The sequence below is a fragment of the Folsomia candida genome, unplaced genomic scaffold (assembly GCF_002217175.1).
Source record: "Folsomia candida strain VU population unplaced genomic scaffold, ASM221717v1 Fcan01_Sc001, whole genome shotgun sequence".
NCBI classification, from domain to species: Eukaryota; Metazoa; Arthropoda; class Collembola; order Entomobryomorpha; family Isotomidae; genus Folsomia; species Folsomia candida.
Genome location: NW_019091193.1, coordinates 15,264,985 through 15,497,528, shown reverse-complemented (window position 1 = coordinate 15,497,528; position 232,544 = coordinate 15,264,985). Strand labels below are relative to the sequence as shown.

The window sequence follows — 232,544 nt, the reverse complement described above, 5'->3', positions numbered from 1 at the left end:
CATAAAATACATTTACAATTAGCTTAGTTTGGGAGTAGAGGAAAACCCCAACTCTTTGGTGAGTAACTCGAATTTAACTCACCATAGATAAGGTTACAACACGTTGTGAATCCAAAGACAAGTCAAGTAAAATCAAACGCAAACTGAACAACAACGTGTATAAGTTTGTATTAAACTTCAATATAGCATACGAATGACACATTTTGGACGCGCATATCTTAAGTTATGCTTTTCGCCGGAACTAAGGAGTTGCCAAAACCACCCGAACTCACTCAGCCAAAATCAACTCATCCCATTTCACCCGATCTTACATTTACACAAAATATCCTCAGACTTTAAACCCCAACTGTCTTACGACCAACCAAACTCCTCAGACAAACGCAAGCAAGCATATATCTAAACTTCTAAACAAACTGTAACCCAGGAACTTTCATCCTATCGTTCTCCTTGTAAACAATATGTACAAATCTCTCTTGTAGTTACTTTCCCCTTCACTTTCATATATATCAGCTAATATTTTATGCAAAACAAGTGCGAATCCCATCCTCAGCAAGTCGTCGTATTTCGTATGTTTTTTCATGATCAGCTTGATTGACTATTTACAAGGTTTCTGGAATCTATGCTGCAGAACATGCCAATAAAATGTGCATATTTATGCATGTATGTATCTAAATACATCTAAAACTTTAGACAGGTCGTATCTAAATTTCCTAATACTTATCTTTGTTAGTACATTAAAAAAACACTAATTCGTTTTGCACTAGTCACTTGATTTTGAAGAATGAGAAATACGTGTATATTATGAACAGATTCTAATTTAATTTAATGCAGCATATATACATACATACATCTATGTACGCAACTACATGTCTAGCTTAGTTTTTCTATGCCATAAGTAAATTAAACACAGAAAAATGAGTGAGATTTTTCAAGCCAACACAAAAGTGTAGCGTATCGTCCAACAATTCAAGCAAAGGAACTCTGAGGATGAGGTTATTAAGGCTTTTACGAGATGCAGCCGACTCCTGAATACCAAAGAACCGTGGCAAAGGATGAAATAAAATGGAAAGAGGACAAAAAACGGGTGCATTCTTCGCTTATAATTCTGCCCAGGTCTCCATTTTGTAGCTGGAGAATAAAAAGGCAGAATCAACGGTGTGCTGGTAATAAGGCGGAGAAAGAAAGGAGAAAGAAAGAAAGAAGCTTTCGCACAGCAAGTCTTTCCCTCTCCTCGTCTTTCTCTCTGCAGATTCGCTCTTCGGCACTCGACAGCAAAGAACCCATCGACCCCAGCCTATTGCCCACCAGAGAAAGTCCCTCTTGCAAGGAAACTATGCTCCATAATTTCTCTCTTGTAAATACTTTGTCAATGCAAGTCAATGAATGGAGTTAAGGCAAGTACAATTGGTATTAGTTTAAGTAGTTCTACCCTACCTACACTTTATTAATCAAAATTGACGGCAACATCCAGTTGGCAAAGGTGGTGACGATTTTTTTGTATTCCATAAATGCACATACGTGATGTTTACGTATTGTAGAATAAACGGAACACAATAAATTAATTATGCACTATTTCAACAGTACGTCCATTTCTCACTCCTGAAGGTTCGTCACAGCGATTCTATGCAGGTTGCATGGAAATCTAGACCAAAGTCCAAACAAAAACTTTCACCAAGCTTGATTTCCAATGTTTATTTCTACGTTGAAGTGTAGCAAGGAGTTGCTCATTGTGACGGATATAAAAGCATTTTATTTGAACTCACTATTCATGTGTATTCATGTGCATGTACAATTCTAGGAAAATTGTGAATCTGTGCAAGAAAAGTTGGATGCATGATTTCAAATGTCGGAGGATGTCAATATCCCAGTCCTAGTACATACATGAGCCTTAACGCTATCAATTGCAATTAAGATTTGCACTTTTAATTTGATTTACTACGGATAGAGCTAAACTAGTGTTGCATGCGTTTCGTACTCGTACAACGTAATAAATCCTTGCAAATCACAGTGAGTGTAATTATACGATTTCATCTCATTTTATGGGGCTCTAACCTCTCTTCTATACATAGCTTCCCAATGTTTTATTCTTTTTAGACTGATGTCGTCGTAAATTATACCTCTGAGGTGAAATCAATAACTCGATGTATTGCGTACTAATACGTTTGTATACATACGTACAATATATCCCCTCAAATGTGCATTCTCTACTGCATCTTAACAGTCGCCGGCTTGGGAGAGAAAATGTTAGCAAAACTTTATTGTTTTTTGTGCCGACATTAACAAGGGCACAGAGATTGCTTTTTCGTTTAGTTAAAGACCAAGTCGGTTTCTAGCATGTATTCTGTGTTTTATAACGACGACCAAAATAATCTCCCAGAATTTTATGTTCTCGTCCTTATATTTTTTTTTAAGAATGTGAAAAGAGTTGACCAAAGGATACAAGTCACATCATTTTTGTATACTTACACTCAAGACAGGCATGGTCGGTTAACGGTAAAATTATTGGATTGCTAAGATAAGTAGCAAGTCGACTGTTACTTATTGGAATGATATTCAGCAGTAATATCTGAGTCATTTCGAGGCCTTCTAATCATAGTTCAAGTCTAGTCATGTGCTCAGAAAATTACCCAGTAATACCCCAACTGTGACGTAAAAGTTGTTATTGGTCGTGCGATAGGCCAGCCTGTCTATGATGGCGAACGAAACAAATATGATTTTTATCTTGACCAGCTTGACATAGACATAGCTCAAAGAGTTCAAAGATAGTCAATAGGTGACCTACGCAATTGTTTGAGATTTTTAAAATTGAGGCACAATATATTTTGGTGAGACTGGCTCCCGAAAATAAGACAAGCATGCAGATATGGGTATGCTCGTAGATTTTCTATTGCCATTCATCATTGCAGTTGGCCAATTAAAATTTAGTGCAAAATAATAAAGCACTTTAATTGATTCCCCTGAAACCCTGGTGCGATTTCAAACATAAATAAGTAGTTTTCGAAGAAATGTGGAGGTAATTTTTAATTTTTTTAAATTGCAATAACTTGTTTTTGTTTAGATGGAGCCGAATATTTCATGAAGACTGCTCTTGAGAAAATATACTGTTGAAGAATATTTTCCTTACACCGAATATGCCCGATTCCCCAAAACGAATGATTCTGATTTCTGGTCGATTTTCTGGTTCTATTGCCTTCATGCACCTAAATATATAGTTTTTTTCAAATCCTATCGCCTATACCTTTGTCAAGAATGTTGTATATAAATATGTCTCTCGATTCAGACTTCAAGTGGTCCACCACCAACTACAAGAGTGTCAGTGTGTTTTCTACTTGCTTTCTCTGGATGAATCGAGTCTACAGATATTGAGTGCTGTACAATCAAATATCGCATTGAACCAAACATACCATGTCGAGTGCTGAAGTTTGAATTGCCGTAAAAGAAATGAAACTTAACCTTTGCCAGGAGACGAGTGAAAGTAACCTTTGCTTTCCTTTTATTTGTTTTTCATGCGACTCTTTCCCTTTCCTTCACTCCCACTTTAGGCCCTCATTGCACTCTGTGTAGGCATATTCAATGCGAAGCACTTGAATATGTGAACGATGTACCACCTCACACGACGAGCATGAAAACCCACTTGCATATTATGCATATTCTCAGAAATTTACCCAGTAGTTGTGTGTGAAAGCATAGATGCATAAAATATATATGTACAAATGTATGTGTATGTTCAAACCTACAAACCAGCGACTACAACCCCGTTTTACACCAATAATAAAGATCAATATTATAATGAGACATGTGTACATTTTGATAATACTAAAGCTGTCGATAATTTAAACGAGTTTAACATACACAACTCTTAAAAGGACTAAATCCACAATTCTGTGGACGATTTGTCTTTCTGGGGGACAATTTTGGAAAATGGGGTGTCTATTCATGTTACATAAACTCAAAAAACATGTATGGTGTAGGACATGAAACGAATCCTAGGTCAAAAGATCATCTAGTAGTATCTGAAAAATTAAGAAAAACTTGGGTTGACAAGGTGCCGGATTGACGATGACATTTATTCCATCATCAAGAAGTAAGTGTACACGTAACCTAACATCACACCCACCAATCTGCTCACCAGCAGCCACTTGGTAAAGTTAGCATGATTGATAGCACAGGCAGAGCGGGTAAAAAAGTAAAAGTGGTCATTGGAGTGCAGTAGGAATAAATCCGCAAGACATAACACCGAGAGTGGGAGAGAGAGAGCAGGGCACAGCATTTCCTGGCAAACCGAGAACCACACGAATACCACAAGCACCACAACACATGCATATCCCTCTATTTTGAGAACAGGTCTCGCAAACCAATTCCTGCGTCCTCCTATAATACGAACGGATGAACAAAGTGGTTCCCGACGTGCACATTGCTGCTGCTCGTGGTATGCGCAGTATTTGTATTTGTTCAACTGAACGACGACGCGATATATGGAGGAAGGAATTCAACAACGGAAAATTGATGGTGAAAGTCGGCTCAGCTTTCAAGGTGCTGCCCATTGTACGTAAGGACTGAAAGCTTATTGGAGTCATAGGAACTCCCTTCGTCCGTACATCATCTCCTCTGCCCCCACTCGCTTCCCATTAGTATGAGCGCTGTTTGAAAAGCCTTTAGCGTAGCGGAGAGCTCTGGTCTTGTGGGTATGGTCTACGTGCATATGTGTCCTATGCGAGTGATCGTCGAAGATAGCTGAACGTGCACTATCATCCATTCCTTTACAAGTCACAACCTAACCTAGGCCATATTATTCTCCATTTATACGAGGACAAGAAAGGCTTTCACTAAAACTCCATGAACTGCACAGACTAGATAAGAACAAGTTTTAGCTCAACTCTCGCGTCAAGCACTTGTAATGATGTGCCACTCCTGACACTCTGCCGGCTGGTCCTCCATGAAATGCTCCACTCCAAATGTGCTTGCAAGTGCATTTATGTATGCCTACAGTATAAATCTCGTATTTTCAAATATGTAACACATCAGCTCAGCTTTGCTGCTGGTGGGGATAACGGATAAAGAAATAAAGACGTTTTATGTCCGGCTTCCAGCTCCATCAAATGATCTAACTTGGCCGATGCAATAAAAGAAAATTAAGTCGTAGTATGCAACATAAATAAATAACGTATGACGACATTTCATTTAATGGAGCATATAAAACTAAATTAGAACTAGTTGGACGAAAAACTTGGATCTACGGTTGAGTAAAAGTAATAACTTTCTTTAAAATACGTTGAAAAACTATGCACAATATCATTGGTTATTACTAACAAAATTAAATTTAAGAGAGTTTGGTACAGGATTTCCGTCCGTAGTTTTGTTATGGTCGTGTACCAAGCATGTAAACCACGATAAGGTTATTGCATAAGCACAAAAGGTTTTTCCATTTGAATACGATCTGATGTCACTGTATAAAAGTGAAAAAACATTTTGATCTCGTAATTCTCATGATAAGGAGACAAAATCACGAAACTACTTAAATGATGAGTTGCTCAAGTACCATATAATTATGCATCAACCTTCATACCGCCTTTTTTGTTCAAAGAAATTAGTAAATAACTTTCACATCCCTTGCTACTTCCCTTAATGCTCTTTTCCGTGTATTCAGTGGCTTCCAGTCTTTCTGACAGAGTAACAATCAACCGACAATATTGCAATCTGCTCAGAATTTGGTTGTTTTTATTGACAATAATGTTGCATTTTCCAAATAAAGATATGCATGCGAGAATTATTTAAGCAGGCGGTGCATTTGGAGAAAGCGTCTGAAAATGTATGCATGCAATTCGCAGATCATAGACTAGATGGTGAAGTGTGCAATATCTGCGTAGTCAAGATTTCCAGATATACTCTACCCGACCTCGCACTCAATCTATTCGACAGGCGAGATGATGAGCCGCTTTCTTTGGTGCAGAATTTTTCCGTAGGATCCGTACCCAAGTATGTAGCTGACTCGACTGAGGTTGTGGTGGATATGATAAAAGTTATAAAACCCTCTCTGTTTTCCTGGCATCATCATCATCCTCCGATGTGGTGACTGAGTGAGTGAGTGAGAGAAGTGAACATTCAGTAGTTCGTCGGAGTCTTCACTTCACTCGTAATAACAATATGCCTTTCCTCCTCGCTTTTCTCTCTCCAATCCTGCAGTTCTTGTCCATTCCACTCTCTTGACTTTCTCAATTCTCTCGCTCTCTCTCTGAAACCAGGCTCGAAGGGGAGGAAAAAATGCTCGGCCTATTTTAGCTCAGCGACACTCACTCACAGCAGGGGACACAAACCTTGCGTAAAGAAATAGCTTTTGCTAACAAAACAAACCAGTTCGGAAACACGTATCAAACATGATCTCAAACATATCTGATGGTATTATGGATGCATATTGTAAAGTTGTGAGGTGCGAGGATGATTTTATAATTTTTTAGGCTCAAGTACATGTTATACTGATGACAGTGAAATTGCATCCCATTGTGCTGTGTGGGGTTTGATTTAATTTTCAAGCACACAGACCGAAACCTCTCTGCTTCTCAATGTTACATAGATTCGTATAGATCAATATTTTACCCATCAGATTTCCCATCTGCGGTGCACCAGAGCAGAGGTTGTTGTGAACCATAAATGGCCCTTTCGAGCATCAGCGAGTTAGTCTGGGTGGAAATCTGATGTTTTCTCTCTCTCTGGGCTGGTTGCATCTCCACCATCCTAAAACCGGAACATTACACACATTATTAGACGCTCATGTATGCACTTTCGTTTTACAGTTGTGATAAGCGGGACAGAGCGAACGTGTTTATTCATACAACTTGGCCTCCCCTTTGATAACGATGCGACGAGAACATATGACGAGAATGAGATGCAACCGCAGTGGAGGTAATAATGATGGAAATGATGTGCAAGCTATTATTACATGGGTTCATCTGCTGAGCGAACTTATTCGATTCCTGATAAAGATGTATGTATTCAGTAATTAGATGGAAATATTTATGTTCATGTGCAAAGTGTCACATTGGTCAGCAAAATATTTAAAGCAAAGAGTTTTATACATTAGATAGCATAAAGTAAAATCGTAGTACATAAAATATATGAAAGATCTAATAGTAAATTGTGCAATAATTGACCTCCGCTCAGTTGTGTGCCATTCTTAATCATGACGATTTCATTAAAATAATTAAAGGTGGTTATCAAATGTTAACTACAAACTATGGAAAATTTTGTGTCTGTTCAACTTGACTTTTGACTTGGGAAAGCTAACGTTGTGAGAGCTAATGACTTCCGAAAATATTTTGGCAGAGAATATGAAATAAGAATATTTTGGAGAAAAGTTAACATTGCAGTTTGAAGTGTCTTCCGTTGTCTGGTTTGGTGAAGAGGAGGCACACGATCAGCATCATGCATCTGGTTGAGATAAAAGGGGAAAATAATAGAAAAAGCTTATTCATCATCATCATTAATGTCGTTTAAATCTGAATCCAAAATGAAATGGTCGATGTCTCTCTTGTTTTAAAAAGTTGTGACTACTTTTTATTACTGTACGGTGCCTGGATTGCCGAGATGTGTAGTGTTTTCATACCTGCACCTGGCTACTAAAGGAGGAGAGGTCCCCTATCTTTCACCCCCAGATTTTGATGTCCCTTGGTATTGTAGTATCCTATGAGTCTACTAAAACCCCGAAGTAGTTTTATCGTCCAATTTGCGCCTGCCGCACCCCCTAAAAGCGATCCACGAATGTCACCATTTTCAAAAGCTCATCAAAAAATCCAATTTTGCTAGGATTTTGAAAATTCTTGCACCATTTTGGTTGAAGAATTTAAATAGCTATGTTATCATAACTAATGTCAAACTCAACTATTTTAAATTTACTTATTTATGGGCAGGAAAATCTCCTGGCCACCCTGATCTAAGGAGGGGAGGTTGTGTAGTATCAACGCACGGATCTCGATGTCCTTTGGATATATTATAGTGTCCCATAAATGAATAACAACCCTGAAGTGGTTTGACTCCATGGCCACGTCTGCGCCCGCCACACCCACTCAAAGGTGCCCAAAAACGCTTTCACTCCAGCTTTCACTCACTCAAATCCACGCCAAAAATCCAATTTTACTCTTATTCCGAAATTTCTTTCACCATTACGCATGTTACATTGCACTGCGTTGGAGCCGTGGATTAACTTCATAGTGAGCTCAAATTGTGAGATCAACGCGACGTAGGCTGCCAGTGCCAGCCAGACTAATCTTACGTTAAGCAAGGATTTCGAATAATGTATGAAGCCTATTATGCACGGTGTGGCATTGTAATTCACTTTTGGTGGTTGTCGCACATACATGACTACACCGTACATACAAATACTTCAGCACCGTCATCTCATTATACGAGAACATGCCACATACCGGGTTCAAAGTCACTAAATCTTAGTTTATTCCAATGGATAATTGTCTCTGGAAGGCGAGTTGCCAACTAATACAACAAATTCTGCAGTTAAATAAAATATAACTCTAAGCAAAATATTATAATAATTATGCACAAACGATTCTATAGCCTATCAGTAGTCCAACCTCATGGCATAAAGGCTAATGATGAATACTTGTGTAGAAAAGAGTAATGCAAAGAGCACATACAATTGTATAAGAATATTTAATAAAAATAGTGATGACGAAACATTCCTTTAATGCTTACAAACTGCAAGCAAATACCTCCTTTAAGTAAATATGTAAATTGATTTATTCGGCTCAACAACGTATAATAATATTTATGTACGAAATAATTAGTGTCTTTCACCAAATACTTATGCTGCAATTAGATAGGTAATTGAAACATTTAAATGAAATATTTTGGTTCATATAAAAAATGCGTGTGAAATGTTTATTAATAATTAAAATGTGCATTGTAAAACGTCAAGAACTACTTAGCCTCCCGGATTTATTTAGCCCGAGTCAGGGTCAGATCCGCTTCAAAATTTTTGTCAGATGGCCCAACTGCATTACCAAATTTTGGTGTACAATTCGACTTCTCATTTATACAAGTTGCCATATCCTGAAATAAAATTCATAGACCTCATTCTGGCTAAAAACTGAAAACATCTTGAAATGAAATCAAGACGAGAAAATAAATATTTGGTGACAACCAATGTCGCAATTTGCCGGAACAAACTAAATTAAAATGATGTAAGACTTTTAGGAAAGCCAAAAACGCTTGCATGATACATGCTGCATGTGATATGCGCAACATGCATACACATATTAATACATGTTTTATCCTATGGAGTAAGTATTATCATTTCATGGTATTTTTTTAAATAAAAGGCCATCTGAATCTCGGCAGATGATTGATTGACCTTTCAATCCTCAATTTCAATAGTCAATGATGTTTATTAAATTGTCATATTTACATATCGGATTCTAAAAATCGCAATTGACTAGGATTATTAAGAGTCCTAAGATAATTTCCTAAGATTTTCTTATTAATGAAACAGAAAAACATTGTAAGAAATTGTCCGGCTAGCATTTTAATACTCTGGATAATAAAAATTGAAATAAAGGTGACAAAATTGCTTGGAATGTTTAAACAAGTTTCTTAAACATATCGATTTTGTTGGCAAAACCACTGTTGACTGTGTTTAACGGAAAAGTGAAAACCGATTTTTGTTTACACGAACAAAATAATAATGGGAAGACACAGGCAGTGAGAGCTTCATCACAAGTTGATACAATCAAAGGATCACAGACTTGGTTGTAAAAGTTGGGAAGAAGGTTGCTTGCTGCTGAGCCAATAAATCCTGCTTTGAATGCAAGCAACATCCACAGTTGAATTGTGCTACTGCAAAGCGAATAACCCAAAAGTTGGAGTTAGACTTTGGAGAAGGATGAGCTACAGGATATGAGAAAGAAGCAATTCTTCCATCTTTTATCTTGTTTGCTCTCTCGTCTTGTTCAACCGTCGCAAGCAGGAGTTCCGCGTATCCATATTGCACTCACCAAATAAGTCAAAGTAATTCAGTAGCTGAACCAGGAGAGATACATAGTCATCCATATACTCAAAAATGCCTTTTGGGTCCCCCTTACTTGTTTTTCGCCCATTTCCAAGTCATACCATAAAATACAGGACCCTGTGGATAGCAATTTCTCCAACCATGCAGCCAACCACCACGTCGCCTTTATGTCAAGTCTAAAGTATCCCTCAGCAGACAACAAGGGATAGCTTATTGCAAACTAACTTTGGAAAGCCTAATGAATCCTACCACACACTGTTCAACTGTTGGCAGTCGCCGGCACTTAAATGACGTGTCCCATCCCAACCAAGGGGTTCTTTTTAGAAATTGGGTTCAAGGATTTTTGATGTGGTCAACTACGACTCCATGAAAATCCTCAACAAAAATTATCACGTTTCTGCATTGTCTTTAGTTTTGACTTTATATTTAGGAGAGGAGTGACTTTTAATAGAAACATTTCAAATACCCTATGCACGCATCATGCAGTTTTACATATGTATGATACATATTGCATTTATACATATGCATAACTTCATGCCGTCAATAGACGACAATTTTGCATCAGAGAGGATGGCCACGAGTAAATATATCAGGTTCACTCAATCTTGTAGCTCATCTCTATATTGCTTCTAAATTGCTAATCATCTCGAGTTGTTTCGATCTGGGCTTGTGCTTGCTGGGTTGAGATGATGTTCTGATTTTTATTTAGTGCATAGTGCTTTCCGCTCCTTGTTATTGTCGTCCTCATTGAAAAGAGGGGAGAGACAGATGGATAAAGGATGATGATGAGAAAGACATTGTTGATAGGCTGATGAGCTCACTTGCCATAATTTCTTTCATCCCAATGAGCTCGTTCATCGCCCATTTTCATTTCATTTCCTCCACTTGCAAATGCATGCACATTATTGTCAGGACATAAAATGGAAAGCCAGTCCTTCTGGATATCTGGACTGTCACCAATGTGCATACATTTGCGATAGAGATATAATTCGGGTGAGAGAAAGTTTGCAATTAAAAGTCAAAAGTCACTCCATCAGCAGGATCACAGAGTTTCCTTTGTTATTGTATGGCTAAATATTTTATGTACTCAATTTACGATAGTTAACAGAGGAGGAAAAAGCGAAGCAGAGAATTTATCCGTCATCGTCATCCCGAACGAAATTTGGAGTCGAACGAAATAGGGTGAGTGAAGCTGGATGGAGGTGGAGAAAGCAAAGGAGTGGAGTGTCAAAACAAAAGTGGCAACGCAAAGTTTAATGGAAGTGCCAGTCAGTCAGTTTACAATGAAAACGGATCCATCCACACAAAGAGCTGTAAAAGTTTGAGACTTGCACAAGAAAAACATAAACGATGATGTTTCTTCAAACTATAAACCCTTCCAATTCCTACTCCCATTTACCACCATTACATTTACAACATCCACAGCACAACAGCAGAGCCTGCATGACTTCTCGTGTGGCGGTGTGGCTGGCAAACGCTCAGAAGCTCTCAGTTAGATTTAAACCAGAATTTCGACAGATTGCCCACCACCACTCTTCTCGTCATCCTCATCATTATTAACAGCCATCCAATCCAATTGCCCTATTGTTGGGCTCCGAAGAGAAGCTTTTCATGTGCATGGAAAAATTCTTGTGGTTATTGTAATACCCTTATAATCCAAAATGCTACCATCCTTCTGAGCACTATATACACATACATATGTACTTCTGAGGAAGAAATAGGCTGAATGTGTGGACCCCTATTCTCGGTAAAAAAAGTCTTCATCTCCTCTATGGGTTAGAAGGGAAGGTTAGCAATAGAGTTGCTAGGATTTTGGGCAACGTATTTCGGATAATGTGCATGCATGCACATGTACGTCGTAGAGGTTCTTCTAAAGCAATGTAATACTCCAATTCTGCGTCGTAAGCATTCTACTACAAGGAGGAATAAGTAGGATTACTCTTTTCATCCCAGAAATTTCAACCCTCAACACTGACAATTTGTGCTTTCATCCTATGTAATTATGATCATCCTTCACTCAACCAAACATTTCTGGCTAACGCGTATAATAGATATGTAAGTATTTTTAGAATGAAAAGGTGTCAATTTTATGATCGTTTTGTACCACGGTCAAAAATCAACCAGTTTGCTTAGGAAATGTCGACCATACGAAACACCTTAGGTATTGGTTTCAAGTTTTATCTGGGCACGATGTGTCGGGACTCGGGATGGGTTCTCTAATAATCGGGAGTGAGTGATGTGCTTGTTGTTCCAAGTCAGGTTGTGGAGTAGAGTTCAAGAGGGGAGTTGTCGAATGCTATGTATTTACAAAAGGTTTACATACTTAGCACTTTGAAAAATCTTGCCAAGATAATAAAAAGGTGAAAAGAAAAACTAGAATTGTGATCCTTTACATGTCCTGTCTGCGTCGACGATGGTTGACATTTTTGGGCAGACAGGAAAGCTAAATAGTAAAGAAGGGATTATATCAGTGGTGCATCATTTAAAATCCTACCCGAAAGAATCTCCACAACCAACCAACCAGCCATCCAAGAGACTCTTGAATCAGCTTATCAGACTCGCATAATCGTGGTTAATAACTTTTGGACCCACATGACGAGCACATAGGTCCACCCAATGTCACCAAGAGAAGTGAGCCTACACGGGAAGGGAAAGCATTTGAGGGGATAAATGTATGTATTCATATGCAAGGCTAGCCAGGGGCACAATAATAATATGTTCGTAGGTATAAATAATAGAGCATGGATTATGGATGCTACTTTATGACCAGGAATACGGCATGTAAAAAACCATCCTAAAGCACCGAAGTGTGACTAACTCTGAGTTGGCGGAGTGAGCACATATCAGCCACATATCTACTAAAACTCCATGATTACAAGCCCAACAACAACTATCATCATCATTCAACTCGCTCAACAGTCCTTCTTGCAGCAAGATTTCAATTTGGTTGGAATCTCCATTCAAATTATTTCGTCTTGCAGGCAGCCCAACAATAAGCAAACTTTTATCCAACGTCAGGTAGTTGTTTGTGGGATGATTGCTGTATTATATTCTAAAATAATAGTAGTACGTCAACTCTAACCTTATTTACCATCCTTTCATCTTTCCACTACTACTACTGCATCTCATTTACTGCATACAAACAATAAGCGACACAGCAAGAGTGGAGTCAAGCAAGTCAAGCATCGCCTACCACTAAATATGTATGGCGCACATACCAGGCATCCAACTACCACTCCTCCAGCCAGAGACTCTCATGGCAAGCTTTATTTTCTTTATTTTATTGAATGTGCCGAGATCAGGTACAAAAAATGATGAGGAGAATTTAACACAAATGTTCTTTGAGATGAGCAGTGATCAGCACACCCGTACACAAACGAGGAGTGAAAGATTACACCGAGATACATATCTCTCCGTATGGAAGAGGATGCAGCAGTGTAACAGACACCATGCAAATCCTGGCTTCATCTTCTGCCTTCGGGTTTAATGCTCAACTTGCCAACCAGTAAAACTCATTTTCTGCTGGAATCAACCAAACCGTACCAATTACCGAAAAATTGCATTTTCTTATTTTCTATCCCGTTTTAATTTTTCCTAATTTATATATTCCTGTGCCCTTTGAACAATTACATAGCTAAAGCTCTGAGTACTAATAGTTTAGCACAAATGGGAAATGTGTTAAAATCTGAAATATATGTATGTACAGACGCATCCCATTATGACACTATTAAGACTGTTTTTATGCATTTCGTGTGTACGATTCGTTCCTATTCCGACTTCCCAGAGTGCTCCGTTGTATTACTCGACTTCATTAACTAGTTGAGAACGGATGGGGTAGCAGAGCCGAGCAGTACTGTCGTTTAAGCCATTCTGTTAAAAGTTCTTTATACGCATAATCTAAATGTGTGTTGTTGCTTCTCCCTCAGTGCCAAATAAACGTCGAGCGATCCAGTTGGTTTTGGTTGTTGTAATAACTTGAACCTTATTGCTGGGCTAACCTAACCTTCGTCTTCCCATTTATCTTTATCCCTACTGTCGTGTCGGCGACTTGGACTTGTTTCTCTTATTCTGGTCGAGTTAGCCTTTCAGCACAAGTTACAGGGCCATCATCGTCATCGGTTTGTCCACCCAAGTAGCTACACTGGCCTAAATTGGGGGCAGGTTCCCTTTCCTTCACGTTTTCCTCTGCCCCATGAAGGTCTCCATTGCATTGCAAACAGTAATTGAGTTTTGCTTTAGTGGAAAATGAATGTGCGGTGGAAAGGGTATTACTGATGGCTTATATATAATAGGCAAAGTGAGAGAAAGAGACCCACTCCCTGCTATATGCACATATCTACTACCGCCAGTTTACTCCTGAGCGTTTGCTTTTGTCTTCCCCCACTTACTAACGACTGGTTTGGTTAGGTTGAGAGCTAGGATACAATGTCCCTCTAAACTCTGCTGGTGAATTGGATCACAACACAACGCACACATTTCCAGTGCCACTCAGTTGTCCAGGATAAAGTTGGATAGCTCAGAAGGCTACATGACCAATAGGCATGAATACGACGGCAACAAAACAGCAACCTAAGCAAATAATATAAGGAATAAGAAGGCTGCAGAGGGCCAACGGAAGCGGTTGTTGTGTGTGATAAGCAAGGTGAGTAAGTTGAAAGTGCATGGTCGAAACTCGGAAAGTGAACCGACGACGCCAAATACTATGTCGCTCTCACTCTCTTCTTTCTCCGTGCAATGCTCAGCCCATTCCTTGGAGGATTGTCTCTTCCTTCCCTCAAATAATAATACCATTTGACACATGGAGGCATATGAGACGACGGCAAAGTGCAATATGACAGAAATGTAAATGAAAGACTGAATGATTGCAATGATACTTTGATGTGTTTTCATGCCTTTTTGCATCAGGACAACCTTATAAAGCCATGATTTTTTGCAGTTCGGAATCCATAGGTGGAAGAAGCAAGAGAGTAAAAATCGTTGTGCAAAAATTGGACAAATTGTTCAAGTCCGAAGGAGGAGAGGAATGCGTTATAGTTTATTAGGAGTAAGCTTAAAAGTTCAAGCTTCTCCTCCGCTCATTATCAGAAATGTCTTTAACTCTATAAACACAAAGCCATTAGCTAGCTCTTTTTAGAGAAAGTAAAAAACTGGAAAGAGAAATTTGATTCCCATCCTGTGCATGCATAAAAGCTTTCGTTGGTGGAGGAGAATTGGTTTGCTTGGTGATGCCAAGCCGAGTATAAGTAACTAGCAGGCAGCAGCATGGAGTAGGTGGTAGTAGTGTGAACTCCAAAAGTCCATTTTACTGGGCACACACGGGTAGTAGTCTCGTAATGCGCTTGCTGCTGCTGCTGCTGCAAGTTGGGGACGATGGAGGTTGCTTGCCCAGGCTAAGTGATGGGCGAATGGAGGTTGCCTGCCTTGTCGACGGGATAGAAAAGCAGATTCAACTGAACACTTCACAGAAAAGACTCTTTTCCGTCGAGTTTGGTTTGCCGAGTTCAGAGGATGAGATACCAGAGAAGAGAGGGTAAAGCAGTCAGCAGCATGCAGCAGACTTCAGCTACTTCAATAGTGCCTCCGAAAGAAAGGCCGTGCTATAGAGTCATGCGAAAGACCTACTCCTTCCTTGCACCGCTACCAAATAGATAGATGAATCCCTTGTTTGGCATATTACATGCAACTTCCAGCAGCTTACTCGGCCTGGTCCTGAATCGTGAATGCATACCGCTCGCAAAATATACTCAAGAACAAGAAACAGCTGAATTTTGACCGAGGAGAAATGCTTCCAAGAACAACGTATCTGTATAAATACTTATTGGAGATCACAGCTTCGATGAATGAAAGATTTGGATAAGAGTGGATATACGTTCAAATATGAGACAAACCCAAAGTGTCCTCACCAAATTTAATTTTAATCTGTCTATTGCATAAGTAATTGCATAAGTAAAGTACTGGAAATGGTGTGAAATGTGTAACTCGTATGCAAAAAATAACAAGTAAAAATGCGCCAACCGTTGACCGACGATGCATTTCAAGTGGATTAGACGGATGCATTATCGAAATTCTTATGCATGCATGCACGAGTTGGCATATACGTGTGGCATATTATCATTATATTCATTTTTGTTTTCCAGACAGCAACAACTGGTGCAACGACTGGAGTCAGGGTCTCGCATACTTTAAAAATCGTAGGTTGAACGGTTGCAAGGCAAACGCTTTCGTAAATATTATTATTCCTTGTTCCTACATATATACATAGAAGCGAATAATGGATTGGGGTGAATCCATAAAGATCGCGATCTCTCCTGTTCCCTGTATTGGTTTTATTCAGCCTTTATATTCAAGTATTTTTGACTCGGCTGACTAAACCCGACTTTCTTCTCGGACAGAGAGAGAAAAAAGAACTAAAGGGGAAACTGCAATTCCATTTCCGACCAGTTTCTTAAAGTCCTTAATACCCGGGCTACCCTGCCTGAGCAGCCTTTTCTTCTTAGTTGGAACAAAATTGAGGCAGTGTGTTCTTACTTTTTGGGTTTGAATAAATGCGAACAAGAGAAAGAAAGGCTTTTAGTGTTGCCCGTTTATTAGGTCTCCTTCCTTCCTTCCACATACACACCCGTTCGGCCCGTGTGTAATGAGACGAGTACAAGTGTGTGTACTGTAGAGTCACTCTGACTGAATTGTGATGCGGTATTCGTGGATGGGAGATGTAATGCGGCGCATCGTTAATAGTGTATACAACGAATGTAATACCACCACGAGCCAAAAACATGAAAGAATGTCACGGATGTAAACGCATCATATAATAACTTGAGCTATGTATGTAACTTTCCCGACAGAGAGACCAAAGAATCGCATAGGGCAAACAGGCTACACGTTATAAGGCTTTGGACAAGAGAATCCGGAGGTGACATAATATTGCAGTTGTTCCTGCCTGCTGCTACCACCTCTGCCTTATGTGTAGTTGAACTAAATGGCTATATGCTCTTTTGTCTTGTAAAACTCCAACACTTTTCCTTCTCTCAAATGGATTCATCATTGCATTACAGAATCAAAAGAGATTTTAGCTTCGTGCTTTATACATAATTTACCAGCCAGGCCAACCCATTCTGAGGATGTTAATACTGCTTATGCACGCATCAGCCCGTAATACACGTCGGTCGTTCAGAGGGCTGTGTACAATAATACCACACGATGCAAGTATTAAGTGGACATGGACACATATAAACAGGATGATAGCTCCCCCGTATTGTGTATTCCATTCTAATAAAGAATCCCTATGCATGTCATGTACGTTATTCATAAATACTTATCTGCATACGGAGCTTTAAATCTTCTTGCCGATTATGCCATTAACTGGCTTTCAATATCAAATTAAAAATTTAAGACTAATAAAATATATAAAGGCAAGTTTAAACAAGTACACACTACATTTACTTGGCATAAGAAGGAGCATAAGCTGTAATGCTCAGCTACTTTAGCTAGCTATGATAATCAGCTAGTTTTCTAAATGCATCTTCTACGCTATTCCAGGCGAAAGGACCTCAAGTAAAACAAAGACGTTGAAGATAAGAAGGAGGAAGCATAGCATAGTTTGTGACCTTACACAGCTCACTGGCTGAAAACTTAAATAAATATTTCTGTGAATTATGCTCTCCAACCACCACAGCCACGAGATGCTCCCAGCCATCCAAAGTCAAAAGTAACAATATAAGTAAGCACTCTCTTCTAGAAATCATATTTTCCCGACAGCTCAACAAAGCATACATACATAATCTATAAGAGTGACAGTCTCGTTCAACAGTGATGTTTAATAAGAGTCAATACCGTACTGAAAGGTCCATTACTTTAAACTGGCTACCCCTGCTGATAAAGAAGATCAATGTTTCAAGGCTTTCGTAAACTATGTAAGTAAGAGGTATTATTTATTGTTGCAGAATCCTGTCGCTAGTTGACTTGGATGAGTCATAAGAAAACAACAAAGATAAAAAGGAAATAATTTGGGACACAATATATAATTTCTAACACAGTTTACAGATGGGATGAAGTGATACAATAATGAGCATTTGAAGTAGAGCGATTTGGTTGGTGACAATCATGGCAAATAGAGGTTCAAGCCAAGGGATAACATATCTCAAAAGTTCCCAACACATATGTAGCGTAGCTGATTGAGGGCTGAAAAAGTCTAATTCTGTGCAGAGGTAGAATCATAACGTTCAATTTCATTTAACCACATACACACCACCTAATTTGACCATAATTTTATTAATCTACGTGTATTTCATTATTTTAAAGAGTATTTTTTCCATATTCAAACTTTGGCATTACATCATTTTGTGTACGTTCGTTTATGTACTTACACTTATCGTTGTGATGATGATATTGTTTAGAAACTATGCACCTCCAGTTGCACATAAATATGTACCTTTTACAATGATCTATGTATTTGGGAGAGGACTAACTACATACAAGTTCCAAGTAAGAGTAGAGCTTTGCTATATAGTTTAGTAAGAGAGGTGCTTAGTTAGCTGATACCTTTGGCAATGCAATGGAAACTAGAAAATGATTGTGTTATTGGCTCGTCGGAAAACAAATACTGGCTTTTAGACGTTCAACGGAGTACATTATCGTTCAATGCATACATACGTACACATAAAAACTGAGGATGTACACATGTTCAGTAAATATCTATAATAACAAATAAGAGCTTACAAACTACATGCATACATTTTTCCACATGTGTGCATAGACTGTTCTTCATTTCGTTAAGAATTGACCGGAATATGACGGGCTACCATGCACCTATCAATTAAATTCATGTTACTCCCCAAGAACTGAGCAACTGCTTTGTAGATGATTAAGCACCCTTTCCAAATGAGAAGAACCTTGTAACAGAGTTTTTGATAACAAATAGATATGGCTAATTATTAACGGGCAATACATATGTATTAGGACTGACTGACCATTAGCTAAAGTCATCTGAGATCGAGGGTTTATCGTCCAATATTACATAGTACATTCCACACGATGGACAATTTCTATTGACTTTTAGAATTGCCAATGGAACGAGGCATATTAAATGCAGGCAGATATAATGCTTTGATTTAGATGTCAACCTATCATTAAATCTAACGTACAACCTCAACAAACACATGAACAAGAATAACAATGAATTGATATTGCATGAACTTATCTGCCTAATATACCCAGCGTGTTTATGACAGATGGTATCTAATCAGCACACACCGCATTGTCAAGCGTAAAAATAAGCCACACGTTCAGTTATTTCAAGTAAAGACTCTTATGAAGCAGGTACATACATATGTGTACATAGATACAAATGATTGACTCACACTTTTGCATAAACTCATCATCGGTTGGATCCTTATAGAAGCAGCTATACAAATAATCCCTTGATTTTCTTTTATCATGATAGCGACGGATGTGACCAAGAATATCAATATTATCTCTTATTAAGAGATTCAATAACACAAAGCACATTGATGGTGGATTCAACATACCAACCAGCCAAGTATGTTGGTCAAGCGTGGAAATGGTTGTTGATTAGTTTATGCAGCCCGTGTAATAAAAAATGGTGGGCAATTAGAGGCTAGATGAATGAATGACAAGTATTTACGAATCCATTTGAGCTGGGTGCATAGAGAGTGCAACGCATGGATAATGACATTACACCCATTCACTCGCTTCTTGGAGTGATTAATAATAGCAGCTTGTGCGGCAGAAATAAATGAAGTAAGCTGTCTTCGTGTCTCCTCTTCTCGGAAAATATGTAAGTGCTTACTTATGGCCAGCTTATGTTTTAACACGCCACATTCGCTACTCACTTACTGCAACTCTCAAGTATTCAACGGAGATTGGATTGGACCCGAAAGATTTACCAACACAAAACCAACCAGCTCTTTTCTGCCTGCTCTTCGCCTTTATCCTCTGCTTACCAATATTACCAAGAAGACGAAGAAGACGACAACCAAGAAGAAGAAGAAGCAGGCAACATAAAACAGAATGTGGAATCCATCGGTTTTTACAGAGGAAAGTGGCGTAGGAAAGCTGGTTAAAACTGAGGTTGGAACGAAACCTCGGAGGGCGAATTTACTGTACGGCACTTTTAGTGCTTGGGCAACAGAGTTAAAGGGGATGGGAAGCCAGTTCTCGAAATATTGCTGAAGGCGGCAGAGGCTGGCTCTTTCCCCTCTCTTCTTCTCCTCCTGTTGTGGAATAATAATAATATTGCCACCAAAGTTTCCAGTTCATTCAGCGTTTTCCCATCTCCTCCTAAAAAACACCCCAATCACGACAGTCTCATTTTACATTTCTGAACAATTTTTAGCACAGATATTCGCAGAAAACGGCACAAGTTGCGTTGGTGGACAGACAGAGTGGATTCAAAGAAGAAACGAGTGATTATTATTACACAGAGCGAGAGGCGAAACCATTGTGCAGCGTTGGTCCGAGTAGTGAACGCTTGGTTGTGAGTTTGGGAGTCTCTTTCTCTGCCATACGTACAAACCACTACTGATATCTCTGCACCATAGTCTTCTTAACGAGGTTTTTGCCTATACACAGTTGGACAACATAGCCTTATAAATATAACTACATGGTTTCGTGGTGGATGGGGATACTCGCGTACTGATACTGCTGTGTGGTTTGATGATACACAAAAAGCGTGTGTGTAAGACAATATAGATGATTGATTAAATGATGTCTCTGTCTCGTATGATGACCACCAGTTACACCAGTTAACTAAGTGAGACGACACTTGAAATGCTGCAGCAAGTGAGGTGTCAATGAATAGTAATATTGTCTGTGAAAACAAGTTAACCGTTTGTTTGGAACAAACGCCAACATCACAAAATACTTAATAATAGCAAACCAGAAAACACGGAAAAGGAAAGGACCACACACAAGGAACGACGAACGCTTTGGTCGTCGCAGTGGAGTTTTGGAGCGAGTGGAGCCTACAACAACAGAGAGTTTTTAATATTGGCATACTAATTAGTGTAGTAACTATCTGATTTACTGTGCCGCATATTATACAGCACGTAATAATAATAGTAATAATAATGCCTTTTTAATTTTGAGTGGCCTGAATACGACAAGTGTTGATGTGTGGAGCTGTGATTGACCGCACACACGTTTGGAATACATAGTTTAGTTTTAACTGATATAATACCAAAATGTGCTTGGTTCATCTTTTTGGAAAGATCTCTTGGTTCGAATGAGCGATAAGTTGTTGTGGGTGGATGCTTTACGGTACCGACCTTCACCTTGCTCCGTGGCCTCTTGAAAGTTTTAAAAATAATTGGAAAAGGGCGAAACCAAGAGTAAATAAATATGTGCGTGCGTGTGTGTATGTGTAAAAAATGGTCAATTATTTTGAGTAAATCAACAACAAGGCTTGGATTATAAATTTCGCAGTAATGCACAATGCTCAACATTGCCAAGTATATGCATACATGAATGGAGGATAAATTAATAATTAACAGGATTCTAAATTGTAATGGTGAGTCACATAGTCATATTTGCATTGAACATATCTGTGTAGCTCTAGTATCCTTTCTTTCTGCTTGACCATATATGCTCATTTAATATGCATGCATACCTACAACTAGTATTATCAGCTACTCGTTTGTCTGCATAGTTTTATAAATATTTTGTACGTTACATTTGTGTAATTGGCATATGCGTAAAGTTTGACACATAATGTGCCAAGCCAATCACTTTTTGCTCATATGGCATATAATAAATGGCATACGTGACACTATTGTATATTATTAGTGCAATAGGGCAAAAGTTTTCTAAGGAATAAAGGATGCATACATATTTGCAAAGAAGGATAATAATAGAGGATTATTATCCTTTGCAATATTTTACTGGTAATCTGCTTACTATGAAAACTACTTTATTTGGCTTGGTGATTGCAATCTCCGTAATAAATGCGTTTGTCCACACTGATTACCGAAACATTGGACGGATCCACAAAGTTTGACCATTTTGTTAATAGGAAAATTAGACATAACTTGCAGAACTCTGAAAATACAATTGCAATTAAGAACCTCGAAACTTTGAAGAGGGCATGAGGAAACAACAAGCCAATGATTGAATTGACTTAATAATCGTCCAGAATTGAATGGATTATTATAATTAGAGTTTATCAGTAGGTGACTATCTATTCATGATAATTCTCTTTGATATGATTGTTTTCAGTGTCAGGAGGTTCAGGATAATGAACTTATACATACATAACTAATATGTAGGCATAGTCAGGCACAGGAGCATATGTATGGAGTGAGTAGTGTCTTTGCAATGTGTGTTCTTTAATTAGAGGCAGAGATTAAAATAATGAGAATTAAAATGAAGACTTTTTATGCTTTATGAAATAGCAACGAGGGCTAATCTTTCTTCATCACAGAACTCATCAAATTTGCGATAGGTAATTAATACATGCAGGGATTTTCATTTCTAAATCATTCAGATGACATTCCTAAATACACAGTTAAAAGTTGCATGCAATAATTCCAATTTGTAGAGTGTTAGATTTATGTATTGAATTGCCTCTATAGAGTGGACATTCAACTATACACTGGTGATTCAGATTAATGTTAAATGTCCTCATCAGCAGCAGGATCATACTACTTGTAATTTAATTTTAACAAAAGTATGGGCCTTAATGCATGCATATGTACATTCATATAAGTGCATACATATTTATTCGAGTAGGCTTTGCAAAAGGTGAAAGAATTTTCTTGTGCGCAGCATATAAAAATAATGATTCAGTGCAGCAGAGTGAAAATTGATGACAACTATTACACGCATATCACATTACAATCAATCAAGTCGAGGACGTGGATATAAACACGAGTAATGGAAGATGAGAGCTACCATAAAAATGATGGCAACGCAATAAATAGTTGTCCAATTTTCCCATTCTGCTCACATTTGCATTCCGTCTTCTTGATCCAATCATCAAGTCAATCCAAACAGAGTGGTAAGCAAACCGACAATGAAAGCAAATAATCAAAAGTTGCAAGTCTTCAATCTCATTTGCGCTCATGTCCATGCCAAATCCAGTCTTACCACCAGAGTAATCAAAAAAACATCTCGCAGAACATGATCAAGTATTCCGAGATTGTAGACTGAATGCAAATAATAATGCCAGTTCCTCGCCTCCTCCTCCTCCTTCTTCTTCTTTGGTTTCTTGGTGCAGCATTCGCCAAGAAGGATCTTAATCTCTCATCTTGTTTCGGTGGGTATAGGCGACTTGGCTGGTTGGTTGCTTGGAAAGAAGTCGTAGTCAGAGAGTGTGGAAAGGAAGAAGAAAGATTTGTACATGCGTAGAATGCAGTCGACTCGATACCACAGTCGTACATGCGGTGGTTGGACTTGGACACATAAAGGGATATCTTCTTCTTTACAAGACATTTCGTAGTTGGTAGTTCAAGAACATGTTTTTCAACCTTCTTTTTAAGATTCTGTTAAAACCAGTGGGTAAAAATGAACAAATTTCATATTTCTTCGTGCTCATAGAAAATTGACACTTTGATCGCATTTAATTTATTCCTGCTTGAGATTTTTTTATTAAATAAGTACTAAACATATTCTGTTATACTATTTATTTTGGCATGCGTGATGGCATTGGATTCTTATGCAGTCATAAGCAGTTGATTTACATTTTTAAACATTTTTCTTAACTGCAACTTGGAACTTGGACGAGTTCCACAGATAATGTAATGACCAAAGTATTAAACGACCACTCAAAACTCATATTATTATTATGCAGAATGGAATGTTGAAAGGATGGTGAAGTAAATGAGACACATCACAATTTCGCTGGCTGGCAACAGGGTTTACTTCAGTTCTTAATCCGTATGTGTGGTGGTATATTTAACAGGCTTTTAGACTGTATGTAGAGAGACAGAGAGACTATGCAATATCCATACGTGTATGCATATGTATATTCCAAGTAGTCCATAATCCAGGCTATTTTAAAGATTAAAACTAAGCCCACAAATGCAGTTTATACTCAAATGCTTATGCATGTCAGAAAATATGAAATCATGAGCAAATATTAAGAAAGACATGAATGCATACACAATAAGTAAAAATATTTGTATTCTACAATATGTCGTTATTTTCCCAATAACCAATATCATTGTGCAAAACAATGCATTTGCATTTAATCATTGGTACGAATGATTGTGTATTGAATTTCAGGCCTCTTGGAGTAAGCAGACCCCTTCTATCTGACCACCGCCTCCAAGATCCTCCACGAGCAAACTGAACGCTTTTCAAAGTGTTTAGTTATTTATTCTTGTGTCCGTCTTACCACCCTCACTTTTGCAACGCATAGTACGTGGAAGTGCAAGTTTTTTTAACGTGGGGGGTGTTCCACGGTGGAACTACTATGTGAATGGGATTTGCAAATGAATGACGTCGGCGGATCTGACAGCGGGCCTAAGGGCCTAAGGGCCGGCAAAACGAGCCGCACATCAGATGCCAATTTTGAAGATGACAGCGAATGGGATGTAGGGATAGGAAATTTAATTATTGACTTGGATGCTGACATTGCGGATGCTGAACGAAGAACAAACAACAACGAAACCACCCGAGGAGTAACTAATACCTCTGCGACTAGCAGCTCAGCCGCCGCCATCGCCACCGCCGCCGCCGCCGCCTCAAATAGTAACAGTCCAATTCACGCAATCAGTCCTTCGATAACACCGCCCATTACTTCTCAAATGCATATCCCAACAACTTCCGGCTCTTCCGGTAGCACCTCATCATCAGCGTCTTCAAACAACTCCACAAATAGTATCACCACCAGTACCACCTCAAACGCTTCCTCCACCAAGGGCAAGACCTCCAACTCTGCCCCATTTTCTTCCAAGAATAATTCTACAGGAGGTGGGACTGCAGCAGCAACGTCTGTTGAGCTATCCGGAAATAATAGTATGGAACATTCCGCAGTCGTGGATCCCAAAGGACTGAAAATGAAGATAAAGCGAACCAAGACAGGAACAAAGAGTGGAGCAGATGAAAAGCACGAAATTGTCAAAACTGATTTAAACACTTCTGCTTCTTCCTTGTTGTCATCCTCAGTTAGTAATAGTAGTAGCAATAGTAGTAGCAGTGGTGGTACTGGTAGTATTAATAATAATAACACTGGTGGGATCGTTTCAAATAGCAAGACCAGTCTTGGTGCAAGCAGTTTGAACGAGTCAATTTCCTCCAAAGGTCATTCGTCTTCCTCTCATAAAGACAAAGATAAAATTAAAGACGGAATCATGATTGATGTGGACAGTGTTGTGGGTGGAGGAGGAGGGGGAATAAACAATCATGGTAGTGCAAGTGGTGTTTCTGGAACCAGCATAAATAATGGTCTGAACAAAGATTCCGCCATAATCAACAAAGATTCTTCTACAGTGTCTGGTACGGGAAATGGTGAGCAGGCAAAGAATAAAACCCCAAGAAAGGGAAAGGAGCCCCATAACAAAAAAGTCAAAAATGGCAACAACAATAACAACAATAATGGAACTTCTAATAAAAAGAATGAGCAGCGAAACAGTAACTCAACTTCATCATCGGACACTGCTAAAAACAACTCTATTTCTCACACGATCAAGGACGGCAAAGATTATTTCACAGCGACAGTCAGTCTTAACGTTCCAACAATTGTCCCCAATGTTTCTTCTGCTTTCTCTAAAACTACGCTTAAAGTACCAAACTCCATCTCATCGTCAAATGCACAAAATTCCATTCACTCCCCGTCCCCCGCATCAGTCGATCCTACCAGAAATCATAATCATTCTTTAGTACCTACTACCAACACTTCCGCATGGGTAGCCGGATCTCCGAACAAGGGAATGGAGAAAAGCTCGTCTTCACAAAATCTATCGGCTGAAAACAAGGGAAATAATGGGATTCAGTCTTTTGGAAGGAAAGTGAAAGCGATTCTTGATGGGAACCTCGATAAACAGGTAACAATTTTTCTGACTAAACAAGCAAGTATTTATTTTATTTTAATCCTCCCACAGTACATTTAGTGGTGGCAATGTACATGTGACATGTGAAATGCATGCATGCAAATCGATAATTAATTCGTTGACACTGAAGCACTATACATTATAAAGAAATATGTTGTATTACTTTTACACTATAGATGCACCGAGAAGATGGAGTATCTAGCAGCACAGGGTTATCAGCAATAGCATCCTCCTATAGAAATTCTTCTGAAAATCCATCATCTATTTCAGCCACTGTAAATCACACTGGTTAGTTCGAGCAAATATATAAATTTGTAATGATGTGTTTGCAATTTAGATTGAAAAATTAAAACAAACTTAGAAGCGAGCAATTTTATATTCATAGGTCCTCCACCAGGATCTTCTCCCAAATCTAAAAACTTTCAATCAGGCTCGTCGCAAGATGTTTGCATTGGTACCAGCGTTGGGACAGTGACTGACCCAGAGTTTTTAGGTCTGAAACAAATCTAAGACAGGGGACAAGTTTGGGAGTTTATTAAATCATGAATGATCATATACATATCTTCCATGTTTTTATGCTGCTTCTATATTCAGCTGTACTACAGTAGTTTGGCGTTATTTGATTTTTGTTGTTACTTGTTTGTATGAAGGGGCTTTGTTCTAATCCCATGTCTTAAGCAGATGCAAAATTTCCAATGTATGTAAACGTCAACCGAGCATTTATAATAATATTCGTTCTCAATTTCATCATTCATGATTTAATAAAAGCCGTATCTCCTCAAACGAAATCATTTGCAAACTGGTCCTCTATCTCACGCTCTCTTTGAATCGGTTTAGGCCCGTGTGAACCCGGAATGGACATTCAATTGAGTGGCATTGTGTGGCACGAGAATGAAAATGGTAAGCATCATGCCAAATAATATGCATAAGTTACCGAAAGCAGGCAAATTTCAAGAAAATAGAAAATACCAGATAATGAGTATTAAATTTAATGTGATTTTCAGGTATTCTAGTCGTAAATGTCACATGGAGAGGAAAAACCTACGTGGGGACTTTAATAGACTGCACCAAGAATGACTGGGTACAAATACTAATAATTATAAATACTTTTTCATGCTTAATTATTTCCGCTCCAAGTCATTTTAAAATTATTCATATTTTATATAGGCACCACCTCGTTTTTGTGACTCGTAAGTCTAATTCATTCTTTTTATTTTGAGTAACAACAATAATTATAATTATCATTTTAAATTGGACAAACTCGTTATTTATTCCCAGTCTAAATCATTAAACTATGTTTGTATTTGCTATTTTTTAGACCAACAAGTGATCTTGAAATGAGGACGCCAAAAAATCGAGCAAAACGTGGCCGTGGTCAAGCTGCGACGCCTGTAAACGAGTTACTACCTGATGTGCGTGTAGCAAATGTAAAGCTTCGGAATGGAGCCAAGGGACGACGTGGCAGTGCTACATCGAACGCTTTTGTTGCTCCAGCTAGTCCATTAAAAGGTTGCAGTGTTGATCAGTGGCCTAAGCGAAAAACTCGTGGTAGTGAAAATGAAAGTCAGGATGAACCAACACCATCGGGAGGAGGAGGAGGAGGAGGAAAAACGACCAAGAGACTTAAAGTTTCCATCAACAAGGAAGAGAGAAACAAGGACCGTCCATCAAATAGCCCCGTTCCATTATCTGATCTCGAAAAATCAAGTGGCCCATCATCCCCTGCCCTCATTGAATGTCCTGAGCCAAATTGTTCCAAAAAGTACAAACATATCAATGGGCTGAGGTATCATCAGTCACATCAGCATCAGTCACACGCCCACAACAATTTTGCAGAAGACTCTGACTCGAATGCGTCCACTGCAAGCACTCAACTTGCTACTCCTACCGATCAGCAACCGAGCAGTAGTGAGCCCATGGCTATCGATAACATTTGTGATATGGACGACGAAGCTTCTCCAACCACGATGGATGAGTTGATTTCTGTTTCAAAACGACCATCAGGTTCAAATGGAAACTTGGCAAAAATTGACGATTCCTCAATGTATGACCCTCAGGATGAGAATGCTAGGATTAGTGACAAGGAATATAGTGATACTCAAAGCTTGCCCCTTTCTTCTATCAGTGGAAAAAGTGCAAATAAAAGTGGCAATAATAAGGTTAATAATAAGGTGCCAGAGTCCGACTCCAACAAGTCATTCGAGTCCTTAAGCAAAGACACCTGCTTATCATCCAATGCGTCCTCAGTCCCAAGGGGAGCAATTCTAACCGTACCATCGTTCAGATCAATTGGCCATTCTATCCATTCATCTCGCGATCAGGAAAACACTGTGATGAAACCTACGCCCATTTTGCAACCAAAAGGCATTCCTTGGCAGCCACATGTTCACAATCCCGTTGTTGCACCCCACACGCAACATTCTCCATCCTCCACAGGGATTACGCTAAATATCCCAGGAGAAAAACACACCGTTTCCACCTCCAAGGACAAGTCCTCGGAAGGTCATGCTAAGAAAAACAAGCACAAAAAGAAGAGCAAAGATAAAGATAAGGATGGCAAATCAAAGTCGGATTTGAAAAGCGACAGGTCATCAAGTAAGGATACTGGAGCGAGAATTGGCAAATTTTCACATTTATCAAATTCTTCCGGGGCATCCGAAGGCAGAGGACCGTCTGCAGATGACCTTAGACCTTCCGTAAGAGAAGAGCTCAACTTTGGAGATGGAAACAATGCCGGCGTTGTAGGTGAAACTAGGGACGATCCACTAAGTCCAGCCTATTCAGACATATCTGACGCTAATGACTCTGGTGATGCAGACTTGAATGTGACGGTGGTAAAGGATGGAAATAATTCGGATTTGAAGAAGGACACCCCAACCGTAGCTCCATATTTTTCTCCATTTTACACTCCCTACATGGAGCCCAAACTTGCCGATCCAACACCAGTAGGATTGTCTCCCTCAGATGAGGCTGAAAAGTTAAAAACAGGTCAACAGCATTCTCACATCATGCAACAAAATTTACCCTCGTCAGGACCACCCCCACCTTCGTCTTCCTCTTCGTCGGTTTCCAATGCTTGCGACGAAAGTGGACGATCTCCTAAAATGGACTTTCCTCATCACCCCAAGTACCTCCCACATCAACAGCACTACTTTCATTATCCATATTCAAATTATCACTTTGATCAAGGGCATGGCCAGTTCAATAATGTAATGTCTGAAAACTCTTTCAATCCTCCACGTGGATTTATATCATCGGATGAACGAGACAAGGAAAAGGAAATATCAGGAGACGCACTTAAAAACAAGCTCCTCGAGCGAGATATCAAACAGGAACCTGGACTAAAGGACGGTGGCCGTCCTTTAAACATGTTGGCTGACGATAAGTTTTGTGGTGAAATAAAATCAGAATTTGGATCGTCTGACTATGAGCAACCTCCAAAATCAATGTCCCATCATTACATGCCCCATCAAACTTGTAGCAAACACTCTAAAGATTTGTCATCGAAACAACGTGACGACATGAACAAGGGTGGTGATCATTTTCGGCCGGGTGATAAATCCAAGGAAGATTCTGATAAGGAAATATCAAAGGAAAAAGACAAAAACAACGAAGGGGCAAAACCCACAATGGAAACAACCGGGCCTCCACCGCCTCCAACAGCCGGATCATATGCATACATTCCTCAACCTTATCTGCAACCAGGTTCCCCATTCGGAATTCCTTTTGACCCTGGACATCCACTTTATCGTCAAGTCCTTGTCCCAGGTCCTTATGGAGGTTCCCCATATATGCATCCGGGTTCTATGCCCCGATACGCCCAACCATCCGGAAACACTTTACCCTTACCTGAAGACTTGTCTCGGCCACCCAATGTCCAGCAGAATACAAGTAGTGGTGCTGCAAAAGCTCTGGATTTGCTACAACATCATGCTCAGTACTATCAAGTACATAAAATTCACGGTTAGTTTAAATTAAACGTTGTCAATCTTCCAATCTTTGCCGTTCCTGCTTATCTTGAAAATATCTTCTCTTTTTCTTTATTGTAGAGTTGTCGGAGCGTGCCCTCAAATCACCCAATCCAAGAAGTGATGTCCCACCTCACGGGGTTATACCGTCAAATACACCTACATCTCCTGCAGCAGGCGGCCTGAGTGGTTCAGGTGGTGGTGGTCAAGGCTCCAGAAACATTGGAAGTGGTGTTAATTCCGCTGGATCTCCAAACATGTCATCATCGTCAAAGGTGTCTGATCTGTCAAAAGAGTCCAAACTCGGAGGAGGTCTTCCACCTGGAGGGCTCATAAATGAAAGTAGTCATTCGCCACCAACGCAACATCACCATCATACACACGTTGGTAATATAAAAACCGCGCGAAATTAATGTAAAAAATTTCATACATAAACTTATTTTACATTTAACAGGCACAATTACCCATCACCATATCACCAATCACGTTGGGATCGGATATCCGATTTTGCAGGCGTTTCCTGCCCCACACTCCCCCCATTACGGAGGTAAGAGTGGAAGATGAATGTGTCCACCAAGGATCAAAAAATCACATCCACAAAAGTGTCACACACACATACTTATAACGTGTCTGTCTATATTGCACTTGCAGTGCTTACAACTCCACCAGCACCTCCTGTGATTCCTCCGTTCCCATCGCAGAAACCGACTTGACACTCTTCTTCAATTTCATCATTACGATCTTATCGAGGAAGTGGTAGTGAGGTGGCGAGTGTGTGAATCAATGATGTGTAATGATTAACTTTCCTTACTCCTTCTAAACCATCTACACATATTTATATGTCACCTCCTGCTGGTAATATAGCCACCCTTTCAGTGAATTTCTACTTAAAACAGCCTATAAAGTGACAATGTAGCTTTTGATACAAATATATCATTGATTGAAAAGAAGCTATCTTAGTCGAAATTAGAATTCTATGTGAACTGTATAAATATGCAATGCCGTCGTCGCGATGTCATCAAGTCTTGTAGTACATATTCAGTGGCGGTCGTAGGTATTGAAGTTATTTTATTATAGTCCTAACTTGTGTGATGAAATATGAATCTTTAGTGATTAATTCATAGGATGCAATATACATAAATACATACATAGCTTCATATTAAAATGTTTTTTAATGCTTGCTCCATCAAACCGTAACTTATATTTATACTATTTGTAACTTATTTGTAACATGTAACAGATTCTCATGACTGAATTGTCCGCTCATTTGACTGAAATCTTTAGTTGGTAATAATACAAAATTGTTCGTGGTTAACATGTAAATAAGCCGTTGGTACAAACAAGACTTTCATTATTACATTTTGGTTTTCTTTTTTTTTGGGAGCAGACATTTCTCCACAAGCCGAAGGGCCATATTATCCTACTCGCATTATGGACTGATTAATTACACATCCCTATTATCTGTAGCTCTGTAATGTTATACTAGTTTGCATATTCAAAAATATATAAATTCTCCCCGAAATAAGAAGTATTGTGAAAATAGGTTTATTTTGTGGATAAACCGCTGATAAAGGAAACGGCCGCCGTTAAGTGAGAAGACCATGTTACCATGTACTCAATACTTGCAAATACAATTACTGTATCTATCACTGTATAGTTCTTATATGGTAATCAACGTAACACGATAGTTTATCGTTTTCTATAACTTAAAAAAACAGAAACTGTCAACCGTAGAAGGAGAATTCCTCTTGTTGTGTTCAGAAGCCTTGTCCAGTACATGCTTTCTATTAACATTTTTTAGAATTGTTATAAAAATACATATTGAGAATGTTCAATATGCGCAATTTTATAAAGACTACGGAAAATAAAATGTATTCATAACGTACATTCTTTTGTGAGATTTGTAACCCAACCGATTTACAATTTAGTAAACTTAAATACAATAAAAAGTGACAGCTTCACGCATTCTACATACGAAAAATTTGTCAATATGTGTTCTGAATTTCTGAAAGCGATTCTGCTCTACTATTCCTCCACAGAGGAAGCCAAGAGGTTATCACTTGCATCTGGTTAGTGGTTTGACATCAAAACATTTAAAAGTCTAATATTTCCATCTACTTATTATGGCCAAGTTCATTTCCATTTTCTTGATTTCTACAAAGATATGCTACATATTTAATTTTGTTTTGGAGATTCAGGGAGGAAAAAGTTTTTCTGTGCCAGTAAAGGTGCTACGTATTCCTGCAGTGACATCGCTATACGAGAAAAACTGAAAAATATCCCGATAATTTTGAAACCTGAATCCGGGTTTCGGATATTTCCGAGTCAAAGCGGAATAGGATGATTCAGCGGGATGAACAATCTTCCAGCCTTTATTAGAAATAGGTCTCTTAAGCAAAAGTACATAAGAAATTCTTATATTTTTCTGTTACGGTTCTAAAAATATTACGGTGCCATCAAATTAAATATTCTCACATTGGTCAACGCTATACGTGTAAGCCGTGTTTGGACTTTTTTGAAGAACGTAAGTGTGCTCTTTACATTCAATCATAATCCTATCATCCAAACACAATTTGTGAGGTTATACATATTTACATACGTACTCATATCTACATATTTAATTATTTAAATAGGCACATATGTAGGTTACAAGTACGATACTCGAACTGGTAGACACTGGAAATGGATAATGATAACAATGTGCGAAATGAGAATGACGATGGAAGAATAGAGTTAGGAGACGAAGAGGTGATTATTGAAATGCTATTATCATTACGCTATACACGACACGGTTTAGAAGAATTATGTTTCTGGACAGATTGCACTAAGGCGTAATCAACTTTTGATGTTCGGAGTGGTGCTACTCGGAATTTTGTCGATATGTTTAGCTGTGTCAATGCCATCAGATTTGGAGTTAAAGATCGTCATCCCATCGGATGATGCTATAGTTGCAGATTCCTCCTACGACGGTCTGATTACGCCCAATATTCCTGCACTCATCAACACAACGAATTCCAGTCGTAAGTTTTTTTTGCTTAAAAAACTTTTCTGGAAACATTTTTATAACTGTCATGTTTATACTTAAAGGTGTCCAAGATTTCGGTCTGCAAACCAAAAATGTGATTGCTGAAGAAATTCATGATCATAATGATGATGACGAAGAACGAATCAATGAAATAGTTAAAATATTTATGGATACCGAAGAATTTGAAGACTTTATCATAGACATTGAGATTATAGATTCCATTAAAAGACTGAGGAAAGCCAAGGATTATAAAAAACGACAAAATACCGTTTTTGATGATTTATTTAGGCAAATTGAAACACATTTTATTGGCGATGACCCCAACGGCGTGAGAATTATTCAAAGAGTTGGAGAAAAATTGGAAGCACGTGCTCGTGACAGAATTGATAAAAGAAGAAAAGATCGCAATGACAGCCAAAGAGATTTTATTGCAAAAGAAATTTACAACGACTTGGAGCAAGAAGAAGACCTGAGTTAGCGTTTATTTTTTCATACATATGTCATACACTTCCGGGACCTGAGAAAAACATTTTGGTAACTATATTTGGTGTCGTTTAAATTACAAATACTTTATGTCATGTGCATTTGAATACTGCGTCTGTACCTTTGTCAAATTCTTCCTTTTCAGATGTTGAAAAAAATAAATTTGACTTGTATTCAAGTTTTAATTTTTACATCATTTTAGTTTGCACGAACGGCAAATTTTGTAAGAGGAAAATATACAAAAGTTCGAAAAGATTTGTGCGTTATACATAAGTATTAGTCATCGTGTTTACGTTTACCGTGCGAGATAGGAAAGATGCCTTTGGTGATCTAATTTTAGAAACATGTTATGTCCTGATTGGGGCCATCGTGAATGGCTACAAAACATGGCTACAAAACATGTACATATGTATCTGCATCTGTAACTGCAACTTGACAGATACGATGCTAAAGGTTTTGGTAGGTTAGTCAAAAATCAATGTTTATTAGAAATCCAGTTTGTTGATTGCCAACGATCCAGAAGGAGTGTATTCAATATTTCCTGTTTAAATCCAAATCTAAATACAACTATGGCTCATCCACTTTTACTTCCAAATGTGCGTAAGATTTCCTCACGTACTTATTTGTTTAATTTGTGTACATGAAAAACATGATTTTTTGTGTTAGATTTTGGACAACATTTTTTGCAACTTTTCACTATTAGACTTGAAATTATTAAGACTTGTTAACCTGGACTGGAATCATGCAGCTTGTATTGCAATCTCAAAGCAAAACATTATAAAATTTTATTCATCAATTGATTTGAAGTCCTACCAAGCCATTTTTAACCAATCCATTGTTCACCCACATACGTCGTTCAATTTTCACTATAAAATTGCAGACATGAGAGACTCACAAGAAGTTAAAAACTTTTTTGAAAATTTTAACTTTCATGAACACATTCGCTCACTTTCTTTGACTATTGGTGGAGATTTTCTCAGTTTTAAAGATTTGATGCATGTACTTCGTCTTGTCCCAAACTTGGAGTGGTTGGGGATTCGATTTCATTACTTTAAATGCCCAGAATTAGAAGAGGAAAATTGCGTAGCAGAAATTACACCTTTATTGTCGCTGCGTTGCATAAACATTGAAGTGCAAAGTTACGACGATTGTTGGAACAGTACAACCAATCTCATATGCTCCATTGCTAAAGCTGCACCACACTTGGCAAAAATTCACCATCCCATGTTTTGCGTCCCCCCAACAAAATGTAGAATCACGTCGCAAATGAACATTTATCTCACCGAACTTGTTCTGGAGGAGAGCTTGACTAGTTCGTTGGCTTACCTGAATTTTATTATAAAGTTGAATAACGACAACATTCGCACCCTCATGCGCAAAAACTACCCACTCAAGAATTTATATATCAATATGTGGTACCCAGACGATGAAGAGTTGTGTGTGACAGCCAAATCCTTGACAGATTTACTATCGCAGCTGTCCCCCACGTTAGAAAAGCTTGGATTGGATTTCCCATGGCGAAGAGAGGTGGCTTATGAATTCAAATTTCAATTTCCAATAAAAACTCTGCAATACTTATCTCTCAGCGGATTTCAAGGCTCATTGGTAGGGTTGCTTAATAAACTTCCGAATCTGAGCAGTATCGAACTTTCGCAAGTGGATTTGTTTGAGATCTTACCAGCTTCACAAATTGTCCGAAACTACCCCACGGTCTGCAAACTCAGGCTAGATTTCTGCATCCATCAAGTTGCTGGAGCAATGAGTCGATTGTCTAGAATTTTTCCTAACTTGAGATCCCTGTGCCTGAATCATGCTAGCGATGAGATTTGCAGAATGATTTTTAAAAAGATGCTGAACCTAACATACTTGAGATTACGTGGAGATGACTTAACGGATGAAGGGATTACTGGAATACCTGCTGAAATAGCGAAAGAAAATAATTTAATCAATTGCCCAATGGAAAAAGGGGTCGCCTTACGATGCTTTTCATTTGTTGGTGATCTCCCAAGTGAGAATTACATGACATTCGTATAAATATTTGGCACAGGGACATATGTATGTGTACTGATGGACTATGATTTTATGATCTATTCTATACAAATTCCATCAGAATTACGAGAGCTAAAATTGGAAGCGTACAGGTAAAATTACCCTGTCTAAATATTGCTCCATTTCGCTTAATCTTACCAACTTTCCTCGACTGGCAGATTAACTGAAGCTTGCATCAAGCACGGAATTGTCCATTGTATGAATCTTCAATTTGTAAGTATGGACACAACACTGGATAAGAACGATCCTTCAACAATTGTCACAAGGACGTTTCGTCTGTCGGGTAAGTTGAAATTATATATTTTGTATTCTGCCCATTTTATTTTCCAACGTTATCATTATTAAGTTGTTGTTTTCCTCTACCAGAGTATGGGAAAAAATTATTGGCTGGCGATAAGGAAGTGACCTTAATTCTTCAGCAAGAAGTGGAAGTGGATGAAGATGAAGACGCGGAAAAATTTTTTCGGATGTACGAAACTACTGGAATGGTTACAGATTTGTTACTTGCCTAGGATTTTTTTTGTTTCTGCATGTTATGAATAGATTCATCTGACAATTCTAGTATTGAGTTGGACAACCACTCTCAATGAAAAAAGTTTGAGAGATATTTTTGCAAAATTGTGTATGCTTACGATTAGACATTAGCTAGAATATGCTGTGTATGTATAATTTGCATATTATATGTAGATGTTTGAGTTAGATGATGCATTATGATGCGATGACGTCAACTAACTTGATATCGTTTTCGAGAATTGACCACCTGTTTGAAGTAATTTTGTTGATTGATTTACATCATTGTTTCAAACAAAATGCACTCTCTTTTACAGGTGAAATATTCTCCACTCCGACATGCATACCAATCGGGATTATGATACAGGTTTGTAAACTTATTTTCATCAACAATAAATAACAGTAAGCTGCATGGTCACTGAATTTCATATTAATCTGTATTCAATTAAAGAAACATTTCTCTATATACTATGATGTATCTATGTGCAAACATACTTGTGTGTGTGCGTTAATAAATTTATTTTAAATAATTATAAGGTACAGAGATTCAAGATTTCAATAAAAGTGTATCAGTCTTTTCGTTAAAGATTACCTACAAATTGTTAGCTTTGCGCACTGAATGCAGTTGTTGCGACTCGTCCGATTGACTAAAAATCAAAAAAGGTAATAAGCCACTCATCCTCAGTACTAAATATATAAAAATGAATAGTTGTTATAATTTATTGACATACTTGGACCCTTCAGGCCTTTCCCATATGCAGGGACTATCCAATTCCATACAACTGCCAACATAGCAATGTGGCATGTAATCAGCATTACGGATGAAAACAAAATCGCAGTATTGATAAATGCGTAGTATATCCCCGGAGTCATTGGTCTCTATATAAAAAAATGTATCGTCATGTCACTATTTTTACCTACTTAACAAGTTGTTAACAACAGTGTGCAAACTAAAACCAATTACCTTGAGTAGCATTGAAACTACTAACAGAAACTGATTTGTACTTAAAATTGTGAATATCCAAGTTAACATCCGATTTTCTTTTCTTATCTGTGAATTAATACGTGTAAGTTTGCTCCGAACTGTATCAAATCACAAAATTATGATGTATTAAGGGCTTACCGCAAAGTACCCAATAATTAAGGATAGGACTGCACAACTTATCCCAATTGGGGCTACAACCAATGAGGAGACCCAAACCACGGTGTTGTCCTGATTAATTGTGGGGGCCATTGACATAATGCAGGCACAAATCGTCAGTTGGGTGTCAAACATGATCAAGCTTTGGGTAAAAAATAGTCTTTTGCAAGAAGTCTCCAGTTGTCTGTTGCCTTCAACCCTCCTCAAAAACAGCTTTCCTTGCTTCCAGAACCTGTACGCCATGTAGGACCCCAGAATAATGTAAGGAATGACAAAGACGGAATAAACTGCCGACCCAACATACTGGAGGCAAGAAGAGACAAGAAAAATATTTAATGACTTTTTTGTGCAGATCAACACCCTCATGTCTTTAAAAAAATGAAAAATACTCACAAAGAAAATGTCTTTTTTCAAAAATGTGGTGGTAAACGTGAGCAAAGCCCACATAATTGGAATGGTCAACATCAAAAATATTAGGTCAAAAGGATTATGGTACTTGGTACCGCGTCGAAAATATATTGTTGAAAAGCCTAAAATTGGAAATAATTGTTATTACACTCTACACTGTAGACTTTGTTGTATTTTTATCACCTAAGCAGACGGTAAATGCAATGTAGAACACAACTTCATCAAATGTGGAACTTGACAAATAAATCCACCGTCCAGTCACAATTGCTCCCATTTTGAAAAAGAGGATGGAAATTCCCACAAATATCCACACAACGCATGGAGTCGATGACCGAAAGCATAGACAACATTTGTAGGGCAACTGATATCAATTAAAATGATATATTTTATTGAGATGGCAAAATGTGTAAGTATTTGTGCTTAAGTTACCTCGGGTTCTTCGTCGTAATTTCCATCCGTTTGAACGGCGACAGAACGGAATTCAACATACTCCTCATCTTCATGTTGGGACACAAAGTTGTTTTCAAAACCTGAGCGTACTCCGTTTCCCGAAGGCAAATGTGGGTAAACTTTAGCTGTTCTGGTCGCCAATTCATGAACTTCCGTTGTTTTATCCACCTCGCCCGATTGAAGTTGTATTTTTCTTCTGTCAGAAGAATTAGCTGCGGTCTTAGATTTTCGTATTGCAATATCAGGTTCATGCAGAAAAGCATCATTCACTCGAGTGAATTCCTCCCAATAGTCGCTTTCCATGGTGGACATGATCTGGGGATCAATTCGAAGTTGAGGAACACCAAACAACTGAACCATAATTGAGCAGTCCCTGAAACACTGTTGAATTCGACTTTGTACTTGCCTTGCAGTAATCTAACAGTAACCTAATCAATGCATTCTTGCAGCTATTCAAATCTTTTTATTTTTTGAAACAACACTTTAAATAGCGAAAACTTTCCTATCATAATAAATGTTTATATCAACCAAGATGATTTTACGATAAATCGTAGTCTCTGAGCTTGTGCCAACAATTCCAACACCTAATAAACACTAGCTACATACTAAAAAAAGTACGTTTGTATGTGTGTATGCAGTTATTGCTAGCATTGTCTCGTCGCCTGCGAGTCACTGGTGCGAGCAATGTTTCGTAATTTATGTAGCAAAAAATTGCCACATAATCGAGCGAAATAATTAAAGCAACAATACACGAGGGGCAGTAGAAGGTACATGGTTCTTATTGTGAGAAATCGACTACAAACATATATTGTCCGGCACTGAGCAAGCATAGTTTGAGCAAAGTCATCGGCATTATATATTTAAATGGCAAAAGAGAAGTTGGTTGGCTTGAACTTTGCAGATCGATGATATGGATTGCAAACAGCTTTTTATGGACTTTCCATTTGGAACTTGGACAGAAACAGGGAAAAGACTAGGAATTCCCCAAAGAACAAAAATAAAACCAGTTGATTCCATATAATTTCAGGAGATGGTTTTAACATCTTTTTTATTTTCAAAAACGCATATTTGTAATCTCTTTTCTTGGGTACTTTCAACTGTATGCATATTAACTTATTCACTTTTCTTCTCATCTTACTAATAAAATTCTGCTACATGCTTCTCACACAAAATTCACGAGCTATGTAAAATTTTATAATTTCACACATGCCTTTATACATAAATATACCATGATTATGCACTAATTGACTCTGCCTCTACATGAGGATAAATATAAACCTTTTAGTCGTCATTTTGTCGCACTTGACGCACATGCAGTTGTAAAGGATTTTCAAAGAAATTCCCACGTGTCTGCCCATCAGATTTTTCTAATTTCATGATTCTCTTGCTAAGTCTGTTGATAATTATCATTAATAATCCATTGAAGCAGAACAATGTTAAGACGACAGCCGAAAGAATGTAGATTTTTGCTCGCAAAGAACCATCAGGGTCCAACCCTTCCGAATTGTTCTTGTCAGCTATAACGCTGTTGTAGGTTGCTGATGGACTGGTTAACAGTGGAAAGGATGAATTGTTAGGAGTCGCAGGGAATCCTTTTGGAGACCATGATAATGGCGATATTTCTTTTAATATTAGCTCAGTATTGCTGCATGGCACTGTTGAATGCATCACTTCTCGATCATGGACCAGTTGACAAGAACACGGGAGTGTTACTTCGAGCGCTCCAGTCGACGAGGGAGGGCTAATTACTTTATAAGGTTGAGTATCACAATTAACAAACACGTCCATTTTTGACTGGCCCAAGATTGCATATTTGTCAGAAGTCAAACGTCTAAAATATGGCAGGTGATTCAAACCTAAATATTGACATTGAATTTCACAGAAATCTATAATATCTTGAGTAGAATTTCTTATCAAAGCATGAAGACAATATTCTATCCTGGGGCGGTTAGCAAGATCTGGTACAAGACATAATTCTCCAGATTCGCAACTACTTGGAATTGCAAAACTTGTATGTTTCTCAATAAGGATTTGTGTGGTAGGATGTTCGTATTGACAAATATCTGCTACTGTTCCATAATGCCGTAAAAAAGGTATCGGAATCATCACTGACAGTTTGTATTCAAATTCAGCCTTCTTTAACGGAACTAAAATTCTAACTAAATAAGCCTTCGACGTGAAGACACAATCAGCTATTGGAGCCTTGTAATACATGGACAAATCGTCGGCAGCTATAGTTAATTCGTATTTTTTGTTTTCTTTCATTTTCAATGTTTGTTCAACTTCTTTCAATGTTGCTGCCAGAGAGTCCTGTGAAATTAGAGAGTAAGGAATCATTCCGTCTCCACAAGTCGAAATCGCTTTCGACCACTTTGACGAAATGTAGATATGTTCCAGAAATTGGAGAGTTTGCAATGAGCTATAAGCATTCGTTGCAGCCGAAAACCTATTGAACCCCGTCACCCTGTTCTTATTTAATGCTACGTATTCCTCAATGAATTTGGATAGCATAATTTCATAGAGTGTATCATTCATCTGGAAATTAATTGCCTCGTGGTTTAGTTTCTCGTAAACCACTTGTCCCAGCGGACAATTCGCTAATCGTTCATGCACATAATCTGTTGTTTCTTCCATTCCCAATGTGTACGAGGTGAAATGTGGTCGGATTTCATTGCAATCGATTCTCTCGTCAATGTTTGCTGATTTTGAGGTTGAATTAAGTCCAGAATGGTGGCGAGAAATTGTTCAGCCACAGAGTACTGTGGAGTATGATTTTTTCAAATTAGCATTTTTCCACTGTACATATATACTTACTAGAACATAATCCTATTATTTGCACCAACTAACCATGTAGTGAACAACAGGGCACGCCATACTATCCCAATTTTCACCAAATGCGTCTTGTTCACTGCAAAGGGTAGAAAAGTTGGCTGGCCACTTGATATTTAAATTTGATGTGGTCCATTCGGGTACATCGATTTCGTAAATTACAGGAATATACGTGTTGTAGAACAAGGGATCCGGGAGATCTCGTCTCACTGCCCCAGCCACGTAGTAGGTTTTATTATCTTGATGCAATGATATCATGGGCTGGCCCAACGTTATCATTGGAAACAAAAGGAGCGTCTTCAAAAATATATCTGTTGCACATATTTAGATGAATAATCAAAACTAATTATTAAAGATGTCGCATTCAAGTAAATATTATTTTTACCTGCATATGAAAATAACTTGTCAATAGTAGTGTTCATGTCACTTGTGGTGGACGACTAATTTAAAAATAGAAATAATGATTACTCACTTAATCTATGTACGATTTTAAGAAACTTATCATCAATGTCTCGTGATGATTATCTACAAGAGATCTCATTAAACTTGACTAACTACTTATTACAAAATATGCATGTAAGTATGATATAGGGAAATTTTAAATTATAGTAGGTTCATAAATTCGTTATCACCTCCGGATCGAATGTGAAAGTGTATTGCAAAACGAAATAACGGACAATAGACATAAACACCATTGTCTCATCACCAAGCTTTTGGAGGATAACCAATATGCATTATTTTTGATGCAGTGGAATATGTACTTTTAAATAAAGTTTTTTTATTTATCTTATCAACTTGTAGACGTAGGTCAAAAACCATTAGCATGATTTAAGAAATTGAGATGTGTAGGACCCGATATTTGTTTATATGAAATGATTTACCCATGTACTTGTTGGCTGGCCCCTTCATATTTAGTTTAGGATTAGTGAAAAAAATGCATAATCTTATTGTACTAGAGTTTGTATAATTTAATGATTGAGGCGAATGGAAGATTGAAAACCTCCAAATTACGCTGCAGACTCTGAGCAATAGTGCTCCTCATAGTCCTCATCATAAATCTCGAGTCTAATTAAAATTTCTTTATTTGCTCACAACTTACTTATCTATTCATACGGAATTACCTAGTTAGCTGTAACCTTAGCAAACATATTTAAGTACTTTCAGTGCAGAAAGACCAAGTGGTGGATTCTAAAATAGATTGATAACAAACCTATTATTTCGTAAAAAATGGAGCCCTCCTCATCTTTCCACAATGTCGTAAGTCAGGCTTCGCACTTGGTGGAACAAGTTCTTCAAGATCACATTAGCGATCCAGAACAAATGACCCAAAGTCTGAAAAGACTGGAGACGACTGGAAAACGACTTCTAAAATGGGGTCTAGGTCATGGCAGTCAAAAAATTGGAGCTGCTGGAGATTGTGGTATGAACATAATTCTAGATATAGATACATATGTGCTATTCTTGTATATATGTAATATATGATACATTACACATTATAGATAATACGTATATTTACGCGTGATGCCATAAATAGTTTCCTTTGTGTGAATAGGAGAGTGGTCCAAGGATGAAAAGATGCCTACCTGCAAAATTAAAATTCTAATGCTTCCAGCAAAGGTTCGAAATTATTGTTAATATTTTAGATACTTTGTATTGTAAGGGCTATGAGTGTTCAATGGGAAATGCTAAACTTAATATTAAATCCCAGATTCGTCATTCAATTTGGTCTCGACTGGATAACAAGGTTTCATTTTTCATATTCATTTATATTTGCAAAGAAATAGTAGTAATTTTACTTTCTTGTAATTTTCACCCCAGGACATTCTGAATCTGAGGTCTGTTAGTCAACAAATGAGAACAGAAATTGATCATGAATTTGGGCTGCCTATCGTATTGAACACAGAAAACGATTCAATTTATTTAATGCAAAATATAACGACGCGTAGTTGTTTTGTAACTCGATTAGATAATTTGCTGCACTTTAACTTTCTTCCAAGCCCTAATAAGTTGAAATATCTTCGCTTCCACCATACTGTCAAACTTACTGCAGGAGAGTTGGATCTCATACTCAGGAAATTCCCTTGTCTTTGGACCGTTTCATTCTTCAATCAAAATCAGCTTCATGAGTACAGGGATAACAAAATGCAACTGGTGGTGCCAACAGATTCTATGCTATTTATGAACATGCTGCTTCAGAAAAATAATATATTTGGTATCGACTTGAAATACAACAACATAACTACTGATGTGGAGTGGAAACTGGAATTTTATCCATCCCCGAAAATTGCAGCTTGCAAGGTCGGCTATGTTCATGTGGAAATGTCCAGTCATCCAATGCAACTTCAAGGCGACGTTTTGGCATATCTGGGAGAGCAACGAAATCTTTATGAATTGAAAACTGAACTTGTTGGCATCAATTGGAATTGTTATTTTGATGTCATCCGACAAAATCTAAAAACATTGACTGGACTGTATTTGTTGAGCTTGAAATGTACAGTGGATGAACCATTTGACTGCAAAACCCTGGAAGGATGCGAAAACCTTAAATTTTTTTCGATTGGTGGAGAGAATTCTTTTGTCAACACTAACATTGGTGGATTTCCTTACATCTCGATCATCAGAACCACTAGATTAACATCATTGCAAAAATTGCGTACATGTTGTATGGGGAAGGTATACCTAACAAAGAACGAATTCTCAGACCTGAAATGCAATTCAAAGATTTTGATTCGAATATCGCAATCAATGATCGATCAGAAGGAAGTTGAGGAGATGAAATTGGGATTCAATTTGAACTATTCTGAATCTTTTGAGACAAATGACGGAGAGGAAGGGGACAACGTAGAGTATGTTGTCTTTGATAAAACTGATGTAAAATCCTTCAATCCCACTATGGGCCTTAATCCAGCGCTTATCAAAGGGTTACTGATCACAACCTGGCTTGCTTTTTGTTAATGCATGGCGAGATAAAAAAAAATTGTACTGATACATATTCACTTGTTTGTACTACACAAGACACAGTAAATAAATGAAGCAGTAATGAATATAAATACAATTGCGAAATACTTTCTTGTGCATTTGTTTATTAAGATTAATTCCTATATATAATTTCATATGCATTCTTATATATAATTTCCACATCATGATTTAACCATGTTCATATTTTCACTGTACTGTCTGCGCGGAATTTACGGCAATTATAAATTTTTAGTCGCCAGTGCAAAACATGCATTATATGATTGAAGTTAATATCTACTATTGAGACCGAGAACGTTGAGAGTTGCACTATTCCTAAAAAATACATGGCACGAATTTATTGACTTTTGGTATCATAGGAACGTCAGCATTTAAAGTCTAGCAACATATAGCTTAGACTCAACATAAATTGTTCCTCGAGTGCTTCTAACGCTGTCAAATCGCAATCCATTATTACGAGAATAAGTCTTCCTTTTCATGAACAGAGGGGAAACAATAATGAAAATCATTTTTCTGCTAATGATTTTGCTAGTCTTGGACGTGACGGGTCAATATTATGGACCAAAACATGGACCCGGGCATAAAAAGGGTGGACGTGGACCGGGTGGTCCGATGAGTGGACCTGGCCCAAAGAGCGGACCTGGTCCAAAGGGAAAACCTGGACCTGGTGGACCTCCCTATAATTTTGGAAAGCCTGGACGTGGACCATTTAATAAAAAGTGGCATGGACCTGGGGACGGCCCTCGGGGTCCTTACCGAAAAGGACCTCCGCGAGGTGGCCCAATGTATGACCGAGATGGCCCAATGTACGATCAAGACTCAACGTACGACCACGAATCAATGTATGACCACGAATTCCCGTATGACCAAGAATCGCAGTATGATCAAAAACCACAAAAAGAAAAAGGGTCTGCAGCTAAAAAATCTGATTTGGAGTCGCCCGAGACAGAGAGACTAGTGGAACAGGTCCAACAACAACATTCAGTACAACAATTCGGAGAACATCAAGCTGTGGAACAAGCAAATTCACAACAAAAGTCTGAAGAGTATGCAGCCGACATGATTGTAGGAGGGTCCCATTCAATGCATTTGGATGACATGCAGTCGAGTTATAAATTTGACGAAAGACCAGTACAAGAACCTGTGTTTGCTCCTCTTCATCAACAACAACACAAACGACACCGATTGTCGGTTAGTTTCACTTGGAAAACTACTTATAATCTTAATTATGCATGTGCAACTTTGTCTTAAAATTTACAAATCTAATTATTATCATAGCACAAGGGTCAATCGATGGTAAATGGAGTGGACGCGTTAGCAGGAGAAATTGTGGACTCTGTGGTAGAGCGCTTAGAAGCTGACGAAATGCTGGCAGTTATGGCCGAAAAAAATGGCATCAATCCTGATTTCAAGTCATCTGCGGTGAATACACATTATTCCACTAAAACCTACATGTGCTTGGTGATAACAGTTGGTGATGTGTTATTATTATTACATTAGAAATTGGCCTTCCTCAAGATGTGATAGTGATAAAGTAACTTTAACCCGTCCAATAAATGTATTATGAAAATAAGTTTGCCAGACTAATCTTTGCGACACTGATTTTACATGGAGTCTTCTCTGCAAAACTTTCTGCTGGGGAAAGCATAATAATTCGCTATAATATAAATATTTAGTAAAAATGATGATCCACTATGCTTATAATCATTATAATTGAAGAAACAGCCATAATAAATGTATTTCTAAATATAATTTGTGCTAAATATTTTGCATTATTCTTACATATCTCACGTCGGTAACCACGTAAAGCAAATACAAACTTTTGTATGCATGAAGTCCAATTCATGAAACGATCCTATACTCAATAATAAAATAAATATACAAAAATATGTAAATGTCTAAATTTTCAATGGCTTTAAATTTAGCAGACAATAATACCCTAACAAATTTTTTTTGGGATAGGCTACACAAACATCATAATTCTTTGTTCTCAGTCATTGCCCTTGCTGCATTTGGGGGAACGGCGTTTTATTTAGTTCGAGGTCGACGTTCTAGATCAGAGTCATCAGAACAACTGATTAAGAATGGAGTTGATGAGCGAGTGGTCAACTCAAAAATCGAAGAAGCACTCCTGTCAGACTTGCCTCCTGAGGTATGCCTATACATTGAAGATAAGTGCATATGCATGCATTTAAGAAATATGGGAATTATCTGTAATAAAATTGTCGACCATACATTATAATTTAATGAATTGGTACGATTTCAGACCAGAAAGAAAATATGGGAATTTTTGGAATATGAAGATCTTTTAAAACTGAGGTTAGTGTCAGAATTTACCAAAGCTGACGTTGAAAACTGGGTTGGCGTAAAAATGCGAATAAACAACAAAGTCCAGGATCAATTCGAGTTTTCGCAAAGGGTCGGCTTACAAAGTTGTCTTATAACGGATCTGCCGTCAGACATTGATCTTGATTTCTTTATCAACCCGTCCCTTATGGTAATTTTTTATTCCTTTATTTTTTGAGGTTTCGTTGATTCCGACTCTCTTAATTATTAGTTGGAACTGGAGTTGATTGAGAAATCGCCCATTTTCTTGAACAGTTTTCAAAACATTTTGATGCCATGCGTGAATCTCAGAAAACTAGGCTTCCCCCAATATTATATTCGATGCATCAAGTGTTCACCATAAATGTGAATTATAATTTCAAAATTATTTCACCTTCAGAACTTCACTTCCTCTACTCGAACGAAATTGATGAGATTTCGGAAATTGTTCTACAAGCTTTGCAAAGTCAACAACATCTTCAAGAATTTAAATTCTTCAGACTGTCCACACAAAGCCCAACATTCAAATCAATGCAACAGCAAAAACGAGGCGAAATAGGACATTTCCAGTTCCAACACGCCTGGTTCTATTCCAAGTCGAAATTCCAGATGCATCCGCTTCACAAGTGGCTTCATGGAAATATGTACTGGAACAGCAGACTCGGTTGAAAATACTTCTCATTAATTTTGGATGCATACATTGGAGATTTATTCAAAAGTTTATAGTCAAAAACCCACATCTCGAGCAGATCGCGTTGGAAGGAATTTGTAATTTTAATTCTCAAAATGAAACTCGAGATGCATTTGATTGGCAAATGTTTGAAAACTGTCGTAACCTAAAGAGCTTCGAAATTGCCTGTCCACCATTTGTAAATTCTCGAGAGAATGATCAACCCATTCCAAGCATCAATTTCACAAATTTTCCTTGCTCCAACATCGAAGAATTTTATGTATATAAAGTAGAAATGTCTCCCGAAGACGTTCGAAGAGTTTACTCAGAAATGCACAAGTTAAGCAGTGGGTCGTTAAACCAAATTGGAGAACAAGGCACTGAAACGGCGACAGAAATGTTTTGGGTTCATGCTCATCATCAAGAAGCGGAAGGACACGATTGGATGGAAGGAGAACGTTGGTGGGACATTATGACGAATTCAATATTGGGGATATCATTGCTTAGCGTATTATTTGCAATATCACGGAGTCATCCAATTATGACCGAGGATGACGAATATTCATAATGAGAAAAGATACGTTGAGGCATATATGGGAAACTAAACAGACTAATTGGTTGAGAATATGTCAAAACATTTAACTATCTCATACATGCAAATAACTGTGAATAAACACATGAATCATGCTTTTCTTACATCATTTTCATTTCCGATCAACGACAGTTACGGAAATGTCGCTCTAAACGCAAGTATCAACGATCATACACATAGATAAGTAGATACATCATCATAATACTTCAAAATTGAAAAAAATGAGTAATGGTTACTGGGTGGATGGAGAAGATTAGATTATTATAATCGTCAATTTCAATTTGTGCCAACTCCTGGAACATTAAATATAAGTCACCAAAATACGTTATTTTTTGGCGAGTATTTAATAACATGCATAAGCCACAACTTATCGAAGTACTTATGTATGTGTATCCTTGAGCACTGTTAGGTATGACTCGTCGAGATAAGGACAATCGTTTTATGACAACATCTCCGGTTTGATATTCAACAAATTTGACCAATGAAACATTAAACTTGTGCATTTATATTGGTACACCTATTTAGTAATAAGAATGAATACTGTTTTGCATGCAAAAACACTTGCATGTGTAATCAAACTCCATGAGCAGTGCAAATAAAACTGATAAGGATGAATCTGAATTAGTACAGACCGAGGTGATAAACTGTACATACATATAGAGTAACTCATCAATGACACCATTACCTTGTTTGTTCACTCCCAATCCGGTACAGATAAGTCTTAGGACGACCGACATTTTAGGTTTGGGCGTTGGTTTCCATATTTTGCCGTCACCTTTGCAAGTTGTTCCTCTTTTTTACGCAGTTTTAAATTTTGCTTAAAATTTAACATAAACAATGAACAATAAAATATTAATCCTTTGTGGATTTTGCACAGGTAAGAATTTAAAATGTGCTCTAGCTAATTTCAACCAAAACCATAAATTTTTTCATGATAAATTTCGACAGTGTGGTGCGTTGGATTTCTGCCTTCGACAAGAGCTCAATATGGCGCAAGAAATACCGTTCCAGAAACTGTGCAATCGTGTTATAGAAATAGCACGGCGTACAACAGGTACACCAGGCAGCCAATGCATATTAATAACTTAATTGCAATTATTCGCAAAATTGAACGCAAGGAACCCCAACTGGATATGAGAAGAATTGCCAGAATTTTAGTTAATCGGTAATTTTCTACATTTTTTTTGTATGCACCGATGAAAATTAGACAAGTCAAACTTGCCTCCCATAATAATTATTTGGTAAATAGGTACATGTTTGACGGACTCGAATTTACTTCGAACGCAAGGCCGGAGCTTCAGTACAATCCAAACTCTCAGGAATCCATCAAAACTGCAATGATTAAAGGTTGGATCCCATTACAAGGAGAAGAAGTAATTCCGCAAGGCGTTTTGGATAACGATGAGCTGGTAATTCCCGTAACAAATGTTTCTAACAACCGTATTGAATATTAAAAATATGAAATATTAATACGTACAGTGTTCCTTACATTGGATGTTGTCGCATTCCATGAACGCAACTGTACGTGATGAGGAACTTGGCATCTATCCCTACAATTTCAACAGCCCCACCAACAATAACGGATACAATACCAACAACAACAATAATAATCAGGGGTACAACAACAATGCAAACAATCAGTACAGCGGTCAGCGAGGGCGCAGATCTGCTGACAATGATAATGAAACCAGCAGCGAACATGAGGACAAAGAAAACGAAGAAGACAAAGTCAGCCAAGAAGAAGATTCTGAACAGTCCAACCCCTCAGTAAAAGTGCAGCAAGAACCTAGTGTTAGCAATGAGCAGGACACTGATTTGCCACAGCAGGGTCAGGACGTTCAAGGAAAGTCTGCAGCAAATACTGAGGATGACAGCGACGATGATGCGGACGTTAAAAAGCTTTCAAGACAAGTGTCAGTGATTGATCCAACTAAAAGTAGAAGACCAATTGAAACCGGCGTGGTTTATACAAATTGGGGATCAATTTCAGGTAAGAAATTTTATTAAACCGTTTACATTTCGGTATTACATGCAGTCTATATGAACTATCGTAATAATCCGCACAAACCAATATTCATTTTTATGGTGATTATGAGGTTATTTGCTATATTTAATTTGTTTTCATATTTTCCACAGCTGGAAGACTTATCTCAGGTTCGCATTTTTTCATACGTGCATATCGTACAGCCATAACGGTTAAAGTTCATATTTAAGCATAATGATTGGTTCTCAACGGTCGATTTCTTTTGTTAGGAATCGCTGCTGCACTGGAACCGATGAACATTCCAGTAGGAAGTGGTTCACCGTATCCAAGCCCAGGGTTCGGAACCAACTCTGGAGGTGGTGGTTTTGGAAGTGGTGGGTCACCTTTCGGCTCTGGTACCAACAACAATAACAACCCATTCAATACCGGAAGTGGATCCAATCCGTACCCACCAAACAATCCGCAACAGCAGCAATTTGGACGAAAACGTCGTCAAGCTTATAATCCAATCACGTTTCAACCTCTGCAAAGCATTCATGCAGCCACCTTGGCAGGAGATATTGGACAATCTGCAATGGTGTGCATCAATATTATTAAAATCTAGAATCGCAGCATATTTAGTGTAACTTTTATAATCTGCTAGAGCAAGAATAATTTATTCTCTAAGATTATTTCCACTAAATTTTTATAGCGAAATGGAAAATGGCCAATCACTCAAGTCCCTTTGCCAAGGTTAGTATCAAGTATACTTTGGTCTACAGTGATGATATTCACTAAAAACTTTATTCTCACATTTTAATCCCAGAGGAATCTGGAACGACACGATTTGTCCAAGAGAGTACATATTGGAGCAGTACCCTTACAACGACAAAGAGATTTACATGGAGGACGCAGCGTTGACTTACGTGACAGAAGCTGAAGTTCGTGGGGGAATGGATGGTAATTATTTTTACACAATATGCACACTTAATTACTTATATGACGGTGATTGTACAAACCCTCGTAATTTCCTAAAAATCATTTGGTGAAAAGGTCTAATCCTTGGTTCAAATATTCAACGATGGAACAATGCTGGTTTCCGGTTGAGTGAGGTGTTGGATATGTACTACAGCGAAATAGGTATTATTTACATTAACTATTCATTTAATTGACAGTTAACAAAGGATCGTTGACAATCGTCATCATTTCTCATCACCCTCCTAATTTGTTTACGTATTAAATAGGAATTTCTGGAGAGCCACAGTTTAGATCTTGCAATAGAGGGTCTCTTTTCAGTGGATCTGTAGATCCTGGAGCGATTCAGGAACAATCAAAGTCTTTTGCCTACTTGTACAATAATTATACGCAAAGTATTCCTGCGCAGACGATCAACGATAATCCAAACGTGTTTTTAAGTCCAGTAAGCGACGTTTACAACAAAGTTTCTGGAGTGGTTGGTAAGTTTTTTAGCAAGGTATTCTTGAAACTTTTTGTGCATATAAATTATTTTCCCTTTTACAGCGTCAATCGGTGGTGGTGATCCTCAGTGCAAAAGACCACAAAGTACGTCTTCCAGCACTCTTGACACGGATGACAACTTAAAGTATACAGAAACAAAAAATAGGATTTATGCTGTTTTGGATCACACTGCCACGTTTGATGAAATCCTGGCACAGAAAAGATTCATTGGGTAAGCTTCAACAGAGTGCTCAATCTTGATTACTAAATTTTCTGGATTTTTGGTAATGAAAAATCCTTTGACAGCCAACTAGCTCATGAAATTAATGTGAGCCCAAGAGGGTCACGACTTGGGGTCGTCGACGGAAGTAGTGGTCAAATTCTCATCAGTCCCAATCTTACAGACGTCGGAGCCATTCTTGCTTGTAATGTTTTGGCCTTGCCAACCCGTAAGTAGACACATCAATTAGTTAATTATCAGTTAAAATAATATTTAGAATAAACTATTTTAATATCAACAACTTATTGAACGTTAACACAGAAATTAAAACCATGGACTTGATCAGAGTGTTTACCAATTTGAAAACTGAATTTCAAAAGTTACGAGACGAAGAAATTCGCATGAACTATGAGTCAGATCTTGGAATAGTTGTGTTAGTTATGGTGCAGGGGAAAAAGCTTGAGGAAGGACAAAAATCAGGAATACGTCAGCTTCTTAATGAAATTAATGGCAACTTTGGAGGTACAAAGCCAATTTCATTATCAGCTTTAAATTACTCATGAGAACTAAAACTAAATTTTTGTGATTTTCCAGATGTAAAAATACTGTTTACATCAAGTAAATATCAGCAAGGGGATTTTGATGGATTTGCTTTAGACCCAGCTCGAGATTTTATCAGGATACAGAGCACTCAAAATATTTCAGACTTTGCTGATGAGTTTGCTACCGAAATGAAAACCAGTAAGGATTAGTAATTACGCAAATATTAAGTTCTACTTGCACCACTAAACCAATGTCATTATTATTTGTACAACAGAGGTTTCTCATGGGCGTCTTTCCTACTTGAAATGTAACACCAATATGCATAACCAAGATGAAGAGCATAAAGTGGCACAAACATTTTTCGTCTCACCGGACACAATTCAATACTACAAAGTTTCGCCGGATTACTTTTACAGTGCCAAAAATCTTAGGATAAGAGTATGCATTTATTATCAGTTACCAAATTGTGGACATCAGGGATAAATACAAATTTATGATCTATTTCCTGTATTAATTTCCAAATCTAGTTTACAACAGACAATGGGAAGGTGAGAATTTGCCAAAACAGGGATGAACAGGTGAGTATTCTAATTTAATCTGTGGATGAACTAGTAAACGTATGTATGTATGCACGTCTCAATTGGATTGGATAATTAACTACAATATTTTTCTGTAGTTTCCAAACTCGAGAAATGTTGGAGGATGCAAAGAAACTTCCGGAACGTATGTGACACCAGGTACGTTAATGGTACTACTTAAAAAGAAGCGGAATGCAAGCTACATTAAATACGTAATGAGGTTATGATATTTATTTAGCGTTTAAATTCATGCCATCATTAAAAATCTTGCAAATCACATATTTTGTAGATTAGACTCACGTTAAGAAAATATTTATAATTAAAACTGAAACCATTAAAATGTGCATTCTCAAACTCAGGAAACTCTCAAGTAGATGTCGAATTTGATTTTTCAAAACCATGTGGAAAACACGGAAACCGGTGAGTTATAACTTTGACATGAACGGGGTCCTCAAAATGGGCAAAATTTCATGGATTAATCAAAAATTAAATTTTGTATATCACATTAACAACTGTTGAATTTATTACTGTTCTTTTTTCAGAAATGGCTGTAAACCAATTTACTTCTCGTTCACGCCCACACAATACCCTGTTGGTGGTCAGACTGGCCTGGACTGTTCAAGTAATAGACATAATTTCCTGGGGGTTACTGATCATGTATTAATCATGCCATTTTCATTCTACAATATAGTTGAGGGATGTCAGTTCCCAAATCAAGTGAAAGTCACCTTTACACATTGGGATATGAGATGCAATGGAGCCTACAGAAATCTGATTTCACTGCCGATGGCTTTGGCAACTTTGATAATTTCCTTTTTCTTTTCAAATAAGACCACGTAATTTTTTTGTATAACTGTGTTTCAGTTTTAGCCTATAATTTTAGCGCATATATTATTAAACTTTATATTTATATTTATATTGCATTTGTGTACACACATGAGAAAGTATTAGTTTTTAGCAAATAATACAAAATATGCAAAAAAAGTATTAATATTCTTTATAGTTCTGTGTATTATTGAACATTTATTTCACGCTTAAAGGGTTCGATTAATAGTATAAATTCAACAATAATCATCACATCCTACGTACATACCTATAATAATAATATTATTATTATTAAATACGACCCACGCACACGGTTACATTTGTACGATTGATACATATACACACTTTCATACGATAATAATAGTAATCTGCGGACTATGTATTTACTTAGCTATAGTACATCTATAATAATATAATTTACAAAAAAATACAAAATGAGTAGTTGCATTAAAAGTCAATTATTTGATAGCTAAAAAGTATACAGAATTTATCTTAAATCCTAAAATTATTAAAGTACAGTTTTGTCAAGTATAATACCAAATGCGGAATTTGTTGGCTAACTGGCTATATGTACATATGTATGTATGTACATAAGTAACCCCATCATGACATGTAGGATTAAAATGCATTGAGTCGTATGCGATTTCAACTCAGTTCTTCAAAGAGCGTGTCAAATATATTTATCCAATAATTAGAATCACTATTTTCGCAGCTTATTTTTAGTTAACGTGGCTTCGGGATGAAATTACAGGCAGATTGGGTAATGCGTCATTGAATTAAACGGAACACATACACGATGAAGATCGTCTATAAAATATCTACAAGGTTTGCATATGACAATATCGGATTGAAAAATAGGCACTCCAGCTTTACACTCATCTTAGAATTAAGTAGGATTAAATGATTTAAACGCCATATAGCTATTAAATATTATACTCGATTTGATAAGGACTAATCTTAAAATGCGGATCAGCCGTAGGGATGACTCGATTGGAAAATGTCATTTGTCAATTGCTGATGATTGTGCTGGCTGGCACTCAGGTCACCACTACTGCTAATTTTCTTCCCACATTGCTGATAAGTAAAAAGAAGGATTTCGATTAGGGCTCAATTTTTATACGCGTCACAACATGTGTATACTTACCTCTTGCCTCCTTTGCCACACTGCCATACTTTCCTTGTATTTTTGAAACTCGTGGCACCATTCTGCATAAACTTTCTGAAAGTCTGATGCTTTTTCTGGTGCAGAGCACTTTTGTATTTCAACTGTTAGGTTGTAAAGACAAACGACAATCAAAATATGACTATGATAATTAAGTGCCAAGAGTTTTACGAAAGGATATGAATGGACAATAACTTACTCGAAACGTTGAAAGCGCAAAGAAGTAACGAAGGCCTGTAAGTAAAATGAGAAAATAATTAAGCAGGTTCTGATGAAGTTTCTTATTTGCACAGTTTACCTTGTTTGCGTTAAAGAAATGTCTTTTTCTTCGAATCGGAGTCTGAAAGCACACGAATAAAATTTCATGTTTACTTGTTATATAAATCAAATCAATTCATTTTCGCTATCCAAAAAAATGTATCTTACTGCCATTGGCCCCCGTCAGTCTCGCTAACAGAGAGGATGACTAATCCTCTGTCTGAGGTAAGCACTACAATTAAAACATAATATTATTTGAATTTTTTTTAAAATAAATATAAATGTAAAAAATGAGTCTAATAAGTAACACAAAATTCCCTTACCATGCTTCTCAGAGCTGTTGACAAAAAAATATCCCAATTTTTATAATTAGTATTATTTTGACAATGATTAGATTAGAAGCGCCAACTAATCATAAATATATCCATAATTTACCTGTATTTAATAGCTTGGGGTTGATTATTTTGACTTGGTGTAGCGTAATGATACCACTTGTACGCTTGTGAAACTAAAGAAGAGGAACTATGTCCCGGAAGGGTAACTGAACATTGTAAATGTAAGCTGGAAAATGAAAATGGTTACAATTAGACTTGATTAATTGCATAAATCATGAAGAAAAAAGCATAATACATTCTTACCTCTGGCCCCAATTAGCCACCACTCGTTTCATTTGCGAGCACCTAGTTAGAACAAGTAAAATAATACATGTAAAACTAATTTCTGCAAATTTTAATAAAAAATATATAAATAATATTGAGAGATCCTACCTTCGACAATTGCTGCAAATTGCTCCATTTCCTCCGACGTTTTGCAAAAGTCTGGAAACAGACATGAAGCAGTTAGATTTATGAAAATTGCAAGCGAACGTAAGTTTGGGCTAATAAATGTGCGGCATTATTATAAATAAATAAATAAATGCCAAAGTGGGTCACCACGTCAGAGCAGTGGTGTTGGGTGAATGCTATAAACCTTTGAATAGTACCCCAGAGAGTAAGGTTTGCAAATTCCTTCTTTGGTATCCCACCCGCAATACGGATCTCGTACACATCGAACGCACGAGTCATATCGAGCTCTGCATGGATTCACTCCTATTTGTCTCTGGAATAAAAAATATACATAATTCGTACAATGCTGCCTTCTCATGCCAAATCGAATGGCAAAGAGTTCGCCACACTTACCACTCTGTAATCTGACCCCACATAGATGGACTTGTACTGCGGATACGAATAATTAGTAGACTATGTCCCCAATTCATAGTTTATTTTTATGTAAAGACGGCAATCAGACTTACAACAGAGGAAATGTCCATCGCACGCACTGGTTCGGGATATGTGCCTTCCAAAATGTCAATCAATCTATGGAGGTTGATTATAATCATAACAATTAAAATAATAATAACAATGGACTAAAACTAATTTATAATTTAAAATTACTCTGATCGACTTTCTCCTTCAGAATCACGCCATTGTACAACTTTGTAAATTTTCCCTTCATCTGAAAATACAGTGAAAATTGCATAGTTCTGTGGTAAATCAAAAATATCATCATTGATACGAAACGATTATCATTTAGTGTTCTTACGAGTTCCTGCGAAATATACTGTGTAATGGTCTCCAACTTGTCTGGAAAGAGGAATCGGAATCTTATCCACTACTAAATGGGTGAAAGTGAGATCCTGCATGTAAAACGCTGGTTTCCCATTTTCATGAGCCACAGCTTCGTCCATGAGAGGGTGGGATCGGATAAAGTTCAACACAGTGTCTATAACAAATACGACGATTAAGTGATGTTCATTTGCATTACGATCACCCAGCTTAAAAAAATTGTGAACCTATACCTGGAAGAGTCTGAGTATCATTCACACATTCACCCGGTCTTGGTTCTGGAACCTTTGAAGACAGCACAGGCAGCCAGGCGGAACTGGATGTGGCCTGTTCCTTAAACTTTCCCTTGAAAGCGTCTGTAATATGTTTTATTTCATATAATCAACAAGCAACTCCAACGCCGCTTTATATTGGTGTTAGTATGTATAAGCAATACACAAATATTCCTCCTCCCTTATTACTCCTCAGTCTTAATGTACTTTTATTCTTGAATGTCCAATGAGAATTTAAAATTTATCTCTTATTACCCCACAAATTGTATTAATAAGAAGAAATAGATAACTAGATAATTCATTATTCGTTTGTTACAAGAAACCAAAACCACGCCAAATAATTTTTTTTAAATTTTCATATGAAGTGAAACTATGCAGAACGATTCTACTCAATTTCATACACGTTGATAAGAATAAAAATACTTTGTAAGACTAGAAAAAATCCGCCAATATGATAGACGAGAAGCTTGAATCCAGACATTATAATAAATACATACGTATTATAACACCCTCTTGAATATTGTTTTCATGTTAGCGGCAATTATCTAACACACATGTACGAAAACGTTATTTTACCTTGAATTGCATCCAGGGTAAAGACGCACAAAGCGGATCCGTGGAATCCTGACCCTGTTGTGGTGAATACTGCGTAGAATCGAGTATCGTCCCCTGGTGATAATTGCATAGATAAGAAATAAATGTACAATGCGATAATTAATAAATCTCATAAAACTATTTAAAGTTTGTTTCCATTTTTAGCATGTATTTGTAGACACTCCTCAACCAATAATGTTTCTACAAATAACAGAAGCATCGATATGAGTGAGCGTCCTTTTAGGACGCGAAGCAACCGGAGCATCGATATGAGTGAGCGTCCTTCTTTCATGATACCCTAGCTTATTTGGTCACACTCTGTCACTTGCAGTTCACTGATACACAACGTACAAGCGTTTTACTTGCGTTTCACTTTCAACGTACAAGCATAATTCAAAGGATAAATAATTGCTTAAACAAGAAATTGGTTTCTAACCTGGCACTCGATATATTGCCTCTGGAAATTTGCAAAGCATTCATCCCATATAAATTTACTGTTACATAGACATGTCTGGGCATGATTTGTATATTACATATTTCACGAATACTTACGAATTTCGTTAAAATAGAATGGAATTTCGCCAGGGATGGAGCAATTCAGCCGAGCTTTCAGATACGTTGCCCAGTTTTGTACAAGAATGTTTTTTCCTCCCGTGTCCTTTTTACAAACTCGAGCAACTCGAGAGTAAATATTTTTTCCACAATTCATGTATTCCACGGCTGGTTCCCGAAAGAAGAAGTACACGTACTCCCCAATGTCGTAACTTCCAACAAAACTTGGCTCTGCAAACGAACAAGCACAATCATATATTTTTTCACTACTTATAATAATCTGTATGGGACAAAATTCTGTTCAACTAATTTTAGATATAGTTCTAGACCAAAGTCGAGAACCAAGTTTGTGGAGGTATATAAAAAAAGTTTGCTGTTTTCAAAACTATTTTCCGAATTTTATTTATTCGTGTTGTACGACAAATACTCGTTCATACACATACATTCACAAAGTGAAATGACTTATTCATCGTCTGAAGGATGTGAAGGTAAACATAAAATCAAACAAGCACAAATTTGAAGTACGAATGCGTATGAAAATAATATCTTCCTTACTCAGCTATATTCATATTCACATGAAAATACGCTAATGTAGTAGCAGAAGAATATTTCCTACGTTTTTATAAGGCCACGTAAAAGGGTACCTCGTAGCCGTTATGAATACAAGCCACTGCTGTCGATGTGATACATATACTTTTCTAAAAAATACTACAATGTTGTACATTCCGAGCAGTATTAACGACATGTAAAGCTGAGGCTGTTTACAGAAATTTTGAAATCTTTAAAACGAAGAACAATTTTCCTCATTTTCTTCGGTACATCTTTTGTCAGCTTGTTAAAAATACCCATTCAGGATCACTCAGAGAACAGTAAGCCACTTACAAAACAACTTGTTAGTAAAGAAACGTATGTATGCTTACTGTCGAGCCATTTGGAATCATATTTCAGTGTTCTTTTAAAGGGATGCTTTCGCTCCCCTGTTGTCAAGTTGTATAGATCTGTCCTAAAGATCACGGTGTCTGAAATAAATGGAAAAAATACGTCAGTATTATTTAAGATTAAATCCAGGAAAAAATTAACCAACCTGCTTTCGTGAATTCTGCATTCGTCCCACTGAAAACAATACAAAAAAGTCCGTATTTAGAGTATTTAGCGGTGAAAGAGTACTCCACCAAATCATGTAAGTCCAAGTGGAACGCGTATTTTTCTTAAAGTTTTCAGAGTATGCAATATGAATTCTACTTTAACCGAATTTCAGAAAGGTAACTTGAGACGTTTTACATTCAGTACAGGTAAAACAAAGCATGCTTGTTGACTGAGCACTGACACAACAACTCTTAGATAACATCAAAGTGCCCAAAATAAGTATAAACACGGCTTAGCATACACAGAGAAAGAAGTTTGTGCTTCCAAGGGTCGAATTGTATTAACTGAATAAAGTTTGTAATCTCCGTTCATCGTTGTTAAATCATAAATAATAAATTCGTCTCTGTCAAGCTACCAAATCTCTGGGTTATTCATGCTGGCACAAGAAGAGCGAAACCTGTCAAATTCTGGGTTTGCTTTGTAATTTGTAAGTTGTTTAATAAATATGTTAATAACCAATGTGTTCCACACTACGAAAGTACCAAAGTGTAAAGCAGACACACGTTTCCCAAACAAATCATTACCTGTAAAGTCCACTTAGATTGTCAGGATTTCCACTTTCCACCCAGACAGCAGTGGAGTTGTCACTCGGATCATAAGGGCATCGAGCTGTCCCTAAAAGTACAGGTAAAAACAATTATGACGCACTTGTCAACTTTTGCATCTCTAAAAGTAATACATACAAAAACTCTTTCCCAACTTACCTTCTCCAATTCCTGGCACGAACGTTTGTCGAGGCAGAGGGGTCAGGTTAGACTAAAATGGGGAAAAATTTATCTCATGTTCGGTCCTTCAAATCGGATTAACTTATTTAAATACTAGAGATTGCAGGACTATATTAAATCTACATACATATATAAATACGTACTTATCCTTAGTTAAACTACAATGACGAACTACATCTACATTTTTATAGACTATATATTTATTTATTGAGGATAGAAAGGGAAGGCACCAGTTCTTACATCAGTTTCCAGAAATGCCGAAAGCTATTCCAGTTTGATAGAAGCAAACAAAAACAACACGATTTTCGTTACCATTTTTTACCACCACCAGCAATATTCACATGAAAGTCAAAATCTTTACATACAAAAGCTTTTTAAGAATACAGGTAAGGACAATATCTCAAAAAATTGTCACACGGTACGAATCGATAATAATATAGGATCCATGCAAGTACTTAAAAGAATAAACGGAACAAACACAATTTGGCTTTAAGGCTGTCTGCTTTATGACGAAATGCTTGTATAAGAAGAGAAGAAAACAAAGAGTAAGAGACCAATAACAATATTTATGTACACACGCGTTACACACATATTTAGAAACAATATGCATTATATTCATGTATGTATATGTATGTAATACTCACGTTGATGACCCAGTCCTTTGGGCTGAAAAAAGTTAGATTTCACATTTATTAGAATTACATTTTAGGACAAATTGTAATAATCAATATAATAACAAACACTTACTTGTGTGCGTTGGTACCACTGCAAAAAGAAAAAAAAGAGTAAATCATTATTATACGCATTGTCAGTCGCTCATGGGGATGTCACAAGTTTGTAACTATTTTCATAGATTAAAGACCTAAAAAGTGGCAAACTTACCAGACGTAGAGGCGATCTCCATCACCCATAGCTTGGATCACACGGATATGATTCCGACAGTCAAAATCCTTTAAAAAATAAAACAAATATAGCGCATAAAACATTAAACGTTTAATCAAGGTTCAAGAGAGTTAGGCCTCATTCAAGCATCCCATCAAACTCAACTGAATTTTCTCGGTCCCACATTCGACGCCGCACACGAAGCAGCTCAATCCAATCTCAGAGAATACATCCCATACATAAATTTACGAGCAGGTAGAACGCAGTTAAATTGGAATAGTGGCAGTAGGAGACCCAGGGCACATTCAGACTTTTTAGGAGTTTCTCCATAATAGGGAATACGATGTGAGTTCATGGTCTGAACTAAAATTCCGCTTGGGACACGCAGAAAACGTGAACATTTTTACACAGAAATCTGCAGTTTGTGCTCTAGTAACCTTCAGTAACAATGCCATGTCTATCTCAATGTGTAGCAGTATCACGTACTCTTTCTAACCACAAATCGAAAGGAGGCAGATGGAAATCTCATTGAATACACCAGTCGCTTTTCTCGTTGTCTCAGTGTGACCCAGAATGAATCGGTAAAAGTCGCCTACACAAGTAAGCTAATGCCTATCTAAGTTCGAGACATGGAGAGATTTCGTACACGTACTATACCATACACGTCACTTTATTTCAGAAATCCAATTTAGGCTGGGCATCGAATGTCATAAATTTGACTTTCTCTCGATTCTTCGATGATGAAGGTTTGGTCATTTAGCAAAACACAAAGTAAAGAGTAAAATTTCATTAACACGGGTGTGCTCCGTCAAGAAACCAAAAAAATATGTAGTCGCACTTGGTCACAAGGAAAAGTCAATCAAAACCTGAAGGCAGGAAAAGCAAACGATGCATTTGTAAAAAGAGAGTTAATCTGCTTTCACCCAGCAGCAGCAGACAGAATTTTCCTGTCTCATCTCATTTTCCAAATACTCCATTGTGCAACCTACTTTACTGCTTGATTCGTTTAACTCCATCAGGTATGTGGAGGAACATATACATTTTCCCAAATGGATTGGCAGACGCCAAGGAATTTAGAACTTTCGATCCTGATTTCTTCTGTTCCTTCAGCCTTTTGTGACTGCTGTGAGTTTCCAACGTGTGCTCCGAAAGCAAGACACGACACTTGGCCCACTTTCTTTCCAAAATGCTAGACAAACTGACGCCATTCTCTTACGCCTCCTCATCTTTGAGTCGCAACTTCCACAATTGTGAATCTTTTAATCCCATTTTCAGAAATTGGGACATTTATCTACTTTGCCTTAAATCTGGGCAGATTGACAGCTTCCCAATACCAAACTTTATTTTAAATCATACGTTCATCTGGCATTTCTGAAAATTTATTTGACAGTCTGCTGTTGATGGAATTCAAAGATTTAAAATCTTATTATATGTATATGCATAATCCGTATCAGCTTTGAAGGAAAGTCGTCTTGTCGTCCTTGATAAGGAGATGGCGAGTATCGAGAGACTGCGAGAGTTGGTCGGACGAGCTTCTTTCCCACCAGAACGTTGATGGATATTTGTACTCGAGATAAATGTCCATCGTTCAAAGCGACGGAAAAATACATCAGTTGGCTTTTTTCTCACAATAAAACTCTTAAAAGGAGGAGAATAAATAACGATTCGGTTACATTCGATACATGAGGATCATTTAGTACAGGGGTTTTCTTTCAACGGCTGGAGAACTTTTCAAGACCCCGAAACCTTATATTCTGTATGTACACGCAGTCTTGTGAGCAATAAATCTTTCGCTAATTCGTCACACTAATTCAAATGATACTCTGCGCAAAGTATTGGCAATAATGTGGCGAGTTGAGTGTTTCAAATTAATTGCAGTTATTTACTTTCACTTGTATCAACTTCCCAGCAAACAATTTGGTGATTGAAAACATTATTGTGTGAAACTTTTCACTGGAAATTGTGGTTTCCTATGAACTGTTATGTACACATATCGTTGAGTTTCAGCTAAAAACTCCTTTTTGCGTGAATCATGTAAACAAATGTGACCGAGTCGGTGTGAAATACTTGTGTCTTCGATGCAATGTACTTATACAATGACCGATAAAGTAAAATTCTCTGCAAGAGCTTGATTCAATCAGCTCAAGTTAGTGAGCAAAAAGGATGTGTGACATAGTTATGGTCCAACAAGACAAGTCTGGTTATTTTTGCTACAAGCATCACCGCCACAGTTTTGGTTTTCCACCCACTCTGACTGAGAGTATTGTATTTTATCTTTTCAGGTTTTTCCACATTTGTCGAGTAGTACGGAATCATTCTTTACTCTCGAGAGTTGGGTTGAGGGTCTCCTTTCAATAAATAAAAGTATTCCCATGCCTTAACTTTATTGCCAATTTCTCTCAAAGTGGTTCCACAAATTGGCAGCGTCTTAACTCGTCGCAATCCAATATTTTGCCTATTCTGAAGGCACTAAAAGTGGCTCATAGTACTTTCTCCATCTATGTAAAAGTATCCTCCGCGCAGAATTTATTCCCGAACAAGGGTAAAAAAGGGATATATATTTTACTTGTTTTACTGGATTTTTCGACCGACAAAAGACAAAAAAGATTTCGATGGGTTTCGAATGTAATTTTTCGTCGAGTTGGTCTATATTAAAAGCCAATATTATTTACCTCGCTTTTCCCTTTCGAGACACAGCTTGACGGTCCCGTGGGGTTCATCACCAGCGCATCTTTCTGTAAACAAGGAAGAGACATTGAAATAAATGATACTTATTTTACCATGATCTCCATTGCACAAACACGCAAATTCAGCTCAGAATATAATAATTAACTTGTAGGAAAAGTGGCTAAAGTTGAAAATGATTCAATTTTCCATGGTCTATAGCTACCTACCCCTAAAATTGTATAAATTCACTTGCACGTGAATACCGAAAACACGGTAGTTTGTTAGCGTGAACAACGCTTAGAATGGAATTATTATTGCCACTTGTTTGAAAATAGGTTTAATTAAACACAGATTGTTTTCAGAATTTGAATCTCTGATTTATTATTTGAAACCCTAACCTCCATCCCCATTTGATGGCTGTAACGACGCCATTTTATACTTTTATAAGAAAATATATCAACTGCACAAAGTAATTAAATTAAAAGTTATTTCTATAAACCGAATGAATGCTCCAAAATGCTGTATCGTTTAATTGGTTTTAAGCATCATCCTTAGATTATTGAAACTCGTTCAGTTTACTATTATTCTGACATTCTAAATAACAAAATAGGGTTGAGGGAGACAAAATTGCGGAGGGGTTGTGAGAGAGAAAAAGGAAATATAATGCATTTTTAGTCGAACTGAGCATTCCCTATTTAGTCCACGTTTACCATATAAATAAGTTCCGCGTGTACTTAATTGTCTTTTGTACAATTTAATAGCCGTGTGACAACTCACCGTGAAATTAAGTTAAACGAAATTTTGGAACCCTTCCATTACGATGAATTGGAACCATTTTAGGTTAACTATTGTCAAGCTTTTGAATTAAATGTGTCTGTACAATCTATAATTTCTATTGAAAGTTTTCATTCAACCACTACTTGCAAGTGACGTAATAAGTATACATACATATAAATATCTGACTAAAACTAATCCTAAGTCTTAAAACTGTCAGTTATCCATAAATAGATACGTATAGAGCAGTCTTAAGACTATATAATTTAATTTTAGTGTCAAGCTGAAATCGCGTTGTCGTATTTCGAACATCACATAATAAGAACGAATAAGGTATTGGTTGAGTTTCTTCAATTCTTACCTTGCAATCCGTGTGGCTGATATTGCTCAAATTTACTCGCATTATTCTGTCCCTGTAATTCACAAATGACCATAATTAGCATATTTACGAAATACCAAGAAAGGCTTCTAATTATAAGAATTACTATAAATAGTCAATATTGATGCTAAGACATAACACAGCTCACGATTTAGGCGTATGCAAGTACGTGTTTATCCAGTAGTACGATTGACGCAAGCATTATTAAAGTGGTTTGAATAATGAAGATGAAGTGGGCTCAAAACCAGAAATCCATACTTTTATAAATTCTTACACGAGCAGAAGGAGGAGACTTGAATGATTGAGAAGACAAAGGAGCTAAGAAATGAAAAATTAGCAAGCAATGCGAAAAAGTTGGTCTTAATTTGAACTTTTCATCTCTCCATCTCCGCACTTCAATCAGCCAGGAATTGTCTTTCGTCTACAGGGTTGGATAATCCGTATTACCATAAATCAATAAGAACTCAACCAACTTTTTCCGATTCATAAATTAATTAATTAGTTCAGAACACGCCCAACTATCAGCTTAAAGGATTGTTATTTGCATATATTTGCATATGGAGAGTTTGAAGAATGTTAACGAGCATGATGGAAAAGTGTCCAGCCCAAAATTGCAGTTATTTAACAAACGCGTTATTTTAATAACAAACATTTTACGTAATCTGATTGGAACTTCCAAAAATAACTTTCCCTCGAGAGAAAGAGAGAGAGAGAGTAATAAGACTTTTAATAGTAATTGGCTACAAGCCAATTCGACATTAACCTTAAACTCATTGGGCTGGGCAGCATGAAGGGGAATGCCTTTAGCTCATAAAATTGAGAGGAGGATTCATTGTCCGCTGTAAATAAGTATCTATCTAAACCTCATGATTGTCCATCCCACTGTTTAAAGTAATTTCGAATTGTATTTTTACTCTTGGATATATAACACTTTGACAGTTGACCTTTGTTGCAGAGAGGAAACAGTTTCTGGTAAACGAACGGAATGACAGGTCGTAATTGAAGCCATTCAGACTCCTTGTGGAAGACAGATTTGATACAGAAAACGCATGTACATAGTAAAATTCGTCGAAAGTAATTGCACCTTTCGACCGCTTCTCATTATCTATAAATGGAGTGGAATGCTTGAGTGAAATTCCATGTTCGATGGCAGCATACGCATTGCCTGAAATGAGGGACCACTCCTTGCGATTTTCATCTATCAATTCCTTACGTAATGTCCAGCAAGCCCACAAAGTCGAGTTCCTCGCAGTACGTACGTATGTATTAATAGCAATAAAACGCTCCACCCTCAACAGGACATATCAGTTACGTCCCTTTACTACGGAGGATTCGACTATAATTAAACCAAATTCAATAAGGCTAATAAGTGGATGGAATATTATGGAACTTTGCCGTCTCGAGAAATGTCAAAGGAGAGAAATCGTCATCAATTATTTCTGTATACTGAACATGATTGAAGCCATCCAAACTGGCTGCAAAAATGCCACACCGGGGACGGGCTGTCTGTCCTCCTACATAATAAGGTATCGAGTAGAGACTGCTGTATAAATACACAAAATTGATTCTACATGTACGTACGTAAATACTCTTCAAACGCACAAAAATGGGGCCCAGCTTAGGTCTGAGTTATACTTTTGGAATGCACACTGTTTGTGACGGGGTCCTCGGCACATAAGAAAACGGAGAAAGAGAGAGAGACGGAGAGAAAGTGACTGTGAAACCAACACCGAATGAACGGCTTGATTTCTTTTTGTAACGACGGACTGAGATTGGAAATGGCTTGGAGAAGAGGAGATATTTTCATTTGACCAATTTTCATCATTAGACGCAACCATAATTTGTGTCTCCTCAGCATTTTCTTTACCTAACTGTTTCATCCAATCCTCTGAAATGTCTTTCCTCAACCGTTGGATGATTGCAGCCACACACATGAAGAATTCTTCACGTAAGCCTCCAACTAACGTGGAAGTGGTAGCAAAAATGGCTACAAAAATTCAACCCAACACACCACCACGATCAACAACTTTAATGAAACGGCAACATTAGTGCATCTGACTCGAATCCAAGAAAGTAAATCCCTTCTCCTTTCTCAGCGTCGGACAAAGCTGAGCAAAATTCTAAATTCCTTCCCAGTCAGGAAATCCACACGGCACAAACCTCACCAAGTATATTCCCCGTTCAATGAGAAAAGATCATTCCAATGTACCAACGCATGTAAGGAAGAGTGAGTCTGCATGTGTAGGAGTTTCGACGTTTTCGCTCATTAACGTTATATTCTAGTCCATCCATGGCAGCATTGGCGGAGGCTTTGCTATATGTACATCGGACAGAGTAACAAGCAGAACAAACTCCAAATGAATCTTGGGAACATGTCTTGACCAATTCCCAATCTATCTGTCTTGATGAGCAAACGAAAATTGAAGTAAAAGTATTGCTTGGGCTAACAATCGAACCAACCAAACCCCAAACTTTCCTCTGAGCTCTCTGTATTTGGCATTACTTCCTTTAATTCCCCTCTTGATAAATATCGAGCAGTGTCTGTAACAGCCATTAATACGCTGTTGCAATAAGGCTATCGATGCCATACCAGGATCCATTCTCTGAGGGTGAGGGGAAAGCGGAGGAGATGAATTGTCGTATGGGAATTCAACCGTTTTACCTTCTCTCATGGACAAACATGAGAAAATCGTGATTGCGGTGCGGTGTGCTTCAGTCCATCTCAACCTAAATTATACCAGCACAACACGTGTCTTTGCATCGTAAACCACGGCTAAATCAAAGTGATATCATCATGTGCATATTTTTGACTATACATGTATTCGATATTTTATATTTTTATACTTTTTTAAGTTTTTGGGGTGATAGTTTGTATGGTTTGATTTCCATCAGTTATATTTTTATTATAATTTTCGCTGACAATTTTCAACGAAAACTAATCTGTTTTCATAAACATCACGGATAAATACTTTGCTTCTTCTTTACAAAATTTTCTTCCAGAACTTGCTCTTAACTTTCTTCCAAACTTAATTTGGAGTGGAAAAAATAAAACTTGGGCTAGGTCCGTTGGGTGTTACGATGTGATAGAATGAGACTACAGCGTATGCATGTGTGGGACCATTTCTCTTTGCATTCAACTGAAATAACCTTAGAACATGTTTTACTGTTTCCCTGATAAATTCACGTTGTTTAGCCACACAAGATTCATTCTCAGTGGAAGCAAGATTTAAAATAATTTTATAGTTAGTACATTAGAAATTTTAAAATCGAAGAAAAATACTAACGCAGTCATTATAAACGTATTCATAAACTTAACTAGTTAAGTTTAGTGGTATTTTTATTAAAATTTATTTGATCGCTATATTGTTAGTTTATTGTTAGGTCAAATATGCATATTTTAATTTTTAAACAAATTCCTCTAAAAAAATGGCTTAACATAAACTGCAAATGTCAAATTCAGCAATTGTAATAAACTTTTTTCTACATCGTCAGAGTGCACATTGTTCGTGTCCCAGATTTTCATCAAGCAAGAAATTCTTGAATATCATCAAGTCTTCAATTGCTTTATGTAACGCGAGAGACAACATTCAGATTTCACAATTCACGAGAAGATTTGAGATTTCCGCACTTTCTCCGTCAAATTGCCAACGGCTCTGACTAGAAAATATTTCAAATGAAAATTCTTGTCACGAATTGCATTGCCCTAAAAATGAGCAGCCAGACAGTAAAAAAAAGTTGGCCATGCCATGATACTTGACATTTAGACGAGTAGAAATTTCCAATATACATATTGCAACGCTTATGTATACATGTGCGAATTCCTAAACACGGTGATATTTGTCTGTGCAGATTGTTTCCCCAAATCTTACTCGGATGTTAAATCCTATGATTATGATGCGCATAACCCAACCAAGGCTTCAGGAAATCACTTTTCCACATAATTAGATATAATATTATACACAATAAGTTTATTTCAAGTGTTGGGTTGGAATACGTGAGAGTTTTTGTGGGCCATACATTTGGTTTTTCTGAGAAAGTGTGAGAAATCTTTGCAAGAAAAGTAAAGTAAACCAGTGAAGAATTCAAGTCGTCTTTGACATTAAATGGATGACCATATATAAATTAATAACCTTAATGGCTAACCATTTGCCTTCTTTCTTTCCCTTTGTGGAAAAGAATAATATTCTGCAAGTAGAGCCCTGAGTCACTACGGGCTTCTTGCTTGGTGGTAACAAAACGTAGAGCTGCTTGGAATAGCATAATAGATAAAGTTACCAGAATTGCTGCTAGTCGTGGATCACCAACCAGTGAACCAACCACCAGTCGTCATATATCGTGTAGAAACAGACAGACGCCAGCAATTATCACTAAACTCACACCCTTCCCTACTACGACTTGATTTAGCACACTATAGTTCCAAAGACTGATTCATGGAAAATCCATTAAAATCCAATTTCAAGTAGTGCTCTGGCTCCTACGGATGAACATCACACTGATGAATCAAAGTCTAAATCAACCGTGGACCAAACACCAAATCCACAGAATGGATCGAAACAATCCCCAGGATTCCACGATATTGTCAGGCATATTATGCATCATACAGTTCTAGTTATGTGTCAATTCGAAGTAAATAATTTTAAAATGTTCATTTTATAGAAGGGAATAAATCAACTTAAAATAAAACATTGAATAAATAATATTGCATAAATTAAAGGCACATAATACAAACAACAATAATTCCCTACTTATGTGTATTGGAAACATGTGGTTTAATTATGTGAAATTTGAACACGGGAATGTAAATCAGATGCAAATCCAACATAATAGCTCCAACTTTGGCTGATTAGTGTCGTGGTGAAAGCAGAATGCTAGCAAAAGGGGACGTAGAATGTAACTATGTGTTGTGTAGGCATACATGCATGCATAAATGCATGGAGAAGGAAAGCCACAATATTGGAGTGAAATTATACTCGTGCCTGGGCAGCAGTCTATCTCATTATCACATCAACTCGGCTACCCACCACTGCTGACTCTTAATTATGTTGGAACACGAAACACTGTCATGTCATTTTCATATTCGGGCTAGTTTTCGGTTTTACAAATAGTGGAATTAGGCACACTTCCTTCCTACCTCCCCAGTGAGGTTAATTTCGACGTAATTTCTGTGGACAACACGTACATATTTTTATCATTCACTCTGCCACAATTACCAGATTAGAAGAAATGACTGCAACCAAACATATGAATTGTTATTTGAAACTAGCCCATGATTAAAAATATTTAAATTTGGTCCACGAATAGTTTGTGTATAATTAATGAACCCATAACCTAAATATTTCTTAAAACTTATTTGAAATTGCAATTTAATTTTTGTGCATATTTACCGAATTCGTCTTATTTTCATAGCGTACATGCGGATTAGCCAACACGACTTTATGAAATAAAAGCAATTAAGTATGGCCGTGGACTAGTGCAGAATGGGAATGACTCCTCGTGTTGGACTATAATACCGTGTTTATGTTTTTTTCTTAACAAGTTCTGAAATCTAATTTTGCTCCATAATGGAGGCGAATCTCTCTCGAGGATACCGGAATTCAGCTGAGAGAGAATTCCGGATGAAAGTAATCCATCGAAATAATACTGAAGAAAGGAGTTAAGCCACAAAGAAACAACAAGTTTCCGTATTCCGTAGTCGTGTCTCGTTTGTTTGCCTACTTTTCTAGATGAGCACTTTAAGTCTATCTCCGTGTGGATGATGGCAACTGGCACACATATGTATGAATGCAGGCGAGGAGGGAAGAAGTAGGTCTCCGTTCGTGTCCTTATTCCACCAGTCAGGAAAACCCAATAACTGAGAACAAATAAAAACTTTCCCTTCTAATAAGAATACGCAACATAACAAGGGCCAACTCTTCAGCAGCATATTGCATTTTTGGGTAAAAGTGCTTTTGGTTTCACCGCACCGCGTGGGGACTCCTTCCTCGACTCTTGAGCTTGCTTATCTTAACAAAGTAATTTCCCCGCTTCTCTTCCTCACAACGCCTCGCTATGCACAACTACACAGCGTTATCGGAATTCAAAAATTCTGTAGCCTCCGCCGCAAGTAAAATTAATCATGCAATAATTTAACTGTACTGGCACACAAAACTCAATTCCTCTCCTTTTGTTTTTTACTTTTACTATAAAATACAAGGCAATTTAAACTTTTCCTTCTTGCATCGCCGAGTTTCTTGAGCAGATTATATATTTTTCATTTTATTATCAAATAAGAAATCAGACAGAACTCTGGAACAGAAGTTCATCAGAATATTTTCATGGGTTTTTCCTCCCCTCGAAAGTAGAAAAATGCTACGAATTTTACTTATTCAATCAAACGTGTATGAGATCTATTCAATAAGCTTTACATGCTTGAGTGACAAACGAGGTAAGCGAGAAAATTCTTTTCCTTTGCTCAACCGCTGGAATTGTTATGCAAACTATGTGGATGCAAGCAATGGCGAACAATGAGAGAGAAAGGCATAAAATAAAATTCAAATTTCCACAGATTTTATCACTTTGCTATGTACGAAGGGGAGCTGTTGGTTCTTTCCCGTTGGCCACTCGCAGCTTAGTTAGTAACAGTAGCAACATGTGCATATCCCTGAGTGAGTGAGTAACCACTAACCAGTGAAACGAGTAACTTTCAAATTTCGTAACAGGCGACAGTGAGAATTTCACTCAAAAGCTGGAAAGGACTTCAAAGAAATATCCAACTACGAATTCAGACTACGAATATGTAAGTCAGAATGCGGGAGGAAGAAAGTAAGCAACAAAGCGAAAAGGGGAATGAATGAATGAATGCTGGATGGAGTTCCTACTTCCAATCTACACAATCATGTGCATCCATAGATCCACATTTAGTTGCAGCAAAGTGACGAACACTGCCAACAACACGGTGGAAGTGACGACCACGCTTCCACGGTATTCACAACACATGTAGAATTTGAATGCAAGATTGTCAATGTTTTGTTCAACCCTCCAAAAACGTGTGGAATTCAGTTTGGTTTAGATAATATAACACAAACTTGAGATAAACAGAGGAAATAAAGTGAAGCAGGACAATGGGAGTGAATTCTGATAAGGGTGGCGGTGTGTAGAACGTGAGAAACAAGATCGTCCGGTAAGTTGAGCATTACTCGTTTTCACCGTTTCATTCAACACCAAATAATGCCAAAGCAACTCCTGCACGGATCGCTGAACCGACCACACGAGACATTGGGCATTTGAATTTATCATCGTTTCAAATTGGACAAGAAATTGAAGGCATGTCGCTTTCGCCGAAGAGAGTGAAAATACTTACAGAGCATCCGGAATTTGACAAGGCATGCCCAAAACCTGTGAGTGGAACATCGTCCTTTTGGACTTTCTCCGCCATGTGCCAAACAACCAACACTAATAGAAAACAAAGCTTCATCGGGCCGTGATAGGTTTAGCCTTTCCTCTTCAAGCAGATATTCGCTCAGGAGAGAGAAATAATAAAATTCGGTTCCTATCGATTGAACACACTGAAGCTGGAGTCATTTACAGCTAAATAAGTTGCTTGTCGAGTATTAGTCTCCAAACTCACTTGAATTTACAGGCATAAATAATTCGTTGAAAACACGTCAGTGTCTATGTGTATGTATCTATTTATGTGTATAAGGATATGTACGCATATAATGGCCATTTCTGACACAATAACGAATGCTTGAACGATTATAAATACATGTAATAACTTGATTTCTGTTGTAATTAAGTGGGCTGAAGTTCTTTGGAAATGTCAGATACTTGCTTACTCTAGAGAAAATTGCCAAGATTTACACATATTTAGCACAAACAAATTGTGGGGTTTGAAACGGGAAGCAAAAGCAAAATATGGTGGAAGTAGTGATTAATTAAGTATGCATTTATTAGTGCTACACATTTTTGAAAGCTAATATTTAGACAATGAGAATTTCCACTTCAATAGCATTATTTCATTCAACTAATGACTATGTGTGCGATACTATCTACATATGCGATACTATCTGACTAATGGAAGGAATAAATCCTTATTATTATATCTGTATCTATTTTTAAAGTATATAGATTCATCATCAACCCAAACTTTCTCCAGTCGAAATGTATTTTTGCTCGTTAAAGAAAATGAAATATGAACACGCAATGAATGGACGCAAAAATAAGTGCTTTAGTGAAAATTTACTTACACTCATCTCAACTTAAAAATTGTAATACGAATCCATGCTCGGCTTATAAATTAATTAATTTGGAGATTATTTAAAAATTGAGCAAATATACTTGAAAATACTTGATGTAGCATTTCCAATCTTCAACCAAATTGAAATTTTTGACGCATTTCTGTATCAAATAAACTCGTCTATGCACATATAACTTATGCCTAGAAAACTGCGCAATATGACGTAGATACATTTTATTTTCTTTTCTGAATTTCTCTTAACGAAGCAGCGCTCTTTGTATCCATTTTTGGGGTTGGGAAACACGCTGTAGGCAACTCAATAAATTGTCAAAATACAATTGAATTTCATGCCCAAATTCCAATTACACCAGGCAGACCGCATCAGTCCTGCTACCGTTGGACCCACCTCTCCTGTGTCCCTATCCAATTTTATAATCGCATCATCGTCACACCTTCTCGGCCATCAACGCCACACTTTTCATGTTCCCCAATGTAAAAGAGCAATTTGAGCACTGAGTGGGGTGTGCACACATATGTAAGCATTTTCCTACGTGGGATGTCGAGTTGCTGCCAAAGTAAACTTTTCAAGGATTGATTCAATTCATCTGATTGTGAGTTGTGCAAACTCGGAGAAAATTAGCATTCTAAATGTGTGCTCTCCACTCTAAATTAGAATAACAGTGCAGAAGCGATGAGAATTTGGATTGAAGTTCAAAATATTTTACTTTTATGCATGCATCAACCACTACTCGCAGCGAATGAGCAGGAACCATTCCTACCAACCAATTCGCTTGGATTATTATTTCTGTCTCCGGAGGATTTCGTGTCACCAATAATTCCTGTACATTTCATGTGGCCGAGCAATAAAGAGTTGGATATCTGCGGTTTGATCAATTTTTGCAAAACAGGACTCTGACTGGCATATAAAATGAAATTGTGGAAATTTTACCTAGGGCTGCACAATTTGCAAACCCAAAATGTACACGATTGTACTCAAGACGACTAATTTTGTGTAGAATTTTGTTGCCCACAAATAAGGGATTGGATTACCATTAAGTTCTTCCTAATGTTATTTCCAACACGTGTTGACCCAGCCCTTTAACTGCCATCCAAACACAACTACATGTCCACATGCAAAGACATTAACTTTTCTAAACTTTGCATATAAATACGAATGATTTCGGAATTAAGGATTTGCCTTATTCAGAACCTTGGCGCTAGTAAAACTTGTGAAAATACAAATATAATTTGAATAATTGGACGTGAGCTTTTTGTCTGAGCTAGTCGACCCATTGGATGCTTGGACAAAAGCTGTAGTTGTTACGCATTCATTACAGGAAACGAACACATAACCACTGACCGATCGGCCGAAAGTCCAACATTTCAGCATTTCAACCACGAAGAATGGCTGTGCACTTTGAGAGTGACTTTCTCATTGTTGTTTTACACAATTGACATTTTCAATTCATTCTCGTTTGCCAAACTGCATGACTCCATTCAACATTATTCTTTATTATGGTTGAGAGTTCTATCTGTAAATGTGATGATGCACAAACATGGAGATTTAAACTATTTACTTAAGGCCAACATTAATCACTCAACATTCTTTATGTCGAATCATAAGCTTGTGCTGTGTGCTGTAAGTGCTGTGTCGGTGGGTATATGAACGCATGAACGTATGTATGTGGGATGTAGCTGAGGATAAAATATTGAGAACGCGTGTGTTTGTTTGCAACAACCAAAGAAAAAGTCCTCTAGGAAAATTAAAAAAAAGTAGTTGGGAACTTGACGACTGTGCAAGCCAAGCTATTCCATACTTGCAGTCATAAAATGGCATACTAAATAGCATTTAACCTGCGCAGTCTGATTTAAGACAAGAGGAGATCCAAGCAGTATCTGCTTCCACAAAACAAGGTGGGATTGTTATTTGTTCTTTTCATATAGTGCAGGGAACGGACTTGGCACTCCATTGCAAGATGGTTGCAAACAGTCATAAAATGAATTAATGATGAGATTCTAGGAAAGAGATGGGATCATAGGATGCGAATCCACTCGAGGCTGTCCCTTTATTATCAACAACTTCTGACTTGTATCAGGCACCCGCAAACCAACTACATCGGTGAGTAAATCAGCAACCAGACGAGTTTGGTATGCATATTATATTTTACCTTGATGTTAGTTAATATCTTGCATATTTATTATAAATATCTCGTGTAGCTTTGATTCTGTCAACACATGAGGACGATAACTTTCGTCAAATTAATAAACCAAGCCAGTAACAAAATAAAGACAAAATAAAATAATGACGTACGACATGCACATAATTTTGAACTAAAGTTGTTGGATCCTCCCAGCTCATTCATGTCCTGATGCACATAGCACATGCATCCATCCCAACCCACGTTATCGTCTTAAGTATTAATATCTACTAATTAAGCACCAACTAGCGGACAATGATTTGTTTTCCTGAAATAACTCATCCACTGATTAGCGCAAGTTTCCTAACGAGCACGACTACTCCCTCCTACTCTTTCTTAAAAAGTGGATAATTTATGCCCACATGCCGAAACTAATTTATTGGACTGTCCTCACTTGTGAATAAATTCCTTTCTCAATTAAAAAGGGGAAGTATAATGTTTACTCGCGCCCAAGTCATAATTAATTTTCTACACATTTCTGGCTTCGTTTTCTTCTTGGGCTGATTAATACTCGCCTTAATGGTGCACTACAAAATAAATACATTTATACCATGACTCTCTCAGTGAAGGCAGTTTAGAGCAATGCAAGTATTCCTTCATGGCAGGGTTTGAAATTTGAAGTTTGAGTGGCACAGGGAGGACAGAAATTAAACAAAAATTAATGAATCCTTTAGGGCCTGACAAACGTTGGGAGGAGATCAATGCGTTCTCCGGGTTAGGAAGGAAGCAGAGATGATTCTGACATCAGTTATTTACTTGCATCCACGGCATTTGTACATTGTCTTCCCGTTTGCCATACCCAATGGTCAGAGGTAAAGTACAGCATAGTGAAGTGACAACACCAATATATTTTCGCTGCTCTGCCCATGTCACGAAAGTAATAATTAAAGCTGCTTCAAGTCGTGTAATCCTCCCATTGATGAAACCTCCCATTGAGAACCTACTAAACACGAGCCTTCTACTTATGCACCAATGTGACTCGTATTTACATATCTGCCTCGAGTTAATGAGAAACTGGAAATATCCATGTAACTGGAAATACAATTTACTGGGGGTGCTGCTGTCCCCATTCCATATTCCGCGTTGCTTTGCATACACAGAATCATATTTATCTTCCCAGTTGGGCTTCATCATGGTCCTCAACTTTCTCATGTAACTCTCAGAGCCTGGAGCTAGACGGAGAGGGGACATGGCTCGAGTTACATAATGCACCCAGCGTGCCCTCATAAGCTCCCTCAAGTACACTAAACCTATGCTAAGCATCGTCCCAGGAAAACAACGGGAATTTATTATAGAGATTGCAGAATGCAGGGAGCAGCTTGACACACGACCGAGACACTCGTCTTCAATAAACAAACTTGGAATCTACCACTTTTGAAATCTCCGATTAATGTTCTAATGTTTGAAGCTCGTAGACACAACCCAGGTCACCCCGTATGTCATCTCGCATTCATTTCAATAAACAGGGTCATCAAGTCAAGGATTATCCCATTATGACCTCGCTATGAGAACAAAAGGATGAGTGAGACAGATTTCCATAAAACATGTAAACCTGAATAGTTTGGATGGAAAATAGCCATTCCTTCTCTTAAATTAAAAATCATTAGAACGAGCTTTCTGTAGAATAACATCCATGTGTTTAAGAAAATGAATCTGGTTTTTCTTTGTCATTCTCGTTGTAATTGTATTGCAAAGCAAACTCGACTTTCCCCCGAACCTACTCTGATTTTTCACTTTGTATTTGCAGTAAAACCAATTGAAAGCGTAACGTTCTAAAAGAGCAGGGATGATTTTCCACGCAGTCCAAAGTTTCAATATCAGAGACACAAAATCACGTACGCCGGGAAGAATACAATTTCTTGTAGCTTCGTGTAGCATCTTGGTTGTTTGAACCGTCCAATAAAATCAGAACTATTTCTGGCTGCTACCTCATAAGTTATCGAATTGAAATTCACCGTCTGTGAAAGGAACCACTTGATAACCTAAGCAAACCAAGGTCCAACCTCTAAATCCGAAATTCAGCGTCTGGCTGGCCAAGCCATCTCATCTTCAGCCTCTCTCTCCCGGAACCAATCTACTCTTGGGTAAATACAAACAGAGCGATGTTTCCAAGATAAAAGCTTTCCCCATCTCCATCTTCCCGTCCTCTTCCTCCTCCAACATCCCTCTCCTCCGATCACTTTGCAATATCCGAAATCCATTAAGTTTCCTATGAATTTCCCACTCGAGAATCCGAAATCGAGGAAACCCACACCATCCCTCTTGAAACCATGTACCTGCCTTGCCTGAGAGCCTAGGATGGCTTATGGGAAAGAGGTGCAATTACAATTCTATTTTCTCATCTAGTGCTATTTCAGTCCTGCAAAGTCGGGATGAAAGCGTACGAACAATGGGAATGACTGGTGACAATGTTTCTCCTATCTTCATTATACATCTCCACGAGATTCTCCTCTCCTCATCACCGTATATAAACTCCATTTAGTAGGCCCATCACTTTCAACTATACATTAACCCCGTGCAAACACAAGGGTTCGTGTGCTAAGTGAAATGTCATCTTGAGAGAAAATGATTAGAACAATGGAGTAGATACACAAACCAGTTTCCCTTTGAACCTGTGTTTATGAGGAGAAATCAAGGAATCCTGTAGAATAAAGATAGAACACATAGTTCATCCTCAATTTGGGAATTTGGAACGAATAAAGGAGATGCTTTCAGGGAAAGTCAACATGCCTGTTATTGCTACTTTATGCGGCAAGAAATTGCTAATCCAGACCAGAAATATTCTAGAGGCTCAACTTTTATTATTGAAGCCGAGTATGTTTTTCCTCTATTCAAAACGTAAACCACTTTAATCTGGTCTAATTTAATTAGGAGCTACTCCAGGTACAAGTATTTATATGCGAGCCTCAAGTATAAATCAAGTAAACCTCAAATTATTATCCAGTGCCATCCCGTACATGTACTTACACGTACATATTCATATAGCGATATATTTCGCTAATCACATCAACTTCCACCTTTCACCTGAGTGGACACGCAGTAAGATTTTAATCAAAATTAAGCATTGGCTCTCAGATCAAACACTAATCAAATTATCCTTTCGCCCAGCTTCACTCAGGCTAAATCCAAGTATGTAAACGTCGTGTTAAGGTCTGAAGAAGAGGGTAAAAGTTCAAGAGAAAGGTATTTATCTTATCATGCTTCATCCGAGCGAGCGAATTGCTTGTAATGTCGAATGCTCATAAGTACATCGTAGTGGGCTTAACGAACAAGTGGTGTATTAATAAGTACAATATTAAAAGATATGCCACGTAGTGAATCTAGCGAACCAGCTTTAATTAATAAAGTGATCTGGCTGCAGATTAATGAGAAAATCAAATAAATGTCAGTTTTGATCCTGAGAAATATAATATTGTGCACTTACATAGCACCAATGTAGAGAACTCCTCGTTTCGGGTCTTGGTAGAATGTGCGGTAGTAGTACCGCTTTCCACAACCTGTTAAATAGCGTACATGATTAATAATTATAAAAATGGGGTTTTTAGATTTTTTGTATTAACGACTGCGCTTCAACGTCTGATTGTCGATTATTTTTCCAATCTGTACTTACTGAATTCTCGAATGTGATCTGTAAGAAATAAAACAGAATTCTATTAGAAAAACTCAAAATTTTAAGTATATTGGCAATTTCGCTGGTAAAAGGAAGAAAGAAAGCAAGCAAAGCTATGCATGTAGTTTTATTTAAGATTGACTATTTATGCATTGAGTTAACATATTTATGTATTACATAACAGACCCCTTAAATATAATTGAACCTCCAGACTCTGAATAAATCAATAGATAAGCATTAAGAATATATACTTCCAGAGTAAAATAGGATTAGTTTACCTAGATGATAGAGGTCCACCAGTCGGATTTCAATACAAAATGAACTATATAATGTATAGTAGCTATAGCATGTATGTAGGGTATATTTGTGTATGCATCTAGAATACAAATTTGCAAAGAATATATTCTATTAGATTTTTATGCTGAAAAACGCAGTTTTCTAAGCAGTCCATCAATGTCTTGAGTGAGATTTCTGCTGACCCAAAATCGGATTGAAAAGAATGGACATGTACAAAAAACTCTGAAAGAATTACTAAAGAATAAACTAAAAAGGAGCAGCACAATGAACTTTGTACATGAGGAAGAAAGACTGATGTTCCTCGTAACCGGTGGGGGTTACAACTTCCATCCATCAAATATAACGAGCATCGACTACTATAACGAGACTCTGATGCACAACAATAGATGTTTGCCATGAGAGCTAAACTGAGTTAATTTCATATTCCCTTCCAGGAAGAGCAATGTAATAATTTTTAGCAAATGTGTATTTCATTGCAATGGGAAAAAGTATTCAGAAGAATCTGCAAATAGGAGAAAGTGTGGGGTGTGAAGTGGTGAGCAATGATGCATTCTTATGATAATACATCGATGGTATAGAACTATCAATGTATGTACTTCCGAGGACTTATGACCATTGACTTTTTCTAGGTGCGTAGTTTTAGCACAAGATGGAAAGTGACTAGAGATTGGCACTCTCATAACCTTTCTCCATCTCCAATATGAACATGCTTATGCTTGCAATAGACCCACATGTTAGCTAATTTGTCCAGCTCACATCAAATTCCTCGGACAGCACTTTAATCTTGTTGTGTTGATAGATTATGGAATCTGGTAGATGTTTTTGTGCTGAGAGATTTGGGAGACAAGTATGCAATGATTAATAACATCTATACAAGATTAGAGCTAATTTGTCACATGTTGCTGTTTTTTAACTGTTTTGGGAATAAGAAGGCGTAGGGTAATGCAATTTCGTAGATCGATTTGACGGATGAGAGTCACTACAATCTCTTGTAAGCATAATCATGAGTTTGATTAATAGTGTCAAAATATTTTCCTAATCCTGTTAAACCACGACTGCTTACGGCCTGTATTTTTGTATTCACTGAACCACTTTCAAAATTAGTTAATACAACCAAACTCCAAGGAAAATGCCAAGACAAATAATAATAAACTTCATATCTCACGCAGGAGTTTGGACTTGGTTTGTTCACTTCCTATTCGGCGGTGCTATGCCATGCCGCACCAGTGTCTGACAATATCTAGCTAACTGGCTGCATGCAATCCATCGACTTGAGAACTGGAGCATATTCTCCTAGTTTTAGCAGCTATCCAATTCCAGTTTAATTAAGGCGAAGCATTGTTCTTAACACAAAGTCCAGAGAGAGAGAGCTTGCTTTTGACTTTGTCCATACCGGGAGAAAGTCTAAAAGTTTGCCCCTGTTTCAACCTTACTCGTCACATACATTGACGTGACAGCCTTTCTCCTGTGCAGATATTATAATATTCTTTCTTTCGCTGTACGAGCCATATTCAACTTTGGCTCGAACAAAAGTCGTTACATGTTGTACTAACATTCTGAATAGTAGCCATTAAAATTAAGTTTGGCTCTCTCTCGCTCTCTTTTACTCGCATGAAATCTACGCAAATAAACTTAACCAACCAACCCTGTGGTCAACCACCAGCCCACTTTGACTTGGTCGCGTACAAGTTTATTTACTATGGTAAAAGTGTGTGGGGTTTATCAAAAGTTAAATTTGACACGCATTATGCTCGTGTCCAGCGATAAGACAGAAATTGTGAACAGTCATTTCATTTTCCTTTATAACCATAATAAATTAGCCATTCCCATTCCTCCACTTCCACCGTAGAAATTTAGTTTACGCCTTCCGCGGTCAAACATGTGCACACATGTACATACGTGCATATAGGACACCCACAAATGTACATATGTAGGTATATTTATGTAGTATTGCAAAGTCCTTCGGTTGTGCATGCAAATTAGTCTGCAGTTCGGTTGGTGTTTTCTGCACACAGTTTGTTATTTCTCATTGAACTCTGAAGTCTTTTGATTTGGATTCAAATTTGTTTTCCACTTTTCCTATGACGTGGTTGCTATATCCGATACAGAACTTTGAACCTTTATTATGAAAAGGATTCATCAAGACTATGAAGACTGCGTGCTTGTTGCATATTTGTGAACGGTTATGCATCCCGTTGAAATAAATCAGAGATTCACAAAACAAAATATTACGTGGAACATTGATTACACAAGGATTTCAAAGGCATCATGTTTGTTTGTTGTTGCAGTATGTACATTGCCGTCAGAGATCGGAATGGATACGTACGTTTGGTAAATTACCAGTTGATTGGATCAAGAACGTGATTTTCCTCTTTTGTTATTCAGATGTACAATCACGCAAGACCATGGAGCTTAGTTACATGGAAGAAATGTTGAAATGCTAAAAGAGAGCATAAAAGAGCTTCAATAATTCAGCCCCCACTATATTTTGCTTTTAATTTTCAATCTACATTTGTGATACTATTTAGCTCTTTAACGCTTATTTCTAACCCAGTTTTATTTCCCATAGTCGTCATTGTACAGATCTGATCGGATTTATCAGCATGTAGAATATTGGAATTTACTTTGGAATCTGCCAGCCTCAAATTTCCCAGAGTATGTAAACTAAGCGCTGGATAAAGCAGGCTCATAGTTCGGTAGGCTTCATACCATTCTACGTCCAAACTAGGATGATTTGCCTTCTAAAATAATATTCGTCATAAAATTTGGACTGAATAAGAGCACGGGAAGGATTTAAGCTTTCAGTGAAAGCAATTAATTTGGATTCGGCACGATGGAACATAAGTGGATCGAAATTTTACTTGGACGATCTTTGCTTTTAGGGTCATTTGCATACTCGTGACTATAAAGAAACGGAACGCCCTCCCACATAATCACATCATCGTTCTCGGAATTGTTCCTCGTCCAATTCAATCCTTTTTTAATTCCTAAAAAATTCCCATTTCATTTACTTTGCCAATATTACTGTCAAAATTTAGTGTGCCCTCATTTCATCTTTGTCTATGAGCTGGAGCTTGGCCTAATAATGCAACATTATTATTTTGTATTAAGGGAGCAGATCAGAACGTTGCAGTGATGATCCACATTCACATGGTGAATCAGATATGGTGAGAAATTACACGCTATATAATAATGCGATTGGTTTTTCTACCCAGCCATTTTCTGCAGTTGGATAGAGAAGTATGTAGAAATGTATGTTGGTCGAACAAAACCAGAGCTAACGAGACCAACTGTCACGGTTTCCATTCAGTTTCTATTCAAAAGATCATCCAATCAAATCAATAATCAACATAACATAATCGCCCTGCGGTAATAAATGAATCCATGAAATGCAGTGCCCGATATGCGATGGGATAGAATGCAGCAAGCAATCCAATTTCGATTTGAATCCCAAATCCCACACAATCTTATGGGCATTGGAGGCATTGGAGCATTTAACGTCGAATTTAGCAGATTCATTGAGTCGTGGTGTTTGAGCAATGTAATGATGACGACAAAGGTTACCATATATTTAGATCTCTAAAAGTATACTCCGTATATCTTCCTGCCCACCCCATCCATCCTTCAAATCGTGATATTCACAATTGAGGGATTTTTTATACTTTATATTTTTAGATTTGAAACGGGTCATCCACAATGTTGAAGGAGGGAGGAAGCTTCCTGTACGTGTTTGCTCAAGTGCGTCAGTCTCCCTTGTAGTTGTGCATATGTTGAACTCTATCAAGTAATAACAAGTATACGGATTGTATTTTTGTTTATCGTCAGGATAAAGCAAGTGACAATAATGACTCTACCTATTCCAGTTTTTTAACCTTCTCCGTACTAAATTTTGAGGAGAATCTATAAAAATCGAAGGTTTCCCAGATTGTAAAATGAGCAGCGTCAGTCAGCAGATTACGAATTGGTCTTTGTCTCAAAGGGGTGAATGCAAGAATCACCCAGCGTGATGTTTACGGCCCAGGGGTGACTGATACTGGTGATCTTGGCAGGGGTTCACACAGCACTTGCATCCAACGCCTTATATTTGAATTGTTGGAAAGTCGTCGATAAAATTAACATGCCGAGACAGCTAAAAGTATGTATGTGCATGCATATGCATACACACATGCCTCGCCAAGTCTGCTTCGTTCCTTTCTTCCAAATCCCAAATGACGATGGTCAAGTTTACATTACAAAACAAAGCAATTCTGTGTCTGCGATTATGATGGTGCGATAATGCATCCATTCTTCTTTTCTTATATTGAATCACATTAACTCTGCAATGAAAGTCTATTAACCAAACATAAAGTTTCCAACAAGAGCCATCCCAAAGCTTCTTCAAGCACTGCATTCATTCCAAGTTACCAGCCTACATATATAATACGTATGTATACGCATTTGTGTACGCATGTATGTATAGAGAATAAAAAAAAACATTGTAAACCTGATTGCATTTACAGGATCAAATGTAAATGAGACTGGAAATGTTACCTCTATTGGGTCATTAAATTTCCCGAGCTGTTTATCTTACACGTTCACTAAGGGTTTTATATGCTTTGCTTATTATTATTAAGAGCGTAATGTAAACCCCTTCTTGGACCGGCTTCAATGTAAAAATGTTCATGTTTCTACATCCAAAGGCCGTTTAGAAGCTGTTGACTTTTATCGCTTTGATGAATGAACCTCTTTAATGAGTAGCAAGCAAACGTCCCATTGAATTAAAGCCTGACCGTGTGTACATACACAGTCCAAGTTTATTGGTTGTTGAGCATCACTAAATTCAAATGAACTCCCCTTTACTCTTTATGATGTAAACATTCATAATGATTATACAGGCAAAATATTTATATATTCCACCCTAGAAAATATTTGGACTATGCGTGACACAAACCTTATCATATCTTCGTAGTTACATCCCAGGTTGGTCTGTTATTGAGCAAATATAAGAAACGAGAGACAACATTTTTCATCAACCATTTCTAAACTTCCTGGACCACCTGACCAAATCCCACCCACCCCAACAGCAAATATCATAAGCCCCTGCGTTTCATCATGACACATTACAGCACATGCTCATATTTACATGCTCATATTTCAAATGAGAAAGCAAATACTTTAAGAGGAAAATGGCAGCATGATAAACCAACACACAAATCAATTTCAGAAAATCCTGCCTTTTGGTTTGAATATTTCAAACTGCCAACAACTCATCCCATCCTGTGCTCATTGGAGAGAGATAATTTACAGCCTCCGACTCTCATTTCCATACGCATTCAATTTATTATGCAATATGATACCTCTCAAGACTGGGTTTTAAGTATGCATTGTTTTGTTTAAAAGGTGTTTTGAAACCTTCTTCTTAAAAACGGTCTTTCAACATCCATGCACACAGTCAGCAGGCTTTTGTTCGCTGCTGCAACAAATAATATGCAGAAAAGGGCCTGTCAACGCACGCATTATTGAACCAATAAAAGGGTGAAAACAATTCATAACCCGAGTTCAATTCTTAATTTTTAAACTTTAAACTCCAACACATGCTTATCCGTAGTTAAGTTTGTGCATTTTTGATAAAACCAATGGCATTTGTAAAGACACAACTTTACTCCGATAGAGTCAGGGAACTTGTCATTGTTTCATCACGTATGTGTCGACATGTGTTGAATTTTGAACTTTACCTGAGATGGAGGAAGGGTTAACCTTGATTCGTATATGGAATCGTCGCTCGTTGGATGCTCATTACTCGTTCGTGTACCCTTTGGGAGAGTTTGTTGTTTTTGACTCGAGGCAAGTTAACATGTCCCTATTATGATAACTCATTTATTATTTATGTTCAAAAATTTCACGTCTCACGCGCTCTCTGCTGAAGAAGCGACTTGTACATACTCCCATTTACTTTCTACATAAATCACACCGCACGACTCTCGTATGTAGCTTCAATCCAACTCCCGAATAATGCAGTCAAACCAACGACATGGCCAACTATGCGAGGGTTCCATGCACATACTTACGAATACACGCCGTGTAGACACACTTGAAAAAAAAAGAAATTTGGACCAGAAACCAAAACTGCCTCCATTAACATAATATTCAAGTAATTCTCAGAGCTCTTCAGCACACTCGAGAAAGTCGAAAATTCCATTATACGCATTCTCAGATAATAATATTATTATCTTAGGAAACTGGCCAAGAAGTGTAAGGACTAAAAAATTATGATTTTTTCACATTGTTGGTTTGTCTTTTGTATTATTTATTTAGACATGTGCAAGGACAAAAAATTCCACTAGAAGTTCTGCAACGTTAATGATACGCTTGAGTGCTCTTGTTACTAATCAGGTATTTGAATGGACTAAATCCCACATCTTAGGAGCTCAATTTTATTCGTTAATAAAATTAATTTGTGGATTATAAAATAAGGCTTTGTTATTCAAGCTGATAATTAACAAATTATTTATCTGCATGTGGCAGGCAGTGGTGGCCGAGTGGTCATCACACTGTGCTTCAAGCCGAATGGAGGTTCTGGGTTCAATTCCCAGTACTGGCAGAGAGTTTTTTCCCTTGTGGTTTTCCTCTCTGACTTGTTGCACAGGTCTGTGCGGTGTCCATTGCACTACGGGCACCATAGTTAGGAACCTGTGACCATCTATTTCTCACTTATGTGAGGTTTGGTTCACTTGTAATTCAAATGTAATGGCTAAAATTGGGAATCAATAAAGACGACCTTTTTTTTATAATATCATTTCATTTGTGAATTTTTTTGTACTTCAAAATTGAGAAGAGATGGTGTTTGATTGGCTAATTCATAAATACAGTTTGCAAGGATCCATTGCATTTTGTTCCCCTTTAGTACACATAATGCATATAAGAAACAGATACAAATACTAAACTCGGAGTCCAATTTCACTCGAGAAAATTTCGTGCAGAGAAAACTTTCAGAAACCAATCATGAACTAATATCGTTTAAATTGCATAGCCGAGATTTTTTTCCTTAAAAGGACACCAATGCCGGACAAAAAGATTTGCTGATGAAAAGGCCGACTGATATTAAACATGTCATCATGTTTTCTAAGACGATATGAATTGTGGTGAATTGATACAGTTGCGACGGTTATGGGACTGAATGAGTTGAGCAAAGGCGAGTATGAAAGGAAGAGATGAAAATAATGAGAAAATGAAGACAAGAAGATGGAAAGCCCTTTTGTGGGAGAATTCTCAATTCTCAACCCACGAGAGCCGGATGAAGATTAGGCCCAACTGAGGAGGGAACATGTTGAAAAAGTGTAACATCCAATCTACGACGTTTCCAAAGCGAGGATGAAGGGGGACGTGGACCAGACCACCAAATGAATGTGCGCGACCAGCCATGGGACAAAGATGGTAAAATATGCATGGAATCATCATCGTCCCTCTGATTTATATGACAGCATCTCCTCTCAGAAATATGCAAGAAGTTTAAAAGGGCGAAAAGAGAAAATGAACATGTTCACAGTGTGCATTATACTTTTTTTAATTTATGGTAGAAACTACGTCAGATAAACTATTTGTGAAATAAAAGTGAATGTCCTTGAATGGGGAGTATTCAAACTCCGAATTGCATCCGACACATGCAGGAAGAATAGAACGCACAAGAGAGGACATCATCGCAGGACAGTTTTTTCCTATCTTCTTGTTAGTTCATCTTTACCCCATAAACGTGATCATAAATTTGTTCACTGCATGTGACACTGGACATGGCCTTTTGAGCCAGTTATTCATATTATATTACGTCCATAAGAAACTGACTAGTTGGAAATACGACTGGCTTGCCCACTTTGGTGGTAGAAATGAGTGCGTGGGGAGCGCAATTCTTGAGGCTCTCTAATTTTCATATAATTGAAGATAGTAAAAAAAACTTTTCCAGTAGAAAACTGGAAACTTGTAAAAGTAAAAATGAAAAGTAAGCATTTGATCAGTGATCTGAAAATTTTGGACACGTTCCATTACACATGAGCACAATGTTTCATAACCACGAGGACAGACAATAGTGGGACAGAATGCAAAGCTAGCAGGTTGTTCAATAGGAATGAACAATGAATTCTAGGAGTAAATCTCAAGAAAAATTGTAAATCTTGAGATTCAAAGAAAATGTAGAATAAATAACAACCCACGAAGGCAAAACTTTAATATGTGGCCTGCATGCGGTCCGGTCATTCTAGTCATCGTCGCAACTTCTCAACCAAACCGCATAAAGATATGGAATAGCGCCCTATTAAACCAAACAAGGACATGTTCTTCATTCCCGTTAAAAATAAATCATTTCAGAAACTCAAACAAGGTTCATAAATCAGAAGATTCTTTGGAGAATACATATGTATGTGCATATCTGGGGGTGACCCAGAACAATGAATTTCAAATTGAAGCAGTGTTGTGAACATTGAATTTTCATGTTTTTTTACATACACGTACTACAAAACACGGACTTGGACTTTACTCATTTAATCAATTACCTGTGCTGATAACGGAGGAAAAAATAATTTAAAAAATCAAGTATTATCTACATTACATAATCTATCATTCAGCATTTATATATATGTATATATAACCTTAGTCCAAAAATGGCGTAGAATTGCAAAATTATTGTGAGAAATAATTTATTCACACATATATAAATCGCCGTATCATTACTTATTTTGTCAAGTATATCTGTTCAAGAAATGCGAACGTCTTGGTCAGCAGAAAAGAAATGTTGTAATGGCAATTTATACAATCGGCATTACAATGATACCAACAGCCATAGTTATCGCCTAATTCAGCCCTCCTTAATATCCATCTTCACGAATGCATATTTTTTGTTAAGCATTATTAGTAATCCACGTCAATGTCCACTTATGGACAAAAGATGACACATGTGCTGATGTTCCGATAACCGCTTGCAGCATGAAGAGTCAGAACTCACTGTGCTATCCCTCCTCGTGGATTGTGGTTGTCGAGTCCATTAGAAAAAGTGGGAATCTATCAGCAGAGAAAGTTGGCTCGAGGATATTGTATGGATGTCATTCATTCAAAGACTTTGAAATGTCCATCAATCATTCCCCTATTCCCTATTTACGACCCCTTTCACAGACGTCACGTCACTATTACAAATGTAATGCATGTATATGTTGATGGCCCAACACAGCGTTACAAAACGGGTTGCATATATTCACTCTTGTGGAGCTGGTTGATGAACGAAATGAATGATGTAAAATCTGAGTCATGGAAGAATGAAAGCATAGGAGCAAGCATACAAGTAGTACACAATTGCTACAAGAACCCCTACCAAGCAGGCGGACGTCTTATTGATTGCCAAACAAAATTTGCAGTTGGACGGATACAAAATAATTCCCATTATAGTTACTTTGCTGCTGCTACATACATAGCTAAACCCACTGCCTGCAAGCAACTTTCGTTCCTCTTATCGTCCTCGCATCACCATTTTCTTTTCGACAATAAGGAAGAAATTTTGTAATATGTAAAAATGATAAAATATCGCCCGAAACCAAACCAATCTGTCATTCCATGATAACCATGTCACTGGGTTCATGCTGCGGTTGGTTGTTCTGCTTGGCGTGTAGTTTATCGAATGAAAAATCTCGCCAAACATTTTCCCTCTGTGTAAACAGCCAGGCTTAGCTCACTTCCGATTTGATTATATGAATCCCGATTGAGCAACATACATAACTTAACTGATTTCGAACTCTGACCTCCCAGATGCATGTAAATTATTAACCACAAAATGAGACTTGGCATACGAATGGTGCACCTGCTCTACAATTTACAAGGTAAGTAATCTCCTACTTTGTGAGTTTTAATATTCATTCGTTCTCCCAAGTTTAACTTGGCAAGATATCCCACTACGTATGTAGAACCAGATGATCAGATAGTAAATTTTACGCCAAAATAAACGGCAGTTTCAAACGCTTCAGAATTCGTCATTCATCATTTCAGGAGGATAAAAACAGAATTTTCCCATCAAATGATGATGAGGACGGATAATTTGCTTGATAAATAGGATGTGTAGAGGAAGCCGAAGTTTAGAACCTTTTTTCATTTCTTTCAGATCGGATTATCTTCTCTCTACGACGTAATCCCTTTTCAGAAAGGATTACGAATACAAGATATCAAACAGGTAAGTCTTGCTTGAACTTCTTATTAAGCTGGTTTTAAATTTGAAATCCAACCAGAGCATGCTTGCTGTTACGGTTGTAACGTTTGATAGATGAAGCATTTGAGCCAAACGAAGTACACTTTTTTGTACACCCACCATATCAACCAAAATCTTAATCGCTTCCTGAATTTTTACATTTTGCTCCCATGTATCGATCAATCTCCCAAAAACTTCACTAAAGCTGGGTGCAAATTCCTGCATGACATATTCTTGTGAGTATTGAGCTACGTAGAATTTCATCGTCTCATCGGGTTTTTGTGTCCATGTGCTGCATGGAAAACCTATTTATCTTTACTCGTCTCGTGGTACTCCTCGTGTGCACCAAACTCTGCTGGTGGTAGGCAAAATTCTTCAAGTGTTTTTTGGACAAAATACCTTTAGCAGCAACTCATTAGAAAGAGATTTGGTCCTGTCGGGCTTATCTTGGTGGAACTTCTTAAGACTCCTCTTTCATCTCACTCACAATTGGTAGAATCTTCTTGGACACTTTTCATTATACGTCTTCATTCCTTCATACTATAGACACGAGTACGTATACCATTTCAAATTTAAGCTCTTTATAACGAACACAAGAAGATTAGAGTAAATAGCAGGAACCTAAATTGAGGGACTGATTTCGATTTATTGGATTGGGTGGCCATGCTTGCGAACTTTCATGAAAGAGTTCCACCGTTCATGATGGATTCATTTTTAACAAATAGCATACTGAGTGATTTTTGAGTTACAAATATTTTTTCAGTATGGAAAACAAATGTCATTATCGCATTTCTTGGGAAATATTATGAAGGAAAATGCTGCTTGGCAGGAAAACAAATGTCATTATCGCATTTCTTGGGAAATATTATGAAGGAAAATGCTGCTTGGCAGGAAACCACAGGCACTTAATAAGAGCAAACATGTGGAAAGTGTAAAGAATTGTTGAGAAAGTCGTCCTGCCACACACACAGCCACAGAAAGGACGGGTATGGTGTGGGTAACGAAATGACTGTGCGAAGGAGATAGAGGCAAAGGCTGAGTGAAAGGAGCTCATCGTAGTAATAAGTGTCTGAATATATAGAAATATATGTTGCAAGAGGGAGAAAATGCGTCTCCAGAGAGAGTCTCCTCACCGCCAATTTACTTGAAGCCATAATACATCAAGAGGCATCCATCGTTCCGATGCATCTCACTTTCTCTCCTCCTCCGACCGTAACCTCATCTCCCACCAGTCCCACCACCACCACCACCAACCACTAAACTAAGCCCAAGAGCATTATGCACCTCTAATAAATGGGTATGCAAATAAGGAAATATTCATACACGCAGAGGATTATGTGTGCATGGAACGCCACGCAAAGTCAGTGCACAGAGCGAAATCCTCGGAAATACCTGAATACGCTTTTGGACTTTATTTCTGCAAAAGCAATATGAAATATTGTAAGAAATGAAAAGCCTAAAAGCGAGAGCGTCGTGGCTGAAGCCAACGGGGAAGGAGGATCATTCTTCGCTCCACAGAAACGTTGGTGACATTTTGCCTCCATGATTCCATACACAAAGTAGGATGAATGGATGTTGAAAAAAGTTTTGAAAAGTTGCTTTTGAAAATAGATGTATCTCTCTCATGGTATCGCGAGAGGATGATGAGAGAACCTAAGTGAAAAATATTCTGTTAACCATTCGGAAATGGTGGAGAAACGAAAGTTCCCGTTTTAAGGAAATTTGTCATTTTTTTGGATATGCAGAAAAACACGTTGGTTTTGAGGACAGGGGGAACACACAGCGTTGCTGCTGCCTTGTTTTGTGTCTTGTCAGTCAGAGTGTCCCAACCACTATTTCTTTCATCTGAAGACGTCGACTCATTACGAGGGACATTTTTCAGCGGAGGCAATCCTACCATCACCACCACCACCCCGGGTTCGGGTGACAAGATGGAAAAGTCAGGTCCAAATAAGAGTTTCCGAGAGAATTGCCACTCTCTCCCTGTCCGCCCATACATAAAAATTCATCCATTCACATAAGTCATATGTTATTCGACAAGAACGAATCTTCCCCAGCTCTGAGTCCCATGAGAAAGCAGGAGAAAAATGTTCCACTGTCATGAACCAAGTTGGATGGTATGTATGTTGTTAATGGTGCTGTTATTTATAAGTTTATCAGCCTTTTCTATCCAAAGCGTGCACTGATAGTGAGGCCTTTTATGGGAAGAAGAATCGTGCTGTCGGTCTCCTAACCTATAAACTGGGCCCAACTCTTTTCTCTCCATCGGTGTGGAGGAAAGTAAGGTCGGACACTGTGGGAGACACTAATTTGAATAAAAGCCATTTGATAATGGACCAGTGCTCCATTTCGGTCGTTTGTAATTACCTCGTCTCCGAACCTAATCCACTATCCCAATTCAAATGATCAAACTGTAAAAAATTCATTGCTTCTCCGCTGCCCATGTCGTAAGCCAACCGCTGAACGCATGCTCCACATCACAAACTAGAGAACATCGTTTTGCTTTCTCGTTAAGTCTCATTTTCGCGTTTTGGACTCCACTTTTAACTTTCATGGAGAAAATAATAACAGGAAATAGTGGAAACTAGTAGAGAACCAAGCCTCCCAAGTAACGTCGACATGATAATGAAAGTAATAAAGGGAATTTGAATGGATGTGAGGTAGCTGACACACGCTACTAAAACTACCCAAAAACAATATGAACACACGCTAATGCCAAGTTTGCTTTAGCAACATGGCCACTTTTTCCACAATATTCATTCTCAAAGTCCATTTTTCAGACCCCACGTCATCTTCACGCTAAGGAGGGGAGTCCACAACGTCTGCAATGCCAGACTTTTATGCCTGCTTGTCATTTTGCAATAATAAACATATGAGAATAGTAAAGCCCTCAGGTGTTAAGCTCCATGAGCCTACCCGCCACACCCCCTCAGAGGTGCACTGTACTGGATTCTTAGTAAAAGTTTGAACAAATGTAATCTTAATCTTTTTCTACGCTTTTCAACGAAAACTAGGCTTTTCCATACGTAACAATTTCGAGGGGGTGTGACGGCCTCAATATGGATCATGGTGATTAACCACTGAGGACGTTTACTATTCTGATAGTATGTGTCAAAATACCAAAATGACGACAAAATCTGGGATTGCAAACCTTGTAAGCTCTCCTCCTAAGTGAGTGCTATGAATTTGACCGTTTTCATACTAACTGCTCGATTCGCTGGCGATGACAAATAAAACGATACTGCTCCTTTCATAAAAAATTGAGCCACAAGCAAAGCCTTTTCCATGCCTATTTATACGGTACAAGAAAAACAACCTCCTCACGCCACAATTATGCCGACTGCAACTGCCAACCGTGATGATGTGTCCTTTGCTATCCAATCACAAAGTTATTTTCCGGGTAAACGACTGATTTTCCATTACTTTACTTTGACCCATCCATGGCATGACAAAACGAAATCAAGCAATGAATTATTTGTAAGTTCCGTTTGGGTAAACCCTCCGTTGTAACAATGTAAAACAACATTGGTGCATTGTTTTATCAGTATGAATCATATCTTTGAAATAATAAATGACCAACTACTCCTCCTCTATTTACTCAATAAGCCACACACTACAAATATGTATAACCATCGTACAATGGTACCATTTGGACATTAGTGCCAACCATTGTTATTATTTACAGCAGCACTGCAATAAAATCAGCGGACGCACAACAGCTTGTTTTTCTCTATAAAATGCAATTTTGAACAAGGACATACGTGTACAGCACTCGAGTGTAACCAAACTCTGCTTGCCAACAGTCAATAACCGTGCTTTCTAATAATAAAAGAAGTACACAAATATAGAAAAGTAGCGGGAGTACTGTGCAGTGACTGAGCCATTTGACCACACCCCTCTGTCACACACTGACACGAGGTCACAGCCCCCTTAGTACAATTGGTCTAATTGCTCAGGCCTTTCAAACGATACCTCCAATGATAGGAGTGTTTCAAGTCTGAGCTTAATTCTTAAGGTCATGACCTATAGAGTTAGTGTTTTGACATGATTTTTAATTCTTATATCTACTTGAAATCTAAAAAAATAGCATTTTAAAGTCTTGCATACAAAGAGACGGACGGACGGAACTTTCTCTTAAAGCAGCTTCAAGTGCTTGAAAGAGGGGAGAAAAATGAGGTGAGTAGCGATATTGTAAATATATTGCATCGAAGCCGGCAGTTTTATTTAAAAAGTTGTGATTGTGATCAAAGTTGTGGGAATGCGGGGTTGTTTCTCAATGACGAGAAGAGAAGAAGGTGACACAGCCGAATTAATATTATGGGCCGCTACATGCGGAAAACTTTCTTGGTGAACCCACCTCTGCGAACACCAACCTCCTTGTTTCTTTCTCCTCTCACACTCATACTAATGCCATATATAATGCAACAGCACGCTCCCCACCAACATTTCTTCATAGTTTATGCCATCAAGTTTTCTCCACTACATCGCAACCAAACCTGGAGCCCAGCGTAATAAAGAATGAGTTTTCAACTAAACTAACCAACAACTAACTGTTCGTTCGCAGAGTTCCAGCTCTCTTTCAGGGTTTGGAAAGTGGGGAGAAAGTAGTGTGGAGGAGAAAGAAAAGGGTTTGGCGATCAAATACAATGGAAGATCGATTTCATCCACTCGGGTCAAAGCAGGAGCATAACAGAACGTAATTTTATTTTTCCACCTTTTCACGTGGGCAAAGTAACCAAACTTGGATGAATGTCGGAGACAGGTTTCCAGAGAGGAGAAAGGTGTCTCACATTTTCGATGCCAAGCACGGTTCATTTTTAGCTCTTGTGTGGCTCAATTTCCACAAAACTCCAAACCCTCAACTTCCATCTTCTACTTTTGCTGAATAATTTACTTAATGATGCACGCAAGATGTAAATGTTAATGAATTTTTGAGACGATAAAGCACAAAATTGATAAGAAATTGCCTCTGATGGACCGAATATTGCCTTTGACTAAATTTAACAACACGTAATACGTAGTTCTCAGTTCATGTATTGACGAGATGTTAAAAATAATTGCAAACGAAAATTGAGTTCTAAACGATATTGAATTTAGTAATATTCAGAGTGACTCAAGCTGTAAAGTGGACAGTAAAATAATGATACGTTAGAATCGGAACGGCCCACGTATTGATTGATAGCTACCCACTGACTGAGCTGTGAGAGACAGCAGGCAGTGGGGGATAACTGGACATGATAGACCTTTCCAATAACACTTTAATCCAATCAATACCTTCGTAACCATCCAACGTGTCCCACTGCATGCAACCTCCCCTAATTCTAATTCCAAAATGTTATCACGAAATGAAACCTGTGCCCGTTGAGAATTCGTTTTTAAATAGCCTTCTTCTCGTACAAATAATAAAATGCAGCGACTCAAGAACTGAGTTCTCTCTCCTTCTCTCTCTCTTTTTACGTACGCACATGTGCATGATATCATCGCAGGCCAAACACAGCAGCAACCTTTGCGTGCAATTTCAGTTATCTTCTCCATTTTCAATCATCAACCACCAGCCACTTGCCCAAACAGAAAAAAGCCGAGACCACACCGTTTCACAGTATGGAGTCCAATTGTATCTTTAGGTGAAATTTGCATTTAGTGAGTCACGTATATCCGGCACCACCGGTTTGGACAACGAGAAAGCAATTTTGGTTCTGACAGGAAACCACGGTTTTCTGCTGTGATGTGTTTCATTTCCTAAAAAAGTGCCAGTGGCGATGCGGTTTTAACTATGTGGTCAAATTGACTTTGTACCCATTGACTTTCATCCAATTTTTGCACCTTGCCAGCTCCAAAATAATGGGAATGATGAGAGTGCAGAAAACGTAGAAAATGCTCGTAGAGAGAGAAAGCAGATGAGTGCACGGAGGGTCTCACGCAGACATGCCGAGTCTTTATTGTTGGACCCAGTTCAGAAAACAACATTAGACCAGCAGTCCATGGATGAAGAGGGAACCCATTTCTAGCCAAAACTTACAATGACTTGAGATTAAATACAACCTTGACTGGTATTAAAAGCCCATCACTGCCTTATTTTGCATGCAAATGGTCTCAAGATTTAATCCAGAGAGTAGGCGTCACACACTTCAAAACCACTCGAGAGTTCTTTCCTTAAGCTAAAAGTTAATTTAAATTTTATCATAAATCTAAAAATACGGTCATCCACCCAATCTCACCGACTTTTATGTCATATGATGATGACAGAAGTTGCTCGCACTCTGCTCAGAATACTATCTCTGACTGCCACCACGAACACAAACCTTATTACAAGATCATCGTGCCACCATCGTCACACTTTTGTTAAAAAGTTTCCGCATAGTTTCAGGTTCTTTCACTTTTCTCGACACGTAATACTCATTGGGAAAATGGTGGGTCCACCCACTTACCTCATCCTGGGTTATTTTGGTCATGATTGGTGGAAGAAAAGTACGAACACGAAACTCTGCCAACCTCGTCTATCTTCATACAAATGTCAAATTCCCATTTCCTCTGACCTGCTTTGTCTCCAGCAGAGGTTTTTCGACACTCTACACTGCGGTACATTTGTACCTAATACGTAAGTAAGCAGTTTCACAAACGCCTTTATACACTTGAAGTATCCTTCATTTTTCAATTCATAATCGGGGGAGAACGAGGAGAAACACATCTTGTGATTTTATACACATATATTTTATCCAGCTGATGAAAAGTTTTTTTAGCCATGAAACGTCCTTATTCGTTTATGACTTAAGGTTGTCCATATCCAAGCTGTTTTGATAGCCCTCAGCTAAGCGTAAACAAAATCAAAGCTCTCCTCTGATTCATTCGCTTCTAATGACCAAAATCTCATTTCCAACTACCAATTACTTTGGCGGATGAGAAGTTCTGCTCTTTCGAAATAAGGAACGAGGTCAATCCACGCACTTGTAGTGCTCAAACCTTCCTTTTTCAACTTTAATTTTACGACAACAGTAAATAAGAAAATCGAATGTATGTCAGCAGGCTATCTAATTACAATATTGATATGAAATTTTTCTGGTGAGGAATTAAAATTCATATTTATCACTACAACCTGTCGTCCGACCGAATTAAGAATCGTGATAAATGTAAAATAAAAACTAAAAAAATTGATGTAAATATATTCTTATTATATAACAGCAATTTTATGTTGAATTCAACTCGTCGGCAAATTGACAATTAGTCAGCAGACGAATTGCAAGGGGTTCTTGAACCCGTCCTCAATTTACCCGAGCACTTAACAACGGCTGGAAGAGCAAAGTCTCAGTGGACTGCTCATCACTTGGAGAAAGTGTAATCCGCAACCAGCTCTTCTTACCACAAGGGCCAAGGAAATCTTCGGACGTGGGTTTTCCGCTACATGCTCACACTATTTTCCCATCTCCATTGTTTCCAAACTCAGTATTCTGTACACAATGCTTAAGACAAGCGCAATTTAAAAGACCATTACGTTCAATGACGGAAGAAGCAAAGAGGTGTAAAAGCTCATGCCGTCGAGAACCAGCAGAAATATATATCTATGTACAACGCAGTAAAGTAGTCACCCAAAGCCTGGATTTGGACAACACACAACAATTGAGACTGCCCAGATTGAGGAGAACTGCTGCTAAAGTATTAAATCCAGTGTCTCATGGATTCCGAGGGATTAAGTCCCTTGCATCAACACACACTTTAAACGACTTTTAATTTTCTAGTATTCAGTCCGAAATGTTTAAAAACAAGAGCACCCACTATAAAAGAAAGAACAGAGCCACGCGCAGATGTATAATTGTCGTTTGTTTTATTTTGCCTGGTAAAATTTCATTTGTTGCTCCTTTCAAGATAACCTTTGCCTCTAAATTATTATATTTACATAACTCTGAATTTGAGAAAGCAGAGTCATTTTTCTCCTAGAAAGTGACAATAAGGCATTTACACTTTATTAGCTCCTACTGACATTACAAAAATTCGTCCTTTTATTCCTCTTCTTTCTTTGTTATTAATATTCAATCAACCCCTTTCGTCCTAGGTGACTGAAGTTGGCAGCAGTTTAGATCAAATTTACGCGTTCTAAAATAATGGTTGGATGAATAATCTACCTCTGTCTTCCGAGTTTGACGAGTATTCGTATAAGAGTATGAGGGAATTCAAACTTCAAAGGAGAAGGAAAAGTCACGTTAATTCTTCGCCAAGTAGTGAACTGTAAACTGGTGGGGATATCTGTTCCTAACAATCTTTTTTGGTTCAAGTTGGGGGGTTTTGTTACGTACGCCGTCGAGAAACTTCAAGTTCAAGACATGATAGAGAAAACCAGTCAAGTCAGTCAAGTCAGTAAGTCCCAAGACACGCGATTAGATTGACAAGAACGAAAAGACGGAAAGGGAGTGGGGAAAAAATGCTGGAAAATTGTGCACCCCTTCGTTTTCGGTGGATGGATGAGCTGAGATAGCAGATTCAATTCAACGTTCACTGGGTCGAAAATTGTCATTGTCATAATTCTGGTTGGTTAAACACAGCAGCAGCATCAAGCAAGGAAGGACTTGTTCAAACTCATCTGCAACTGGCATCCTTGAAAAAAATATGTAATATGAGTTTGGTCAATTTACAAGTATGCGCATAATCAACCGAGCCCCGCATTCGTCCCAACCACTCATTATTTCTTCGCATGTGTGTGGAAAAGTAAACACGGTGACATTTAAAGGCTCGACTAGCAATGTAAGGGTCTAAAGCAGAACAAAATTGGTTAGCTAACTTGTAATTCTCGCCTCAGGTTTTGTGTCACATAAGACCTCATCCTATTAAAGGATGTCGGGACCTCTAACAAGGAGATGCCAAATACCCAAAGCAACGTCTTGTATTAAATTGCGTACATGTGTGGCAGGCAGCAGAATACTTGCGTAGGATAGGTTTATATGTAATGCACTCGCCTGTATGTATATGATGTCTTGTAATTTAAAAAAATAAGTTATACTTCCCCTAAAGTTCTAGAAACCTTTTCTACTTTCAATACTACCAGCAGATAGAAACTTGAGACAAGAATGGAGGAAGGATGGTATGCATAACGGGTATGCCAAGACATTGCATCCACCGTAGCTCGAAAGCGTCGCGTCAATTAGGATCTAATTAGATTCATTTTAGCACAAGCACAAGGGTATTTAACACGTCTGAGCGGAATGCTCACATTTTCGAACAGGGAATGAAAGTTTATTAGTTACTTGAAACGAAAGGGAGAGCGTATTCCTTTACGGGCACTGCGTGTAAAATTAACCGGAACAACAGTCGAAAGAATGCTTTCATCACATATTTATGTATTTACGAGTAAAGATCTGCTGCGGGTGTGTGCAGCAGCTTAAGAATATATACTCTCAAGTATTATTTTCAATTTTGAAAATTTAACGACAAGAGAAAGAGAAGAAGTACAAACTCATTTTTAGCCCGAGTCAGGGCTTATGGAAGCGTCATGTCTATCCGTCCGTCCGTAGACACGATGGAGCCAAAACGGCTGAACCTATTGACTTCAAAGTATGCACACATGTATTCTAAACAAAATCGGTCAATTGCTCGATCGGTGGGGTGGTTGGATATTTTGCACACAAGTTTAAGAATAGTGTTAAAAAGCTGAAATTTCACGCGGACTCTGTCCTGACTAAATGAAGTCAGTGCTGTAAGTTATTATAAATTAGTATTAAAGCTGTTGTCAATTTTTTCTCATACATCGTCAAAATGTTTCATATGCGATTTTTACTAGTGCAGTATAGAATTCCTTTTAACGATCCGAGTGAATAGATGCGTTTTTTCTACACATTTCGAATGGCGTTGTCTCTCTTTGGCTGAGTACAATGTAATCTTTGGCGGTGGCAGTGGGCAGAGAGAATTATGCAAATCTACATTGTTCAAACGCACTGAAACATACAATGATACAATCTACTCGCTGCTTCCGACTTTGAGTGACTGCTGAAGTTTTGCACATAATTCTTGCTTCTTAATGGATGAACGCAACAAGAGAATAAGATGGGATACGAGCATTCAGCTTCAATTTATGCAAATACAACAGAAAATCTTTTTAAAACAGAGGGAATTATTCCGGCTTGGAGAGAACATTTCATGTACGTGGAGTAAAAACGAGTAAAAAGTGGTGCCTGGTGGAAGCAGTGCAGTGCAAGGAACAGGTATTAAGGATTTCACACTCGACTCACAACGGCTGTCATTCTGCTGCTATTTTACAAATTATTCTTCAAGCTTAAAAGACTTATTCAAGTGCAGGCATTTGATAGTTCGATGCGCAGCTACATCCATTAACTCGCCATTCATATTAAGTACGAAACAAATGGAATCCAGTGGTGGAATTTTCCCATACGAATGTAGCAGACATTCACCTCGCAACCACGAAAGAAAAACAAGACCATGGAACAAAATTAATCTTATTCAGATGATTATGAGTCGTTTTTTCTAAGAAAATGTTCAAACCAACCAATGCAAAACAGCACAGTCTAATGTGATGAAACAAAATTACTAAGCTATAACTTCCATATATGCACATCCATCTCGACAAACACGGCCAGTTTCACTTTATTGCAGTATTTGAATTTATTAAGTAGCGAGGTAAGACCTTCCAATTTGCACAACACTCGAGACAGGAACAGAGGACAATTTAGAAACAAGGATGCTCTAATAAGTATTCTGTTGTAACATTTTACCACGAAACCCCGCAGAGTCTGAAAAGCTCATGGATTTTGCCCACTTGGTCCTATTGCATACATACATAAGAACAAGAAGATACCATTTGAAACAATATCCTTCGTGAACTCGCTGCTTACGCTTTTCTGCTTGTGAAGAAGTGCAACTCCCTCAATTACAAATTTGGAGGGACGAATTTACCCCCTGCCTTTACGAGAGTCAACATCAAACGAGATCTGAGGAAGGAACTGATGCTGCTCATTGAGATAAGATTTTGTTTTGAAATCTCATTTACTTTCCTAACGAGTTACATAATATAGCATAACGTGAAACGCTGTTTCGTTCCCTATCATCATTATGCTGTTTCAAAAGAGTCAAAGGGGAACATCAACCAACACCCTCATTTTCTTACACGTTATATATTACACCTCGCAGTTGATTCTGTCAGACCAACTTCGTACTGCACTGTCCCAAGTGCAGTTGATTTTGTTTGTTAATATTAATTTTAAGAACAATGTCCGAAAACAAGAGCAGCAACAATGGTTTCTGAGAGCCAAGTTAGTCTAATAACGTTAAGGGAAGCAATAACCTTGATCAAGGTTCGGACTAGCTTGATTCGGTGATGCCTCTCCAAGTCAAGTGTTTTACTTTCTGCGGGGTGCCGGGTGTGAGCTCATTATGTCTGAAGGAAAACACAATCATGAAATATTGGGTGTTTCAAGAAAGATTTTGTTATCTACTTCACAACTCTGCTAGCGACTTTGTAAAAGAAGAAGTCAAATACAAACAGGCGAGGACGAGAGCACACACAAAAGCGTTTCTTTCTGCTAAGCCCTGGCTGGCGTTGGTGGGAGCAGACTTGACTCGTAGCTGGACTTTGGAATGAAGCGCTAGTAGCTCAAGTCGTTGGAGGAAAGTACTTTCTTTCCTTGTCTGCAATAAAGAGTGAGAGACTGCGGCAGAGAGGCGGCGGCCTAGGAAAAGACCTAAATACCTCAACTCGCTGATCTGCAGCACAAATTGCAAAGACGACGAGAGGGAAGGAGGGCAAACCGCATCAGAGCAGTTGTGAAGGCTTTTTGCTCCGCACTACTTTGTTCAAACGACTTTCCCTCTTGTTTAAATTTGCACACCCGCTTCATTCTGCTAACCTTAATGTGCAATACTTTACGACTCTAGTTTCGTCGTTTCCGTACATAATAAATTATTATCTGACTTGTAAACCAACTGGAACTTGTCTCGAAAGGGTGTAATTACATATTCTCTCAACAGAAGAGCATAAGATTTAATCGAGTTTTAAAAAAATCTGAGATATAAGGGGCGAAGATCTCCACTTGTGAGTCTGATTTAGATAGTTCCCAAACCGACCAATATTAACATTGTTGACGAAATTCATCTACATAAATAATTGGTATAAATCACAATGTTGATCGTTGCGAATGTGAATGTGCATCGATTTTAAGATACAATAATAATTGATCTCTACAGCTTTCATGAACCCATCAAGATTCGCTTTTGAGTTGAACTTTCAAGCAGAATACACGATGCTCCATGTACACGCATCACCGAACCTTTGCTCGGTATTTATAATCATGTGGGAGAAAGATATAGAAAGGAAAAACAAGTTTGAGATACAACAGCGGAGCAGATTGGGAAGAAGTTGCAAGTTTGTGAAAGACGACGACGAATTACTTTGATCATTCAAATGTATGAAAGGAAGTCAAGGGAATCGCCGTTATTCCGTGCACATATAATTTCCCATTTCTTGTTCCCTTATTTCTGTAAAATAAACTAGTTTCCATTGCTGCACACCTTTCCGTTACAAGTCAACACAAGGCAGATATTGTGTCTCACTATCTGGAGATGTCATTATGCTAACGACAAGTAGAGGAGGAGGAGGAAGAAAGTCGTTCCGAATATGAATGCATGGATCTGCTGTGTCAATGTTGACGTTGAGAATATGAAATATGGTGTACCTAAAAACACCTTCATTTTGCCCCCTTTCTTCTGGATGACAGTTTTATATGACTCGAATTTCTTGAATTTGTCGCCTCGTTCTATCATCTTCTGTATGAATTTGTTGGGTTCAAGGGTGGAGTCAACCCAGTGGTGGTGGTGGCGGCTCAATCCATCTAATCTCGTCTTCTGCCTGCCTGGGCTGAAGGAAAATGAGAATGACAAATCACTTGTATTCCTTTCTTCTTCTGTTTGTTTCACTAACAACTTGTCTCACACTCTCCACTTCTCGCGCACTACTTTCACCACCATCATGGTAACCCAGAATTTCTCTCTCGGAGCGAGGCACCATATTTATTCAATGTGTGTTACTACTGTTACTTCACCGTGGTTTACACAGTGTGCGGAGGAGAAAAGAACATGAGCCAGATTCATGACGGAGAGAGATGTAATCCATTATTGTTATCCACGGTCGCGCCGAGCGAAGTTTGCACTTACGTATTTATGTACTTCGTAGAATAATACGATTCGGTATGCGCAGTGTGGAGAAAATATATTGCAATTCTGCAAATTTAAAGTGACTGCTGAAAACTGAAAACCTGTTCAGCCTACCCTATAACCGTATATATGTAGGATTTGTGTGTATCTTGATCTTGATGTGCAGAACCCCATCATGCCTTATTTGCTGTACCTCATACATACATACACCAAAATATCATTATCGATTAAGCACTTGGATGGAAAGAGAGGTAGGATATGCCCCGAATTTTGTAAGCTACCACTCACTCGATATTTTGATGTATACTGAGGTTGAGTGGGATTCTGGCCCGGACAAAAAGTCCTGTTTTGATGTGAATCGAGCGTGCACGCGCTCTTCCCTACTTTTTCACACTGATTCATGTGAAATTTTAAACTTTGTCCTAGAGATGCGAAATTTGGCATGCACATGCACCAACATATGCTGCATCATAATATAACATCAATTCCCGTTCCGTTCGCTATAAATTTTTCAGGAAAAATCAAAAACCAAATGTCACCCCTATTCAATTTGGTTTTTGATTTTTCTTGAAAAATTTATAGCGAACGGAACGGGAATTGATGCTGTATTATGATGTAGCATATTTTGGTGCATGTGCATGCCAAATTTCGCATCTCTAGGACAAAGTTTAAAATTTCACATGAATCAGTGCAAAAGTAGGGAAGAGCGCGTGCACGCTCGATTCACATCAAAACAGGACTTTTTGTCCGGGCCAGAATCCCACTCAACATCAGTAGTTTAGTGTCGAACGGTGTTAAAATTAAATTTTGTTTTGCACTTATCGAGTTGGCCATTGTGTCGGCGTGTACATGCATCATCGTTGATAAAACTTGCCCCTTCAAGCTGAATAAGAAAATGTTGGGATTTATGAAACTAATTTTGTGACTACTCTGGTGTAAAGGCACACATATTGATTTTCCAGAATATGCACCTCCTCTGACAAACTTCCTCCTCATACAAACGTACGAGATAAAGATTAGAATCTTATTCATGCATGAGGAATTTACAACTTTACGCACACATAACATGACACCAAGTTCCGGTGACAGTGATATGCTCCGGTGACACCCAAGATTAAAACCCTCCTTGACGTGATGTGATGCCAAATTCCGTGTAATTCAAGAGTCAGTAGCGGCAGAGATGCACACCGTCGTCGCCGCGTCTTCCTCTTTGAACTCGCATTCAAAAAATCTCTACGTCCTCTTGTCTGCCTGACTTAAGGTCCTCTCTCGGCTGCACTTTCTTCCCATTTCAATGCAACTCACATCCTCGTCGTCGTGGACAATAAAAGAAACGACTCTGCTCACTGACTTTGGCTCTTCCAGTGTCAACGTGTAGAATTGTGATCACTTTTACTCACACGCATGAAGGTCTCGTGCAATTCGAGGGAATGTTGCAGGCCGGTCGGATTCATAATACTACATACACGATATATGTGCATATATTACATATATCTTTTCACATGGGTAAATTCCAGGGGTGGGCAAGATACTTTGGTCGTAAGATACAAGATACAAGATAAGATACTCTCGAAGACAAGATATAAGATACAAGATAAAAGATACATCTTGTTCAAGTACACAAGATACAAGATACAAGATACTTTCCTAAAAATTAAGTATTCAAGATAAAAGTACAAGATATGTATCTTAAGATACTTTTACATTAGATAAGATACTTTCCTTTTTAGCCTGGTATTCATGCTGAATTAGTCATGTTTAATAATTTAAACGAAAAAATCTAGCTAATACTAAATTTAAAATCGTTATGTAATCACCTTACAAATTTTGTTGCAAGTGCCTACGTGTCGAAAAATTTCGAAAAACTATAGACCTATACCATACCTAACATACTTAACCCTATAGTGTCTATAATATCCAAGTTCACGTGGATTTATAATATTTATAATCATACTTTATTCAATATACATCAATTAAGCGTAGGTACATATCACGTACATAATACTGTGCAACGTATGCACATATGCACATGTATGTACACATGAATATATGTCTATATCTACATATGTATGTATGTATGTATTTACCAGGTTTGTCACAAATTGGTAAAACATAAAGTAAAAATTCACCACACTCTGGTTACGACAAATTCATGGTCAAATTGACCGATAGTAGCAAGAAATTGACTTAATTTGTCGGAATTTTTGAAAAAAAGTATCTTGTATCTTGTCAACTATCTAAGATACTTTTCTGACAGTCGTATCTAGATAAGATACTTACACAAGATACTTTTCGATTGTCTAAAAGATACAAGATATAAGATACAAGATACTTCTGTGATCAGGCGACGAAGATACAAGATAAAGATACTATCTTGTATCTTGTATCTTTTATCTTGTATCTTGACAAAGTATCTTGCCCACCCCTGGTAAATTCCACTCTTTCAGCTTTTTATAAATAAAGCTGCCCACTTACACCTTATTCAGAGCAGGATAAAGCCAATTAAAAGTGAAACAAATGAATAATACAAGGATTGTTAACATTTTATAAATCTCGTACACAATAAACTATTGCATTTATGTATGAGGTAGAGAGAGAGAGTTGTTTGATATCCAGCATAATTAATATACATATTTTATCCTTCAGGGCAAATATGAGTTTGTTTTTGAGAGAAACACACAACTGCTCGAAATGCTCTACAACCAATTAATTTGAACATCAAAGAAAGTTGTACAGAATGTTGCTCGCTTCGTTAAGCGTTCTAAATTTTATTTTTAGCATGACGAGTGCCGGACGTAGTTTTACTAGAATTTAATACTACACACATGTATTGTACACAGAAAAACATTCTGAAATAAAGCTTCCTTGCTGTGCCAAACTGTTCACAATATCTGAAGGTTCATTGGATTGGGTTATCTACGTATAGATAATTTATTAGTACAAACGCTTGTTTCTTCCTGTGTTATCGGTTTAAACATGTTCGTATACACATAAATATATAGAAACACTAATATTTAAAGCACTATAAATTAACGATACGCCCCCTGACATTTAACTTATCTTTACATTGCATACTCCAAGATACGAGAATACTTTATTGAAATGTTACATATGTAATATAGTAAAATTCTAGAACGTCGTCCGATCCAAACAATCAATTTATACAAACGTCTAAAAAAACCCAAAATCTTGAAACTATGAAAGTTTGAGTAGCTAGAACTGAAAAAAATGGAAAATGGATATAAACTCAGATGTTACACACCTTACAACAAAAAAGCCCAGACTTTTTAAATCAACCCAAACTCTCAAACTTTGTTGTGGGTTAGGAAATGTCAAAAAGGCTGACGCGACACGATGTTATCACAGCCTTCAACAGCTATCCGGCACTCTCATCATATTTCCTGAATCCATCCACACATGGACTCACTTTACTTTTTAGGAAGCTACTCGTGTAACACGTTTATCGCAGATACACAGGGCCAAAAGATGTGCGGAAACTCGTACAAGTTTTGAGACAGCAGGATCAATGGACCTGAACAAAAGTTGGTTTCGCCTTGCATGAGTTGAGCACCCATAGACGCACACACACACCATCATCTCGATCGCTAGAAAAACATTATTTGAAACGCTGGTTGCCTCAACACAAGGAAACTAAACAGAAAACCAGAAGCTCTGGGACAACGACCATCACCAAATTTCATGAGAACACAGAAGCAAAATTCAATACATTTTATTTAGTGAGGCAACAGCAACAAGAACTATTTGAACGAGGACCTTTGCCCAGTCAAAGCAAACCGGAAGCCGAACTTGACTAAAAGTACTTTAACACACCATGTTCTCCGCTTTGTCCCACTGTGTTCAAACCCTCATTTGACATTTATTTAAGAGCGAGCAGGTCCTATCTCCTCCAACCAACTGGTTTCCGTCCTGCCTTCGTTAGTTTAGTTGGAATGCCACAATCAGATACAAATTCTTTGTTGTTACTCGCCTGTACTCTGAACGAAATCAGATAGTGGACACCGGTATCAATAAATTATGTCATCGTTTCAAAGCAATTTCCCAATTCTTGGGTTTCAATACGACAATTCTTGGTTTGTGTATAGAGAAAGCGTATCCATGTACATATGTACGTAGGATACATACCTTATTGTGCTTTTTTACCAGTACAAAAAATATATATACTGCTGCTTCTTAACCCAGCCTTTCCATTCTGTGAAATATATAAATTAAAGGCCAGTGTTGAAGACCAGTGTTACTCCTCAATGACCGAAGGGGAGATGTTCGGGTCGGATGGAATAAGGGCAACCGACCTTAGAGACTGCTACTACAAATGTTCACAAGTCAAGATAATAATGGTCACCCTCAATGCTTTTCTCGTTGGAAAAGGAAATTCGTGTCGTCCTTATTCCTTTATTCCTTCGATGCCCATTTCTATAATGAATTGGAATTGAATAACTCTGAGAATTTTAAGTCAGCAATGTGACATTGCCTTTTGGACTCCTTCTTCTTCTCGACTTGTCCTTCATACTATTCACACTATTATTATTTCAAAAAACAAGCATAGCAGGAAAAGAAGCATGTTTCGTGAAAAGGGTGCCATTTGGATAAAATACAGACAAATGTTGTGTCATACATACCTCTGTGATGCCGTACTCTGTGTGCGCAACAAGGTGCGTCCAAGTCAGAGTCCCAGGCCAAAGCCATAAGTGGGGCTATTGAAAAGGGACAATGTAAGGCAAGGAGCATCACGAGAACTACACGCAAACAAATGTTCAACATTGTTGCTGAAGGTTGTATATCTTGCTCCGGTTACAAATTTCTGATTTCAATTCTACCCTCGGCAGAAGAAATTTACTTTTGTTGACTAACTTTCTGTCCCTTTTGATTTCTGCGTCCAACTTGTTTTGCAAGCGTAATTGTTAAAATAATCTGATGAATATATAGTTTACGAGATCGGACAGTTGCAACCAAGTATCTATGTTGCTACTTATCGTTGGCTGCATGTGAAATATTCGTCTATATTTCACATTGGTTGTCGTCGGTCTGATGTTATTGTGGGATGTGATGATGAGTACGAATCATGTGACATGGGATGGACCAGCGTAATAATAACCGGTACCACAAAATGAGAATTGTTACTGACATTTGAGCAATGTCTTTTATCTTTTGTTCTTGAGATGTGGCTCGTCGTGCTATGACATACACGTCAGCAGTTGGTTAGAAATACACGATCCAAATTCTGGTCTGGACTCGTCGTTTGCGTCCAACTTCTTTTTTATAGCCAACAGTTTTGAACGTAAAGTTGTGTCGGTTCTCTCTTCCACAATCAATTGGCTCCACACGCTAGGCCACCACGCGCTACTTGGATTCAATGTCTAGTACAATTTCAAGCGGCACAAAAGGAAGGACGTTGACGTTATATTCTTATGTGTGTAAGTGCTCCCTCATTCGCAGGATGCTGGATTTGGAATGATGTGATTTCTCTGCTTTCTCTCCGCAATGTCCAAATCCAAAATCTGACGGCGTGACTACCTTTTTCACTGAATGAATGAATTCGACCAGTAGGCCAGCCGTGGTTGTTGGTGAAGTGGAGGAAAGTGTCACAATTCACTTTTGCTGCTTTATCTTCTTTCAGCAGGGGAGAGTTGGACGATAGCTGGCTGGAGCTGGCTTTTCTTTATATCGTATTGTAAAGTAAGTGTCGGTTTGTGAGCCAAAATTTAAGTAGATTTCGTTGAACGAAACGTCCTCTTATGCCAAAATGACTTATGACTACTTCCGTGGGAAAAGTGTTCCGTTAAGGCTACTTATTCCTTACTTTCAATGGCATCACGTACATAAATAGACATTTGCAATATCGGCCGTCTTTCCTGGATTGATCGTCGCAACTACATACGTGCAAGTTTAACACTCGATTTTCGCACAGATTCCACTGATTTCTTCTCAATTCGATCAAGAAAGGAAATGTCTCCAGTGTGATGTGATCCACTTTACTCTTATGTTCTGCTCTGGAAGGAGGAGGCGGAAAAGGTGTAGAGCATACGGCACATTGGAACTCGCGAATATTACGAATGAGGCAATAAGACGTCAATTGGCAGTTTGAAGTACAAGGGGCTGGCAACTCTTCAAGTGACTTATTTTCGCCTTTCCTTTCTTGCTGCTGTGTCCAAGAAAGGAAAATAAAAACGCCTAGTACAACTACCCTTCTTGAGCAACCAGGGTTGGTGGAAATTTCATAAAATATGGAGTGAAACGACCGACCGCTGTCTATATCCTCCTCCTGAGGAGCTGTGGAACATGAATGTTCTTTTATATATTTTTTATCTCTGGAAAACTGTGGGATTGCGAACTCTCCTGTGGCCTGCGTTATGTAAGTTAGTTTCCAATCTAAGAACCACCACCGAGTTAAAAGGCAGTAATAGACTTTCACACCACGACGCGTACGTAACTTTTGTGTTCTGGATGTACTGCTGTCCTAAAACTAGACCAACATGATTTGCCCTTTGTCTTGAGCCATCCCATTATTCCATTTCATTCAAGAGTCTCAAGTCCCAGTCCATTTCTCCCTTCGCTTGGTTCGAGAATCCGCACACGGAGCTCGTTACTACGTTTTCACTTGTTCACTTGACTGGAGCAGACAGGAGAATGAATGAAAGAATAGAATTTATATCGCGATGGAGACGTGCTGCTGCTGGTCCGATATGGCCACCACTATTATTACCATCTCTCTCACCTTGGAAGACACAAAGTTACATTTCCTGTTGCCTCGCTATACGTATAAACTTACGTATGTAGAAAACCCTGTCGGAATTCCAAGGGAGAAAGCGAGAGAGGAAAAGTGAGAGTCGGAGACAGTCCCAGTTCTAATACATCTTTCTTCCTCCCTTTCTTTTCTCTTGCTTTCTCTCCGTTTCACTTTGATACACAACAGGAGCCAGTCCGTTTTTATTCCATTCTTTTCAATCCTTTTACACTTTTCTCTCAACCAACTTCTCCCACTTTTAGCACGAATACTACTCAGGCTGATGTTGAACCAACTTTACTTTTTCATGTCTGCCTATCTTAATAAAATGTTCGGAGAGGACAGAATGAATGAGTGGACTTCCGTCCAAGTAAAGAGTGCGAAAGAGATTCCTTCTTTTCACTTCACGTGTATCACGAATGCTGCAGAATTAGATTACACTTCGTGACAAAAGACAACCCGTTTCCTGCTCTAATAAAGGACGAGTTTTTCCCAATAAGTCAACATTCACAGTAAAAGACGTCCAAGAAGGGAATTTGATTTCGTTTTCAGCCGACTCGGGGTGTCCGCATTTTTTTAGGAAGAGTCAACTCCAGTTCAGTATTCTGTTACACAGCCAATTCTAAAATACAAATTGAATCAACTCTTCACTTTTAAAACCTTTGATTAAGAACTGGCAAAACTGGAACGGAATTAACGAGGATAAGAAGTGGAAAGTTGAGATCAAAACGAAGGGGAAAAAAGTTGGAACACTTTTGTAAACTTTTCAAGTTTAAGGAGTCCTTTTGCTTTTGACAATTTTCACTTTGAGAACGGCTCTGTCTTGATGTTTTAATTTCATTTGACCGAGCCAAGTAAGTCAGTCGTATAGGACTCGTTGTTGGTAATTAGTGGGGCAGATGTACATCAGTTGCAGTTTAATACGTAAATTTTGGAGGCTCTGCTCTGTGTCTAATTGTTACAATTTACTCGAGGTTTCTTTTGAGAGTCCTTTCAAAGGGCCAAGTTAAGTGCTCTTTGTCTGCCCGTTTTATTTTTTTTAACTTCTTTTAGAAGATTTCAGCCCAAGTTTTGAGATTAATACATACGTACATATTACTACACAAGACTCCAATCGGCGATGGTAGATATCGGAGAGAGTCAAACAGCTGCCAAATGTGGAGATCTTTCTTCGTGAAGAAATGGTGTTAATCTTCTAACAACGGGGGGAGTTGTGCCGTGGAAAATTGAGTCGTAATAAGTTGTAGGTGTTGTTGAAATTTACGTTATTATTATTACGGCTTCACGTTCATTGAAGGCAAACAGATTCCAGCCAAGAATATAATATGTATCGTCTGTCCAACTCTTGTATATCTCACGTGTAATAATATCAAATCTTATCTCTGGAATTTTATACGCTCTACTTTACAACATTATTATCACTTTGATGAAGATTAGACCAAGACTCCGATTCCTTCGTTCGTATGATGCAAGTGGTAAGTATTCAACTTTCGTTAGTCATCTCACATTATTATCACTTCATCACCAAACCGACGCGAGATGTAAGAATAACCCAGTGTTCCGGGCAGTGGTTGTGGTGTTAATAGACCAATTTGAGCTTCAGTGCGCCGACAAGACAAAAATTATCAAGGTGATATTTCTCCTCACTTTTTCGGCTTAACTATCAAGTTGAGATTGGTCGTGTGAAGCGAAATAAATGCGGTATCAAGCCAGACACCACACACCAGAGAAGACGATAGCGAGAGGATTGTGTTCTTTTCCCCGTGAATGAGCAGCCTTCTTTTTCTTAATGATAATCTCCTAGCCTAGCACTCAAATCACGATTCCTTTCAGCGAGAAGAATTTCTGTTGACAAAAACTTGGATATTTTTGTCTAGAATTTCACCCTTTTCCTCAAGAATCCCCACTCGGAGGCAAATATTTTTCGGACTCGGAGAACTTAATCGACGAAGGTTTTTATGATTTAAAGTCTTTTGCAGGTTGATTACGATGATGATACCAGGCTGCACTTTCCTGATACGTGGTGAAGATAAATCAATATTAGTGGGAAGAAGAAGGTGATTGCCTCCAAGAAGACGACGACGAAGAAGAAGATTGGACAACAAAAGCGAGTTGCTTCGTGATGATGATGAAGATGTTACTACTTTTCTGTGGTAGGAATGCTGCTGTTGCTTTGCAAAGGAGAAGATGCGGCTTGAACAAAACAATGAGCAGCGTATGAAATTGTTGATGTGAACTTCCTTTCCTTTCAACTTTTCAAGTTAATTAGCCCTCAGTCAAAAATACGTAGCTTTAAGGTATTGAAAGTAGCATTACAAGGTCTTTGAGGAGATATCCCTTCCAACCAAGCAAATCAACCCGACACGTACTACGTAACACATGCATATACACAATTTCTTGTGGGATAATATCTTGTTCACGTATATCCAGCAGCAGCTTTTAAGAGACTTGTTTTAAAGCTGGGTCAGAATCAGTTTCCTCCGGTGAGGAACACGAGAAGGGTTGAAAGTTCTTTTTGGTTTCGAAGAAAAACAATAATGACCAATAATGATGATGATTTGCTCCGCTGCTTCCCAAACAACCCTGCTGGCTCAAGAATTAGAAGATGAGTGAGTGGAATGTCTCAATTTAAACCACACTTCTTCTTCTCCTTTGCCAAGTCGAACACTTCTGACAGTTCAGTCGTATTTTACCTGAACTCGTACATATGATACACCACGAAGTCGTATTATCTTTATGGAACAAAGTCTGTATCCTTCTCAACACGCACAACAACGGAGTTACGAGAATTGTGAGATGAACTTTGGGAGCTGCGCTCTAAGCACTACAAACAAGTGTGCACCTTTTCTGCGGTACTGCTGGCGTGCAACTGACTGGAGCGAGCTGCGAGCTGGAAAAGGGATTCCGTTCTCCAACCAACAACAAAGCAATCCAACTACTCTCACCATTTCGAAACCTAGTCGTCGTCTCTCTGCCCCAACAGTGCATGTATTCTGCTGCCAGTTGCATGTAGGGTTGGTAAATGGTACACTGTGAGCGTCTCTCTCGGAAGAATTTTGACGACTCTTCTACACAATACATACAGTTCTCTAGTAGGAGAGAGGAAGTTTGCGTTTACTTGGTCCACGGGGGGATTACGTGGTTTCATATGTACACAGTACTCTCTCTGCACCCATTTTCCCTCTCTCTCTCTCTACTCTTCTGCATTTCAAAGAATGACAGCAGCACCCGATTTCCACTCGCACAAACTTAACTTGGTATATTTACCGACGATCTTTACCCACTCATTCATTTTGAGTTTTGTGATTGTTGTGCCGGATGGCCATAAAAAGTGGATGATGGTGGAATATTATGGCGAGGAGATGATATAAGAAGGTGCCTCTGATTGCAGAAGGGGCACATATTTTTTACGCATGCATGCGATGGAGGACATGAGCTGAAGTATCCACACCGTTCTTTAAAACAACATCACAATTTGAAGGATACGCAGAACGAGAAAGAGTTTCCAAACGAAGCTCTTCTTCAACTTTTAGTTAAATATACAAAAGTCACATTTCATTTCTTGGACGACCAACAATCCACAAACTCACCTGCGTATATGTACAGATACGCTGATACAGGACCTATTATACGGTCATGTGGGAGTGATGAGGAGGAATGTGTTGTAGATGAAGATCCACCAACCAACTCGAACTCCCGTCTTGTTCTTGTTTGTGAGGAAGACAGACAACCAGTTTTGTCGGATCTTGCTCGTCCAAGAAGAGAGAAGAAATTATTAAATCTTTTGCTTTTGGGGGAGCTTAACAACACCCCGAGTTCAAATTGTAATCTTTGGTTTGATGCCATCCATGCCTTTGTTTTCTTCTCTACATAGATATTTGGCCGAGGCAGTGGCTTTGCGTTCACGGCAAAGTGTCTGCTTACATATTACTCGTAGTAGTAGAACTATACACTTTTATTCTTAGAGTGGCTTGAATTATGTAGGGTTTCTATAACCCTTGACTTTTACCAGAAATTCTTGAGCTCCCAACCGTTTTCCTCACTCTCAAATGAGAGCTGCTCAACATGAGAGCAAGGAAACAAATATGTATTAAATCTCAAGTAGTAATCCCTTAGTTGGGGTACAAGATGGTATATGGTCATGAACAAAGAAAGACTTTGATGATGGTTACACGAAGGAGCCGCTGCATGGGGATATTCTACGAAATAAATAAGCAATAGATTTCCAATCTGGAAACCCATCTCACCTAAATTGTAATAAATTCGTGGGATTGTCCATTATCTTGAATCATTGCTCGTTACATACATACTAAATATCAAGGTGTATGTATATAAATATACTAAGCTGAAAATATACAAGAACACAACTTATATGCAAAGTCTGTTTTTTGAGACACACGATAACAAAATATCGTATTATCCACTAATAAGTGTCACCCATAAAGAGGTATTTATTGTAGAGAAAATTGAGATTTAGATTGAATGATCAAAACTGCTGGTCTTTGGTCGCTTGTTTGGTAATAGTAATCCGTCGTCCATCAACTCCCATAAATGAGAATGATGCCAGGTGTAACCGAGCAAGTACGTTGAAAATAAGTCATTATCCTACTTATTATTACAATTAGGGGCTGGAAACCGTAATACGACCAAGCCAACTGCTTAATAAAAATGTAGTATGTGTGCATGCATCCAGATGCGGGTAAGTTTGGTTGATAACATGAGCACAGAACTCTTGGGCCCCTATACACACACGTATGTACATTTCCCCTCATGTCTCATTTTATTGTGTTGATCGACTTTTGGAGTAGAAAAGCAAAGTGCAGTGAAGTAAACGGCTGGGTAAATTTTATGATGTATGAAAAAAGTTAGATAATAACATAATCAATGGTAATTTGCTGTACTTGAGGGAAAGGTGCATATAGTGGACCTATTATTCACATAGGTACGTGTACCCATGTAGTTGATATATTGCGACGACTGCATGCTGAACATCATGCATTACCTGCAGTACATACAATGGGCGGATGGAGAGACTTTTTGCCCTCGTAACATCCCTTGAAAACCTCCACGCACTTCACCAGCCAGCGGCGAATGTCCAACCTTGTTCTCCCGTTGTTGCCTTAAATTTACTTTTTTGGGCAACTTCTCACTTTTCAACCTAAATCAACCCTCCACCACCTCAAAAAGTGATGGTATGTGCTTAAAGCAAAAAAAAATATCAAGTCAGAATGCAGAGTTACATGGAACTAAAAGCAGAATAGAATAGCCCAACAAAGCTTTGGATCAGTAATCCTTACTCGCGTAGCCTTCACTCACAACTGTACATACGTTTTATTTATTTCACGTCCGTCTCCGTACGTAAGATTTTAATTAAGAAATTTCTTTCTCAATAGGATTGGACATGAGGGCAGCAATTATATTTCTTCAACTGCACACCCATCATCATCACCATCCGTTTGGTCAAAATATGATGAGTCAATTTCATTTTGATCCAGTGGAGAATCGTAAAAGAAGGAACTAAAATTTTATACTCCGTGTTTTAGAAATATTCTTTGACTGACCTGAAATCAAAATTAGAATCTCAAAATGTGTCGAAATCAAAATATAATAACTTTTAGTTCAAGGTTTTCTGACTTTTATTTAAATGTTATGTTGGTACGATGAAAAAAAAATAAATGAGAAAGTAAAGTAAATATGTAAATACTAGTACACGGAGACAAGTTTTATTTCTTCCTCGTGTGTGATTCTCTAATTTTTATTGTAATTTCATTCCGGAATGAAACAGGATTTAGAGACAATCTACTTTTTGCGACAGCTCAAACATCATCATCATCAATGCAGGAGATTTAAATGCACGCTTCAACGCCAACAAGAGATGAAAACATGTTTCTTGAGTAAAATATGTACAAGAATCAAGATACAAAGACAAGTACCTGCCATCCTGTGCTCGTATGCACAAGATTTTATAAGTACCCGCCCAACGCAATGGTTTTCGAAGATCCAGATTCATCATCATCATCTTCCAGTGTCCAGGGCGTTGGTTGGTCATGCATGTATTTCAAAACTTGTAATGTGTATAGTAATGACTGACAGACTAATCTCATACCAACATGTTTTATGTCATGGCTGCTAAAACTTTGATGTTCACTCGCAGTACATGTTAGTTCAAACTTTGATTCCGGCTGGATGTGAATTCTTTCACCAAATGAACACGTTTATGTTTACTGCATGTAACAAAGCCATAAAATATTGTAATGATCGAAATCATCAACTTCAACATCAGCTTGGTGGATGGATGTGCGGAGATGAAGCATTTATCGGGACGGCTGTTGCATCATAACTTCAAACTTTTGTATTTATCAGGTTTATTCCTAATAACTCCTCGTGTTGGGTCATCACCAAAAACTTTCTCATAATCCCCTCGCTGCCTTTATGTTGGTTGTAATACCTAAAGTTTTTTCTCCGCATCTTCCTGATTCTTTGGCTTGAGTTGCAGGTATTCATTAAATGAATACCACATGTATTTAACAAGATTGGTTGTAAAAAGCAAGGTGACCTTGTCATTAATACTTTCAGAATTTCAAGTGACAGCGAATGCACTTGAAGAGAGCTCACAATTACTGTCATCCATTTCCTCCACCTCAGTCCTCAGTATTACGCTATCAACGAACCATATTAGCATATGAATACGGGAAATAAATATAAAAATGAATGGATAATCAAATCAAATCAGTCTTTTCACAAAATCCTTTCCAACCTGCAACTGCAAGATGCTTTTCGGTAATCGGGAGTGGTAAATTTTAATGATGATACGACCATAGTCGTTTCCAGTGACAGCCATTACATGATTTCTGTCGACTGGCAGACAGGATGACATCCCAATCTATGTAAATAGGTGTGGGAGCAAGGTTTCCTCCACGTACATCCACCCAGCCGTCTTCACTCAATGCACTCTCTTCTCCTTGACAAAGTTAACAAAAGGAAATATGCATGATGACTTTATACATATCTCGACGTATGTGCATGTGTACATGAACTATTGCATACCTTCTCGGATTTTATACAAAAAATACAGTTTAGAAATGTAAAACGATGTGAGGTAAGAGGGAGAGCAGTGGGCGAATGATACGCAGTGTTTGTAAATTGTAAGGACGACGAAGAAGGGGAAGAATATATTGAGACTAGAGATTGGAGAAAACTATATCAATGCAGCCTATTCATGGCGTGTTCAAGTTCACGATCACTGCATGAAGAGCTGATTTTCTGTGAATTTTCTTTGTAAATCTTTTCCTCACATTATGTCATTGAAAATTCAACCACCGCTTAAATATGCAATTTCATAGAAGGCTGGTCGAAAGCTATCTACTGAAACATGACAAAAACCTGCCGAGTGTACGCTACAGGAATATTACTTTCCTTCGTATGCACTCGTTCATAATTCAGTTCACATTTTTGTCCGACAAAGTCGAAGACTTTGAATTCCATGCACTCTAATCTCACAAGTGCATCCGCCTCTGCGCATATGAAAAAAGCAAAAATCAGAAATAAAAGTGGACAGAGAAAAGTTTTCCTCAACTTTGGAAATAGAAGACAGGCGTAAAACGATGCGTAAAAGAAATGGCCAGAATGTTGTTTGATATCTCACTTCCAAGTTGAAGCAGATATTCAAGCTTCACTCACAAAGAAAGTACATAACCAAAGTTTCTTGGACAAGTGCGTGCAATTCAAAATATATGTAGTTGGGAAGACATACATATGCGTAGTATATGTGTGTGCAGAGATGTACATATATGCGTAGAACTGTTTAACCGATGGTATTCAACAATCGTATTCTCAGGCTACAAACAGCATTTGACGACTATGGGGATTGGTCCACAATCGTTGCAATCGTTTCTCATCTCACCACCCTCACACTCCTGGATTACCAGGATACTCACTTTAGTTGAGCCAGAGAGAGACCATCCAAGTTATCCTCGCATCTGATCCCGACCAAACTGACCATTTTTCCAAAACCACCACTGCTTCCCTTTGGCCAAATCCGTTTCTCGATTTTACATACGATTGCACTCTGAGAATGCTTTCTAAAAAAAGAAATGAGACGCCAAAGAGTTTGATGGATGCAATATCTTTGGATGGATTTAGAGTTCTGAACCGAAACCGTTTCTGGCATTCATAGTTCTGAATAGGGTACTTTGTTCTGGTGGTCAGTCTGCCAAAAAAGAAAGGTAATGGGCAATAGTTCAGGGGCTAAAGCGCATCATTATTCAATTTGACATGAAATGCCATTCCATGAGAAACGCTCCTCTTTACTCCGAATCGGTTATACGCAACGACAAGTCGTCCTTGGATAAATGATGTTTTTAGCATTGAAATGATGCATATTACATATTTGTACGTGTCGTGTTAGAACAAGAACATAAAATTTATTATTCTAATGACAACTATGCTCAGTGAGTATTACTCACGCGTTACCAAATCTCGCTTTGCAAAAATATGTTTAAATGAAATTTATGAATTTATGTACATACGTGTAGTAAATTACTGAATCCATTTTCCATGAATTATCAAAGTAATGATATCAAGGAACTTCTCCAAGTATGTATGTATACCAATCTACACATGCATTGTACATAACAACATCGTACTGACTTTTTCATGACATGATTTTGCTTTCGACTTATTTCCGTCAGAAATTTTTTATTCCAACAAAAAAAAACATTATCACCCTCCGAAATGTCGATTCGCTTGTGAATGTACATATATGTATGGAGGCATGTGGATGTTCTTGTAATGGGAAAGCAGACCTTTTCTTAACACATTGGACTTTCCACATTAATGTTGAACTGAATCTGACCCTAGAAACTCTGACTGAATTTTACTGACATTCGAATTCATCAGGGATAAAGAAGCCCTAGTGGAATAACCGCAACCGGAGAAGATAACCACAAAGACTGAGGAAGACAATGATCCACTATACGCACGATCAGTGTTGGCTATAGTGCTGCTTGCTGCCCTTCACTCCCATTTTCCAAGTGCCTTGTAAAATCCGCTTCGAATTGTCTACACAGAAGGAAGAAGCTGAAAAGTAAGGAAGCAAATGACTGAGCTCATCTATAAATGATGAGAGGTCATAAATACAAAATGGAAACTTCAAATGGCCAGATTATCTCATATATCTTCCTTGCTCCACAGACACATTCAACTCTTTTCTCCACAAATTGTCGGCTCAGCTTCTACATTATGCACGGCACTCGCACTTCTTCGCAACTTTTCTTATTCCTCGGGATTTAACAACACAAAGTCGCCGCCGGCTGCTTCTGTCACCTCGCTTTATCATATTTGCTAATTTAATTTCTTTTACATTTATAATTTATTTACATAAATAATACATGTTACTCGCCCATCATGTATGCCTCCGACTCGGAATGAGTAGCTCGAAACAAATGTAATTTATCCCTCTACAAATTTAATGTCTCTTTTTAATGCCATCCATAAACAGAATATCACATAAAGTGTCTTGAAAAGCTGTTAAAATGCATATTTAAAAAGAATAACAACACAATTGGAAGTTCTAAGTGGCTTTTGAAAGTGGGAGACGTAAAATGTGGTTTGGAAAGGAAACATTATATCCCCCACGCGAGGTGACTCAAATGGAAGAGCCTCTCACAAAGTCGTGGGGTTTTAAAGTCGTCCACAAGGTTAGGTGGACTGGATATGTGATCTTGTGAGTAAATTCTCCCTCGCTTTGTGTCGACTTCTAACAGGAAACTCGGTAGCAGGGAGTGTCATTTCATATAGCTTTTGAAATAAAATACGTATGTCTGCAAGTATGTATTTGTCATCCCTGTTGGCCATGGGATGCATCATACTATCAACAATTTACACATCCTTGGCTTGCTTCCTATACATATTCAGGCAAGACATATATATACATAACTTTGTAGCGTTTAATTTTATACCTTTTATACCAATACCCAATCTCCCTTCTTCCTAATCATCATCACGAATGGAAATGGGGGACTGATGAAGATGAAAAGGGTTGAAGTTCTCGGCTCTTATTCAACAGACACAAACATACACACCTCACATTGCATCATGATTACTGAAGAATGATTACATAAAACCTGGTTGACGAGAGGTGTGTGACTTTGGTGTATCTGAATACGACGTCTCTCTGCCTGGATATGTACATGTGTATGCATGTTATGTATAGCAGTGCACAGCTTGAGAATCAAATTTCAAACAAAGTGTTGAAACGCAAAACACCTCAGTTTCTGTTGGACCGGATAGAATCAGCCTGAGAAGCACTGATTATGTACGTACACAGTAATTAAAGAAGGGTGTAGGCTGTGAACTGACTCAGGCATAAAATCAGACGAGCTCAGTCAGCTCTGGTGTCATCTGAGGAGTCCAATGTGGTAGATAGCCTTAAATGATATTCCTAGTGGCCTTCGCGTTTTGTAGCAGCACCTCATTTTATCTGCATTTACAACATTTGCGACACTGGCTTCTACACTTGCTTTAAATAAATGCCAGCAGTACTGGAGATGAAACATGGCAAGTTGACACTGGTGGTCTCTCTTATTCCCACTGTCTCACCTAAACCAACAAAACGAACATGTTCTCCTCTCTTCTCTCCCTCTCTCTTTGTGCAGCAGGACGGGGACACTAGACCGTGTGAATTGTGAATAAACTTTGAAGGAGTAGCGAGAGACTTGTGCAAACCAATGTTCAGGTTTAGGATTGCTAAGAAAAGTAGGCTTCTAAAGTCACGTTAAGTAAATTTGATGTCACCATTAGACCTCCAGACAGTGCAGTGGGAGGAATTGTTAAATCGGAACTCGGTGGTTTGCCTGGTGTGGTTTCCAGTCGTCACTCGTACTTCTTCCTTCACTTGAATATTCAACGAGGGCTGTGCATACGCAATACACAGCGTATTTAGCTTTTAATTACGGTTTCGGCAAACGCGACAAGATACGAATTTGATATTCGAGTACGACTGAGTAAAGTAATAATGCAACGCGAATTAATTTATTGTTTATCATGCTACGTACATATGCTGCTATTTGTACCCGTGTGAATTGGCTGCTGAAAAGTTGAAAACAAACCAGACTAAACTATGTGCGTAGGTAATCTACTACCCGAAACATCAAGAGCTATTTATTTACTAACGATGGGACGAGAGATGAGCATATTGCAAGTGACAACTGCTAAATTATTTATTCAGGGAGCAGAATATATTAGCAAGGAATGGTGCTAATGGAGCTGCATTTGTTCAAAATAAAGTGAAAGTAGTTGATGATCCAAGAAAAAAATTGGTAAATGTCACTGCAGCGCATTTTTATCACCTACTTTACATGCCATTATCTAGACTACAAAGACAAGGTAGATGGCTCATTAGCCGTGTTTTTGCTCCAACATTACGTTGCACATATTCCTCCAGCAGCACAAGACTTGCCAGAACTGCTTACTGTTTTAATAAAAGAACAACATGTTATCGTTAAGAAGAGTTTATTCGGCGCAAAGATCTATAAATTAGGATAAAAAGTATCTTGAATTAATGACAAGATTTTTAGAGAGCAAGCTTCTTCTTTTTCTTCGTTGGGATGATATTTAGTTGAATCCGATCTTAATTCATTTTACGCATTCAATCTTCTCGTTATTGTGCTATTAGGTAGAGGCGAAAGTCAGTTGGTATTACGTGCATTAAGGTAATGGACCACCTATAAACTAAATGAATGGGTGGAATAAAGAAGTGACTTTGGTCCATTAACTTTTTATGAAAATTATTATCCGTCCATCCCATAATCAGTTACGACGAATTCAACTCAATGACACTTGATTCTTTAGAAACTCCTAATTTAGTGGGGCAGAGGAAGTTTGAAATTCATTAAGACAAGTGTGAGAGACATATAATTACTTTCCTGGTACCCGAAATGAAACTGCTGAATATTTCAGTCCTTTCTTGACACTTGCAAATAAAAGCAGCCTTGATGGGCTAGTTAAACAGTATTACGAGCACACAAAACAAGGAATAATGCGATTCTAAAATGGTTTGAGAAGTAATATAAGTTCTTTGTAATGCGCATTTGATTCTTAACCAAATGTGGCTTCTTTTATACTTAAACGATCATGTTATGAACTTACTTATAAGGAGATGAAATTCTGTTTCTCAGAGTGTTTCCCAGTTAATGTAGTGTAATTTCAATTCATTATTGGTGCGCTTTTAGTAAATGCAAAATATTAGATACTTCCAAATTTTGGACAATCTCGGAATCCTGAATGAAGACTCAATTTTACTCGTTTACTACTCGGCGACAAGGACAAGAAAACCAAAACAATTTTATGCGTCTCATTCATATTCAAAGAATGACTATCAATGTCAAAAGGAAACGGCAGACATGGACATGACATGATAAACAATAAGTGGTTTTGTCCGTTGTGTGTAAAAAGCTGATGGGAGCAATATCAAGATAAGCGCAGTCAGTAAGTATTACAACATAACTCAGTTTATTTACTACCGTTCTGGTAGCTATTTCATTTCCCAGCACAAATATATAAAATATGCAGGACTAAGTGGCGATATGCAAATTGGAGAGAATGCAATTGTCGGATAGTTAAATTGTTGCTGTTGAGTAATTCCAGGAACACGTTATGTATGCATCAAATGTGTATATTACACACATTAAAATTTAAGTCAGTCAGTAGAGGCGGCTAAGGTCGAGGAACATTAAGTGCAACCACCATCAAAGACAACCACACATAGTTTCCTCTTCTAGCAAGCAGCAGAGCAGGAGGAGTAAATAATTGCCGACGACGAGATGCCCAGTTTCCCAACCTTTCTTCCTTACGGGTTACTTCAACGATGCTTCAACCCTTTTGGAATTACACGGATGAGAGTTTCACTGACAACTTGTATAATCTACATAAATTAATCGCGACAAAAGTTTGTTGTCTCCTTTAGTTTTAATTTGGCTTCAACAAAGCACTTGTTCCACGAGAGAGGAACCTGCCCACACCGGCGGAGCAAAGATGCAAAATGGAACAACAGATGCCAAGCCATGTCTTGGAAATAAATTGGTTGGTAATTTTTATTGCGTACTGTCACCCTCAAGACCGTTCTGCAAGAGAATGGGACAGTTTCTCTTCGACTGCCGTACGTTATCCAGCGTGCCATAATGTCTCCACTCACTCCTCCAACAAAACCAGAAAGACAACAAATATTTAATTAAAAAGAGTTGGCGAGCTGACTCATTTTGAATGACCGTGACAGTCTTATGGAGCCTCCCGTTGTTCGTATACGTACATGTGTGCATCCCACATACATTGTAAAATAGCTCCTTAACCTTTCAAGTTTCTTAACCCAATCTGTCAGTAATCAAAGTCGTAAACTGAGCAAATGACGAGAGAAATAGCAAACAACACAACCCTATTGCGGGAGAAATGAGATAGAACAAGCATTTATTGCTCTCAAGGGGGAGGGGGTCGTAAACAACAAGTATTATTTATTTACCAGCAGACAACACTTAACTAGCAGTGCATGCAAAAATCATAAGGAAAGTAACTCAAACTTGACTTGCTTGGAGAATTATTTACAAAATATAACCAACAAAGTTTTAGCTTCAATCCACATTAGTAAAGGTTTCCCATTTTTAGTCAGGAAAACTTGGTATGCAATCATTTAAAACAGTTTCAACGTCTTGGTCTTTTGCGTGCGTATGCGTGTGTAGTAACAGAAGTTTGGGAGTGATTGAGATAGCATCATTACAAGTTTCTCTGCGAGTCTGTCAGGAGGAGAATTCATCGAGTTTTTCATCGAGTTCATTTTCAGCAGGGATAAAAGGAATCAATGAGATGAAGTCAAAGTCATATTCTGTCACACGGGATAAAATCTCTTGCTTCATGGTGGATCTCCATCATTTGAATCGAAATTCGTCACTGGGATATGTATGTATCCAGAACGAGGGGAAACGTTAACCTGTCACAAAGAATGAACGAGATTGGAGATAAGAGATACAAAGCATAGTTATCGTTCCTCTTGTCAGGTAGGCTCCAATGGTGACTTGACATTCACCTTGCCGTTTATTTTGACAGCTAAACAATGCAATATTAATTACACGAAATGCAACTCATCATTTGTTCCAACTCTGGCAGACAGAAAACTGACGCTAAATATTTTCATGTCAGATTTTCATACTGGTGCTTAACTTGCCCATTTAATAACAGTGCGTAGAACAAGGCACGATACGAATGAAATCCTGAACTCGTCAACAAACCTTGTGTGAACTGCGATAGGTGGGTCAAAAAGAAACAGAGCTGCATTTATTTATACGTAAATATGTACAACAATCGTTAAACAAACAACAAAATTGGTTTAAGAAACTGCACGCCCATCTTTCTCAACTACATAATTGGCATTTCTTACCTTTCGCGTGCAAATATTGACATCCGCATATGCCCAGGATGTGTACTCTGTCAATAGAAATTTCTAAATATGGCACAGCAGGATTTAACCCACACACCCATGCAAAACTTTCTCCAGCCAGAGGAGCAATGCTGCTTGATTCGTTCATGCATGTATGCACTTGTAGTTTTACGGAAGTGGGTGACTAACCACCTTCCACATACAGTAATTTACTTAACGCAAAAAACCACTCAAATTCAATTTGCATCCCTCGTTTGCTGTCATGTCAAAGTCAATAAGATCCCCTCATATCGTGCATGTGGCCACCACTTGGCTGTCCCACCCTGCCTGCACCACCAACTATCGCACATTTTGATAAAATGAGTATTGGTTTCAAAGCACTGTTAGCATTTATCCAACTAAGATCCCGTTCTGGTCGGACTAAAAACTAACGTGTGAGTGCATACATGCACACGCCTCCATTTCACCCATGATTTCATACAGCCAGAATAGTTTTCACTGCTGAAGGTATTTTCACTCGGACGGAATCATATAACACTTTCAAGTGGTTTTGTCTGTAAGCAATGTAATGAATCGCAGGGAGAAAGACAGAGGAGGGGAAAACCATGCATTAATAATAATTAACCAGGTTGTGGGGAGAGAATCGGGTAGTTTCCTCGCCTCCCAAATTGCTGTTTTTCTGTCATTCCACTCTGAAACCCATACATGCAGTAAAACAATTTCCTCAATTGACAGTCCTATGTGCTATAGATATATAAGTAGGTAAGAAAAACAAGCATACACACATATGCCTACGCAGGTATTTAGAAACTTATGACCAAGGAAAGTCGTATAATCATTAGCACTTGGAATAAAACCACTAATCAAAATAATCATAACAGTTTTAAATATTATGAGCGAGTGGATGCTCTAATGTGCATGTTATAATTATTCTGTAAGTGAATAAAAACTAAATTGAATCTAATTCTATAGTTATTCTGGCCATTGTCTGAGCACGTTCATAAACACATCACTGGAGTTTGTGGCCTAGACTCCTTATGTCCCTCTAGGGCTACTAAAATATATGGTTATGGAACAAGCAGTTCGCAAATTGTATTATGATTATGATGCATGTGGTCTTCCAACTTTTCTTCAGGCGTGCTTACAACTCTAAGCATTTAAATTCCATTATGCACCACCAAGAAAGCAACGTTTATAAAATAGACGAATCACTTTGATTTAAGCAGTTGCTTGGATAGAATGTAAATAATACAACACGGTACGAACAAGTTTATGTGAATTAGACCATTGCATGCGTCCGGTTTGAGAAGAAGGGGCTTGAAAGAAATGAAATACAACTCCTTGGGTACGAATAAAGAGATTACATTTTCTCCATTGTGCCTAAATTGCTTATTAAATCTATCTGGGGTTCCTGCCGTGAGGTTATATATTTAAACCAGCATCACCGCGCCAGGCAAGTTCCCTGCACCGATCTGAATCCATGTACGACTTGTATTTTATAAGAGAACAAAACAGTCGGAATTAAAGCAGTGATGCAGTGATTGTTCCCTGCTGGACAAGAAGGCTCAGCTCAAAATCCCTTTCAAGTCTCCTACAAATGGTTATATGTACGTGTACATAGTTGGCTGGAATCTACGGTGGTTGTGTAACAGCAATCAACCAAACTACATGCATAGGTACAGCCTCTAGACCTATGTGTGTGGAATACTTTGTTTGATATCGTGTGTCACTCGAGAAAGAAACTTACAGCCCATTATCAAAACATATTTCATCTACTTCCGACTCCAATCAAGACAGAAAGGTAGTAATTTCAGTCGTGTATGTAACCCTGAGAATGCCAGGAGACGCAAACTTGGAAGAAAACTAGCTCAATCAATGATATAATAGCCAGTCTGTAATACCCACCCTCGTTTGTTTGCATACCAGGTATACATAGGTACGTAGATAGATTAACGAGGTAGATATATACATTCGTGTAATATGCAATTTCTTAACCGGGTGGAATCAAGAGTCGTAAAATTAAATTTATTCTTCAATTAAAATAAAACCTACGTTTTCTCTATAAATGAAACAACGTTTCTTTCCAATTGTTTTCTGGGTTCGATCAACTGAGGATTAAACTCGATCCAACTGGACAGCAGACAGATGACCACAGACAAAAATCCTGTGGATTACACACGACTCTGTTAGTCATCAACTGTCAACCGGAAAAGACATTGGACAGTCAGGAACAGAAGCGAAATGTCACGGTCACGGCACAATAAAGCGTGAGTTAGGGTAAGAGATATCTGAAAAAATACCCGAAAAGCACGAAATTCATCTTGCGATACACGACCAAAGATATATCTTTCTCTGCACATCGTGCATCCCCTGTTTTCTTGTTTTAAAAGTGTTTGGGCTGTTGCTGTGTTGATAAAGTTATTCGGTTCTGGATTACGGATCTTGTCTCTCCCTCTATAAATAAGAAACGGATGTCGGGTATACGTATTCCTGGTCATGTCAAGTTTATGAGTGTAACTGCAAAGACATGTTGACTTCAGCGTAGATGGGGACATTAATTGACAAAATAACAGACGGATTTTATATTGCTGTTACATAAACTGTATATTCGAAGCACAAATTCTCATATTTTCGGATAGCAAAATAAGGATTAACTTGTATTCAGTTTACAAACACTTAACAAATTTTATATTGTGTTACTTTTACCACTCCACAGTCGACATGGCGTAAAACGTAGCAGGGGAACCTAACAATACATCACGCAGCAGCAGTTCGGCTTGAAGGATGACTAATTGCATCATTTATCCAGGCTGACAAGCCAACAACCAACGAAATAGTATATATATAAATATCTACGTATATCCGTAGAGAGAGAGGTGTGCATTGTGCATCTTGTGTTCGTCTGGACATTCAGACGCAATATAATGGTTTATAATCTACTCATCGTTGTGCATTAATAATAACACCATTTTGTTTCTAACCAAGTTTAAACGCTGAGAAGTCTGTAAAACTTGGAACAATTGACTCTTGAATGTGATCCCCGCTGACTTAATTAGCATAACAATTTTATAATGAGGTCAACATTTCTATATTAAACTAACTACTGATGCTACGTTTTGTCTAAGAAATTGACTTAGAAAACCACTTCCTCCATTAATTCACCTTGCTCTCAACGCATCCACCCTTTCACACCCGTCCAGCACCAAGAATTTAACACAAATCATATGAAAATGCATTTTTAGGAGAGTTGTAAAATGCAGAGTCGTGTTATAATTTAAAAAATGGTACGACTTTCCTTACCCCCAAGTACACAGTATATGTATTTATGTACGCATTAGTAGATATCAAGTCTTATCCAGTGTTTTGTCTGTATAAATTATAACACCAGCGAGTATGGCTCGACACATGGCTTGTGGAGTTCAAAAGGTAAACTATTTCGGTTACGTGTAATTTTAGAGGATGCAGGATGTGTGCCCCATTTTTAAACGGTTTGATTCAATCATTAAATTATTAAATTAATCGGTTCTCATAAGCACTATGCAACCCGACGTTTCCACACAAAACCTTGACCTAATATGACTGATGTATGATGTATGACTATGTAAATGATGTATACATACAATTAATGCGCATTATCCGTTTCCATAAATAAGTAATCTTACAGATTCTTTGACTGATTCATAAATTTAGTATGCACCTTCTATTTCATTATTTAGAAAATTAAGATTTATTGAAATCATCAACTATTTTCAATATATTCTCACGCGAGAGGACATACATTTTTATTTACATTGGTAAAATACCAAAAGCAAACACTAAAAAATCGCTTGCAGGCAAAAGCCTACAGATTTTTACTTCTCCAGCGTTCTTGAATCAGTTGATATGTTTTTATTTCTTTTGTTATGCTTTTCTTTTCTTCTCATGAGCAGTTGAATATTATGTGTGTTATTATTGCATCGTGCGTTGCAACAGACCACCATCACTCTCATACAAAGAATAAAGTCATAGTCAATCTCATCCATGTCGTGCATTGTTCACCCACTCACGAAACGACCGAAAATTTTCTTCTTTTGGTGCTTAATCTCTCTTGCAGCCCATTTTCGCATGATACGACGTATTCATTCACAAAGCCGTTAGATTTGATATATCGCCGCAATAAAAGCTTTCATTTTCTTACCGAGATTCAGCTGAAAGACTTGAGCGTATGATACAGTAATATTTAGTCGTGGCATCACATAAATTGATAAAAAATGCAATAGCAACAGAATGTAAAAAATGTAATTCGGTGCAGTTTAGTGAAACTTGGCCACAGTAATGTTTAAGGTCACGCATTTCATCATTTTATTTACCAACAGCTAGAACTGCTTGCACGCACCGTTGTATTTGTATTGTTAAGATGACCACACATCGAAAGTTCCACATTCCATTTCCAGTACACGATTTCGAACGAGGTGGGGAAATGATTATTACGGGTTGTGTTCCGCCGATCGACTCTCTGTCCATATTGAAAGCATGGTATTTAACAACAATAGTGCAATGAAAGCAACTCATGATTATGACAAACCACATGATGAGGACTATTCAACTTTAGTTGAGGCCGTTTAGATGCAATCAAATCAAATGTTAAGTGCTTTATTACTGATGAGTTCATCCACGTTCATAAAAGCACTTGATCAAATTGCATTGTGCCCATTTGCAACTAAAGAGTTTGCTGAGTGACTGTGACTAGCGAGAGTGAAGAAGAGTAGTTTATGAACCTCGCACGGCACGCATAGCTGCCACGCTACATTTATTTTTCAAACCAGAACGAATCGAAACTTGAGCAACGCAACTTGTCCAAAGCAAAGCAGTTAGTTTGCTAATCTGTTCGACTTTTAATCGCCTATTAAATTATCCAGAAAGAGTTATTGTGGAAAGGTCTGATATTTGCGTGGTGAGGAAAATATAACATTTATGCACCGTAGTTGACAATAATAAAATGTTGTACGTTTTTTAAGTACATAAAATATTTGCCATGCATCCGTGGGAGAATGAGGACAGATTGAAGGTATGAAGAGGAAAATTTGCCCTTGCAGCCATACGATTCTTCTTCCAAAGTTTTTGTACTAATTTTCCAACAAGTAGGACAAACTTTTAAGTTTCAAAGATTCCTGAAAAGTTGATGTTTTTCGAGTTTGCCTACAGCGAATTTGCGTCTATCTATCTTGGTTTAGTTCACAAACTTTTTAAATATATAGCGATGGCATCAAAGATCATGTGTTAAAAATGTTTTGAAATTTTTCAAAATTCGAATAATAATGAACTTTCATTTCTCTTTTGGAACGATAAGTTCGTTTGGCGAGCTGAATTAAATGTATTCATCTCTACGACTGGAGTTTGCCATCTCCAAAAACGAGCTCTAGCACTTTTACGTAACCAGAATATTACAACCATGAAATCTTGTGCGCATATAAAAAACTAGAGATTAGCCAACTGTATTTATTTTGGTGCTGATCGGTTTAATTAAAGCGACAGAGAAAGGACACGTGTTTTCTCTCCCTTTCACAAAGCTGGGTCATGTTGGTGTCTGTTTGGCATTCTGTTTTAACGAGAAATGTCACCTGAGAAGTCATAACCAGATGCATCACTCCAGACCCGAATTCATTAGTGTCAGTGTTGACTTTGGGAGAGTAAAAACGCTTTTAACCTCAATTCTACGCATGTCACGAGGCCTGAACGAGAGCAAAATAAGCAAAATTCTGAGCAGTACGGAAAAAATGAAATTCAATCTTAAATTCTAAAAGGGTAGCAAAAGTGTGTCATAAAATGATCAGTCAGCATTATAAGAAGTCGATTTAGTCCATTTCTCTCCATCCCTCTCGCTCTTTTTGAGCCGCTCCTCTCATTTAAACAGGATCAACATTCTTCGTAAACTGAAAAGCAAGCTAGCAATCCTGTCTCACATTTTGATATAATATTGCATTTCAATTGCTTGGTGCAAGTGATTACGTCGTGACGCAATCACTATTGACGTCTCAGGTCCGATTTGAAATTGGAATAAATGGAATCCAATTCTCCGGGTAGGTTATATGATGACCACTCCGTTTCGTGCCAGGTTAATGCTTACTTTCCCAATTCCTAAACCCGTCCACATAGATCAATACTATTCAGGACATCACAAAATTCAAGTCGTCAATTTACACCATATTGTCATTTTCCTAACTTGTTTAGGGCTTTGTGCGTATTGACATGAAAATCCCATTTGTTGCCTACATTTTTAAAGAACTCCGTCAGCAACAATAAGCATGTGGGAAAGTACTTTTTTCGATTTACGCTTTAAGCGAAATAAATACATGAGTTGTACGACCGAAAACATTGAGGTTTACAATGTTTCCACCAAGCTATATTTCTCATCAGGCTGTGCCATATACATAGTTCGACTCATCCTCAGACGAAGGAAAATCATAACTTAAAACTACTGTGCTGCGTATGTATGTAAGTTCCAGAAAGGAATCTCATTTGGATCTTTAGTGCTTCATCAGACATCATCCGCTTCTGTATTGTTGTAATAATGGGAAATATATCCTGCAACAAACAATCTGCTCTTTTGTCATTTTTCTCGTATGCAACTTCCAATGCAAAGCTGAATACTGAATGTCCCAATCTCTTTTTAATTTGTAGTAGTTGACCATTGTTAGTGGTAGACATTTCGGTCGATGTCATCCTCATAATGATTTAACAATTGTGAAAAGTAACTCGTGTATGAAAAGCGGTTTGTCAAAAAAGGTTTACTAGACATTCATTCAGAACTATAAGCATATTGCACCCGACGCTCAAGGTACATACAGGTTTAAGCAGATCAGTAGTAAGGCAAATCTATCAGATGGTCAAACAACCCACCTCAGACTAGCCAAGGATTTAGCATCCTCGCATAATGTCAAGGCGAAAACAGGGACATGAGAAAAGGTCCCTTTTCCTTGACGGAATACGAAAAAAAAAATTTCCCTTTGTTAAAGCAATTGGTTTCGTCTCACTCATCCTCGCTCCTTCTAACGCGAGCTTTAATACCCAACGAAACCACTACGAACGAACCTCGACTATTCATTTCAGTTCCATTGAGCCCATCGCAATTCAATCAAATCAAGTCCAATTTGAAATGCATGATTGCCTTCCAGAAATTTTCTCAAGGAGACAAGGATGGGAAATACATAAGAAAGGAAATGATGACTGTGGCCAAGTATAACATGGCCTCGACAAAGGCGGACTTTGACTGGTTACACTTTGAGGCTCGCTAACTTTTATAAAACTATCACATTCACATCCAAGTAGATTAAGGGATTGAGCAAATGGTAACATTCGCAGAGTTATGAAGCTTTACTTTCGCCTGCATTCAAATCAGAGGAGGAAGAATGAATTGATTTCGTATTACGGGCTTATCTAGCTGGTAGGTGATTTATGACCGCACTGACTATCACTTTTGATTTGATAACATTGTTACCCCGTCTTCTCCATTTCGTTATAGGACATTGCTGTCAAAGAGATTTACACTTTGCTCCGAATCCTGACCGGAATTTCTCCTACTCCTCAATCCCACACTGTCCTTAATGTCAAGTCGTTTTATTTTCACTCTAGCCAGCATAAGGTTCTACTATACATGATTTTCTGTTCCATATTCTGCGACTTGTATCACTCACAATGGAATGAGTGGGTCAATTGAGCAGATCGAAAGGGTGCATGTATACAATCAAATTGATTTGGTACCTTGTCCATCGAAAAACTCTTTGGTCCTACATTCTGCGATCTATTTATATTCTTGAAGTAAGAAGAAAAACAAGCACAACAAATACAACTATGATAATAACGACCGTGAAATGGCATTTCAAACAATTTATTGGATTGAAATGAGTCTCAAAGGTGTCATTTGGGTCAAAGCCAAGGTGAAGCTGTATATTCACGGGTTACATTTGTCATTGCTCTGATCTGCTCTGAGTATTCGATTTCACGACACTCTCCTATTTTATGTTTGTAAAAGGTACAAACTGATTCCGAAATGGAGTGTACTTTTACAAGCCACTGCTTTAGAGCTTTGCACATAAGTATTTCCTACGCTTTCACTCTCACATCCATACACAAGTACTCAGAAGAAAGGTATTCCAATGGCAGAAAATTTTTATTCGGATTTACAACAATAGAGGCAATTCGTCCCGACTTAAATAAAGTTTAAAATCGCCGTCTCTCCACTTGTTGCAATTAGATGAACGAAGTTATTTAAAAAATAAATTCTTCCAGATCTGAAGCGCGACTAATTAACTACACGTGAAAGTTTTTGAATTATATCTTTGAATGACAATTTCTCTCTTGTATTCATTTTCTATCCGTTCCTTCCGTCAATGTCTGTATCTTTCAATCTCAAATTTCACTGGTTCTGGCTAGCAGTTTGAACCGACTTCTTCAGTTTAAGAGCAGGGGTGAAGTTTTACCCCAACCAGTATCTTCTAAACAGGTTTAACTGAAAAGCCTTTACCAAAGTAGGGTTTCAAAACAGTGTGGAAAAGGAAAAGTATTGGAATTTGTTTGTGACTGAGCACATACTTTACAGCTCTGATTTGCACTTCAACTTTCATCTAAATCCAACTTCTTTCGGTTTACTAACTTCAACTTTTTGGTCTGACGGACGTTGAGCCGCGTAAATCTGTGAAAGCGAAAGAGTGAGTAAGTGTGGGTGAGTCACTAGCATAGGTCATTCGTGGTGGGTGGATTTGGCATGTAAAATTTGCTATGGTATGGGAACAATGGAAGAAAATTTCACCCATTGTGAACCGATACCTCGTTTATGCTTAATGTTTCACGAGTCTCTATGCTAAAGAAAGTGTTTTTTTACCACTTGATCTTCTAACTGGTATTATTCTTCATGAGGAGAGAACTGACTACTCATTATCGTCCTATGCACATAAATACTCCAGAAATTATAATAAGAATACCCTTTGATTATCTTTATGTTGAATCAATTTCGCAATATATCACACTCGTCCCAACCCCTTGTTGCTTTAATACCGATAATGTCATCCGTTTTGGTTGTCCATTTCAATAGAGAGAAAGTACCAAAGAAATGAACATACGGTGGGGCCTCGAATATCCCCATACCCAAATCTTAAATGAGTTTATAAAAACCTGACAGGCAGATGGTTCACGTCTTTTCCCTTTTTCATTCCCACATTTCATCTCCGACCTAGCCCAATGCGCGTTTATTTTTGCCTGATTATATACGCTTTCAGCAATATCCGTAAAAGTCATATGACAAGCCCACTACACTTTTTCAAGTAAATGTAAATACGATGCTACTTTTTTCATGCAAGAAATATTGGGGAAAGCGTGTGTATACACACGCACTATTCTTCATATAAAGGCAAGTGCATTGAATATATTTACAAAGCGTAGTCGGCTGTCGAACTGGTCGGTAAATGTAGAATTTATGGTTTTATGAGACCAGGGGAGGAGGAAAATCTTCTTGATCGGTAGGCACCATCTGACTCGTACTGTAATCTCATCAAGTAATAATAATGATCGTCTCCCAAGAAGTGCAATATGCTCACTTAATGGAATGATCAACCTTGAACAGTTTTTGTACGCCCACATTGTATGCATGCACATAGGCACGATATGCTTTTTGGCCTATGAGAAACAGTAGGAAAGTGCAATAAAGTTTTCATCATTACGAATTCCACCTCGCGCATTGATCTGTTACTCCCTTGCTGCACTTCTTATCTCATAAATACAAAATACATACGTACGAGCTCCAATAATTGGAGGACGCAATACTCCAATTTTGGGGAAATAAATGAACACCACAAAGGCCACGTTGCTCACATGTAGGATCGAATATTACTATTTTATGGATTGACCTTTGCCTGGATTTTCTGGGAAAGTTTGACAAAGCCAGAAAAACAAGTTTGGTTGGTCAGAGAAAAAGCCGATTAGTGTGGGCCAGAGTCTTTCTCCTCTTTAACCCCTGGGAACAACTCAGACTTCAGAAATAAGTCCAAGAATAAAGCAGGATAATCCCAATTGATATGGGATACCTTCGATTCTCATATTTCTCTCCACCCCTGAGTCAGAATAGTTTTCCTCCCTTGATATTTGCTCTACCAATTCTAGATCAAAAGGAAACTCACCCTCCCTGCTTTCCCCTTGCCCGACGTTCCCATCCTACGTATAAATTCTTCTGATATAAGAAGAAAAACACCTTAATTTCTAACGAGATATTATTGAATTGACTGCAACCATTTTTCCAAAAATACAGAATAGCAAAATGCTGGAAAGAGAAATCCCAACCTCGCATCTAAAAAAACTAGAACCCAACTGCCACCCACCCTTTTTCTGAGACTGCATACGGACTGTATGTTTTTTCAGCGGGTACAAAGAAGAAGCACATACAGGAGCACTCCGTGGGGACGTAAGGGTGCATTTCTAATGGCAAATAGCAATGATCTACGACTAAAGGGCAGAAATAGGATAAATGAATCCAAAGAAGAGAGTGAACATAAAATGGTGGGACGATTTTAACTTGGGCATTCTCCTTCTTGCCCGTCTCCGAAGAACGTCTCTCGTGGCCCTGCTTCGCGAGGCTCACGTAGGTCAAACCTTCGTAGGGAAAACGAAGAGTTGAGATAAATGTAGCCGACGTCAATATAAGCATGTCGAGAAGTTCTCATTGAAAATTGATAGTTAAACTCATAAAAATTCCCCAGACTATCCGTGTTGTTTCTCATGCTCAGTTGGCTGCCCTTGGAAAAGTCGACTGCTGTTCAAAAGCGACCGGTTAGAGGAAGAAGAAACTCTAGTGTGAAACTTAAATTACTCTGTCCCAAAAGAGATACATTTTATCATATCAAACAGCATTTATATGTGTTCGTATTTCATTTTCATTTTGCATTTAACAGTGGCAGAGCAAAATAGAAAATTTATGCACCATTGCAGACACGTAAAATTTTGCGAGTTATATACGAAATGCGGCATAACACTGCATCAATGTATTTATATTTTCTAAATTGTTCATAAATGCTTAAAATGATGGCACTTGTACATACTTATGTAACGATGATGTTATTTTGCTCTCCACTACTTCCGATAACAACCCTATCAGTAAATTAACATTTAGTGAAATCAAGAAGAACTAGGTCGATTGGTCGTGCGTTTCGTACTTCAATTATGTTGCCATGAATCGTCGTGTCCAGCTTATCGAATGTCGGCATAAAATGAGCTGGAGTTGACGATAGGTATTGATTGACTCAAATTACATTTATGCGTCACTGACTTTTGTGCTACGTACTGTCAACTGTACTTGGATTATTTTTGTAAATTCAACACATATCGTTGAAAATATATGTATGCAAGTGCTTAATACCCAAAGAAATACTGGGTTGGTGAAATAAAATGCTTAAAACTCCAGTCCAGCATGCAATTGTAACCAAATTGAAAAAAATTGACTTGACCTTTATCCGAAATAAGTATTGTATTTTACGTGCATCTTAAAAATATAAATGGATTCTGAGGGAAATTGATCCATATATTTTCTGTTGATGTCAATATATTGTTGACATTCTTGTTTGAAATTACTGATAATGCTTCTTGGTTATACATAAACATTTTTCCTCCGAGTGAATCGATTTAGTTTCGTTAGTCAGTGAATGAACGTAGCTCGCATTGATCATTTCTTTTTCCGACCTCGTGCAATTAAACTTTCGTGACCTTTCGTGAATACCCAAATGATGAATCAATCATTAGGCGAATTGTACCGTTGCCTCTGCGGAATTCCACTCAATCTAATGTCGGCCTTATAAAGGATTTCCAACCAAAAACACGAATGACGATTATAACCTGTCATAGTCACCCCACTTTCTCCTGTTATTACTCATGACTTACGTTGGACAACTCGCTGGAGACGACTGAGACCGGAACTTGAAAAATCGCGGAGATAGACGACAATTTTATGTGTTATTACCGTTACATGTACTTCTAGTCAAAAGAAAACGGAAGATAAGATTACCTTTTCTCTCAGTTCTTCCTTACCTCATACATCACATCACAAGAAAAGAATTGCAACTTGATTTAATTCCAGCTTATAACATAACTCCCCTCTTTGAGCTATTCAACAGCGCTATTTCATCTCTCTTGACTTTATTTCTGGAGAGCGGAAGAATCCTTCCCTCGCAGTTTGATTGTAAGAGGGAGCAGTTGCAAAATTGAATAGACGACGGAATGATAGACTGCATAGGAACGAATAGACCAACAGGAAGTTACACCATTAAAGCCTCATACGATACAGAGATAGCAACGTGATTGTCTCTTTTTACGAGACCCGTACTGGCAGTTGTTGCAACAATGATAAGGCATTACAAGGCCTTCTTCCCTCTTCTTTCGCTGTCGGCTCAAGTAATGCAATGAAATGCGACTAAATTCAATGAGATGCGATGAAGTTGGTGAAATGAAATCGAGATAGACCGGTCAGGAAAAAAAGAATATTTTCTTTGGAAATCAGAAAAAAGTCGATAAAGAAACCTTTGTTTTATTTTATTCTGTTAAAAATATCGTTTTCCTTCAATATTTCAGCAGTGCGTAAATCTCGAGGTAAAAATATCATTTTAATGTCAATTTGTACGAGTAGTAGTAAAAGTAAGAGTACCAGATATGTATGAACAGAGTACCAAAACGGGCAGGGTTTCAGTGGCACATTGTAAATACAATTTCACTTGCAATGCCTTGTTAGTGCCAGAGGCAAGAAAGAAGTATATATTCCATAACCGACGTTGGTTGATATTATGTGTAACGCTCAATAAATTTTGGTGGGTTTGACTGTGGCGATGCAGTTGACTTAAGTGAAAGCCGTGTTTCGAAGACATTGTAGTGGAGGGCACGCATGTGATAACATACAAAGAAAGCCTCAAAGTACAGGGTACACTTTGATGGGAAAGTGCGCTCTGAGCTAAATGCAAGTATATGTATTTTTCGTTCAATCGGAACCTTGTGAAATTCTGCCTCGTCTATAAACGGACGAAATATATATATCAATACCTCGGAAGGTTGGAGGAGAGAAAGATGAAATGACTAACTGCGGCGTGCAGTGGATGGATGGAATGCTGGTGCTCTTCCTTTCCTTCCTGGAGACAGCGTGCTGGCATTCCACTTCCACCAGAAGAGATGGTTGGTGTAGGAAATTATGTTGGTAATCACGTTACCGGACCATTTTCATTCCTATCTCTAATTCAATCATCTTTACACGAAAATGTCCCTCCACTCGCAAGTTTTCAGCAGCGAACACCGCTCCCGGCTCTCCTTCCGTGCCTATCGTTGCATCACAATAATTTCACAAGTCTAGGGCTTCCCATTTTCACTCCACTCCGCGTATTCCTTAGTCCAACTCCTTTAGTCTAAATAATAAACAAATGTGCATGTGGTGTGAAGATACTTGTGCCGATAACACGATGTGTAACACAAAATCGAGTTTGTATTTATGTAGATCTGCTAAACTAATGAAATAGAAGCATTATTTCTATGCAGATGTCATTCTTTGGATATAAAAATGATAGCAACAATTCTTGTGATATGACATTGTTAATATTTTTAAACAACTTGAAGTAAAAAGTTATATTCTTCTGTCAATATTTTTCAACTACGACCTTTCTCCAAAGAAATAAAAACTCTCCCTGGTTGCTGTAATTAAATTGAAACTGCTTCTTTCTTTGTAGTTGCAGAATCCCAACCCTTTTAAAAATATCAAATACTTTAATTAAGCAACATTAAGGACAAAGTGGTCTTCATTAAAATTTGTTGTCATTAGGAGTGTGGAGGGTTCGTTGATTCTTTTTTTTTTCAAAAGACTTTCGTCGAAACTAACTCAATTACATTTTCCAAGAGCTAAATGAGTCACATGAAATTTTCCATACTCGTGAACTACAAATTGGATACATTAGCTATGTACCCTCTTATCAACCTTTTACTGCACGTAAAGTTCTATCAGAGAAAAAGCTAGCCGGTCATTTTATATTTATCAATTCAGTGGCCGGAAGTGCAGGAGTGTGGGGAGAAAGTTTATAATTTTACAATTCATTTTCCATTTGTTTGCCAACGAAAATCCATTCCCCTAAAAATAAGTATTTTCTCCAGATTGACAGAGCAAAAATGAGCCGAAAGTCACACAAGGAGTCATCAAATGGAACGTGGTTGGTTCTCTATTAGTGCCAGAATTATAAAGGAATATATAAAGGTGCCTTCTGACTTTCCATGCCTCGGTCGCTCGACACTTTAATAAATTTTATATGAGCTGAGAAAAAATGGGGCCGAATTTGGGATGGAGGAGAGAGGAAGATGAGGGTGGGGGAGGGAGTGAGATTGGTCTTCTGCCATGATAAACTTTGCATGATGAAGCAGGGAGGGTGAAAAATAGAGAATGTTCCATTACTCTCCAAACTCTTGGGGCGAAATCCTTCGCTAAATGAATATAACCGTCTCGTGGCTAACAAGTCGTGTGTGTGTGTATGTGTGTACATTTGTGTGCAAGAATCGCATGGTCATACTACCTATCTACGTAGGAAAATTGAAAATTACGCAGGACGACGAGGGAGAAAACGACAAAATATTTCAGGCGCTTGGACACAGTAATGCATTTAACTGGCTTAGTTTGCATACACCAGCATACGCGCCACATTTTAATCTTAACACAATGGATGAAACAATTCCCTTACGTCATGAAACAGAGAAAGCGGTGTCTTATCTTTTGAGGAATGAGCTTTCTCTCCCCTAAATGCACTCGCAGTCTGGATGTACTTTTTTCTAAGAAATAAAATGCATGCAATCTTAAAACCAGTGCATGCGTATATTCAGGACAATGCATATAAACGAAAATTAACAGATCAAGTCAGTTCGTGAGGTGTTTCACCAAAGTGTTACAAGTCAAAACATATTGTATGCGTGAATGCAGGATGGGAGAAAGTTTAAGCGGGTTTAAATTAAAATTGAGATATTAAGTAACTCTTGAACTCAAGAAAAACGGAAGCGACGCGACCAAATCACAAGAGTCGAATTTACCCGCAAGCCTTTTCAATGAGGAGAAGGGAAAGTAATTGAGTCGAGCAGGAATAAGTTCTGTAAGATTAAAAAGCTTCTCCTTTATTTGTCCCTTCGTATTAATGGCGTCGGTAGTAAATCTCTTTCGTTCCTTTTTACATGCTGCTGGATTCTAAACTCTCTAACGGGACTTATAAATGGAGTGGTTGGTTGGGAACGCCTGGAATTATTTTAGAATAGGGCGATTACACTATGAGACAATTTCACTAAAAAAATAATGAGTGCATTTTCTTTTCAGGAATTAAAATGCGTAAAATCTCATTAGAGCGGATCGATGCGTTTGACAAACTTTACACGTGCTAATGTAAATTCCTGAATCGAGTCGAGACCGAGAGGCGCAGAATGCTAAAAGCTGAAAGATTTTTCGTGCTACGTCAGTGAGCGAGTTTAACCAAAAATTATATAATACATAACTTTGCTGGTAGCTAAAAAAATCATTTTAAAAACTCAAGCAACTTTATTCTTCATAAAGCTTTCTTAGATATTTCTATGTAAGGGGCATTTTAGGTAAAAGAGACAAGTTCAAGCGGCATACAATTCGAGATTCAATATATTTGTGTAGCGTCTTATACAAACTCTTCAATTTTAGACATTTGGAATCGGATGGGATTAGATCACATAGATTGCATTGAAAATCCACGCCCACAGCTCTCCACACACACTCAGATTTATTTTACCTCAAGGAAATAAGATTTCTTCCTTCCCTTCTTCAATGTCCTTCAAAATTTCAAATTACTCAAATCGAATCCTCCGTTGGTTCTCAAGAAGATCGTTGTGGTTCGACGTGCACAGGTTCACTCTCTTTTTCGGAAAAATAAAAACATTCGAACGGATCGAAGGAAAATGGTGGTCGTGCAGCAGTGCAGCACTCAACATTCATTATCTCCGCCCTATGATGGAATTTGCCAGCCTCGCTTGGCGGAAGTGCTTAATGTTGCGTAAAAATTCCAATGCCTTCTATTCTATTAAGTTATTTTCGTTGCACATTGCACCCAAGTTTCGTTCGGAATTGTTAATGCGCTGGAAAGTGCCGAACCTCACATCTTGCGGATATTAATTTTCACTCGGTATCTTAATTTCAAGGTTCACTCTCGTCTTCATTTCCGGCTTAAGAAAATGTCCCTGAAATTCTTAAATTGATTTTGGACAGGCATGAAAGAATAGCAACCGGAGAGGGGCGCAGAGAACAAGAGGCTGGAAATTCTAAATATTCATATTTCAAAAAAGACCATATCATAGCAATCATTGACAGAAATTGGCCATTACAAAATGTGAAGAAAGTGGCTGTGCCATCAAAAATCAGTTGGTTGGTAGTTGAAAGTTTCATCGTAGTTCATTCTTCCCCTTCGCATAGCATTATTCTAAAGTAAAATGAATGTAGTGGAACTTTCACGACGAAGCAGGAATCGAACTCAATGAGAAAAAAATCGAAAGTTGGGAAGGGGAAAGTTGTGCAATGTTGAATGCACGTCTCATCCAACTGCATCCGGAGCTCAATGAATTGGAGAGTGCACGAATATGTACCAAGCATAGTGCATACCAAGCAATTGTGCAAGCAATGCTGGAGGTGGGCGAGGAGAGACATTTCCACATTTCCCACAATTTGTGCACTTGCACTAATTTCACCACCACTCATTCCAGATCAACCTCTAAAGCTCAATTTCCATTAGAATGAATTGGAAATGCAGTGCCTTCTCCAGCACCAGCTCACCAAAGACATTAACCAGTTCTATTAGTTAAAAGGAGGGAAATAATGCAGGTTGCATTTGGAAGTAGTGAAAGTTTGGTGGATTGTCGCGTCATATAGGCACCATGAAATGCAATTCAGATTCGTTGTGAGAGAGTGAGATTCCAATCGGGGTTGATCTTGGGTTGAACTAACTGGTGTTGGCACTAGAAAGGAATCAATAACAGTGTTCACGGGGAAAGTCGTCTACCCGTGTGCAGTGCGTCATGTAGCATTTTGTTGCATTTTGTTAATTTGTTTCATTGCATTGAGCGAGTGGGACAAAATGAGTTTGGGGTTGTGTAATATTTAATTCTTATCCACAAACAAATCACGGGAAAACCAAAGTTGATATCGGTTCCTTAATACAATTGCGGAGTAAAAGATCGTAAAATTCGTTTTGTTGGAGTGAAATGGATTGCCAGTGAGACGCCGTAAAATAAATAATTTGGTTACTAATTAATTTCGTAACAAATCCGTCAATGGTGTAAATCTTTTCACAATGCGATTTAAAAGTCGCCAATAAAACAAAATTTCGACATTTTACAGTCTAAACCAACAGTAATTCCGTCAGTTGTTTCGCTTTTGTTTGCTCCGTGATAAATTTAGAGTCCTGAGTTGTACTAAAGCGTAAATTAGACAAGGAACAAAGTTAAAAGTTTTAAGACACATTTTATAGCTCTCCAAAGGCATGGTTTCTAATTTCCAGTAGTTTATAAAACAGGAGGAAGGCAGTGACAAGCGCTGGTTGAACCTTCGCAGGCCCTGATGTCTCCGAGTCCTCATGTAATAATGCAATATCATGCTACGTTAACGGCCGGCTGCCTACATTACCCGACACTTGTAAGCATACTTGGAGGGTCTCAATGTTTGGTTTAGTTACACGCTCGTGAAACAAGGAGGACCTAACTCTTCCTTTTACCTCTCTCTCTCTCTGGAGAAGAGCGAAATGACTTTTATTTTAGGTAACATAGTTTGGATTTCTTACTATTTGGCCCCAAGAATTACTTGACTCAACTCGAACAAACACCAACGCACTGACTCCTCAGGCCCGGTATCCGTAGCCCCATAAATGTCCAAGTGTTTTATTGGGCGTCTCTTGATTCTTACTTCAGCTCTGATTCCGCTTTCCAACTTCTCAATACTTTTTTCATTGTTGTTGTTCCATCGGGGTCTCTCCTCCACGGTTACTACATACGTTTGTATTAGAGAAGGAACAGCGGAGAGGCAGAGACAACTCGAAAATTGTACTCGGTTGGTCGGTGGTAGTAAAGGTGCACTTAAATACATTTCTCACGAAAGCAATCTCTCCGTCTTGAACTTGCACCTTTCTCTCGCCCTTTGGTCGGATGGCTTCCAACTTGGTCGGAATTCAAATAACCACTTCTCAAGAAAGCATTACAATATGTTAGGTTAAATTACCCAACAAGCTCTGTCAACCTTAACTGCATCGGGGCAAGCAGTGCATGCATGTTGGTTGGATCTAGACATTTCCGTTGTGCGATACATGTATCTATGTATTTCAGCTTTCGATATTTCTGGTAAACTGTTGCAGCCGCAACGCTTAAGTTTAACGCTTAAATTCTGGAAGGCCCAAACTGTAATAATCGTCGTGACTCTGCGAGGAACTGAATATTGTTTGCTCGGAAAGCCATGTAAGGTAGAGATCATTTGCATACTACACAAACCAACAACGAAAACCAAGACAAACTACAAAATAAGACAGAAAAGCAAACCCTATCATCAGAACAGACACCGGTACCGCCCAATCTTTGCGTTGACAAACTAGTTGCACATGTTTATTTTACCAAATTCGGCGTGCAGTGCAGTCCCATGAAAATATGGTCGCCCACGTGTCTATAAGTCTCAATATACAGACGTACTTTTGTGGATGTCTGTTTAAATTTGCAGGACTGGTATTTTTAAAGTAAGAACTTTACATTGAATTACTATAATAAACATGTGTTGTAAATTTAATAAATATGTACTGGCGGATTTTATTCAATTTTTCATTAATTTTAAATTTCATGTCATTATTGGTGCACGTTTCAACTTCGTTCCGCTTAATAATAATTCTCGCAGTTTATGCTGCAAGTTTTGCAACTTGTAACTTACTGAATGCACACATATGAGTCATACATGAGAGTTGTGAAACCTTTGAGTTGAGCAGTTTTGAGAGATAATATATTTTCCTGCGAGTTACGCCCAAACTTTCTTCAAGACAATAAGAAGGAAACATCGTAATCACAAGCTGTTACATGGTTTATTGCAAACCCTTTCCCTTCATATGTTACCTTGTTACACATATTTATTAACCCCACATGAAAACACCATTATGCCATTTTACCATTAATTGTAAACCTTCACGGATTCCCGTAATTTAATGTTATTTTATTCGAACTAGTGAAATAGTGTATGAACTCTGCAACCGTAATTTACAATTATACCGTATTGACTATCAATGGGTACTTGAAACAATTTTTATAAAAATCAAAAAATCTTCATTTCACGCGGCTTCAAACATTAGTTTTTGTGAACACACAAGCCAAGAATTTTCAGGGCAGACATCGGAAAAAGTGGCAAATTGGAATTGTACTAAAAGGACGCCGTCTAAGTTTTACGCGAAGAAATGTAATTGTTGTGGTGCTTACTTTATACATATCTCATCCGCATACTTTATACAATCCCCAGAATTGGATTAGCTGCAATGGGAGAGACTGCAGGATAGAAATCCCGACTCTTGAATTGCCCAAGCGCCAAGAAGATGTCCATAAGTCAGAGACATAACCGAAGGATGAAAATGAAACCACGTCGAGCGAGTGGTATTGTTGTGTGTGACTGTTCCACTAACTAGTTCAAGCAAGAAACGGCCGCGAGAGAAAGGATTTCGAGGGGCGGAGGAGGAATTATGGCAACAATAACAAGAAAACGGGAGAGCTAAAATGCGCGACTTGGTATTTCGAAGGAGTAATCTCAAGACCCCGTTGGGACTAAGGAGTCACTACAGTAATGGTCATGTCAAACTATGTATACCCCGGATGAGTTTACATTATGTTTCAGAACCCTAGGTAATTTCGGCTTCCTTAATGCTCTAACTCTGTCATAATAATAATAATACATTAATAGATTCCGAGCTTCCCACACCGAAACCTCGAATCCAAATGTCACTGAGGGAATCCAAATCTTGTTGGAATGAGGTGAAAGTCGGCATTTCACTTTCTACATCTCGGCTGCATATGAATACATGGTTCTGCTGCGGTAGAAATTATACCAAAGTTTTCAACGCACATCGGTTGAGCATAATAAGCCTGCTTTTATGGGAAAACACTGGCGAGGGATCAACAATAAACCCATGGTTTGCAATATTGGGATCTCGCTACAAAATTAGATGTTATATTCAAATTTTTTTACACCACTGGAAAGAAAACTTTACGCCCGGTGTCGCTGAGCACACCCAGCGACTTTTACTACACATGAAAAAAGTAATCTCAATGTTCTGCTGCGAGGATGAAGAAATGCCAACTTGTTATTCAGAGATACCCGTCACCAGCTGAGGTGGGGGAGTCGAAGAAAAGTATTTCGAAAAATTGAAGGTGACTTGGATACTTTGGTGCAGCGTGGCCCCTAAAACAATTCCGTAAGGATGAAGGGGAGACGTAGGAGCCATCCCATAAAATTAGTTACCCCGACCCTAATGTTACGAATTGCATGGAGCAGGTTGACTTTGGGTTTCAAATTCGACGCACAAAAGGAATTGCTGCTGCAATGAAGCACATTTTACTACCCGAACGCTGTGTACATTATAATTACGGGGAATCCTAATGACTAACTGAGACACCTTTTCGGCCTAATAAATAGTAACTTGCGTAATGTAACTGCACATATTTTGCATTTATTTAGCATAAAGCATCATTACAATAAAGAATATAATAATGAGCTCCACTGAAACAAGTGGTGAGGAGTTTGATTCAAGCCTAAAATTACGAAATACATGAACTGCATATCTGTAATGTCAAGTCTAAATTGGCAAAATGAAACGTGAAACCTCACACACACACACCGCGCCTGCATTTTTACGCACATTTGCCCTTTTATTAGCTGAGTAGAAATTGCCTACACTCACTCACTCAGATTCAGTCAGATTTGTCAATTTGCTCTCCATCAATTCTCCATCAGCTCATATTTCAGTCCCTCCTGCGATAAATGTGGACATAAAACATTGGCGAGGAACGACGTGAACTCGACAGGGTTATAACTGGATAAAGAAAAAATCCAACAAATACAGCAAGAAGCAGAATCTCAGTTTTCTGGAGGAAACAAGGGCTGTAAGCATCAAACAATTTTCTTCGTGATATTACTCTTCATCCTTCAGCTCTATCTACAACAAGATTGAATGCTTGCTGACTTTCCCCTCCAGCCGGGAGTAGCCACGTAGATATGTGTTTAGTATTGCATCGTGCACTGCATCCGTCTGCACATTGCGAGTAAATACCAAGTCTTCTTTGAGATCCAAAATGAGATTCCTAAAATCCGACAAGTACGTTTTCTCAGCCTCACGTTTCCTGTCTTTTCAGTGTTCATGTGTACTCGTACATGCAAGCTGCATCTCGTACATGCATAGTTGTCAGTATAATACATATATCAAACAAGTGGAAATGCGTTCCATGCAAGATTTACTCGCTATGCATGCATTAGAAGTGTAATAATGTGCATTAGGTTATGACCGCAAGTTGCAATATATCGAAATGCAAATAGGCAAACTGTGCTGGATTCCCAATCTTTCGTCAAATGTGTGATGTCTTGTCATCTATTTGCCTGATTGTTCCGTGGGTGTCATTTCCTGCAGTCCTTCATTACTAGTTTACATATTTGAACAAAATAAATAGGTGGGGTCCAGGAGTAAACAAGTTTCCCAAATTGTCCCCATACTTGGCTACACGTAAGTATGTACGTAAAAGTACAGAAAAGGGAAATGTCGTATATATGTATGCACATACTCATTACAAATGGCAATGTCAGATCAAAAGGAAATACATAGTGCAGCGAAAAGATTGAATTCTACGGTAAACACATCTTCAACTCCAATAAATATCCAGTGAAGAGGATTACACAGGAATGAAATGGAATGTGTATGTACTCATCTGCGTATGCCATGAGACATACATATTTACAGTCTGTTTGACGTACATGGGTGGGAGTGAGTGGTGTCATTGTTCATGGACAGAGCTAAAAATGAATTAAACAGCTTAATAAATATCACCTGAAATAAAACGCGTGAATTGTGCTGAGCAACTTATGTCCACGGTCAGTTTGGAATAAATGTTCAGATTTAACCAAGTATTTCACTGACATGAATATTTGAGTCCGCGTCAATGTTTCTTTCATTGATTTCTTGATCTTGCTGGTCCATGAGACGAGACAAGCCCATTCAATTCACCAAGATTGCTGCCATACCTTGCCTTTTTGAGAGAGTGATGCATTGTACCTCTAACAATTGGATTAACAATTGAACATCCATTCGTGCACAATGTCTACGAGGATTGAATGTCACTTAGAATTCGAGAGTCGAGATTCCGAACGCTGGTGACATGTCTTAATTTGTTCAAGCATATACGTACGTGAAGGCTCCTTTATCCACGCATTTTTTGTAAGGATTGACATTAACACCAACATATTCAGCCTGTCTATCAAATGGGATGGTTGACATATTTTCGTGATTTACTGTGTCGATCGAGTTCAATAACTAGGCTTCATGTTATCTTGACTCCACTTTTTTACGCCATGACAAATAATATGCCCTTATACATAAATACCAGAAATTTAATGAAGACACGACACCAAAATTCTTTCTTCGGGCACGTGGACGTTTCTTTCAAGAAATGCATAGCAATCCTAAAAGTTTCCGCTTGATATATACATTTATTTTCATTGGCGAGTGAAATGTAGTCATTTTAGATAGATAATATGCTGAAGGTGCGTAGATATGAAATCTTTCTGTAAAATACGAATTGAGAAGAAACTAGTAATCCTAGAACCTGCATATTTAACAACATTTGCAAATGCTTTCTGTCATATTTAAGTTTAACCACATATTCTTCTCATCGCTACACTTAATTAGTTAAGTGGTATTTCGTGCAAATATTTAGTCGCTGGCATACGAATAATCCGTATTCATATGTAGGCAACCCTCATTGTCCCAATGTATTTGTAAATTTTATAATTTGTACTAATTTTACTGGTTTAAAAATCATTCTGAGCTACAATCTGACTTATGCAGTAACCGTTTCATTCCTGACCAAGTCTGACAGGACAATCAGCAATTACAGAAATTGTTCAGTAGCTGGAGATATTGTTGATTTGAGTAATGAAATAAAATAAACTGCTTGGTTCCGTCGGTAGGACGGCTAATTCGTTCTATGCATGTTAAACATTTGTAAGTGTACGAACGAGTGCAAGTCAACAATACGTAACAAATCAGACATGTTGCCCACCGAAATCCAAAATGTTCATGTCGATTACGAATTCAGATAGCATTATGCTATCCGCTGTTTTACTACGCATTGTGCATGACTAGTTGGTTAACTTGCTGGACTTTTGCTACTATGATACTTTGCATTATTATAATAATTCAATTCAACGTTAGTCTCGCTGCCACGCAAATTCCTCCTCAATCCATCTACTCCCACTACACCATACAACCACCTTCACAAAAAATAAATACTAAATATGTAAATACATGTAAACGTAGGACTGACACTGGATAAGAAGCTGATGTATCAAGAAAATACAACCTAAAAATGTCAAACATATTTTCCCCGCTCGAGCAGGATTTGTATTTGAAAGTATCGAAAGAGCGAAAAATCATTTATCTTGTGTTCCTTCACGCGCAAGAAATCTCTCAGCAGGCTCAGGCTCACAGTCTCTCCTGTCAATCTAGTTGATTTTTCATACTCTAAAAATTCGGTTCGATAGCTCTATCTTATGCACGACTAGTCTTCGGTGGGACAGGGCGACGAGCAAATTTCATTCTTGGAGAAGGTATGCGCATTATACGTATATTCGCTATATGCACAATATTCGTGCTTCCGTTCATATGTGCAGCAAATGTAATCTTGTGGAATATGTGTGCTACGGTCTTTCCTCAATTTATAAATCGCAAGTTGGGCAAATCTGTCCGTTGAAGGAACGTGTGTTTTTAATCAAAAAACGAGATTTAAGCAACTGACAAATTTTCAATTTCAATCTAGGCAAATTTTACAAGGTTTCAATGCTACACCTTTTTCGCTCATGTAAACTCTTTCACTCTCGTGCAGACTCCTGTCGAAAACAAACAAATGTGGCAAATGGAAAGACTGTCGGTGTCGGGTCAAAGAGGCACGAATTGGGAGTGAAATCCTATCACTCACTTAAGTAAATGAGTTTCCGCTTTCCAACTCAATCTGTCGAAATCCTCTCGGAGAGAGTGAGAGGACGAGCTTCATATATAGAAAAGCTTTGGAATTTCTCTCCACTTCTTAAGCAAGACGTGAAATTCGGATGAGTTCATGAGATTACTCATTGGTTGGGGTTTGGGTCAAAATCCTCTCACTTCTGGTTTAAAGAAGAAGGGCTTACAGACTGATCACCATTCTTTCCTTCCCCCACAAGCACCACAGAGCAGTCCTTCTCCACTCAGAGTGTGTAGTTCTCATCTAACGAATGACTCTCCGTCGCTTTATTTTACTTTATCCATCCACATTCTGTGCTAAGCAAGCAATTCATTCTCTGACAGTGAGTTAAAACTAGGGGTTGAGTGGATGGAGATCGTGCTGACTTTCACTTTTATGCAGATTTGTATGCAGAGCCCGTGTTTTTGGGTGCAGGTAAAGGTTCAGGTTCAGGGCCATCAAGATTAGATGGATGATGAGATGGAATGAAACTCAGGAAGCGTATCTAATACTTGACTACCAATTTATATTAACATTCCGTACCCTCTGGAGTACTCACTAATTATATTTTGGTCGTCCTTTAATCAAAGTCCTCAAAGATTCCCATCCATGATACTCCTTCCACACCAAAAATTCATGCCTCACAGGTAATGGAGAAGGAGGAGCAACTCTGCTCAATTTCAGCTGTCTTGGGTAATTAACTGTTATGAGAATTAATTTCTTATTATAAAGCCGACCATTTGTCGTCCATCTCAGCAGCGCATATTAGCAGTGGAATGCTTTTAAGGAAGCCCAGTTGGGAATTCTGGAGATGTCCTCGACACAAAAAGTCAATAAAAGTTGGAAAGATGGAGATAAGATGTGTAGCTGTGAAATGTGTCGGTTTAGTTTGGATAACTCTTCACAATGCTCAAAGTAATACATACAACGCAACCTGTGATGATAAAGCTGACGCAAACGAGCTAAAAGAGTGGGCACGTTGATTAGATGAGATGAGATATAAATCACATGTGTCAAAGTAAAGCCAATATAACCAAGTCGTGCTACTGGGCGATAAAGCAGGCAAGTATTTTGGTCTGGAAATAGAGAAATGTGAGACTTACCGTCATTTAATGTGGGAGAGAGCTCTGCTGTAAAGACGACAGATGTGATGATGACCAGGAAAAGCGAGATGACAGTGACAGACACCCGTCGGGGCAGCAGAGGCGGTGTTCGTGGGATCCACTTCTTTCGATTTCTACTACTTTGCTTCTCCATCTCGGCTAAAGTTGCTCCTTTGGAATGGAGTAAAATATTTAATTAGTTTGAGTTTTTTGTACGACGCACGTTATTGAGAATCAATTGGCGTTTTTATAAGAAAGGCTGAACCCATAACTGCTTCTAAGAGGCATCACAATTTTTAGAGTTCCCCAAATACGTTTCTGAATATGAGTCTGATTTTATCCTTGAACATATTAAAAAGGGTTAAAGGCATTTCTGAAACTGAAAGAGCGTCGCAATCAATTCCCGTGAAAGATTTACTAATTCCCACAAACCCCATAAACCTTTAGCATGGGTCACCTACCCTGATATTCACAGCCGATAAACTGACTCTTGCACGTATGTATATGCGTAATAAGTTCAGCGGATGTTATTCATCTCACATCATCTCAGCTTGAAAATCTCCATCATAAATCTAATTCCCTCAACCCCCAAACCAAGAAAAGGTCACTCTGTTTGTAAAACAGCGATTCTCTGTTTAAAATATTTGCCAATTTGGCTCTTGGATCGCTTTTACTTATATATAAATCAAGATAATATTCAAATCAAAGGGATTTCTTCATACAGAAGATATATGATCCTACATATTGCTTTCTTAATCCGTTAACATATTGTGTAGCAACTTTCAATAGAAAAATACTCTATATAAATCTGCTTAAGAAATGGAAACTTGAATGTGTTTGAAACTAGCCACAAATATAAAATGACAGAGGAACTCGAAATCTCTGCTTTCTGACACGAATCCATAAGTCAAAATTGATTCCAAGCCATTAATTTTGCCCATTGATGGTTTTCCTTTCCTGTTGCAACTCCTCACAATAAACCCTTGAACTCAACCAGAAACAAACCACCACAACAACACCATCTCTGTCGACGAAGAAAGAAGAAAGTCTCATAGCTCTTCAAAACCATTCTTCTGCTTCTTTTTCCAAGTTGTTGTGTACAATCACAAGCTGCTCGCCATCAACCTTCTCCATTTCTGGTTTGGAGTATTGTTTCGTCCCTGTAAACCATTTGGCACAATCGAAATAATTTTTTGTTGAACTTTGTTCAAGTGAAAATCCTCAACAACTGCTGTTGTACAATTCAAAGCTGGATAAACACAAAAATTCGAAATTGTTGAAACAGAAAAACAATTAGCGAAATGCATAATTGGAAAATGATGAATTTAATAGAAAAATGGTATATGGAATTGCTAACTACCCGTAGACTTCGGATTGTTAGTTCAACGTCATTATTGCCTGGTTATTCAGCATGATTTGGTTCACTTGTCTTAATAATCTTTCAGTTGCAAGAGGTTAAATTCGTAAGTACAAACTTACTGATGAAACTTACTGGTAAAAGTTTGTCTGGGGTTTGGCTTGGGCTTGGTGGGTTGTTGTCGAGGTGTGTTACGGGGTCTTCTCGGGTTTTGGGATCTGTAATAATAACAAGTCTCCGGGTAATGATTCTTCCTCCTGGTCTATGTTGGTATTTGGTTCGAGCCTAATTTCGCTGCTTGAGAATCTTTCGAGTCGATCTCAATTCGAGTGAAATGCTACCAAAATGTAATGAAGATTGTCTTTCTCCGGCAGTTGGGGCGAGGGGGGAAACGTGTATTCAGAATTAGGAAGTAAAGCTGAAAACGATTGATGTCGAAGTTGATGCGAAGCTGCTTCCCCCATCATCAAACCGACTCATGTTATCATCCAATGTCACCCACAGTGGCTTCTTCCTCTTGTGGAGAGTTGCAATATGAGAAAAATGGATGTATAATCTTGTTGTGGTAGTGGTGGTGGTCTTTGTGGCGGAACTCTTCAGTCCTCTCCTCGTGTTTGTAATTTGCTTACACGGGAATGAGAACTTGAGGACTTTAGAAGTTGTTTATCTTCTTATGACAGCTCAATAGCGATAATTGTTATGCAACAGCAGTTTTCTTTCCAAGACCGGTGGTGGTGGTATGCTCTTTCGGGGTGAATGTCACAGCAGCAAAACAACTCAGCAACTTTGAGGGAAATTGAGTTTTCAGTTTCACTTCTGTCTTTGAGCCCTACGTCAACTTTCAACTTTCCCTTTTCAAAAACAGTCCAGTTTGCGACCTGAAACACAAAAGAAAGTATATTGTTAGATTAGCAGAGCTACATCCATCCATCCACTGCTCCATCACCCTCGCAGACTGAAGAATATATGAGGCTAAAACAATTTAAATTCACCATTCTCCGAGTATACATATACAAGTTTTCGTAGTCGCATCGCATCATACTTTGGGGCTTTAGCAAATGCTTGGAGAAATTGAGATAATAATTTCAACTGGAACATTAGACACAGAGAAAGTGGTATCAATTTTCTCATCTTCCCTTCTATCTCAACTCACTTATCTGCGACGTTGCTATTCCACTGGGTCAATTTAATTTGATTCAGTTTCAGTTGAATTGAATTCAAAGAGAAATCCAGCAGGAGTGAAAGTTAAGCTGAACGACTCCAACTTTTCTCTGCTGTTGTGTGCTCAAATATGATCAAATAAAGTCCAATTGAAAAGTGAATAACATTCTCTGGAAAATATCCTTCTCCGAGTTTTAAGAGTTTGTCTCAATTCTTTGGAATGCACAACGTGTCCCTTTGTCTCTGCTGGTCCAGTTGACTGTGTATTTTCTCATTTGACTTGTTTAGTACAAGTCAGAATGGGTTATTTTACAATGTATATCATCATCAAGCATTTGCAAATATATTCTGCCCGTGCCTTTAATAAATATATACGTTCACAAAGAATGGGCACGCTATGTAATATATTGTAGTGCCCCTTTCATTACATAAAAGGTTTTTTTGTCATGACGAGTCTCTAGCTTTATACCCAGATACATGATTCATAAGTGGCTGATTTGTTTTTTCTGCACTTATTTCCATACAGAACTCGAGCAGAGAATTTTTAGATATATTTATGTAACATATTTTCTCATGAATCATCATGATTGGGTTGGTTCTTATGAGCACAGACGTTTTTTTGCTGAGTAAATTAGCATCTAGTCGGAAAGATTTTGTTTCGAAATAATTTCAGAAATCGCATTGTTATCAGTTATTTTTCATAATATACATTTCCTTACGTATCGCAGTTACAATTTTAACCGGATGCGGCCCTGCCCAGTGGACGAACTCAAATTGTTCAACCGAATAAAACCTAACCGCAGCTAGGTTGTAGCCCAATTCGAGTTTGAAGATTGATGTAAATAAATCTTTTATGCTAGCTTAGCTTCACATGCGACGACCTGTGATTATAAATATCCATATATATACGAAATCACACTACTTTGTTGTATAAATCGTCCTGTGATGTCCGACTTGAAAACAACATTTCCCACGAAATAACGTTCAGATTATTGCGACGATGATTCAGAAAGTCCATTATAAGAGATGCGTCATGCTCGCTAATTTCCAGCAGCTTCGTTGATCTCAAAGACACCCCAATAGAAATTTGTACATCAGAGTGTAAAAATGTCAATCTTACACATATACTTAAATTTGCTGCACATCTGAATATCTATGAAAAAAATGTTATCGACTTTATGTAACCAGGAACCGACATTTGCCTAATTTCAAAAAGAGTAGAGTGGGGGAGCGAATGCTGCAAAATAGGAGTAGAAGAAATTCCGGAGTAAGTATGTAACACACAGGAAGTTGGGAGAGACAGGGCGAGGGAGAAGGGGGCTGAGAAAGTGGCAAAGCATTATGAACAATTCCATTAGCAAAACGAATATGGAGCCGTACTTTGCTTTCTCTGGAAAATGAAGAAAAGAATTGGTTTATAAGATTGGGATTGTTGGTGGACGTGGGGAGTGAGAGGAAAGCCGACGGAACCGACCCCATGCCAACTGATCTCACGTTCTTGATGTACTTTCTTTCATATCGTCAACTTCCGGGCCAAGTCCCATCCCAGAATCCATTCTTCCATATCGCCCAACCCTGCCATATGAACTTCCTCGGTACTGCCGTATGTACGTTCGTATGTGTGTCTATTTGCTCTGGGGATGAGCTTCAGAGTTTGGTCCGATTTCCTCTCAACACTACTCACCCGAAAGCAACACTGAATGTTTTGCGTCCTCATCCAATTTCTTCTCCTTCCAGATTGAGTTTGTCTGCGTGCGTATAGATGAAACTATTCAAAAGTTGCTCTGGACTTTTATCACAATAGCGAGTGATAGACAAACTTTACTTTTCCGTTTTACCGTGCCTTCTTGTTGTAAAAATCGTCTTTAGGTCCAAGCAAGTTTGGTGAACTTATTTGTTGGTTCCATCCAACTCTCTCTTAGGCCAACTTACAAGTTTTTTAGGTGCAATAATAGACCTGATGGGGAGAAATATGGCAATAAAAAGACGTTGACAACATGAATCGAAGAGGTTAAGTAGATTTTTAGTACGCATACATATGTACATATATTTTTCAAACGGATGAGTCAGTTGGACTGCCCTGCCTCTCATTATTGCCACAATGATAATACTCGTATATGTACATATACTTACACAAATGGCATGGTCCTAACTACATAAGCTTTTCTGCATGTGGCTAGAGCACGATATTTAAGCACGTATGTTAGAGCATATAGATAATTTATCATCGTATGGATTTGTATTCTTGTGTCACGTCCCGAAAAAGTGGACAAAGTTAGCACAAACTCATGCTCCAAGAGAGATCAACTGGATCTTGGCAAAGAAATACAGTAAGTTTGGACTAATGAAAATCGGGATATTAGGAATTCAAATAATAGCAAATAGCTAGTCCTATATTGCATTATTCCTGTCTTCCTGACTTAATGCCAACTGTGTTTTTTTCCTCAAGAAGATAAATTGCCAAAGACAAAATAATGCCACAACGAAGTCGTCTTTGAATTGAAAAATATTTTGAGGGGCCACACATCTCTGCAAAAACATGTATTGAACAAGTTTTACAAAGTGATATTTCAAGGATTATGAACAATTGAGTGGGCGTGAAAGAACGAGACGTAGAGGACAGATGTGACTGAGATGGAATCAGAGAAAAACCACAATGGAAGTGAGAGATCCATTTTCAGTTTCTGTAAGCCGTGACACATATGTATGTGCATAAAGAGATTCCTTAAATTGAAACATTATTAGTAAGTTAATGCTTCATTATCTCCCGACTTCAAATGTCAGTACGTAACCCATAATATTTATCAATTGAACAAGACTCATAGTTAGTTTGTCAGTAGATTTTTTAAACAATTTCTTTGGTTAGGAGCTGATTTTTTAGCCAAACAGAAGTATTGAGCCCTTTCCGTGTCGTTTATATGCTAATTTTTTCAGCATAATGATTTGCGGACCAAGTAATCATTCTATGAAACTTACGAACACGCACAAATACTAAATGGAGAAAACACTGACCATAGTTTGAAGATATCTGGCCTTCTAATAATCTGATATGCAGCGAATACGAAGTTTACCCGTTTATTGTGCATTTGTATGTATTAAAGGAGGTTTTCTAAGAGTTAATAATTTACATGCATGCTAAAAATTTAGACGAACAAGAAAATAAACGTACCTATGTACATACCTACCAAACACTCTGAAAGCCCAAGTTCTTAATCATGATACCGATTCACGACCAAATTTTAATTACTCCATTTCCTAAATTACTTCAAGCAAATCTAAGATAATTTGTAAAACCCACAAACTACACGACAACAACAACCATAACTCAGGGAAAGTATCGCCATCGGCTTAGACGCCTATTAGCAGTCTCCGTGAAAATTATCACTTCGTATATTACTGGACATAAAACGTAATCTACTTAAATTCTACCGTCATGCTGAGTCTGGAATAAACGGTCTGACCTTATTTAAGAAACACTTAAATGCATAATTGACTATCTTAAACTAATTTATTGTGGCAACTCAGCAACTCCACAGCAAATTCACTTCACATTGTTTTCTCTCATTTCGTGCCAAAGTAACATTTTTTAAAGTCCTCTAAACTTTTAAAAGACTCATAGTGATGTGATGTGGTGATGTGTGATGATGACTTTGGACTTTAAATTAGTGTCATTCGCAAAATTTCCACAAAATTTCCAATGTACACAGATTAATCTGTCCACTCACAGTTCCGGTATTTAATTGTACAGGATTATAACCCATATAATCGTTAGCGAACCTTGAATACCCTTACGATCGTGTATATAAATAACACATGCATACGATGAAAAGTTAATATATGAAAAGATCATGGCACGGCCGATTAACCCCGCTTATGGTCAAATTGATTAAAATTTAATGTGCATTTTAATCAAAAATGCTTGAAGATTTATGACCGTCAAATTGTTTATTTAATATTTACTATATGTATGCATATCAGCAGTAGCAATGATACATAAATAATTGCACGGGCGCGTGTAATTGACATATGCTCATTTATTCCAATTCGTTAATGGCCAATATACTAGATAGATACGTTAGATGTGCATTTTCAATCTGTTTTACTCCATTAGTCAAATGAAGCTCATTAAGCATCCCATAATATTGAAAGATAATGCAGTGAAGCGAAAAATACATAAATGGCTCACTTTCACTTATTCCAAATAAGATACGTACATGCATACGTATTAATTACGAACAACAGATAAACTAAATATTGATGCAAACAATTTCAAATTCACAAAGCTTATCTACACATTGCTAATAAATTAGACTGATAGAGGAATATTGAAAGCTGAACATTTCAGTAAAACAGGAACCGTTGTCGTTGTGTTAGGAATATTAGCAGCACAATGGGTCGTCCAGCTTGAGCGAGATTTGTATATTTATGCCAATGTTCATATTCCAGTTTCTGGCTAGCATGCACCAAGAGCTTATTTGGAAGGAAATGCTTTGGAAACAAGACATGCAGAGTGAGAGGAGAGATAAAGGATTCGTCACGTCAGGAACATTCTGGTGCACCGAATATATTTTCGAGAAGCGTTCCCTTTTTGCTGGAGCCTTATTCCACCAATTCTACTAAATCCGAACTGCTCGTCGTAATACCCACAAACGACGATGGCTACTGGCCTGGCTGGCACCCTGTCGATCTGATTCCGACTGCATATCATGTGTGTATGAAAATATGAAACGTGGTGGCTGGCACCCACACACAACAGACAAACATTACGTGAATTACATCCAGTTACTGCTTTCACTAACGGTCCTCACGCTCTTATACGCGGACGTGCCGTGCGCCAGAAATAGGTTCGTCCTCTTGTCTCCTCTTCCGTTTTATTTTATTCGGATCCACAGCCTTAAATCCTAAATCCCATTAGTATAACCCACAGCACATCTCACTTCCCTCAACAAACCCACCACACTCTCAACACACGTCCGTCCGGTTGGGCCACAAACTAAATTAAAAACAATATATCAATTTCAATTCGGCTCAATTTTACACATCGACATTCGTATCAGAGATAATGCGGATTATGATACATGACTCTAAAATACGGGCAAAAAATAGTAAATAGGTACGCAATCCACTTTGGACACGAGGTTCAACAGATGATAACACTTGATGATTTATGAAGGAAACATGCGTTGTGGAATTAAATATATAAAAAAACTCAGGATCCAAAATATTTTTTGCGCGTTTGCAAAATTGCTCAATTCGTAAAAAAAACTATGTACCATTAGTTTCCAACAGGAGATGATGTCATCCTATTTAATAGCCATACAAATTTTTTGGCCCATTAAAAACTGCCACAACAAAGTACCCAACAAAATTCGATGCAATTGGGGAGGTCAAAGATTTATTATCATGGTTAATTGAACGACGTATGAATAAATCCATAATGCACATTACTTCCCCTGGAACGTGCGCGACCATACGTGACACAAACTTTTATGAGCTCGGCATATTGCAATGTCACACATTACTTTGAGGTACAACTTACTCAAAATTCTCACCCAGAATTTTGCATTGACAGACATTGAGGGAAATTAGCAATTATTTACAAGCAATTGCCTAATTTAATTATGTCGTGTTCATTGTGCAACATACATGTCACAGAAATATAGAGCGAGACGTTGCCAGCAATGAGAAATACGAACTGCATGAATCAAAGTAGCGTCTGAAATATTATACAAAGCACACGGGCGGACGGGGTGGTGAGGGCTGTGAAAATTGTTGGTGGCAGTGACGCGGAGCTCCTATTTTCAAATTTGTTAAATATAGAGGTAACTATGTTCGTAAGCACTATTGTCAGTTGACTGTAGTCAGTGAGTTCTGATTGAGTACAATAGAAGTGAAATCCCAGACCAGCTGTCAGCACAACTTATCTGGACACAAAAGACCCAAGAGAGGGATCATATTGGACAAGGAAAAATACCCTTTTCATCTCCAATTTGAGTGTTCAAAAGAGATATGTAGGTTCACGTATGATTATCCATACGTACGTACGAACATGCCCAAGTGGAGCCTATGCAGGCGCACCATATAAAGTTTAGTACTTATTAGTTCAATCCCCTAAAATCCAAATCCAACCTAATCCAACTTTGCCCTCGCCACCAACCCTGAAACCTGAACTCGCTTTCAATTGACAACCACACTTTTGAAATTTGACTTGCATCTGAATGCTTTCTCTCGGTTCTTAAAAATAGCTTTCCAGGCAATGCTAAATATTTGGACTTTTTGTGAAATTGCCTGAAATATGCAAGTCTAAAATACAACTGAATCATAAACGTTTTGTATTATATTATTATTACATATAATTCAAACCAACTAATCTAGGTATATTTGGGTCAGATGCCTGCAAAACTTGCCATAAATAGAAACGCATGTTCCGTTTCATTGTTTAATTAGTTCAAATTTAATACGAATCTGCGTGTGGACAAAATATCCCCATTTTACTGATTCTAATGAAGCTTTTGTGTCGGCCTTGATGATGTGGATGGATGTTTCAACAAAAGATGCAAACATACGGTTCGAGAAACATGACACAGTACTCAATCCCTTTAAGTACCCTTAATAAAGATAAAATGGAAGGAAATCCTTGGACACAAAATACTCCATTTCTGCTATTCACCGTCAGTCAACCAACATTAATCAACTCAAAGGCATAGACATCTCATTTGCTTTGGTTGAAAATAAGCCGAAACTGAGCCCAAAGCAAGGAAGCTGTGAAATTGTAATTATAACATCTCAATCCTCACAAACTACTGTTCAAGTGAAAAAAGTGTGGGCTTGCCATGCCAAATTTCTCTAAACCTGGCAGCTACTTTGTGATTCCCCATAATCTTAGAAACTTTTAATTCTAACACCGAAATAAATTTCTGCAAGGGATAAAACAATAAAAATAAGCAAATTACACCTGATAACCTTCTAGAATTTGTGGGGCCATGCTTTTTCACATGAACGGGAACTCAACTGTGTGGCCTACCTCAACTTTTAGGGGATTATTAAGCATAATACGAGAATAAATAGGTATTTTACCAACTGACCCAAAATAACCGGATATGACCTGCATGCATATGTTCAAAATCCGTAGAATTAATGTGTTTGCCATTGAGTCTACCTTGTTGCTCATCACCTTTTAAAAATTGCTTTAGTCCAACATGCGTATGTGTGAAACACAATTTGACAAGTGGAACTCAGGATGAGCAAGGCTTATTAATGGAAGGACGCACGACTTTAAATGTAATTTCCGACTGTCAAGTTGTATCCGAGTGGGTCTATTCCAATTGATATAATGTAAAAGTGAGAATTTGAAAAATGAGTTGTGCCGACGAGCGAGGACACAAGGACAAAAGGTTTTGTACATTTTCCAAGCCAATCTGTTCATAACAATCTTGGGAGTATTCTTCGAAGGCTTGGTACCCTTCAAATTAGTGGCCTTCTGCAGTAGACCTGTCTGGAGTTATACGTGAAATGTACCTTAGTTCATTGTTGTAAACTTCTCATAATTACATGTTTCGTGTCGGTATACCTTTATTGCCTAAACTTGAGATTAGTCTATAAAACAATTTCTCCACTACAGCTAATAGATGAGTGCATATCTGACAATGTGTTTCTTTATTGCATCACGAATACAGGTGATGAAAAGTCTCAATTTAAGTATATGTATAGCAATTTATTTCCAATAAATTGCTCAACCACATTCTCCGGTAGTAAAAAAAATACATAAAAAACGAATTTGCTGAACAAGGAATATGCTTCGTCATCCTAATTTTCTCATCTTATCCTCGGTGAACAGTGAGCACCTTACACAATTTTAGAATGAAATTACAAATTGATGGACATGGTCGGTGAGCTGAAAGAAGGATTCGATATTTTCAGAATCCTGTCGAGCTTAATTGTTAGTTGACGAACAACTGCGCAATTTTGGTGTGGTCACTCCCATCTCATTCATGTGTGATGTCAGTTTTTTACTCATCCTCAAATGTGTAAATTACGTATAAATTATATTCTCGCAAACCGTTGTCATTCAAAACCACACATTGAAATAATGGGAAATGGGCTTCTAAATGTACATATGAGAAATCTAAAAGGGTAAATGGAGTGAGCGAAGAATATATCATATTATTCATGCTGTACGTATTTATGTATAGACATGAATGCAACCCAAGACAGCTTAGGGCACCACCAGCCAATCCCATGAGTATTCAATATGAATATCTTCTTTTAAATAGAATCATAAAATAATCCCAACATTCAACTTCTCTGTAGTTTAAAAGTAAGGAGGACAAAGAGCATAGGAGCTAACAATAACTGAAACCTTTATTATTTTAATGCCAGATATCAGCAACCAACACCCCAGAGAGATTGTTGATTTTACTCTTTGAACATTAGCATTTTCACAAAACCTTTCTCCACTCGCCCACTTTATCAGTATAAAAATACTACGTTCATGAAAAAGCTAAAAAGGGGGTATGCGGAGAAAGGGTTTCATTTTCGTATATAAAGTACACACGTATATACAAATAATTGGTCGAACATGTTGTGGAGTCATACATGGCAAAAGGGACATGATCAATTGACATTTGAATGTGATACTGGATACGTTACGTGAAATTCATGGGTTGCTTGTGCCATGAATGAAATACATCATTCTTTTCTAATGAGTGAATAGAGTTGAATGCTCCTCTCGTTATCATCGTGGTTTCAAGCTTTCATTAACACAAAAAAATTATGTATAATACAAAACTTCAATACCACAATCATAACCCACCTTGTATAATATGACTCGTATAAAAAAGAGGCAACGGCTTGTCTCATTTGGGAAGTGTCAGGCAACCGTTCGACATAACGATATTCTGTCATTCTGTAGAACTCAATGCGATGCCAGTCACAATTGAATAAATACACGATTCAAAGATGTACATTGTGCTGACAATTTATGGAAAAGCAAAAGTGATAAAAACATAAAGACAAATACAATAAGTTTTGTTTGTTTTGAGATTTTTTCATGAGTTTGCGGGTTGACGCTTTTCTTTGTGGTTGAGAGAGCTAGTTCGACACCAGGAATATGTAAATGAGGCATGGTAAAATTTGAATTTGAATTCACGTCCAATTTCAATTCACTTGCAAACAGTAGTGGTGAAAATGACAATGCTTCTTATGGAAAGCCGTGGAAAGTGCTCAGCGGTGCAGTCGGGTTCTGTAAAATAAGAATCGGTGTGTCTACTGCATACATATGTTGTAAAGTTGGCTTTTCTCCTCATTCTGATTTCAAATTTCGTTTATATTTTATGTCATAATCGAATGTGTACCATCACTATTGTTATCTTCCCACCCCACCCAGCAGCAAAGCAATAAATGGAAGTGCATTTATATATTGTGGTTGTGATTCGCTTGCCTGTTGTCGATTCTAATACAAAATGCTTGACTTCACATTCTATTGCCCTGTCTTCCAATTTCAATTATCATGCAAATTTTGTGGTGGTGAGATAGGACCATTTCCAAGTCCAATTCAACTATAGACACCAACCCACAAAATTTGAATCATCTTCCGAGTACGTCAAAAGAAGAGTCAAGTCAAAGTCAGTTGATGATTTCTCTCCACTTTCATCGTCATGTTTAATTCAGTCATGTCGTACACAGACTTGTGTACACAATTCACAATGCGGATGAGAAATTCAATTCTGCTGCTGCATCCTTGACCGGTTGACATTGCACATGCACCTTCGAGAAAGCGTAAGTGAGTTAAATATATGATTTTCCTTTCATATTTCACAACAGAGTGAACTTCAAGAAATGTAAGAAACCTTTAAATGTATGTAGAGAAGATGTGCGTAACTTTTTGAATTTAGTTTTTGACATTATTGTCCACCTATGAAAATTCATGAAGTTACTGCTAAAAAATATACGACAACATGCTATTTGCTTATAGCTCAACCATAATTATCAATGACTAAAATTGTCCGGAAACCTTATATCCAGATTTAACAAAACTTTTTACAGTGAACTTTTGTGCAGTTGTCCTCTAGTTGGGGATGGCATTTAGTGTTAGAAGAGCAACCATTAAGTTTTGTGCATGTTCTAACACAATGGTTCCATCAGTCTTTGTCTTTCAACAACTTGTCATCTTCATCCTTCTTCCTATTTACCAGATCCGAGAAGCGTCTGCATGAATATAAAAGAAAGAGTACGCATTTCAACAAGAAATGCAAAATGGTAAAACCTTATGCTAATAAAGTAAAGGGTGACACAAAATACATTTTTAACATTAAATTAGGCCTACACATTATTTTTTTAAGCAGAAATTAACATTTTTGGAATCTGTCTACATTTCTGAAACCTTTTTCATGGAGGGATGAGCTGTCGTCTTTAAATGAGAACATAGTATTACAGTTAATTAAATAAATCAACGAAATCCTGTCATCAAAATTTCACCCGTTTCCTTTGTTTGAGAAGTCAGCATTTTTACCAGGCTCTCTGCATTGTTGAGTGACATGGGAAGAAGGGCGACAACGAAATGGCTCCACGCTTAATAATAGTTTAGCTTTGCATTCTTTTGAAAATTGGCGTCGCTACTTTTTACAAATTGGACATACAGACTTGAACCCCGCCTTATTCCACACAAAATGCCAGCTTCAAACAAGGGACTAAAGTGACTTGACTCCTTCCATCTCGAGTATTTCTGTTTTCTTTATTTTAGTTTTTTTCTACTAAAATGATGTAAAATGAGATGAAATGAATGAATGAATAAGTAATGTAATTGAAGAAAGAAAAAGTTTCTACTTGTAAAACTAGAGCCATTGTGAGATCATCAAACTCGAGCGAACAAATTCCAGTAGCGCATTTTAGCATCCAAGTGTAAAGTCATATTATAATCAAGAAATCAGCTTTCCTCTGTCGAATCAGCCACGGTTCGACTTTGTTCTCTCACTTTGTTTAGTCTGCATCTCATCATCTTCGGCTTCTTGGAAGCTTGCCGACCCAGGAGTCCCTCCAATTCTTTACATTTTAAGTGAGTCAACATTTTCAATTCGTTGGGGTAGCTGGGGTTCTTTGTGATAATACTGCAGATTGAGTGGTTGAAGATGAGAGTTGAGTGCTCTTTTTGTGGTATTTTTTATAAAATTCTTACCTTCGCTATATATACCTGTGCATATACCTGGTTATCTAATAAGTATGTAAAATATAGTGAAAGGGTACACCGACAAGAATTCCAATTAAGCTTGGATACTGTACGCCGAAATCATGTTCGTTGTCATATATAACAACCACGTCTACTATAACTACATAGATAAATACATGCACACACACCTATGTTTAGGACTACACCTGTATACCAAACTTGTTGTACATATTACAGAATCAGCTAATGACTTAATCAACTATCCAGACTAATTGACAATTCTCTTTCAAATGGCGCTGTAAAAATTAACCGGATTTCCGCTCATGTTTCAAGGCAAATGATTGTTGTATCACAAGTAATTTGAATATAATACTTGATAATCCTTTGAACAGAATTACACCGATATTCACATACATGTGTATGTGCGAAGAAAAATTACTCCACGGTGTGTTGATTCAAAAATATGAATGTTAACTATTTTTCGGAATTATTCTGAACGATGAATATGCAAGTGTTTCAGTTCCTTACATTGGTACGTAGACAATGTTATATGTATGTATGCGCAATGGCTCACAATTTCATGAGCACCTATGAAGTAGTACATAGAAACTTTAAGTTATATATTCTTGGGAAAGTAGCCACTGCGCCGCATCTCTTAAAATTACCATTCATGTACCTGTGTGTACCATTAAAATGGAGCTTAATAATAGGGTATGTTTTATATTCACACAAACAGATAACCATCACGTACTTTGTCATTCCGTGGTACTTAAGCGACTTGGTCGACCAACAAGTTTCAGACCACTCCCGATTGTTCATTCTTTATTGCAAACAAAAGACTCTCATTTAGATTTAACTGTAATGATATGAGTTTCTAACTAGCTAACTACCTGACGTGATCATAAAAAGAAGATGGAAAGATCCGCCGAGAAAACCTGCACACATATGAAATTCTTCTTTACCTCCACTCTAATGGCCAAGTTGGAGTAAATTATTCTTAGCATCATCTTTACAAAAATGCGTGATAAATTGCCTTTTTAGAGTGAAGTAGAGTACGTAAAATATAAATGTGTCCAAGTAACTTGGTTTGGTCCCACATGTAAAATAAAAATAAACGGGACGACCCAAAACTGGGGTTATCAATTCATGAACTGCGTTATTAATTTTAGCAAAGATTATGGCACTAGCATTTAGTAGTTGAATTTGATGGTGGATAAATGTAGCGAATAGTCTCATTTTATGTGGTTGTAGCTGTGGCCAAGAAGACTGACTTGAAAACGGGTTCTGATCCCAAACTTTTCCAGCTTTTCCTTCAAACTCGAAACGCTACAACTGCTGCCTCCCTTTGGCGAGTTTTTGGGACTTGCTTTCAAAGGGTGTTGGAGCAAAATGAAAGTTCGTTCTCGAAACATGAGTCAGAGGTCGGAACACCAACCCCAGTTCATTTTCTGTAACTCCACTCGGGAAAATATATTGGTAGTCGAAAATCGTCCCTTTCATGGAGCAAAGTTGCTGGGGCAAAGAAACCCCAACTTTCCAACTTTTTAACATTCGATATCAAACACGCACTTTCACTTTCCCTCGACGACTCACGCACAAACTACAAAGACATTGCGTAACCCGAACCCTGGATTTCTCAACAGTTTACACCATAATACAGAGCTTGGCGAATTTTCCTGTGCTTTGGAGGGTAGCTTTTTCTCCAGCAACTACAGTGCCACGTCGCGGGTTCGCTCCTAACAAATTGCTTTTCCTACTTTCATGAAGCGTTAGAGAGTGAAAAGTGTGTGGGTAGGTTGTGTAGGCGGAAGCTATTTCAAATCAGTCAAGATTACGCAATTTCAGATTGAGTTTCTTTCCCATCTTTCTGGGTCGAATTTTTTCACTACAAAGTCTCTGTCCATGCTGACAAATGTGTAATGAAAGCATCATTTTGATTGGGTTTCTACAAAATTCGACCAAAATATGAAAAATTTAAGGAAAACAAAGGCTGTGTATTATTTGTGTGCAATGCATGTAAGTATCAATTATGCGTGCTTGCATGATTCATGAAATAGCTGACCTGTTCCTTGTACGTAGACTGTCATTTGTTTGCAGAGGAAGGATTCATTACAAAAAAGGAAGTAGGCTTCAGGCATGAATTATGTGCACGCGCGAGTTGATATTCCATGTAAAAAAATAAGGTGTGGTTGATGAGTGCCAAAGGTAAGATAATAATTAAAATTATATTCTTGATACGTTACAATGTGGTCAAGAAATTAAAAGAATTGAGAATCATTTCGGACAACATTTATGTGACTCACACAAAGAAATTCTCCATATTTACGTAGTGGCAGGCTGGATACGTTTTGCATGCAAAAATTGTAAACCTTTTATACAAGATTTAAGATGGAGGATTTGCGAAGGCTTACACTACATAGTCTTGCAACTCTGTAGTAATTATTTAAATCAGCAATGTGTTTATATTAGGCTTATCAATTTGTTATAAATAACATTCAAATATTCTTCCTATGACATACAATATGATTTCTGGTTTAAATAAATATGGCAAGAAACGTACCTTGATTACAAGTATATTTTAGTGTTGAGCTTGAAAGATATAGACAAGTTAGGACAGGTCCAGCAATCTGTAAAACCAGAGAGTTATATGTGATTTAAATCTTAAATGCATACACATATTTAACATTTACTCCTGTTCGATCAGAGTCAATCAATCAACAGCATAGTTAAAACTAATTGTATTTCAAAAGTTTGGGACCAATCAGATATTTCTTTACATTAATTGCTAAATTCATAGAGTATTCTACAATCAAGTGGTTTATTCACTTAAATAATACATTATTCACAACAATATTATGCCATGTGCCCCCAGATTCATTCAAGTTTCATTAATACGTCATCGCGTCAATTATTCTTGCACATGCAAGTTATTGGTTTCATTCGTTGTGTAAATCTTAAAATTGTACAAGTTTGACAAATTAAAAAAATATATCTTCACATTCCAATACAATGCCGTAACAGTTTTATTATTTTTCAGTTATTATGACATATCTGTGTTCAGATATAAATGTTGTCATATGCAGTGAATTACATCCGCAGGAAATAAATGACTTTAAAGTATCTGATAGGACTTATGAAGTAAGTATTCAGCTTTACATGCATGTAGGATTAGAGATATGTAGTATAAAGACATTTCATTTCCGATTGCGTCTGTCGTTTCAATGACGCTGCGGGAGGAGAAGGGTAAAAATAAGATATTTACAGAGCTTGAAGGAAAGGAAATCTCAGATTCTAACAAAGGTAGACTTGCAAGTGCTCATTTAAAACGAATTAAGGGGCTCAAATTAAGGAGTTCCTCAAACAACAGGATAACAACTTATTTCTGTCCAAATTGAAGTCAGATGGTGATTGAGAACTATAATTTAGCTGGGGATTGAGGGTGTGAAGCGAAACAAGAATTTTAAAGAATAGTTTGACACAGAGTATGTTTTTGTTGAAGGAACAATTATTTTGTACGTATCATACAAAGAAGGAGAGTCAAAAACTGAACAATTACGTCATGGACGGGAATTTCATCTTATATACTTTGCTTGAGTACAACTCAATTTTCTTTTTCTTTCATAACACACATATGCTGATGACGGATTAAACGATTTATTTCTAGCTCTGATACCATAAAAAATATCAAGCTTACAAAATTGAAATTAAAATTTAACTGATAAAAAAACTATTCTTAAAATGGCGATTTCACTGATAGCAGCGAGGGTAAACAATTAAAATTGACATATAACTTTGGTCGTCTTATGTCACTTTTCCTTTGCAGTCTACAGATCCTCCCACACGAATTCCTGATTGACTTAAAATCGAAGCCCACGACTTCCCTTATCAACTGCTCAACTCATCAGGTCCACACATTTTTTTCTTTCCATGGATGATTGCGTACGAAACCTAGCGTTCCGGAAATCAAGAAGTAGTTCTTTTTGTGCAGACCTCATTTCCACTGCCTCGAGTCATGTCTCACTCAACTCACCATCCTGACTCGGCTTAGTTGATCAAGCTGAATTGACTGAAGGTTTTGTGTGACACGAAGTCCAAATCCAAGAGTCAACTTCGTCATGATATCTTTTCCACACATGTTACAAGCAATGGCATGAGACTCGGATTTTACAACCGAGCACTAGCAGTCACCTTCTTTAAACAAAGAGTTGCTTCCATCCTGGGCAAGTTCAGTTTGCATTTCTACTCTTGCTAAATTATCCCGTAAAAGTCCACCTCACATGAGCTACATACTCACTTGCTTCCGAATCCAATTTCACATCTTCCAACTTTAACCATAATCTTAACTAATCTTTTGCCTACATCCGCTTTCCAAGCTTCCACGACAAGGCGGATATTTTTATCGACTTGGTCATTTCCCTGGTTTATGTCGTCGGTTCTGCTTTCCTTAAAATTTTAAGCACCAAGTTCCAGCCTACACACATACACATACGTATCCACCAATGCTATGAAATGCTGTTGTAGTGCCAACTGAAGAAAGTTTTTGCGATGTTCCTATGCCAAATATGCCATTCGAAAGCGGGGTGGTAGCAAACAAGCTATCCGAATGACAGTACAGATAGATTCAGATGACATTAAAGTTTACATTTTGCATTCCTTTCCACACCGAAATCCCTCTTTGCAATTTCTCAGGATTTCAGTAGGAAAACTAAACCCAGTTCTTAAATCCGGCTTTAAAAGCCTTTAAACATACAAAAAATTTAAAAATGAGCAAAAAACTTTAAACTCTGAGAGACTGAACTTTATTATTATGGATTTATGTATGTAGTAAACACTAATTTGCAAAACTCTGCATGTATTTCTTCTCAATGTCTGTTTTGGAATTTTAGCCCATAGTGGTAAATAATACAGTAAGATTAGATTTTTACACCCAACACTAATTTGAATTTTCCTTATATTTAGAAGTATACATAGACGTATGTATATATCTAATCTGTATTTATAAGAATTGCAGTGTGCAGCATACATAGCTCCCATCAAACTGATCATGAATGCAGTCAGCCGACTTATTCGTATTAGGATGTTTGTCTGTAATTCTAATTTCCTCTTTTACGTAATTCCATGTTGCTGCCGGTGAGACAAATTGAGAGTGTTGTCTGGTCCGTGTAGGATTCATGGCGACCATTTCCGCGGAATCGTCTGTGAACGAGAAAGGTTGGTCATGGGTTGGTCGAGCTAAAACTGTTCACACCAGAAGAAAAGTCTGGATCCAAAGTGGATGGACATTGGCAAAGACCATGCGAGCATTTCCACAAGCGGTAGCCATAAAAGGATTAATGTCGCAGAACTAACACTCCCGACAATTTTCAGCTTCAGTTCGACTCGCATTATTTAGTCACTGTGACATTAGTGATATTAGTGTTGGCATGAGGACCTGGAGTTTTCTGTCCACGATCGTTTTTTTTACTCAAACGGCACTTCATCACCTCAGGGACACGCTTTACATTGGCTCAACCGGAACATGCATGAAAGCAACGATTTTGTTGGAACATACCAAGAACACAATATTTTAGTCGAACCTTTCTCCCAGTAGTGACAATAATCACCACCGTAATAAAAAGCAACAACAAAGGATTAATCCATGTGAGAGTAAGCCGCATAGAATCAACAATGTGCAAGATATTACTGTTCAACATAAAATGCAATTCAGTTCCTTCTCGCTCGCCACACACCGTCACCGTCTGAATGCATGAGGAAACTTACAATATCCAGTTCCAATGTCAAATTCAATTTTTTTCTAAAAATAAAAGAAAACCATGTTTCATTTTATTCGATTCATTAAACAAGCACCAGATCAAAATAATATTCGGGTTTTGCTTATTCAGTTCTGCATTACAATTTTCGGATGCAAAGAATTTTCCAACTTATCCAATATCATGTAAAACTCAATAAGTTGTTTCCTCGCGAGCTTTATTTCATGCTGCATGCGTTACAATAGATTTCGCTGCAGCATATTGTGCTCAGTACATATCAAATTTAGGATAACTCCTTTTGCGCGTAGTCCTTCTACAATTTGGGTTCTCTAGAGTTCTGTACATCGTTCCAATGCTGCTCCCTCCTGGAAACTCTTGCGAGTCGAAGAGCAGCAACCAATCACATCATTTGGATGGTTCCATAAAATTTCAAATTCCATTCCAATTCGGCCACCCTCTCCAAAACCAAGCACCCAGATCGAGCAACTTTGAATCATTTCACTCCCCCACGCCACTCACATTCACACCCTTTAACCATCAACTGCAATTGAACTTTCCCTTAATTTTCACATCACTAAATAACCAATAGTGAAAGCTCCCTGCAACAGTGCTTCGGAGCTAGATCCCTCGATTCATTTCCACACCTTGTAGTCCCAGCACAGCAAATATTTAATGTTGATCATCTCTAAGCTCAAACACCTCGAGGCTGCAATTTCCTTTTTTCTACCTCTCAAAATATAAACACTCAAAATTCAAGTAGAGATGAAAAAATAAAGCCAATTCCCTGTTTTTGTTCATTCTTTCCACGGCCTTGCGAGGAGAAATAACTCTGTGATTTGTTTACAAGGATTGGAAAATTCGTTTCTTATATTGCAGAATACTCGTATGTGTAGAAGAGGATAAAAATATAATATCTTCACTGCAGCACTTGAACCAAACTTGGAGAAAATTACAGTATTTGGTTTACTTTTCAACCCTCGTTTGTCTGCCCTATATTCATAATGTAGGTTTGCCATCTTAGTGATCGAGGTCGGTTCGATAAGGCAAGGAAATGCACCTTTTAGCTTGATTTGAGAAATGAAAGAGGGAGGAGTATGAAAGAAATGTATGTATACCGGCTGTTACATATAGCGAAATACTAACCCAGTGGCAAATACGGATCGAAAGCAGATTCAAGAAGCAAGGTCAGCTGCCTTGACATCCAACTGCCCATTTATAAGAAAAGTGTAAAAGAAAGCTACGAGTCGTATGGAGGAGAAAGTAAATAGGAAATCTTGATAAGGCGTTGAATGCTGGAGAAACAGATTTTTTGAGTCACTAGAGTTTTTCGGATGAAATATAGGAAATGAGGTACCTTGTGTGAGTTACGACCACGAGTTTGAGAATAATGGGGCAAAGTTGCTATGCTAAGTTCGGCAGACGCTGTGCACTTCATTCATACAATCCCCATGTACAATATTTAGTCATATAAATGGCGCAGAAATACCCGAATGAAAATTTAAACTAAAAATTCACTACTATCTGTACGTCGAGTTGAAATTCTAAAAGAGGTACAACTACGTAAATACACATATATTTAAGGAAAATCATATTACATCTATCACTGCCTGATATCAAACTGTAATAAAGTTTGGCCTTCGGATGTGAAAAGAATGAATGCTGAGTGAAACCCAGAGGAATCAAACCTGATTGCTTTCTCTTCTTTTCTTCTCCTTCACAGCCTTTAAATTCTTCGAGAATTTCTAGACTTCGGCACCACCAACTGATGGAATGACAGAAGGAGACTAAAGTATTTTTCAAACTTCTATTTTGAGGAACAGGGGACAAGAATCTTAATTGAATGTGGTTCGCTGGGGTAAAACTCGACCAAAAATATTTTTACTCCTTTACCTCGCATGAAACAGAGTATTAATGGTTACAAAGAATAGTTGTGTTAATTACGTTATTCTCGTCTCAGGTTAAATGCCTAACTAATAATAAACTGAGAATGGCATCTTAAACGAAGTTATACGACTGGTGAAATATTAAATAAATAGCCAACTAGAGAGCGGGACGATTCGGGTATAAATTCAGTCTTGGTTAATAATTTCCTTAAACTGTGCTGATCCTGAAGCATTGAACCATGAATTTTTTGTTCATCCATCTTTACACTAACCTGAGTTTATTAATATGTATGTGTGTGCATGCATAGTAATGGACAAAGAATACCTGCAGTCTACGCAGTGTATCATACACTGTGCATGTACAAGTGGATCCTAATAAACAGCAAGCGCTGTTAATAATGCTCTTTTAGTGTAGCGAATTCAACACAGAGGAGAACAAATCATTATGTTTCTCATCTTTCTTTCCATTAAGGATAGGCTTTCCTAAGCCTCGATGTCTCGTTCATGATCACGAACTGAGGAGTCTACCCAACGCGCCCGGCAAGGTGTATCCTTAATAATGTCCAACTTCCAATCCAACTGCATAACAAATGATCTTGAACTCACAATTAAGTGCACCACAAAGTTGAAAGTCGTGAGCAAAGGAGACGCATATCTAAAATGCATTAGTCTTGTAAATCAGGCAAATATTAAGTCCGAGTAACTAAATACGTGAAATATCAGCTATCATCATCATTCTGCCGCTACCGTCAAAAACACAGTGGGATCCTGTTACAGAAAAATGATACAAACTTTTTACATTGCGATGAACTTGGAGACGTGGAGACCAAATTTTTTAAACTACTTAACTATGACCAAGAGGTAACACAATAATGGGCTGTGTAGTCTCGTGCAGTCCATGAGGCGCTGCTGTACGCAGTCAATGCATGCGGCTTTGAAGTTGTCGAGGATAAAAAATATGATGATGTCTTATTTTCCACAGCTAAAAAATGAGAAATTGCCCAATTACCCGTGGCTGGCTGAAATGATTCTTGAGTTTCCTCTCATCTGCCCCTCTTTTTGCTTGTCTTCGATTCGTGCCGATGATTTGGTGGTCAGGCAGAAACGAAAGCTGAGAAGACGACGCCGAAATCCTCGAGGGTGTCCAGAACAAAAGGAGTCAAAGTCAGAGCAGCAATAATACCACTCTATTATGTGAACAGCTTAACAAGTTCACAATATATCACCATCATTGGTGATAGTGTGGCATGGCAGGCCCTGTAAATCAAACAACCCAGCAGCAGCCAGGAAGACTACGTATTGCTCCGAGGACTGTGTAACTGCTTACTTGTGCTTACCCAACAACGACACCACTGACAAAATTCGATTAATGTTGTGTACTCTTCATGAGGCCATAAAACCAGGTCAACTTCTTCTTCCCAAAGGTAATTCCGCAAAGTTTTTGTAAGTTTGCTCATGTGACTTGGCTCATTTTAAAAGTTTTCCCCTCGTGTTTAGGAAAAATACTCTGACGTTTACTGAAAAGTGCTTACCGAACGAATGGAGAGATTTATGCAACAAACAACCTACTAAAACAATACAACTTCCAATTTTGTAGTTCAGGAATGTTTTCATACTATTTTTTTTAAACCATGAGCATATCTACGAGCACGAGGACCCCCACAGACAATGTAACCTATTACATACATACTTTTCATAGCTAAAGGAATAAAATCACCTGAGCTATCAATTTATCGTCACTGTTTCTCAGAGTTTTAGTTCGCCTCGAACGTGGCATCCTCTCAGGTTCATCATTTTTTTGCTAGAAAGTAAACTTTGAACTTTTACGTACTAGTTCAAATTCTTCAACGGAAAAAGCAACGCATTCCGTACAATTTATTTAAGAGTAAAATACTTTCTCTTACTTATGGCGTACTAAACATTGGTTTTCATTACTTTCACCCTTCTATAACTAATAATCTACCGTGAAAGGTATAAAGATACAAAAAATACACATTAAACTCATAAATTACGAAATATACCTGAATTAGACTAGAATATCACCACAATTTTGAGGATTTATAAATTAAATACTGTTCAGTAAAATATATTGATCCGCGAACATTAAGAGAATTTATAATTTTATTCTATTAAAAAAAATATTTGCAAATAAATGGATATGCTGAATAAGTTCAATTGTTAGTGAGATTCATATCTCTAACTATCAGTAGTATACATATGTATGCCTTCATTTTGATCTTTCTGATTTAAAAAAATTGGGAAAGTTAGGTTGTTGTAACACATTGTTCAAGTTCTTGTGGAAAATTCTTGGAAGAAATTTTTGAGGAGTATTCGCTTCCTTGGTTGGAGTTGGGCAGAATAGAACGTAAAAGTTTTCATGCCAAAAACCGACAACCAAAGTATACGTATGTACGTACGTACCCATATCCGAATGTAAAAGTGTCAGTGTTTGTTGCTTTGATTTTTCAGATTTTTCTTGTACATATGTAAGTGTTCCTGCTTTGTTTTGACTTGATAATTAAATAAAATTCTCGCTTGGTTCGGTTACCCCAAAGACATTACAGTACAGTTTTTACATATATTACAGTAGAATCGACTTGAGGATTGCTAATTTAATGTATTAATTAGTGGCTGAATATCAATAGCAGTGGCGAGGTTAGGGTTTTAGGTTCAACACTCAATTTTCAAATACTTCATTGAATTTTTCTCGGCTTTCTGCTATGGCACAAATCATTTCCTATTATGCATACATACATATATATCATACTTATACAAATGCCAGGAAGTATCTGTAAAATTAACCTGGGTGTAGTTAAACTATGGTTGGGTCGTACATGGCTTACTCAAGAACATTTTAAACAAACAGAAGGACTCTATACCATTCCCATTCATTGTCGAATAGATAAGGTTTTATGTAAACGCTTGTATATGCGGATATACGAGTAAGCAGACATCCTTCTCCAAGAGCAGAAAACTAGTACCTCGCTGGAGAAAGAAACCAACGTTGAGCTGGTTGGTTGGGTTAATTAAAGACAACCTTCATCAACTGTCTGGAAAACAAGGGGCTGAAATGATGGCAAGGGAATTTGAAGTAGACTTCGAAGTTTTAATGAAAAATAAGTCTCACTAATCCCGAGACGTTGTTGAACACGACTGGCTCAGTGAGATATTAAAGAAGGGATGCGATAATTACGGAGAAAGTAAATGAGATTGACAATGCCCTCATCTTAACATCATTTGTGTGCAAACACACGCCTATAAACATCCTGTAATGAGGATGGGGCTGGAGAAATTAATCTGTGTACATTGCAAAGCAAACTTGAATTTTCGTGTAAACACTTTAAACGCAAGATCATTCCGTATGATGAATGTTGAGCATGAGTTCGACGTTGTTTATATTTATGTTTGTACGTATACACGTACGCGTACAGCTAAGAATGTTGAAGGAGATCTACAACAAAACCAAAATTTTATGTCTAAGTTTTGGTCACCAATCAGTAGAAAATCCAGTTTGGAAAAAGTTAACGAACGAAACGGGGGACCAGAGTTACAGAGTCTCAATCTTGAAGTATGACAGTCTTCGTCAAGTTAGATAAAAGCGTTAATTATAACGGCCCAAGGGAGAGATAACATGATCATGAGAAAGATCCCAATCGTGCGGATAAAAACCACCCTGCCAGTACCACATCAAGAAAGTCCCAAGTGTAGAAATATGACACTGCTCCGTGAAAGTCATGAATGGCATGATATGATATTATTGGTACCTGGTTGAAATCTCAAACTTAATTATAGTTACATACGTAGGGCTTTTCTCCAATAAATCAATACAGCATTCATGTTCTAACAAAATGGACTAATTTGGGGAACATGGCTGCCTAATTTCAATCCCACTCCTTTCCTATGTTCCAATGAAATTGGCAGTAATAAAAAATGTTTTGTTAGACGATAGCTAAGAGGAACTGCTCGCTGAAACCTGAAGATGCACGTCAGGGTACATTTTTAGGCATTTTTGCTAACAAATAAATCAGTTAGAAATAAACAGCGAATCGAGGAAAGCATGTATTTTGGTATCAAAAATAGATTTCATTTCACATTCAAATTCATCTTAAATTCAAGCTCAGACGATTAAACCTAATCTAATATACGTACATACGTATAACTAGAATATTAAGCAAACGAAAAATTATTCATGTTATAAGAATGACTCCTCAGTCATTAATGCCGCTTGTTTCCTCCTCCTTTCTCCCCCTGATGTTAAGTGAGTTTGTAGAAGAAAGGGAAAGTCACAATAAACTGGAACAAGTTTGGCGGAGGAAAGTAGCTGAGAAAATACTTGAGCATGTCTAGAATTGCAAACTAAATCGCTTATGACACCACACTCGAGCACGACAAGGCGACAAACAAGTTCCGACTAATTCGTGCAGTGTGGAGGAGAAGGTTGAAGACAGCGAGGGGGAAAGATTATCAACTGCACACTATGTACATATACATACGTAACTCTATACATATGTAGTCTGCACCGTATTTTTTTGCTTTGGGTTACTAAAATCTTAATTTATTCCTATAAAAATTACTTCTCCTTGCGGAAGGAGAAAGCTGATAATTTTTTACATTTTTTATGGGTACAAAATATGTACATTTACTTTTTGCTGCGCATACATTTTTTACTTGAGTAATTTTAGATATTAGTGACAACGACGTTTGCAACTAATTCATATTGCTCATAACTTGATTGAGGATGAGTGAATAAACCTCCTTAAAAGAAAGTCTCTTTATGAGTGTTAACTCTATGATGTGACAATAAATAGCTACATTTAAATAGTAAGTAATATCACACATTGTCTACTGGAGAATCTCCTACTGTTGAGTTTTAAATTTTCTATGAAAAAACGAAATTGGATTTTTGTGTCAAATAATTCATCAGTATGCCAGAGTGACATAACAGCGAGACTCGTCGGATTTTCCTCAACGAACGAACAAGCTGCTCCTTCCACCAGCCTTCTTCAGATTAATGGACACAATCAAGGATCAACCCCCTCGACTTTTGAAGCAGCAGCAGTGATGAATTGTATGCACATTTTCAATTAATCACAGCTCAACTTAATTATAGTTGCAGTTGGTTTTTATTTATAAAACAAAGCTTACTATCCTTACTTGTCCCCAAAGGATTAACTTACTAAATTGTAAATTTGGATGTATGGATAATAAAAATTTTGGATTTTTAAATGAGGATGAGAACTGATTTAGTTGTTTCTTTAGAAAGTGTAATAATAGATTGTTAACGAATTCCTTTCAGTACTTGTTCATCCTCATCCATTCCTGTAACCAGAGAGTCATCCCTTCAAAGAGGTAGATGAGCATGTGACCTATTTGTGTAGGCGGTGAAATAACTGGAAACAACAAAGCCCGTAAACACTCCAAATCTGAACTGTCACAAGTTCTGCCGTTTCCTGTATGTCCACTTTAAAATAAATCTCATATGATCTGACGCGTGTTATCTCTATAGATACTCATTACTTTATCTCCCGTTCATCCGCTGTTCCAGACTTCCAGTTTACATGACGTGACTGCTTGGCAAGAGCGGAATGAAAGGTGTTAACTCAGCAACCACGTCGAGTGATGGCACGACTACCGGCATCGTCAGTATGATCAATGGACGAGTTTTATCTGTGATGTTGGAACTCAAATATCACCTAAAGAATTTATTGGATAGCATCACAAAAATGTTGCACTGGTGAAAGTATGATGGCTGTCGCTGATTGCATTGGATGGGATGTAACAAACAACTGCTGTCAGACAACTGCAAGCCCAAACTCGACAATGTCAGAGTAAGCAAAATGGAAAGGCTTAAAATATGGAAACGGTTTTGCTTCCTTTCCTGTCAGTCAATGCAACCTCAATTTTCATCTCATCCACTAAAATCCGCTTCCTTGTGTATCTCCAAGTCCTCACACATTTATCCTGGTTTGGAAGTGGGCATAATGGAGGGGCAACATAGCACATATTTTTATCTAATGTTGCTCCCAGCTAGGGAATTGATGTGTGCATTAGTGTACGTAACAGTAGGAAACACGGAAAAATATTGATATAACTGGGAGAAAAGAAAGGAGAAATTAACGGAATAATCATTTCTGGTCTTATATCCACCCTTCTTGCCTTCCAGCCATTAGACGCTCGGGCAACATGACGGATTTGGAGAGGCTCCCATTTTCTCCAGTAAATTATCTCTGGACGAAACTACGCTCGGAAGAAGAAGAAGAGAGCCAACAACCCTTTCTCTTTCGAATTATAAATCTTGCCTCTCGTTCCAATGATCTCTTTCCCCGAATCACCGAGAATAATCTTTTGGCAACTTCACCACTTAGTTTTCTATTTGCTTGTACGTACGTAGGATAAAAGTAACAACACGACGATCATACAATTCATATCAATTCATATTGATTTAATGCACTCTGCAGTTATATGTATGATCAATATTGGTTATTGTAACCTCGGTAAAAGTAACGACATCCGTCCTTCTTCTTCATCTTCTCGGAAATCTGAAGATTAAATCACATTGACTAGATATCAAACATAAACGGGATTTTATAGATCAATATAACATCTGCAATGGTGAAAAGTAATTTTATTGTTTCCAAATCCTCTTACGTTTTACTAGTTTAGTCGTTATTTTCAAGAGTCCGGAGCATATCGATGAGCCCAGATGCGTGTCAAATTCGAGAAATTCAACTCCATTTGGACACAGATATTTATTTATGTCGAGCATAAAGAGAATCTCTGTGCTGGGACGTGAGGGAAAGAAGTATCGTAATTGGTTTGCTTTCTGAAAGCATGACAGAGACTGGGAACTGGAACAAAAAGTCTTAAGCCTTTACTTCTCCATGCAGAAAGCTGGACATCCGACATCCAATGGAACCAACCGACCAGTGTCCAAAGGGGAATAACAATAATATTAAAACGTTGCTGAACTCGTACATTCCGAGTCCAGCTTGGCTAAAGTGTCCCAAGTCCCACAACGTGAATTTCGTTTGAACCAACCACTACAATTGAAATCATATCCAATATTACTCCATATTTCATCTTCATATCGATTTTCGCTCCCTTTCCTTCCTACCCGTCATTTTTGGCACAGATCAAGAAGAACTCGAGCGTAAATTGAAATAATTCTATATGATATCCGGATTTGTTTCTTGGATTTTGCAACGCACACTAAAACGTAAACTCTCAGCGAGAGGACAAGTCGTGCCAGTCCTCTGCAGTTATGTAGGAGATGGATCGAGAATCATCCAAGATTCTCATCGCCTTTCATGCCACTGTTATATAAAATCCAAATCTTTCGTCATTTGTTGAGCCTTACTGCGTACATCCTTCTCCCCACGACTTTCTTTCTGGTTTCTAATTTTTGTTGGCTCCTCATATTTCCCCCATGTGTTTATACACCGGACAAGAAGGCTTTTCTCTGAGGATGAGCACAATTGTGTTGTGGACTGATGACTACCTACCTTTTGACATGTATTGCATGAATGATTTCCTAGTTAAAGATATCGTATTACTTATTCTGAATGAAGCAAACAAAAATGTCGATAATGAGGGTATGCTTTTGCCCAATATATTTTCCACAAGGAGTCGTGTGCGTATGTACAATGCGTGCATGTTGTGTGTATAATGTTGACAAAAGGGTTTAGGTTTTCCCTAACTACCAATCCGCTCTTGCATGACATTTGAAGTCTACCGTAGATATTACCTCATGATGAGTTCTGTTATCAACCCTCAACTGACGTGGAAGATGATGATGCGTCTGCCACGGGTACCCTCACCGCGCTACGTTATCATTATTATCATCGTGATTAGATCACCCTTTAGTATGCAGACTTTCTTCTCCAAAGTTTGAAGTTTCAAATTATCCGTCCTCCTTCCCTCGCTGTTGTCATAATGCAACAAGGTAGGTGAGTTGGCAGGCTTGTGCTCGGCTCAGCTCATTTATTTTCACTTCTTAAATTTCATGTTCTGCATTGGTGTATTTTTGGCCAGGGTGAAACTCGAGTAAAATGAAAGAGCAAATATCTCTGTACATACGAGTATAACAATATTTAGTTTCATAAGACTATTTATAAATCAGATCATATCATATGCCTTTTAAATAAATAATTATTTTCCAAAGTCACAAAGGATGACGGACAGAGAATTACTTACCTAACCCAACCATTACCCTTGTCAATATGAAGGGCTTAGAAGGTGGGCTACCCCAGTTGATATATTACAAAGATTTCGGTATTAAATCATTTCCTAACTTTCCATAATAGGAACAAGTTGATAGTAACGTCGTCTGAGATGGGTTAAGTGAAAGGGAAATGAACAAGCTAATTTATTTGAGAGGCTCTTATCTTAGTTATCTTCTTTAAAACGGTAATGGTAATCCTCTGCCATGCTACAGTACGTATAATTATCATTACAAAGGCGAGGCGACTATTACCGGGTTTCGGTAGGCTAAATTGTAATGGAAACGCATCATCACCGTCCGTACGTACATACTTCCCCGTATTCCACTCCGCTCTGGTTTCATATATGTTACATAGGCACCCTTGATCATTTGCTGTGATCATTCTGTAGTAATTATTATGTGCTGATTCAACCTATTCAGGCCCAAGTTCAAGTAATCTTTGGCTTCACCCCTTCTCGTCATTATTGGAATTAGAAGCTTCCCTATCTTTTCATGACACGAATGAATTGGTTTCAAACTCATTACTGAAAATTCTTTGGTGGATACGTAACCTTTTTATGCTGCATAATTTGTGAAGGTTTAAAAATGATGATTTATTCACAATAGAATTGTTTACCAACAGCAAAAGTAGAGTGACTCAGAGATTTGCAAAAAGAAACAGATGAACGCCAACGAGCACGTTTGTTTGTAGGAACTTCAAAAAGAAGCAGGTCAATCCACAACCTCGTCTCCATTAGCGGAACAAGAAGTTCGTAAGAAAGTTTGCTGAAGAGATCCATAAACAAGGTTGAATTGAATTACAGCGACTCTTCAAATATATAAAACACATCACAATATTACTCACTGAGCTTTGAGCTACAGAGAGATAATTTCCAAAGGGAGTAAAAGGAACGGAAACAGACATTAAATCCAACGAAAGTTATGTTGCAAAAGTAGACTTTGGTATAAATCTGGTGGTGGCGTTGGGGAATACTTGAATCATCTCGTTCTTCTTCTGGCCTTAGCACAAATGCTTTCGACTTCATACAACCCTTTGCTTTTTGCAAAGAATCCTCCACATGGCAAACCGTCCTCTTTGCGCTTCTCAGTAGTGCCTTCTGCTCTATCCTCGCGTCTAATGTATTTGGAATAGAGTCAAGTTAGTCACAAGCCTTTGAGAATAATGTTTTATCCTCACTTTAACTCTCCTTTTCACTCTGGTTACTGCGTCCCAAGTTACGACACACACAGAGGATGAGTTCTGCAAAGTAGTGAGGAGGAGAGTGCAAAAGTGGTGAGCGGTGTATGCTATCAGAAAATCAGCACGGTTGCTCCTGTGTATATAACACGTCAAAGCTACCACATTACATGAATTCACGACGTTCTACGGATAATGGGGACGGTTTGTGCGAAACTCTGTTGAATACAAGCCGAGCACAAATTATATTCCAAAGTCCAAAATTCGAGTATGCAATGACTACAAATGATAAAGGCAAATGAGCAAAACAAAACCATGAAATTTCAACACGATTTCAATGTTTTGCGTCGTTATTTTGTTGCACTAATCGTTTCTGAGTCGGAGGAAACTACTTGATAAAACTTAAAAAATCTAATATTTGAAAAATACTTTAATGGTTACGTGACATGAAAAACCAAGTCCACGCAAGAATGAAATAACGCTTTGGTAGTAGAATTAGTAGTGCTTCTTTTCGGGAGGACAACTTTTGTCTACGGTCGGATTATTATAATATATGTACGTGTCGGAATTAACATATGTAGTTGCAGATATATAGTCATCCTTCACGAAGGATTTGACACCATTCGGGATAGCTGAAGTTCCAGATCGAAAATTGGTTGATCAAAACATGGTCCCATATTTAATGAATAGCCAAACTTTGTTCCAGGTTTAATTAAAGCAGATAACACGGGTTTGATTTTCAACTTTGCAACAATTAATTACTCGAGAGTCATCAATCTGAAGTTATTAAACTCCTTCTCCAACTCGTATCAGAACCAGTGCTCAACTTTTGCAGAACACGGATCTAATAACAAGAGAGAGCATGATCGATAGTTTATCTCCCAAAGAACGGCACATCATCATCGCCACAAAAGACGAGTCAACAATATGAAATGAGCAGTTGCAAATCACACCCGAATCTGCCTGACTTGAACCAACGCAGCAGCAGCAGGATCAGCAAACGTTTCTTGTCACCCGTTTCCAGTCAAAGTCATTTCCACTTCAGTTGGCACAAATTCGCTTTTGTCTCTAGACAGTTGTGTGGAGCCAGAGATTGCTCATTTTCAGTTATTGGACTGCTGTCGGACGAGACTGAATCAGAGAAAGTACGTATCGCCAAGTATCCAACACTTCGACTCCCACCCAACCAAATATAAGTAATTAAAACTTTAATTACTTAATATTTTAATACAATGCGTGCGTCTAAACTATTTGGTTGCTGATGCTAATATGTAAATACTTATAAGTACAAAAGAAGTATTCTAATTTAATTATTTTTGACATCTGAATACTCATCTATGCGATGTAAATATTTCTCTGTATCACAAACACATTTGGAGCACCCAAGTTGTGAATTTCAAAGAACTCTAAAAATAATACTACGGGGAAAAACTGGTTGTGCAAGTCGAACAATAATCGCCGCTTGGAATGGAAAATAGAGTGAAATGCTGTTTATTCAATTTTGTTTGTCAAAAGTCGCACAGAGAGAAAATGGATAAGAGATTTCTATTAGCTCAGAACGAAGAATGACATTTCTATCGGACACTCGTGAATGAAGAGTAGGGGACTTGAAAGAATAGAAATCAAATTGAACACGGCTGGTCCACGCATGTAACAGATTTTCCCCTAAAAAACTGCCCTTTTCTGGTGGGTCGCTTTATTATTCAGTCCAATCACGACCAACAAGCTGATTGACGTTCAGATTGGGGAGAAAGATTGCCTTATTATATATTATCAACATACATGCCATCGTCCTTCCATTCGCCATTCCACAAACCGACCCCATCTCCGTCTCAACCAACCTTATTCAACCCATCCAACAACTACTCGACCCAGGTTGTTTGGAGGTCGCGTCTCTTAATGAATGAATGTCATGAGATGAGCAAACAATCAATTTGATGGAAATGTCTCTCTTCATTGTACAAAGTACTGTTTTATTTGACTTTTGGTGTCTCAAGTTTTTTTTTTATTACTTAACGCAATTGAACCTAAACTCCAGTGATGTTTGATATCCAGCAATTTTGGTGATGCCTTCCATAGAGAAGAAGTATGTAAGAGTGTTAATGAAGCACATACAAAATATGAGGGCACTCAATTATTTATGTGACACTGACTGACTAAAGAATTTAGTTCAATCTGTTTTAACATCCATGATGAATCAAAGCAATTAAATTAAATGAGGAGAACTTCACCTCATCATCCACCACTTGAGTTGAAAAGTATACACTTTCACATCTACTTTTGTATTGTACACGTCCCAGTTAACAATCTGTGTTCCATTTCTGTCCATAAATAAAGCGCATCTTCCCCACAGCAGCCATTCTTCCTGCTCAACTACAGACAACGTACCAACTCTGTGTACGGGTTGTGGAGGCAGGTTCATCGTTTAGCACACAACAGAGCCTCCTGTCTAGAGATGAAGATAAAACTAACGATGTCAATTTTTCAATTGGACGCAATCGATTAATCGTCTCTGGAAAATATCACATCCAAAGGTTCCTAGTGTTTAGTATTCGGATGAGCTAACGTGGAAATACTTCAGGTGCAATTTTTTACCAAATTGATTTGCTTACTGGTGCAGCGTGTTATTTATAAACATTCCAGACCCTTGTGACGTCCCTTCCAATACCATTATTATGCAGTTGCTTGCATATGTATGCACACCACATAGGCCAACTTGTACATAAATGCAAATACAACTTTAGCAATTTTTAACCTATTCATGTAGATGAAATTCCGGTTTACTGAAAATATCGGTATTACGGCGTTTCTTAAGGAATGAGAATCTTTCAGAAGCCAACCTCAACAAAAAATAAACGATGACTTGAGAAAGTAAACTACTTATATTGATTCCTTTTGCGTCACTTTAACATTTTTTAAATTACTTTCCCTTTCCAAGCTGTCACTTGTGTTAAGACACGAATGGTTGGCATGCATATTCAGTCCACTAAATTTTCACTTCTCAGCAAAAAGTTCACCAGATGAACTAAGCTCGAACTCTCTCAACAGATTCTCTTAGCAGATTCCCTTCGCCATAGGTTCGAAATTCCCAAGTTCTAAATTCCCATATTTTCTCTCCTACGGCCTAATAATACCTATAGTTCAATCCTCTCCTACCGTCACACATAACTAACCAGCAATTCGTAAATTTATTCCAATCCAACTGGGCTGTCTTAATCAGCAGAAATTTTGGTAATGCTTATATAAGTAAACAAACATTATCAAGTTGGAGGATTTTAATTTAAACACAAGCAAGTTCTCTCTCTCTCTTTCTTCATTTGCGAGTTTAACAAATTCATTCACTCGCTTAAATCGCCATCCTCCCTCGATCTCGGTAAATGAGGATTCAGCAAAATTAAAACAATCCCCAACCGTCTCGTCCACTGTGTAGGTAGATGACTCCTCTTCTGGATTCTTGGTTCTTGAACAAGCGTAGAGTCCCTCTCCTATTATTCTTCGTGTACCGCAGTCGGTTGGTTAGGCTTGTTACTAATGCTCCACGTTATTAGTACTCACTGGTTTTGCAGACTCAGTGTCAGCGGTACATCTGAGAATTTGATAAGTTCTCGCAGACCAGCCTTTCGCAACGCTGTTAGGTTTCAAGTGAAATTTTAAGGTAACCACCATCTCCTAACCTCCCTCGCTCCCCTCGAGAGGAAATTATCCAAGAAATTTTCCGTGTGGAGGGGTTGTTTCATGGGAGAGAAAGACAATTAAGGTCTCGCATCAGAAGCTGCTACGAATATACTAATGAGTACTGTCACAGCATCAACCAAGGCTCACTTTGGCCATCAATTTTGGTAAATGCACAAACCCATCGTACTCCCTCCCTCCACCTTTAAAGAGAAAGCATTATTGGATTGGACTGCACATAGTTTAATAATAAAACGGTATATTGGTGAGCACATTGGCAACTACCATCTCAATAAATGACACTGCATTTTTCAGAGTACTATGTATATGACTTTTACTGGGGAAGGTTATGAAATAATAACCTCATAATAAGTAAATCAGTTTTGGCTCTGTAATACATGTGCAAACTGTTATTCGCATCCATCTAATGTCGTGCAATTAAACCTGGGATATATGTATGTATGATTTTAACTCTTATTAAAATGTCAACAGCATTTTCACTGTACATGCACAGAGCAGAGCTTAAATATGCAGTTATATGTTATATATTATACTAAATTTTATATAAAAAGATGCAAGCTTTACCTACGTATATATAAGATCAGAGCAAAAATAGTTGGGGAGTGGGAGCCACCCTTCCACTCATCCCTGTCCTCAAGAAGACAACAAAGAGCAAGATCATTACAGTTCAAATCATATCTCAAAGGAGAAAGGGCCTAAAGCAAAGGGAAGTAATGCACAAAACAATGTTGCAAGTACAGGATTGGATATTAAAGTTTTCTAATCTGAAATATGTCACGTTCTTCTGCACTATAAACTAAATTACTCGCGAATTTAATATTTCCTCCAATTTGAAGCTGGGTTGCGTCAGCCATCGAAATAATAATTAATATGAGACCTCACGCTGCTTTATGGGAGGGATGGACAGTAAGTCAGGGTTGCTTCGAAATGGCAGAACACATCATTAACTGTTTCAGCTCTCTCAGAGTAGAACAAAGTGGTTTGTTACCATTAAAGAAACCCAACACATGCAATCACATCAGAGGAGCGGTGCTGGACTTTCTCCAGCTCTGTCTACGAGACTACTACATAAATGGATGGTTTTGTGCCACGAAAGAAAGAAAACGAAATAAAAAACCTTCCACTGGTTCACTTTCTGCCTTTGGATGGGTGCTGCTGCTGCATATTGTGTGTTGTTTAAGAAAGCAACTCATGCAAACCAAACCTCAACTAGTTCAGAAATGTAGCCAAAAAATAAACTTTTCTCGTGAGCCAGTGAAATGTACGTATGTATAGCACCCAACAAAAACTGTAACCACTAAGTACGCACGTTAAGCCCATTACAATGAGTACCCCATCTTAGAACGACTGGCCTGAAACTCTGTTTGGCTAAAATATGATGACGAGGACGAAACCCCAAACAGGAAAAACGGGAGCTTTGTTTCTTTTTTTGTATTGGTGAAAGCTGGGAAGAAAGTAAAACAAGTTGGTGGCTATCTCATAAAGCTAGAAGCAGGCCAATTGCGTTCATCTCTTTCGTGGCCAATTGTAAGAGTGCAGCTATCTTTTGGGAGAAAGGTTTCGCCAGAGAACCGAGTGAAATAAGTATCCGGTTTTGCTAACCAACCAAGCAGAATAACCAAAAAAGACTCAGGCAGTTGACTTGGCCAGTTTATGTCCATTCTCGAACCTTTAATAAGTATCTGTATAGTTTCTGCAGACAACTTTTGATACATTTTGCAAATATAGAAAGGGGAAGATTGGTGGAGTTGCTAAAACGAAACCACAATGAAACATAAGTCAACCAGCTGCACCAGTGGACAGAGGACATTTTCCAGCCGTTGAGCATCCACACCGTATCACTGTTCCGTTTGGTCAAGCTCAAAGAGCTTCAACAATCAACGATGATTTAACCCGTTTACGAGTTCATATTATGTAACAGAGAATTCGCTTATGAACTAAATGACCATCGTAAATAGTTACGAGAGAAATTATTATTTTTTGCGTCGAAAATGTGATTATAATTTTATGAGAAATATAAAAAGGTTTATTTAAAAAATGCATCTGGGTATACGAAACGACGCCATAGACTGCACGGTTTTCGAAATATCGTCAAAAAATGTATTTTCTTCCAACCGTCTCTAGTGAATAAAACTGTCGGTTTCCTCCCTGACGTTTCTGCTCGTCTAGAATTTGGCATTTTGATAGCACATCAGAGCGAAAGCTAACGAAAGTGTGTCCAACTTTCCCTGTTCTTGTTCAGAGTTTTACGAAGTGAAATGCAAAGAAATTGTGTAACAAAACTCAATTTTTAAGATACAAAATAAAATTCAACAGTCAAAGCAAAGTTGCAATTTATTGCAATTCCCAACTAACGAAAGGACGCTAGAGAACAGTACAGAACGCTACAATTTGCGCAACCTTATTTCAGTTGTCGAAATTGTAAATCTTTTACTTCTTTGCATATTTTATTAATATCAAGATCATCAATATTAAATTAGACTTGCAAGATGCATTACACAAGTTTAGCGTAATTTGATGTAGACAAGTTTCGAATTGAATCGTAATTAATTCAAGTCTCAAGTCAAGACAGAGTACTTGTTAATAAGTGCGACAGTTAATGAGAATAATGCGAGCCTGCAAACCAAGAGTTAGTGGACAAAACGATTTATGTGGCCATAAACCAAGCCTTGACGTTTAGTTGGCATTAATGACCCCCCACTCTCAGCACCATCTCGAAATACAGCTACACTTATGTATTATTTACCTTTTGTAAAATAGGCACATGCATCTAGACAGTACCAAACTACATTGTTTGTTGGAAACCTATTTTTGTTTCGGAGTATGACATCCAGAATTTAATCAGCAAATGTTCTTCACATTAATTTGAGGTTAACAATATTTAACAAATTGTTCTAAGGCATACACTACATATTTATAAACAAAAACCGAAAAACAATAACACACGCATGTCTCATCTGATATGCAACTTATTCATCTCCTTTTGTTTTCCAACTCTTTCGCGAAAAATATTTTAGAATATTATGGGATTTCTAAATGAGAGCACTTCAAGCGTAGAAGAGTCTTGCAATTTGTAAATCAACGATATATGTACACACGATCGTACCTACATATACTGAATTCACAATCTTCTTGCAAATATATTGCATCCGGAAAAGCCATTCAACATTCCGAGAAGGGAGACAGAGTGAGGGACCGGAGGAGAGGGGAAAGTTGTCGTGGCCAAAATGTTGAGTTATGAAGACTAAAGCACGATAAGCCATCATTCATAAGTCGAGTAGTTCAATTCAAAGTGTCACGTAAGGGTGTGCTCTGTAATAAATTATGGAACGGCAACCAGATCGTACATGGAAAGCTAGAAATTTCGTAAAATTTCGTTATATGTATGCATGCGCCATGTACTATGAATTCTTCTCTGCAAACAACTTTATCATTTTATTTTTTCTCTTGAAATCTTCATGTTTCGACATCATTTCACTGTTTTCGAAAGATTATTAAGGGGTAAGCAATTTTCCTGGGCCCTGCACCACCAATTTTTTTTGTTGCCACGAGCCGATTTGTAACAATTTAATTTTGATCAAGTGTGAACCTGACATAGCCCGAGCCGAGTTAGTTATATTTCTCCTAATTTCAAAATCTCTTTTCAAATGTCTTTTCATATAGTATTTACCAGTAATATTAATTATAAAAAAACTACAGTGCAGACCTCATTCAGTCCTAATGTTCAGCCTGTATTAATAGTCTCAATTCCTTGGAAATTTTTCTGAGAGGTTATTTGGTATTTGGAAAATAACGTAAATTATCTGCCAGGAAAGATTTTTTCAGACTATTAATATCGGCTGAACAGTTGACAGTAGTTGGGGACAGAGCCCGCTTTTAAATTATTGAAATCTGTCCCCTTTCCTACCAGCACCCGTGGGGCTCGCTTCCTTAAGATCTTGAACATCCAAAGTTGTATTTCGTACGCAGACAGACGTAATTTAAAAACCTACAGTGCAGACTACATTACTACATATAGCCTGAGTCAGAGTTCTAAATTTTTCTCCGAATTGACCGACATAATATTAACAAACTCAGTGTTGTGGATAGTTAAATGTATGTTAGATTTTCTATTACTTGGCGTCAAATCCCTTAACATCTTGAACTTCCAAAGCTGTGTGCTATCCAGAAGTAGTTTTTATCCCCAATACCAAATCTCGAAATGACGACTTTGAAAAATCAGTATGAGTCACCCCATAGGGTCCCTCAAATTGAAAATTTTTCCAACTTGAAGTCATTTTTATCTTTTAGGAACCATTAGCAACCTCTGTACCAAATTTCAGCTTTATACGACAACTTTGAAATTTTGGTGCATAATACCCCACCCACTCGGATGACCCCCACCGGTCAACCAGTTAACCGATTTGCTCATCTTCGAACTTGAACTCACTATCTGCCCCCATACTACATGTGTACCAAATTTCAAGTCGATAGGAAAAGGTTAACGAGAGTTATCATAAACCTGACATACAGACAGAAGGACGGACACGACGGTTCCAAAAGTCCTGGCTCGGGCTAATTTTATCGTCACGATAATAAAATAAAATTCAAATATGTTAATATAGTTACCATAAATTGGTATTTTTGGGCTTGAGTACTGCAGATTTTGTTAAAACCTACCCACTTCGGATGTGATTTTCACATCGATGCCAACATGGAGGATTTCTGAGACATACATAAAAATGAAGAAGAAGACTTGTACGATTTTTTAAAAGAGATTTCACAAATCCTCCATGCTGGCAACATGGTCAAAATTAAGGCCACAGAAACACCTTTGTCCCTTAACAATCTTTTCATAAAATTACTTTTCATGGATGAAAAGAAATTTTACTTGAAACACTCGATCCATACTAGTAAATATTTGTATTTCTATGTTCCATTTTAAAGTGTATCCATCTTAACTTCAGCAGATTTCAGATCATAATTTGGTTGCTAAACGTACCTCGACAGTTTTAGGTCACCTGCTAAATAGAATGATCTCATAAATATTCTTAATTATCAGTCATTTAATTTCCCTTAAGTAAGGCAGCTAACTTGAAGACGATACTTTTGAGTGACATTACTGGGTGTGGAGTCATTCCAACCCACTCCATACAAAATAAAGAGGTAGCAAAGACACAAACGGTAAATTTAACTCAACTTGTGTCAATTTTCATGTGTAACGTTGGCTTTTCGTGGCATTCTGTACGACTTCCTCGAGTAGGAAACAATGTAGATTAGAAATTAACAAGTTTATGGAAAACAGTTTTCACAATTCTCACATCACGGTCCCTTGAACAGCTAATAGTTATATTTCCCACTTCTCTGTTCCTCAGTATACTGAGAAATCTTACCCTCTACGCCTATTACGTGGAGACAAGAAATTTAATTCACACTCCGTTCCGTCTCAGCGTTGACTTGATATTTATTCAAATTACGTCCCTTGATACAATCCTGAATTTGGGAAGGTGTGCTGCTAATAACAAGATAAAATTGACAAAGGCACGAAATATTTAGAATTCGCGACAATCCTACCGTTCTCTACATGGAACTTCTGAAGGAGCAAGATCTCTAAATTCAAAGTCTATGCATACACATGTGCATCCGCACTCCACAGAACACCAGAATTATGAAAAAATCTCCAACTCAATTTTAAATACTCAACGGCTTTCGTACAATCTTATTCAGTTCATGCATGAGCTTTGATCACTTTCAAATTGCACAAAATAATATTATATGTACCCTCATGCCTATACTTGCGTATGTATTTCCTCGAAGCCGGTTTTCCCCTCCTTCATAGAACTTTATTCCCCTCATTTGGCGCCTGCATTGTGTTATTGTAAAGAGGGAGAAAGTAAAAGGAAGGAAGCAAGTGAACTTTAAGGGTTAAGAATTTCCATTTAATATTCGAATTATGTCGTGAATGGATGAAGCAACCAGCAGCTTCTTATGCCTGCTCAACCCCAATCCAGACATTGCTTCACATCATTATAGATGAATGCGGTTGATGCATCGCATTCACACCCACCAAGCAATCAACCAGCCTCCCACTTCCTTCCGATTGCCTATAGTCAGTCAGCGCGAGGCAAATTTCATCTCTCACTATGTGCCTTCTACTTTATGAAATCTTTTGTCATTCAAAAATTGAAGGATGGAAAATTGGGAGGTGGGTTAGGAATGCATAAAACTATAATTTGACATTGGATTTTGTTTTCTCTTCTCTTCTCCAAGATGCACTTTCTCCAATCACTTTCTGGAGAGAAGAGATATGTATTAAACCGAAAAAGGATAGTGCACCTCTCCCCATGCGCTCGACTTTTTACAAATTTTCCTCGCTATTAACTCACTTCCGACCCTTGTCTGTCAAAGTTTTGAGAAGATCACCTTTATCATGGTTCTAACACGTATGGAATACTGACAACCACAACAGCAGGTCATCGTTGACTGCCACTAGCTACAGTTGCAGGAAGATGAATGCGGAGGTAAAAATATTGCCGATGTGATCTGATTCATGAATTTGCTCTCGAGTTATATGCGAATTCCATCTGCAGACGTCGTGCCTCTCTTATCGATCCACAAAGCATGAGGAAAAGAATAAAAATCGAAATTGAATCCTAGAACAGCACTTGAGAGCCGAATGTCCAGGTCCTCCAAGGATTGGGTAAAATGGGAAAAATATGAGTTCAACTTGAAATGGCGATAAACTCGCTATAAAACACACATATAATACAAGAACCTCGACTTTGAGGTATTTTTCAATACCTTAACCGTATGTAGACCAATTTTCCTAAATCTCCCAAAATCGTGGTACAGCAGTCGCCAACTTATTTTTTGAGCCGTTATTAAATTTGCCAATCGAATTTGTTTCGGCATCAAAGCCGTATGCTTTTGTTATGCACATTATACAACATTATGTAAGGCTATTATTGCAAAATATTTACATATCTGTACATATATATTCCCCCATAACGTGAAGTATAATGCTTGCATAATCAATCATCGAATCAATATTCCTGGTCGTCAGGTTCTCATCAAATCTTCAGACTTCAGTTATTATTAGGTTATTAAACATTTTGATAATCGTTGCAAAGTCCGTGGCAGATAAAAGAACCTTAAAAGAACCTTGGCAATCTGTAAAAGGATCGTTGGGCCATGACCATGAAAGTTACAAGCTATATTGGAAATTCACAACAACCGACAGCAGGCTGTGCGGACCTTGGCTTGCTGCTGCTAAACTGGTGGTAATCTTCACAGGGCATTGCAATACCAACATTTTATCCTTCCTATCTAAATTCTTGTTCAAGAGGGAAAGTGCTTTTCCATTCTCTCCCCATTGTAGCCAAACATTCCACCGCACAACATGCTGCCTGGCTCACTCGCTGGTCAGGGACCGGAGAAAGTCTCTGAAGGCGGCTTCTGAATGAAATAGCTTTCCTGCCGAGCTAGGTGATGGTGATCTATAGACTGGAGGTAGCAGTGGCAAACGAAGAGAGTGGTGCTGTTCTTGGGCGTGGAGGTGGAAATGTGATTTCTAACGGAGATGAGCGTGCTGGGCGAATGAGCCCAGCGAGCCCGTGTTTCGTGGCGAAAATGTGGAGGAGCGAGTCGAAATTAGAGAATAGTCTAGAGACCTCAAACCCCAAAAGGACGAGGAATCTGTTACAACCAGCCAACCAACACATCTGCTCATAATGGCTATTTTCTTCATTCTTTCATTAAGGAAACCAGAGTCGAGAACCATCTTTTATTTTGACATTTATTGATCCCACATAAAGATTTAAAAGAAAACTCATTTTCTCGTTCTTTGGCAAAAAATTTGCGTGAATTCTTTACCAATTTCATTCTCTCCTGATCTTGGGGCGGTCGGAAGTTGGGGCTCAAGTATTCGCATAGATCAGCCAGGAGCTCTTGTTTTCTCCTCGTTGATTGCAATTACGACGAACAAATTGCTTCTCGACTTGTGGGAAGTTGTCACAGCGTGTAGAGTTATAATCCAAAATTGAAATTGTCAGTTCCAACTTTATCGATAAATTAAAGTGCGTGGAGTCTTGGATATTTTATGGCTTTAATACTTTCCCTTTAATGGTAGTTCGTAGGTAGGAATGCAAATCGGAATTTGAACAAATTAATCCATATGGCAAAATTAGATCCGGGTTAAAAGTTTGGATTAGTTTTTGCAATGTTTTGACACATTTTTAACTCATGATCTAATGATGCAAGCAAACTTATGATGCGAACTAAAACTGGAGTATTATTGCGTGCATAATTACACATGGAATACAAAAATTCAGTATAATTTTTCTTAATTCATGCCAAAAACATGTGTGCATGTGCACTATTTCATGTGTAGATGTGTAAGGGAAAAGCAAACATATTTAATAATAATAATAGCGTCCATAACCTGGCTTCAACTCTTCTGAACCCTTTTGCGCTGCACGTACGTTGATCTGGTGTTGGGCTGATTCGGTTGAAATGATTTGTTTGACTCGAGAACCTTTCCCAGCAGCTTGGCTGTGGTTGCACCTGAGAAGATCTCTTCATTAGACACCATTATAAAGCTGCTGATAATTTATTCAATCTAATCTAAGAGTCATGTTAGCTATCACTATCAAAGCTTCTAAACCTGCACTTACACAGAGAAAACCGGTTTTTAATAACAAGAACAACCGGCCATGAATTTTTAATACAATTGAAATGTCGATTGTCTGTCGGACAATCTCCATCGGAATACACTGCGAGCCCAAAGCATAATTTTCGTGCTACATTTTTAAAACTTTGCTGGAAACAATTCACCTGTGTGTGTATTGTATTTTTGCAGTCAGCCAATCTCTACAATAACTTACTGTACCATTAATCATTGCATGTCGATTTTTGCTAAAAGATTGATAAAGACAGGGTTAAAACATATAGAAAAGTTCAGGTTTTTTCATATGTACAGGTGAACTCACCAAAGTAATTTATTGCAAATAAATGCGCAATGGTTCGTTATTGCACCATGCTGTTATGGTTTGCTTGGTCATATTTTATTGTTTAATTTTAAATTTTGCTAAATGATTGGTCTGTGCAGGATCGACAGAACACGTATTTTGTGACGATTTAATGGAAAGTTCATGAATTGGTCACGAAAACAAAAGTATGAAACAGTAATATATTGTTGAAGGTAAATATTTATGATGTTGGGAACGGGTATTACACAGTTTGCTAGTTTGTTCATAACAAACAAACATATTTAATAAATTCGCATGTATGTATTTGAATTTCGGAGGTGTTTGTATGCATCAGTCATTTTTAGCAAAAAAGAGGCTTCGCTGGACTCATTAAGGATATCCGACACCATGAACTAGGATCATAAATTAAATCAATAACACATTTATCTGTAGGAGCAGGAAGATAAAAATTTTAATGTCTCGATTTAATTGTGAAATTATAATATGTTAAAAATGTCGAATATACTTGCGTATAACTTTTTCCGGCTAGAAGGAAAAAGCATAAAATGTACCACGAAGCCAAACTCGGAGAAAATTACTTGGCCGTTTCCTCAATTAACTAAACAAATAGTAAAGGCGTTTGGTTGGTGTGCCAGCGTTCCATTTCCTCAGCAAGAATTACTTATTCTTATCTTAAATTGACTTGGGAAATCTTTGCTTAATGTTTTAATTCACATTTGGATAGATATGTCATGGAGTCTGCCTTAAGCAATTTCACATTTTCTTGTAATTATAATATGCGTGTTGAGTATTGCGTGTACCCATCCGCGAGAAATTCCATGCCAAATTAAATCATTATTTTATTATTATTCCATTGTCAACTTTCATGAAAGTGTATCTTTAATGTTGTGTACTTTCTGTTAAAATTGTATAATAAAAGTATAAAATCTAAGATTTTTTGTGATTGTTAATGAAACAAAGCCCGATGTACTTGTTTTAAATTGTTTTGTTTTGTATTTTTTATAGAAAGTAAAAAGATTGCCGAGTATAAACTCACGAAAAATGTAACATTCATTTTATCGCTGAATTTCCTTAAGTCAATTGGTAATCCGAAAGAAAATTTGCTTGCGCTTATTTAGAATTTTACACATTCAATTTTTGTTATAGTTAAGTTAAAAGTGCGTACTTAATATTACACTTACATATAACAGCAAATGTGTACATTCCAATAAGGACATAAATATTCCAAATTTAGTTTGAGTATCTATATAATCAAGCTTTATGCCAAATATCACGTACTTTTAACGGAAGAAAAATTCATTTTATAGCAGAGCCACAATTTCCTAATGGTCAAAATAACAGTAAAAAAAGTCTACAATTTAAGATTTGCAGTGGTATCAAAATTATTCAAGTGGTAATACGCAAGTTTTTACACCTATTTACTATAAATATTGTGCATATAAATACATTGATGTAGGATGAACACAGTGTTGCATTATTTTCCTCACAAAAGTTATCCTTATCATGTCATTTAATTATATGGCTTGCTAATGAGCAAACACTATTTCTGGATGATGATGCGTTTTTACACCCTGTTGTACTCAACGGGAATAGATCCTTTTCGTCTATTCAATCTCTCATGAAAGACGACAAATCATTACAAAGTAATTCGTAAAAACCTTAGGTGAGACTTGGTGGTAACGAGAAAATGTACATAAAAAAGTATGTATACATATTCCCAAATCTTACAAAAATAGTCCTCTAAAATGCAATCGTTAACTGTTACTTATTTATGAAGTCAAATTTATTTGTTTATAAAGTGATTAATGAAAACGAACAGGAAATTATAAAACCCAACACATTATAGGTAAATAAATGCGCATGCATACATACATATAATAATTAAAAGTTTAACAGATAATTGTGCCATTATTAAGTAATATGATCCTTCAATGCAGTTGTTAACATTTTATTAGCCCGTTAATTGCATTTTCTTTCACAGATATCTAAATCAGTATTTGTGGTATTGGCAAGAAAGAGAGGTCCACCATTACATAATTTCCTGTTTTAGAGTGTTTATTACATATAGTGGACGAGAGTGAGATAATAATGATCGATTCTCTCCATCTCTCTCGCCCAGCAGTAAGTGTACGAGTAAATAATGGTGCATTTGTATGACATAAAAATAATCCGGTAATGGCGAGTGCAGTGTGGGAAGAAGAGCAACAATCCATTCCCTATCACAGCAGCATTAATAAGTTGCGCCACAGCATTATTACTCCAGATCCGACAGAGGAAATGGCCCCGAGAATAACTCCCTGGATAATAACGCTGGATTATAAGAGTAATCAGCGTAAGTCAGTCTCTGTCATTCACATTTCGCATCCAACCGTGCACAAATGCACCAAACCAACAACTGACCCTCGGTTCACGTAAATATTCTCTCCTCCGCCAACTCTCGGCCGACCGTTCCCCATCATCACGATATTTTACATCTCGTACCCATCTTTCTGCTTGCCACAGCTGGATGAAATTATCCAAAATTAATACCAACCCAGTCCTACGATAGTCTGAAATATGTTATTTAATAATGTTGGAGTTTTTGGTTTCAGTCATTAAATTCCATGCACTGCAGGAAAACTCAGTCAGTGTATGGAATCACACCAAAACGAGACTGCGAAACATTTTATTTCATAACTATTATCTTAAATTTCGAATGAATTTACTGCTAGTCGAGTTCTGCACCTAATTTAGATGATTCATGATGGTCCAGCATGACAATATTTCTTGCCACTCACATGGGCAATGTTCATATACTCTGCTTGTGTTATTATAGGAACTTGGAGGTCCTCGTTGTATGTAACCCAGTTGCAAAGACCTTTTCTGCCACATTGATCATTTTCTATCTGGGTGGTTTACTTGCATTCCCCATTCTCTCGTGCTTGAAAATATCTACTTCTTCGCCCGGACCCGGCCAAATGTAACTTAATATCCATAACCATAATCGTAAGCATAATAGGGCGAGGGAGGAGGGGTAGCCAACTTTTGATTTCTTGGCTGTTCTGCAATGCAAAACATTCACATTGTCGCATAAAATCTCATTCATGGTACAAAACGAAATAATGCAAAAGCTACAAAAAAACAGGTAGACGGCTTTTTATCATTCATGGTTAATTCAAGGAATGCCCGCTCATTAATAGCATTACTTTGTCAGAAAAATTACGATATACGTGTAATGTCTTAAAGATGATTGAGATATTAGATGGAATATTGAACACCATCACTTTGGGAATGAACAGGCTGTGTAGCATCATCATTGTACATCTTTATTGCCATTTCCTTTTCAAATTTTAATATGTGATCATAAATTTTTCCCCGTATCGCTCCTTACCTAAATGCCTCTTGCTCCATACATAAATGTGAATTACATGCTTTCCATATCAAAGAGAAATTGAGGCAACATGTAATCTTGTACATATACATTGCACATACAAGCATGCAAGCATCCCTATGTAGTTGTTGGTTAGTAAACACAACATCCCAGCTCAAACAAGAGAAGCGGATTCCTCTCGAAAGAAGGCCATAAAATGAGAGAAAAGCAAATACGAGCGTATTCTTCTTATGCTCCTCTTTTCACGAAGCAGCGTAGTTTGCGTGAATTTTTTACCAATACATTTTCCTCCGTGAAGGTGTATGCACCACCCTACAAGGCTCGAGTTTCGGCAGAAACGGCGGAGCAGGTTTGTGGAAAATTTACCGCTTTTTTCTCCTTGTATAGAAATTCGGGGAGAGAGGAAGCGTTTTCCAGGAGAAGCAGTAAATGTCCTCTCAATGTGACTGCAGAGCTCTAAGACATTGGGGAGGGCGAGTAAGACTTTTATTCCGTGCAATTGCAATGCACCACATGGCGTCCCCCATCTTCTCCAAAATCTTTACTTTCCCTTTTATCAATTCAGCCTCTAAAAACTTTCCATCGCTCGCTCCTTCCTCTCGGTGTCTCTTTTCGTTTAATGTTGTCTCTGTATTTCCTGATTTTTCTCCTTCACTTCTTCTCTAAGGCTAAACATGGATGCGGAGGTCAACTTAGGAAACCCCAACGTTGACAACTACCATCAACAGGACCCTTTCACATGGCTCCACCCAAAGAACCAAGCCGCAAGAGACACGAAGAGCGGATGGGGAAGATTCTTCTTGTTCAAACAACACGAACTTGGAGGCGAAGTACAGTTGAAAGGAATTGCTGGCTACGTTGTGTCTTTTATGAAATAAGAAGATTGTTGGTTGGTTTTGGTTTGTTGGATGATGTGTCCGGTGGTCAAAGGAAGAGAGGAAAGGGTGATTGGAGAGAGATGAATTGAATGAATGCAACCACAAATGCTCGATGATGTCAATGAAAAGTATAAAATATAGCTTACATTTCTATATCTATAACTCCTGCTGTTTAGCAGCAACGGTAGCAGAAAGGTTGTGAATGATGCCACTTGCACTTGTGGCTTTCACGTCCATCCATTCACTACTATTTTCACTGCCTTTGACACATGATACTTTGCTCTGGGGTTGAACATGCTTTTACCTTGTTGGGTAAACGGATGTACTATTTATGCCCGACATGGACAGTGATGGACGCAAAGGGTGAAAGCGGCGTGAGATATATCGTATAGCGTATAAGTAAAATTGTGCAAGGAAATGAATGTGGAATAAACTCAACGAATTTTGATTGGTCTGAAATATCACAAACTCTAAAATTTGGTCCCTCGAGGAGAATTTTGATATTTCCTAACACATGAAAATAAACATATTTAGATAGTATTTAGTCTTGTACATATTGTGTAACACAGAATACATATTTCATTAAAATTATGCACACGTACCATCGAGAGATGGATTAACTCAAAAATACATATATGTATATATCCTACTTAATTACAGACATGTGCATGTATCCTTAGTATATAGTATTAAATAAATGCACGTGTCAGTAAGGCTACTTACATGACAAACTATAGGAAACTAATTCCCAGATTTTTACACTAATAAGCACATTATCGATTATGTTCTTACCTTGTTTCGCAAAGTTCACGTTGGCGCAGATTAAGGTGTTACAGCCACTGCAATAAAAATATTCCATTATTACTACATGTGCCCACATATATAACAATACTCTAAAAATTAACGATACAAATAACCCTTTCCTTGCCAGGGGCATGAATAAAAAATAATATTAGAATAATGCTTTCTAATTAATTTGCAAAGCATACATTCTTGACATGAATACGTGAGCATGCAACAAACAAATCCTATCCATCCCGTTGGACGATTGAGATGAAAAGCTCAGTCATAAATTACATGTCGTACAGTGGATGCAATTAGTGGATCTGCTAGCTCAACAAGGTTCTTATTTTCAACAACTCTGTAATCAACAACCAGTAGCTCATAACTAACCAGCCAGCTTCAAACACTTGCGTACTTTAATGCCAGGCTGAATGAAGTTTGTTGAACACAACACAAAACACAATGGCCCAAATTAACTAAACCTCAGCCCAAACTAAGCCAGCCAGCATACTGGTAAATATTTATCAGCTTTCTTCTATTGTTGGCGAGTATTTCTCAAATCGCTACTGCTTGGGAAACCGTAGATCGAAGTCTTGCTGTCTCGTAGCTAGCTGAAGTTTGAATTTCTTGGAGAGGAACGAAAACCAATACGTTGGAAACGCTGTTATACGTAAATATGTATATACTACGCACCGAATTTTCATTTTGCAATAAACTCCCACCATTTAGAAGACTGAAAGCCAAGACGAAGAGAAAATAGTGTGGACCAGAATGTGGAGAGGAGAGAATGTAAATTGATAATGCACTTGAAGTGCTTAAGCTATGAAGAGTCTGCATGCTTAAATTATTGCGTATTGAAAGGAGGCGAATGTTTTCAGTTTCATTGAGCAGACAGTGGACTCTTTATTCTCCAGCTCATTGTACATGCTCATTATTTGTGGCGAACTGCTACGATCTCAGCCAGTTCGCATTCCAACTCACAGCAGCATTTTGCTTCAGAATCTCCTCTTCAGACGAGACAAAAGCTGAGACTCCGCACTCCACTTCCTGAGACATGAAATATTCCCACATTGTGATTTATGCATCTTCGCGAAAGCCTCAAAATAGCGGCGAGTGAATTCTATTCGAATGACGGAGAACGATCCTTCTTTACCGTATACATGATGCCATGAAGTATCTACAAAGTTGCGTGAGATTGTGTTTCTAAAATTCAAGAAGCTCCGAAAAAAATTACTGTGTTATACTTTGTGAATAAAATATATTTCTTTATCCAGACAAACTGTTTGAGAAAGTTCAAGAGTTATAGGGCGAGCTTTAATATAGTCATCCATGTATATCCACTACTGCACAATATGTCAGTCAACTTTGTTTCATTTTGCATGAGAACTTTGGACGGGGAGATGTGAGCTCTGGAGGAGATGAAGTTGTTACAAGTTGATGATGATTACTAAGATGCGAGATGAGATGAAATGAGGAGGTAGGAGGAAAGGCTCATCACTTTATCTCCAAAAAAATAGGGGCTTAATAACTGACTATCATTCAGCCTCTCTCTCTCATCTTTGGACCTCTGCAACATCATTTACAACCATATGCATAGCACAGAGTGATAGTGGCAGGTAGCTGTTAGCTCATAAGAATAATATGGCAAGTGAGTAAGTGCAACTATTATTTACTACCAACAATAGTCCAAAGCTTTTTCGGCATACTTGGACAATAAACTTATTTTGCATCCATGTATTTGGAATATTTTATCAAACGGGTAAACATGATATTTTTATGATGTTTCAGTGTAAAAAATGAATGTATTTCTGTGAATTGACTAGCACTCATTAATTCATTCATGATTCTTGAAGAGAAAAAAATTGCTACCAACTCTGACGAAGGCGAAAGAGTACATTTGCATACAAACAACTGCAACCTGGTTTGTTACTAAAGGTTATACCCTTTTAAAAATTAAACCTGAAAAATTTTGCTAATGTGTGTTGTGTCCCACTCACAATTTAGAAACTGAATAGAGTAGTAGGTCAGGCCAGACTAAAGAATTGAAGGAATCGAGAGTGTAATGAGTATGCCCTGAAGGGGGCTGGCGATTAATAAATTTTAAACTACACTGCTTATACTGCAACTTTTAATTCAGATATTTAAAGTTTATTTGTTTATTTGTTTTCTAAACTCAAATGTCATTTGCAACGGTTGATTTATAACCTCTGCAGACTCATATCCTGCTTTGCACATCGAAATTATTATTGATTGCTTCTGTAATATTTATATTTTGCATATAATTTGTTCGAGTTTCAAGTAACTGAATATTTAATTAAATAATAAGCTTTAAATAGTTTTTAAATTCGAAAAATTGTAAATAATATTTAGTCAAAATATGAACTATTTATAAGCAGCAATTCTTTCGGTTGTCCAATAAATGCAAATTTGTAGTACGCCATCCGTTTTTATTTCTTTTTAAAATATCATGTACATCTAACTTTTGTCCACCCTTCTGCTCACTCTTCGTAGAGTTGTGTAATGCACGGCATCCAAGAGTGGAAATAAATGCACGACGAACGAACCGGAGAAACAAGGGAAAAGTTTCTCCCTTTCCTTTGGAGATTATTGCAAGAATTTTCAGAGTCAGAGGGTAAGATGATTGCATTGCACTTTCCCTCATTCCTCGTGAAATTGTTAGTTCACTTCCCACTCTTGGATAAAGCGTCTCCTGTGCAACTTGCCCAAAAGGAATTGGTTGGAGTTGCTCTCCATCTCGAGCATTGTATCCCAAAGTATTTTTCGAGCTGGATCAATTCGAGCGCATGTGTTGCATACAGTTGTCCAAGTCCGCCAGGCAGGCAGGACATGTTAACTTGGTGGTTCTCAAGGGGAAAATATGACAGGCCAATATTAAGTGCATCTGACTTATCCCGCCTACCATCGCCAAGTCTTCTTCATCTTGGTGGATCATATAATCAATGAACAACGAATTCGTTCAGGGTACGCTTGACAAGAATCGAATTAATTCGATCGTCTCAGGTTAGGAAAGCAAGAATTCTCAAAAAAAGCTTGCTTTTATTGCAGGACTAAAGTGTGTGGGACGCAATACGACGTATAATATGTTGCCATACGTCGTAATATATTGCAGGCATACTAAAATAAAACCGACATAAACCATAAACCGAAAATAATGAGAAAATGTCATATAAAAAATGTGGAAGCGAGAAAATTATGTATCATGATGAACCACTCACACATGCCAACCTATCCACCATGCAGTTTGGGAGGAGAGGGAATGGAATGGAGATTGGGACATGGGAAGGGAGGGCGAAGATGCTTGGATCAAGCCAAGGAATAAATGACCGAATCCAAATGATAAATTTACCAAAGTCAAGAATCAATTTGGGATAGATTACTGCCTCTGCTACCAGAAACCAAAATAACATCACACCTACAACACTGAACCAGAGTAGGTGGGAGAACGTACGATGAGCTGGATCTGTTCCCTCTCCAGAGTCCAACCAAGAAAGTGGTATATTCTAGCCAGTTGTGTATTGATTCGTTATTACACTCAGTACATGGAATATGTTAAAATTCAATAAAAATTAGCAAACGATTTCCACTTGTAATTATTCCCTTGTAATTGCATGATCAAGTTTGATGAATAATTCTTGCGGAAACTGCATTTGCACAAAAATTAATCAGCGCAATTAATTGCTCTCTTATCAGATAATAGATAATTCATTGGAAATCTTTATCTCTGTGCCATTTTTTCTCACCCGGCTGTACACGCATAATTTTTTTTCTCGTCGTTGAAATTTTTTGTAAATTTCAAGTCCACGCGTTCGTGTGGGGGAAATAGAAGTTAGCGTTTTTGTATACGTAATGAGAGAAATTGTAGCAACCTTTCAAGGGTTGATTTAAATATCAGAACGCATTTTTAACGCTGCCTCGAAGAGATTTCAATAAGGTAGCTTATTTTTACAACTTAAAAATTGGGAGGATTCGTATTCGAGCTTGTGAATTCCCAGGTAAGTAAAAACCATGAATTCACCGCTGATTCCTAGACTGACAATGTAGCAATTTGACTTTTAAAATGTTGTAACTTGTGTTCTGGGCCTGTCTTTTTGAAAAAGAAGTACCCAAATACCTTAACCATTACGCTTTCGGCACTCAATTTGTAGTAAAATTTACTGTCACGAGTATGAAAAGCAATTGTTCTCCCCTTCAGTTATGTATTCTCATAGCTCCCACAAAATGCATGTGACAATGGCATACGTCCGTTATCTAAAAAGGACGTAAATATTTCGAGTACACTTTGGAAAAAGGGAGGGCGATATGTTCTATTGCTTATTCAACCCAACGAAAAAACGACTGAGCAAGTTCTCTTGAGCCACCAACCAATTTTACTGCGGGCGAAAATGACTTTTCGGCAATTGTACCAGCACGTTGTAATTTTATCACTTGTTCAATTTGCATTCCTAGAACTGTCCACATTTTTAGTAGAATTTCGATATTTGAATTCTTTCATGACAACATTTTGTGCTTCCGGCTATGTGGCCACAGTTGCAATTCAACTGCTCAAGAACAAATAGTAGCAATTCTGTAAATGCAGAACTGAGATGTCCCTGTGATGGCTGACAATCAATAGTTGATGGCATTCAATTTTTGGGCAAATTGTTGGACTCGTATTTATCATTCATATTATTTTTGTGCTCCATTGAAGATATCATTTCGGGTTATAACATTACATAATTATTTATAATTTTCTGATAATCTATTGAAGGGAAAATTTTACGAATTCTGTACTTAAAAAGTGATTTCTATTAGTTGGATATAATGGTGCAATTTATGAGATGGGTCGATACACACGCACAAGGAGATAGAGAGCAGAAATGAGATGATGCACTCCTTGTTAGAGCTGCACAAATATGTTTTGGCAGCAGTGAGTGAGTAGATTTTTTTTCAAACAAGGAAACTTCTTTGAGGATACGCACTATTTTTGCTGCAACTGCACCACTAAGTGAGCCGAACACGGGATTGATGAGATTGGATTACTGGGAGAAAGCGTTCTAAGTGAACAGTGAAGCCAGGAAATGCAGGCAACTTCCTCGTTTCCATATTCTGTGAACAGGCAACAGAGAGACGTCTTCTCCAGTACACGCAGATCCCTAACCACTGGGCTCGGAACCGTAGTAGAAAGTGATGGAAGTCTCCCACAAGACCAGGAACTGGATATATAGTTGGTTGCAAACTTTGCCAAGCACAGAATAAAGACCAAACTGGCGATGGTGAGTTTACTTGTACGCAATAAGGTGACCAGTCTTTAGGGAGTGGATGATACATGCCAACACAATTTCCTGCTTAGCAATTCACACCATGTAATTTTTACCCGGTATACTTTTAAATGCTACTTTTTACGTTTATACGAAAATGATTTCTGAATTATTTCTGAATTACATAATATAGCTGGGAAATCAACCTATACACAATAATAGTAATCGCCACAACTCACGCCATAAGTTGAACGCCAAATATGTACGTATGTGCACATGTAGCTTAACTCCAATAAGAAGTTAGGAACTTGGATTCGACACGAGTTTGTGCATGTACGGACAACCAATAACCAATGAACACATAACAAAATTTACTATTCAGAATACGACGTTTCACCCCTTCCAACTTGAAAATATGCGTGTTATTAAATCTTCTGAATACAGCGGTACACGAGATCTGGATCACCTTAGATAGCAGGTCTCGCTCACTTGGTTCGTCGGAAGGATGGTAAATTTACACTTCAAATATATCCTTTGGCGAAAAGAAAGCTTCCGAAACCACAGAGCTGCAGCAGGTAAGGAGCTGAAGGCATATGCTTTTAGGAAGCCATGTGTAAAATGTATTGTGTCAGGATTTGCACTCTATTTTATAATCGGAAACTCTGCGGCATTCACACATCACAACAAAAATCCTCGGGAGGCTTATGTACATCTCTATAAAAAAGTTTAAAATAACATTTGCAGCCATCGCGTGTAATGCAAAACCTCAGGAGAAATATTCAAATCGTGTAGTCTCATGCATCGCCGAAAGACATTATTAAAATCTTAAATTTTACACCACATCGAATTCTGAGATATGCATATATGGAACGAAATGGAGTTTTGTCATTTTCCACTTTTGCTACAGTTTATTATAAAATTTCCTATTTCATATGGATTTTACATTTCCCCAAGACAGCAGCTGGTGCACATTATTCTTTCAAAAAAGGAGGGACGGAAGAAAGATGTTGAGCTTATTTTGTTGTTGGGAGACTCGGCTAAGAGAATCGAACGAACAAATTTATTATTCACCCTTTTCTGCTTTTGATCTCCAGCTCCAAATCAGAATCTACTTTGATGCTTACTTACCTGGCATGCTACTCTAAACTCAAAGTAAGCTGCACACACACTCCAATACATATTGATAATTTGTGGTAAATCCGATTGAATAGCGTGAATTTTAACTTTACATATTCTGTGCTTTGATGATGGAGTATAAATCATCAAAGCTGCACAACAGAACCAGCGGAAGAGCTGCATGCAGTGGGGCTTACGGGACGAAATGTATCGAAGCGTAATGTGAAGTAACCATCGGGTGCAAACTTGAGACCAAATTCGTGTGAACTGGATTCCACTCTGGTGAAAGTTTGATTTATAGTTGAGAAATCACTACGATTAGGAAGTGGTTTGGTGTGCATTCGGTTGTGCTAAATTTGAGGCAAATTTTGTTTAGCGTATAAAATTGTTGAGGCGTTTCCTCACCGTTCTTACAGCACGATGTGATTTCTATAATAAAAATAACTTAACATGAATTTCGAAAATGTAGTAAACATGTTTTGTAATCTCTTGAAACACGCACGACACATACGACCAAACTATCATCTTTGCATATTTACATAAATGCATACACATATATTTGTAAGGATATTGCATTGTAGTTATATCCGGAGTTTACCATCACGCTTAATTTTAGTCTAGTTATTGAAAGCACATATATATGTATTATGCACAATTCTGAATACATGTAGCACATTTCAATTTCCTAAAGACCGAGTAAACTAAAAGTTGTGGTTAGTTAAACCCAAGAGAATAAATTTCCAAATTACTTACAATAATTATTTTGACTCATTGTTATAAAGATGAGCAACAGAATTGCAAGAGATGCTTGAATATGTGCTACTATTACTTGACTATTTTAAATTCACTACGCAAAAGCAACATGTCAATAAAATAGACACTTAATTGTTGGTTTGGGGAGTAGAGGAAAGAATCTGATGTTACTGGGTTGAGAAAACCTCTATTCGGATAGTGTTCTAAAATCACAATTTTGTCCCTTACAAAATTTTTTTAAAGTATAGACAATCTCATCTAATCCCTTACTCCTAAAATTAATGCAGCATTTCCCCTTTTCATGGACAAACTTAATTACTTTCAACTATTCCGGTCTATTCCACGCATGTCGGTAAATGTCAAAATCTTATTGCACGGGGAAATTAAAGTGGACGATGAATGAAAATATTCTTTTGTATTGAAAGGAACCTGTTGCGACCATGGAGTGGTACATATCATCAAGTTGATTCCGGGCGAGGTCGGTGCACTCGCCATTTAATCTTCATCATTGACATCATCACCGTGCCGGACGGACGAGACCATCGGAGCGAGCGAGTTGTGAGAGATTGATCCAGAATCGACAAGCTCGAGGTTCGATATATTGCAGAAAAACACGTTTTGGAAGTGGACCAATTCAGTTCATGTGATATGGATGTGATGAAACAAAATATTGGCGCAAAAACGGTTGAGTGGAGAAACAAGTGCGTCAAGTGGTGTGGAGTTGACGCTGCGTGAGCGAGAACAAAAGCCAGCCCCATTTTGCATTCTTAAAGTCGATATTATTATCTCTTGAGCTGGTTCTTTTATACTTGTAACAATGCAGGAGGATGGAAAAAGCAGAGGCTGCGACGCTTTACTCACATCTCGTCAGAAGATCAGAGAATTTCATCCCATATTTCTCATCCCTGTGTTTTGTGTACCCACTCGCTCTCTTTTCTAAAAGCCAGCTCCACAGGAGTCCAAGCATGTAAGGAAAGCTCATTTGTCTCATGTCCAACACCACCATCCACTTTACGCCATGCTTTTCTTGCGAGATACCAGCTAAACTAAGTGTGGAATTGGATAAAATAAAATTTTGTCGTCCCGAATAGTTGCAGCACTGCCTGCCCGCTGCTCCTTCCTTGGATCCTTTTGTCATTATCTCTTCTTCCTCAACTAACACCCTTGTTTTTAAATGTAAAACCAAGTTAAAGTCTCTTCACATGCGATGCTGACATATGTATTTGACATTTTGAATTGGGATGAAGCGAAAACCTGGCTTTATTTTTACAACAATCACTTATTGCCTGGAGTCTCAGTAGGTCACTCATTGTTAGTATATCAATCCTGCCAACATCCATTTCAGTTTAGTGGGGCGGTGTAAAGATTTTATGTACATACTTATTTTTCAGCCTCCGTGTACAATTTTTGTAATAAATGAAGACCAACGATGCCAACGGATTGTAACGAAACGTGGTCAACTTAAACAATTTTGTAATGACAGCAAGTGACCCAGCCACATAATTACATCATTCTCAATGAAAAATTTGACGTACTTTGCAGAAACGCAAAAATATGTCGAAATTTTAGTTGTATTTTATAATTTCATAACCAAATTCTAGCATAATTTAATACTAATTCAATGTATTTTGATACTATGCTTCGAGTTTTATTCAGTAGGATTCGGCCGTCACTTTTTGATCAAGCATCGTATTTGGTTTATTTTCTGTGAAAAAAAAAGTTTTAAACCCCCTCCAATGGATTTCAAAGAAAGGAAAAACCAATTTTTGTGGAGCTGCAACAAGACACACGACCCACGGAGCAAATCCTATTCGCTTTCTATCCAAGAGGATTATGGCCCAGATCTCTCCACACATCTTCACATCCATTTATAAGTCTTTGGAGAAAAGAGCTTTGAAAAGAAAAGAGAAAAATGAAGTGAACTTTTTTGGTTTGACATTGTCCCCTTTCACCTTTCACCGTCGTCCCAGGGGCCCACACAGAAAGTGTTCAACAGTCCTCTCATCCAATTTTGCCCTAGCGTGCGAAATTATGACATGGAAGAGAAAAGTCGTGTAATGTTTAATTTACTTTCTATTATGTCAACGGATTTTGTCTACTTTCAGGGCGCCCTACCTCATTGACAACTCGTTGATTTCATTGATATCCAAGTTATCAAGTTTTATTGTTGTTTGTGTAGCTCTAATGATTCGCCGGCGTTAGTTCATAAATAAGATGTATGTACATGTAGTTTGCAGTAATCATAAAGGATGTTGTAGAGCACGGAATTATACGCAATGTCGGTTTTTGTCCGTAGGATGAGGTTGCAATTAATGATGCGCTTGTGTGTTTCATCCAATTTTAGGTAGTCATTAGTACACATGCACATTGGCCGTAAGCACATGTCGCGAAGCTGTCCCTAAATATTGTAGCATAAAATGAAAGTTGTTAATATTTTGCTTTCCCGACTCATCTGCCCCTGCGTAACATGCCTGCCTACCTTTATGTACATCGTTGATTTTCGCTCAAATTTCCACTCCCAAGGCCTTAATGTGCATTACAGAAAATGCTTAAGCCTCTTCAGTATTCGGGCGGTAATGAAATTTCAACTATGAATAAATAAGTGGGTGTTACAAGGCTATTTAGTATAGATTGCTGTTTCTCGCTATAATAACCTTCAGTCTCGTTAAACTTATTTCTCCTCGTTCCTCTCGTATGGCTTGAAAATTCTGGCTTCCTGACATTCATTCTCACTTGTACGAATTGCTCATAAACTTTCCTCCGTCCTCAACTCGCCGCCAGCTATCCTGTCGCAATCTCAGATGAAGAGTGGACTATCGTGCGTCGGCTGGTGAAAAGTTGCAGCTCACTTTCGTGAATAGAGGGAAAGTAAAAATTGAGGGTTTTGTAATATATAGCGTAAAATTCTAAATGTAGTACTCATCAGAACCCAAGTGATGTTGGTGCTACAAACTCTCAATCTGAGGAGCCTTGCTAATGAATCACTGGGAAAACATTACCAGAGGCGAAAATCGTAGCTTTGCCTCCTCTCTCATCTCTCTCCTCCCGTACATGAAGCATGTCGATGTTTGATCTTTTCTACTCAAGCAAACTGCTTACCAGGAACAGGAGACTATGTATTCGTCAATCTGATACGTACACCCATGTCAAATTTGAAATCCTCGTCCTGGCAAGTGGGTAGCTAATTTGATGGTGTTGCTTATACCTCTCCAAATCACCTTTCCTTATTTGCCTTGCATGGAGCACCAACTATAATAATTTCTTACGTAAGGGTTCTTTGTTTATTGTGTAAAGTAAGGAACATGGGCTTCCATCACGCATAATTAATGAAACCACCAATTATTACTTGTACTCGTCGGGCAGTTGGCAGTAGTGGCGATGTTGCTTTTGCGCGACGTGATGATGTGGATGCATTGTCCCTACAAAGTCAATAGAAATTAATAGAAGAGGTAATAATAATGAGGAGAGGAACCAAAATGGAAACAATGCTCAAACTCTAAGCAAATAGGATGCTGTCCAATTGAATCGCTGGTATTGAGACGTCAAATATTTTTTACTTAACGAGAGAGTATGTAAAATTGCATTAGTAAATGCAGCAGCTTGGGTAAATTTATTTTGAATTCTATTGTGTTCACCGTGCTACGACATGTAAAATATAAATACGACTGGTCATCAAGGCGGTTGTGAGCTGGCCGGCAAATTCCTTCCTGTTGAAAGCATATCGCTGGTTACTTGAATATTGTAGTTCTTTTATGCTCATTTTAATTAGCACATTGACAGCAGTGAAATTAAATCATCCCCCTTTTCCTAACCAAACTATTGGTACATTGACACAACACAAATGCCAAACTGTAATTCAAATCCAAGTTGAGTTTCATCATTTTCATGAACTTTGAACTTTGAAACTCCAAATTTTTATTGGAGTTAGAGAAAGATGACGTGATATAATAATCAGACTATTCAAATTAAAATACATAATCATTAGTGTAGTAATTTTCACAAAAATGTGTACGTTTTTAAAAATTAAAAAGTATTTCATATATGTCTAGGTATGTAACGTCCAAAAATCCTGCCGTGGGAATCATTACATTCTAGGTATTTAAAATATATATTATGCATGTACTACGGTTACATACTTATTCATAAAATATTTTGCTTTATGAAACTTGACACTGTGATTTCCCTCCCCGTCAAAGACACGTAAAGCATAATATTTTAACTACAGCACTACTTTTCATTTTATACGTAAAGATCGAGCAACCATAAATGTTGAATCAGGAATGTTATGAATGTACACATACTTGAACCAGACCATTGGTGTGCACTATCCTCCAGTAGATGAAATTATTAATATTAATTGGCCCTAAAGTTAGTAAACTAACTAACAAGACTAGATGCTTGGGTTTAATGGGCTTTTTATGATGACAGCATAGTGATTTGCTAAAGTTAACGTCCCACAATTATATTTCCAGTGAATTAAAATTGTCGTATTCTTCATATCGCAAATTACAGTTTGTTTTTTTTACGTTTTTTTTATATTCCACTCTGCACATCTATAAACCAGACTTAAAAAAGTATATTAGCACTGGATATGTTGAACTCATTAACCGACGTTTAATTGGTGCTCCAAACTGCTGGAAAATAATCTCTAATTGGAGTTCCCAATTTTATTCTCGCTTTGTATTAACGACGTCAAATTATGTAGGGAAAATAAATTTGTTTTCAAATAAGTCAAGCCTCAACTTCTTCAAATCAAATTATGTGGTTATTTATTAAAAGTACTCAACTGTCAACTAAATGAGTGTCACGCTACGCAATCAACATAATCCAAACGTCGTTAACACATCGTTGAGATTTGTATGTATCAGTAGTACACAGTGTTTGGTATACACTTGTGTTTTTATTTTTGGTTTCCCATTCGCTGCAATTTCTAAGAGCACAGGATACAAGATATAATTCCTGATTACATGGTACTCTAGCTGGGCCCATAAATTCTACTCTAGAAATCCCAAAACAAAAAGAATTTTTAATCTAAACTTAAAAAGTGAGCAGAATGTATTGCTGAGAGACTTTAGTTATGTAAAAGTATCCCCCCAGTGCCCACTTTGGGTTTTATTTCCCCAAAGTAATTGTAAAATGAACAAGTTTTATCACAAACTCATTAAAGTTGTAAAATACTAAAAGTTGTACGAGTCGTGAACATACAGGTGAAGTAATTGCACTGCGAATTCTGTCATGTTTGTACAGATTAATTAATTTGTGAGCATACTCCTCCGCTACGTTCACCCCACCATCTTGCTTCCATACACGGTTCAGATTCTACAAAATTGCTCAGGATAATAAATAACGCAACACCATGTTTCAAGATTTAAAACAATGTCCAGTTGGAGTGAGTGTGTGTGGTAGTCATGTTTTATATGTTCATCTCAATAAATAATTTACATCTGTTTCAACCAACTATGGTGGTTGCATAATAATTTACTGCCAACAATACCGACACAAGTCAACATCCACACATCTCTGCACACTCGTAATTTTCAATTTTGAATGAGGGCAGCGAATTTCACACCCAATTTTATTCCTATGCGGTGAGAAAGGCCAGAAACTGCTTGTGCTACGATATATAGAGACGACTGGCGTAGAGTTTAATCGGCATTTGAGACCAGAGCGTTGTAAATGTAAATCCTTCCTTCCTGATGAAATTGATTCGCCTTTTGTATGAATGCGCAGTGCAAATAAAGTGGTGAAACCCGTGCTACAACAGAACCAGCAGAGCCACACCGCATATGTCAGTGGTTTAATCCCTTCCATTTTATTTTAATAAATCTTTAGTAATAGCACAACATAGCTGATTTTATTAATGCCAAGAAGATGCAAGCCAGTCGTCCTTCCTTCCTTCCGTATTCTGTGACTGACTGCAACTTCTGCATTAAGTAAATAAATTAATCCGGTCCTGTCAGCTTGGAATTATAGGCGTTGACCCTCATCATGAACAAAATTTAACGAAGCCTTCCTGAAGTAACACTTGCCGCAACATATACTTACGTTTGCCCTTTTAATCCGCCCACTGTACCAACGAATTTAATAATACAATTCGAGCAGGTTAAATTTTGGAAATAAATCAACGATTAAAGTCGCGAGCTGACTTGATGCTGGAACTGGATGGGACATAGGAGCACGAGGATGAAAGTCTAAAGCAGCATCAAGGGAAGGTATATCCATGCGTATGGAGAAGGCAATGGCAGAAACGGCCGTGCGGCGAGTGACAGTTCAGTTCGCGTTGTGTTTATAAAGCACATTTTAAGCAAGAATTGTCACCAGGCAGGCACAGACGACAACGACAACCGAAGGCGAAGATTAAATTAAAACCAGCGTGACACAAGCTGAAAAATTTATAATGAATGGGTTGGCGCAAAGTTTTCCTTTATGAAAAATGAGGAAGTTAAGAATATACGACGAACGATGATGAGATTTAACCTAGATTTTGTTGATCTTTTCACTAATAACGTCGGGATTAGGCACAGAAGGCAAATTCCATTTCTTCATCCTCGTCATCTTGCAGCAGTTCATTTTCATACTCGTATCTTATTGCTGCTACGACATCAGGAGACGGGACAGATGGTGCCATGACCATGGCCTTGAATTGTTCTACATTATAATAATTATAATATTATATATTAAATAATTATAACTAAATAATTATAATAATTATTTAGGTTATCCTTGTCTTAAGACTTAAGACTTTTTGATTGCTAACCTGCAACGGACGCAACATAAGCGGAAGAGGAGACAGAACGGCCGACACCATTTGATGACGCAACAGCTGGAGCACCACCAGACGGAACGGAAGCACGAACTTTCTTGGGAAATGTGCAATCACTGGTTAAATAATAAAAACTCATTTAAAGGGAATAATGAAATCGCTATAATGACAATTTAATTATTAATTACCTGGCCAAATGTCCCTTCCTCCCGCAATGATAACATTTTCGCTTTTCTGTAATTAATGTAACAGGTAGTTATGAGAAAAGAAATAATTTTTAATAAATTCGACTAACCAATACCGCCCCCACTTCCTCGTCCACCCCTATTTCCTCGTCCGCCCCCATTTCCTCGACCACCTCCTTGTCCCCCATTTCCTCGGCCACCTCCTCGTCCCCCATTTCCTCGTCCGCCTCCACGTCTTCTACCACCACCAATTCCTCGTCCACCACCCCATCCAACCGACTCAACGGTCAAGGTGTACCCTTGACCAGGAAGAAGAGTAATGGGTAATTGGAATCCACTCATTCTGAAATTTATTTTTATAATTAATCTTTGCTAACCTAGCTTTATTGTATATCTACGTAAATGGATAATCACTCGCCTCGACCGGAAAAGACCAACAACGACGACCAGCGACGACGAAAAGAATAAGAATCTGGAGTACGCTGCTCTGCGACGAGATGAATTGCTGGAATGAGAATAATAATTAAAATTTATATTCGTAATTATTCTTTGCTAACCTAGCTTTAAAGTATAATCAAATAAATGGATAATTACTCACCTTAACCAGAAACGGCGACGACCAAGACCAAAGACGACGAAGAAAACGAATAAGAATCTGGAGTACGCTGCTCTGCGACGAGATCTTCTGCTGAAATGAGAATAATAAAATTGCTTTTTAATCATCTATCCCACATAATGAATTATAAATTAATTTAATTGCGAAAATTCCGTAAAATGGCGAGGTCAAGAGAAAACGGCAATCGGCAAAAACCTTCAACCTAGATGATAGAATTGGAGGAAATATTACTTAATTTATCTCGTGTAGTATTTATTTTAATGTCAATTAATTAAATCTTACTTATTTAGTTATTTTCCAAAAATTTGTCAGAGTTTACTTGTGCAGCTGAGTTGAGCGAGTGAGCGAGTGAGCGAGGGAAAAGAAATGCGAACGTATTCTCAGCAGACAACTAGGAGAATATTCTAGAATATTCTAGAATCGCATTTCTTTTCCCTCGCTCACTCGCTCAACTCAGCTGCACAAGTAAACTCTGACAAATTTTTGGAAAATAACTAAATAAGTAAGATTTAATTAATTGACATTAAAATAAATACTACACGAGATAAATTAAGTAATATTTCCTCCAATTCTATCATCTAGGTTGAAGGTTTTTGCCGATTGCCGTTTTCTCTTGACCTCGCCATTTTACGGAATTTTCGTAATTAAATTAATTTATAATTCATTATGTGGGATAGATGATTAAAAAGCAATTTTATTATTCTCATTTCAGCAGAAGATCTCGTCGCAGAGCAGCGTACTCCAGATTCTTATTCGTTTTCTTCGTCGTCTTTGGTCTTGGTCGTCGCCGTTTCTGGTTAAGGTGAGTAATTATCCATTTATTTGATTATACTTTAAAGCTAGGTTAGCAAAGATTAATTTGTAATTACGATTCTCATTCCAGTAATTCAAATCATCGTAGAGCGGCGTACTTTGGATTTTTAGATGGTTTAGTCGAGGTCGATTTCAATTAAGGTGAGTTGGGATCAATTAAAACTGGGTTAGCAAAGCATAATTTTATATAAATTGGGTTTTTATTCACAGGAAAATTTACCAAGTCGTGTGTTCCGACGTCAAGTCGTAGAGTTAGTTTAGTTTTATTTTAGGTTAGTTTATATGTAAAATATTACTTAATTAAATATAAGTCTTAGAATTAGTGAATATTATTTAAGTAAATAAATAATAAATAAAACTGCTGAGTGCGGTTTGTCACAAAATCAACTGCTTTTTGTGCGGTTAAATAAATTGCTGCTTAGTGCGGTATAATAAATGATTGCTTTGTGCGGTTATCAATAAAGGAATTTGTTTTCCCAACATGTCTGAACCCAAAATACAGAAATTGGATATCAATGATTCTGTTCTTCATTATCATTCTTGGAATGCTAATGGAATTGATGAGGTCAAGATTAGATGCATGATGCCCATTTGGGCAGGAAGTGATTTAATTTTCATACAAGAGACGAAATTGAATCCATCCGACGAGCCAAAAATCCAGGCTTTGGTTCTTAGCTATGGCTTTAACGCTAAGTTCCACAGTGCTTTAAAGGGCAAATATTCAGATTACATGAGCTATGGAGTTTGTGTTTTTTCAAGAAGGGGTCTTGATGTAGGTTATACGAGTATGAGTAAAAGCTTTCCTGATATAACCACGCAGAATGAGGAAAGGCTAATGGTGATTAACGTAAGGCATCCAGTTAATGAAAACAAAGAAATTTATTTTGTTAATGTTTATCTCCCATGCAATCATAGTAATGATAATGCAAGAGATATTGAACGAGAAAATTGGGTTAGGACAATCGGCCAATTTTCCGACAAATCGAAAAACAGACATGTTGTTTGGCTCGGAGATTTCAATATGATGAAGTTGAACACTGATTTAGTTCCAACAATGACATCATCAGACCCAAGATGTCTTTTTTATGACAAATGCATAGCCAAATTCACGGAATTCAATTTCGGGAATGTGTGTAGCAAACTATGGCCAGATGAAATTTTCACAAGATTTGCGCATGGCTCGAGCAAGACTTATAAATCCAGATTGGATTATGTAATAATTTCTCAATCTATGAGGAAGTTCAATTTTATGGTCGAACCCTCTTATGATGATACAATCATGTATCTGAGTGACCACATTAATTTAAAATGTTCTATTCGTTGTGCATCAGAAGAGCATCCAAACATTAATGATGCCTCAAAAATTGAATGTAAACTTCCTGATTTGAACGACATCAGGATTAGAAATTGTCCGTATTGCACAAAAGAGCTAATTTCTATTAGCCCTTCAGCATTAAATAGACATATTATGGTTCACACGAATGAAAAACCGTATAAATGCGAAAATTGTGAGTTTCGAACCAATACAAAGGGTAACCTCTCTCGACACAATGAGGTATGCAAAGGTATGCACATTCCCGGTATGCACACTCCTTTCCATAGCCGCATTCAATATTGTCCTGATTGCCCGGCTTACACTCCAGTTAATGAACAATATATGGAACATAGAACAATCTGTACAAAGAAAAAGGCAAAATTTAATCCTGCCGCAAAGTTTAGTTGCTTAAAATGTTATTATACAACTGACAGACGGTTTGATTGGGATAGACACCAGCAATCTGAAAAACATAACGCTGAGCAAATATTGGTATGGTATTTTTGCCTTCCCTGCAATTTCTGTACAAGCCGAACCGATCATTTCACCACCCACAATGAAACTGATAAACACGTTCGAATGCTTGACTGAACATTCAAATTTAAAAGTAAATACAATGATACAAAGTAGTAGTAACCAGACAAACTGTTATTAAATAAAACAAATGATAATGACTCACTGGAAAAAAAATGCATATGGCCTTCCCTAAATCAAAATGTTTATTATCATAACTCTCAGCACCGCATGATATATATGGATGAAGGTATCTTTTCTGGCATCACGTTTGGTGAAACTACAGATCATTACCTAACTCTGCTCCGTTTTTACTTCAACCGAAAACTTGACATTATAATTATGAAAACGTCCAATTTATTTATGCCATTGCATGAAAATTGTGGCACAAGTGCTATGAAAACGCCATCCCACACTCTAGATTCTCGGATGGCGACAAAGAAAAAGGAAAACCGGGTATATTTACATCATCTAAATCAAATCAAGAAGTTCTCATACCAAACTCTTCCACCCAGAAACAACGAAACAATTTACTAAAAGGATTCGGCTGTAACAAATTGTTTATAATTTAAAGATTTAGACCGGGTTTATGTATGTAGGTTTTTGCTTCAGCCTGGATTCGTACCAATTATTGACGGCCTATTCTGCTTTATTTCACTACAGAATTCCATGTAACAGAAACTTTGAGAATTCTGGCCTCACTTTTGCTATCTCAATGCAATATATTTACACAAAGGAAAAAATAAATCAGCGTTCTTGGTGTGGTGTATGCATAAAATTGCAGGTGCACACCTGCTCAGACACCTCCAGTAGCAGCGTTATTTACGTATAGTTTAAGACTTTACCTTTATTAAGTGAAACTTTGAACACAATTTATTTAATGATTTACACAATAGCCTATATACATACGTACATATGCAGCTCAAGCAAATATTTCCACTAACGCTGTAACATCCGCTGCCGAATAACGCAAAGTTATTTTATTAAAATAAGGGACCAATGTAGTCATCTTACTACTGAGCCAAGATCATAAATAAGTTTTGAGACAGCTCAAATGACTGTTGCTATACGACATTATACAATGTGTAATGCAAAGTTAAGTCTTTAGAGCAAGGGGGGAGGATGAGAGGAGGCTTGTTTTTCTCCCTGAAAAAGTCGACAACTCTACACCACAACTTGCTAACTGGCACTCTTCGCTGGGCGTACGTACGTATAATAAATAAATTTGTGCATGAAAATCCAATACAGATTCTGCCTTGTGAGTGGAAAGATTGTTGGAGGAAAATTTGAAACAATATTATCCAGACACAAGACTTCTCAAATGAATGTGCTCTATATTGCTCACTAAATCATGTCTTTATAGCTCAAACTTTGTGCTCCTCTGTGTGGAGAACCTTCATTGAGGAGTGCAAAGTACGTACAGCCAAGATGTGGAGATGGTGATGTGGTGTCGTGGCTGATGTGCAGATATTTTGCGTAACGGTGATGCTAATGGCCAGTTCATAACCGTAGGAAGAGTACATATTGCATCAATTGCCTTATTTTTTTTTATCAGTTTAGTTACAACCACATATACGCTGTCCTAACCAGCACTCACCCCTGCGCTTACTTGTTGGAGTTAGCTGGAAGAATTTTGAATGTTTCATCATGTCCTTATGGAAATGGAAACAAAGTTTGGTCAAAATAATATGTCCCCACTCACTTTGTTCTCTCCTGCCTAACCAGCTCTGTCCCCCGCATGGTGGATTCGTCTCTTTCTCTACCTGAATATTACCTGCATGTATAACTCGACTCTTTGAGGTTGAAAAGTAAGACCAGTCGAAAAGTTTTCTTATTCTTCTGAAATCCTTATTTAAAATGTTGTAAAAGTTTGTCAGAGTCGCGCCCACCTTCTCAAGTTTGATATCCGTGGTTAACTTTTAAGTCAAATACCCTTATACTTCTGCACACGTACATATTCCAGTCCTCAAGCAAGCAGGCTCGCTCCTCACGCCGCCGAAATATGTACATGCAGTGCATGAGATGAAATGAAAAAAGATGGTGTCGGCGGTAAGCACAAAGGAAGATGAACTACTGTGCATGGAAAAGTGAGAGGTGGTTCCTTGTTTCTCCACTTTCCCCGCAGTTAGTTGGCAGGTGTAATGGAAGTTAGGCGCAGATGAAAATAGCCAAAGAATGGAAACTGAAACCGTATTGACCTCATTCCAAGAGGGGTTTGATAATGAGATGAGAACTACGTTGAGTGTGTTCTTGTTCCGAGTTGCATGTTCTCCCAACCATCCTCCTGCCTGCTCTTGTGAAGCGGTGGGTGGCAGTAGAGAAGAGAGTAAAGTTGTTCTTCCGTCGGTTTGCGAGGTTCATTTCCCAGAGAGTTTGGAAAGTGAGAGTAAATTACAGTTTTGCAGGTAATGCAGACATTATGGTTCTCTCATGTTTGTGAACGAAAATGAGAATTTTGTTCAGTTATGAAAGCAATTCAGACTACAACTCCAACCGCATCTATCCACCAAGTTATCGAGCATCCTTTGATCGTTTCAGCGTTGAGAGAGCTGTAGCAGGCATGCATGAACGTACTTGCTACATCCAAGCTATTTCACCACAAAGCGAATCTTGATCATGGATGTGATTTTAATTATGCACGATGTCATAACAATATTTTAATCTCGTCCAGGTTCCCCCTGTTCACAACAGAATGCCAGACATGACATCTTTCATAGTCTTCATTTTTGATGGAAACGCAAAAAATCAATGCTTACTTTTTAAAAGGAATTTTCTAAACATTAATATTTTGATGCGTGTTAAACAAGGAGCGCGAGTAACTAAATACAATTCAGTAGTCAGTCCTATATTTCTATAAATGCAATTTCTACGTAATATAATATCAAAACAATTATTTGTTTTTATTATATCAAAGTATTTATATTAATAAATCAAGAATACCTGCAGATTTTGATTATGAAACTCTGATTATGAACGTTTCCGGGCTTGTTGAATTATGTATGACCTATGTATTCACCGAATAGAACAAAAGGTCTCACAATTTGGAAGACCAAAATGAGCGTATCGGATAACAAAGCTAAAATTTCTGCACAGCGAGTAAATATGTACCTTGGCGGTGATCGTAACTGACCGACTGAGGATGAGTCTAGAGCCCAATGTATGTATTTAGGACAACTCGTATCATCAAAGGGATCAAATACATTTGCCATGTGCGAGAGAATCACTTGGACTTTTCCAGTTTGGTCATGAAAGATCAAATGAATTCCAATGTGGAGTGGGCTCAACTCATCTTCTCGGAACGAAAAGAATATGCTCGCAGTCAAGTCCCATAGATAACATTGGGCGAAATGAGTAACTAGTATTAATGGGAGTGCGAAATGAGAGGAATGCAAACGAGAGTGAGTGAGGTTGTTGAAACTGGAGGCAAACATCACAGGAGGCAAATCAAAATCAGGAGATGACCCTTTTGGCTACCTTTTCTGAAATTGTTTACTTTAGTCCTAAACTATCGTAGACAAGGATCAAAAGTTTAATAATACCTTTCCGCAAGAGTGGGCTGGCTGATGAAATGCAAATCACAGAAAGAAAGTGAAATATTACCAACGCAAAGCGTGCAGTCGGGGTTTCCAGGCACCTGTTTACTTGTTATATAAGTTGGGTTTGTTCATGTATCTCGTATTTATAGTGTTTGTCAAGGGAAGCAGTAGATGAGATGACTACGGTTTCCTTGCTTTGCGGACTCGAACAGACTTGATATCTTTCTTTCACTCAGTTACGGCACGGTTGACGGCAACAGACGAGGCATAAAAATCCCAAGATTTATTGAGAGTTGCTGTAAGATTGTCACATAACCCTGCCCCACTTCGACCGCCTCGAAAGGTATAGTATGTATGTATGTAATGGTACGTATATACCCTCCGAGGTCGGGAATACATCTCGCCACCATCCCGCATCAGCAGAGAGTGTGGATTGATGTACGTCGGTAGTAGGTTGGTATTTGGAAGACTGAAATTGTAAAAGTTGGAGGTCTCCAAGCAAAAAAAGTCGGGATGAAGATCAGTCGGAGCCGTCGTTTCAATAAACCTTGTGTCAATAACTCCAACACGGAACACGTTTGTCCGTGACATTACTCATAAACTCGGGGAGCTAATTAAGATTTCCATTCACACTTTGGTGGAAAAATCTCCTCCATGACTCCATCCCTTCTTCTTTCCTCACTTCAATTTCCCTCACAATGGAAAGTGACAATTCCGTGTTTCAGTCTCCAAGAAGTTGATCACGCTGCTGCTTCAAACTTTCTTCATCAACACAACTTCGTGCTGCAGTAAATGGGAATGCGACCGACCAAGGACAAATTCTGCGACGCATCCACATTAACCATACCCCATGTCAATACCAGATCCGGTGCCACTGTTTCTTTGTCAGTTGCATGCAGTGGAATTTTTTTACCACCCACATTTCGCACATATGTGCGCCGTCCGGTAATGTAAGATGAGAGAAGATTAAGGTTACCTCTGACAAAGAAAAAGTTATTGATACATAGTTCATGTTGCACAAAGTTTGAAAAAATCTTGGATAATTCTTCTGACGGCAAGAACAGGAATGCAATTTGTCAAAAGCGGTCTAGGAGTTCTTAATAGGATACATACCAATATATTTTTGTAGTGTTTGACATCTGTATAAAGCAAAACAAACAATTGCATCTTACGGGTGACAATTTCACATACTTGCTCGCATTCCAGTCAATGTGTTCTAGGAGTCTAATTATGTCGCACGAGTTTCCTGTGCCAGCGAGCAGTATATAGTTTTGCAAGCAATTTCTTTGCCCTGGAAAGTCTTTCAAGAGTCAATTTCTCTTTTGTGTCAGAGTCCTACACCGAAGGTTTTGAGAGAGATTTACAAGGTGAGGTTATAAGAGGGGTCGTTTGTCAATTTTACCATCCTTCGTTTGAACCATTTTTTAAATGCTCATCCTGAAATGACTTTTTCAGTAAAAAATAACCTTCCATTCGATTTCGACTTACATGGAAATGTATGCAGTCATCATCTTGACGCTTGAGAAACAAAATACGGGAACCATACAATGAACAAAATTAAAACCGAGTTGCAAGAAACCCTAATTTGCCTCCATTGTGATAAGTTTAGTTAATAAAATCACAAAATAAGATTAGCATGAAAGATAACATTTTGAACCATTAAATCAACATCTTCGTCATCATGGAAGACGAGATTCTGTGAGACTCAAAATCGTGTTTAGCACCATCCAATGGATTAAAGTCAACAATGATTCTGCTCGTCAACTTCTTAAGGATCCAGAGTGAAGCAAACCAAAATTAATTCAAGCAAACTCATTCCAGTCACCCACCACCATCACCTGAGTTCCAACTCTATTTATGTATCTTAGTATTTTCATAACGCCATTCAATCCACCTTCAGCTACTAAAGGAAGCAGAAAAGTCAGTGACTGATTGGGTAGACAAGCACTCAAGCCTAAGTGGTTCTTTTCCCTTCCAAAAAGTTTACCAAAGAAGTAAAATATTTCCACTTCAATGCAGTCAATTCAATTGTTACTGTCGATTTCAACCTGCGTATGTACGTCTCTCGCTCACTCGATCCCATCAAAAAGACGAGATCCACTCGAAATGCCATACTATTTCAGTTACATAAATTGAACATGTGAATGAATTCTGTCAAAAATCAGAAATCAACATGAAAACAATGTACATATGCATTTTGGCGTGTATACACAATTTAAGACAACCATTAAACATCCTATTTTTGAGCAGATTTATTTTTGTGTGCACAATTGAACTCTTTAAAACTAAATTACATTGGCAGATCAGACCTCGGTAAATATAAACTATGTGAGTTACGGCAAACTAGATAGAAAAATCTAATATTTGTGTGACTGTTTAGATACCAAGAAGCACAAGATGAGCTGATAAGTCAAACATGGAAGCAAAGGATAACCACTTAATCTTAGCATGCAATCCTTCGTTTCTGCTCAACTAACCTCTACAAAAATGGTTGTATGGGATTCATGGGAAATCGTCTGTAAACTAAATATGTTTTAGTACATATTTACATGCATATGCCCAGTTCACGTATATCATTACGACGAATTGGATGTTTAACCCTTGCACAAACAGATCTGAAATATCAATTGGTTCAAGTCCTGAATCACATTTGTTTGAAGACTTTAAGGAATTGAGTTTACTAATGCACTAATGTACCCTGGCACACAAATGTTCCGTTCCGATGGTTTCGATTGATTGAGAAGCTTTATCTGCTATTCTATTACAGATATTACGTAATAATGGTCAAAACCATGAAATTTGTAGCACCAAAGGCTTGATCTATCCAGGATCAAGTATAAGCTAGATGAAGAAGAATGGCAATTGGCAATCATTGGTTTTATGGATAAAAAGTGCAAACTGGCAACACGTCCAATTTCTGGCTCGTGATTATCTCACACTGGGTTGAGTTTTTGCTGCATCTGAGTCAACACCTTAGAGAATCTCTTAATTCTTATCACCAAATCCTCAAATGTTGTTGCCAATCCTTGAAACCCGACAACCCATTTGAGACTGTTATCCAAAGAATAATATGATGTTAAAGATAGATGACTGGAACAGTAAATTCATGCTTGGAGTGCTTGCAGTTTTAGACAAAGTACACATTTAATTGGCTCCTTAGTCCTTATTTTATTTCTGGTGAAATAAGTTGTGCATGGTGGAATCTGTTTGTCGTTCTTAGATTTAGCAAGTCATTTAGTGATAAGATGAGATGCAATAAACTTACAAAATCCAGTGTTTGAGTACCAATACATACGTAAGACCTCTCAGACAAATTTGCATTGCCCGAGCCAGGGTTAGTTCCGGTAATTAATTGCATGCAGACCCAGTCAATACAACTCGACTTGTGTAAATTAAAAATAACATTATGGATCGCTCTTGTGACCCTGGGAGAACAATAATTTTGACAATTTGACCGTATTTTATATTCTTCTTTTCTTTATTCTTATGTATAATACAAATACTAACCCACAACTTGAGCTTTCTACGACAATGTTCAAAACCCAGTAACGAGTTACCCTAGAGGGTGTCCCCAATCAATAATTTGGAAGTTATAAATTTAACTTCTATTATATGATAACGTGGTACTCAAATTAATATAACAATTCAAAATATTCTACAGCAAGGGAAACATCATCCGACCTTCATGACCTCCACTGGTCCCTTGATAAACCGATCACATCCTCTACCTTGGCCTTACAATTGAGCACAAGTGTGCAAGATTTGATAAGTTATCATGCATAGAAAGAGACAGAGAGACATTCATGATGGGTAAATAAACCCAGACTCTGGCTAAAAATGTACGTATTTATTTCACACTGGTGGAAAGTCATCTTGCAAGTGCACCCATTGCATCAAGTATCAATTTTTTGTGAAACTTTTTATGCCATGATATTAGCAATACTTCTGCCATACAATACAATGGTTCAGCTTGAATACGTTTTCTCTTGCCCTCCCCACTTCAATCTGTGACTGAGCTGTAGCGACGAGTGTGAGGGTACTACATTGGAGGCTTGACTGGGGGATAAAGAACCAATATTGCTCTTCAAAAGGCTTCGTCCCTCCATTCAGTCCTCAACACAGGGAAGCACCCATCTTGCTCTCTTGAGATGTTTTTACATACTTCGCTTCAGCTATTTTCATCCCGTACGCTCGCTGAACCTATCGAACCACCCTTTTATAATCATGCGGGGCGAACGGTCGACAAGTTTTTTTTCAAATCAAACGGATGCAACTCTTTGATTTGTATATAAAAAAGGGAGAATTCCTTCGAGAATTAACATCGTATCTATGTCATATTATTGGATACTCAATGTCTGTGTTATGCATTTTGGTTCTTCTAACCCAACCATTCTTCGAATTATCGTATTTCGTCATTACGTATGATCTGTATTAATTAAATAATATTTGTATAGTTTGTTTGAAATACGTAGCAAGCATTTCAGGGTCATCAGATTAAGCCATTATTATTGCGGCGTTTGAGGAAGCAACTGATATCCAACGAGTCAGATAGATCGTAAATTTTCTTAATGCCCTTCAATTACACCCCATAAAGCAATCAGGGAAAGAAAACTTCATTAAGAACTGACTGGATGTAATGAAAGCAAAAAAAACAGATCAAGTGCAACAGTTTAATACTTGTGCTTCCAACCTGTATTTTTTGTCATATCCTTTTTACAATTGTGTATAATCCGAGATGGGGAAAGTGATAAAATATATAACCTGTCACATCTAAACTCACTGCCTAATAAACAGATTTTGTACAAGTTTTGTATTTCAAGTTTATGGGCCAAAAGCAATTCATGGAAACAATTTACGATGCTTTACACCCTTTATTATTTACCGGCTTGCATTTCTTCATGAGACTTTCGTTTCTTCAAGTAAAGCAGGCTTATAGCTAGCGGCAGTTAACTTGTGGATCCAACGATTATTTTAACCAGAATACCAGGCTGTCGTTTGTCAGGTGTTTATTACTTTAAAGTATCCACTCGTATATAGCATTGCCTTTGTTGAAAATACTCATCTTCATTTCTTTGCATCCGCATGCATGGAAAGCGGTTGCCGAGTTTTTTTGTAAAAAGGCTGGGATAATTTAATGGGATATCTGTCTGTGAAATCATCAGTGAATATTATGGATTAAGTACGCAGATTGAAGTGGTTGCAGCTAATAAACTAAACTAACTTCCTCACTTAAAATTGGTAATTTGCATATTACTAAAAGTAGGAGTGTACTTGTAACACCCATTTTATTTATAGCATTAATAACATGTTCTTTGAGCTATGTGAATGAACATTCATCTCGACACACTTGACATCCATCTATTCCCTCAAGAGCAGTTCGAAGTCCCTAAACTCTCTCCATTCACATCTGTTGGATAATTAAACATTTCGTCGTTCCGCTCTTAATTTAACTCATTTCTAGAAAAAATTGGGTAGCATAATTCAACTTCTGCAAAATACTAATAGTTGACGTATGAGTTTTACTTGTGATTAAAATAATGTGTATATAACCACATTTCTGTCAGTCGTATAAAGTAATTTTGCCAAACCAGAACTGGAGAGAAAGGGCAAAATCCTTATATCTCCGTGAAATATCAGAGGTAAAATGTTACGTGTAGCACATAGATATATCAGAGGCACGAGAAAATCCTTTTGTCATAAATGGCATCCGTTTGTAATATGTCACGGAATTGGCAAAATCGAATTGCGCCGACTTTTCAGATTTCCTCCCACTAATGTGCTTTAGCTGAGTTCATCTATTTCTATGTCCCAGGGAAGGTCGTTGTCACTCCTCAGAGTGAATCTATTGTCGTGAAAGTAATATTATCTGTCTCTGCTGGTTAGAAAATCAGTAACCCGAGCACGATGATATAATGGATAGCGCGGTAATAGCATTTGGGAACAAGCCCACATAATGTGTCTTTTTGCATGCATATTGGGGGATTCCTACATCCCGGTCCCAATCCTGGTGGTCATTCGGTTCAAGCTGCAGGGAGCAATGGGTTGAGCCAGTCGGTCGCTGGATTGTCAGTTTAAAGCAGATCCAAAATGGAAATGTAGAACGACAGAAGAATGGAAATGGACATAACGACCACCAGCGTCAGGATCAAAGAGCAGTTCAGGCCTCCCATTTAACACTTTTCTTTCATATCAGCCGTATTTTTTGGCAGTTTCCAGACTGCATATCGTACGATATCATGCCAAATTTAGGACGATTCTGATGATAATGATGAGCTTGCTAAAATTGTTTTTCCTTCCTTTCATGACTCTAACTTTTACAGTTTTACTCTGGTCTGACAATTTTTAGTCGTTTTACATATGTACACTAATGGATTTACTCGTAATTTAGTTATTGTGCATATTTATTACTATGCGTTTTTACATTGTCACTTGACTGTTAGGTTTTAGAACAAATTTTGTACAATTTTGTTCTGTAATATATAACAAATATGATTAAACAGTGTGCATTCTTGTATGTGTGTTTGTGTCATCTCGATTTGTTGCGAACCCACACGAGGATTATTTGTTCCTAGAATGGAAATTTTCAAACTATGTAAGGCTACTGTCAATCAGTCTACACTTGGAGTTACCCACGCATCAGTTGGCAGTATTATCGCATCATTCATCTCCACATTATTGCATCAAATCCATGTATCAATATTCCCATGAGCAAGCCTCTGCTGAAGCCGGAGCTTCCGACCAAAATCTCAGCCTGACAGGTTAGATCAATAAAGCTTAATCCTTTGCATTTGTCAATTTCCCATCATCCTCCTTTGACAACTTCATATAATATGGTTTGATTTGAACGTTGGCTACTGCTCCAATTCATTTCCTGTGAATTGAGAATTAATTCCATCTCCACTCATGCATCCAACAACCTGCTGTCATCTTTCAACAAACAAAGCTGCTTCTCACCGCATCAGCCCTTCATGAAAATAGGCAAAAATAATAATTGCAGCAATGTCAGTGATACTAAATATGAAGTGAGATTTGTGTTTCTTGGAAAATTCTAATGTAAATCGATCCCCTTGTGTTTTGCCTCATTCGAAACTCACATAAAATAGAATTCTTTCCATCTCTGTTTTTATTTTTGCATTTATCTTAGCAGGAAACCTTGAGTTCAGTCATAATGCACTCTCCTCAGACTCAATCCGGCATGACGAAAAACCAATTCATTTTAACACTTTTTTCAGGGGATCAAGGATGGATATAAATATTAGCATGCAAAAGCGGTACCAGTTTACTTTCATAACACAGATCGGATGAAAGTGAGTATCAGGAAGCAAGGACGCATAAAAAATTCATCTGCTGCTTCCTCCACTGTTTAGTTTACTTTGCATCACATTAGTATTGGAAATGGGAATCAACTGAACAAGATCCAATCGACCCTCTTCACTTTACTTTTACTTGGTGGGCATGCATGAATGTATGGCTGCTGCTGTTGTAGCAACATACGCATAGCCATGTATAAAGCATACATATATTTAGAAAAGGAATAAGGCCGTTTCAAAGACCATGCTCGGGCTCCACGAGTATAAAATAACTTTGATCTCAAGAATCGGAAGTTCATCAATCATTTTTTCAGGACAGCATCGATTCTACTCTCTTTCTAATATCAGAAACATGGTGTTACGTTCGACTCTTCTCATCAAACGAGCTGCGGCATCACCTTTTCATCCACCTCCGCATTTTTTCATTCACATATTAATAATGGCAAGGTATGAATTCCAAACGTGTGGATATTGTGCCTTAATAAATGAAAATAAGTTGAGGGAGCCGAAACCCCGTAAAGATGCCTCATCCTATTATAAATAGGTGCGTGTATATGTATGTGCATAAGCATATAGATATTTGTGTGCAGTGGGATTTTACTATGTATATGAAGAAAATCATCTACTTCGACCTCTCGCAACTGTCGATCTGCAACTGTATTGATGGTTCATCATTCGCCTACACAGTTCGTCTCATTCATTCCTTTCCAATTAATTTGAGTCTTAATTATGAAAGGAGCCTGGCTAATTTGAGAGCCAAGTCTGCATAAAGCAGAGACCGTGACCCATCCTATTGTGTGCACGTACTAAATAACAAAGCCCGATAAAGAGAGGTTTATGATCTCTCATTTCTATCAATCTCTCTCTGCCCAACTCAGTCAGTATGAATGTGTTTATATGTATGAGCGGCTGTGGAGAGATTTAATCAGCAGAGAAATCATTTAAGTGCACATTTACATTTTATATGCAAACGCCCTTTTAGTCCGGATGGAATCGATTCAATTCAATTTAATTATTTCAGGTCCCAGATATCAGGCAACTCAGCCAGACGAACAATGATATAAACCAAGCAGCTAGAATCGAATCAGTTTGGCGGATAGATAGTAAAAGTACTTTGGTTCCAAAAGTGGTTTACCAATAAACCTTTAGTCAAATATTCTACCAAGACTACGGACTAGATAAAGTTTTTTCTTCTTCCACGCCACAGGAAGCAAGCATGCAATTTCTAAGCTATGCATTGTTGCTGTGGGTTTTCTCCAGTTGTCTTGAGGCGATCTTCCCAACCAAACCATGATGATGATGGCAATGACGATGCGATGGGTGGATAGTGACGAGGAGTTCAAATCAAACAATTGATCGCCTGACTGAGCGGTTTAATAACATGAAGTTATAGAGAGAGAGTAAATTTGAGTCCATTAATATTGAGGAGAATTGTGTACCGAACCAATTTCTTTCTCCAATTTTTGTGCAAATAAAAAACACAATCCAACATAGCATGGGCGGCCCAATGTGTATACTGAATAGCATCACGGATGAATTGTGCTGATATAATTCAATTCTATGAAATCAAGTCTGGAGCTTCCTCAAATTTCATCTATCTTGAATTTGTACAAAGCATTACGAGACAACCGTTGTGTGCCTTGTACACGATGGGTGACATCAATATTTCGCTTCTTTCTCTTTTTATGAACTCGCTCCTTGGGCTGCTGGATGTGCCTCCTCTTTCCTCCTCCTCAGACAACGTGTTAAGGGACAAAGGGATTCAAGCACGACATGCCTATTATTTTTTTCTATCTCAACTCCAACTGCAAATTCTGAGACACATTCATTCTAATATGATTCCTTTCGTAGCGTTCCTCATTGTCGTCCGTTGATCCATGCACAAGAAAAGGAACTCCCTCAACGCCAAATCCCACAGAACACACAAGTCACAAAATTCGTCAAAGTCGCTGAAGGTTCATACCTGCGGTGCGAGCTGAGAGAATTGTTGCTTGGATTCATAGGCAAGTCAATCTATTGCGAGATTGCAACGCTGGCTGAAAAGTGAAAGTACCTAAATTTTCGGCCGTCGACATACGCCGGTGAAAAATGTACGACTATGAATGAATACTGCAGACAGAAAAATAATGAGCAAAGAAAATTTTGAATCCGCTTTTTATCGTGCAGAGTTTATAAGAAAAATAGCATGCATTTACATATGTATGGATACAAAACTAGATGTCATTTAATTTGGTAATTGCATCATAAGTAATTGCATCATATAAAACTATATGATGCAATTGTACCATGGATTGTTTTTATGCTTTTCTAATATGTAAAAAGTGGAAAATGTGCAAAAGTCATACCAAATGAGACTGATCCAATGATTAATTGATGACTAAAATCTGTTACATAGTTAGAGTTGTTGACACATCACAATCAATTAACACACCACTGGTCACACTAATGATGTAAATTTTGTTTGTATGCACTTTAGCTTTCCAATAAGTTTGCAATACCAATACAAATTTCTGCTTTCACACTCAATTGTAAACTTTTTATTACGATTTTCATTATTTCTCTTTCAACTGGTACGTATATGGTTGGAGTGATTCGTAGTTTATAGTTGTCACTGTACTAGCCGGATCAAATCTCTTCAAAGGTTGTTCAATTAACTTAATGTCACAATTGAAATTAAGTTGCTCAGGGCAAACCTGTATAACATGCTGATAATTGCGTACTTCCAATATTTTATCAATGTAGATAGTCTAAATTTCACTGAAATTTGCAAGCTAAGCAAATCCAGGAATCTCAAGAATTGTTCTACCAAACCGCAACTGAGGTTCAAATTTTACGAGACCAGTAAAACCAAATTGGCTTTGGGGAAAGTTTTCCACTTATGCTTACTTATTTTATGTGGGCTACGGTCGCCGCTGTTTTTCTTCACTGTAGTTCAGAATCTCCACAAGAAAGAACAACAAGCAAACAAGTTTGGAATACACAATAAGCAGTGGACTGCTTGTGGCTCCTTCCTTCTTGCACTGCTGCTGCTGGTAAATTCCCTGCGAAAATTGCACTGCTTTTTACTTGGAATGGAAGCTGGAACACTTTCTCAAGTGCTCTCTCCTTCACACTTTCTCCACGTTGTGCCACTCTTTCAGTGGATACATTCACGAGCAGCAACAACCACGGAACCGCAGATGCGATTGGCAATGCGAATCTTTGAGGACTGTTGTTATCTCGAGATTTTGATTGTGAAATGCGAATGGGTTGCAATTCTCGATGAGAATGCAAGTGAGCAAGCCGTGGCTTTTTATTTTACTTTCTCCCTCCCTTTTCAGTTTATCCCTAATTATAGTAAATGACCAAGCTAGCAAGTGGTCGTTCCCGTAATCTGCGTGGATTACAACTGCCAGAACTTGAGTTGTGGAATAATAGGTCCCCGAGTTGTAGTCATCTATTTATGCAGAGCACTTCCACTGTATTTCGTACATGTTTCCTTACTCGTTACCCGCATAAAAGCTGAAGAAAGCTCATTTATTTATCGTAGACGAGAGAGAAATTTAACACTTTTAATTTTCATTTGGTACACAATTCGTGGTTATGCGAATTAATTATACAGTATTTTTTACTATCAACACGATTTGTAATTTACCAATGTTTTCAGAGTGCGTATTTTTAGGCATTTAAAACTATAAGAAATTCACTCATATGTAGGCATACTACCATGAATTTTAGTTTGTTCGTTCTTTTGACGTAATTGCCACTAATTCACTATAAAAATTTGAATGCAAATCAGTAATCGTGGCCGAGGAGAATGCAGGCAGATCCGCGAATGAAGATATTTGCCTCTGTTTATTCTGCAACAACAATCAGAGTTAACCACTTGGCCTGAGATGAAACTTTTTCTTTCGTGACTTGATTAGATTCGCTCTCTAGGCTAACATTTGCTTTGCTTTTTCTTCAACCCAACTCGCAGATTAAGGAAGATTTGCTCGGTGGTCAATAAGAATGGAATACATATCACTGCACACTGTTCGTAGATATGTGCCTACACATTGTGTGTATGCTTAGTTCTTGAGAGCGAGGAGGAACTGGGAGCATAACTTGATTTCTCACGATGCCGTCCACTCTTTTAGACTTTGTATGTATGGCGTTATATTTCGTAATCACGATGAAATGGAGATATGCCTGATTTTCATGGGAATCTTTATCGATGAACAAAACACCTACTTCTCCAGGAAGGCAAATTAGAAGATTGAACTATAAATATAGGTATGCACACATTCACAGTTGTTACAGCTCAGTGTAGATTGTTTCGTTTCAAAATTACTACTATTTTTTAATACGGAATACACAAGTCTTCTAATAAAACCAACCACACTTTGTCCCGTTGATAAAGCGAGCTAACGTTAATAAAAGATGCTAATAATTTATTAAGTATATTTGTATATGGTACTTGAAACAATGTAAAGTTTAGTTTAAAATTCCACAGATTTGGCTTGATTTTTTATAAATGCCAAGTGAGTTTAGTTGACTTGTTGGTAATGTTGCATTGTGTTTATTCGGTCAATAAATTTCCACTAGTTGAGAAGAAGGTTCACGATTTACACATTTAATTCCGAACTTGTTGGTTGAATAGAGTGTACACTTGGCGTAGGCTGATGGAGACCGGATAAGTTTTATGGCCAGTATTACCATACAATGGAGGTATTATTTTTCAACTCAACGCTGTTGTGTGGTTATATACGGCTCACTGTGATTCAATGAAACGTTTAATTAGCCGGTGTTGATCACATGCTTGAACATTAGAATAAGAAAGCACTCAGGATGAGAGAGAGAGAGAGAGAGTGACTTTGAAATTGAGACAAAATGAGACCCGGAGTGAGAAAGGGAACGCTTGATGTGCACTCCACCACGACTGAAAAGAGACTGGGAGTCAGGTCCATGTGTTTTGTGCCTCAAGCAGAATTGGGCCCAACCAACAGATCACAACAACTCTTCTTGTCCTGCCTTCTTAATAATGGCACAAATTGTTAGCGTGTTTAGCCCGAGATCGTGAGTTGAAGAACAAAAATTCGCACTGTTTAAATGTGCGAATTCTGGACCATAATTACCGTATATACGTTTCACATGACGCGAGTACAATTTCTTTTTCCTTCAAAAGTTAAGCGCGATTGTATAATGCTACCTTTGATCCCAATTCCATTTTATGATTGTGGAATGCAGAGTCATTAATAAAGAAATAACTCACTTATTTTACCACCACGGTGAATTACGTAATGATGTCTTGTACAGAGAGGGTATTAAACAGGGAGGAAGTATGTACAAGCCGTGTTCTCTGATTGTCTCACTATTTTCTTTCAAAATTATTGGTTAGACACACAAAAACCAAACATTTTGCATTAGTGCCGGGCGAATGAACTTTCTTGTTCCTCATGCATGCACTCATAAGTGGTGCGGAGGAGCTATATATTAGGCTGAAATGAAAGTCAAACAAAGTGTACATAAGACAAATTTAATTTCGTGAATCAAATATGACTATGACCTTTGCTAAAGACTTAAAGCTGTAATAAATAATTCGTTCCGCTCCGCCCTCAACAGCAAAGTCTCTGCAGGATTTTTGCCGTCCATTAATATTCTCAAACTGCCTCTGCTGCAGCAACAGTGAACTATGAATTCTTTTCGTTCTACTACTTCATAAAATGCTGCAGAGTCCTGAAACTGTCGCCCTGTCTTCTCCTTTTCTCTGCACGCTCATGTTATTATTATTTCGGAATCACGCCACATACATTCTTGTTTTTAAGTTTAATCTAATGTAAAGTTTTATCGTTTCCTGAAAAGTCCGATGCTAAATTTTTGATGATGCCAGCTAAAGAACTTGAGTAATTTTTTACTGTCTATTCTGGCCACCCCCCTTCGAGTAGTCCAGATCTCGTGTTATCTTGTCAAGAATAATAAAGCGAATGGGTAAAAAAAGTATTGGTTAGAATCAAACTCGGTGTGAAAAGAAAAATGGTAAGAAATTGTGTAATACGTACGTATTTTGTAAAAAAAGTAAAGGATTCTTCTGCACCATTGTGTTTATTGTTTATTGCTCTCTGAGGCACGCTGCCATTTTTACAATTCTCATCTCATATCAACTAACAATATGTTTAGTGCATGAGATTGGGCAGATTTTGGTTAAATATTTGGCTCATATTTCATCCCTTTATTGTTGTTGGGTTTCTGCAAATAAATTTCTGAACGGATGGTTATGAATTTTATATTGAGCATTTTAGTTTTATTACAGGAACAAGGCTCATGCCAAAGTATTTCAATTTGACTTGAATTGTCACCTTTTAAAATATGTAGACAAAGTTTGGCAACGTGAGCGTTTAAATTTTAACTCTTATCGAAGCCTTCGCCTTCGTAAACCATAGGTCATAATTGTTTCCATCATTAACAGTGAATTTACATACATTGTTCATTGTTCCTTCTTTTTCTACTTATCTAAAGGAGCAAAATGAAGTAGATGACTTCTATACATGTTTGTTTAAATTGCTTAAATAAAATACACGTTATTAGTATTAAAATTATGAGTGCATTTCTATATTTCGATGCACAAATATGTATACACAGTGTATTTACTGCGTATTTTTACCGAAAAATATCAACAATTGATATTAAAACTAGATAATGAAGATAAAAAGAGGATAGGTAAAGTTTAGCCATGCATGGTAAAAAGAAGGGTGAGATGACGATTATCATGGATAAATGGCTTTATAAAATGGCCCACAACTCTGGTTTCAGTTTTACGCAGAAATTCAGCCACAAGCGATGCGCCTTGCCTTTTCCATTTTGAGACGTTGGGAAGTTGAGCCAGAATTTAGAATTTGTGGGCAACAGTGAACCAACTAAGCTGGTGTTATTATGGGCCTTAGTGTTATCATGGGTTCTTTTATTGCCGCTGAAGAAGAAAAACAACCAAAGGGCTTGTCCCATCTCCTTCCATTCCCATAACACTGAAGATTCAAGATCTCATCGCCTTCTTTTTTGGGCTCATATTCTGCATAGCCACAACTCTGCACGCCTCATTTTCAAATAAACTCGTCCCCCCTAATCTAACCAGTCATTTTATGAATATGTGAAGAAGAGAGGATGAAAATGGTGATGAGAGATTGCCCAATTATCCAACCTAATGGGCTTGAATCTAATTAAAATGAAAATCAAGAAAAATTGGGTGTATGTATATGTCTACGTCTTGTCCCACCCTTCCTACAAACAAGAAAATTAGAATTGTAGAAATAAGAGTCCACAATTCGTAAATTAGATTTGAAAGACAACGAAAGACGTCAAACAAATTATTAAGGTTTTGACAAGTAAGTCAATTTGGTTTAATATATCTGAAAAATGTTTACTTTTTATTTTTCTCTCAATTTATCTTGTTTTACGTGGTAAAATTCACGTAAGCATGTCTTTCTATTTTTAAGTTCCCATAGATAGTATGGTAAAAATTATTAAATGTTCTGGAATGTTGGCAACGCCACAAGTACAACTCTGTAAGTTATTCAGCTATCGGAACACGTAATAAATAAAAACAGCGGAAGTCGAGCTCAGTAAAGATTATTCCAGTACTGGTCATTTTATATTAGGACTGGAACTACTTGAAATTCACTTTTCTTCATTTTCAGCAGCATTTGTAGAATTGCATGCAAATTGACCTCCAATTTTTGTGGGCAAGATGGGCCAAAGTTTGATGATCA

At 37.8% G+C, this 232,544-nt stretch overlaps 8 protein-coding genes and 2 long non-coding RNA genes across 14 annotated transcripts; 8 read left to right on the top strand and 2 right to left on the bottom strand.

Annotated features, from left to right (window-relative positions):
- Positions 1 to 20,176: 20,176 nt before the first annotated feature.
- LOC110847856 (zinc finger protein 608) lies at positions 20,177 to 31,955 on the top strand. Its single transcript, XM_022095276.2, has 11 exons — positions 20,177 to 21,539; positions 24,251 to 26,013; positions 26,196 to 26,307; positions 26,405 to 26,512; positions 26,857 to 26,919; positions 27,024 to 27,100; positions 27,187 to 27,209; positions 27,338 to 29,982; positions 30,069 to 30,374; positions 30,442 to 30,534; positions 30,639 to 31,955. The coding sequence occupies exons 2-11, from the start codon at positions 24,460 to 24,462 to the stop codon at positions 30,698 to 30,700; spliced, it is 5,043 nt and encodes a 1,680-aa protein (XP_021950968.1). The 5' UTR covers positions 20,177 to 21,539; positions 24,251 to 24,459; the 3' UTR covers positions 30,701 to 31,955.
- A 131-nt stretch (positions 31,956 to 32,086) lies between these two features.
- On the top strand, positions 32,087 to 33,686 carry LOC110841794. The gene is made up of 4 exons (XM_022087492.2): positions 32,087 to 32,511; positions 32,621 to 32,735; positions 32,806 to 33,007; positions 33,075 to 33,686. The coding sequence occupies exons 2-4, from the start codon at positions 32,670 to 32,672 to the stop codon at positions 33,488 to 33,490; spliced, it is 684 nt and encodes a 227-aa protein (XP_021943184.1). The 5' UTR covers positions 32,087 to 32,511; positions 32,621 to 32,669; the 3' UTR covers positions 33,491 to 33,686.
- A 192-nt stretch (positions 33,687 to 33,878) lies between these two features.
- Positions 33,879 to 37,757, top strand: LOC110863091. 2 transcript variants are annotated; one of them, XM_022112327.2, is made up of 8 exons: positions 33,879 to 34,091; positions 34,162 to 35,503; positions 35,606 to 35,636; positions 35,703 to 35,827; positions 35,911 to 36,013; positions 36,372 to 36,421; positions 37,171 to 37,343; positions 37,425 to 37,757. In XM_022112327.2, exons 1-6 carry the CDS (start codon positions 34,065 to 34,067, stop codon positions 36,373 to 36,375), a joined length of 1,632 nt encoding a protein of 543 aa, XP_021968019.2. In that variant the 5' UTR covers positions 33,879 to 34,064; the 3' UTR covers positions 36,376 to 36,421; positions 37,171 to 37,343; positions 37,425 to 37,757. The 2 variants fall into 2 exon arrangements, with proteins under 2 accessions (XP_021968019.2, XP_035702548.1); XM_035846655.1 differs by having other exon boundaries at positions 33,884 to 34,091; positions 36,372 to 36,717; positions 36,799 to 37,343.
- On the bottom strand, positions 36,557 to 38,630 carry LOC110863090. The gene is made up of 7 exons (XM_022112326.2): positions 38,033 to 38,630; positions 37,787 to 37,964; positions 37,589 to 37,725; positions 37,178 to 37,498; positions 37,019 to 37,105; positions 36,786 to 36,933; positions 36,557 to 36,701 (listed from the first exon to the last, which is right to left on the bottom strand). Exons 1-7 carry the CDS (start codon positions 38,411 to 38,413, stop codon positions 36,643 to 36,645), a joined length of 1,311 nt encoding a protein of 436 aa, XP_021968018.1. The 5' UTR covers positions 38,414 to 38,630; the 3' UTR covers positions 36,557 to 36,642.
- A 327-nt stretch (positions 38,631 to 38,957) lies between these two features.
- LOC118434017 lies at positions 38,958 to 43,849 on the top strand. The gene is made up of 4 exons (XM_035846656.1): positions 38,958 to 42,302; positions 42,435 to 42,499; positions 42,591 to 42,626; positions 42,701 to 43,849. The coding sequence occupies exons 1-4, from the start codon at positions 42,110 to 42,112 to the stop codon at positions 43,835 to 43,837; spliced, it is 1,431 nt and encodes a 476-aa protein (XP_035702549.1). The 5' UTR covers positions 38,958 to 42,109; the 3' UTR covers positions 43,838 to 43,849.
- A 291-nt stretch (positions 43,850 to 44,140) lies between these two features.
- On the top strand, positions 44,141 to 45,575 carry LOC118434018 (collagen alpha-1(I) chain-like). Of its 2 annotated transcripts, XM_035846658.1 has the most exons (3): positions 44,141 to 45,049; positions 45,137 to 45,280; positions 45,359 to 45,431. In XM_035846658.1, the coding sequence occupies exons 1-3, from the start codon at positions 44,336 to 44,338 to the stop codon at positions 45,380 to 45,382; spliced, it is 882 nt and encodes a 293-aa protein (XP_035702551.1). In that variant the 5' UTR covers positions 44,141 to 44,335; the 3' UTR covers positions 45,383 to 45,431. The 2 variants fall into 2 exon arrangements, with proteins under 2 accessions (XP_035702551.1, XP_035702550.1); XM_035846657.1 differs by having other exon boundaries at positions 45,137 to 45,575.
- Positions 45,576 to 48,142: 2,567 nt separating this feature from the next.
- On the top strand, positions 48,143 to 53,209 carry LOC110863664. Its single transcript, XM_022113023.2, has 20 exons — positions 48,143 to 48,322; positions 48,394 to 48,610; positions 48,695 to 48,854; positions 48,925 to 49,435; positions 49,582 to 49,599; positions 49,699 to 50,006; positions 50,121 to 50,161; positions 50,235 to 50,368; positions 50,462 to 50,548; positions 50,653 to 50,865; positions 50,930 to 51,098; positions 51,173 to 51,315; positions 51,408 to 51,608; positions 51,681 to 51,827; positions 51,904 to 52,067; positions 52,157 to 52,207; positions 52,306 to 52,366; positions 52,567 to 52,627; positions 52,750 to 52,829; positions 52,899 to 53,209. Exons 1-20 carry the CDS (start codon positions 48,283 to 48,285, stop codon positions 53,045 to 53,047), a joined length of 2,955 nt encoding a protein of 984 aa, XP_021968715.1. The 5' UTR covers positions 48,143 to 48,282; the 3' UTR covers positions 53,048 to 53,209.
- Positions 53,199 to 229,715, bottom strand: LOC110863665 (semaphorin-2A). Of its 3 annotated transcripts, XM_022113024.2 has the most exons (35): positions 227,166 to 229,715; positions 196,652 to 196,698; positions 164,482 to 164,548; positions 149,732 to 150,474; positions 148,240 to 148,410; positions 78,071 to 78,088; positions 77,885 to 77,957; positions 64,030 to 64,081; positions 62,900 to 62,962; positions 60,228 to 60,295; positions 60,093 to 60,110; positions 59,990 to 60,011; positions 59,586 to 59,609; positions 59,325 to 59,376; positions 59,145 to 59,235; positions 58,559 to 58,587; positions 58,395 to 58,493; positions 57,475 to 57,705; positions 57,359 to 57,379; positions 56,905 to 56,997; positions 56,290 to 56,412; positions 56,034 to 56,213; positions 55,886 to 55,946; positions 55,744 to 55,807; positions 55,631 to 55,666; positions 55,435 to 55,550; positions 55,220 to 55,270; positions 55,091 to 55,132; positions 54,888 to 55,013; positions 54,776 to 54,789; positions 54,621 to 54,684; positions 54,493 to 54,534; positions 54,394 to 54,428; positions 54,177 to 54,298; positions 53,199 to 54,106 (listed from the first exon to the last, which is right to left on the bottom strand). In XM_022113024.2, the coding sequence occupies exons 5-35, from the start codon at positions 148,391 to 148,393 to the stop codon at positions 54,002 to 54,004; spliced, it is 2,289 nt and encodes a 762-aa protein (XP_021968716.1). In that variant the 5' UTR covers positions 148,394 to 148,410; positions 149,732 to 150,474; positions 164,482 to 164,548; positions 196,652 to 196,698; positions 227,166 to 229,715; the 3' UTR covers positions 53,199 to 54,001. The 3 variants fall into 3 exon arrangements, with proteins under 3 accessions (XP_021968716.1, XP_021968719.1, XP_021968718.1); XM_022113027.2 differs by lacking the exon at positions 59,586 to 59,609; XM_022113026.2 differs by lacking the exons at positions 148,240 to 148,410; positions 149,732 to 150,474; positions 164,482 to 164,548; positions 196,652 to 196,698; positions 227,166 to 229,715 and adding an exon at positions 106,352 to 111,158.
- Positions 83,840 to 85,134, top strand: LOC118434118. The gene is made up of 2 exons (XR_004833782.1): positions 83,840 to 84,598; positions 84,662 to 85,134. It is a non-coding gene; the product is annotated as an uncharacterized LOC118434118 (long non-coding RNA).
- LOC118434117 lies at positions 111,158 to 114,159 on the top strand. Its single transcript, XR_004833781.1, has 2 exons — positions 111,158 to 113,648; positions 113,850 to 114,159. It is a non-coding gene; the product is annotated as an uncharacterized LOC118434117 (long non-coding RNA).
- Positions 229,716 to 232,544: the final 2,829 nt, after the last annotated feature.

What these genes read in the sequence shown, in the direction of transcription:
- LOC110847856 (XM_022095276.2), top strand. Translation starts at nt 24,460, where the DNA reads ATGAATGACGTCGGCGGATCTGACAGCGGGCCTAAGGGCCTAAGGGCC. An exon ending in AGCCACTGTAAATCACACTG is followed by an intron (nt 26,308 to 26,404) that starts GTTAGTTCGAGC and finishes TTATATTCATAG; the next exon opens with GTCCTCCACCAGGATCTTCT. An exon ending in ACACTCCCCCCATTACGGAG is followed by an intron (nt 30,535 to 30,638) that starts GTAAGAGTGGAA and finishes TTGCACTTGCAG; the next exon opens with TGCTTACAACTCCACCAGCA.
- LOC110841794 (XM_022087492.2), top strand. Translation starts at nt 32,670, where the DNA reads ATGGATAATGATAACAATGTGCGAAATGAGAATGACGATGGAAGAATA. An exon ending in TAGAGTTAGGAGACGAAGAG is followed by an intron (nt 32,736 to 32,805) that starts GTGATTATTGAA and finishes GTTTCTGGACAG; the next exon opens with ATTGCACTAAGGCGTAATCA. An exon ending in CAACACAACGAATTCCAGTC is followed by an intron (nt 33,008 to 33,074) that starts GTAAGTTTTTTT and finishes TTATACTTAAAG; the next exon opens with GTGTCCAAGATTTCGGTCTG.
- LOC110863091 (XM_022112327.2), top strand. Translation starts at nt 34,065, where the DNA reads ATGGCTCATCCACTTTTACTTCCAAAT. An exon ending in ATCCACTTTTACTTCCAAAT is followed by an intron (nt 34,092 to 34,161) that starts GTGCGTAAGATT and finishes TTTTTGTGTTAG; the next exon opens with ATTTTGGACAACATTTTTTG. An exon ending in CTAAAATTGGAAGCGTACAG is followed by an intron (nt 35,637 to 35,702) that starts GTAAAATTACCC and finishes CTCGACTGGCAG; the next exon opens with ATTAACTGAAGCTTGCATCA.
- LOC110863090 (XM_022112326.2), bottom strand. Translation starts at nt 38,413, where the DNA reads ATGGTTCAGTTGTTTGGTGTTCCTCAACTTCGAATTGATCCCCAGATC. An exon ending in TGAAAAAAGACATTTTCTTT is followed by an intron (nt 37,499 to 37,588) that starts GTGAGTATTTTT and finishes TCTTGCCTCCAG; the next exon opens with TATGTTGGGTCGGCAGTTTA. An exon ending in TAGTTTCAATGCTACTCAAG is followed by an intron (nt 36,934 to 37,018) that starts GTAATTGGTTTT and finishes TTTTTTATATAG; the next exon opens with AGACCAATGACTCCGGGGAT.
- LOC118434017 (XM_035846656.1), top strand. Translation starts at nt 42,110, where the DNA reads ATGGAGCCCTCCTCATCTTTCCACAATGTCGTAAGTCAGGCTTCGCAC. An exon ending in TTCTAATGCTTCCAGCAAAG is followed by an intron (nt 42,500 to 42,590) that starts GTTCGAAATTAT and finishes ATTAAATCCCAG; the next exon opens with ATTCGTCATTCAATTTGGTC. An exon ending in GGTCTCGACTGGATAACAAG is followed by an intron (nt 42,627 to 42,700) that starts GTTTCATTTTTC and finishes TTTTCACCCCAG; the next exon opens with GACATTCTGAATCTGAGGTC.
- LOC118434018 (XM_035846657.1), top strand. Translation starts at nt 44,336, where the DNA reads ATGAACAGAGGGGAAACAATAATGAAAATCATTTTTCTGCTAATGATT. An exon ending in ACAAACGACACCGATTGTCG is followed by an intron (nt 45,050 to 45,136) that starts GTTAGTTTCACT and finishes TTATTATCATAG; the next exon opens with CACAAGGGTCAATCGATGGT.
- LOC110863664 (XM_022113023.2), top strand. Translation starts at nt 48,283, where the DNA reads ATGAACAATAAAATATTAATCCTTTGTGGATTTTGCACAG. An exon ending in CAAAGTTTCTGGAGTGGTTG is followed by an intron (nt 50,866 to 50,929) that starts GTAAGTTTTTTA and finishes TCCCTTTTACAG; the next exon opens with CGTCAATCGGTGGTGGTGAT. An exon ending in TGTGGAAAACACGGAAACCG is followed by an intron (nt 52,628 to 52,749) that starts GTGAGTTATAAC and finishes TTCTTTTTTCAG; the next exon opens with AAATGGCTGTAAACCAATTT.
- LOC110863665 (XM_022113024.2), bottom strand. Translation starts at nt 148,393, where the DNA reads ATGGAGAAGCAAAGTAGTAGAAATCGAAAGAAGTGGATCCCACGAACA. An exon ending in AATCTAAGTGGACTTTACAG is followed by an intron (nt 58,588 to 59,144) that starts GTAATGATTTGT and finishes TATTGTTTTCAG; the next exon opens with TGGGACGAATGCAGAATTCA. An exon ending in TGGGGTCAGATTACAGAGTG is followed by an intron (nt 55,551 to 55,630) that starts GTAAGTGTGGCG and finishes TTTTTATTCCAG; the next exon opens with AGACAAATAGGAGTGAATCC.